General features: G+C 36.6%; 4 protein-coding genes, 1 long non-coding RNA gene and 1 pseudogene across 10 annotated transcripts; 3 read left to right on the top strand and 3 right to left on the bottom strand.

Moving 5' to 3' along the window:
* Window positions 1-5,477: 5,477 nt before the first annotated feature.
* On the bottom strand, window positions 5,478-27,264 carry neto2a (neuropilin (NRP) and tolloid (TLL)-like 2a). The gene is made up of 9 exons (XM_066713705.1): window positions 26,715-27,264; window positions 18,713-18,775; window positions 18,148-18,288; window positions 13,126-13,374; window positions 12,472-12,516; window positions 12,254-12,381; window positions 11,256-11,484; window positions 8,427-8,540; window positions 5,478-6,585 (listed from the first exon to the last, which is right to left on the bottom strand). Exons 1-9 carry the CDS (start codon window positions 26,722-26,724, stop codon window positions 5,999-6,001), a joined length of 1,566 nt encoding a protein of 521 aa, XP_066569802.1. The 5' UTR covers window positions 26,725-27,264; the 3' UTR covers window positions 5,478-5,998.
* A 3,261-nt stretch (window positions 27,265-30,525) lies between these two features.
* Window positions 30,526-136,198, bottom strand: itfg1 (integrin alpha FG-GAP repeat containing 1). Its single transcript, XM_066713711.1, has 18 exons — window positions 135,960-136,198; window positions 135,245-135,317; window positions 135,031-135,161; window positions 134,496-134,553; window positions 134,130-134,210; window positions 132,733-132,827; window positions 115,766-115,824; window positions 108,287-108,371; window positions 96,622-96,716; window positions 84,393-84,550; window positions 69,177-69,327; window positions 67,189-67,297; window positions 56,352-56,395; window positions 53,070-53,148; window positions 39,508-39,632; window positions 37,708-37,790; window positions 35,745-35,862; window positions 30,526-33,217 (listed from the first exon to the last, which is right to left on the bottom strand). Exons 1-18 carry the CDS (start codon window positions 136,132-136,134, stop codon window positions 33,158-33,160), a joined length of 1,779 nt encoding a protein of 592 aa, XP_066569808.1. The 5' UTR covers window positions 136,135-136,198; the 3' UTR covers window positions 30,526-33,157.
* Window positions 136,199-136,381: 183 nt separating this feature from the next.
* On the top strand, window positions 136,382-199,700 carry phkb (phosphorylase kinase, beta). Of its 5 annotated transcripts, none has more exons than XM_066713710.1 (32): window positions 136,397-136,476; window positions 137,278-137,366; window positions 139,229-139,318; window positions 145,062-145,200; window positions 146,096-146,195; window positions 149,109-149,216; window positions 150,252-150,332; window positions 151,977-152,092; window positions 153,831-153,894; window positions 156,620-156,715; window positions 157,232-157,429; window positions 159,625-159,682; window positions 160,014-160,091; window positions 161,219-161,377; window positions 161,612-161,706; window positions 173,169-173,224; window positions 173,777-173,870; window positions 178,946-179,029; window positions 179,536-179,640; window positions 180,047-180,129; window positions 185,098-185,188; window positions 185,622-185,683; window positions 185,810-185,972; window positions 186,426-186,507; window positions 187,151-187,208; window positions 190,709-190,799; window positions 191,942-192,144; window positions 193,727-193,861; window positions 194,250-194,379; window positions 197,936-198,043; window positions 198,350-198,490; window positions 198,982-199,700. In XM_066713710.1, exons 2-32 carry the CDS (start codon window positions 137,312-137,314, stop codon window positions 199,117-199,119), a joined length of 3,261 nt encoding a protein of 1,086 aa, XP_066569807.1. In that variant the 5' UTR covers window positions 136,397-136,476; window positions 137,278-137,311; the 3' UTR covers window positions 199,120-199,700. The 5 variants fall into 5 exon arrangements, with proteins under 5 accessions (XP_066569804.1, XP_066569803.1, XP_066569807.1 ...); XM_066713708.1 differs by having other exon boundaries at window positions 136,400-136,476; window positions 137,273-137,366; XM_066713707.1 differs by lacking the exons at window positions 137,278-137,366; window positions 190,709-190,799 and adding an exon at window positions 187,502-187,592 and having other exon boundaries at window positions 136,382-136,476.
* Window positions 199,701-208,752: 9,052 nt separating this feature from the next.
* On the top strand, window positions 208,753-210,177 carry LOC136758213 (piggyBac transposable element-derived protein 4-like; annotated as a pseudogene).
* A 4,584-nt stretch (window positions 210,178-214,761) lies between these two features.
* abcc12 (ATP-binding cassette, sub-family C (CFTR/MRP), member 12) lies at window positions 214,762-232,370 on the bottom strand. 2 transcript variants are annotated; one of them, XM_066713713.1, is made up of 31 exons: window positions 231,940-232,370; window positions 231,641-231,697; window positions 231,383-231,549; window positions 231,044-231,202; window positions 230,785-230,932; window positions 229,836-230,069; window positions 228,810-228,983; window positions 228,397-228,544; window positions 228,104-228,252; window positions 227,889-227,996; window positions 227,207-227,437; window positions 226,798-226,869; window positions 226,301-226,425; window positions 225,859-225,931; window positions 225,296-225,499; window positions 224,767-224,901; window positions 224,514-224,601; window positions 224,345-224,410; window positions 223,771-223,860; window positions 223,429-223,532; window positions 223,010-223,222; window positions 222,490-222,716; window positions 221,982-222,119; window positions 221,460-221,646; window positions 219,546-219,635; window positions 219,037-219,226; window positions 218,399-218,558; window positions 217,567-217,645; window positions 216,822-216,935; window positions 216,214-216,378; window positions 214,762-215,870 (listed from the first exon to the last, which is right to left on the bottom strand). In XM_066713713.1, exons 2-31 carry the CDS (start codon window positions 231,683-231,685, stop codon window positions 215,778-215,780), a joined length of 4,176 nt encoding a protein of 1,391 aa, XP_066569810.1. In that variant the 5' UTR covers window positions 231,686-231,697; window positions 231,940-232,370; the 3' UTR covers window positions 214,762-215,777. The 2 variants fall into 2 exon arrangements, with proteins under 2 accessions (XP_066569810.1, XP_066569809.1); XM_066713712.1 differs by having other exon boundaries at window positions 223,010-223,225; window positions 231,940-232,369.
* A 4,722-nt stretch (window positions 232,371-237,092) lies between these two features.
* Window positions 237,093-253,826, top strand: LOC136758257 (uncharacterized). Its single transcript, XR_010819936.1, has 3 exons — window positions 237,093-237,191; window positions 252,452-252,521; window positions 253,615-253,826. It is a non-coding gene; the product is annotated as an uncharacterized LOC136758257 (long non-coding RNA).
* Window positions 253,827-286,666: the final 32,840 nt, after the last annotated feature.

The raw sequence follows: 286,666 nt of genomic DNA on the forward strand, positions 1-286,666 counted from the left end.
AAAAGACCGATAGGAAGCTGGCTACGTACAATGCGGAACAATTATTGTATCGGATTACTGATCAGGAGTCAATAGAGGCTATTGATACATTTGTAAAACCTTGATTTTGCAATATTTTTTATTAATTGTTTTGTTTGTTGTAGCTTCTTGCTTCTAATAATTACATTTACACGCACATATCATAAAATAATAAACTTTGTAGGCGTGACTTGGAATAGCGGAGCTATATAGATCGAAGCAAATGAAAACATCTCGGGGATGTATGTATGTATGTATGTATGTATGTATATCTATTTAACAAAATCTTGCCAAGTTGCCCTACAGTGCAGAATCTGATTCGACAGGTTTTGTCATAAAAATACATTTATGGACAAACCCAGAAGCATAGTGAAACATTTATAGTGACTTAAAAGTATGTAATATTTAATTATTTAGTCACAATTTGAGATGTATTTTAAGTTATTTTATGGGGGTATTATTGCCAGTAATAGAAGTAAGTTTTGCTTTCCCCAGTCAAAATACAACCAAGAAACAACTTCAATTGAATCCTGAGAACATTCCTATCATTATCCCTACTCTCAATTAGACCAAATGATAATCAATCCTTACATTTCATATGAAAATGCAAACCTCACTTTGATACTCCACTTCCATTCAGCTGTCAAAAACTAGAGAAATTATAGATCTGAAGCTACCTCCCACCTGGGAGCAAGAAATTGAAAACACAGCTCTGCTTTCTGAAATACAATAATGTAATATGTGGTATAAATATACATGTTTTGTGTGTAGCGTACTGTACTATGCAATATAGATTGATTTAATTGTCAAAATATATTGTCCTGCAGCTTTTACATGTGCATATAAACAAGTACATTATCAGTGCTAGTAAATTATAGAAGTACATTTCCGGGAGCACTGCTTCAAAGAAAATGGAAATGTACTGAATTTATTGATAAAGGGTTATGGAACTCCAAAGTCTACCTAAGATTATATATATATATATATATATATATATATATATATATATATATATATATATATTCTTTAGAGGAGAGAGGGCGTTCAGAATGTCAGAGTGAACAATTTCAATAAGCAGCTGGAAACAAAAGAAAGTGGTTAAATCTCCACAAATATTCTAAAAACTCAGTTAATTAAATGAAACCCAAGACATTTGTTAATGCTTTTCTAGATTGAGCAAGAATATACATACTAATAAACATATGCATCAGAGCAAAACCGCATTTGTGTCTAGTTAGAAGGGATATAAAGACAATTTCAAGAATGGGAGAGCAAAGGCTAATCATAGCTTTCAGGATCCAATGTGCATGGATTGTCCAATAAGCATTCTATATTTACACATACTGTATATCTGTGTTATGTGCCAGCAATACCAATTAATATTAATACTAATTAAATTAGACATAATCCCAGTTGATGTTTTTCCAATGCTATAAAACAGGCATCTCAAATGAGGACCACAAAGGCTCTGGATTTTGTTTCCAGTCAAGATGCCAGTAGTTTAATTGGCCTGATTAAAAGATTAACTGGATTAGTTAAATATTTCTGCACAGGTTGTATATTTATAGCAAGCCAACATCATCTCAACATCATTTAAATATATTTTCAAATCATATAGATATATCTCTAAATGTATTTTTAAATTAGATATCTTTAAATGATTTGCAGATATTTCTAATTGATTTGCAGATATATTTAAATGATTTGGAGATATCTTGAAATATTTGAAGATATCTTTAAATTAATTAGATATATCTCTAAATGATAATTTGGCTTGCCATAGTATGTTATGTTACATATTAGTTACGAGGCCTCTGCCGCAAAGAATATTAGGATATTTTAATTGTAAGTGATATAATGGCCACCAGGTGGCAGATGTTGATGGCAAAATCCTATTTAAATGTACCACAATAAAAATAGATATTTAATTCGAGAAGGCATTCTGTATTTTAAAGATTAAACTTGTCAACAAATACATCTCTTAGGAACATGAACACATCTTCATATATAGTTGTAAGATTAGCAAATAAAATTAGCTTAATCACACACACACACACCTCAAAATACCTCTATTTCTATATTTAAGAATAAAAAACAATCTAAATTTTAAAAAGTGTTTATATAAAGGATTCAGGAGTTCTGGGCTGATTAAAATAAACTGGGCTAAGGGGTCCATTTTGCTGCTCAGTTTAGTTGCCTAATCATCCAGTACATCACAAGAATGGCAGCCTTCCTGAAGGTTAAACAGCAAAGCACACATTTTTATCAGCATAGCTCCAGATGTACCATAAAATGAAGTGATAAGGGAATGATGTAGTGTTGCTGTTGTGGCTGAGCATCAATAGATTCTATGAGATAATGTTCAAGGCAAAAAAGCTACATGTAATTTGTGTAGTGTTTACTACCAAGACAACAGGAAAAACACATTATAGAAATACAATGTAAATATACATTATTCTGTGTGCTGGTAACACACATAGTCTTTTAATAGGTTCTCCACCAACCAATCTGCGTTTTGCTATTTTAAGTAATATAATTATCTGTTACCTGAACCTGTTCATTGTTATCGAAAAATCACAGTGTAAATCAGGCTGCTTGTAAGGTGAAGACCGATGTTCTACATTTCTTTACAGGAAATAATCTACACATTTAAAGCACAAAAGAAAAATGCATAAAAGCAATCAAAAATATGAAGAGATAGTAGATAGTTGAAAGATGAGTCATTTCAAAGCACGGGAGTTGATAGCATTGAACATGCTGTTTAAAGGATGACATAACCTGGAAAATGATCTGGAAAGTGATCTGTGTCAAGCATAGTGCTATTTGCACAGCATAGGTTCTGATTGGAAAACACAGATGTTGATTACAAATAAGCTATAAAACACCAGAATGTGGGGTTTCACTCTGATTCAGCATCAAATTGATTTTCCTTTGGGGATGTGAGAGTGTCTTGATTCCCTGATTTTTTTCCAGGCCACAAGCCACGATGCTGAAAATCCAGGATGCGTAGAAATGATTGTTATCTGCAAAGAACATGCCATTTTTTGTTTAACTGAAAATACTTATCAAAGGAAACCCTATTTGGGAGAATGTCCTGGGAGATGAACCTAACTAGGCAGAACTACACATCCATGCAGAACAATGGCTGAAAACATTTGAAGCATCTCACTGACATTTCAATAAAACAATTTTCTAGGTTGTTGGAGGACCTAATAGCTGGCGGTATATAACTCCAAAAACAAAACACAGCTTCTAATTTAACTGCTCATAGAAAGCAATGTTTTCCAACCAGTGTGCCAGTATGAAGTTTCACATGAGAAAAATACAATCATAAATACATAAATAACAATCGACTTCTCATTTAAATTGAATAAGTTCCTGAGAGAATTAAACAAAGATTGGTTATGCTATATTGCTATAGGTTATGTAGGTGTGCCTCATGATAGTACATCAGGAAGTTACCTACTTACCTTAAAACTGAAATCTTTTCATCAAAAAATAATAAAATGTATTTATTACAGATATGGAAATTCATTAGTCTAATTTGTCAGTTATTATAAAATGTAAGTGATGTATGTGTGACTTAGGATTGATAAAGTTTTGGTATAAGCATCAATAACATTGTGAGCTGTAAGTATGGTATGAAAACAAAATTATTGTTTCTTTACTTTTCCATCTTTTCTACTGTTTGAATGAGATTAGTGCTTACAATCAGGCAAATAAAAAAGTATTACTCTTAGGGTGAGTTAGTTTGAGTGAATGAGTCAGTTGCCTTTCTATATTAGGTGTGAATGTATATGTATTTATTTCTCTATATTTAGGAGAACAGGAAATATGTTGTTAAACACTTTTCTAATACTAATTAATCAGAGACCTTGGCTGGGATTAAATCAAAAGTTTGACCCACCTGCTAAAAGAAAACTACAGAACTGTTAGTAAGATGACACTTTCTTCTAATCAGAAATGTTACTGCTATGATGTACAGCTTTGTAGTTTGCTATTAGCGTGTGGGTCAATGTTTTGATTTAATCCGGCTCCTCGTCTAAAATAACAGGTGGTGTCCTGCATTAATATGTTTCTTGCCGCGTGAAAGCAACAAAATCCTTAAATTTCAAGAATGATTACATTTCCTCAGCTTTAAAAAAAAAGTAAAAAAAACAGCCAACTGACTTTAAAAAATATATTGGGCTGTATATAAAATCAAAACTTTGACCCACTCGCTAATAGAAAACTACAGAACTGTACTCAGTTGCAGCTTCATTTTTAGTAAGATGCCACTTTCTCCTAATCAGAAATGTAACCGCTATGAAGTACAGGTTTGTAGTTTGCTATTAGCAGGTGGGTCAAAGTTTTGATTTAATCTGGCCCATTGTCTCTTTTCTTTTCTCAGTAAGATATTCACAGTTGATAAACATGATGTGACACTAATATATATTTTACATTTTTGTATTGTTTTGATTAAAATTGAATTCATCATCAGAAGGCCTCATCATGATATCAAATGAACCTCTAAAAAGATCACTGAAGACAAATCCCACATTTCGCCTAGATAACTGGGATGCTTCAACATATAGCCACCTATAAAATAGAAATTCAATTTCTGAAAAATAAGAGATATAAAAAATATCATTAACTTTCTTAGAATTACTTTTTACCCCTCTTATAGAATTGTGCCCTCTAGAAAGTCTATGAATATTATTAGAAATCTCAATTTTCATCCCTCTTCTCCTACCATTCTTTTAAAACACTCCACATACCCTCCTCTAACAGGAAAGACCAGCCTCACAGATACCTAATAAATAATGACAGTTTGGAGCAGGATAATGGAACCTGGCTGTCAGTAAGTGACATATCTGCGTTTACATTTTATGTAACAGCTCCCCACTGCACACAATAATGGTATAATAACATTTAATTCAATTATAGTTTAGCTAAAAGGAAATCAGCTCATTCCGTGAAACAATTACATTTTTATTTTATGCTTTGTTTCAGCTTTTATGTTGGAAAAGCAACTTGCCTTAATAGGATATTTTGTGAACTTGTTTAATATCCATGTGTGCATGTTTATAAGTGTTTCAGTGATGGGGAGGAGGGGGGAAAGGGGATGTGCTTCCAAAAACACTTAAAATTAAATACAAGGAGCAAAATATTCCCTTCGTAAGAGTCACACACTCAGAATCTATTACGAAGACTTCTGCTCTCATTAAAGCATGCAAATATCGTCAATACATTCTGTAATCTCTCTGCATCAGGGGAGCATGGCTTTAGTGATTTTGTTCTCCGGTGTACTTTGTAACCTTATTGGAAAAATCAGTTACACATTGGAACCAATTTAACATCATGCCAGGTCTTAAGCAGTTAAATATTCAATTATATTGACACAATGTGGAGGACTGTGCCCTTGCAGAGAGTTGTTTTCCAATGTACATTTAATAAACTCACAAAGGGAGACTGGCAGGTACATTAGGATATTTTTTAATCAAAACAAAAACACTGTACCAAAAGAAAGAAAAATAATGATCCTCTCCATGTCTAATGAGCTGCTTTAAACACCCTCCCAGCATAAGGTCCCAAGAGGTTCTTTGTAGCATACAGATTAATTATAACAGCAGCCGTATTTACATTATGATCATACATGATTATTCAATTCTTCATTAAATTATCTAATGCAAAAGTCATCAAGTAAAAGCCAAGCAACAACATGAGACAGACAAAACCATTTTTTGTTTGCTTGTTTGGAGAAGAAATGAAAATGAAACATCCTTACAAACAGATGAGAAATAATTATAATACTGCAGCCATCTATTTAAAAAAAAAAGAAATGGTGCTTTTGAATCGAAAAAGTCTGTCTTTGCCGACCTTTTCAGGCTAGAGTTTAGGCTGGTTCTGCACATCACATTTTAAATTTTTCTTCATGTGTGTGGAAATATAATAATTAAATAAAGAGACAGAGGTATTGATCTCCTCAAGAGATTTCTTTTCAAAAGTCGATAGACATTGAGCGCTGTACCGCATCGTTATTCCTGCTGCCCCGCACGTAGATTTCACAGGGAATCTCCTCCATCACCCTGTCCTCTATGACTTGCTCAGCACACTCGTGAGTCTGTTTGTAGCCGTAGCAGCTCTTCTTGAAGGTACTGTTGAAGGTCTTCATGGGCTGGGGCTGGGAGAAGTCGTTGCGGTAGGGAAGCTCCATGGAGCTGAGGTTGGTGCGACTCTGCTTGATGCTGGAGGGCTGGGAGCCACAGTGATGGTCGTGGATGCAGCGCGAGGCAGTGGAAGACCTCCTCATCTTGTGGTAGTTCTCCAGCTCCTCTGAGAGGTCCGCCAGATCGGAGGAAATCTCTTTGTCCCTTAGGGAGAAGAGTTCGTAATGCAGTGGGTCGAACACCTCCTGGAAGCCCGCTTTGTTAAACATGGGCTTTCTGGCCACTAACTTCTTGCGAGGCTGCTTCAGCTGCACCAAGATGGAAACGATCAGGAGCACCAGGACAATGCCAGTTGACACCCCGATGATCATGCCATGTGTTTTTGTTATCTGGTGGAAGAAGGTACTGGATTTCTTCTCTAAAGAGAGAGCAACAACAAAACAATGGTAATACTATCATTCAAATGTAGTTTAAACTGCTTGAGTGGAAATAAGGGTGACTCCAGTTAATTGAATGACTTTATTAAAAACATTGCTTGGTAAATGGCAAATGATTTATTGAATTCTCAGGATACACCAATTACAGAAAACATAAATACAGATTAACCCGGAGCCCTCCTCTCACATGACTTGAAGAACGGAACCAAGGATGTGAGTTGGAGAAGCCTTTTTGTATCTTCAGATAGACAATAGGTTACAGTCTTCGGAAGTCTCATTAAAATACAGTTGTACAAAATAGTTTACCACATGCATAATAATTAACATGGACCAAAAGACAGTAGTTGTTTGAAGTAACCTACAGAAAAAGATGCATTAAGACCGAATAATTAAAATAGCCCCCCAAAAGGATATATAAAAAAATGTAATTAACTTAAGGAAACCATTAGTAATATAAATAAAATAATACAAGTAAATGTTCCCAGTATAGATAACTAGTGTTTCAATATACAAGTGTCCCTGGATGTGAATTAAATGGATCTATATATATACACTCACCTAAAGGATTATTAGGAACACCATACTAATACTGTGTTTGACCCCCTTTCACCTTCAGAACTGCCTTAATTCTACGTGGCATTGATTCAACAAGGTGCTGAAAGCATTCTTTAGAAATGTTGGCCCATATTGATAGGATAGCATCTTGCAGTTGATGGAGATTTGTGGGATGCACATCCAGGGCACGAAGCTCCCGTTCCACCACATCCCAAAGATGCTGTATTGGGTTGAGATCTGGTGACTGTGGGGGCCAGTTTAGTACAGTGAACTCATTGTCATGTTCAAGAAACCAATTTGAAATGATTCGACCTTTGTGACATGGTGCATTATCCTGCTGGAAGTAGCCATCAGAGGATGGGTACATGGTGGTCATAAAGGGATGGACATGGTCAGAAACAATGCTCAGGTAGGCCGTGGCATTTAAACGATGCCCAATTGGCACTAAGGGGCCTGAAGTGTGCCAAGAAAACATCCCCCACACCATTACACCACCACCACCAGCCTGCACAGTGGTAACAAGGCATGATGGATCCATGTTCTCATTCTGTTTACGCCAAATTCTGACTCTACCATCTGAATGTCTCAACAGAAATCGAGACTCATCAGACCAGGCAACATTTTTCCAGTCTTCAACTGTCCAATTTTGGTGAGCTTGTGCAAATTGTAGCCTCTTTTTCCTATTTGTAGTGGAAATGAGTGGTACCCGGTGGGGTCTTCTGCTGTTGTAGCCCATCCGCCTCAAGGTTGTACGTGTTGTGGCTTCACAAATGCTTTGCTGCATACCTCAGTTGTAACGAGTGGTTATTTCAGTCAAAGTTGCTCTTCTATCAGCTTGAATCAGTCGGCCCATTCTCCTCTGACCTCTAGCATCAACAAGGCATTTTCGCCCACAGGACTGCCGCATACTGGATGTTTTTCCCTTTTCACACCATTCTTTGTAAACCCTAGAAATGGTTGTGCGTGAAAATCCCAGTAACTGAGCAGATTGTGAAATACTCAGACCGGCCCGTCTGGCACCAACAACCATGCCACGCTCAAAATTGCTTAAATCACCTTTCTTTCCCATTCAGACATTCAGTTTGGAGTTCAGGAGATTGTCTTGACCAGGACCACACCCCTAAATGCATTGAAGCAACTGCCATGTGATTGGTTGGTTAGATAATTGCATTCATGAGAAATTGAACAGGTGTTCCTAATAATCCTTTAGGTGAGTGTATATATATATATATATATATATATATTAAATAAAGCTGTCAATACTAACCCTTGCATTGGTTTTCATCCCAGGGGTAAACGCAGTTTTGAACTCCATTGCAAACCAGAGAATTATTAATGCACATGTTGCTGTGGCAAAAGAACGTATTGCCAGAACAGGGAGCTGAAAGAGAACAGAGAGAACATAGACATGGCTCAGAAAAAGTTTCCTGAAACACCTTGAGCAATATAATTTTATTTTCATTAGTTTATTTTGTATAGAGATTCTAGGAATTCCCATTGCTTGCACAGAATACATATCAAAATATGATGTAACACAGGGCAGAGCATTCTCAGGAAAAAGCTGGAAGTCTATCAAGCTTGCGTCAAACACTTTGACTCCCGACTAACATCACTCTTAGAATGTGAGACATGAGGCTGGATGAAGGCTGATAATTGAATGAGGCTCAAGTCAGGAAAGAAATTAGTCTTAGTGGTCTGAAGGAAGACCTATGCCTGACACTTTCTCACACCGCAAAATCCCTGAGAAGCAGACAATCTGAACTGTAAGCTTTCCATCAGATTCTAACCACACACAATGGAGCTCAAACTCAAAGTCCATCATCTAGATTGCAGAAAGGTGCAGCTTGACTACATTTCCTTCACCTACAACCTAAAAAGTACTGATATTTGAATGAATGGTTCAACACAGCTCCTGCCTTTGCCCAACAGAGGCTGAGTAGAGCACATTTGATTTGGCAGTATTTCTAAATTACAATTTATCTTAAAAATAATTTTGAAGCACTGAGGACACACTTTACAATAATGGGCACCAGCCCTTAATAAATGAATGTATGAACCCCACAGGAATACACATGAATTCCTCCTGCACTTCCACTGATGTTGATCGCATGTATAAACCCTATCTCCAAACCTAGTCTGTAACCCTAACACTAACCCTGACCCCTAACCTTGTTATACATGTGATCAACAGCAGTACTCAGACCAAGTGCATGCAGTATTCATGAGTTATGCCTGTGCTATTCATACATCAATTCATGAAGAATCGGTGCCCATTATTTTAAAGTGTGACCAAAACATAAAAGGAGTTATATTTCTGTGGAGTGTCTTGACTAATAAGCCAGAGCTCCTTTTTTTCCCCTTATGTCTTTAATTAATGGGAAAAATACATCAGACCGGAAAGTTCTTTGTATTCACTTTGCTAAAGTGACAGTGAATTAGGCAGAAAATACATTTTCCACTGTGCTAAGGTAAATTTTCAGGGTAAAAGAACAAAACAGACAGGACTGTTTTGATTTAACACATAGTTACCTCCAATGATTTCAAGGTAAATCTAAACATTGTTCAATTCTATCAAAAAAGCGTGCCCTAAAGCCCACTGAAACATTTAGAAAGCCCCCTGTGAGATTAGTATTGCCAAAGGTCTCAAGGCAAGCAAGACTGCGGTGGCAAGAAATGTGAAGAGGAATGTTCAGGTTGTGTAAATGAAGCAATGTGAGGCTAGTGGTGTAGCAGGGGGCCCTATTATCTCAGAGGCTGAGAATAGTCATTAACTCAACATGGCATTATGGGATATAGTTTACACAGCGGTCAGCTTTCCTGTATCTTCATACACGTTTTCTTAGTCTTTATTAATCACCAAGAACAAGAGCCGAGAGTCTTAACTAATCTCTGGGAAGCTTTTATATTAGGAAAGCAGTGATGGATTCTGTATCATTTCCAAAATTTCAAGTTGCATTTGGGGATTGGGCTGTGTTTCTGCTGTTGTTTATTTATGCATTCTTTTGATGTATGCTGTGGAGCACTGCATCCCTTACCTTTTCTTTCTTTCATGTGGTTAGTTGTGAATTGTGGTTGAACAGCAAATGCAATTCATACTGTTTGAAATACTACAGCGGAAATGCCTATAATGCTGCCTGTGTGAGTCAACACCCATCCCTTACTTGTGGATTACCTCCAACTCTTTGTCCCATGTGATACAGAATGAACATTTAATTTTACATTTAAAATCAGATAACTCTGAAGCTCTAATTTAGTTTCTTGCCTACAACAGGTAATGCTACATCTTTCATTAGAAATAATGCCAGTTATGATGAAAAAGTGTTATCCACACAGGAAGCATAATAAGCACTTGTTATCTATTTACTGCGTAATTCAACACAGGGAAAGAGAAAAATAATTGGCTTTTCAATGCCATTCATGTATACATAAATGCTGTAATTAGCTTTCTATTTTATAATGACAACTGGATGGTGGTATAAGACACCCTAAGACAAAAGAAAAAGAAATGAGTCCAAGCTAAAGACACACAAAAATACTGTCTGGCTTCTAGACATTGTATTATGCAACAGTATTAACCTGCATTTGAATATATTGTCCATGTGTCCCTGTTAGCTAACATAACTACAAAATAATGTATTAATAATAAAGCTCAAATTTAATTATTAAACCAATAAAGAAATCATCTCCGCCAGCAGCACAGAATTAATAAAGAAGCTGGAAAGCAAAACAGCATATTTTTGAAAGAACAATGACCCTAAAGATTTAAATATTTTTAATTCACTAACAGCATACTCCAAGTGTATGACTGAAATAGTTTAATTTAGTAGGTTCAACCGTCCCAAGTGTATGTAACCTAGTTCCTGAAGATATGCAGCAGGTGATACAGATTTCAATCTCAAGACTTATTCTTAATGAAGGTGTCCTAGTTCACTTTTGTACTGCTTCTCAAAACATGCATGAGCCCTTTTTGAAACTGGATACATGTTTCAGAAAATAATTCACTTTTCTGTTGTCTACCAATGGGTAACATTGCAGTAATGTATGGATAAATGCTGACAAACAACAAAACAGTTTCTGGGAAAGAAAAACTTCTTACGGTCGACGAAGGAGGTAAAAAGCATACGGAAACGACTGAGGCGGCTGTTCCTGTCTGCCCACATCCTCACTACACCAATGCCAGTCTCCAGCATTACATCATTTGCCACTGTGCTGCAGAATTTGGCCTTCAGGTTTTCTATGGCACTGCTTCCATCATACACGGCAACAAAATTCTTGTTACACTCATTGGAGTATTCCATTTGGTACTCAAGGAACCGGAGATATATCTGCAAGGAAAATACCGGAGTTTAAGATGGAACTATGCCTTTTAAAATGGATTAGGTTTAATTTAAAACAGTTCACCTCATTGATTTCAGACAAGTGACAGTCAGTTTAACCTATTGGAATCTTTACAGATTCACTCTCTTTCTGCTATTCTTTCTCTCACATGCACCAATACATATATAAACACACACACATATATATAAACATATAATGAAATGGTGGAGCACAAAAAACAGAAAATACATGATGAAATTGCTGCATAGCTGTGCTGTTCAGAAAGTGCAAAGAAGCAGCTGGGTATGGAGAACCTCCTTTGCTACATTGTTTGTCACACAAAGAATAATAATCTTTATGATTGTATACTGTAGTAGGTTTGTGGCAAACATAGCGATGCAAATGATAATTATTCTAACTATTGTAACTATATTGTAATCCCTCACCCTACCATGATTCAAGAGCTCCACAAAAAAATGAGAACTGGGGGAAAAAGTTCTATATCGACACATTATTAAAAATATAATCTGCAGTTTTGAAGTATGAATTAATCATGCTTCTTGTCATGTCCGGGCAAGGTTGTTCTTTGATTGTTCCTGGAATTGCTGACTCTGCTTTTAAGCAATGTATGGTTGCTCTGCCATTATTTCACCTGAACTGGCTGCATAAAATTCATCCCTGCTGTCCAAGGTCCTTCAGTGGTCTATAACACGGATTCTGTCATGTGTACTATCGTGCTTTAAAACTATATCCACTCGGCTGTGGCTCTCTACATACCTTAGATTTAGGAGGGGCCCGTACCGTCCAGATACAGTCGACATCCTGGCCGGGCTTGATTTTCTCATCCTGCTCAACTTGACTGGAGCGAATGATTCCATCAGCACCCGAGAGCTCAAACTGGCAGTCTAGGGAAACAGACAGCCCCAAGTCAGTGCCAGAATAAAGAAGGCCTTAAAATTTAATGAAACAAAACACTAAAATATTGAAGACCTGACCTGGAATGGGATTTAAAATTCCTCCCACATAATGGAAACCTGGATCTGTAGTGAAGGAAAGATATAAACAAAGGTGTGTGTAAAAACAAATGTCAATATATAAAAGTAAAGTAAACTCAAACATTTCTGTAGGTTTAAGATCTATAGGTACAGATAGATCATAAGCTGGCTTTATGAATGCTGTAGTTATAAAAAAAATAAAGATGTGTTTTTATGTATGTGTGTGTGGGGGGGAGGGGGGTTAAATATAATACAGTCAATACAGCATACAAGAAATAAAAGGGCACTATAATTATTTTAGAAACTATGATAGAGCACTACAGAAATATTATAATTATAGAATGTGCATAACTGTCATTCATTCAACACCCCCAAGGAAACCTTTCTTGCATAAGAAGAACAATATCAACATAAAAAAACACTTAGGCACATAAGAAAGTACATCGTGAAGAAACAACAGAAAATGGCAAAACTGAGAAAAAAAATATCTATCATAAAGAGTGACAGTCGGGCTAATTTCAAAATATCTTTCTGAGACCTAAGCATGTGCCAAGATCCAGTCGAGTTTGCTGCAAGCGAACAGTTGCCATGTGAATTGAGCCAGCTGTCCAACAAAGTAAATGTCAACAGCAGAGTGTGAAGGTGAGCATGTACCTGGGATGAAAGTGTATTTCACCCGGAATCCCAGGCCTTCCAGTTCCTCGTCCGTTGTGAATTTGATCCACATGAACCTGCCTGTTGACCTCACCACACCGGGACTTTTGGGGCCACAGTAGCGGTCTATTAGAGGCGAGAAGCCGAAGGGACCATCCCGAATCTCCAGGTGATCGAAACGACACTGAAAGGAAGGCTCGATGTAATAGGGTTCGTCAAAGGTCAGCTCGATTCTCTGACGCGGAAGGGCTGCATAAAGACACAAATGAATGTTGTTCAGGTTTCTTTTCTGTATGCTTATAAAACAAACAACCACTGCGCCATCACCCACCGGACGGCATATTCACTTTGTGCCTTGCCTCCCAAGGACCTCCTGGCCCTGTCTGCTTGTCTCCCAGGTGCTTAATAACAGGCACACAATGATGTTCTTTGCAGAACAGATGACAGTTTAAAAATAAGTCCAAAAGTGATTTAGCAGCTTTAAAAAGCAGCTAATATTGCCCTTGGTTGACATTATATTTGAATAATGCAGACTCCTAATGTGTCAGGGAAATCTACTCTGTGCTACCCTTTTCCTTCTCACTCCTTATACTTTTACTAATTTTATTTTGTCCTCCATAAAAGTCAAATGGTAGGAGGTAGTTAAGGCCAGGATGACACATTAGGAGCAGATGTTATGAACAGCAAGATGCACCAGTCATTATATAAAAAACACAGAAAACTGCTGAATGTGATACAATACCAAGGTAAAACCTCCCACTGAGAGTAATGATGTACACAAACTCAGGAAAAATGCAAACAGATACTCAAAGAACATTTCTTTTTTTAATGAGAGCCATGAGGGTGCAAGGTAGGAGTAAAGGTCATGTCTGGCCTTCTGTTTCGTAGTTTGGAAGCTCTAATAACCTGTGTGTTGCTGTTGAAGGAAAAAAAATCAATTCCCGAAGGTTTTCCTGCCATAGCTGATAAGACTTACTTTAATACAAACAAAAAAGTGGTGAAATGAATATTGATATAGGCTGATGGTGATGATATATAAACAGGCTCAGCATGAGAGAATTTTATTCACCTAATGAGTCGCCTAGCTCACCCCAGTTTTTCACGTTTACTAGTTTAGTTAAGAGATACATTGATTGTTTACATGGTTACTTGTTTAGCTAAAAATTAGATATATTTTGCACCTGTATTGTAGTAACGGCAGCGACTGTTTGTTAGTTAATTAGCAACTGTCCATAGATTGACACGCAGTTTCTGTAAATCAGAAGCGGTTACATTGTAGGCTGTTATTATTTAGCATTGTTGCGAGCTATTGATCAGTGTAACTGCATGTGTCTGGCACGTTCTTTGTCTGTATTCAGATATAAAGCGGCCATTTATTGTGCTATTAGCAGTCCTGCCTGGGAGGGATTGCCATCCTGACAGCCTTGTGTCAACGCAACACAGGTGTGTACCGTCCTTATTAGCTACAGGTGGAGTATTTAACAGCCCCCTGGACCTCTGTGCCAGCAGCCTCAGTGCCCCCCTTCCGAAGGGCAGGGACTCTAGCTGTGGGACTCCAGCGAGGAGAAGACTGCAAGGAGACGCCGCACAGCAACAGCAGGCAACCATGACAATCTCTCCGATTTCAGTTCTGTTCTCTCCTTCCTCTCAGCATGCCGTTACCTCCCTAATCCTTCTAACCTCATTTCTCTGCCTCTCCTCTCCTCCTCCCTCCACTCTATTCCCCACTCTGGAGGTCTGTGGAACTGCCACTCAGCTTCCAACAAGGCTGACTTCATCTCCGCCTTTGCCTCCGACCAGTCTCTGGATTTCCTCGCTCTCACCTGTCACCTTCTGCTGTAATCTCCGCTCCCCTCCACCCTTGCCTCCACTGCTCTCTCTTACCTTCCATTGACTGTTTTTCCCATCTGTCTTTTAACTGTGCTACCTCCTCTTTGTTCTCCTCCCTCACCTCTTCCCTTGATTCTCTATGTCCTCTCACGTCTTGTCCTGTCTGTCCCTCCCCTCCTCAGCCTTGGATCTCTTCCATTCTCCGCTCGACCCGATCCAGTCTGCGCGCTGCTGAACAGAAGTGGAAGAGGTCCAAACTCCCAGCTGCCCTCAAACTCTAATGCTCTCTACTGTCCACATTCTCCTCCTCACTCTCCTCAGCCAAGAAGTCTTAGTTCCAATCACTCTTTGAATCTACTGTTAACAACATCTCTGCTGATAATTTTGCCTCCTTCTTCTCCTCCAAGATCACAGACATCTGCAAGCTCTTCAACAGTCCCCCCTCCTCTCCCATCAATCAAGCTTCCTTTTCTACATTCTCACCTCTTTCAGACTCTGAAATTTCCTCTCTCCTCCTAGGGCACAAACCCACAACATGTGCCCTGGACCCTCTCCCCACTCACCTCCTCCAAGCAACTGCTCCTGATCTACTCCCCTTCATCTCCTACCTCCTCAACTCCTCACTCCTCTCTGGCTGTTTCTCCTCTGCATTTAACAAGCTGCTGTCATCCCACTCCTCATGAAACCAACCCTTGACCCCACCTCTCCTCAGAACTACGGCCCCGTTTCCCTACTCCCCTTCCTCTCAAAGACCCTCGAGTGTGCTGTCCACCGTCAGCTCTCCACATTTCTCTCCCATCACTCACTTCTTGATCCTCAGCTGTGCTTGGGCGGCCTCCCTCTCCTCAGTCCTCATCCTCCTCGATCTCTCTGCAGCATTTGACACCGTCGATCACTCCATCCTCCTCTCCTGCCTTGCTGACCTTGGAATCTCTGGGACTGCTCTCACCCGGTTCTGCTCCTACCTCAGCGACCAGACCTACCAAGTGACATGGCGAGGTTCCTCATCCACCCCCCAACCTCTCCTCAAGGCTCCGTCCTGGGCCTCCTGTTCTCTCTCTACACTCGATCCCTGGGCCCCCTCATCCCATTTTTATGCAGATGATGCCCAGATCTTCCAGTCTTCCCCTCCTCTGACCCTCTCATCCCCTCTCGCATCTCTTCCTGTTTGTCTGCAATCTCCGCCTGGATGCATTCGCACCACCTCAAGTTCAACCTCTCCAAATCAGATATCCTCTTTTCCTCTCCTTCTGCTGACCTCTCCATCTCAATCCCCTTGGAAACTATGACACTCTCTCCCTCTTCTTCCACTAAGAACCTAGGAGTCACCCTCGATCCTGCGCTCTCCTACACTCAACACAGCACCACGCTGACACGCACCTTTAGATTCTTCCTGAGTAACATACGCCGAATCCGTCCCTTCCTCACCGACTACTCGACTCGGCTGCTTGTCCAGTCACTGGTCCTCTCCCGCCTGGACTACTGCAACTCCTTCCTGGCCGGCCTGCCTGCAACTACTACCCGCTGCTCCAGCTCATCCAGAACTCTGTAGCTTGTCTGGTTTCTCTCTGCCCTGATTCACACATGCTACTCCACTGCTCCGCTCCCTCCACTGGCTCCCGATACCGGCACGCATCCAGTTCAAGACATTGACCCTCAACCTACTGCTGTCTCGAACAGACTGCACTGAGTTACCTGCAGACCCTTGTCTTTCCATACATCTCCTCCAGACCGCTGCGGTCCTCCAGTGCCAGAAGACTAACTCTGCCTCCTCTCCACTCTCCTTCCTCCAGAGCTGCTCCTTCTCATCCCTGGCGCCTAAGTGGTGGAACGACCTTCCCACTGAAGTCAAAACAGCAGAGTCTCTGACCTCCTTCCGGCGATTACTAAAGACGCATCTTTTCAGACTGTACTTGTAATTTAGTCTTTCGTTCTCCTGTAAGATTGCACTTATACAACATTTTGTCATACTATTGCCTTTGCATTAATAGCACTTGTATAGTTTATTTAGCTTTTCCCTATGCTCCCTCTCCCTTAGTTCTTAACTTTGACTTAACATCTTTTCCACGCTTATCATCTTTTACAATCTAGGATGTTAGACCTTATATATTGCTTACTGTATCTCCTATACACTTGTGTAAATTCTAAATTTGTAAAACGTATTATGCCTGAACTGCACTGTATTATTATTGTATTGCTGTATTGCACTGTATTATTGCCCTTTGTATTGCTCTGGTATTTTGTGTCACCCTGGACAAGGGCGTCTGCTAATACATAAATAATAATAATAATAATAATAATAATAATAATAATAATAATAATAATAATAATAATAATATTGGCTCACTAACTTTGACAATAACCCCAAAATGAAGCTGATTTTTGGATGTTGTGAAATTAATAGGTATCCTTTAGAAATAGGTATCACACTGTGGTAAAATAATTGTACATCTTTTGTTTGCATGAAATTGGATTCTAAGTATTAATTTGCTCTTATGAGTCAGCTGGGGATAAAAGGCAATAGTTTTACATGGGACAATGAATGTAATTATTTCACCGCTACAAGCTCAGATACTGAAGTGTTTGACCAATTGATGGATATTCCTCATAGAATAATAACTGATGTGGTCAGTAAGCGACAGAAAGTGTAGAACAAAGGGTCTATGTTTTACAGTTAGTGCTCAAACTTAATTTACATACAACATCTCTTCTCTTTGCTGGTCTTAAGTGAATTTCCCAGAGATGTTTACTCCAGTCTTTATAGCACAAACAAAGAATCACACTAGACCAGAATACTTAAGACCCCTTGTATTACAGCCGTCATTTGCTTAATTAAACAAACTCTGGTGCTAATGCAATTGCTGGAAATTATCTCACCCTCACTGTCTATTCATCCTTTTAATGCTGCCACCCCAGCTCCACCCTACTTCATTTCATATCAAATCTAATCTGGTAAAGAGATCTTCACGATTTTAAGGGATGCAGATGTGGCATGGCTCTCAGTTCTGTGTGGCACATGCTTTTATGCCTGGCAATATCAAACACAAGGCTATGAGTGAAAGCAATATAAAGATATTCACAGTCATTCTTGAACATCTTGTGATTCACACAAATTCATTTAAAGCTTATGACAAAAAGAGGAAGAAGAAACTCATTCTGATCCTGATGGAGTATAATATTGATCAGACATACCTTCCAAGATGTAGACACATTCCTTGTTGGGGGGATAAGTGTTGGGATAGTTTGGGGAGGTGAAGAGCCCTCCGTTGGTGTTTCGATTCCATATGCCGCACTGGGCTGTGGTCTTAAGTTTCGCACCGACATTCTGGACATCTAAACAGACCCGAGGAAAAGAAAAGGCATTTGCATCACATAAAGAAATCAATTCAGTATTAAAGTTTTAAATTTTTTTATTGGAATGTGCTTCACCCTACCTGTTTTTCCATTTAAAATATTGATGGAAACATTTCCAAATGTACAATCACAATCACAAACCTACAGACCTACAATCAAATATTTGAATATTTAAGTCCTTTTCAAATATTCAAATGTTATAAAACAGGCATGTGTTATTCCTAAAACATGAAAAAGTGAATTGGTTAAAATGCAATTTAAATAAAATAATTTAGCTGGAAAAACAGGACACACCCTATACCCTGCTGTCTAACTGTAAAATCTGTATAAAATCTCAAAACATAACAAAACACACATCATACACAAAAAATAATTTATACAACATCAATGACAAGAAACATACCTTTAGTTTTCTGTGCCAATGCAATTCCTTCTTCAATCAGAATGAGAAGAACCAAGACTGTGACTGAAGAGATGAGAAAAAGCGACATTTCAATATGATGCAATTTTATGCATAGTTACCATTTATATGAACATAAACACAGACAATAATAAAGGATATGGTTAAATGGAGTTCCACACAGTGCTCATTCTAAGTAAGGCAAATTGGTGGCAAATGTCTGTAAAGCTGTCCATAATCTTTACGAAACAGATTTTGTTGTTTGTTTGGTTTTATAAACCAGGAACATTGCAAATATTTATATTTATTTTCATTGAAAACTGAAATGTCAAAAAGTTTCTCTTCTGCTTGCCTTTTTTTTAAATTCATGGGCCAGTCTCCAGTAAGTCAGTTTGTTACTAGTTCACTCCAGCTACTAAATAACACATGAAAAAATATTCTTTATTCTTCTATAGTTTCCTGTTGTCTGTCATATTGACTATGCTGTTTGTTATACTGATGTTGACAGATTCTCTAAAGGCATCATGTAAAAGAAGACTCATTCTCAAGAGGTTAAGATCTTGGGAAATTATAAAGTAATTAATTAAAAAGGCACAAGAAAATGAAAAATCAATCAATATGATATAAAGTAAGTTGCCCTGGACAAGGGCGCCTGCTAAGAAAGAAATAATAATAAAATCAAAAGTAAATTAACTATTTTTAATTAATAATTAATTAGACACCTCTTCAGCAGTATTTAGAGTAGCATACATTCATATATTGGAGTCTAGTTTAATAATCCTTTGCTATCTTTAATACTTATATATTTTTTAAACAAACTGACTAATCTGAATAAGAAGAAGAAGAAGAAAAAGAATAATAAGTAACCGATTTTACAATGTATTAATGTCAGATAGACAGCATCATTTCACTGAGATTGTCCATTCCCTTTAAATGGGAATAGCAAGATCCTTGCAAAAGTCCATGTGGGACTTCTACCAAGATTCAAACTTGAATTGGGGTCTCCTGGTCACAAGGCTCAGTGTACACGATGCCTGTGATGTTCAAAGATATGCATTCCTGGGGATCCCCTCCAGTACTTATTAATTCCACTGAAAACAGACTGATCTGTTTCTAAGCAAGATTGCATAACTTCCCCCAATATAACTCAAATGTAACTATTGTTAATGTTTTCTCCCCAAATATAAAAGAACACATTACAGATTATTTAAAAAATACTAATGAAAATGTTTATTTCAGAATACCATATTAGGCTTTAGATGTAGAATACTGTACTACAGAGTGGTAAGCATTGCACAATTAGAAAGCATTGCCCAAGTGAGGAGGGGTTAGTGTTTAACCAATCCATTGCAAGGGAGGAGGGCAGCGGACTGGTAAAGCCTGCCCCGAAGCACCTACTAGTGGGGCTTTGATTTACCAGCTCTGGATAGAGGCCGCGGGGAGCCCTCAACGTCACATCTGGGCTGCGCAGGAGCCAAGACCTCAGTCACGCTCTACTGGGAAGTAAAACAGAGAGGGGAGGGCCAACAGCACTTACTCCCTCAGCCAATGGATTGTTACAATTAACTAAATACAAAGCGGGGGCAACGTGACCAGCTAATTCGCCAGAAGCAGGGCAACACAAGCTCCTGTATATTACAACAAATTAACTATATACAAAGCAGGCATACCTGAATAGCCACTGCTGGACAATAAATGAACAATGTACAGCAACGACCAAGAGACTCAACTGATGCCAAAACCATATTTGTGTGGTGAAGAGGTCTACCTCTGCCCTGCTGAAGTAGTTCCAGGGCAAGGCGGTACAGCCTGGGCAACTGGATACCCCCCTGCCTGTTGATATAAGCAACCACCGCTGTGTTGTCCGTCCTGACTAACACATGACTGACCTGAAGGACTGGCAGAAAGTGTCCAGGAGTCCGAGGAACACTGCTGGAAGTTCCAGCGTGTTGATGTGGAGGGCCTGGAAGGGCTCTGTCCAGCTGCCACGGGCTCTGCGGTTATTGCAGACCGTCCTTGGTTGGAGGCATCTGTACTCATTAACACTCGGTGACAAACCGACCCGAGGGGCACACTGAGGGCTAGGTTTGGAGGGCTCCACCACTAACGGAGAGCAATTGGTGTACAGCAACGTCAGGAAGGCTGCGCTACAACAGCCTTCTGGCTGACCTAACCTGACAGAGTCACCTAATCTCAGTTACGAGGAGGACTAATTGGCCAACTATGTACAATCCATGCCCCCGGCATGGGCTCACCTTACAACACATGAACATGAACAAAGAGAGTCCCAGTTTTACTCAGGTCGCTACACTATATATACGAGTCATGTACACATGTACACATACACACAGACTATATTGTCTTTGTATGATATTTTAATAACATGCTCTGGATTAATGCATCTGTTGTAAACAACAAACAACAGGCCATGGGTTTACAGTCGGCTCATTTGCCCATGCTGTGGGAGAAAAAGCCTGAAAACAAAAGGGAAACCAATGGTGCACAATCAGTGCTGAGTCAAGTATGCAGTAATAATAATAATACTAGTAGTATATTAAAATTACACAGTATATACAGCTCTGGGAACAATTAAGAGACCACTGCAAAAGTTTCTTAAATCAGCATCTCTACATGTATGGCAGCCATTCCATTCCAGTGTCTGTTCATTCTCTTCTACTGAATGAGGTACTGATTAGGTGATCACCTGAACCAAGTCTTATTTAACGAGGAAAAGTATCAAAACCACTGCTGTGGTCATCACTATCCTCTTGCAATAGGACCAGCTGGATGGCAGAAACAGTGCTAGTAGTACCGCAAAAGTAACTGGAATCAAAAAATAACTATTGACCATGCCAAAAGAGTTGAAAAGGAAAGTTTTGAGTGAGGAAAAGAAGGGTTCAATTTTGGCTTTACTGGCAGAGGGATACAGTCCTTAAAATTTCAAAGCCAGCGGTTCATAAGAACAAGGTCAAGCAGCAGACACTGGGGACAACAAAGCTACAGACCGGCAAAGGGTGAAAACGACTCTCCACTGACCGGGATGATCGCCAACTCATTCGAATGTCTCAACGACCGTAGGATGACATCAAGTGACCTACAAAAACAATGGCAAACGGCAGCTGGGGTGAAGTGCACGGCGAGGACAGTTTGAAACCGGCTCCTAGGGGCAGGGCTGAAGTCATGCAAAGCTGGAAAAAGAAGCAAAGAAGAGCTGGAGCTGAAGAGGAATGGAGTAAGGTCATCCTCTCTAATAAGTGCAATTTTCAGCTTTGCCCAACACCTGGTCATCCAATGGATAGAGGGAGACCTGGAGAGGCCTACAAGTCACAGTGTCTTGCACCCACTGTGAAATTTGGTGGAGGATCTTGGGGTGCTTCAGGAAGGCTAGAATCGAGCAGACCACCACCACCACCACCACCAGATCAAGACCCTGTCATGGCCAGTCCAATCTCCAGACCTGAACTGCATTGAAAGCCTTTGGAATGTGATCAAGAGGAAGATGGATTGTCACAAGCCATCAAACAAAGCCGAGCTGCTTGAATTTCTGTGCCAGGAGTGGCATAAAGTCACACAACATCAATGTGAAAGACTGGTGGAGAGCATGCCAAGACGCATGAAAGCTGTGATTGAAAATCAGGGTTATTCCAGCAAATATTGATTCCTTAACTCTTCCTAAGTTAAAACATTAGTATTGTGTCTTTTAAAAATGAACAGCAAATTATTTTCTTTGCATTATTCGAGGTCTGTATCTTTTTTGTAATTTTGACCAGTTGTCATTTTCTGCAAATAAATGCTCTAAATGACAATATTTTTTTGGAATGTGTAAGAAATGTTGTCAGTAGTTTATAGAATAAAACAAAAATGTTAATTTTACCCAAACGCATACCTATAAATAGTAAACCCAGAGAAACTGATCATTTTGCAGTGGTCTCTTAATTTTTTCCAGAGCTGTACATATATATAATTGTAGCAATTTGGTCGATAGTATATATATATATATATATCACATTATATACAAACAGGAAGCTGGAAGGGGCTGTTTGAGTGACACACACAGCTTATCAGCAGCTTGGATAGAAAAATGTTTCAATGAGGTTCTTTTGGAAACTGGCGTAACCTCTCCCTCTTTGGGCAATGCTTTTGACCTGTAAGATAACATGCAGTTCCACCATGTGATCGCCACAAGATGATTTCAGGCTTCCAAATTAACTGAAGGAGTACACCAGTGCATCTATTGCGTAATTATACAGTTCAGGTGTGGGAATGTTATATGTTTGGAAGGTGGGTTGCTATTGTGTAACAACTTTCAAACAAATGATGGCTTTAGAGAAACAAAATGAATATAGTTTTGATTAAAAACAATTGAAAAAAATTTCATTAGGCAGTGCAGTGAGTAGTTTTCCCTGGCTTCTCTATACTGTACATTAGAGTGATAATACATATCTAAATCAAAATCAAAACTCAATTCAAAAGCACTGACCATCTATGTTTCAAGGAAAAGCAAAACACAGGAAATGGAGACTATTCCCAAATCCTGTGGGCTAATCATGAGCAGCTAAGAATCAAATTCATTCACTTGATTATGATAACACCGGGACAAATGGGATTAGGTTTGAAGGCCTGTGATATCCTAATGAGAAACAGGCAGCAGCCATACTGTATTGTACATCATCACTCTAACACTATGCAACCTCTCTGCAAATTTCAAGCTGAAACACTGTTTTTACTAGATAAGCCACAGCATTGTTGACTCACCCAGCCGGGCTTTTGCATAGTCATTACATTGTTCACATCACACCTAACAGTAAAGGACAGCATAATAAACACACACAGTAAACACTGCCTGTACATATCATCATGCAAGGTAAGAAAGGGGTGGTGTGTGAGCCTACAACAATATTCAAGGGGAACACACATGTATGTATGTATGTATTTGTCAAGCTACATGTATTTCCTATTTCTAAACAGTGCACAAACCATGCTTCTATTGGAAAAGAGATATAAAACCTTCATTTAGCATTTATTTATATTATTACAATATATTAAACAAAAAAATGATGGGCCCTAAACAGACTTACATGGAAAAGGGCATTGATCGGAAGCACATCCCATTTCTGAGTAATATTTACTGCTGCTGAAAAGCACTGAGTAAAATCAACAACAAATGCTGAGAATAATTGATCCCAATAGTTGTTGTATATTCAGTATATCACCACACACATATGCAGTTTGATATCTCTGGAGTTTCCAACATTTTCACATCCCGTCTTAACATAACTGGGATCTCTTTACACTTCAACAAACTCTGAAAAACTATATAGTATAAGTATATAGTTCAATTAACAATTCTTGTTAAAGTAAATGTTAAAATAAATTGAAAAAATACTTTTACAGCTGAATAGCATTTTTTTTTTTCAAATTAAAGGTGGGGATAATACTGCAGCTGCAATTGTGCACGTATCTTTTCTACAATTAGATTTGCAGTTTTAGTGATACTATTAAATCGGGAGCAAAACTTTAATTACAGTAAGATACCTTGATAATAATTCTATATCACAAAAACAGTTTCCCCATATTATCAAAATTAATCCAACAAGCAAACATAAACAAACCTATGGAAAAGTTATCCTAAATGAAGCTCACTTGTGTGTTGAGAAACAGGCTGATGAATCTAATCTGTGCTAAGGTACCCATATAGTACCTACAATGTTTTCCACTTCCTTACAAATCATTACAATTTAAGGGAAATAAAATAAAAGATATTTCATTCATTAAACAAAGACAACAAATCTCCTTATACAAACATAAATGACTAAAGAAATAGTTCAAGGCGAGTGTGGTAAGTCTATTATTACTTCCAGCATTATTGGTTTACAGTTGAAGCTATAACTATAGCCAACAAAACATGAGTATGGCATTAATGTGCATGTAATTCATTATTCAAAAACAATTACCAATATATTAGAATATGCACCTAGAAACAAATGCATCCAGACTTTCTTTTCTGATTTTACTTTTCATGCCATGTATTATCATTGTTTAGCATTCCACACCTCTGAGACATTTGAAACTTGTTGTTAAGGGGCTTTATGATAAGGGCTATACATTATATTTTAAAAGACTGGTATAATATCAAGTCTACCTTTAATTTAACCACTTTAGACATTGTATATGACTCATAAGAAACAAGCTAAAATATATTATGTTGATTCATCAACCAATGGAATAAAAATAGAAGAAAAAATAAATTGAATGTCTTATCTTCATGACTCAAATGTAGGACCACCGTGTAACTTTGTTTTTGAAATGCGACGATAAAAGATTTTCATGTTTTTATTATTATTTACAACATGCACACCCTTTTATGAAAACGAGAAAGCGGGTGTTTTAAACCCATTACCTCTGAGGTCTCCTATTACAATATGCATAATGTAATTGCAAAAAATTCAAATCAATGTGTATGTGCTGGTTTGCTGTGTACAAGCTTTTCATATCATCACTAGCAGTTTCCCAGGAATACAACATGTAGTTATTGTATTCCTTCAATTTCTGTGCAGACTAAATGGAATATAGAATATAGCAAATTCTCCACAAAATCGGAACCATCTTCCACATCTGTGTATCCACGGTTATGGTATTAAGGTGTGTGTTTCTATTCATGCGAAATGACACATGATCACAACATGCAAGATTATGTGTATTTACTTTCACAAAGAAAAAAAAATCTATTAATATTATTCTTAATATGTCTTAGTAATAGCAATAGCAGTCAGATGATCTACCTTATCCTACAAGTGGGATCCCAATCAGATGTTGCTAATCCTGTTACTGTCCAGTTGAATCGTTATTTAGGATTAATGACACTGGCCCAAGAGAGTGGAAATATCAAATGTCAGCAATTAATTATATTTCCCTCAGACCTAGATAACAGACTGCAGTCAAGATTTAAATTATAAATCTAATGACATTAGAAATGACTACACATCCCCAATCAGTGAAGTGAAAATAACACCACACCACATTGATTGGACTTCTTATAAACACCCACAAGCGAAGCAGGTCCCTGATCTTCACTGTTTATTTTTAAACAAGCTGGTGTGATTACTTTCATGTTTAAAATAATACATGTATCCGACTTTTATTTGCAGTACTTAAAATGGCGCATACGTGATCGGTGACTATACACCTGCAATATGCTGTTCAGTGTAATTGTCATGTGCTATTTTTGTTAGTCTAGAGGAACACAGAGTTGCTATATTGAGTGAATCCATCTGACCAGACGCGCTTTAGGGCTCGGAAAGGGAGCAGCTGTGGCCCGTTTCCCAGATGTGGCCCGCTTCCAGATGTGGAGCGGAGCTGTCCCTTCAGCACCTTCCGCGGAAAGCAAGTCTCAACGAGCTCCATACAGCACGTCAGATCTAAACCTGATTTCCTCTGAAGGGAATCTCAGAATTTAGATTTAGATTATTAGTGAATTCACATCAGGAATACAGACATACACACCAACCAACCACTTACACATTCTCCACTTACACATACTGAGCTCAGTGGATACTTACTTTAATTTGAACACGAAAGAAATACTGAGGTCAGCAATTAAGAGGTAGCCTCGTCAAATCTATTATATTTTAAATAATTTAATTGAATTTCTATCTGAAGCCACCGTGTGTCTCTCCTGCAGATGGCGATGTTATTCTGGTCTTGACTGAGGAACAAAAAGAGGGACAAGACTTGGTTTGGGAATGTGCTTCTTTAGAGCAAAATAACTACTCACCTTTATTAAGAACAAGAATACACCGAGGCTTGTTTTATTCTCAATTCATTCGGATAATCCAATTCTGGGTTTAAAAACGAGTATCATTCGGAGATTAAATAGAGCAGTAGTATAATAGCTTGTGTGGATTTATTAGCCACTATATTTTGCCTGGCCGTCAGTAAACCGCACGTTTCCACCAGAAAACACAAGCGCTGAGATGCCTCTATTGTCGCACTTTACCCAACTCACCTCCGTGCATTTCTTCCCGGATAATTGTGCTCCGATTTCGCTTTCCTTAGTTGTCGGAGGATCCTGGCGTTTCCATCTTGTGAACACCAAGCGCAGAGTCGCTCTCAAACAACCCAAACTTCTTCAGTCGCTTTAATCCCATTGCCCCCAAACAAGGGAGACTAATCGGAACCCCCCCTCAATCGCAAATGTATGCTGTGTAGTGCTTAATCCGATTAAGAGTGCTGGGAGATATTTCCAAAGGCAGTCGTGGCTGTTCACAAGGCAGACCCGGTGTACTCCACAACACAACAGAGCGAAAAGTCCGTGCAAGGAATTGCGAGGAGTTGCTGTGGGGGTCTCCCAGTTGAAATGAAATGTTGGCAATAAATGAAGCTCATTTAAGATCTGGGCGCTGTACGCTTGAATGAGCAGCTTGTACGCATGCACCCCATCTCCAATGAACAAGTCCAACTGCAGGCAGCCTCCCCCTGAACCGAGGGATTGTGCTGTGAAGAAAGGGAGGATAAAAAGCAGGCAACAGTGAGGAGCAGAGTTCAAGCTCCGCGTCATTTTCTCTGAGAGCCTCTCACGGCCTCACATCAGTGAAGGCTTTTCTCTGGTCACGTGTTGTGCGTTTTACTAACCCCCCCACCCCTTTATTGTGGGAGTTATTTTATAAGCATTGATACACGTGTAATTGTAAAGTTGTTTGGTATGTTAAATTGGAGTTTACAAAGTGAAGAGATACTATACTATCAATTTGTTTATATATTGTATGAACATGTAGGCTATTTAGCTTTGGTATGTTAAATACTCAAGGCAATTATCTGTAGATAACGTATTGGATTGTTATACTGTCTAATTTTAATATTTAACTGTGGTCCATGCACGTATTTTAAATAGATTTAGATTTTATTTCATTCTGGAGTGAGCCCTGATATTGTTGTACAACCCCCACAAAGTCTATCCTGAAGGTGACCGCTTCTTCCTTTTTTCCATTTCATTTCAGTCACCTCTTAAGATGCCATAGTACATAGCACAGTTTGTACCGACATTAAACTACACCAAAGTGAATAATCTAAACTACAGCACCTCCATCCATTCCTTATAAAGTAACACTTATCCTGCACTCCATCTCCTGCCACAGCGTCACAGGCCCTTTCCTCGCCCTCTGTGCTCACTGTATGCTGGGGAGGTGGATGTATGATGGTGCCTCTTCACAAAGCAGAAGCCAGCGCACACACACTGACACACATATATACACAGACCAGCGATGGTGACATTTTTCTCCCCTATAACAGGCTGTTGTCCCCACGACACACCTTTGTCCCCAACACCACCCTTTTGTGACTGACTGACTGAAACACCGAACTACAGATTGATATAATACACACATTGGACAACACGCAGAGAGCCATTCTCTTCCAGGATTATTCATTATTACAATCAGACTATCACATAAATAGCAAATGCAACCCTGGTTATCTGAAAAAGAGGGGAAGGGTTAAGCCTGGTACCATGGAAACCTTATAATAATTACTACTACTAAAAATAATTGTATTGGTTGATTTCATTGATATGTTTAGTGGTATGGTGAGAAGTGTGACAACTTAAAATTGTGAATTCAAAACAAAGCCCTTAAATAAAACTTTGGGCTTCAGCCTAATTTTCCATCTCTGTGCATTAATGACATGATTTGAGGGTGTCAGGTGACTTGCAGAACTGACTATAGCAACCCTATGCCTGACCCTGCTCTGTGTATGGACTAGACTAAATCAAACATTTAGTTTCCAGCGAATCACAAACTATATTGTATGCCATCGCATTATGGTTTGTAACAAGTAGAAAGTGGCTTCTCAATAAACTGCAGTAGGATAATTTGTACTTTGAGTATTAGGTAGGTCAAAGGTTTGAGTTGTTTGAGCCCTATGTCTAGAAATCCAGCCAAACGTTCAAAAGCTTTGGTACATTGTGTATTTTTGTGAAACATCAACAAGTCTTGTTTCTTACAAGTATTTGTCTACATACAGAATTCTCCGGTATTGGATCAAATTCAACCGGGAATTGCTCAAAACATATAGAAACTAGGATATACACTCACCTAAAGGATTATTAGGAACACCATACTAATACTGTGTTTGACCCCCTTTCGCCTTCAGAACTGCCTTAATTCTACATGGCATTGATTCAACAAGGTGCTGAAAGCATTCTTTAGAAATGTTGGCCCATATTGATAGGATAGCATTTTGCAGTTGATGGAGATTTGTGGGATGCACATCCAGGGCACGAAGCTCCCGTTCCACCACATCCCAAAGATGCTCTATTGGGTTGAGATCTGGTGACTGTGGGGGCCAGTTTAGTACAGTGAACTCATTGTCATGTTCAAGAAACCAATTTGAAATGATTCGACCTTTGTGACATGGTGCATTATCCTGCTGGAAGTAGCCATCAGAGGATGGGTACATGGTGGTCATAAAGGGATGGACATGGTCAGAAACAATGCTCAGGTAGGCCGTGGCATTTAAACGATGCCCAATTGGCACTAAGGGGCCTAAAGTGTGCCAAGAAAACATCCCCCAAACCATTACACCACCACCACCAGCCTGCACAGTGGTAACAAGGCATGATGGATCCATGTTCTCATTCTGTTTACGCCAAATTCTGACTCTACCATCTGAATGTCTCAACAGAAATCGAGACTCATCAGACCAGGCAACATTTTTCCAGTCTTCAACTGTCCAATTTTGGTGAGCTAGTGCAAATTGTAGCCTCTTTTTCCTATTTGTAGTGGAGATGAGTGGTACCCGGTGGGGTCTTCTGCTGTTGTAGCCCATCCGCCTCAAGGTTGTACGTGTTGTGGCTTCACAAATGCTTTGCTGCATACCTCGGTTGTAACGAGTGGTTATTTCAGTCAAAGTTGCTCTTCTATCAGCTTGAATCAGTCGGCCCATTCTCCTCTGACCTCTAGCATCAACAAGGCATTTTCGCCCACAGGACTGCCGCATACTGGATGTTTTTCCCTTTTCACACCATTCTTTGTAAACCCTAGAAAATGTTGTGCGTGAAAATCCCAGTAACTGAGCAGATTGTGAAATACTCAGACTGGCCCGTCTGGCACCAACAACCATGCCACGCTCAAAATTGCTTAAATCACCTTTCTTTCCCATTCAGACATTCAGTTTGGAGTTCAGGAGATTGTCTTGACCAGGACCACATTCTAAATGCATTGAAGCAACTGCCATGTGATTGGTTGGTTAGATAATTGCATTAATGAGAAATTGAACATGTGTTCCTAATAATCCTTTAGGTGAGTGTATACTAGAAAACAAAATACCTGGAATACTGACATCCATCTGAAAGGCTGTCGTTGGATATTTGTAGATATTTGTAGAAAGGTGTCCCAAACAGCCCCCTGGTGTCAAAGTAATATGGTTACAGTGGCTCTTTTTTTGGCTTATTCGCTGTTGGAATATCAGTGCAGCACAACTGTCTAACATACAGCTCTGGAAAGAAATTAAGAGATCACTGCAAACTTTTCTTAAATCAGCATCTCTGCATGTATGGCAGCCATTCTATTCCATTCATATTTTTATTTGGAATTTGGGAGAAATGTTGTCAGTATTTTATAGAATAAAACAAAAATGTTCATTTTACCCAAACACATACCTATAAATAGTAAAACCAGAGAAACTGATCATTTTGCAGTAGTCTAAATTTTTTCCAGAGCTGTATATAATATGTACCTCCAGTTTTCCACGAATCAGGGAAAAATGAGCAGCATAATACAATAGTGTGGAAGTCTGAGAGAAACCAGATCCATGCGACAACACCAGTTTTCAAACTTTTCATATTTTTAATAACCCATTCCTTCAACAATTACATTTAGTTCAAAAAAATTAAATTAAGAGTTTAAATCGACATATCTTTACATCTAAAAGCACATACAACTGGCAAATAAGACTGGTGCAAATTAAACAAAATAAAACCAAAACCAAAATAAAACCAAGCAAACGCATCTTATGCACTATCTACTGATTTTATATTGAGCCTGAAACTGTGACACGATGCCTATGAATTATGCAGTTTATAAGACATTTAGTACCCAGTAGTTCACAAATATATTGCAGTTGATTGTAAATAGTTTAAATATTACAAAAGTGCAGACAGACACTAAATAAAGTATGTATACATCTGAAGAGCATCACTCATTAAACCAGTATTACACCAAAGTTAAATAAAAAATGTAAATAAATAGACAATTACAGTCTTTTCAGTTAATTTAATGCATACACACACACACACACAGACACGTATATTATCTCTTTGAATCACTGAAATATAATGTTTATGACCCCCCGCTGACTTATTTACATGTGATGTCTGAGAAACAAGTGACAAAAATGATCCCCTCTTGGCACAGCGTGCTGGGGGGCATACTGGTCACCCTACACACCCTGGGATGTGCCCCTAAGTATGCACTGCACTCTTCACTGATCACTTAAACAATTTATTTAAAAAGTAAATCTATATTAAGCCATATTTAACATTTCAGGCTTCTGAGATTTGGCAACCAAGGAGAGCAACACAATAAAATAAAATATTAATACTGAATCCAGGGATACAACTGAACTTTGACTACAGTCTCTTTCGGTATTGCGGTGCTGCGTCCTCATAGTTGCTGTCGGTCTGAAGTAGCTTGCAGCTGGTGAAGAAACAGCCGTGATGCCACAGAACTGAATACTACCATGACATTCTATTTTTTAAAGACTCGGTAGGACTAGCAGTTGCTTGGCACTCCTTTCAGTATATGGAGACACTTTCCATTGCGTGAAAAGACTGCTGTTGAAAATCAACTTGGCAAACAAAGCTTAAGGAATCACTGGTAAAAGTCGAAAGTAGTTATCTTGAGGCTGAAGGGATCAACACCAAATGTACCATGGAAGAGTGCAATACAATCACATTCATCTCTCTCTGCCTGGCTGTCATGCAGAGTGTGAGACCAGTTAAACCATGTAAATAATGGAGTGCATAGAACACTAAACCACTCAAATAGATCAATGTTAAATGAAACACACGCGCATACAAACACTGGTGTCGTCATAATCTTATATACATTAATGACAGAAAGCACATATTAACCTTGCATTTCCATGACTGAATATAATCCATTTCAGATCAACTGTAGTTTGTTGCTCGAGTGCATTTTTCTTTAATACTACTCCTTTTAACACATTCAACAAATTGTACAAGTTCATTTTTCTGAACGAAAATATGGTACATATCAGAATTATAATTGACAGCAGTGTAAAAGCCAGTGCTGGACTACAATAGTACACAGGACAATTTCAACCTTCTTTTGTGAAACGGTATAAATGTTTAAGCAAAATCAGCCAAAATGAACACAGTGCTCCCTGCTTAATTGCAAATAGCAGGACCAGTTATCCATAGGAATTGTTATTTGCAATTCCTCCACACTCCTCTGCCTGTTTCTCACAGTGTCAATCAGTTTGGATAACAGAAACTAAGGACCAGTTTTATTGAAACTGAAGTCAGGCATTCATCATCCAAAGCTAGAGGGGAAAAATGTTGTGCTGGATATTCCTCTGCCTACCTGTAGGGAGGCTGTTCAAATGTCATATGTGGATTTCTGGAGGTGAGAAAAGTGCCTGACAGCGGAAGAAGACATATTATGACAGATAGATGTGCTTTGTTTTCATGGGTTGAAAGGATGTTGCTTTCACAATGCATATGTTGCTGTAAATCTATTTTTTCAAGTGTTTTAAAAGCTTTATTTGCATTATGTAATTGTTTTCAGTCTTGACCTCTTATTATAAAAGTATGCATCGTTTTAAAGCACTACTTCTCTTAAGAAAGAGTGCCCCGTTTTTGAAGCTTTGCATGTATTCATTTTTTTGATCTTCTCGCTTATTTGAAGTACCGACTTCAGTTAAAGTCCTATCATGGCTGAACTGCTTGCAATTAAGAGAGGTGTGCACTAGTCATACACATCCATAACAAATCTCGTTGTAGGATACGAATTGTCAATTGTCGATCTTTTCCTGTGACACGCTTCAGGGTTTGTTTCCACAATAAAATATGTCAGATGCTGGCCCCGCAGTTTAACAAGGCTTCCAATATAATATTTAAATAAAGAAGAGAACAACAGAAAATAACACACTAAGGACTTCTTGCTTCTTAACTGTTCTTTGGAAATGATGGACCATTTTTTGATTTATGCCATTCTTACTGTAAAAGAACCTTTCATTTTTTTAAGCAACAGGCAAACAAATCATACACTTTACATTAATAAATAGCAGAAATTGAATGTAATATGGAAAGTGCACACTTTTTAATCCCATACCCCCAACCACCACCACCACCACCACCACCACCGATGGTATTTTATATTTATTGGTCAAACTGCAGGAAGTGTTTTGGGTGGTCACTTTTTTCAGAAGTCTTCACATGGCATCAAAATGGAACCTGTGAGCTTCCTGTCTCTTCTCTCTGTCATCCGCTTTCTAAAAGAGAAAGACACACAAATACACACAACCATTAGTACAAAACATCAAGGGCAGACTTTACATAGAACCTAAACAGAGGAAGAAAATAAATAAAAACTGTACGGCATTCAATGGCAAAGGTATCTAAAGCACACAAGGCAGCAGACCGCTGAAGAGTTAAATGCAACAACCTCAAGCTCACTTTCTTTTCATCAGCGCTGTTCCACTGCCTGCCCCTTAACACAAGCGCTACCTATTTATCTTACCTACAGTGGCTGGAGCTCAGGATAATTGTAGTGATAAAGTGACTTAAATGCATTTAGTGTTTAAAAGCCTGTGACACACAGAAGTCTATGTTCCATGAGAAATTCTGAGTCTCTCGTTTTTTCCCCCAGTGGTTTCAGGTGACTAAATAGACGGCACCAGTTTGGCGTTTCATGCCGATGCTTGGGTCATGAAATCGGGACGGTGTGACCCGGTGGAGAAGGTTTCAGACACTGATGAACACTGGGTTCTGACCGATGCCAGGCTAGTTAAGATTGACACACGGGGGTAAATTCCATAACCTGTGCTAATTTACCCTTCTGGCTGCATGAATGAGGAGCAGGTGTTTGCATGTATGATTACTATCTAACACATGGAGGAAAACTGAAAACCTGGCTGCCCGGAGCCAGAGAGCTTTTCTTAAGTCTGGAGATTTGCCGGATGTGGCCTGAATTAGCATGTAATTATAATTCTATTGAGTTTGCCATTGTATCATCATATCATGAGATACTCATATTGCACTACTTTTGAATACCTTTTATGGGTTATTTATAGTATGCCAATTTATTTTTAGCCCATTTTCATATTTCTTCTGCAGGAATAGCATAATGAAAGCAGATCACCACCACGACAACAACAGTAAAAATGAAAGATTTAAATTATATTTTAACTGCACAGATAAATGGTGCTTTTCAAAACATGAGAGATGATTTTGTCTGTATATTGTGAATTCAAGATTTATAAGATCTTCTCAAGAATATATATATATATATATATATATATATATATATATATATATAGACACACACACATATTAGCTGCACACACCTGGTTCTAATTGTATGTAGAAACACAATGACTCAGGGATGTGTTGAGCTGGGTCTCCCAAATCTCTCCTGCCTCACTATTTTTAAACAAAGGCTGGACATTTACACTTTAAATATGGTGATCAGTTTATAAATAGTATAACCATATCTCTAGCTGTGTTTTAGTCTGCTAGTTGAAGTATGGAGCTATATTGAAATATTTAAACTGCATAAGTGTTTGTTTCTTTGTCTTTTAGACTAACAATGTTATTTCAGTACTTGCTGTCACTTGATGTCTGGCAACATAAGAATAATTAGATTTCTAAGGACAAAAGTTAGGCTTCTCGGTCATTAGATACACGTCTCTATGTCTGTGATTTTTTTTTTCCCCAAGGTACTATATATCTGCACCAACAATATTGTTATTTACAAGTTTATTAAAAAGAATATGATTTCTTTATAGCAGTTATATAATGTACAAGGATATAGAGATTGAGTATGTTCATTTTCAGATCAACAGTAAGTGGAATAGCAATAAGAGGGTAAAGAGCTCTTACAGAGAAATATGCCCCCTGGAACCAGATTTTTATTATAATATAGCATATACAAATAGATTAATCATATTTAAATCTCCCTTCTTGGTACGATGAAAAAAATATATATTTTAATGGTGTGGAGAAGCACTCATTTGCAAGTATTTCTTTCTTTTTTCTTTTTTTGCTTCTTTTCCTGGTGTGAAGGGTTAGAATTTCTTATTTCCTGCAGCTACTTCAATTGCTAAACATTATTGGGCAGAATGAGTTATATAAGATGGGGCCATAGCGATAGGAAAGCAGTGGTGCAAAAAGCAATGATAGCTAAACGAAGAAAAGAAACCTGGATAGAAACTTGCCAAATTAAACAGCATGAAAGATGAACAATGTTAATTTATTACCTGAACCCATCCATCAAGAGAATAGTTATTTAAATCAAATTATAATCAAGAGATGGCAAGGAATGATTATTTATAAAATATAATTATGATCTGGAATTTTTAGATATGGTGCCAAAATGTTAGCCTAATGCAGTGTCAACTGCAATAAACTTACTGGCCCAGATTATTTCTCTTAACAGGCAGCAATTATGCCTAACAGTATACATAATAGAGTAACAATTGTTAACTGTTCTGAAAAGACACCAATTATTTGTCTGCATAGGTTATTTCAGGTCTGGAAGTTTGATGACTGGTTAAAGCTACAGACACAGAACACCTAGAGAACAAACCTTAACAACAACAGATGCCATGTTGAGAAGAAAATAGAGCAATTAAAGCAAAATAAAGAAAGAAAAGAAAAAAGAAAACACGGTTGCATCTATAAAGCAAAACTGTATTTAGTGGATGGGACTTCTTTCAAAGGGAACACACATTTTCTGTGACTTCAAAGGACAACATGGATGTCACTGTTAAAGCATCATTAATACTTCACTAAACGTACCTTTTCCTGCCAATGCAATATGCCAATTATAGCCAGGATAAATACACACACTCCAATTAGTGCAATGGCGGTTAGTAACACAATGTTACTGGGGGTCAAGTAAAGTTTGGCACTCCAGCTGAAAAAAAGGAAAAAAAAAAAAACAATGAGAGCGGAAATAATTACCTCTTATAACTGACGTACAGATCTGACAAATTAGAGACATCTTTTTTATGTTAATCTTTATAACCTCTTTAACCAATACAACTACCTCCCCATTAATAGTCTCCATGTTATATTAATCCAGTGTAATTATTTTAAATAAATACAAATGTTTAAGCTTGGGACATGAATGTAATTGGAAGTCTAGAAGTCATTATTCCCAAAGGTTTACTATGCCAGTTATGGGAGAGCGTTACTTTGATTTAAACATTAACTGATACAAATAATAGCACATGATTTTCCATGGAAATTCTACTAATAATGTGCTATTAATTTAAAGAGCATGTACTACCTTCTGGATTATGGACCATTCCCTAATCCTTTGAAATATGAATACTGTGCCAAATATTTAAATACTATTGAAAAAATGATTTCAGAATCCTAAGATATGTCTGAGTTCAGATATTTCCTTCTGATATTTTTATTACTGTTGGAAACAGTTCCATGTCATTTCATTAAACAAGTCTCTGCAATATAAAATGAAAGAAAGTAAAACACATTTAAACACTACATTTGATCTCCCAGGTCTGAACAGTTCTGCTGGTTAAATATTTATAAAGCAGCATCTAAAAGGACTTCATTAAAGTAAACCTTTGCGACTCCGACGGTACTAAAAAGAGAAAAGATCTCTACTGATTTTTTACTTATTAAAGCTCAATACGCATTGCATTGTACAAAACATAATGGTAGGCACCCATCTCTGCGGGTAGAAGTCAAATGCTATGTGTCTGGATGTTTTGTTGGAAGTGCACCATAACCATCAGTACACAGAGTGATATTTTGGACAACAGCGCATTGCTAGAATTGCCCATGACTGTGACAAGAGTTCATACATTCACAGACTTGCTCAGAGGTCTGATCTTAACCCCACTGGACAGCTCTGGGATTGACTGGATTGACCACACTGGAACGGACTACCTTCTCTTATTGCACTAGGAACAGTTTCACGAGAGCAAATCTCACTTTCCCTCCAGCCATCTATCATAAAGAATTGCAGCTGTCATTAAGGCCAAGGGTGGGCCTACACCCCATTACATATACTATTTACTGCTGTTGCACACTTTGGTCCAGTTGTCTTTTGTATTCTGTATGTTGCCTCAATGCTTTGTGTGAAATAGTATATAGACTTATATACAGAGAGGAGAACTAGCAGAAATATAAAACCAAGTGCTATAGGGAATTGTAACACATGTGTTGGAATATATGTAATAAGGGACATTAATAGTTGCAACAGCAATGGTCTTTGGGGGTTTTCTTTTACACGAAGCTCAGAGGTTTTCAAATCATCCTTGTATAAATCTGTGTATAAGTGCACTAGTCTGTGCGTGGCGGCAGAGCGGGAGGGTGAGCAGTGCTTTCTTCCTCTCAGGCTAATCATTTAAGATAGCTGCTCTGTTTCTTAATGATTCCTACTAGTGTCAGGAAAGGTAGCAAATATCCTGCTTCACAAGATGGATCTCTAAGAAAGAGGACTTTAGGAGATAAAAATCTGTGAATTATGGAAAATTACACCATTTTAATATTCTGCAACAAACTGCCTGTAACAGCCATCAGAGTGACATGATTTATTGTTGTTTAAGCTGTGGCCCGAAAGCAAACATCGCTCCCAGAGGTGGTTAGGCTGTATAAGACAACTCATAAATTCAGTGAATGCAGCCAGCATATATTAGCTCTAAAAGCTATAACTGGCTTCCCTCTGATTTAATTAAAAACTTTAAAGACTTATTCTATGTGAAAAAAGAAAGAAAGTCGTGTTTATTACCTGCGAGGGTTGTCATGAGGGTATGGAATGACAATCAGCTGAGAGTTGGGAATAATTGCCGTCCACTCTTGCTTGCGTATATCCTATGAAGAGAAAGCTATCATTAAAACTTCACCGAGTATGGTCAGAAAAGGACAATGTAAAAAACAGTTTTTCTAAATGACTTCAGGGCACCTGTGCTGAAAACTCAGAGCTTTCTATATTATCTAGTAACTATAACATGAAAATAAATGCATCAAATGTTTTTTTGCCCCCATTATTTATTGTAATTCTGCTTAATTTTTGCCACTGCAAGATGTTTAAGCCCGGCAATTAGTAACAAAATAGAAGCACACTGAGATTAAAAATTGGATTTTAACATTGCCCTCGGGGGAAACGGCAGGGTTTCATTTCAAACAAGGCATTCATCATTTAGCAAAATGAAATGGGGAAAACAGTTTTCAGTTTTGAAAATTCCATCCTTCAGTCTCAGTTTTTTCCAAGAGATCGGAAGAGTTTGGCAAAATGCTTGGAATCGTGTCTGTAACAATGAAGAAAAATGGAGACCAAGAAAGATATTGAAAAAGTTAATCAGGATATCAACCAAAAAAAACAAATCCCCAGCCAAGGTCACAACTGTGGGCTTGTGTGTTCAACAGATTTGAACTGAAATGTTCAACTCCATTAGCACCATGAAGCAAACAGTATTATAGATCATACAAGGAGGAAGCACCTATGCAATCCCATAAATACCACATATCCATTGTAATCGCCTTTTTGCCCCTCTTCAGAAATCCATGTTGGCTAGGAACATTTTTAATATGTTTTAACTGGAAACCAATTAGTCAAAAAGTAAAATGGTGAGAATGGTCTTTCCTTAGTGTTAGCCTTCTGATGTTCATAAGTACTGTTATTTCTTTTTTTCGTCTCTGTGTAAAGTAAATGTGGTATAATAATTCAACTTGTCATTGATTGGATTTCTATTGCAAGCATTAAAGGATTGCATGGTTAAAGTGCTCATATATAGTTTATACAACCTTTAATTGGCTAGTCTGTTAATAATGAGCTCATCTTCACCAAAAAGGTTGGTTAGCTGTGATTAAGGACTAAATATTAATTGGTTGTATGTAAAAATCAAGGATAGCTTTCCAATATAGTTGTGGATCCCATTTTAAACAATCTAACACATCAAGGATAGGTGCAGCACACTTTAAATATTATTAATCTTATGAATGTGGCACAACTGAAAGCAAGCAATTAATGAATCTTTTAAAAAAAGGACTAAGACATACATAAATAAGAGTTAACACTGGAAATCATTACAGGTGATAAGTATGACAAGTGAAATGGAAACTGATGTAAATGCATCAAACAACACGTGTTGTTAATATTCTGGTTGTTTTGTTTCAAGATGAGAAACATGAATAAAATGTGCTATACTACGAATGCCTTCCCTTATTCAGATTTAACATACCATTGTAATTTAAATGTCCCTAGAACTTAGTGCGAACAGGAAGAAAAAAATCTGCAATTCTAATCTGTTTTAATAAAGCCTTTTTTTTTTCTCAACTGACAGAAAAAGAAGGTTCATAAATTCAAATCAGTCACTGGAGGGAGGTTTCAAGAAATTATGATAATATTTCAAAATTTCTGTAATAATTGGGGATTGAAAGGTATTTCTGTTTGAAAGCTGGTACATGTGGGAATATAGAAAAACTGTCAGCAGGCATTCCGCCTGCTATAAAATACTAGTATTCACTTACTATGAGCAGAATGTGAAAATCTCTTTACAAGGCCACAACTGAAGCAAGCTGCTATTACCTTCTCTCCTGAAGGACGAGGGATGCCAACATAAAGATGATCCAAGAAGTTGGCACTGCGGCCCAATCCCAGCACTGTGTAGGGCAGCTGTAAAGCGTGATGGGCTGACTGACTGAGCTGTCCAGCTGGAAGGCAAATAAAAAAAACATAATTCAAACAATTCAATGCATAGAAGTTAAAACCATTTAAGATTTGCTATATTCATTTTAAATATTTGTTACTCTACCTTTAGTGTTTTTTCAAACAATGTTGGACAAAGCAAACAAAAAAGAATTTTATTTATGTTTAAAGCTAACCTCCTACTCCAAAAAAGAACACAGCATACAAAAATTAACCAAAAAAATAAAAATAAAAATGTATCCGTTGCTCAGGCACAGTAGGTAAGCAGGTTTATTTTTTTGTACTGCTATGAACTTTTTCTGTCAAAGATGTAGGAGAAAGAAATAGCTTCAATTATTTAATGACCATGTGACAGCAAGCTTGTCTGAGACATTTCTTTAAATACGTCTGGATGCCTAGTCAATTACATATTTATTGCTTCCTACCAAGACAGCATTCATTTTGAGGCCTTCTTAGATGTATCAAAAAATGTTTGTTGTTTCCATGGAATTGAAATATTTATAATAGCTGTATATTAATTACATGGTGAAAATAAAAATGGCTCTCAGATCAAGCAGAGAGCTGGTGAAACATTGATCACTGTACAATCTTAACTGTGATCCAGCTTTAATAGACAGTTGTGTGAAAGAGTTTATAGAAGAATCCCGGTTACTAAATCAAAGAGAGATCCAGGTTTTACTAGAGATTATAAGAAACACCTATCTTGGGGATAAATACTTTTCCAGCTACTTATGGTAAAAGTCACTCTAATCAGATCAATGATAAAAATCGTTAGGCCTCCTTTTTTTGTAAGAAAGGATTCAGTTTAAGGTACTTTCTATTCAGCAAACCAATCAATGGCAGGCAAGTGCAGTGTATAGTTTACTGTATTTAAAACTTAAGAGTATTTATTATTGACTATTGGTTTTTAAAACATGAGGACAACTGACTTTATTGAGTGCCATTTCCTGAAGTGTGGTGTAAAGCTTTCAGTCCCCATCTCCGTAGTACTGCTGTTAAATATTACAAAGTATTATGTAAATGAAGGAAACCATGCCTCCAAATTACATTTTTATGAGACAACAGAACAGCATTAGCCCAACAGGAGACGAAATTAACCAAAACCTGATCACAAATGTACAGTTAAGTCCATAAATATTTGGACAGTGACAATTGTCATCATTTTGTATTTGTACGCCACCACAAGGTGTAGACTTTCATATTTCATGAAGGGTAGTTACATCCAAATTGGGAGAATGTGTGGGAATTACACCCATTTTTATAGGTAGTTCCCCCCAATTTTAGGGGATCAAAATTATTTGGACAAACTAACAATCATGAATTAAATTGTGAGTTTCAATACTTGGTTGCAAATCCTTTGCAGTCAATGACTGCCTTAAGTCTGGAACCCATAGACATCACCAGATGCTGGGTTTCTTCCCTGGTGATGCTCTGCCAGGCCTGTACTGCAGCTGTCTTTAGTTCCTGCTTGTTCTTGGGGCGTTTTGCCTTCAGTTTTGCCTTCAGCAAGTGAAATGCTGCTCAATTGGATTCAGGTCAGGTGATTGACTTGGCCATTGCAGAACATTCCACATCATCACCTTAAAAAAGTCTTGGGTTGCTTTCACAATATGCTTCGGGTCACTGTCCATCTGCACTGTGAAGCACCGTCCAATGAGTTTTGAAGCATTTGGCTGAATCTGAGCAGATAATATAGCCCTAAACACTTGTCAGCCGTCACATCATCAGTAAATACAAGGGAACCAGTTCCCTTGGCAGCCATACATGCCCATGTGATAACATGCTTCACAGATGAGGTGGTATGCTTCGGATCATGAGCAGTTCCTTCCCTCTTCTCTTGCTCTTCTCTTCCTATCATTCTGGTACAAGTTGATCTTTGTCTCATCTGTCCATAGGATGTTGTTCCAGAACTGTACAGGGTTCTTGTTTTTTGGCAAACTCTAATCTGGTCTTCATGTTTCCTGTTTACATCTTGTGGTAAACCCTCTGTATTTACTCTGGTGAAATTTTCTCTTGATTGTTGACTTCGACAGAGATACGCCTACCTATTTAATTCAAGATTATGTTAGTGTGTCCAAATAATTTGGAGCCCCTAAAATTGGGGGAAACGCATATAAAAATGGGTGTAATTCCTACACTGTTCACCAAATTTGGATGTTTCCTTTCAAATCCATTGTGGTGGTGTACAGAGCCAAAATGATGACAATTGTGTCTCTGTCCAAACATTTATGGACCTAACGGTTTATTTATGCGTTTCCTAAACTATTCAGAGATGAGACTTATTTCCATAAACCTCTACTAATTTCTAATCGGAATATTATCTTTTTTTTTTTTTTTTAATTCCAGTTTGTCACCATTAATATAAGAAAAGACAAACCTTCTAGTAAATGCACAACAACGGTTGGTACATGTAATTGAAAAATGCTCTCCAAAAACAATGGCTCATCAAGGTTCATTCAATGCAGGCTTGTAGGCTGATTCTTTTAAAGCCACCTCCATATCTCAAGACGTGGGTGGCAGGCAGTTTATAATGAATACAATTGTTCCCTATCTTTAGCTCTGTGTTGTGCAGTTTGTGTTAGAGCCCAAGTTTTCTGGTACCAATGACATAAAGCAAACCATTTATAACAATGTCTGAAAATCAAGACTGAGGAACTCTGGGGAGTTGCACCTGTGTGTGTGTGTGTGTGTGTGTGTTTGTAGGTGTGTTCATGCGTGCATCTGTCTACATTTGTAACTGTGCAGGAATGGATTTTTATGTGTGTGACTAATTCCCTGCTGCCACACAGTCAGACAGGCTAATTGGCTAAAAAGAAAACATTAAAGAAATCTAAGCCTGGTGCCACTGATAATTGATTTATAATGTATTAGTAGAGGGCGGATCTTTTCACTTACTAAATCCTCCTAACAGATGCATCATTATTCCCGTGTGAGTGCTCAATTCTGCCGTTTCTAATAATATACATCTTGCACAGGCTACAAACTATTACCCAAGAAAAATAAATAATACAACATTGAAAAAACAAACAAACAAACAAACAAACAACAACAGAATTTAAAAGGTCAGCCAATTGCACTTACAACTACAAGACTTAAGAGTTAGCCTAATGTCAATTATAAAAACGAAAAACAATTAGCCTTAAGTAAGCTGCATTCAAATAAAGATATAGCTTTAATTAAATTAATTTAGAAATGTTTATTTGGCTGAATTTGAAGTGCTTGCTAATAACTTCCATCTGGAATTAAAATTTCGCAGATGTACCAGTATTTTACTAGAAAACATGCATTATAATACTACAATATTCAGTTTTGCTGGGTTACATATTTCTGCCATAAAAACCTTAAACCACATCGCGAAAACTCTTACAGATAATCTCTGTAACACCATGCACACATGGAAATCTAATTTTTAAAATGTGTTCAGCTAGCGTTTGATGTTTAAAATCCTTTTAAAGAGTTTAGAAGCATTTTTATGTATCTTAAAACGGCGTGTGGTGTGTACAAATAAAGCCGTTATAAATGTAATCCCAGCTATAATATATTTTCAGTTATTTTATATTTTCTCTGTTTTTCTTAAAGATGTAACATCTGCAGTAAGTAGGATGCGATGATAAAATCCCTTGGCTACAGTTTCAATGAGGAATGTGTCTGGACATACCTTACTTGCGGGTACATAATTTATTAAAAGAAACATCAAGTCAATGAAAACAAATGGTGTAGTAATTCTCCACAGACTTGTGAGTTTAAAAGCATTTCCACAAACAGTGCAGGTTAGCTACTTAAATAGATTTAAGTGAACTCTAAATGTAACCATACAAATAACAAATGCTTGTAGGCAGTGAAAGATGGTGAAAAAGGGCAATACATATATTTTGTTTCAGCATCATGGGTGTTTGATATCTATCATCATCATCATCAATCCCCTGCTGGATGAGGGCCTCCTCAAGATGTTTCCATTTGCTTCGATCTATAGCTTCTCTTTTCCATGTCATGCCTTCAAAGTTTATTATTTCATCTTCCCATCTTTTTTCATCTCTTGTGATCCATTCGATAGTTCCCTTGCAGTGTGTGCAGCCCATTGCCATTTTAACATTTTCAATCAGGTCACGTTTTTGTTTTTTACCTGATCAATTATTTTCTTTTTCTATCTCTTATTGTTATTCCAAACATTCATCTTTCCATGTTTCTTTTGGTTTCTGCTGTTTTAATCACATTTTTGTGTTTAGTGACCAGGTTCCAGACCAAGGAATGAGCACTGGTAGTATGTCTTGATCAAATACTTTTCTCTTCAGGCAAATGGGTAGATTTCCATTTCTTCCAAATGCACTCCATCCCCTTTTCACTCCTTTGATTTCTTCTGTAATATTTCCACCTGCTCTGAGTTTTTGTCCATGGTAGACTATATATATGCCAACCCCAAGGCTAGATGTCAGACCGAGAATCATAAGAAGAGGACCAAGAAGTTCACCTGCAGTGAGATCGTTATTTCAAGATGAAGAAAACCAGGGGTAAACCCAGAGGTATTGCTTGTCATTATCATCAGCCATCGTGGATCCACTGCTGGGTGGAGGGCTCCCGAAGATGTTACGGCCACCCAGGTTTGTGGGGAAAGATGTGCGAAGTTACTCCTTTTACTCCTTTTTATTCAGACATGTTCTTTTTTGTGATAAAAGCTCATCCAGGTGCTAAATTATACGTTTCCTACTGTGCACCGGCCCTTCACATAAAGCACTGAGGCCCCCTCCCCTGCATCAGCTGTTCAGTAACACTCTACTTTAATCATATCTGTACTTGAACCATTAAAAGTCCTTTCAAACAGGCAAAACAAGTTGTTTTGGCCAACTAAATGTCACAGCATGTTCCACTTTTCCCAGTATGGGCACGCCCAAACAAACAATTCATCACTAAAAGCAAAAAACAGACATCCTGCCCATTACACAACTTAAGGTTATTTCTCTTAGTTTTCTATACAGCAAAGTACCCTGTCTCTAAGTGACTGCCTCAAGTCTTTACGAATGGTTGGTGGCTGCTAAAATCATTTTTTTCGATAACTAGAAAATGTCAACTGCTTGAGACCCAGCTTGCTAATGCACTGAATAAATCTGGTCTGTACACTGCAAATGTGCCATAAATAATTTACTAAGAGGAGCAGAACATTTAATTTCCCCCCAAAAACCCTCATTCAGTGTTGCTCTGTTTTAATGAAACTTCTAATTACAGTCACTGTATAGCTCCTCTCTGATACGGTATTCACTGAGCCACACAGGTCATTATCACATATTCACAATGTGAACGGCTTTCTGGCAGGCTGTGCTAGTGATGGCAGGTATCTTCCCAAGACTGAGGTGCTGTACTGGGGACAGTGAAACGGCAGAGAGCAAAAGGTGTATCTGCTGATGCCACTGTTTTAGGGCTCTCTTGCAGCATGTTATTCGACATAAATACACATTTCAAGCCACTAGTACTCAGTATCCTAAATGTTCCTAAAGGTCTTTTGGAAAGAAAAAAAAAATCAAGTTTGTGTATGAATGTAGAGTAAAAGCATTCCAGCAGCAGAATTAAAAAGCAAACATGAATACAAGGCGGTTCTGTTTCTAAAATAAGTGACAAAAATTTATAATTTAGAACAAGTGGTTTCCCAGCTAAGATTTGGGGTCTTAAGGATAAGGGTGATACAGATGAAGTTGTACATTGATGGAGGATTGTAATACAAGGGCTTTGAAGCTTGTTTATAGCTCATATAAAATGGTAGAAGATTTAGACATTGATTTGTTGCAAAGAACAGATCTGTGGTTGGTTCAGATAAGTGCCACATCCACAGAGTACTGTCTACTGCTTGTCTGCTTATTCTGATATCCCTCAAGAGAAGCAAAAAAACAGCAATGTACATAAGGATTCTAATTTGCAAAAATCAGTCATTTGAGTTGAGTTCTCTGATTAATAAATAAAGAAGCAGATATAATTTAATGTTTTCTGAAAGCAATGTAATTGATTAAAATTGAATTAATGGCTAGAGAGCGTATGAGACACTTTTATTTTTAAAGCAGTTCTTGCATTTTCAAAGGGAAAATAAAAATCTATACTATACATGTAGAGATAATGAATATAGTACAATGCCTCCTGTGTAACAGGAAGCATTAATCAAATAAAGTGGGTGAATTTAGTGACAAAATTGATATTGGGTTGAATCTGGTGAGTTTAAAATAAAATAAGACATCAACAACACAGAGAATGCAAAATTTGGGGAAGGAAGAGAAAGATGCAAAATAGGGGTATAAAACCCACCCAGATAATAAAATTAGATTGATCACGAGGAGTACATTGTATATTAAAGAAAGAGTACAAATTTACATAGCATTTCTCGCTGTGGAAAAATACAGGTTTACATAAAAAATAGGGTGAAACATTGAAGGAATAAACTACGTCCAATAACAAACTCACATAGGAGAAGCATCACAGATAATAGGCAATTAAATGGAAAGCAGAAAAAACTAAGCACTAAGATTAAGAGGTCTTGATGTAGCTTATGACAACAGGAGGTACACATAGGAACCTTTATCACTGAAGACAAGATTGTGGTTTTGTGTAGTGGCTCTCACACTAGTAAGAGGGTGTGTGCTTCTAAAAGATAACAAAAGACCAGATATTGTGGTAACTCCAGCCAGTAATAGGAAGGTTTGCTATTTTGGGATTTCAGAACTGTGTTTTGAAATTGACCAAGAACACTGTTATAGCTATGATGAATAACATGGAATTTATTTTCTAAACAGCCTGTAAAATGTAATCTTTTGACATAATCCATTTATTGTATTATCACACCCTTCTATTCACTTAATCACAATGGTATTATGAATTTGCCACACAATTGTTGGCATGGAAAAAAAAAAAAAAAAAAAAATATATATATATATGTATATGTACATTTCTCCATGCATATTTTACATAACCAGGCAGAACACAGGTTAATAAAAGATAATGGCGGGTAAAACGAGGGTGTTCATACGCTGAATAAAAATTATTTTGTTGCTGCCTCAAACGTGTTTCTAGGATTTATCAGTGAAAGTGCTACAGTACAGTGTGTAGGTGTATGATCTGTGAGAGGGTGTCTTGTGCATCCTATGAGTGTATGAGATAAAGACCCTGTGTGAGCCTGTGTGTGTGTGTGTTCGTGTATCTGTGTGTTTGTGTAGGAGTTCTCCAAGCTCTGGCTAATCCAGCATTGTGCCACTTTCCCTGTAGCCCCGCATCCCTCGCCTCCACGAATTTCTATTCAGACAAGCAGAATTTAATGGTCTGACTGCAGCAACCAAAATCACTCAGCGTACAAAACCCTGATCAATAATAATCCTTCTCCGCTCTACAGCTGGTTAGCTCGGCTGAATCAGAGAGATTTTAACACTTTCAATTTCGTGCATCCTGGCTATTGCAAATACGGACGGCGGTGTGTGCGTGCACGTGTGCGTTTGTGTGCAGGCAGTGTATTGGAATTGGAAATGATTAACGGTTGGCTTATTAATTTCTTACTAATTCCCCTAATTAAAAGTATTTGCTAAGTGGAGCTTCAGAAGCTGGTTATTGATTGCACTCCCCTACTCTCTCTCGCCCTTCAGAGTGCTAGGCTTGCAGAACATCAGGCTGTGGGTGAGAGAGACTATGGATACTGCAGACCTACAGCAGAGAGGTCCCATTCATCAGCCTGGCAGCCACAGTCTCTGAAGGACAAGGGTGTTTTTATACAGCCCCGGTTCGAATCCTTTTATTTTTCCATTTATCCGATGAAAGCCTTTTGTATGCAGGAAGCAGACTATTCCAACTCATAATACTATGTATCTGTGTATCATGCCAAACAGCATGAACCTCTACAACCCGATTAATAAAAATGGGATGACATTTCTGGAACATATGCAGGTTTAATTTTTTTTTCCCCCTCTTTCCAAAGAAGTGTTCTAGCAATCCTGGCTTCCACTGGGACTGGATGTAGTAATGATCCAAAATAAGGTTGATGAGACTAGAGGTTTTCATTTTCATTTCGGGACTGATAGAATAAAGAAATATGTGAGAAAGAAACTCTCACAGGTTGACAAAGGACACAAAATAAGTCTAGCCACATGCATTGAGGAGAACATTAAAGCTAAGGATGTGGATTCACATGAAATCCTTCAGGAAATGGCTTCATGGGGTTTCAGATCAATTATGAGCTAACAACCTGGAATGCAGGATGTACTTTCACTTAGTACATTGCTGGTGTTCTTAATTAAAACAATATCAGAAATAACCCATAAGTTTACATACAGTCAGGAAATTAAAACAGCCATCACTGTTGTAAACAAAATTCAAAACAAATGCAAATGATTAGTTATTAAAGACTAACAAAGAGACTTCTATTTACAGTGTCTTGAATACAGACTTTAGCGGACCTATGATGAACTGATGTGTATTCACACAAATCTAGTTAATCATTGACATGTTAAACAGTATTATAATTACTATTTAAACAGGGCTTATGGGTCAAAGTATAAGCCTTTAAAATAAAACACTGGCTTCTACATGGCAGTGGCAATAACACCACACTACATCTTGAGATGTCCGAAACTATTTCACCCCTCACTTGAACCATTGATTATTAAAGAATGACCACAGTTCCAGAGACACAGATTACTTGTTGACCTCATTTTCCAGACTGTTTTAGAGCTGCTAGAGTGGAGCTACAGCACAATAAACCCCAAATGCAGCAAGACATTGCTACCTCTGGAAAACATTACAGCACATAATCTTCTTTGCAACTTACAAATACTTGGAAATGAAGATGACCTTCATATTACCACATAGAAATAATAAACACAGGAAACAGTATTGATACACACAAACATTACATTACGGATTTTATGGAAGAATAAAAAAATCTCAAACAAATTGTGCTAGTGTACTGTGCAGAGAAGTCAGTAAGTCAGCAATTTCCCAAAAGTATTGTTATATCATAATATCACAATAAATATTTTTCCTGTTAAGCAGTGATTATAACTATACTGAAACTTTACACTGTAAATCCAAATACTGTACATCTAAGGTGTCTCTGCTATGTTTTGCTGTGACTAATCCACATAGACACAGAGACACACATCCAGGCAGACAGCCAAATTTATATATAAGAAAATCTAAATGTCAAAATATATTATAACAAAAAAGGCTGTTGTTTGATACAAAACCCAGAAACAGCTGTAGGAAAATTAGAAATATTGCCGTCTTGGCTCAGACCTGAATGCCAGAGGTCCTTCAAAATGCCTCCAGGAGCCAAACTTGATAGTGAGGAATACCAACTAAACAAACACACAAACAAACATTCAAACAAAATAATCACAAACAATCAGCCTTCCCCAGACAGCAGGACTCTCACTTCAAAACTGTGCTAATGTGACTGTTCCATTATTCCTCTGTGCACAGATTTTGTGTTTGGGAACTGGACATGATGTGTATTAAGGGTGGGAGACAGACAGTCATGCATTCAGTCACCCTCAGGGACCTCTGAGCCGAAGGCTACAAGTGGAAGGAACATGACAAGACTACCAACTGAAAGTGACTGGATTATAATAGAAACAGAACAGGAATTCAGCGATGGTGTCAAGTCCATAGACTCCCTCAATTAACTATCTTTTTCACAGAAACCATTTGATGGAAAATCAGATTCCGGCTACATTTCTAACCTTACCACTCTGAACATAATTGTAAACCACACATATCATATCTGTTTGTTTGCTGCTTAGAAGAGAATTCGATTATTTTTTTACACTTATCTTCTGAGTAATGCATTACAAATTAAGTTAGTCGAATCCCAAGTTCAAAAGGCTAAGAAACATTTCAACTTATTGCTAGGGCTCATCTAGTCTCTGTATAACATCTGGGTGACAGTTTACTATAATGTGCACCAATATTTAATGAATTGATGTATAAATACCACAGGAATAAGACCTGAATACCTCATGCACTTAATCTCAGTTCTGATGTTGATCACATGTATAACAATGTTAGAGCCAGGGTTATCTATAGGGTTAAAGACTAGGTTGTCATTAGGGCTTATACATGTGATCAACATCAGAACTCAGTGTAATTGCATGAGGCCTTAATGTTATTCCTGTGGGATTCATACATTAATTAATTAAGAATTGGTGCCTATTATTGTAAGATGTTACTGATATAAGAAACCTTTAATAGATTTTTCTGACTTGCAGTTATTTTGATGAAGGTGGATATATAATGAAAATGTATCTTGACATACCCTTACATATCAGAATCATATCTGTTTTCTTGATAAATCCACAAATGTTACCAGATCTGCAAAGAGGATTACCCTTACAGTAATCATTGTCCATGTTCAAAATGACTGTAGTGCAGACGTACAAGAAATAATCTGTCCACCATCTCAAAAGTGACAGCCGCCATACTTACTGATCAAGGAAGTACATTTCAGTTTGTTTAAAAAAGGACCCAATAAGAATCTGTACAGGACTTGATAATAACATTGATTATGAGCAATTTTCTCTCAACACTGCTATTTCAAGAGGACTTTTGGACCAACACAATCCTGATGTTGTATACATTGCACATTTCTGTATGATTGTTGAATGACTACCCTTTAAGGGTGTGCCAATCAGCTACAAACAGACTGCAGTTTCAGAAAATTGGAACAACAGTCAATACAATGAGGGGACACCAAACATTAACATAAGACTATTTCACCTATCTGTATAGTTCAGTTCCTTCATGAAAACACGACTAGCAACACTCTTATGAAACACAGAATTCAGATTTTTCTTACTCTGACAGATAGATAAGTAAGGGACTCTCAGGACTAGCCTAGTTATGGTGTGCAGCTTAAAATTCATAGTTTCATAGTGAGTTGTATTGACAGAGAACGTCTGTTTTTTCCTGCCTTTAAATAACAGGTGTAGAGGGCTTGTGGATCAGGACCCAGGGGGTGGTGGTCACACTTTTGAATGCTATCAACGTAACACTGGCATGGTGTAATTGGTACAGACTGTCAGTATACAGACGCAAACCTCTTATGAATACTAATATTCTTCTGAGATTTCAACTTAAGCAATGAGAGGAATGGGCTTGTCTAAGAATAGATTTGCATTGCAGAATCCCCCTGGGTCTGTATTTGTTTTGTAGGTTGTATTTTTTATTTTTTGCGATGTTGCCGAATTCGGTTCTGCCTAGGAGAACACTGCCAAAATCACAGCATATGATGTCTTACCAGAACATTTAGGAGAGGTTAAGCTGTTAGCATTAGAAAGTTCCTGACTTCAACCAAAAGGAACACAACTTTCGCTCACTCAAAAAAATTGACAATGTCTGAAATCCAATTTTATAATATCCCTTTATCAAAAGGATGAACTGCCGCTTTTATGAAAAAAATAAAGTAGGCCAGTCATTGGCACGACCAAGGTTTTAGAGAATATGACTGCATGGAATTTAATGCAGGAAGAGCCTGTCATGTATGTATAGTTTTTGAGAATAAGATCCTATATATTCATTAGAAAAAGAGCAGCATACAAGCATTCCTGACAGGCTTTGAAATCATAATAATCACAATGCTTACTTCTTATTGCTATTATAAGGCTGCTCAATTTCAGTGCCTTTTCTCCTTTGTGTTGCTAACAGCTGGGAGATAACTGCATCAGCCTCACAAGACACTCCATGTCACATTGTGGGGGGAAAGGAGTGAACTGAAGAAATGCTCTTGAGCCGAATAGCTAGCAATGCAGAGAGCCCTTCAGTGCATTCCAAGTGTATTAAACCTTCACAGCCACAATGTCCCTTGGAGGGAATTTGCAGAATAATGCTGCCAATCTCCTGCCCAGCAAAGCAGAAACATCTTCACTTACAGCCAGTTTTAGCTGCATGCCATTCAAGACTTCATCTAGGTCTTGGAACAATGGTTATGCATCAGTCTAAGCTGCAGCATTTATCGCTTGCAACACACATACAGTTAAGCTCTAGCTTCCCGCATTTCACAACAGCAAGGTATTCTAAAAACAAAATGTCGATGGAGGTAGACAGCAAAAGAAACATGCTGCAAAGAGAGTTAATGAATATTGATAATTTTGGGATAAAGAAATGGTCCCTTTATTGCAAATTAAAAAAAAAAAGAGGCAGAGAGCTTATCTGCAATTGTAAAGATAACTACACAAGTGATCAAATCTAATCAAAATACCGATGGGAGATGTTTCCAAACTTAAAATCCGAGATATTAACATTTCAGATCTGAGAAACCCATGGGATGATGTTTTTAGATTTGTACATTGGTTTTGTTGGTCTTACAGCAATAATTAAAAAGAACACTGCAAATATATTCAAACAATAACTTGAGAGAGCCGTGAGAATGCCTAACACGGGAAACTGCAGTTATGTTCATGAAAATCATATTTTTTAACATGTACATCAAAAATACACATTAAAATTATAGTATCTTTATGGCAGCCCACATATCTTGAAATCTATTATGCAACGTCATCCAGGAATAATTTTGCCCTTTAATCCAGTTAATAGTTTATTTAAAAATGAGCCTGTCATCTTTAACAGCCTCAAGAGTGACTTGAGTTGAATATATCATGTACGATGATTTGTCACGAGCATTAATCTGCAGCTGCAAACTTTTTTCTGCATGGCTCAGGAAAGACTATTCAGTGTGGTTTGACTCCATGTGACAAAAGGGCATAGAGAGGTGCCTTGATCAGGGTTAAAAGACATGACACCAGGACATCAACGATGCGCTGATTGCTTCCATGTCTGTACATATGCACACGCATGTGCGAATGTGTGACTTCCAATTGCCACCAGAACACATCTTAACCAAAACCCACATACTTGTGAGTCACTAGAGCAAGGGAAATTTGAATAACATAAAAGAAAGGCAGAAATAAAGCACATCCATATGACATTTATCTTTCATGTTGAATTTAAGCTCAATCATGCATAACATTTACCCTTAGATTACTAGGTGGAAAAAGTGCCAGTGAGGAGCCTTGTATGGAGGAAATTTGTATTTTGTTGTCATCGATAGCTTCAGTTGTGGCGCAGGCTAATATGGAGATGGGAATTGAATAAGCGGGACCTCCCTGCCTTTTGCTTATCAAAGGAAACTCTCTATCCACACTGTTGGCTTGAGATGATAACCTTGGAGTGGGTGGTGGTGCTATTATCAGGAAAATAGGACACAAGGAGGCGTCAATTAGTCCCCGCAGTTTGAGCTGCTGATAGGGGGCTTTCACTTGAATCAGCCAGATGAATCACCAGCAAAAACCTCACCACACATCCCTTCTGCCTTCACGGTTTTTATTCTGCGCCGCTTTAGTAGGAGTGTCTTGTTCCCCTGGACTCAAGAGATCCTAAAAGGCACTGGAAGGTTCAGAACGGCAGCCGGATGTGTTTGCTTTGCTTACCTGATGCATTCTTGAGGTATCCGTTGGCATCGACGGATGTGTACATGACATAAGGTCCAGGCTGATTGACGCCAAAGGGCTGCAAAACAAGCACAGACAGGAGGAGAAATAATTAGACATGTGGAAAGGGACAGTTCCCTAGAGCAGATAATTTATTCAGCAGTACAGGGACCAGCCAAACCTTGTCATTGGATGTGTCAACTGTGATTGACCTGACAAAATGTAACCACTGCATACGCAGATATTTTTAAAGTTAAACATATATTTTTCAGCGTGAACATTAAAGAAAAAAATACATATTTGTGACAAGCACCTTCATGTCGGGTAAAGGGTGTATGTGGCAAGCAACCATTATTTTAAAGGAACTTTCCAAGTGTATTTTAAACCATTTTAGTTATTTACCATTACATTAGCATTTAAAAATAAAATGGCCAACATTTGCAGGCTCAGTGAGGCACTTAAACAGGGTTTTGTGAATGAACTTGCTGAAAGCTGATAACATTCACATCCCACATTAGGTGCCAAATTGTCTTTTAGCTCTGGAGATTAGCAAGGTCTTCACCACGTATCATTTGTTTCTGAAATAGGTGGTGTTACTACAGAACTGGACAGCTCTGACTACATTTGCACAGCAGTATAGTGAAGCCACTAGTCACCTTCACTTCAGTTCTTCACTTACTCAGCCTACTCAGTATTTACATTAATATGAATCCTGTTTTGTTGTCTGTAGCTAAAGTCAATTGCCATGCTTTTCAAAACCCTATGTCAGGGTGCACAATTCTGTACACATATCACCAAAGGCCCAGAGCATTACAGAGACAGGAAGACTTGAACACAAAACTAGAATACATAAACTAATCCTGGATATCCTCAATGCTTTGATATTGAAAAAGTAGATCAACCTATACATATGCAATATGGCAAGATAATACATGCACTAGTAAGCAGAAGTAGGGATTAAAATGGCATTTTGAAATATAGCACCAATCTCTTCACTACCTCTTATATTAAAACCTGGAAATGTCTTCCCTACTAGTTTTAATGTTAGGGAGAATATTTAATATAATTTTTCTTTATCCAAATGTTTACACAGATTGTTTAATATTCACATCTTTACTTTGAACTGAACATCTCCACAAGGACTGCATTCAAACCTACAGGCAAAAGGACCCAAAACTAACTACCTTCACCACTGTCAACAGTTCGGCTTCTCATTTTTCTATGCCAACTGTGTGGATAAATGCTGTTTTGCCAGCAGGAAGGTTTCCATACTTAAAAGTAACAGCAGGAACCCCTGATAAACCAAGTAGATACATCTGAAAAACTATCAGAATCACACACACAGCGAGAGAAAAAGGGATCTGAAATTGATTTGCAAGTTCATACAGCAAGACTAACTAAACAATCTATATATATATATATATATATATATATATATATATATATTTAGTATCCTGGCATTGATGATATGAAGAAAGGTTCAAGCCAAGCCCATACAATTCAGAGATGTTTTCTGAGTTACTGGCTGTGTTTTAGAGCTGTTTAAGGATTGCAATAATACCTCTGACAGACTGTAATACCTTTTCATTACTGCACCCAAAACACAGGCTTTCAAGCCAAATACCTCTCTTTATTATGTGTCAGCCCTAATGAAGAGACATACTGCCCTTCATGACTAGTGTATAATTCACTGCTCAAGTGAGTCTTTTCTGAAGGATGCTGTGGAGAGTTGGGGAAGATATGGCCAAATATGGACAACTTACTTTTAGGAACACGATTTTGTGAAGAAAAAAAAAATGCTTCTCTACAGTACGTGAAATAACTGCAACAAAATGATAAGGTTTGGACTGTAGACAGGCATTGAAAAATGATTTACTTCAAGGCTGTATGAAGAGCTTAGTTTATGTTGATGAGCAAAATTACAAGCCTTTGGCCAAGACATTTCATTTGTTTTATACAGAAAAACCTAGGGAGTTCAAGGTGAAAGTCCAGCAAATAATCGTGTTAACCTCTTTGTGCCAGGCAAACAGTCCAAAAATCCTTTCTTGAGATGTTAAGATTGAAACCAATACAGAAAGAAGGTACATTGTATAAAGCAGGTAAGCTGTATTTCTAGAAAAGTCACTGATATTTGAGATGTCACAGGCATCAATCTTTCTGCAGGTCACTGCTGGATGCCTGAGGAGAATGTAGAGACATTTTGCACCAAACACATACATTTTGTACTTCTGGGAAAAGGTAAATGGTAGCGTAAATTATAAATTATAAATTTCTTGGACAACTGAAGTGACATCAATTATGTGAAGTAAAAAAAAAAAAAACATTAATGTGCAGATATGATGTAGGAAGTGGCTGAAGCAGCTGTGTGCAACTATTTTGTCTGTGCCTGATGTTGAAGGTAATGTACACAGACTTTTACACTGCTCAGCCAATCAGGGAGCTTGGCAGAGCACTCACCCTGAAATGTCAATCAAACCTTCAAACCTGTTTTATTTGAAGGGACAGAGTATTCTATCATTGAAAATATCTGCTGTGTTTGGGTATTATGGTTATAATGATGTCATGTTCTGTAAGAAGAAAGCTAAGTGTTCTTACTACTGCTATTTAAATCAATGTTATAGTCCGGTGCTTGTGACAATAGATGGCATGGTCTGAAAGCTGCTCTGTCAGTCAGGGTTTCTAAAGGAACACCAAAGACTCCTTTTAACATAATTTACTTTGATTCTAACTTTGCTGGCTTTATTCAACACCCTTTAACAGTGAATTCCCTAAAATAATGTCTATAAAATTGTGTTCACCGGCAGTTTTTATGGCAGACTGGGATCATTATGAAAAGTCAGTCTTATTTAAGGGGGTATATAGAGACAGTGACAATAACCTGTCAACAGTCATCTATGCTTGGAATTTGTGAAAGCAAATCAGTCATGTGATTAAGATTTCACAGATACCACTTTAACATATCAGGCCCCCGTATTCAGCCTTATCCATTAAAACAAAACAAAACAAAGTGAAAATGAATTGCATTACTGTCAGTCACAGCTGCCACATGACAGTACTTTAGTTCTTTGCCCAGACCCCCATCTGTCTTCCCAATCGCCAATGATCTCTTTGGAGTATTTAGAGATCATCTGATTATGCTACGAATGCATTCTGTTCTGCAGGCACCTTGACTTGGTTACTCTTTCCTATATGCACTTGGAAAAGCCATATGCAGTAAATATCCTTCACTGCTTTCAGCTACAGATGGACGGCTACATGAGAAATGATTTAAGGGAGACTTACTGTGACTTTCCTTGGGCAGTCATTGGAGCACAATCCACTGAGTACTGTAGAAAAATAATAAGAAGGGGGTGAAAAAAGGCATATGTACTTTCTCACACTATAGATATGTCTTTTTTATTTTTTGTTATTATTTACTTTTTTACATTAATAAAGCCTTAATGTACAGAAATTAACAGTTACAATTACTTTTTAAAATGACCATCGCTTTAAAGCTGCCAAAACACTAAACAAAAATCATATCGGTAGAAATGAAATGGTTATTAATCTTAAATGAAATACATACATGAAAGCATACAATCATTTTATTTAAGACATGTAAAATAGCTTTTCTCCTCAGCGTGCATTAAGCTGAAGCAAAGCCAAAAAAAAAAAAAAAGTCAAATTTTTGAGAATATGAGAGAATCAGGTAAAAATATCACTAAGGATTACTTGTAAATTTGGCTTTTATAGTGCAGGCTAACAGCATACCAGGACTTAACTGTGATATATTCATATTTTACTCTTGTCCAGACTCCCTATGATCCTTTCATTATATCACACATTTCTACCAGAACTTGCTAAGTAATCCATAAAGAGGCTGAAGAATTTAAGGATGATTTTGGTATATCTTGTCAGGGTTATCACAACTGAAAAACAATAACGGAAAAAAAGCTAAACAAACATAAAAAACCTCATTGAATCTCTCATTTTCTGGTAATCGGAAATGAAACAATGTCCTAATGGATGTTTTTTATTTTGAATGTTGTGGTCTGAAGCAAAGCAAGCTTTCATTAAAAGTCTCTCACGAGCTCCAATGTGTGGATGACCCACTAGCTGTCCCTAGCAACTTTTGGAAAAACACAGCATCTGCTCCTCATAATTGGAGCTCCCCACAGAAACGTGACCTGTCAGTACAACATTGTGGATGACTGTTCCAATTAACTCTGTAGCATATCTCAAGACAAGCAGACTGGCGAAAACCTTGAGGGACCAGCAAGACTCCATCAGAGCTGAAAAGTCTTTAGATCTATTATCAATACCTGATACAGGGAAATGTTTGCTATAATGTGAAAGCTCACATTTTTATTACATTTCTTAGCAGATGCACTTATCCAGGGCAACTTACAACATATCACATTATTTATACATACAAAGAACCATTCATACAGTTGGGTTTTAACTGGAACAATCTTGGTAATATACCGTGCTCAAGGGTACAACAGCATTGACCCCAACTGGAATTGAAACCATGACCCTGCGCTCCAGAGTCCGAATCACAACTCCACACTGCAATCCCTTCTACATTGCCTTCTAAAATGTACTTGCTAGTTTCCAATGAGAATTTATTTATTTCACAAACAGAAAAGCTCATTTGCAATACACTTACATGTGTCAGCACTGATTAAAATAATCAGTATTAGAAACAGTTGCAGCAATAACAGACTCGGATAAGGTTAAAGACCAATGTAATTAGTTAGATACCACCACATGTTTTTGACTTAACACATTAGACAACACAAAGAGTTGAAGGCTTTTCTAAAACTCTTTGCCATATAATTATGCATGGTGAATTAAAATCCCATTTCCAGCAGGAATAATTCTGCTTTAAATGTATATCTCAAACTGTGGCGAACTGTCAGAAACGCAATATTGTTGTAGTGATTAAAAGTGTGTAAAAAAGGGTAATAGACAATGTACAACAACATATTTAAACAAAAAAAAAGGTTATAACCAAGTGCAGTCTGCATATTTAAGATGTGATGTTAATTCTTATGACATTGTAATTGTCAGGGCAATCTAGATCCTGACAAAATTTCTATCTGCATTATGCATTTTGAGAAACATGCAGAGATGTACAAATCATAGATATTTAATCACAATAAGAGAAATTCATATTAGTATATTGATTAGCTCCTTTGGACTTTGATATTGATGTTTGGCTGATGAAGAAAGGTATAATTAAGATTTCAAAAACATTTCTGCAGCACTCTGATAATAGCTGTAATACCAAAGACCATATGCTGTAGAAGAAAACAAACATTAAATGCAAAGTTACTAACGTCTGTGGTCTCGTGGTAAATGTATAACCTGGCGGCAATGCGCTGCCTACTCCATATTTTGAGGACTCAGGCCTCCCTGAATGTGGAGAACACACTCCATCTACTAGGCCACTATACTGACTCTATTGCTAGATAGAGAGATCAGTGTTTAATGACGTGTGGCTGTCTAACTCTGACAGTCTATAGACGCTGATGACTGTGGCATCACCTGAATGGCCTTTCTGGATAGCCAATATTGAAGTAAACAAATTTCCTCACTTACCTTCTTTCAGAGGTTTCAAGGAAGGAAATCTCAATGCTGATAATGGAAATGGAGGCATTAATGGAAATGTGGAGCCAGCAGATATCAGAGTGATGGAAGCGTGAGCTAGGAAATGGACTTGGACAATAAATCTCAATAATCGGCTAAATTGTTTGTTCTGAAAGAGCATTAAAGATACCAAATATTCTCCATTTAATTTATCCCCTAAGAAAGGGTTTCCACAGTTTTATCTGAATTAAGTAACCTGTAATCGTTCAGTTCAGAACTTCATGGTAATAACTGGTCAATGTTTTGGTTTTCATTTGAAAATTATAACGCCAATTTAAGCAGGTTTCTTATCAAATGGTTATTAAAACAAATGCAGTTAGTGGCCATACTATAAGTGAATAAACACAATGAGTTATAAGAGCATGAAATATGGCTAATTTTCTTCATTATGGTACAGAGAATTTCTGCTATGAACTAAAATTGTGTGTGGACTTTGATCATTGACATTTTTTTCCTTTCTAGATTTGAATGAAAATAGCAATTATGGAAGCACTACCTTAGTCAAGGCAACAATCAAAGGAATTCAAGGCCAAGAAGCATTCAAAAAGGGAAGCATGGCAGGGTTTGTCCATGTGGAATTCAACGATTCATTGTTTAACCATGAACAAAATATTTTTCTGTTTTCTATTCATTGTTGGAGACGCAGGCTGCCTGAGTGGGGCGATGGATCAAGATTTCAAATTAACCTTTAAAAGTTGTGCTGTGAAAGGCATAATGTATGGGATACACGGCTGTAGCCGATCCCACAGATCTAGACATGCATCAACTTTAATGAACATATGTGACCATGGCTGGAAATTAAACTGCTAAAGTCTGGATTTCACAAGCCTGATCTCATTGACCCTTGTAAAGCTGCATTTTGCGGCTACATTTTGACAAGCCACATGACAAGCAAGCAACAAGGCCTGGAACACCACTACCAAAGAGAGGAATTTATCCTTGTACTTGTGGTGGGGCAGTGATTCATAACCACTAATGTGTTCTAAGAGGGAAATCAGTCAGAACTATTTATATGTAGACTTTTTACTTACTAGCTATATTGGAATCCATATGAGACCAACAGAACATGAATATTAAACATTCTCTTCAGTATGCTGGAAATTTCTGTGTGATTGACATCTAGGTTTTAAATGTTTTCATTTTTATTGAATCCATTACCTACTTGACCAGACCTTTCTCGGAGTACTTACAGATTTTTGTGATGCCACTGAAAAGCGTGCAGAAATTGTAATCACTGAGCACTTGTAGATGCAGTTAAAGCTTTTCCAGAGCGAGGCATTATCAGACACTTAATTTCTCTCGGCTGTCTCATAATTGCACGAGCGAATCTGACTATCCGAGCTGAAGACTGCACACGGAGTGGGATTCTCAGGCAGCTGAGCAGAGACATTTTTCACTCGGCAGACTGAGATAAGAGAAAACGTCACAATTGATGGCAATCAGAGCAGGGATATAAATGCAAAATGAGCCACTAGATCGAGGGTTGCTCTTTTGGAATCTATCATTTAATAATGATGCAAAAAAATAAAAATCCCAAAATTACCTAATATATATATTGGATTCTGAGAGTAGATCAATATGCAGGCGGGAAAGAAAATTAGCAAAATGTGTAAGATGTTTAATAATCCCTAAGTGCTTAAAATAAAACAGATTTCACAATTTAATGGGTGATTCCCTTTTGTTCGGCAATGAACGGCTTTTGAAGACATGGGCTATAGCCTTCCTGCTTATAAAAGACAGATGATCAGAACATCGACCCTATAAATGTTTTCAGGAGGTCTGTGGACTCATAAGTTATGCATTGTAAGCATTAAGTCACTCCGTTGAAGGTAGTGAACTGAAAACCCTCACATCTAGTTAAAGGCAGATGAGTGTTAAGGCAAAGCTATTTCTCAGGAATTTCTGTCGACTGAATATTGCAAATGTATTTCTGTTCAATGTCATGTAAGAAATGTGACTAGAAACCTGGCATAAAAAAAGCTGAGCTCTATTTCAATATCTTGTACATTTACTTTGACATTTTAATTGTGGCAGGTGAGTGAATAGGTGAAGAGTGAAGGTCAGTACCTGGTGTTGCAAAAGGAGGCATTTTGTTTTCCTTAATCTTGGCATAACACAGAATATGTGGTTACTGAAAATAAAAAATGTTTTGGTCATCCACTGAGATGTCACCAAGACATCATATTCAAATCTCAATGGATCAATCTGTATACATAAATGAAAGGAAAAAAGGCAGTATTCAATTCTTTGAACTGCCATATTGCTTAGTGCTTCTCACTAGACCTTCCCCCCGAAATATGAAAAGAAAATAATACAACAATATCAGGTGTAATATTCTTAGATTATACTGAAGAGTTTCTAGAATCTATGGAAAAAGTCTATTTGACTTTTGAATAGGACAGCTCACTGTTGTATTAAATCAACCAGTAAGAATAAACACCAGACGTGCTGCTTGGTTGGTATTTAAATAGGCTTTGATACACGAACAATGCTTTAGATAGACTAATTTAATTAAGTGACATATTTAGCCGATTATTAAGACTTCTGAAGAAACAACAATTTAAAGATTTCAAAAAAATTAAACAGGGGGGAGAAATTAGTGTGTTGCTAGTGCTTCTTCATGCACCCTACTCCTGTATAACCAAGACAAGGCAAAATTATTTAACGGCAACATAAGTAAATAATAAAAGCTTTTGAGAACATATTGATCCATTTACTTTCAATAGTAATACTAAACCAATCACTTAAAATAAGCAGTATAAAAAGCAGGATTACCTAGGCATGTAGAACAACAAAAACTAAAACTCTGCAAATAGCAAAGGACAATAAACAGACAATGCTTCATTTTCCCATACGAGTTATGGAGAAAGGTTTGAACACTGTTGATGAACTTACAGCCAAACTGAATTGAAGGCACCTCAGAGAGTGTATACATTTATTCTTTGTTCCATTTTTAAATTGAATCTGTTCTTGAGATTTTAAAAACATTGCACTGGAGGACAGAATTACCCAGGATAGCTGTAAGGGAAGTGTCTGGTTGTCTAATTAATCCCTAACTCAAATATGTAGGCTGCATTAGTGAAATCTGTGAGTCACCCATATCAAGGAAATTCTGATGTATGATAACTAAATATTTAAAAGGCTTTGCTTTGAACACTCCCCTGTTTTTCTCACTGCCATAACCACAGTACAACTTTTGGTATATGTATTACAGCAGTCACCAACAATACAATACACCAAAGCCCCCCCACTTTCAGATTAGAGAGAACAAAATGTTCAAAGGAGGAATCTGTGACTAAATCGAGCAGTAGAACACATAAACCTGATAAAGAAAACAAGAACAACAACAGGCATCAAAACACTCAAGGTTACAAATTCCATCTCAGACTTTACAAGCTCTGTGGTTTAAGGATTAATTTCCCCTCCACATAATCTGGGTCTAAGGTCCTGAGCTCGGAAGTCATGGAATTATTTAAAGCTGAAGAACATCCAGAGACATAAGGGGAGGTTAATTTCCCGCAGTCATTGTAGAAGTCTTCTGTATGCTAATGTATTATTGCTCTTAAAGATAAATAAACCACCTGGCTAGGGGTATGCAGCAACGCTTGATGAGAATCTGACTTCCTGCAAAACAAAGGCAAGAAACAAACTATTTCACTAATTTGAGCTAAAAACAAAGTCAGGTCCTTTTGAAACTAGTCATTCATAAATCCCCATGTGATAATGGCATAGTCTTGTATTGTCACTTTGAGTGGTTTCCATCTTTACATCATTGTTCTACAGCTATACCATATTAAATTAATTGAACAGTGAAGTGTGGCTAATGATCACAAGTTACTGCCTGAATAAAATACAGTTTAAGATATTCCACACCTAATGCAACTATTTCTCTACCTCCGATCACATTCTCCTCATCCTGTACTGAATTTAACCTTCACTTTATCTCTGCAGACCAGAAAGCTGCAGTTAAACAGCTGTCTTGGGCATGTAATGAACTGTCTTATACTCGTAAGTAATAGCTGATTTAACAAGTAACTGATAAAACAAACAAACAAACAAATCTTGAAAATTATCAGAGAACCTGAACTCCTAAACATCAAAACATAACTCAAAAATGTTGATGACTGTAAAAGGGGACTCCATTATTGGATCATCTATGAAGTATGGATAAAAAAATACATTTTAAATTAACTTCATATTCTTATAGTTTGCATGCCAGAGCTTTCTTCCCTTCCCATTACAATTCCTTAAATTATTCCTACTGGATCTTACGAGATGTTGTAATAGCAAATGTAATGACTCCCTGCTAAATAAGTGCAGATAATATCGGACCTACCATATAGTTTTAAAATCCTTATCAGACTTAGACAGGGAATACAGAAGAAGATCCCAATACCCACAAGGTTTATTATGATTTAACCAAGCTTCTAGGTTATTCCCTAAGTTTAAACAAAGATACTTCTAGCAGAATGCAATGCAAAATGTTCAGAATGATACTTTACCAAACAACGAAGCTCAAAACGAAGAAATAAATGCTTTATGATATACAAACATAAACCGTTTTCTTTTCTTTTTTTTGCCTCCCCTACTGAAGCCCATATTAGATAATCATTTAGTACTGTTGGAAAGAATCACTACACATTAAGAAATATCATCACGGATGAATAGTCTGACATTACACGTATATTACAAGGAAAGGACGTATTGTATGCTCAATGATTTTTATTGAAGGAGTTCTTCACTTAAAATAACAAAATTTATCAACGTTTGGATTTACATTTTATTAGTGACAGATGGCTACAATGTTCCGATTCAAGAGGTGCCATCACCGATGGGATAAAGGCTGCAGATGTATTTGAATTATGGGTAATTTGCATAGCAATAAGAGAGGAGAAATGCAATCACCTCCTTTGGTTTTTTTTTTTTTTTTTTACAGGATGTTCCACTGTATAATAAGACTAATGTTTTTTTGTCCGTATCGAATCTCTTGGTGAAATTCTATTGGCATCCTAGGGTTTGATTATATATAAAATCCTGAAGTGTTTGTTCTTTACAATCAGCTGATCTTGGAATCATTATGTAACCTTTGATTGGAGAAATTTGTGTGCTGGATGTAACAAGGAAATGCACAATACCTTTAAATGAACATGTCTTTAAATACATATGGTTAACCACCTAATTCCTGGGGAAATGTTATTTGTGCATTATGTTCTCTTATTTATTTTAATACAACCTGACTGTAAAACTGTGATAACCTAGCGCACAAAACCAACTGATAAAAGCAGTGAAGTCTCTAGCTTCAGCTTTCCCATTGCACTACACTGAATTAAAGGTAGGCAACACTGGGTCAGTAAGAAGGGGGGGGGCATATCGGTAAGTAACATCTGACACTGAAAGAAACATATCACAACAACTGAGATATCTTGTTCAACTTCAAAGAATCTCTGCCATTCAATTGATCCTTTGAATTTTAAAAGAAAATGTGATTTCCCAATAAGCTTTTCTTAGTTGAATGCTATATGGCATATTTCTTGGTTTGTCTTGTGTTATAGCAATTATGGACAATTAATAAAATATCAATCAGACTGCCACAACATTCTAACTTTAAACAACAGCAAAAACTAAAACATGTATACTATAGATGGAGACCCCATTCCAATTAGATATAACCACAGTTTACGTTACCTAAAAAAACATCACCTAGATTAACGCTAGCCTAGATTTGTGAAACTAGCTCAAACAAATGGCCTTTGGCAGTCATCTACAATTATGAACTATTCAAAACAAACAGTAGCATGAATCTGGAAGCTGTTTAAAAGCAAACTAAAGCAGGTGTATAGAATTAAAACAAATTAAGTTTTTGCTATACATATGGCAATTCCTTGTTCTAGCATAAGAGCACACTGTGATTACAACAGCCTTTAAATGAAATAGCTACATGTTCAGTAATAGCTTGCGCCCCCCCCGCTGAGGTAATGTTCCATATTTTACCCTCCTAGCAATGGGTAGCTTCTTAATAAGGATTTAGTGACATATTGGCCTCTAATCAATTTACAGTTTATTAAGTCCTCTAAATGAAACGTCAATTTGGGTTAACAAAAATCTAACAGAGGGGGTGATTAGAGCTGATTTTATTGCTCAATAAAGAGAGCCAATGGCATAGTAAAAGTAAAGAATTTAGCTTTAGTAGAAGTCCCCCCTAAAAATAGTGGGGTCCATTTAAATTAATTGCCATAACACACCATCTGAAGCCGGCACGGCAGGCGCTTGAGAGTGTATTTCAAAGAATCAATCCATAGCTTGAATTAGTGGTGAATGCTGCAATTAGTTCAATCTTTCAGCCATCCTGAAACCTATCTTTTATAATTTCATCCTCTAAGCAACCTAGACGTAAAGTCAATATTACAGCTTCTTGTTCGATAATAGCTTGGGGACTAATGCCGGCGGAAATCGCCTGCTGTCCTCTAAGAAAAGAAGTCAAGTGAGAGTGCCGTCAAAGACTAGCAATTACATTCTCATTTCACTTTTGCCTCTCCAACCCCTGTAATACCCCCTGAAACATCTGTTTTCTTTATCCGTTGAGCCAGATCTTTAAGATGATTCAAGCATGTAAAACCTTACGATTAAATAAAGATGCATACAGAGAAAAAATTAGGTGATCTAGGAATCACAGGTATTCCCTTTCTTAGTTACCTGGATATGGAAGACTGGCATTTTCTCAATGAAAGAGTGATGTTTAATCCTGATTTTGAATAGCGTTCATAAATTAGAGAAGGACTTTTCAAAATTAATAATTTTTGCAACACAAGAATAGCAAATCTGGGAGGTTCATTTTCAAACCTGACTAATACAGAAATTACTTACTTATAGTTACTGATCAGTTTTATCAAACTTACTACTTCTTTGGTGAAATTCAGAAGTGATAGAAAGTTTTGTTTTGTTTTGTTTGTTTAACCTGAGAAGATATATGTAAATTCATGGCAGGTGCCTTTGTTCTGTCTAATGGTTGTAATGGGGATGATGTTTACTGAGATCATGTCCTTAGTGATGTGAGAAAGCATCAAGCAAGAATTTAGAGACCTTTGTGGGATTTGAACCCAGGCCTCCAGATGGAAAAGACTAGCAAATCTGCATACTGTGAGACTTACAGCCCAAATGGGATTTGGTTACTATGCAGTTGTCCTTCAGTGCCCAAAATAGGCTATGGTACGCATGTTCGTGCTCTCAGCATTAGGAGAGCTCCTGCAGTTTTTTTTTTTTTAAACATAAGCAGCAGGAAGGCGAACGTGTGCTTTTTTTTCCCCATTGTTGCTTGACAAATTCATCGTACTATATAGCAATCAGCCTACCCCTGCTGGCAAGGGAACAGATGCAAATCTGCAGTAAACTTCGCTGAACGTTTCCTGCTCTCACATGAGAATAACTGGTGATTTGCACATAGCATTATTCAAGAGCCCACTGCATTTGCATTAAAAAGACAAAAATGAGGAGAATTAAAACAAAAAAAAAAGACTATATATATACACATTCATCAGTTGAAATTCCTGAAGCTTCAGGATGGGTATTGCTTCAAAATAAAAAATAAAATAAAAAATAAGCATATTAAATTACTGATCTATAGATGTGGCTAATCTGCAGTTTGGAGAAATTGTGTGCAGTTATTGAAGCAGACAGGATCCCAGGTCTGATTAGTGCCAGGAGAAAAACCCAACAGCAGAGCAGAGATCCTGTCAGTGTGAAAATACGCATTGGTTCATCTTTAATTAAAACCCAGGAGCCTCAGATTAAAGGACATTAAAGCTATTTGTTGACAGTTTTCATTTTCTAAATGTCAGCTTTATCAATATACCATCTTCCAGATCTATGCTCTGGTTGTTTGTCTTAAAACTGATTTTTTTTTTTTTTTTTTTTTTTTTTACAATTTGGATTAATACAGCCTAGTCTATAGGATTTCTATTTCAGTGACAGTAGAGCTGATTGTTATTAAGAATCATAAAATAAGAGCATTAATCTAATCGGTACAACAAATTTCCTAACACTCTACAGTCAATGTTTACAATAAGGTCTTTATGGTGCTGTTTGTCAACTGACAGATGTGTATTTGTATATACAAAAAAAAAATAGAATAAATACAGCAACACATTGTATATTTAGGAGGAAAGAAAAAGGAGGAAAAATAGTAACTAATATTTAAAACCACAACAACAATTGAACATTTTATTTTTCTGAGCTAAACATGTTTTTCAATTCATACTAATGACACCTGAATGCAAGTTCCATTATTCAACTGGACAGTTAGCAAAATAAGGTAAAATAATTTCTCCCCACAGAAGATTTTAAAGATAGTCTATGTTTAGATATGAATGCTTCAATACAGTGTACTCTCCAAGATAGCAGCTCTAAAGGCTGGATCTAATGGACTTCTCGTTTCATGTAAGATGGACAACACTGGACTCATAAAAAAAATAAATGAAAAGCTTCAACTTACCAATTACTTTTACAAAGTAAGCGTCAGCCTCAAAGTTGTTTTTCAAAGCGTGGATAGCAAGTTCATTTTTTGGACCTCCTGTGCTGAGCACAATCAGATCGAGTATTCCCTGCAATGAGAAATTTGAATAAATCTTTCATAAAAGGAGGGCAAGCAGGCTTTTGTCATTCTCTTTTTCATATGCTGTTTCATATTCTTAATGGACTAAAAAAGATCCTTCATTATAATGGTAATCTTTAATTGTCCAAGACTTTCAGAAAGTCCTTAGATGTTTTATAAAAAAGGAAAAACAAAGGTGAACTTTGGTTCTTTCAACTTGTGTAAAAAGCAAAACAGTTTTTTTTTTTTTTTTTTTAGGTTTTATAAACCTATAAATACAACTTGTTTTTACACTAGTAAACAAAAGTAATGGGACAAACACCTTCCTGGCAGTAAAAGACTGCACCAGAGGCTGCGTGTATTCTATGTTTTATGGTCAAAGGCTGATAGTGTATTATCTGATAAATAATGTAGGCTGTGTTTCCAGGAGCTTGACTATTCAACAGTGGGCTGAGTAGTGCTGTGCGCCAAGCTCGGCTATGGATGCAAAGTGAAGTCTGGCTTTGTTGTTTAGCAAGGGGATTGGGAGAGAAAAATCAGATGAGGCTGATTAATCTCAGTGTAGTACAGTGACCTCTATTGGTAGGTGAGAGAAGAAAGAAACTGCCCTTAATCGTAAAATTCTGCCATCATCCTTTACAGGGTGGAAAGAATAAACTTTGCCAGAATAATAGAGCACTATTTAACTCTTGCATGTAGGATATAGTGGAAGGCTAAAATAGTAACACGGTAGAATGTAACACACTAGAAATTGGTGGATGGGGGGGTAACTATGCAATACATAATTTAACAAACAATGAGGTAGCTTAAACTCTGCATCAAACTGGATTCTATCCCAGTGTTTAATGCCTTTCTGCTTCTTTGGTAGTCTACTGGACCAGTGCTATTTTCCTCTCCCAACATGCTGCCCAGATGCCTTTAAACACATAACAGCAGCATGAGGGTGAGTGGCTATTAGATAACTTTAGCCCTCAAGGGACTTGAGGTTTGGGTTTGCCTGTCACACCCTATTGCCTAAATATGACACAGCCATAGACCATCTTGAGCTAATTGTGCCCTGCAGTGCATCACTTGTCTTTGCAAATTCTTGTCTAGGCCAAGTAGGATTATGGGGGGAAGCACTGCTATAATTTGCAGCACAATGTGTAGGAGCTCAGAAAGCATTTACTTACATTTAGTGCTTTGAATGAGGCATTATTAATGGATATTAAAAGGTATCATATATTGCAAAGCCTAATTTATTATTGAAATGGGATCCCCAAAATAAGAAAAAGGCAAAATATTAAAGGAATCTATCTTGACATGTTTCTTGTTTATTATCATTTATTGTATTTTTAGAATCGGCACCTTCCTAAGAACTGGGTAGCCGCAGGACTGTACAGGATCTGCAAAAATCCAAAGACTGGATCACATGGTCTGGAAGCCCTACTGGCAAGAACATTTTTTACAGGGCTTATAATAAATCCCTTTAATCTATATCTAGATATGTAATGTGCTAATAAACAAATAATGGTCACTTTCTTGTTTTTTGTTATTATTTGCATTACAAATATTATTCTCAGAACTGATTAATCATATTCCCTGTAAAAACTTCCATTTTAGGTACTTTATAGTCAATGCCGGTAAATGTTATTTTATCCTGAAGATATTTGAAGAGGATAGCTCCACTGAGATACCACTGCAAGATCAATTATCAAGCAAGTAAATTGCTTAATTGCAAGGCTTAGGCCTGGAGTCATAAATGGGTTTCCCTAATTAAACCAAAGCCTTTTATTATTTCCTCACTATTCCCTGGTTAGACAGGGAGAAAAGATTATTTGTCAGGCCTCAAATGAGAAGAGACAAAAAATAATTAACATACAAGGGGAAATTAATAGAGAGGCACTCACATCTTCATAAATGTCAAAGAAGGTTGCCAAGACGGCACCTGTTATATGATTCAGGTCTGAGAGGTCCCAGTAGACCCTGAACATTCGCCCAACTCCTTTACAGCTGACATTGTTGCACGGCACATTCTCCAAGAGAAAGGCTTGCTGATTGCTGAGAAAAAAAGAAATAAATAAGATTGAGAAATGTTATCTTAACAGACACGTTTTGAGGGCAACTAGACAGTTTATAGGAGTAGATCATACCCAAAGGAATTAGAGCAGTACACTTCCAACATTTTTCTTGACACTTGACTCATTTGCTTCATGCTTCAATCTTTTTAGACGTACTGACTTTACCATTCACTTTTGTAAAAAGTTTAGCTTTTGCCTTAGTTGTAGCATGTGAAAACGAACCACATTCTTGCAATTCTGAGGATGGAATAGCATAAGGGTGCCAAACATACATACATACATACATACATTATATATATATACATACATACATACATATATATATATATACATATATATACACATATATATACATATATATATACATACATATATATATATATATATATATATATATATATATACATACATATATACATATATATATATATATATATATATATATACACATATATATACATATACATATATATACATATACATATATATATATATATATATATATATATATACATATACATATATATATATATATATATATATACATATATATATATATATATATATATATATTGTTCCTTTCTCTCTTCTTGTAGTGTATATCATTCACAGAATACAAAATGCAAGCAGGTTTTGACCACTGGCTATGCAGCTACCTGTCCATCAGTGCTCAGCACAGAGACATTGTGTTTATGGGGAGTATGTAGGCACTCCAGGCAACTTTCAAGAATCCTGACAAGCAAAGAAAGGAAACTGGAGATGGAACGATATGGAACGACAGAAAAAAGAAAAGGTGACTATAACCAGGAGGAAAAAAAAAGGAAAAAAGTGCTTTAATGTACCTGCAATATACCTGAAACAGCAAAAGACTACAGTGAATCATAAAGAAAAAAAATTGACAGGTTTAATATTTTGAGGATAGATCTGTGGAGAAAGAAAAAAAAAAAGCCCTGACTGTTTGACTGTTATAACTAGAATCACTATTTCTTTGCTTTATTACCTTATTTTTCATGGTAACTTTTTATCCAACAGGATATGGCAACACATTGGAAATCTGTCTCAAGCTGACAAAAATAAATAACCTAAGGTTCAGTCATACCATAGGTTATTTATGTTTGTCAACTATCCCAGTTGCAGCAGTCTTCAAATTTAGGAAATAAAAATATAAGCCTACTTTGAGCTGGAATTCAAAGAAAGTGGAAACAATTGCACTGGATTCTGTGAACATTATATATATTTATATATTGTAAGATATAACTTGCTCACTATAGAGACTGATATCACCTTTTATTCCTTTTAATCCACTGTCACCTTGCTGAGAGACGGCTACTTGGATGGCTGCCAAGTAGACTGAGGATTTTTCATGAATACTAGAAATATTTTTGGAGATAAAATAATGTTTTTACATAACAATGACAAACCAAATGGCTTCACAACTTCATTCCAATGGCCCAGCACTAAACTTTATACTGAACAGTATATGTAGTCATATTAGGTTGTTATTATTATTATTATTATTATTGCCAATTATGGCAGCCTGCCTGCATCAGCTCATCCAGAACACAGCTGAACATCTGGTGTTCTCTCACTTTACCCTGTAAAGTACTAGGATGAATGCTTATTATTGTGTATTTTGTACTGATTGTACTACTGCACTTTTGTAATACCATAAAATGTTTCTTGAGTAAACTGTAAGTCACCCTGAATAAGGCGACTCCTAAGAAATAAATACAAATATTATTATTTGAAATGTATGACATGTTAGTTAATTGAAGGAAATACAAAATCTAATGCACAGTATGGTTTGTGGCACATAACTTAAATACAATAGAGAAAAAAAAAATAGGCCAACAAAATAAAATAAAAATTGCAGTAAGGATGCAATAGTTTGTCAAAGACAACACTTATATGTGCAACACCAAAATAGCATTCTAACATTTACTAGTAATTTTAATTAGCAGATCTGCCCCTAATTTCTTTTGACTACAACCATTATTAATTTACTGGTTATATCTTGCAGTGTGCAAAAGGACCTTACATCACACGTTACATCACAGATACTAGCCTATTTACTGTTTGCGAGTTCAGAATGTGTAAAAATAAAAGTGTAAGGAAAGGGTCTTTGATGTTTTATAAATTTACAAGAAAGGCATTATAGCAGCCCATTGTTATTCATGACCCGTCAGCTGTACCTACACCATGGACTTCACTTTCATCAAAAGTACATTTCTGTTCTTTCTTTTCCAAAGATATTTGAAGGACAGAATTCACAAGGTCACGATTACATCTCAAGTCAGTGAAGGATGGAAAGGGTATATTAAAAGGAAACTAATAAAACACCTACAAGCTTTTACGACAGTGTTCTGTGTGTGAATACGGTATTTCTTTAAAACATCACATTCTTTAATAGGTTTTACAGAGGGATTTTCTTTTATTCTTGCCTCTTGTTTCTCTTAACTTTAATTAATACCATTTACCTTCTACTGATAGCGGCTCAGGCTTCGGAAACACAAATGTAGTAAATGAGCACAGAATTAAAAGAAAATGGGAGATTCTGTTCAATTGCTCTGCTGCTTTTTTATTGCACAAAATAAAGCTGAAGGGCTACCGTGTATATAGCATAAGATTGTGACTCTACAGATGGGTCTACTGAGCAACATATATTTATTTATCATGTGCCTTTTCCTTTGCTGTATTAAGAGTACATGAAAAAATAAGGGACACAGATCTGCTAAATCATTACAAATCTTAGGTGTTAAGAGAGCTGCTTGTGTAATATAATAATGGATCTTTTAGCAAACCTTTACCCTGGAGTGAACACAAAGTCATTAAACACATTCATAAATGTGTATTTAAGTGTGTTTTTACTTCATCCAGCTGAGGAACTGACATCAAATGTTCATGTTTCAGCAGGGTTCATTTTAGAGTTACACTGAGTACACCTTCAAAACAGGCTCCTGATCTTACTGATCTGTGGGGATGTAATTATGCTTACAGGATATTTTAGGCTGTGCAGTGGTAATCAATCAACCTGGAGGTGGAACACAGAGGAGAAAGAATAAATTGAATAAGAAACTGAAAACAAAACTAAATTGTTAAAAATTGTCTTAGTGAAGTTTTGTTTTTAAACAAAGTGGCAATACAGGGGCAAAATTCCCTAAAAACTATGCAAGAATACATAGTTTATTATTTAGCCTAAATGCCAGCAGTTGCTGATATTCTGTTCTAAAGCAAATTATTGAAAAGTAGTTTGTTAAAGACTCTTACTGTGAAGCACTGCCATGTCTGAGGGTAGCTCTATGGACTAAGGACCGCGAACTCAGCTGCTGATTTCCTGAATTAAGAGATTGACAGGTAGCAACGGTGGTGTGCGTTTTTTTGGCCACCCTGTGTCACTGCCACCCAGCCTGGGCTGCTCGCCAATTTGAGTTGAGAAATGTAAAGATTGAATTGGTCCTTGGAAGCACAGAGACCAGGTAGATTGGGGGTGTCTTGTAGTACATGTTACTTTTTATAGCTCAGAAGTAGTAATTATTTCCCCAGAGTTCTGCCTAGAATATCAGTGCTAAAGGAGACCCAATTCTTTGGTGAGGAAACGTAAGTAAGACATCTATTCTGCTGTAGTGATACCGCACACCTCCTTTAACCACCTAGGGGCATGTCAAATTCTAGAAGTGCTGCAAATCTATTTCTACAAGAAAAACAAAATCCACAAATGCACGGCACAAAACACAGTTAAAAATCATTTCTTATACCACAGTTTCCTGTCCAACTTTTTTTTCTTGGATAATAAATTAGAAATATAGAAGGAGACAGAGTGTTCTTCAGAGGCTTTCACTTAGAAGTTAGAAGTACACATGTTTCTTGTATTGATTTAAAAATCACATTAGCACCTGCTTTTCCAAGCTACCATCTCATCAAATCAAGGACTTCACTCGGCCTGCAATTTGCCAAAAACCCTTCACCTGACAAGAGCCAATTTGGTCAGGAGCTGTCAATTTACCTTTAGCTGATTGCAATTTCTGGGATTCAACTTTTCGTTCACCATTCCTACAGCCTCTTCTGAGTTGGGCCCTGAAAGTCCGCAAAGTTAATGTCCATCATAGATAGGCAGGGAGCCAGTTGGAGCCCTGGCATTTTAATTGCTTCTTGAAAATGTTGGGGAGAAACTCATGGTAATGACATACCATTTGCTGTTCCCTACCTCCGAACACTGTCAGCTACATGAAACATCATCATGAGGTTAGTAATAATTGATTCTCAGACTATAATTACTTCCACAATTTTCTGCTCCTGAGGAGGGGGTGAAAGGTCTGAAATCTGTTTTTGTGAATGATCAACAGATGACTTTGTGTTTGAGGCTTCAATTAATGCAGGGAGTCTAAAAACCTTTTTTATCACCACCAGTTCATTGGTATGCCGGGGAGACATACTCGTAACAGAAGAATAAATCTGTCAGGAAGCAAAGCAAAACTAAACTAGAAAGCAGAGGTTGTTAAAAGTCTTGGGAGTGGGGTAGGGGTGACCGGGCAATGCCACTGCAGATTACCATCTTAGATATGAACACAAACATAGCCCCATGTAACCGAGTCAGATTTCCACAACCTTCCCCAAGTGGTATACAAAATTCATCAGCCTGAATCACTTTGGTAGCCAGCTAGGAAACAAGCACTACATAAAGGACTACACATTTTTAGCTTTAATTGTGATACATTTTGATGATGCCTCTTACACAGAAGGGGTGATAGTTCTTAATGACTAAATTAAATTCTCTCATCCACGTGTCTGAGTGTATATGTAGCAAACCTTACTATGGTAGCAGCAACCTTGATCTTTTGTAGCTCAGAACTATCAAGGACATGCATTGCCTAGCAACACTAAACCATTGCTCAATTGAGACTAAACTCAATAATAATTAAAAAAAAAAACTAGGGATTTGCTATCCACGAAAGCACACAGAAACAGGAAGTACACCATCACCAAAATGTCCATGTAGCAGCAAAGGAGATAGGGGCACCCCACTGTACAAGACCCATTTACAAAACCCATTTTCAAAACCTACCTATCACATCACCTTTTGAATCTACAGATGACAGACAAAACAAGGTTGCATTTAAACCAATAAATATGAAACAGATAAGATTTATAGGACATGTATATTTTCCTAAATTGATGCTTTCCAATTTGTGGCAAGATGCATAACAAATTTATAAATATTTAAAGGTAATTGAATTGGCTTTAAGGGATTAAAGAACTCGAAAGAAATAACATGCATTTCTGCACAGTTGCTGATACCTTCTCTCAAAAAAGCAGATAACATGTATTGCAAAACAGTTTTGAACACATATGTAAGATCATAATTATGCTTTGAAGTATAGTTAAACACAACCCAGAGGCACTAACACATAGGGTAGGCCCAGTTTCTCAATTCAGCTGAGGGAGACTGATATTTACTCAATTAAAACAATATTGCTTTCATACATGTGGGGCATTCAGGAAGCAAGTGGAAAAGTTTAATTAGAGCAGAAATAATGTGACTGTCTTCTACTGACTTGTAACACAAGGAAAACGCTATAGGAATGCTCAAAAAGTGCTTTATTTGTGGAGTGAAATCCCTGCAACCATCACAGCCAACTCCTGAGGTGCTGCTTTGTTACATCACAGCCTTCATTCACAGGAAAACAGTAAAAGGAGCTCTTGTTAACATGTACACGAACAGCTAAACAGTTTATCTGCTTTGAGTGCTCAAATAGGCTACACTTTCTGGGTCTGAGGCTTTTCCTTCATTATCAAGAGCTTTAGGCAATCACCTTGAAGGTGCAAAAGTATTGCCATTTTTATTACTTTTCACACCTATCATTCAAAGGAGCATTATGGTTCTAATTAATAATGATAGAAAAACATCTAGCTTTTTTTCATACTGCAATTAGACTGCACAAAGAAACCCAAAGAACATGTACTGTAATGCCCTACAATCTACATCCAGCAGCAAGTCCCATTAGAACCTGCACTCACACAATGGCCAGGAAAACAACTACAAACAACACACAATCTAATTATGTTAGTATTTTTTTTTTCCTTTCTGCAAGTCAATATGTCTTACAAAATAATTATGTTTTTTTGTTTTTTTTTTTCTTTCTTTTTCACTTTCAAACACTCCCATCAGCTAGCAATATGGTATTTCAAGGATACCTAACAGACAACTGGCATCTAGTAAAAGGTTGTTTTGGACACTATTTCAAGTAGCATAGCCAATCACAGTATGCATTGTATTCCTCTCCAATTTCTGACTTTTGAAGCATTCTGAAGTTCTCTCGGAAGCTAGATCCCATAGGCTTTTGAAAGTGTCTTATTTGTATTGCAAACTTGCGAGAACCATCACTATTCACTATAGACCGCACTGGTCATCACAATACGTGACAGAAATGTCTATGTTCAGTAAAATGACTAATTAAAATGAATTACAGGTTCATTTCTTGTTTGTTTGTTTGTTTCAAGAGCAGTAATTCCGGATCTAGTAGTAATAATACTATAAAAAACAAACCAGAACATAATAATACAATATATTCTATTATTCATCTCTTTTTCATTAAGCCATAACATAATTAAAATAACTTTTTTTTTGTATTTTCCATGAATTGATAACCAGTCTATTTTGCTGAATATAAACATATCATCTGAAATAGAACCAGCATCATAATCATAATACATTATGACATTTTCAGACTAATAAGTCAACTTCCTTTTTTTCTATCTTTTTATTAAAACCCTAAAATTGCATATTCTGCATAACATGAAACTAGGTATACCATTTCATTCATAACCAAGTTACAGTTTCCCAAAACAGGGCTTTCAAATAATTAGAGAAGGATTGCTATCTCCAGACAGCAGAAACTATAAATAAAACAGCCAGTATTGGAGAAAAACAATGCCTGCTAAATCATAAGGCACCTTTATTATCCTGGCTAATGCTGAAGTGGTTCTCTGAACATAAAGCCCTACTTAGCAGATATAACAGCTCTGCACACTGGGGTGGCACTAATATGGGTGTAGCAACAGATGTAAAAATAACACCAATCTACCAAACAAAATAAAAGTATCCACCTTATGTACATTGGATAACCCTTTTCGTGGTTATACAATTTTCTCATCACAGTTGAGTGCACTGTTAAATTAGCTGCACTGCAGAAGGTGGGGAGGCTTGACCAACAGGTCGCTGTAATTGACTATAACTGTTTAAATAGATTACTTTCTATGCATTTTAACATAATGTCTTATACATGTTCAGACTCCGCGAGCCTCCCAAAGGGACAATCATAAAGCTGTACTGTCTTCTTTATCATGCTAATAACACTCCTTGCCACTCGTTTCAAAGGGGCATGCCAGCAGCATATCACTCAACACTGAAAGGCTCCAGTCCCTTACAAGTATCACATTGGGGTATTTACATTTCTGAAGAAACATGCACAAGGTAAAAAATAAATAAATAAAACTGATGGATCTACCTGTAGGCAGAATACATTGTCAAATTGTGAACACAATAAACAATACTATATTATATATATATATATATATATATATATATATATATATATATATATTAAAACAAAACAAAAAAATGAATGTACATATACACACACAGTATATCAAGATTATATAGGGCCAGGGGCATTTCTGATACAAATCAATAAAACTTAGATTATTTTATAATGAACTGCAAGCCTGGCATGTTGCTGAAAATGACAGAGAATGAGAAACATGGGGACATGCTGTCACTGCTGAAGCTGCAAATGTGCACCTGCTGTTCTGAGAAATGTGTATTCTCTGTGAAGCTGAACAGCTTTTTACGACAAGGTCTATTAGCAGCCACTAATGGAAATCTGGAGAGTCTGCTTTCCATCCAGGACTGGAGCATTAACGATGGTGATCTACAACTGCACAACAGAAAAGTGTGCATTTCCAAAGGGCAGTGTTACACATGCAGCCAGGGAATTAGGGTCAGTACAGAAGGTTTGAAAATACACATAATGTGTTTATTAATTTATTAATTCCAATAACTAAAACAATACAAAACAATTTCCAAAACCTTTCAATACAAAAAAAAGTTTTTGCTAATGACTTTTCATTTGTGAGGAATAGCTTTTTATGTTTATTTACTTAATCAGCCTACATTTAAATGCATGTTTCTGTTCTTTGCATTGATTACATTGTACTGTAATCTAAGATGACTGTGTTACCAGGAAATACATATAAATAATTAATGTAATGGGGTAATAGGACATGTCCTAACTTAAAATGCCCTACTGAAAGTGCTTGAATGCCAGTTGCAGGAATATTTACCTGAGCAGCTTTAAACAAGTCTTAAAATACAGGACTGAACAAATGTATAACAGCTCTCAATTAACAGTTAGCTTTTTAAGGGAAAAAATAATTTTGCACCTATTTTTATTAACATATGATCATTTTTACAGACATCTGTTTACAATGTAACTTTGTTTCCAGCAAACAACCTACAGACTGTTCCCTTTTAATCTAATGAATTGGAACAAAAAGTAGTAACAAAAAAAATAGTATGTAATGAATCAATAAATAACATTCAATTAAAACTGTATTAAACTCTTCTACATTTAGAAATGCATACGCCATTAAACCCAGTGGACTATAAATCACAATGTCACTGCATAGCAATGCGTCTTCAGTGCCCTGTATTCATTTTGACACAAATCTAAGCCTGCTAATACATAACATTAATTAATAAGACTAAATAAATGGTCCTTTGACTACTGTAGTCTTGGAAGTGTGCTATGTCCATCAAGTTAATATCTCTTGTGACAGAATCTGACTTTGATTTACAGAAGTTAAACACATGACTTAATGTATCTTGTCAACACTGCAGCTCATGTCACGAATAGACAGCCGGTTTAAATTTTAAACACATATACACAAATAAGGGGCAAAAAACACTAGGCCTGCATCTATTCACATTACCTTGACCCATTTCTTGAACAGAGGAAGTCTTGATTTAAATAAAGCAGCATCTGAGAGACAGAGGGTAACATTGTTTCCTAAACAAAATACATTCATGAGCAGTTCATTTTGATATTACAAACTACTTAATTCGAGGATGTTTAATTTCACTGTCAAACCAACCGCACAACAAGCAAATTGCACATGACAATATTATTAATCGAAATGGCAAAATCAAATTATCTTCACTGACTTTAAATAAATCAATAAATCACTGAACAAAGGGGGGATCCTGAAAGTAGCTGAAAACACACCTAACCAAAACAAACCAGTTTAATTGTGAAGTACATACAACAAAACAGTTAGATATTAGCCAGTAACAACACATTGGGTTGGGAACACCATGCAGTTTTTATAGCTAAAGTTTTATAGCTAAGTTAAATTCAGCTTGAGATGCATTGCCAAAATGTACTAAAGGGCAACCTCTGGGATTTTAAAGGTAGATGGGACACCTATGTTTATGAGATAACTAGTAATTGTGAGTTTATATTGAAACAGTGCAGATGGAGCTCATGTTGAAACATAAGTTTAGTGGCACTATCTTCATGTGACCTATACGTTACAGGCCACAGTGTAGAAAATACGTTGTGTGGGCTGAATAGCACCATATGTCACTTATGTTGCAATTATGCTGTCCATAAGTAGATACTCAGAATGAATCAGTATGCTACACTTCACATCTGCATTAACTAACTATACAAGCCTCAGGAAGATAAGAGCAAAAACAATGTGTGTGTGTGTGTGTGTGTGTGTGTGTGTGTGCATGTGCATGTGTATAAAATTAATCAAAATAACCATATAAAAAATAGATTACTTGTGATTTAACAGTGAGAGACAGAATAAGAATAAAAAAATCCAAAAAACGCATTTCAAAAAAGTTATAAATTGATTTGCATGTTAATGAGGGAAATAAGTATTGGATCCCCTATCAATCAGCAAGATTTCTGGCTCCCATGTGTCTTTTATACAGGTAACGAACTGAGATTAATCTCAGCTCGTTACTTGTATAAAAGACACCTGTCCACAGAAGCAATCAATCAATCAGATTCCAAACTCTCCACCATGGCCAAGACCAAAGAGCTGTCCAAGGATGTCAGGGACAAGATTGTAGACCTACACAAGGCTGGAATGGGCTACAAGACCATCGCCAAGCAGCTTGGTGAGAAAGTGACAACAGTTGGTGCGATTATTCACAAATGGAAGAAACACAAAATAACTGTCAGTCTCCCTCGGTCTGGGGCTCCATGCAAGATCTCACCTCGTGGAGTTTCAATGATCATGAGAACAGTGAGGAATCAGCCCAGAACTACACGGGTGGATCTTGTTAATGATCTCAAGGCAGCTGGGACCATAGTCACCAAGAAAACAATTGGTAACACACTACGCCGTGAGGGACTGATATCCTGCAGCACCCGCAAGGTCCCCCTGCTCAAGAAAGCACATGTACAGGCCCGTCTGAAGTTTGGCAACATCTGAATGATTCAGAGGAGAACTGGGTGAAAGTGTTGTGCTCAGATGAGACCAAAATCTCAACTCGCTGTGTTTGGAGGAGGAGGAATGACCCCAAGAACACCATCCCCACCGTCAAACATGGAGGTGGAGACATTATGCTTTGGGGGTGTTTTTCTGCTAAGGGGACAGGACAACTGCACTGCATCAAAGGGACGATGGACGGGGCCATGTACCGTCAAATCTTGGGTGAGAACCTCCTTCCCTCAGCCAGGGCATTGAAAATGGGTCGTGGATGGGTATTCCAGCATGACAATGACCCAAAACACACAGCCAAGGCAACAAAGGAGTGGCTCAAGAAGAAGCACATTAAGGTCCTGGAGTGGCCTAGCCAGTCTCCAGACCTTAATCCCATAGAAAATCTGTGGAGGGAGCTGAAGGTTCGAGTTGCCAAACGTCAGCCTCGAAACCTTAATGACTTGGAGAGGATCTGCAAAGAGGAGTGGGACAAAATCCCTCCTGAGATGTGTGCAAATTTGGTGGCCAACTACAAGAAACGTCTGACCTCTGTGATTGCCAACAAGGGTTTTGCCACCAAGTACTAAGTCGAAGGGGTCAAATACTTATTTCCCTCATTAACATGCAAATCAATTTATAACTTTTTGGAAATGCGTTTTTCTGGATTTTTTTGTTATTCTGTCTCTCACTGTTAAAATACACCTACCATTAAAATTATAGACTGATAATTTCTTTGTCAGTGGGAAAACGTACAAAATCAGCAGGGGATCAAATACTTTTTCCCTCACTGTACCCACCCGCTAAAAGCAAACTACAAACCTGTACATCATAGCGGTTACATTTCTGATTAGAAGAAAGTGTCATCTTACTGAAAATGAAGCCACAGTTCTGTAGTTTTCTATTAGCGGGTGGGTCAAAGTTTTGATTTAATCTGGCCCTTAGTCTGCTAAAATTAATGGTAAAGATAAGGTCAACTAGCATAGTAATGCCTTCGAATAATCACAATCTTTTGCTTCACGTGTGATGCTTGTAGATCCATCAGTGTGTGTGCTGTTCCAACACATCCCGCACCATTCGTACCTTCCTCACTATGGCTCAGTTACGTTACCATTTTGAGCATTTCCAGCTTGCCCTGTCAGATGAGCTTAGAAAGCTGCTTTATCAACTCATCCCCTGCTGCTTTCTATATCTTTATCTCAGTTTCTGCACCCCCGTAGAAACTCAGATGAAAAGCAGCAACTTTATTATACAATTCAAACAGTATGGAGGAGGCTGGAAAGCAGTTTGCAGAGCTTGGCAACTGATCATAATGGCTCTCACACAAAGCGTGTTTTTCATTTCAGTTTTGTTCTATTCCAATGTGAGGAAATGTTATAAAAAAATGCTCTGTCCTTTGAACTCTCAACTGTGAGGTTCAAATACTGTTGGGCTCAGGGGATGTTAATCTAATTTGACAGCTACAGTTTGCGGGTTTCACAACCTACAACAAGAAAGAGAAAGCAGTGACTAGCGCATTTGATTGCCCAGCAAACAAGGATCTTAAATAAAAGATTGTGTGATATAGGTATCCTAGAGCAAGTTGGAGAAAAACAACAAAACACCAGTAAATATGCTTTGAACTGTGCCAGGACTAAGCACTTTTATGTACTGAGTCTCCTACTGTTGAACCTGCTATCATAATGATAGTTTATGGCCATTCAGATCAAGGAGAAGGTAACCATATTTGCGATATTTAATAACACCAAGAATCTATAAATAAAAGTACTATTGGCACTTCATCCCTATAGTGCACAATTTCTCTTTGCATTGCTGTGCTCTCACAGGGCATTTTAATCATGACTGCCTTGAAAACATGCTTTTACTTATTTTCCATACTCTGATAAGTGAATTTGAAGGAAGAAATGGCATTTTAAAAGTCTGCGTAAGCAACATTTTTTTTGTGCTGTGTTAGCATTGTTTTCTTAACTACTTGTCATGGACTATGCAGTTCAATTTAGTTTCAGGCCTCCACAGACTGCCATGGCTCTGTCTTCAGCTTGGCATTAGCTAGAATATCTCAGACACCATCTTAGATGATGACTTCCACTAGCAACTGGCTTCCTGCTTGTAGACCTGAATAACAATGTGGGTCTTTCTGGCTTAATTCTTATTTTCCCTCTGTTTCCATATAAGCCTGCAGAAAACACTTACACCATAAACTATTCTTTCAATTACCCACCCAGTTTGAGGAACCTCTTTCTGGTTTTAATAAAAGCCATGGCATTTTGTATACAAATCATAAGAATCCAAGGTATGCTTTTGAACGAGGCCCAAGTCCAGAAGACTTAACAGATCGCACTGAGAAGTGACAAGTAAAAACTGTTTGCAACCTGGTTTATAGGCTATAACGAATACCATGAAGAGACCTTGTCACAGCACAAACAGGGATTTTCGTTCAGATGAAAACTCTGTGTCACACTGATTCTCACCAAACAAACATCACCAACCCCCTAATCTCCCGGCTTTCCTTGCCATTGGGTTTCTCTAAAACATACAGAAGTGAACATGTTTCTGTGTATTACTGTCCCCAAGAGTCAGAAACTGACAAGTTTTTGTTGTAGTATCTAGTATGGAACAAAGTAAGAATCCAGAGTTCACTTAAAGTAACAAAGGAAACTAATTTATTTGTTGTATCCATCTGCACTGCACAATACCTTTCATTGAAGAGAACATACATATAATGCTGAAAACAGGATTACCTAGTTAGCAGGGAAAAATATATCTAAATGACATAGTTACCACAGTGCTTAAGACGACAGTATTCAATTCGGTTCATGTGCTAATTAAGTATATTTTGGTGTCCTTTGTCTTCTATACATCACAGCATGGGACAAACTGTAGCTCTGAGCTCAAAAACTCCCATCTGTGAATTCCAAGATTAAATAAATGAGTGCCAGTGGACACACTAAAGAATATTAAGAAAATAAAAATAAGTTAATGTGAAGGGTTGTATAGATATTGTGTTAATGAATGTGAGGATGAGGAATAAAAAGGGAACTCAACACAAAAGGACATACTGCATGAAATACATTAAACTGAACTTCATTTTTTTCTCATGAGACATCTATAATATTGCAACAGATCTAAAATACTCAAATGCTTATAATTAACCCTTTTGTTGTTACCCAAATGTAAGTGAAACCCCACTGTTTCTCTGTAGCTTAAAACAGGAAAAAAAATACTTGGCCGTCAGGAGCTCCCTTGACATAAAGACTCAAGCCTGAAGCCCTCCATGCTGGTTCTAATGTGCTATTAATAAATATAAAATCTAATTATACGTTTTAAATTAGGCTGTTGTCACTTTCCTTGGCAGAGAAGAGACAAAAACAGAAGAGTCAAAGCACCCATTCAAAATAACCCAACAATAGCCTACATATAAAATAAGGAAATTTGTGCTTTCTTCCTGAAATGCATGTTTTTGTCGTTATCATTATTAGCCTTATTTTTTTAATTATTATTATTATTATTATTTTTTTTTTACTATTGTTACCTTTCACAGCAGCACTGTTTATCTGAAGATCTTACATAACATTAATTTTGCTAGCCAGCCCACTGTTCCACTTTTAAATTCCAATGTATTCCATATAACAATGCACAGTTAGAAAGGAAGGAAGACAGAAAGAGTGAAATGGAAAGGGAAATAACAGTTTTCACCCAGAGGACTGAAGTGCTCCACTCTTTCATTTTGAGTGGAAGAGGCAGGCTTTAATGTTTGCACAAGCTTTGGATAACAGTGTGGGTGAGCAAGGGAACAATATTTATTGATGAGTAATAAGGTCTCCTTCTGACAATATTCTGTAAGCAGTTAATTGAGTTTATAAACAGAGATTGCATATGTCTAAAATAACAACAGCGGGAATAAATACACCAGTAAAACAACAACAAAAGAGTACTTGTGAAACAGATTATTAATGGAGAGAGAAAAGCAAGCGGGATATTTAGTGAGGCAATATAATGGAGGATGTACTTCAGGGCACTAGTAAGAGTGTGACAGTTATGCCAATCAGCACAAGAGCAAATATTTGTCTATCTGGTGGTAAAAAAACACATACTGTATTGTGCTTGAATGCGCATTAGAGGACACAGATGGTATGTTTTGAGGTATGGACCTCAAATCTAGTCTCCAACTTTAGATGGTTCATAATTGATTAGATGTTCCTCTTTAACATCAGCAGTTCTTAATTCTTCCAGCGGACACAATCCCTCACTTACTCACCCTCACATACTCTGCATGTTAAGTGTTAAAAAAGACTGTATGCTCGTGGAGGATAAGAATCAGCTCTAAGCCACATTGCCGATTAAAATCGACTAAAGGAGATGTTATGGTGCTGAAAAGTGCTGAAAGTGTTAGTGGTATAAACACTAGGCAGATCTAGAGCCTTTTCATGTAAAATGTTTACTTTCCTGCAGTCATTATTCCAAAATACCTCACATCACAGAAAGTTCTGATGTACAATAAAAGTCCTTTCTAGTCAGCTGTTGTTAGAAAGTGGGATTTGTTGGTGTACTCACCTCCCAGAAGTGTTCTTCAGTATTGCCAATGCATCTGGAAAGCCATCCATGTTGTAGTCCCCCAGGTGCAGGGTAATGGGAAAGTCAGAAGATGTTTGATGGATAACGAAACCCCACAAGGTGTCCTTTTTGCGGAAGTCTGTCAAGATGGGAATCCACTGAAATTAGGAAAAATAAAAAATAAATTGAAGGGTGAACATACACAGAAACACAAAAAGGCAGTCCGAGCTGTTGAGGATATGGGGGAGAATAACTATATTATTATTTATTTCTTAGCAGACACCCTTATTCAGGGCGACTTACAAAATATAAGTGCAATACAAACTATAGTTCAGCTACTGCAGTTATTTGGATGTGACCTGAATACAGCTTAATGCTGAGGACTAGTTATTTTTCATGGGAGTGTGGGAAAAAATACAAAACAAAATCAATGCAATCAGATGAGTTTTTAAATAAACCGGACATTAAACGGCATCCCAAAGACTTCTTATCCCACTTAAGAAGGTTTTCTGAAAAGGCACATCTTTTAGTTAACTTCCAGAACGTCTTATTTAGGTAACAGCAGAAAAACAAGGGGCACATTCAAGGACTCTAAGGGAACAGTCGCCTTCATTTGCATGCAAACAATTCAAAATTCCAACACGGCTGATTTAAAATCATCTCCATTTGAAAGACGTATATATTTTTCCTTGGTGAAGGGACATGTTTACTCTTTCTTGTGAGTGGATCATTCACAACTCATCGTTCTCTTTCAAGTCGGAAGCACTGCCCAAGGGGGAGGGGTTACTGTATAACAAAAATGTCACAAGGGTTGAGGCAACGAGCTGATAAGGGAGCCTGCCCCGAGGCGACCGCTAGGGGAACTCAGCAATACAACTGCAGACAGGAGCCACAGAGGCCCCTTGGGCAGGTCAGCCACCACCGCTCTCTCTCTGATAGGGGATGGGGCCTGTAATGCAGTGGCTGGGTCCAGGGCCTAAGCCAGCTGGGCCAGGTGAAGGGCCAGCAGACTTTCGGTGTTACGCAGGCGAGCCGCGTGGGCTCCAGCCTCGTAGGCCCTCTGGAGCAGGGTCTCCGTCATGCGACGGGCCAAGTCACGTGACTCCGCGGACAGCGGGGTTAAGGAGACCAGCGCGGCGATGGTGGAGTTCACTCGGGGGAAGCCCACCAGACCTGCTGTTTTATAGAACATTAAGTGGGAAGAGACCTGTTCTGAGTGACGAGCGCAGGGGCCAATGGCAGCTTTGATAGAGTGATGTTTTGATCGGGTTCCTACAGAAGTGCGCAGAAACCCCTCCCGCTTGGGCAGTGCTTCCAACTTGAAAGATAACCACCGCTTGAGAATTGAACACAACAATGGGGATGCGGAAACCTGAGCTATGGCATTGTATAACTGATTTTATGTAAGGGACTGTGGTAGAATATTAATAACAACAATAATAAATAAAACATAGTGCATGAGCTAAGGGAGAAATCATTTGAGGGCCACAGCTGAAGATATTCTGCGTAACATATTCTTTTGACAGGAATCTGAAGAGCTCATCTGAACATTTTACTTCAAAAATAAATCTCTTCTTTAGACACATTCTGTTTGGGGGCTCATTTCTCGCCATCTAAGAATGCTCTGCAGGGATTTTTCCTTGCTTACAAACCTAGAGCTAAGAATGGTCTAAGAAGAATGAAAAGGGAAATAAAAAGGTTATTTAATGATGTTTATTACATTGTCAAAGGACTCGAAAGGTGAACAACCTTCTCCTGTAATTTTGCTGCACATATTGTATTAACTGCAAAAGACATTAGCGTTTGTTGAATAAAGAAACATAGATGTTAAGAGTTTAAGTCATTCATGAATGTTAATTTCATTTATTTTTTACTTTGTTAGATCTGTATAGAAGGATTCATATTAAGGAATCACATTAGGTACATATACTAAAGTCAAGGGATGCGCAATAGTGCCCTACTATGAGGTACTGTAAAGTTGTGAGGATGTGAATAATTTCTGATGTTTGTAGTGCTTCTGTTACTAGGTAAATGCATATATTGACTACTCTTCCAGGCCCTGAAATTAATTTTCTCAAAAAAAAAAAAAAAAAAAAAAGAAAAGAAATAAAGAACACAGCTTCTATTCATTATGCCAGCAGCACAATTCTGCAGTGTCCTGTGGTGTTTGAAAATGATCCTCCTTGAGAAATGATTGTACGGGTGCAGCACCATGTGTTTTGTAAGAGAAAATGTGGAGGTGTTCGAGTCAAAGCTGTTGAAATTCCAGGATGGCAGCCAACACAATACATCTCCAGGACTCTTGAGTCCTCACTAGCATCTGGTCTTATTTAAAAACCTAGAAGAATGTTTTATGAGACAGTCCCCACATTTAATGTAGGATTTGTTAACCTTTAATGCATAGTTTTGCCAACCTGCAAGAGAATAAAAAAATAAGCTGAAGTCAACTAAAATACAAGCTCCACATGATGGTCGCTTCATCCTTTTTCTTTCTCAGAGTACTACTGCCGATGATTAAAGTTAATGATAATTGAACCCTAGATCTCTCACACACCCACACATACAACACTCTTCAGCACTAAGCAAATTGTTCTTCTAAATCTGAATAAAAAGGCATCATTCTTGATTTAAGCAGGCATGCCAGGAAATGTCTGCATGCACTGGCACAGGCTGATCAGTGATAAAGTCCGCACTTCATCCCAGGAGATGTACAGGTATGATGGAATGCAGCTTTCAAAAATAAATATTTCAGATGCTAAGAGCTCTGAGGGGTGGAGAGCATGTGTTCATCTCAAACCAAATCAAGACTCTCTGGGTGAAGCTTGCAGTCTAAGTGCTCCCAAACCACACATGGAAACTAGATGGTTTCAAGCCAGGGAAAAGCAAAACTTTGAAGTCAGAATAAATATCATTGGTGAATGCTTAAAAATATCTTACCAATGGTGCAAAACCAGACCACACACATGGACTTCATAACCATGTTGCTACCTTTTATTTTTAATTAATGTAGAAAGTGATTAATGCTCTTTTCTATAGATCACATAAGTGGAATGTGCAAAGATCTTTACGTTAACAAAGCTCATCAAGGTTGGGCACCATTTTTGGAAGCCGAATAAATACATACATACATACATACATACATACATACATACATAAATAAATAAATAAGCACTTATGTGAACTCTAAAATGGTACTCCTTTTTGTTAATGCAATTGGCTTTCCTGTGGTTTTAACTCTGTTTTGCGCACTTCCCTGTGCACTGCCATGCCCTGAAGCTAGTGTGAATGTCGCAGCAAACTGTGAAAAAGAGAATTTTTGAAGGGGGGCTTTTAGTTGCTTATACTAGCAGTGGCCGAGAAAAACAGAAATGACTTTTGCTTGATTTGGAATTCCGCTGTGTACCTCTGAGATGCCTGAGGACGAAAATTCAAAACCCGAGATACACAGCTGGAAAAATACTCAGAACTCTGCTTTTATAAGATGTTATGACAATGATAGAGTGCCACAGCCTCTATTCTGTGCTCTGCCTGGTGAGTTAGACCGCTGCAAGTCAGTGTTTGGGCTGTTTATTTTAAGACTGATGTGCACGGTTTGGGTTGAACCATGTTTTATTTCCATTGAAAAACAAAAACAAGTAACAAGAAACTCAGATGATGTTTTAATAATTAATTGATTTATAGAACCAAAGATGACTCCCCATAAATCAAAAGCCATACACCTTTAGACTTTAGATGGATCTAAATGCCAAGCTATGCTTCCAATTTTATATTGACATTTGCTCAACAGTGATATTTGAACCCAGAGCTCATCACTGGTTGATATAATGTAAGGATAATTAAACCTGATGTTCTTTGCTTTGCCTTCTAATGCAAATAAATCCTTGCCAGGCCTTAAATGAAGATAAATGTAGAGAAATGGCTGACTGCATGGATGGATGCTATGATCTGACAGAGAGTGTCTGCAGTGGCTTTGAACACATTACTCAAAAATCAAGGCCTCAATCTCAACCCAATTAAAGATTACAAAAGATGAATCCTCAAGATTGGCTATGGAAATACTATAGATAAAGACAAGCAGTTCTCATCTTGAAAGATAAGCAAGACATTCTGATCCTCATTTCTGGCACAGGGCCTTGTAGACTATTTTTGGAGGAGAAGGAGGGAGCATTTTGTAAGCAATTTGCTATGGGAGCTTCAATATGGCTTACAATGTACATCTCAATTAAAAACTGTAAATAAAATTGTGTATGCATGGAAATGTAACATTTAAATATTTGTATGCGTGGGGGTAGAAGTGCATTTTTAAGTAAATGCAGTTAGAATATTAATGCAGGCCAAATTATGTAACCATAAATATTGATGCACAGTGGGGCTATGTTACAAATCCTAAATAAGGATGTCCCCAGTACTGTGGCTCAGTATGAGGGTAGACAGAGCTTTGATAGTGCAGCTTGAAACCACACTCAGTTCCTATACCCAATCGACTAAGAGCACAACTGAGAAAGGAATGGCACACTCTATATGAAGGCAGAGAGAGGCTGTAAACAGACAGGCTTTGTGCAAGTTGTGGATCTGGTACGCTTCCAGTTTGAAGAGTCTGTGTGTCATTGGCTGCCTAATGCCTCTTTATCAGAATGTGTGAAAAACTAAACTTTGGAGTGAAGTTTCCATGCTGCCGGGTCTCTTCAGACTTTTCCTAACGTGTCTTAGTTTCTGTACCGAGTCTCACTTTGTCGGGGCAAAAGCCCTTCTCGTTGAAAATAAATCTTGACTGATGTCTTCAACAACACATTCATTCAGTGACATCTGATTCTTTTGCATGAAATGTATTAAAAATGTAGATGTAAGGGTTTATCACAAATAATACATGATATGTTATGTATTAGGCTATATACACCGATCAGCCATAACATTATGACCACTGACAGGTGAAGTGGGTGGGATATATTAGGCAGCAAGTGAACATTTTGTCCTCAAAGTTGATGTGTTAGAAGCAGGAAAAATGGGCAAGCGTAAGGCTCTGAGCGACTTTGACAAGGGCTAAATTGTGATGGCTAGACCACTGGGTCAGAGCATCTCCAAAACTGCAGCTCTTGTCGGGTGTTCCCGGTCTGCAGTGGTCAGTACCTATCAAAAGTGGTCCAAGGAAGGAAAAGCAGTGAACCAGCGACAGGGTCATGGGCGGCCAAGGCTCATTGATGCACGTGGGGAGCGAAGGCTGGCCCGTGTGCTCCGATCCAACAGACGAGCTAGTGTAGCTCAATTTGCTGAAAAAGTGAATGCTGGTTCTGATAGAAAGGTATCAGAACACACAGTGCATCACAGTTTGTTGCGTATGGGGCTGCGTAGCCGCAGACCAGTCAGGGTGCCCATGCTGACCCCTGTCCACTGCTGAAAGCGCCTACAATGGGCACGTGAGAATCAGAACTGGACCACGGAGCAATGGAAGAAGGTGGCCTGGTCTGATGAATCACGAGTTCAAGGTGTTGACTTGGCCTCCAAATTCCGCAGATCTCAATCCTATCGAGCATCTGTGGGATGTGCTGGACGAACAAGTACGATCCATGGAGGCCCCACCTCGCAACTTACAGGACTTAAAGGATCTGCTGCTAACGTCTTGGTGCCAGATACCACAGCACACCTTCAGAGGTCTAGTGGAGTCCATGCCTCAACGGGTCAGGGCTGTTTTGGCGGCAAAAGGGGGACTTACACAATATTAGGCAGGTGGTCATAATGTTATGGCTGATCGGTGTATTTATGATCACTGATAACAAGTCACCGGTATACATTGAATTGATTGTTTTTCAAATACAGGTCTATTTATTTTTTTCCTTTAAAAATAACAGACCCTATGGGCAAAATCCAGAACAGGCAATCGGAAAGTCATACAAAGGATTATATTAACTTATGCTTACAGAATTATCTTAAGTTCTCATTTATTTTTAATGAAGTGCTGTCAACATGTCCTACTGCTTCTGAGAATAAAGTGTCGATAATAGGATGCTTGCAGTTAGTTATCTAGTTATATATTTTTTAGGGGGTGTTATTGGGAATTAACTCAAGTTTGTCCTTTGAAGTAGCCTAATATTATTTGAGGTTTTCAATACCACTTCAGTAAGTATCACAATTAAATATTGTGATGAATCGTGATGTATTGAATCACGACATGTGTATTGTAATAGATATCATATCACAAGGTATTTGCCAACACACAACCCTATTTTGTGGTACTCTGAAAAGATGATGATGCTGCATGATGTTCTATATGCAACAACATAAATACCATGCATATTACTACATCCATCCCAATATGTTAATTTTATATGTCTATGAATTCAGTCCAGAAATGCAGAAAAAAAAAAAAAGAAACCACTACGCCAAATTGTCTACAACTAATTGTCCTCCAGGTCATATGTGTAGCCTTAATTGAAGAACAGTGTGATCACAGAAACATATTCATTATTGAAAAACACATTCCCTACAATTCTGTAATGCCGAGACTGAACGATAATCTACTCAATCAATAGGTAACAGATAGATGCCACACATGCTACACAATACCCCTACTATAACACATGTAATTTGAAATAGGTCAGCAACAAAAAACAAAACAGTGATTAATATCATTAAATATAATGAAGCACTGTGAAATAAACAAGCACAGCTTAAAAACCTATTGATTGTTTACTTGAAAATGAACAAATAAATAAATAAATATCCCTGAAAGACTCCATTTGATTTACATAAAAAAAGCATGAACAGCATAATGTCACTGCAGTAAAGCAATGGCATTTTATCTACTGTATAAATCATAACACATACTTTCCTTGATGTGCACACTGATGCTTTAATATTTGTAGACCATTAAGCTCTGTGAATGTATAATGAGAAGAGGCAATTCATACACATTACTGAGGGAAAACAAAGTAAGCAGCAGTCTACTAATAAAAGCATAAAAACATCAGCACATTTGATCTTTTTCACTTTATTAAATTGTGGCAAAAGGAAAGAGCAACAAGTACATATTACAAAAATAAGACCGAAGACTTGTTAATGTTACGCATGTTTGAAAAAATGCTGTAAAGTAAGAATGCTTTCAAAAATAGACATGTTAATAGATTCTATTTATCAATTAACAAAATGCGAAGTGAGTGAACAGTAGAAAAATTTACATCAAATCCATATTTAGTGTGACCACCCTTTGCCTTCAAAACCGCATAAATTCTTCTAGGTTCACTGTGGGGGCCATACCATCACTTTCAGGACTCCTTGTTCTTCTTTACACTGAAGATAGTTCTTAATGACTTTCACTGTATGTTTGGGGTTGTTGTCATGCTGCAGAATAAATTTGGGGCCAATCAGATGCATCCCTGAAGGTATTGCATGATGGATAAGTATCTGCCTGTATTTCTCAGCATTGAGGAGACCATTAATTCTGACCAAATCCCCAACTCCATTTGCAGAAATGCAGCCCCAAACTTGCAAGGAACCTCCACCATGCTTCACTGTTGCCTGCAGACACTCATTCGTGTACCGAGTTCTCTGGACAGTAGATGGGTGTACCAGGGTCCCATTGTTTTCTGCCAATTCTGAGCTGATGGCACTGCTGGACATCTTCCGATTGCCAAGGGAAGTAAGCATGATGTTTCTTTCATGGCAACAGACAGAACACATTATTTCATTTTGTCAAAACATTTTTAAGTATTGGTCTGGAATCTGATGGTTTAAAGTTGGTTTACATGGTCTTGTCCTTTTCCAGTGTCAAGAAAAGAAGCATTGCTGGGAAACCAACATTTGTTTTTAATGCATTTTAATGCAATGTCTAACAAATAAAAGAAACTGGGCAGGCATTTCTGTTCAGAAGTCAAAATAAGGTGAGCAATAAAAGGCCACGTTTGGGAAATAAAGAGATGAAGACCGGTATTTTTTTTAAATCATGAGCGATACCTGCATATTTTAAAAGACTTTAAAGGACAGTTCTAAATATCAAGATGTGTATCTATACACTTCTAAAACAGGCATGCAGATTGCACATTGCTTAGCAAATCTGCTGAAACTCCGTAGTAGTTATAAAAATACATATAATTATCATTAAAAACTTCTAGCCATTACTTACTTTCTAAGAAATGTATTTAATTTTATACGTTTTTCCATTCCACTGTTGATTAAACCGAAAAAAAAAAGTTATATTATAAGCAGATCCAAATGGTATTGATTCCATGAGATACGAAACACGCTTCATTAATCCAAGAAATTACATTTTCAACACATAAAAATGCAATGCCACAAAGAAGCCATTATATCAATACATTTGTGTCTGTACACATAAGGATGTGCTGTTATGAATACACAGATAAATAATACAAAAAACAACTATATATGTATTACTGGCTTTAATGTCTTTTAAATAATCTAAATCTAACTGAAAATATATAATTAGCCTAATCTTTATTTTCATTCTCTACAAACTTCAAAAATTTGCACACAAACTCATCATAATATTTCATAATTTTGTATCCCTAATTTCCATTATGCTTATCGCCATTGTTGTGGTAGTTGTTCTCTTCCTTATATCAAATTAAAAAAATTAAAAACATACATAAGTGTCACAGTTTTAGGATGTAAGAGTTAGGATTCTTCTGAAAACCTGAGATTGTAGCAACATGCCTGAAAATAACAAGATTATTTTGGTTTGAAAGTGAAGTGATCGTATGCTAGATTATGATTTGAATTTACTAAACTATGAGTCCTATGAGATGTATTTAACACAGCCTCTGCTGTGTTCATTCATTTTATTGTTTTTATAAAGCACTGGTGCAACTATATAAGAAATTATTACCTAAATAAAGAAAGTGTACAACTTCCCACTGGAGGTACTTGCAAGGGGACCTCAAGAAGAGAATTAAATACCATGAAATTCCAAATAATTGACATGCCTAACTTTAGATTCTCTTTAGAACATATTTTAGAAACAACGGCTCTTATTTGGTTTCTTAGCAATTTAAACTTGAGTTTAAGGCTCCAGCTGTCTTTGCACAGACAACAGAGTTTTTATGTTCAGCTTCAAATGGCCAATTAATTAATTAATCTATCAATCAATTAATTAGTATTATGGTTCCAAAGAGAAAGTTCATCAAAGGGCTTGCAGTGCAATCAATGTCTAGTGAGAGTGAGACTGAGGCTGAGGCTACTTGGCTTCATTTCCTCAAACTCCAGACTTGTTAAAGGCAGCCTGTGCTATCCATTTGCTGGTTCTATAATGTGACTGAGGTGAGTGACAGTATACCTGCTCAGTTCAATAAGACCTATTCATTTATCAGTGAAAGCAAATGGCACACTCTGCTGAACTGACAAGAGAAAGCCTGCCGAACAAATAAAACTCGGCAAAAGACTTGATGTATTCCTGGATTGAAATAAAGCCCAGCGAAACTTGGCCACAGTTGTTTTCATAAATCAGACAGAAATAGTGGATTATAAGCATTATAGTAGAGCTCCAAAAGTATAGTATAAAGTATTTGCATTTCACCTTTGGCCGCCTGGCTGAAATTCAGCTGAATCCCAGAAACCCTGAGTCCCAGAAAATAATGAATTCAGGTGCTGTCAGCTCACTCAGCACAAACATGGCAATCTTATACTCTGCAGGTGCCCCAAAACTCAAGAGTGCAGATAATGCGAAAGCCTCATTAAAAGCAGCAGGTCGTGCAGCTGACATGAGAATGACACTGTAAAAGTGGAAAAATATGTTCCTATTACGGTGATAAACTAGTCTCAACCTTCAAAAGCATATAGACTGCTGCAACTCATAGGAAGAAGCTCTAGCCCTCCCCATTTCATTTTCTCACCTAAAATAAGCAATTAATATGAAATGTTTAAAATGCAAATTAATGGTCTGAATTGAATACTTGCTTCATAGAGTTCCCTGAATAAAGAAGTGGTCCTACTGTGAAGGATCCTTTGTGACATCAGCTGCTGAGATGATAATAGCCAATTCAAACATTCAACAACCACATTAATCGCTCATGTTCTTCAGATATCCTTATCTGAAATAAATTGTCCGAGATAACGCCAGCCTGAGGAGTCTATTTCTACCTGTTGTTGGCCATTCAATATGTTATTCACACAGTTTGGATTTATGTGAAAAAGTTGTGGCGTTCCAATGAGTCATTATGTCACATTTATCGTGGATCATGGATCTACCACAGAATTGTGGCAAAAACTTATATAAAGCAGTGCAAGTAAATGACAAATAACTTCTAAAACAGTACATTTAAATTAAATTAAATTACCAAATGATGGATCAGGGTTGTAATGTAATGCAGTATAGTGTGTTCTTCAGAAGTCCCATGTGCATCATAAAGAGCCCACTCAAGCATTCTCACACAATATCATACAGTATCTCACAAACTCTATGGTTCAACAAAGAATTATGCATGGACCTGCCTGCAGACCTATTACAGCAATAAAACCCCATGACATTGCTATATGAGGAATTTCCCCATGGGCAGACTTGTGTCTAATAGGCCCATTAACATGTCTGTATTTCAGCCTAACAAGACTGCTTTCAATGCTGACAAAATTCAGAAAAATATATGAGAGCAAGAATCTGTTAAGATTGCTATTGGTTTCCTTAAGAGAGTTCTTTTAGACAAGTTTTGAGAATTATTCAAGGTTTACCCAAATAATGTAAATGTATTACATAAACAAATGCAACATAAATAAATAAGCTGTGGCACCTTCTCACTATGGGGTATGGGTGATCATTTTTCTTATTTGGACCATGCATTATCTTAACTTTTTTAGGCCAGATTATAAGGCAATACATTAAATGAAAGAAACTGTCCTTGGGCAAGGATAATTCCCTATTTCCAATAATGCTCATAAGCAACATACATGGTTTTAGTTGCTCCTATGGTATTATTTGCAATTGTGGACATAAATATTATGAAATTGTGCATTGAGATGGCTATTTTTTCTTCAAAGAAATTACTCAAAGTTTTGAATCTAGTACCTGAAGTTTCTAAAAGGTAGTGCTATTACCTGATTCTTTGTAGATTGATTGGGTAAATCAGAGTTCTTCTCAGTGCACTGTACAATTAGCTTTAAAAGTATTTGACTATATTGCACTTCAGTAATGTTGAAATTCTCGTATGTAGTATGTGTATTATGTGGTTTTGAATACAGCCAGTGTCTCGAGTATTGTTCTCGCGCATGTAAACCTGTTCTGCAATGTTCCTGCTAAAACAGAGCGAGAGCTGTATGTAGAGCTAATTTACATTAATTCACTCCTTCGCTATGAAATCGCATGACGTCGGGTAAACAGCAGCTCATCTCGAGTGCAATAAACTAAAACCATGTAAACCCCGAGAGGGAGAGGGGCATTTAATCTGTGACTCAAGCACAGTGTCTCAAGTAATGTCAAAACACAGGTAAACTCTACCATTGCTTGCAGTCTTTGTATTCTGCGGACGGGAAGGGAAAGTTTGCAGTAACGAGATGTATTTTATTAACTGTAAGGTAACCGTAAGTAGTCTATATCTATGCAGGGATGAGTTCTGACATTCAGAAGGAGAGCATTTCTCTTTCTGGATGAGAGTCTTTACGTTATTAACACTGACGCAAGTCTAAGGCATCAGAAATAAAACTAGGCAGAATTGAATTACTTTATGAGTTACTACTAGGTGTACTGTTCTAACATTCACAGATGTGTTTGGTGTTATGACAGCTTCATAATTGTTGAAATGACGTTGGCTATTTTTTGAATATACATGGACCCAGAGTTTCTATATTCAGTTGGTTGGCAAAACAAATGAGTGAAGTTATATTCCCTTACTAGTTGTGTCTGCATCTTATCACTGTGTCAAATATTAAAACCTTGCTTTTCTATGATAGAACTTAGGTTTCAATGCACATGTAGAATGGGCAACTATAATGACAAATGTCAGTCTGGCTTCATGGTAGTAGAGAGGAAACACTTAAACCTCTTAATTGCACTGCACCCCCCCAAACAAGACAAACAAACAATCACTTACACTGACAAGGCACTTCATCAAATAAAACGCCTACTTATCAGCAGCAACATTTATGCATAAGAACAGTTGCAACAGGTGCAGTTTTATAAAATATAAGCTCTCACAAGATGACAATAATAAATTCCCATCCTGGCATGCCATTTGTGACAAATTGTTTCCTGTCATGCCCTTATTAAAAGAAACACTTTTGCATACAGTACCTCCTCCTTCCCTGGTTTGCTGAGGTATATGGCACTTTTCTGACAGTGATTATCCATACAGACAGGCAGCAGGTGGTCCTGAAACCCATCACCATCTAAGAAGAGAGAGCGAGAGAGGGAAAAATAAAGTGAAGCTGTCACAGACTCCTATTGACATTCATAGAATAAAGTGCACACAATAACAATGCAAATTACAGGCAGCAGAGGACCTGGAAAATAGACGCTGGTGGAAAGTGAAAGAAATTACACCCAGTGGCTTTACCCTTGTCCCTGCTATCCCTGGTACTAAAGCACTCTGCTCTCCAATCATATTTTGTTTGTTTGGTTTTTGCCTTTTAAGATTTGGTGTAATGCAATGGAAAATGACATGTATGGTTTTGAGCGATATCTAGAAAATTCAGATTTCAGAATTCTGTGTGTTCAGAAGGGCATGTAAGAACATAACATACCAATGAGAATTGGATATTTGATCCATTGTGCTCGGTTGGCTGCTCTTAGCTAATCAATCCCAGAATCTCATTCAGCCACCTCTTGTTGATCCCACAACTACCAATCACACGAATACAGTCTTCAATAAGCATCACAGATCTCTTATTTTCAAACCTTTTTGACACAAAGCACAAACTCTCTCTCTCACATATACCACCTTTTCCTTGATGCATTTTAATTCCACAATCATACAATTCAATTGTAACAGAATTGCTCATCAGTCTGAAATCACATCCTACATTGAGCCCGTGAGTGATTAGAGATAGTCATTCTATTGATTATGGGATCATGCTAAGAGTGTCTGATTATATTTTGGTTTGTTTTTTAGCACAGATTTTCATAACTGATTCAATGTTAAACACTTTCTAATGTGTGAGGTTGCTTTTCAAAAGATACAATAATCTTCACAACTCTCCCCTAGTATTACAATTATTTGTACTGTTACACTGAAGAAGAAGAAGAAAAAAAAAGAATAACTATGGTCAGGGGCCTAAATGTCACCTCACAGCATGAAACATTATTGATATAAAAAAAAATATTTTAATAAAAAAAGCTAGAGAGAGTAAAGGAATACTAATGAGCAAGTTGTTTTCAGCATTATGTCTTCTTGACAGCATGCTAGTCACTGTGATTCTTGATTATAGTAAATCCTATTAATGAATTATGCAACAGGGCACTGTCACTTCAAAAAAAGCAATTACTGGTATAATAAAGCAGATGGGATGTTTTGTCTAGCATATGTTCTATACCCATTAAGTCTTCAGCTTCATTACAATAAAACAATGGTTTTAACAGAACAATTCTGATCGTTGCCTCTGCTCTCTAAAGAGAACTACTTTGGTGAATGTGTGACCTCCAGATTTACCTATTTATTTTTGTCATGTCGAAAACATTACTGATAGAAGCCTTCACAACTGGGGGAAAACCAGTTAATTCCCAAATTAACTTAAAATATTCCAAGTAAATCTAAGAGAGCAACTTGGTGTCTATTGAACACCTGTAGACAGCTTCACATTCAATTGGATTTCAAACATGAAATCTGTTAAGTCTTAATGAGGTGAAATTTCAGGGTTGCTGTACACTGTGAAATACACAGAGGGTAATATCTACAATAATTTATGTTTATAAAGCATTTATTGTGGAATATTTTAAAGAACATGTAGAAGTCAAGTGTTTGTAGAAGAAACCAGAAGTGGCCTCCATATTGCTACATGGGCTGTTATTCTCTTCAGAGCCATAATAAAACCAAATGCCAAAAGTAGGTATGTAAACAAGATTTATGTCCAATTAATACTAGCAGTGCCTGCATTGCGCAAGCTTGCGTTACATACATATTATGATTTAGCACTTCTTCCAAGTGCACTGAGATCTGCAGGAGCAACTGGAAAAGAAATCTCTCTTCCTGCATCAAGGACAGAATAATTTACTGGGCCTTTCATGGGCTTATGAGTAACGGCAAAAGTGGCTTTGCTTACAGCGGACACTAGAACAGATCCGACTTTTCTGCTATTTTCTCTCCAAAGTTTAAAACACTGACTCCTGGAGATGCCATTTCTCAAGAAAATGTCCTTCTCTGCAGGATGAAAGAACAAGTCTTCTGACATGTTTAATTTTCCTTTTCAAGGTTGAAAATAAAAATGATGTATAAAATCTATTTTGATACATTTACTGGTACAGCGGTCTAACACCTTTTGAAATCAAACATGTTTATATCTTTATTTTAGCATAATTCAGTTGTTACTAATGCTATATGTTCTACACTTGTTAACTTGTTGCATGATGATCTCCCCTTATAATGGAAAAGAAAAGCAGAAACATACATTAATTAATTCATACTTCAGGATTTCATGCATGAAATTGGATTCATTATAAAAAGCAAGGAGAGAAAAAAGAAAGCTTTACTAAAACATAGACCATCCTGTTTCAATGTAGTATATGTTGTTTCCTAATTGTAGAAGATGACACGGTTCAGAAATATTTATTATTTTACCATGTCAAGACACTTAGTCCAATACCCACAATAACAGATTCAGGGTGCAAATTCACAGAGGTCATTCTAGGACTCGTTTGGAAAACATTCTCCGAGGTAGCTTAAAAAAAGAGCTGGTGTAAAGTGAGAATAAAAAAGAACTTGACAGGCAGATGTAAAAGCGTGTTCAGAATAATTCTGACCTGAAATCAAACATGTCACGTCCTGTTCTCTAAAACTCTCATAATTTTAGAGGGAAGATAGTGTTTTTTAAATTATTTCAGATTTAAAAGGAGAAAGTCTATTTTGCTTTTGTTTGATCTCTGGAGGTCAAATCCATGTTTTTCAAAAGAGTAGGTGCTCTGAATTCATTTATTGTAATTAGTCTGGAAATCTGGTTCCAGTGATACTTAAAAAGCACACCGTTTATATATATATATATATATATATATATATACACTCACCTAAAGGATTATTAGGAACACCATACTAATACTGTGTTTGACCCCCTTTCGCCTTCAGAACTGCCTTAATTCTACGTGGCATTGATTCAACAAGGTGCTGAAAGCATTCTTTAGAAATGTTGGCCCATATTGATAGGATAGCATCTTGCAGTTGATGGAGATTTGTGGGATGCACATCCAGGGCACGAAGCTCCCGTTCCACCACATCCCAAAGATGCTCTATTGGGTTGAGATCTGGTGACTGTGGGGGCCAGTTTAGTACAGTGAACTCATTGTCATGTTCAAGAAACCAATTTGAAATGATTCGACCTTTGTGACATGGTGCATTATCCTGCTGGAAGTAGCCATCAGAGGATGGGTACATGGTGGTCATAAAGGGATGGACATGGTCAGAAACAATGCTCAAGTAGGCCGTGGCATTTAAACGATGCCCAATTGGCACTAAGGGGCCTAAAGTGTGCCAAGAAAACATCCCCCACACCATTACACCACCACCACCAGCCTGCACAGTGGTAACAAGGCATGATGGATCCATGTTCTCATTCTGTTTACGCCAAATTCTGATTCTACCATCTGAATGTCTCAACAGAAATCGAGACTCATCAGACCAGGCAACATTTTTCCAGTCTTCAACTGTCCAATTTTGGTGAGCTTGTGCAAATTGTAGCCTCTTTTTCCTATTTGTAGTGGAGATGAGTGGTACCCGGTGGGGTCTTCTGCTGTTGTAGCCCATCCGCCTCAAGGTTGTACGTGTTGTGGCTTCACAAACGCTTTGCTGCATACCTCGGTTGTAACGAGTGGTTATTTCAGTCAAAGTTGCTCTTCTATCAGCTTGAATCAGTCGGCCCATTCTCCTCTGACCTCTAGCATCAACAAGGCATTTTTGCCCACAGGACTGCCACATACTGGATGTTTTTCCCTTTTCACACCATTCTTTGTAAACCCTAGAAATGGTTGTGAGTGAAAATCCCAGTAACTGAGCAGATTGTGAAATACTCAGACCGGCCCGTCTGGCACCAACAACCATGCCACGCTCAAAATTGCTTAAATCACCTTTCTTTCCCAGTTCAGGAGATTGTCTTGACCAGGACCACACCCCTAAATGCATTGAAGCAACTGCCATGTGATTGGTTGGTTAGATAATTGCATTAATGAGAAATTGAACAGGTGTTCCTAATAATCCTTTAGGTGAGTGTATATATATATATAAATAATCAAGGGCAACCCTTCAAAAAGTCCCTTCTAGTCCAATGTGCGCTTGCACATTAAAGTTTCTTTTATCTATTTTGGTTATTCCGTGTCAGTTCACTCTCCTCCATGTCTGTTTGTGTTTCTGATGCACATTTCTTGCCGCATCTGACATGTGTGGAAGAACCGGGGAGCTAGCAAAGCGTCCTAATGACGAAAAATATTGCCGTAAAGAGTGGGATTTGCGACACCACGATATAAACGATAGAGCATAATATGAAACGATAGATGTTTCTCTATCGTCAGACGATATATATCATCATATCGCACAGCCCTATTGTGTTAAATTAACCTTTACTTTTCGCTGAATCTTAAAAATAAATAAAGGATATATTTATACTTTGAACAACCACCTCTTACACCGAAAAATTCTGAATTGATCTTTCCTTAAATTAAAATCATAGTTTAAAGCATCTTTGTGTGTTGTAATAGCATACAAAAAGATACATACTTCTCTTTTGTTAACCTCTTCAGTTGTTGGAGGTAAAAACAAAAAAGACTGGATTTACTTCAATGAAAGCACTGCAACTAATATATTGAATCATTAACTTGAGGTAGTGCTGAATAGAAGAACAAACAATCAGCAGGGTTTCCCGCAGCTATATTTAGGCCATGCAGGTCATCTGGCGAAAAATTGTTTCGGCCTGGCCCAAAAAATGTGTGAACATTAAAAAAAAAAAAAAAAAAGATTTTTTCGAACACAAGTGTACTTGCACATGGTCCGCTTGTCACTCTCGTTCACGACGGTCCACCCCCTGCTCAAAAATCCATCAGCTAATCGGAAACAGACCGCCATGAGATGCAAATTTCTGTGGGAAACCCTGATTATTTGTGATGTAATTTTTTGTATGTTATTTTTGAAGCAAAGCTCATATAGTGAAGCATTCAAAGATATCAGATTATTGTTTTTAGATTCCACAGAAAGAGTAAAACTTTCTGAAATGTGCTTCATTATTAACTTACTTAAACAAAAGCACATCTTGGAAATGTACATTTAAGATTTACATAATTTCAACAGAATACAAAATAGTATACTATTATACTACTGCTACTAAGCTACTTACTTTCACTGATGCACACTATACTAACATAAATATTACCACTACTTTGACTACCCTACAAACTATCACTGATACTTATTAAAAAATACTGTCACAAGCAGGAAAAGTATCTTCCTGTACTTTCAATTCTCATTTACTTATCAAAGTAAGTTTGATTCATGTATGTTTTGTCTGAGGTTTATGACAAAAATATTTATGAAAAAATTAAGTAGTGGCCTGTTGATATTACAGTAATTCACAAATAGATCATGCTGATATCTATATCTATCATATTTTGACACAGCCGGGGTTTCTCGGGTGTATAGGGAATATGTATGTGTTGTGAAGCCTTGAGAAAGGCTGTAAAACAGAAAATAAACCTAACCCCAGTCAGTGTAGGACACTGGCTATACAGTTCCTATCTGCCCCTGGGCCAATAATCAGATCCGGCTTGATCACCGTTTTGTTTGAGGGTTAGCAATAAACAATACTCCGCTGGCTCTCACTACATGCTGGTATCGACTGAACTTCTCCTCTTGCCCTCAGTTACAATGCAATTCTGGAAAGTCACCACTGTCCATTTATGTGGTGAGAGGTGTAGCAGTAAGTACCTGCAAGTGTGTGCGCTTAGTCAAACTGCACCTGTGTCTGGCAGGAATCTCCCCTTCACAGGTTGTTGTTATGCCATGGTGTCGATAGAGGGAATCCAACTCATCCTGATATACCAGCTGTCATATACCATACTGCCTACTGTGCCACAATTAAGTCCATAAATATTTGGACAGTGACACAATTGTCATTATTTTGGCTCTGTACACCACCACAATGGATTTGAAAGGAAACAATCAAGATGTTCTGTTGGGTAAACGGTGTAGGAATTACCCCCATTTTTATACGTGGGTCCCCCCAATTTTAGGGGCTCAGAAGTATTTGGACATACTAATATAATCATGAATTAAATTGTGAGTTTCAGTACTTGGTTGCAAATCCTTTGCAGTCAATGACTGCCTGAAGTCTGGAACGCATAGACATCACCAGATGCTGGGTTTCTTCCCTGGTGATGCTCTGCCAGGCCTGTACTGCAGCTGTCTTTAGTTCCTGCTTGTTCTTGGGGCATTTTGCCTTCAGCAAGTGAAATGCTGCTCAATTGGATTCAGGTCAGGTGATTGACTTTTGCAGAACATTCCACTTCATTGCCTTAAAAAAGTAATGGGTTGCTTTTGCAGTATGCTTCGGGTCATTGTCCATCTGCACTGTGAAGCGCCGTCCAATGAGTTTTAAAGCATTTGGCTGAATCTGAGCAGATAATATAGCCCTAAACACTTCAGAATTCATCCTGCTGCTTTTGTCAGAAGTCACATCATCAGTAAATACAAGGGAACCAGTTCCCTTGGCAGCCATACATGCCCATGCCATAACATGCTTCACAGATGAGGTGGTATGAATCGGATCATGAGCAGTTCCTTCCCTTCTCCATACTCCATAGATCTTTGTCTCATCTGTCCATAGGATGTTGTTCCAGAACTGTACAGGGTTCTAATGTGGTCTTCCTGTTTTTGGGGCTTACCAATGGTTTACATCTGGTGAAGTCTTCTCTTGATTGTTGACTTTGACACAGATGCGTCTACCTCCTGGAGGGTGTTCTTGATCTGGCCAACTGTTGTCAAGGAGTTTTTCTTCACCAGGGAAATAATTCTTCTGTCATTCACCACAGTTGTTTTCCGTGGTCTTCCGGGCCTTTTGGTGTTCCTGAGCTCACCAGTGCATTCTTTCTTTTTAAGAATGTACCAAATAGTTGATTTGGCCACACCTAATGTTTTTGCTATCTCTCCGATTGTTTTTTGTTTTATTATTTCTAAGGCAAAACTGAAGGCAAAATGCCCACAGAACAAGCAGGAACTAAAGACAGCTGCAGTCCAGGCCTGGCAGAGCATCACCAGGGAAGAAACCCAGCATCTGGTGATGTCTGTGGGTTCCAGACTTCAGGCAGTCATTGACTGCAAAGGATTTGCAACCAAGTATTGAAACTCACAATTTAATTCATGATTATATTAGTTTGTCCAAATACTTTTGAGCCCCTAAAATTGGGGGGACCACATATAAAAATGGGTGTAATTCCTACACCTTCAAATCCATTGTGGTGTCGTACAGAGCCAAATAGATGACAATTGTGTCACTGTCCAAATATTTACGGACCTAAGTGTATGTGAGTGTGTGTGTATGAACTGTCTATATTTTATTTTCCTAAGTTCCATGTTCATTGAATTAATTGTGCTTAAAATAAAAATGTTAACACGTAGCCTACATATTCTCTTAAGCAACTTATTCTCACGATTGTCCATGAATAATTGCCAATTAAGTTATTTTTATGTATTTGCATTCAAGTAAACATTTAAGCATGTAGTGTTTAATAGATAGTAACATTGTTTATAATTATAGATTGCTGTATATAAAGGCAGTGTTTTAGAAATCTAGATCATACTAGATTAACTAGTAATAGGCACTGAGATTGGTCTCAGCACTCTCGACTATCCACATCTCAAGAATTATTTGTAAAGTACGGGTAAAAGAATGAACCTCAAAAAATATATAATAATACCAGATTTTTTTTTAAGTAACTGGTCATATAATCTTTCAGTTCAGTGAGGAAAACCATATCAAGTTATTTTCCATTTTGAATGGCAGGTGCAAGAAAAACAACAACAACAACAACTCTGCTCTTGGATAAACATTTCTCTTCAGGCCTGCCTTCTAGATTTCACCTGTCCCTTAGGAGAAGAGGGCAACTCAATCTTAAACAAACACAATACATGCAACCACCTTGGAGTTCACCTGAGTGAGTGCAGCTATTTCTCTAGTTGTAATTTGAAATTATTTTAAATTTTCATAGAGAAAATATATACATTTCACTGGTATTACTATGCCCTACAGAAAACAATTATTTTCAGTCTGTTCATTCACAGGTTCTCCTTCAAGCTATATTCAGGTTATTAGATTTTTCAGATAGGATATTCCAACTTAAATTGAGTATATTTAGTTTGTTTTCTTTATTTCATACACTAATATATGTATAGGTATATATACTGTAATTATAATTGAGATGACCCCAAGTATGTCTTTCCAAACTACAAGACAATCCCATACTTCTAATGAAAGGCAGGCTTCCATGCCAAATATACACTCACCTAAAGGATTATTAGGAACACCTGTTCAATTTCTCATTAATGCAATTATCTAACCAACCAATCACATGGCAGTTGCTTCAATGCATTTAGGGGTGTGGTCCTGGTCAAGACAATCTCCTGAACTCCAAACTGAATGTCTGAATGGGAAAGAAAGGTGATTTAAGCAATTTTGAGCGTGGCATGGTTTTCGGTGCCAGACGGGCCGGTCTGAGTATTTCACAATCTGCTCAGTTACTGGGATTTTCACGCACAACCATTTCTAGGGTTTACAAAGAATGGTGTGAAAAGGGAAAAACATCCAGTATGTGGCAGTCCTGTGGGCGAAAATGCCTTGTTGATGCTAGAGGTCAGAGGAGAATGGGCCGACTGATTCAAGCTGATAGAAGAGCAACTTTGACTGAAATAACCACTCGTTACAACCGAGGTATGCAGCAAAGCATTTGTGAAGCCACAACACGTACAACCTTGAGGCGGATGGGCTACAACAGCAGAAGACCCCACCGGGTACCACTCATCTCCACTACAAATAGGAAAAAGAGGCTACAATTTGCACTAGCTCACCAAAATTGGACAGTTGAAGACTGGAAAAATGTTGCCTGGTCTGATGAGTCTCGATTTCTGTTGAGACATTCAGATGGTAGAGTCAGAATTTGGCGTAAACAGAATGAGAACATGGATCCATCATGCCTTGTTACCACTGTGCAGGCTGGTGGTGGTGGTGTAATGGTGTGGGGGATGTTTTCTTGGCACACTTTAGGCCCCTTAGTGCCAATTGGGCATCGTTTAAATGCCACGGCCTACCTGAGCATTGTTTCTGACCATGTCCATCCCTTTATGACCACCATGTACCCATCCTCTGATGGCTACTTCCAGCAGGATAATGCACCATGTCACAAAGGTCGAATCATTTCAAATTGGTTTCTTGAACATGACAATGAGTTCACTGTACTAAACTGGCCCCCACAGTCACCAGATCTCAACCCAATAGAGCATCTTTGGGATGTGGTGGAACGGGAGCTTCGTGCCCTGGATGTGCATCCCACAAATCTCCATCAACTCCAAGATGCTATCCTATCAATATGGGCCAACATTTCTAAAGAATGCTTTCAGCACCTTGTTGAATCAATGCCACGTAGAATTAAGGCAGTTCTGAAGGCGAAAGGGGGTCAAACACAGTATTAGTATGGTGTTCCTAATAATCCTTTAGGTGAGTGTATATTAATAATCAAGAAAAGTTAACTTTGCTGGAAAACAAAGTATATGAGCTGTATTTGGGCATGGGTTAGCAGAGCATCTCATGTAACTGAGATGCAGACTAATCAAGGGAATTAATTCAGGGAATGCAGCACAATATTGCTGATCAAAATGCATAAGGCCTATTTTAACTTAAAATAACCACAGTTCTCATCTCATTACACTTTTAAATAATAATAATACAAAAAACACATTTGTAATTCTAATTACAGAATAGTATTCACATAATATAGCATTTTATCTACAAGTCACAACCTGTGTATTCCAAAAAGAGCAACATTAATCACTAGCAAAGCAACAAGGTGCACTGCATCTCTTGAACTCCCAAATCCTTCAGTCCGGCTTTCAAACGCCCAAGGAGTTTGTTTTTGAATACCAAGAAAATCAATCACATGCATTTAAAATACCAAGTCCATCTGGGGAGCTTTACAATTCTGGCATACAGAAAGTGAGTGGAGCTTCACAAGCCCTGTAAGCTTTCAGAAACACCAACACCTCTCTAAGCAAGATGTCCTTATTTTCTTTCAGTGTCAATATGAGTGTCTCCTAGTTAAGGGAACACACCATATCTACTTCAGAGATAGATACAGAATACCTATTTAAACCATAAAAGGCCAAAACCCATCTTCAGATACTTGTCACAACATGAGTCATTTCAACTGATTCAGATCCATGCATAAAGCAGGTCCCAAAGACAGTGAGAAACCCGCCTGTGCTCTTCAACTCTGAAGTCTCAAGATCAGTAGGTGGATTTTGGCCACTGGGGTGTTATGGCACAGTCGAGATGTTATCACAATATACACAGTATTCATGTAATTTGAAAGTACGAGAACTGTTCAAAATTTGAGTATGCCAATAAAAATATAATGCACACCATCTATGAAAAAACAAACAAACCAGAAACATGAATTCTGAAATACTTTCAGTTCCCATGTAACTGGCTCTTTCATTGCACCCCACAATGCAAAGCTGCAAGGGTTAATGTTTCAGTAACAGGAAGTTAAGGGCGTGACATTGTCTAAATCAGATGTCTGTCAGCAAAGGCATGACAAGGATTAAATGACACAGCACATAAATGTAATATTTCAGTACATTAGCTGCCCCTCTCTGTTATTCAATGGCAACATTTGTTACAAGAGCTTGGTAATATGCGTTTGGAAAATTAGAACATTACCATATAGATGACTAAACAAAAGTACACGATGCGAGAACCAGGCAAAAAGCAATTAAGCCCTGTCTCTTATCTTTTGTTGATGTTTATGACAACTTCCCATTGTTTAACTTAAAACTATACCCAGAATAAGATTTATCAAAATGAAATCTATAACCAAGGCCACATGTCTTTGTGTAGCTTCTTCCCAGAAACAACTCTTAAAAATATATAGCCTCCTGAGGATTACCTAAAGCACAGTAACCATGGAAATAAAATGCTCAATTACCATAGTGAAAAAGAATATTGAATAACAATGGAGAGTTCTTGTTTGCAAAATAACCAACTGCTTTGAACACAAAAAAAAACAGATTCCAAAGACATCTATATAATTTCACCTATGTAGTAATGCTTCCAGAAGTGTTATTTAAAACCCACATTTCAATATTTGTGAAGATACAAAGTATTTAGATCAGTCATTAATTAAATTGTGTCTATCAGATGAATGTATGATTTGTAACAAAGGAAGTGTGCTTTTGCGCAAAACAATATTGAGAGAAACAAAAGGAAGCCAAAGGATGACAAGACTGCACATGCATTTCAAGTCATGGTTGCTAGTATTTTCGGGTATGAAAAGTGAAAACATAAAATAAAAATAACTTTTTTTTATGGAATCGTTATTTTACAAAAGATGACAGATAGATGGACCAAAGCAAAGCAAGTACTTTATAGTCAACTAATATGTTTGACACTGCTGTGCTGATTTAACTGCCAGATTACATTCTATTCCTTCACTAAGATGTTATGTATAGAATTCAAACAAAAAGAAAAAAGAGGAAAAAAACATTAGAAGAAAACAATCTTACCAAAGTCTGCAAAAGCTGACTGCCCAGTATGCATCACATTATCTGGTGTGAGACTTGTGAATTCAGCCTTGGTGAAGTTCCCATCCTGGTGAAGAATAAATAAACAAATCATGTTAATTTACTAGTACGTGTTCATTAATTCTAAATACATCACCATTTATCGTGCATTTGTAGCACTTCTTGAAATGTACATCAAACCATTTGAAAAAGTAAAGAGGAAAGAAACACATGAACTCAATTTACTCTAACAAGACTAATGAACCGATTTAGAATTTTTAATCAGTTGCCTTGAACAGATTTCATGCTTTCTGATTACTTGTTCAGACCGAGCAGGAAATACAGCTGTATTCTTTAATATACATCTCATTTCTGTATACACGTCTGCAAAAATCTCTTGAGATGTAATTAGATATCCATTTTGAACAGAAATACCCAGGATAGAAAGAGTTAAATGTTTTATAAACATAAGAAAAGTGACACTATTACTAGATTCTGGAAACTACTGGATCCTCCCAAATAATATCAGATTTCAAAGAAAAAACATCTTGTTGCTATAGTATGGCACAGCCCTGTGTTTCACATAAAGCATTTTAGAGTTCACTATCACTACGATCTGTAAAGTATTTAATCAGCAAACAGTATACTTCACCTACATCAATGTGAGAATCTTGTCATAGCATGAAAAGATAACTTAATTACCTCTAAAAATACATCATACTTGAATCCTGGGTCCAAACCTATAGATATCTATGGGTAAACAACATAGCTTTAAAATGTAACAGCAAATGTCATATCTGCTATGAAAATTACATTGCTAATGTGCAGACTTGAGCTTGTACAGGTCATCAGTTTGACTTGATGAAAGAATCATCGCTTTCTGTTATTCCCATGTTTCACTCTCTCTCTCCACAACTTTCAGTATTGATTTCAGCAACTGCATGTGATAGTATACATGGTTCCAAGGTCACATTGTGTTGCGTGCTTTATGGATTTGAGCAATAGAGAAAGAGTCAACTGTACAAATCTGACAGACAGAAAGTTAAAGTGAACCTCAGGTGGATTGTGTAGGTCAGTTTACAAGGTCGTGCTTTGCAGCCTGTTTTTATATCACAGAAAAGTTCAGCAACAGGGTACGTTAGTTATGGGGGTGTGCAGATACCAGTGGCATACTTCATTTGGAACTACCTAACTACATAAAGAAAATCTCTCTCCAGCAACGTAACATCGTGACACACAATACCCAAACCTGTTCATGACATTCCCTTATTGCCTTGTTTGACAAAGGAAGCTTGCTTTTTAAACATTTTAGGTTATACTAACACTTGACATTCATTTATTTAGACACCTTTCCAAAAACTGTTTTTTTCCATTTGACTTCATACTTACAGACACTCTGGTCATATTAAAATGGATATATAATTAATGTACCTACCAGCTGAAAAAAATTAAAAAATAAAATAAAAAATACAAATTGAATTTACAAGAACGGTTTTATCGGCAGTGTAAATTATGAATATTTTATCATGGGTTTACTATGAAGAGACTAATGTGGATAAAAAAAAAAAGGCAAGTCTTATGTTTGATGATAGTGAAATTAAAAAATTTTACTGGCTCACTGAGCCCACGTTGCACAGGATTGTAAGTTATCTACTTTTATGTTTGAAACCAATTGGACTGGAGTGAAATAGATTACATACATACATACATACATACATACATACACACACACACACACACATTAAATGCACTAGTTTGGCATATTATTTGGTTTGTATAGTTGTATTGCTAAACCAATTACAGCATGTATATGTTAAATTCTTTGGCTATAATTTCTACTAGAAATATGAAAATGTAAAAGTAGATAAAAAAAAATATGATGAAAAGCAACAACTTTACACATTTAGGCTCTACACATGAAGATTACATTTTGGTTTATTCCTGATCTGCAGAGGAAGCTCTGGTATGCAACAGTAGCTCTTGAAGTTTGAAAAATAACCAAGAGAAACACCCGCCGTGATGAGGAATGGATGAGAGGCAGCTGATTGTGATGGAAGGCATGAGCTCGGTAGGCTGGTTATTCTCACTGATTGCAGAGATCCAGCAGCTTGATATCAGAAGGGAAGGTAACTGCGGGTGACTATGTATGATGGACCCAATGTTTCAATCAATTATGCCACTGATGCACTGCTGGGAACAGTGAGGCACAGTTAGCAGCAGCCCCTGCTGCAGAATACAGGATTGGACATTTATTCTGCAGCTCACAAGAAATTGCTTCTCTTTCACATCAACTGCTGTGTAGAGGTTCTGAATAACAGAGCAATGCTATTGTGTTGGTGGGCCTCTTTGCAAGACAGTCAAAAGCAGAGATTGCATGATAACTGACAACAGGAGCAGTTGATTTCATGATAAGGAGAAAGGTACAGGAGTTGGGGGGGGGGCATCATCTGTCAGCACTAAGGTGAAATGGGAAATCAGCAGATTGACAGGTATTTAAATTGACCATTTAGCCCTTTAATGCTGCCCGCCTTCCAATTTGGCCTTTTCTAAGTTTCTAATTGAGAAAAGCACTGGAAAAGTCCACTTATTTACAAGGGATTCCTGAAAGAAAGCATTACTGTACTTCTTTATCACCAATACAATGCGTCCCTCAAGCTTCACAACAATGATTTAAAAAGTGTGACAAAGAAAAATAATGCTAATCGCCTTTTCTCTCCCCATTACCAATGCCCATTGTGTCTGAGATTTACCATACATCAGCAGACAGATGAACAACATGAAATAGTGCACGATTATGGCTTTCAATGTCCACATATTGACCAAAAAAGCTGCAATAACTAATGTGTTCCATCCCATTTACACGGCACTCATTTTAAAATTAATATATATTAACTAAGCAATACTGTTGAACATCTACACACATTTTGAATCCCTAAGCTAGGTTTTAATTGGCATAATTACATTTGATGGGTATTACAGACCGTGTCTTAAACCTGAACCAGTTAGTAGTAGAACATTATTAAATTTCAAATTTTAATATTTATTTTAATGAATATCACAGATTGCGTAAAAACAGTAATGTATACTGCATGTTAATTAGCAGGATAAAAAATTAGACGGAGATAAGATCCCTACACAAGGAAAAATATGAAAAATACCCTGAAGAAAAGACACTGACACTGAAAATGGCTTATCCAAAATTTGTGCAAACTCTTTTATACTTAATGAAGGCAACTGTAAATGCTGTCATTTTACAGTATTAGCAAATAGCGGTAAATGGCAAAACTGATTCAGTGAATAAACAGAATATATGTTTTATAACTTCTAAGGAAAATAGTGATTGAGAATATCAAGAATTTAGAATGTCAGATATAGAACTTAATACACAACCCTGTTAGATTAAATCAAGATCCAAACACAAAAAACAGAGCAGGCACAAACACAACAGCATTTAGCAACTAAGCCTCATACATCATGCAAAACAAGACATGCACCCCTGACATCTATATCAGGGGTGCAGAATTGATGAGCAATATAGGTCAGCTTCTTCAAGTTGAGGGGGCTCATTTTAATATTGAAGGACACAGCATACATGTAGTTTTACATACATACTACAATTCAGAATTCATCTTTTTAATATTCATCAATTGGAATTCTCAATTCAAGAATAATTTAGCACAAAAACTCATGGGCATGCATATGTATCAGCAGGATGCAATCTGAATTGGTCTGTTGTGTATTTCAGAGTCCCTGCAGTACTAATGCTATTTACTCTAACCAGAGCAATACAGACTGCAAAAACAGGTTCAATAATGAAGGTTGGTGCACGCACGGTTTTCATTCAGGATACGCCACTGTCTCTAACCGATTCCTGAGACTCTTAAGCTTTTCTGATGATCAAATCCCACAAAACAAACATCTATTTGAAGATATACGAATATGCTTGAAATACAAGTTGATACCAGGTTTATGAGAATTTGGACTTCTCCCACTGGTTACGGCATAAAGTAATAAAGTCTGGCATACAATTGAACGAATGACAAAGTCCCTCATTTGCACTACATCCCTAACCATGAAAAATGGCCCAGCAGAGAGTAATTGGGAAAATGTAAGAGTCATTTGTTCTCCATAGCCATTCCAGCAGTGCCATGTTAAGAGTCAATGCAAATTCACAAACATTTCATAGCAGATTGTTTGTGCTTCTTGACCCATTTAGCTCTCAGGTGCCTTTATTAATTCACTATGACTTGTGCAGGGTGGTGTAATCTATCCTTGGTTTGATTGAGCAAGCACTTCAACATTAATCCAGTGGAATACAGCAATATCACTCTCGTGGCTGGGAACCAGCAAACCAGCGAAGCTCTGAACTCTACCCTTTAGACAAGTCCCAGGGAATGGCAGGAGTGAAAAGTGAGATGCATGAACATGCCCTTTAAGATGAACTGACATGATGATCTTAGCTATGAAGGTCACACACTGAACACATTTGAAAAACTTGCAACTGGTATCAGACATGATATATGTATTCAAGAAAATGTTTAAAAAAAAAAAAAAAACAAAAAAAAAACTTTATACCAGGTTACTTTCTAAAAATGTATCTGGGACTGAAGGAAAAAGGGAAAATGGAACTTTAAAGTCATACATGCCTCCACAAAAAAGACAAGTATGAAAAAGAGCCTTTTGTTTTCTCTGCGGATCTTTTAATTTTTTACTAACAAAGGAATATATAAACCATTTGACCTTCAGTACTTACTTTCAATGGAATCGGTGCACATAGGGTATGTTTTTTAATTAGCTTCACATGAACAAAGAAATCTTACAGAGCTTATGAGGGAATTCTGTGGTAACGACAGGTAAAAGCTTTGAAAAGGGAAGCATATTCATTAAAACATTTAAAAAAGGCACCACTGACAGCCCACAGCATGTACAAGAAACAGATGAACTGGAAGTGTGCTGTAATTTTAAACTATTTATGAAAATGGGTATCTGCACTTATAAAGTTCTTCAATATAAAATACCAGAACTGTCACGAGAACAGTCATATCACTCATTTCAATCTAGATATAAGAAAAAGAAAATGACCAGCTGTCCAGAAAACAAAGGTCTTATCTTGCAACAAAGCAATAATAAACTGACTACTACATGTCAACATTAGGAGCAAGCTTCATAAATATGAAACGGAGGCTAGATGTGCAGTAGATGGAAGACATTTTATCTGCTCCCTGAAAAGAATGTATTCCATTTGAGACAGTAAGTGGCACATTATCAGGAACTGATCTACTGTGCTCTTCAGTCATATTCCACTAGAACTGATGGTGTTTACTAGAATAAAAGGATATTTTAAAACAAGATTCTGATTTTCACTAACCTCAGACAACATCTTTCCAAATATTTTATTTTTCATCACCTGTATTTCCCATATGCATTCTTGACTTGTTTCACAGAACTTAATTTAATTCATCAAGCGAACTACCTAAAACTGTGAACAAAACTAAACGATAGCTAAAAAAGGGAACTCAAACCGTTTTGTGTTTGTTTTCATCGTAGATGTTCAAGAAAGCGGGCATTCTAATGAGTAAACACCCAGAGAAAGCCAAACCTGTAATTTAGCAGTTTATGGAGTACATGTTGGAAGCAACTAGAGCTGAAGAGAAACAAAAGCTTAGCTTGAATCTGTGCTCTTTTGTTGCTCGCGCAGTGTGGGCTACTGCATTTCAGAGGATCAGAAGGCAAATGTCAGTCAGCAACTGCTTTAGGCTTATCGAGATCCATTTTTTATTCCAATTAAAGAGAAAAGTTAGGTCTAGGTCTTGAAATCAATGAAGTTCAATGTGTTACAGATAACAGACCACTTCTGCTTTATTCTCTTCTGAGGCATAACAGCTCACCTAAACATGGTAAAAAGGATGTAAAGCAGTATGGAGAATCCTTCCCCTGCCTATTGCTGAAAACAGAATCTATAGAAATGTCATACACATAACATTGGGTACAATTTGAACTCCTAATGCCATTGACCATAATAAATGTTCAGAGCAAATAATGGGAACAAATGGGACTTACACTCTATAAATTGCATATTTCTGTCTGAAAAGGACATTTTGCATAGCTTTCATTAAGTATGTAGTGTTGAGAGTCTTTACGAATATACTTCACAACCTTAGAGAGTAGTTCATTCCCAGGTTTGTGTTAAATCTTCATTTGTGCCTATGCTCTGAGCTGACAAATGAGATCAGGTTGAAAAAGCTAAAACGCATCTACTGTAACTGCATCATGATGGTGCCTGTTATTTATAGATTTATTTAAAATAAACAGACTTTTAAATATAGACCTATTCAGCATTGGAGGCTATTTTAGCATTTCTGGTTAACTTCGCAGCTAGAGATTATTTTAATATAACTATCTGACTGTAATGACTCCTTTAAACTTTGCTTTCTTGATTAAGGAGACGCTCCTCAAAGATACATATGGTACAATGACGTACAAGCCAATGACAATGCAGTTATAATAAAACACTGGCAGTGGGAGAAAATGAAAAAGAAAAGGAGATGCATACACACAACACTCAAATACTAAAAAAGGGAATAATAAACTGTGTATTGAAAACAAACACCAACTTAATAAATTCAGGACAGGGTCATTTATGTCTTATAAAGAGTATCCATGAAGAGCAATTCTGAATGTTTAATTTGCCATTTGCAAGCAAGACACAGAGCACGGCACTTTGAAACGTGTGGTCAGGAGACATAATTAACTGAATCAGACGACAGTGGATGCCAGTTATTTATTGCTCGTGCCAAAAGCAGTCTAAAAAAAGGTCACTTAGGCTAAATTTGTGAGCTCTTGATACCCTTTAATTACACACCCAATTATATTCCCAGAGATGGGAATCACAAAACTTGCTCACTTCACCTTGAGGATGTCACAGAGAAGATTAGAGCTCATATGGAAGATAAATATATTTTCCATTGACTTCAAAGATGTGTGACTTCCTGGGAGACCAGGGCAAATGAGCAAAAAGGCAAAAAAACATACGAGTAAATATCCTGACCTGTTTGGAGGTTTTAAAGTGTGTTTGAATGACAGAAAGGCTTACAGTCTCCCTGTTCATCTTCAGAATTTAATCCAAGGTTGAAGCTTTTCCAAATCTCAGAACACATTGAATCAAACAAGAGCAAACCACAAGCAGCTCACATTGTATGGTATTTCTGGCTTGGAATGAAAAGATATTTGTTGAAAGTGAACACTAGACATTTTACGTTTGGATTCAGTCACATGAAAGGAGAAATCATTAAGTGAAAAGCAACCCAAGAGACACATGTACAGAGATTGTAAGACTATTGTAGGCGTTCTTAATCACACTTCCAATGACAGTAGCAGGTAAATAAGTACTATGACCAAGTACTCCAGCATCACCCTGCAATCACCTTTACAAGCTGCAGCACACTTGAAAATGAGTAAGATTTGAAAAGATAGTAACAGTACCTTATTTATCCAGGTCTCAAACAATGTCTTTGAAGAGATCTTGGTCGTAAGGAATAAATCTACAACAGAAAAAAAATATATAACTTATGAACTTCTTTAAATGCAAATACTTATATCACATATTATTATTAAACACTAACTGACTGTAAAATGGAAGAGAAAAAAAAAACAGCAAAAACAATACATTATGATGACATTAAGAGAATAAAAAAACAACGCATACTGTGACCAATATTATATAATATTATAAATGATTTGCATGAACCTTGTAGATTGAGCGCTATAATTAACTTGTAGGCTTATTCGTGTATAAATAATAAAAATTAAAAACAACACAAATAAACAGGCTTGGCAAGGTGTCGGGTAACAAACGTTTCAAGACCTTCACAACACAACTAGCATAAGTCATATTATAATAGACATTCATTTTGACTGTCAAGATACATTTGAAATATCTTTTAGAGCTGTTACTCTGTCACAAAAAGAAGATAGGGTGTACCTTAGTAGTGCTTAAAGACATAAATTAAAACAGGTCTATTTTAAAGGCCAAATGCAGTAACAGCCATCTAGCAGACAGAAAAAACAGAAAGGCTTAAACACATATGAGAAGAAAAAAAGTAGGAGAAATGCAAAAGCAAAACAAAAGCTACATTCATTTTAATGTCTCACTTAGTCACTTAAAAACATGTTTGTGATAAAGCATCAAAAGTTTGTTTTTTGAATATCTGTACATTTGCTTTTATAATTTGTCCATGCATTATGTATAGCACTGCACAACCTGCAAAAGGAAGATGAGAGACTAGCTGCTGCAATGAATGGTTTCATGTCTGAGAGTTTTTTTTATTCTTTTGTAGTATTTGAGAGGAGGACATGTTCTTTTGCCTATGATCAATATGAGAGTGTACTGGTTATTACAATAGGCAGGGTATGGGTGAGGACAGCCGAATGGTGAATGCAGATCAATCTACAGAAATATGGATGAAACCATTCAGTAAGGCAACCTTGTAATATGAGGCAACTCCCAAGATTGAGAAAACTCAAAGCAAAGAGAAATAGTGAAAAATAAAGGTGGATGAATCTGGATTAATTTGTGCAATGATTAAAGTAGTGATGATTACATTTTGCTCTTCTTATTAGAATATATATTAAAACCAGTGGTTTCTTGCAATATTAGCAAATACGCTGTAATAAATAAATGAATAGCCTCTGTTAAACCTAAAGAACAAAAGACACCCTTCTAAACTGTTCTAGGCCATTCAATGCCAAAGAATAAACTGGCAGAAATGGGCACCCGAGAACTGCATCCCTTTATTAATCAACTTGACAATGAAATTGCTTAAGAGTCTCACTTTGGACACAATGACAGGACACACAAAAGTCAGGGTAAAAGGGATAGCGGGTTTGTGGCAATCGTTCATGAGATGCACTCTGAGAAACTTGACAGACCCTCATGGATGGATGGAAGGCACAGAACAACAGGCAGTGGACTTTGCTAATTGATGATGGTTAAGTGACTTATTAAGCAAAACAGCTAGTTTGTTGAAAAGAAAAAGATTAAATGTATTCCACTCTCTCTCTTTTCAGGACATAAAAAAGCAATTTTCAAGCCCTTACAATGAACACTGAACATAAAAAAGAAACAAAAGTTAATTGTGCCCAGTGTTGGTACTGGTTTCATAATGATTAAATAATGTGTTTGTTATAAATAAACAAAACTTATCTGTAATTAGGTTTATTGTTATTATTTAAGATTCATTTAGTATATATTTATTTTTTAAATAAAGTGCATCAGACCACACAGTGGCTTCAAAGCGCTATACAAGTTAAAAGTTATTTTGTAATATATACGAGAGAGAGATTTATTATTCCTAAAAAATATTATTATAAGGTCTACTTCAAGGACAGATTTAAAAATGCATTTTATCTACAAAGCTATGTGGAAATTTTCCTATGCAAAATACACCCACTTGTTGGGGGAACTAAGCTTAAAATTAGGTCAAATCACTGTTTCCTTGGAAAGATGTTGCCGCTTGGAAAATTGTCTCAAGTTATGGACTCCACAGGTACCGTTTACCATATCAAACCAACTGATGAAGATTCACTTGAGAATAAATGCATGCATTAATCAAGAAGTGGGTTGCACAGTGGAATATTGATTGCGAAGAGGCAACTGATGAGCTGAATGACATTTAATATTGTTTTAACCTAATTATTGCTGTCCTATTGGATAAACCCCTCAAAAAAATGTATTCTTGATTGTGGGCAAAGAATCGGCAGGAGACAACAATGCTGCTTAATACATAGGATTTGCATGTGGTATTATTGAATGTTATACACATTTTAAAAAACATTTTTTTATTTTTAGCGATTATAATATTTCATTAACAGAATACACTTTTATAGCTTTCACACCCCATATGAATTATTTATGTATGAGGCTTTTCATGTCTAAGTAATTTGTCTTGTCAGTAAATAATTGCAAAAATGCAATGCTGAATTCCATTAAGGCAACAGGTTAATTAAGGAAACAAGTTAATTACTTAACAACACAGGCAGTTTCTTTTAAACCATAATCCCTAAAGACGCTTCTGTCCACGGGAAAGCTGGCACTCACCGATCTTAATGGCATATTTATTTTGACTTCTCTTTGTAAAAGCTCTGTGTACACTTGTTCAGTCCTGAGGCTCACATTTAACCACAATGAAGTTTTAATGGCTTCACTGCAGAGGCGTTTCTTCAAATGTATAATGATTTTAAAATCGCATACATACAAAACGTGAAAGCCTAGTTGGAAATAATGAAACAAAACACCTTAAGCTAGCAATTGTGAACAACTCTTTCCAGTTCTGATTTCAGAACATTCCCATGATTGCCAAATTGATTCTTTTAAAGTTTTTTTTTGTATATTATCATCGCTTGCAATAAAACTCCAGTTACACTCCCCATTTCTAAAATACCTTACAATGACACCATTAAGCAAAGGAGATCAGAAAAAATTGTGTTTTTCTTCCCCATGTTTCTACTGCACTTAATGTAACAAACCTGTCGTTCTACAACCCATGATAAAAGCATATTCCTTGGTTGTATTCCAACATCCTGGTTACACAACAATACAAACCCATGAAGTCATAGGGAACAGAAAAGCCAAAGCACTGTTTATATTGATGTATAGGTTTATTTTTTGTTTTCTCCGCTCTACAAACATCTGAGAAGCACAGCACCCAATTACAGTTCAAGACAAAGTTTGTGCATTAATAAAACCTTCTCATGTGCCAGCTAGAAAACAATACATTGTAAAGGCTAAATGGGATATATTAGAACATGGATGCTGACATCTAAATAATGTTATTTAATTTTACCCCCATTGGGAAGTCATTTGATCATTAAAAACAGATTATTCATTATTGATTTATTCTCATTGCTTTTTGCTGCATACATAACAATAAAACAAATACCTTGAAAAGGTGAGTCTTAATTTACTATCTTAATTTATTGTAAAACAATACAAAAATCTATATTTGTCTAGGGATTAATAAAATCAGTGCTTTTGATTTCACAGTATGAAAGAAAATATTGAAAAAAATCACCCTGAAGGAAAAATCGCAAGAAAAATTTAAAAAAAGTAAACATACAAAAATGCAGTGCGTAATATTTTGCTCAACAGAATCCCTAGAGAAAACATCTGTGGGATTTCATGATTGGCTAGCATGTTACCTATTTTATACAATTAATATTTTAAATGAAAATCTTGCATTAAAAAAAATAAGTATACAGATCTGACTTCAAAATGGAAAAATAAAACAAGCAACTCATTTACGTTAAACTACAGTAGAATGCCACATAACCCACTGTCACGTAACAGCCTGGACCGATTATATGCTTATTTTAACAGAACCACAGAAAAATGCAATACATTAAATGTTTAAGAATGCTATGCAACATTGAATACAGAACATGATTTATTTGGACACCAGGCCTATCTGGAAATGCTTGTCACCAAGAACAATGAGAGAAAAATATAGCATGGATTCACACACTGAGCAACCTTCTCTCAAGTGTGCAAGCTGCATTGAATCTCAGCTTGGAAAACGAAAAACCCAGACAAAATGAAGAGGCTAACTTTCCGTTAAACTAAAAAGTTCCAGAGGCTGGGTATAGTTTAATTTGGGCTGAGACCAGAGCACCAGCCTGGAGACACCTGGGACAATTATATTAAAACAAGTGTCACATTCTAACCTTAGTGACATTTATTTTATGAGTATCCAATTGTATAAAAGTGTGGTTATTAAACTATTTACAGTAGTTACAGGGATTTAAAAAAAGTCTGAGGAGCACATGAAAATGCATTACCAAATATATACATTTATAAAAGTCTGCACAATAAACACGTAACTAAATAATAAAACAAAACTAAACACACAAACACTCACACAGGTATATTTGATTCTCTAATCGTTCCTTCCAGTCCTTACGTTTTCCTTTCGGGATATTCAATTAAGTATAATGAAAGCATTTCAATGAGAAAAGAGTTGCTCTGCATCCTCTTGCTGAGAACATTAAGCCCTTAGATGTGCCTGCATGGTCGCTTGCACGGCTGCAAAGCTGTTTGTCCTGAGGCTAGCTGCGAAACAGCAGAAAAGGGTCTCTGAGGGGGAAATCACATCTTAAGAATATTAAAACTCCTCTACAACACAGCTGCTTTGAGTTCCCTCTACAAAGTTATGACGGCGACAAGTGTGATTTTTTAGACAGTCTGTATAAATTAAATGTTGTTTGTGGCTGAAACGCAGAGTGAAAAATGACAGTCTTTAGCCTGTGAGCACAGCAAACAAAATCTTAACTTAAAGGAAATGTGCAAACGGAATACCGCTTAGTGCCGAATGTCTAATATGTTCAAATGAGTGAGTTTCCATCAATCTAAATAGGAGACAGTTTCTCTTCAGGGCTCAACAAATCCATCTGCTTCACAAGTTTGTTTTACACTTTCATTTGTTCTCTTATTTTGTTTTTTGTATTTGGACCATTTATCCTTAAACATGTTAGCAAATGTACAACCTCAGAATTAACATTAACCTGAATGCTTTTATTGCAGATATTCATGAGAAAACATAACATTTATTTTTCAACTAATATGTTAACATATTTGAATGCAAAGTTGAAAGGATGGCAAAGAGATTATGCTCAGAATTTCTTTCAAACCAAAGGAGTAAGTTAAGTTTTATATACCAGACAATTAAATCTATTCCGACACTTCCACAGAGCATTCTCTCTTCTATGGCATTACTATAATGCATACTAGATTAACTAATTAGCAAGGGCAGTGTTATTTCCTAATTTCTCTGCTGACTTGGATCATTTCATTGCTTAGATCAACCCCATATCTCAAGGAAATGCTTCAAGCTTAAAGCTAAGAAGTAATGTTCCTTGATAGATTGGGCAGTAAAAGCATTGCAAACAACTTAATAGGTTTCTCAGTTTGAAGACAGATCTTTTTTATTCAGTTTTAGTTTAGAATATTTATTTATTACCCCCGTTTTTATCCCAATCAATTTGGAAAAGCCAAGCATTAAACCATTTTGTTGTTGAAGGCCTTGCACAAGCCTGGGGTAGGGCTGAATCTATATTCCAATACTACATTGGTTTGTCAAATTATTTCTCTCTTGGTACTGCAAGCCCAAAACCCAAAGCCCAAAACCTAGCTTTAATTCCTGGTTGAGATCTAAACATTGCCACTACAGATAATGCTAATGCTTACAGGGGTCTGGTCACTGATTGTGGGTTGCTGGGAACAGTGTGGGGAAGATTCCCAAGACGAATTAAGTAACCTCCATGACTGTCTGGTGGCATTAATTGGCATTAACTGGCAACACCCAGGTCACAGGGCACTACCTATGCATTTAGTACAAACTGTGGACAAGCCACAGCGCATTTTCTTTTTTCTTTTTTTCTTTTTTGGGGGGCTTAAAAGATCTTAAGCAATTAAAAAAACAACCATAGTGTTCGCAATGTAACACTTATTCAGACAATTATTTAACAACTTTGTCAGTTTTTGTTGAATGTAAATGGAAATACCTCAATTTCATCATCAGTAAAAATAATATCTAATTAAATAAAACCCCAGAGAAACCAGAACACCTGATAAAGTTAAAACAGAACTCCTGCTTTTTCCCAGTTCCCCTAACTCAGTACTGCAATACATTCCTTTTCAAATACAAGCTGTCAGTGCTTGTAGGACACAGATAGTATTTATAAATATATATTGCAGTACTGTAAGTAATTTCTTAGAATTATGTTGCCTGGATCTGCTGTCATCCTTGACTGGTTTGAAGAGGGCAGATGGGATTTTAACCATCTCCCTTGACCTCCTCATTCACTTGATCTCTATCCATTTCAAAAGCTTTGTAATGAACTAACATCTCCAGGCTAGTGCAGCTGAAATGTAGCTTTTCCAAATCTCTGATATAGGTCACCTCCTGTAACATGCCAGTGCTTTCCAGGCCAGCATATGTACTGGAATCCAGGCTGTAAAAGCAATGTCAATGACAAAGCTTTACACAGAAGCATGTAAAATTCCCCCCCTTACTCTTTTTACACTAAATAGCACCATATGTTTAAAGCAATATGCTAATTTTTGTTATTTACAGCAAAGGATTTTAAGTATCCCTCTGTTGTCAGTTTTAATCAGTTAACCAATGTCCATTGGTTATTAAAGACAATGATTAACATGCTTCTACTTTTTCCTTTCCGCCGAAACTAACTGCTGCTCTTTGTTGGATCCGTTCCAGTTTAGCATATCTCCAGAGACATCTTCACCATTTTCACAGAGAGTACGGTGCTTCCAAAACACAATGAAGCCGACACTTACTCACTAATGGCAAAGCGCAATATATTACACAATGCATCTGAAGAGCGGAATGAAGATGATACTTTTGTCTAATGTTGTAAGCTTCTTTAGCATTTGAGAACATCACACAGTTTTTGCGAAAATAACTAAATGTTTAATGGCAAAAAATATATATACTGTGCAATACATCATCATTATTGAGAGCGTCGAGGACAAAAAAAAACACCATGTCATAGAGATATACATATTTCCTGGTTACTGATATTTGTTCATAACCATAATGATTCCTTCTACAGCAAGTGAAGGAAACTGCTCTAACGTAACTTGCCTCTCAACTCCAAGCTCCTGGTTGTTACAATAATATATCCTCTGTTCCTTCAGCCAAAATCATTACAATGATTAGATTTCCATGCTTCCTCATAGACAGGGTTATCCCAGGGACAGTGATATATGAACTGGACTTGACATCCCCCCTTATTGCTTAGCATTAGTGTATATTGAACCACAGAGCTCCAGAATACTGCCTGTCTGTGTATCTTACTGATCCCATCTACACAGAGCCTCTTCTTGTTTGCAGTGAATGGGGGTTTTGTATTCTTTTAGCCCTGAATTTAATAGCTCAAAGCAGACTATTTGTTAGGCAGTTACTCTGCTGTCAGCCCACAACACCTATTCCTTTGCAAGTGACACGTTAAAGAAATAAAAGCAATATGTTCCCCTACTGATATGCTGATAAGATTTAACACTAGAGCATTTGTATCGCACTGCATTATTGAATGTTAGGTTCAGAGGTTTTCTTTTTTTTTTTTCCATCTAGGCCAGCAAGACACACACAGAAACAAATCAAGCCAATAAACCAGTGGAAAGGGTGGACAACAAATTCTAATGAGGAAGTCTGAAGTCACAAAGCACCTTGAGAATGGACCACACTGCAGTACAATTGCTGGCTAAGGTAGCTTGATTGGACAAGCTCATACATTTTCTACGATTCCTATTGATTGGATTTTCCCCATTCAGCACTCTTTAACCTTCACATTCAGCACCAGACTCCTGATGTCACAAAAAATTCCTTTGACATTAACAAGAAAATGTCACGTCAGTCATCACTGAAACGAATACTCTAACCACTAAGTCATTAAGGCATTCTGCTGATGCAGGTGAAATGGAGAACAACAGAAGAGATGTTCTCACAGAGCCATATACAGTGAGGGAATAAAGTATTTGATCCCCTGCTGATTTTGTACGTTTGCCCATTGACAAAGAAATGATCAGTCTATAATTTTAATGGTAGGTGTATTTTAACAGTGAGAGACAGAATAACAACAACAAAAAAAAAAAAAAATCAAGAAAAACACATTTCAATAAAGTTAAAAATTGATTTGCATGTTAATGAGGGAAATAAGTTTTTTTTTTTTCCCTCACTGTACCATTTTGTTCTAAATGGCACAATGATCCAAACAGTTTGTGAGTTGCAAAAACATTAAGGTGGGAAGATGATTTTTTGCAATGCAATAGCAATGGGTTTACACACACACACACAAGCATACACATGTACACAACTCAGTCAATTCATGTGTGTTTTATTAAAAAAATCACAATGTAAATAACTAGAAAAGAGACAAAGAGATCATGTGAACTGTAATCCACCATCATTTTATTTAAATCTACCATCCGGGAATAATAAGATAAGTATTTTTGTTCAAAGGAGTTCGCTCTCAACTCTCTGAAACAACAGATTGTGTGCCACAGGAGGGGCAATGTTTGACATGGAGCCTGGGCTAGCCTAGATCGTAATTAAAAAGGGTCATGTGTAGATAAGGTCATCAAATGCAACAGTTTAGCTGTGTCTATAAACAGTAAACCCAGAATGATCGAGCAGCTCAGGCAGCTTAAAAACAGATATATGACCTCCATTACAGCAATGGACATCAAACACTTAAGCTATGTAATTATAAAAGTGCAGAGGCATTTATGGAGGATCCATAAGGTAGACATTAAAGAAATGGAACAGACTACAAGAGCTAATGTTTGATTTTAAAACACTCCTTGGGTTTTAGGAACAAATATTCACAATAACATTGGCATGGATACTATATGAAGTCTCCACAGCTGCTTGGGGTCCTCTAATTAATTGATCTATCCCTCTTCTTAAACTGGAGATCAACAGTAATGTGCATGAAAAGTATGCTCCTCAATCTGAAACTCCTGCTCAACACCAGAGCCGTGGTTTTATTATTGATGTTATCATCACTTCCCACTAGTTATTTGCAAGGACCATCTTTACTGATCTATTCTCCTCTGCTTCAATTATCACATTCTTAAGAAGAAAAGGCAAAAGAACAGTAGATGAATAACACTACAAAGAAAATCATAACAGCAACAAATGGCACTGTGGAGTTAAACAAATGAAGAGTTAGTAGGAGCTACGGAATAGTGATAATGACACACCTGCAGGCACAAGTTCTGTTCAACCAGGGGCTGTAACCTATATATTTCTCAAGTTCCTCATTCACAGGCATCTTTTATTATTGCATAACACAGCACAAAACCATGGATGCTATTCTGAGAATATTTGAAAACAACAAAACGCTTAATGGTTTTATGAGATTATCATCAACATATGTTCACTTTAGGGTATTAAATAAATCTCTTAGGTTTGTCTTCCAATTTGTTTTGTAACATTTTTCTGTAAAAAAAAACACCTAACAACAGAAAAGAAGGTATAAACTTTACACTGGGGTAATAAGCTGCAAGCAAGTATCTATGTGATTGGGAACTAAAGTGATTAGCACAATAGTTATGGCTTTCCCACAATTATTTCAAGCAGTAAAGGTAACAGAACTGGATGGAAACCAAGTGGGGAAAGACAATGTTACCATAAGTATGTGATGCACCAGGCACCAGTGTGAAAAGAGCAATGATTGCATTTTCAACCATTTCTCGACCCTTGCTGCTACAGCAATCATCACCAAAGTCATTGATAATTTTAATCAAACAATCATTTTTGTATTAGTTTACTTTGCTAATTAACATTGGGATAGAGGCAGGACAAATGTATCTTTACCAGAAGCAGAATGAATATACAGATTTTAATTAGTTCTCTAAATTGTTTCTTATTATGCTAATGTATTGAATTGCACCCAGAGGGAACATCGCAGTTAAGATATTGTGTGCTGAGCTTTTACTAAAAACACAACTTATCGGCAGAGTTTTAAATCGCGGCAGAGCCAGAAGCCAAGATTGTTCTGTCCATAAAAAGAAAATATAAAAAACAACTAACAATAACTTGCCCCCTCCAACCCAGTGCTACCATTCATAAACCTAAATGCGACAAACGTTGGATTGATATACAGCCAAATCTGAAGTCTGACATAAATCAATCATCAAGGCTCTGGTTATTTTCCAAAACAACCTGTTTTTCAAATACAGAATCAAATATGAACATTAATTTTTACACTAATTACATTAATTTTTGTATGGGATGCCAAGACATATTTCCCCCACCACATTTTGAAAACCAACAAAGAATGCAAAACAATTCTTCAAGACTCTGCTCGTAGGTTTATTGTTTTATATAAGCATGTATTCATCAATCAATTGGTAGAGATAATACTGTAGTTGAAGGGTTGAAAATACTTTCAAGTACCGGTTTATGTTGTTTATTACCATTTTCTCTAGGCAGTCATCAGTGTATTCCCTACAGACGCAACTGATAAGCACCAGCACAATAACGAGGACATCTGTTCCTGCTTACTCAAATGTACAGCTTTTCAAGTCCCTGCTTCATTCAAAAATGGATCACAAGTCTTAACTGCTATCTTCAAGATACTAGTACAAATAAAATATGATGCAATGTTTATTTTCAACATATTTAATTCAGAATTCATCTGATATTTGTTTAAAAAACAGAATTGCTGATATAGGTCTAATTTGTGTAAGACCCTGAAAAAGACAAACCATTAGGCTTACAGCTTCTCTAAAGCAAATCAGTTATCATCTATAGCAAACTGAATAAATGCTGTTAACACCTTAAATGATAAAAGTTGGTATGTTTGCTTTTGAAGTTGTATATTTAAATATTGTGATACAACAACAACAACCACAAAACAAAATCTTAAACTCCATTTTAATCCTCAATTACCTTAATATAGGCAGTCAAGAGCTGAATGAACAGTCAAAGTTGTTGCTGTACCGTTATATGGAAAACATTATTTAGAGACTTGAGAATTTTCATTCAATTTGTACAAATTCACCATGCAGAAGGCTTCAAAAGTCAAGACAAATCACAATAATAAGCATACCATAAAAATGAATGATTTCTGTATGCATACATATTTGCTTATCAACTCCTATGGTAACTTTAAAGTAGAGCTAATCCTTTAATTAACTCCTACTGTGGTAACCTCTTAATAAGTCAAATCTAGTATCTTCACATTACCCCAACAATTAACTCTTCAGTCTCATGGAAAAGGCTGGCTAATTGGTTGCTGCCGAGAACATTATAATGTAGAGTTGCTAAGCAACCAGTCACTCTGCAGTATCAGTATCTATGTGAATATTTCATATAATGACTTTTATAATTATTTGGCTATTACCACCTTTTAAAATGAATTACTTTGGCCTGAAGTCCCATATGAAGGCTTTACAGAACAGTTATCAACATGGAAATCAGCTACAAATTCAAGAAATACAGCTGTGCCCAAAGTCAGCTATCCCACTAAGCAATTTACTAAGCTTCAAGCTTATCTAAGCTCATTTTCATTTTAAGTATTGATTGCTCTAGCTATAGTGACTCGACGTTAACCAGGCTCCCTATAGCAATAAGCTGCTCATCTCTGACTGGATTAGCCTATTAGGAATGGTTAATAGTATTTATCTATTTGCTGCGTCTTAAGTGATTTAATGCAGTATGCCGCAAAAACTACATGGTCAGTGAGTAAGCTGGGCTTCAGATTTTCGAAGTTCCACTTTGGATATGGATGCAATTAAATATAATACAGTGGAAATTAATTTTCAAATTAAAAGGTAAGCAGATTGTAGAGTAAATTACAATTTTAAGACTTGAAAATCATATTTTCAATCATAAAAATAATTTAAGAATTGAAAAACATGTCAAAGGTAAACTGCAAAAGACTTAAGCTTCTTCTAGCTTCTGAGAAATGATCGTGATTAGTGCTATAAAACAAATGGTCTAAAGTCATCTGTGCAGGGTAACAAACGTAAGCTGGACATCCAAATTTTAGTGTTTGTTTGTTTAAATAACAGCAAGAACTGAATAACTGATTTGAAAATGTTTGCTGACCGTAAGAAATAATCAGTTCAGGGAGGAGAATGCATGTTTATGTTTGTCTTCACATTAAGTGAATCAAATTGGTACTTATATGATATGATGCAATCTTGATTTTATTAACTAATCTAACAAGAGATGACATAATCGAGTATCTTCCTGCCTGTCAGGTTGAACAAAATCCTGTAACACTGCTAGAAGAGGATGACCACGGAGTAAGAACAAGAAACACAGGGATGTGACGGTTAAAAGCAATCCTCCTTCATTCCCCCCATCACACTGAATAGGTTTTGACACCTCAGTTCCATGTGTATAGCATTACAGGAGGAACATCTCATTGGTGATGCGAGACTGCAGAGAAAAAAAGAAATCTATTCACCCGACACTGTGCTCAATGAAGAGCCGTAACATGGAATTGCATGTATGCAATCTCTCCACTATCTCAGAACTAGAGAAGATTAATCATGCAGTTTTCAGTCATCTGCAGGTGTTGAAGTTCATTCTCACAATGACAATGATTGTACATAATGAACAAAAGAAACTGAAAACAGAACAAAAACAAAATGATGTGTAGATGTTTCCCCCCTACCCCCCTGAAGTAAACAAACAAAAACAATAGTAAAACAAAATTCTATATCATTGTACTATATATATTTAAAAATCCACAGCCTAACATGAAATTGTGCAACATTTGGTTGTGTTAATCTACAGCAATTTTTCACCAGCTGCAGAGATTTAGAAAGCACTTTTCTTTATTACTGACAATCAGTAGGCAGCAGGCTAGATTCGACTGCACTGGGACACAGTCCAGATAATGTTGGAGCTCTGTTTGGGAGTAAATTAGTACTCAGAATAGAGAATGACTGTCACTGACTGGACCTCTGTTGTTCCACAGATAAATGTACAGTGTACCTAAAATTATGCAGGAAAGAGCCTTCCAGTAAAACATGATTGCTTAAACCAGGGGAATGCCTAAAACCCATATTCACCAATTTAAACACATTATATAAGCTTTCTATAGAGAACATACAAATAAATTCTTAGCACCCTAATACAACCTTGTTTCATTATTATTTTTTAAAAATTTCTAATAATGCAGGCCTGTGTGCAAAGAAGTTAATTTTATCCACCAGCTTAATTATTCATGTTTTGCCCTGTAAGCAAATAGCAGAGAAATAGATCAAGAGCCCCAAGCCAGCATGGATCAGGTTTCGAAATCTGAGGAATTTCACCTTTAAGAATAAAGAGTAAATGGCAATACCAGCAAGTAGCTGGGTGACATTTTGCAATGCAACATACATAAAATCCAGGGATGAAATCGGATTTATTTATTCAGTGGTTAAGAAAATAGGAAAACCTCTCAGTCAACTAGAAAATTGTATAACTGGAATATATTATTATAAAGTTGTGAGCAGCTTAAGAAGATTTAGGAATCTGTACAGGGTAAATTGACTACCAGATAGGAGTGTTACAGCACAGTTTAGATCACTAGTTAGTTAGTTTCATCACTTGGACTACACTTTATTATAACAAACAAAAAATCATAAAAGTTGATTTACATTAGCCAGGTGCTTTATGTGCTACCCAGAATATTCTAGGTATATTTTAACTAGTCTGATCAAGTTAAAGATACAGACGGTGTTTACTATAAAATGAAAGTATAATTCACAGTGAAATTATATTTAATTTACATTAAACAGACAGGTTAGTTCTCGGCTTGATAAAGAACATAAGAATTGTAGACAAATTTAGTTCAAAGGGCAAACTGAAGTGTAAAAATGATAAGTGAACCAAAGTGGGTTAATAGGCAGGGACAATAAATCTCTATTTCAAATTATATGCCAATGGATTGTAAACAGAACAAAACAAACCATTACTTTAAAGTTAAGGCCACTAGTCACATTGGTATGGGAAAGCACCACTAGCTCCAAAGAGCAGATGTTATTTTGATTACAATAATGTGTCATCACTTGTACTTATTTGTTGTCGAGTTTAAAGCACAATTCTGGAGGACAGGTTAATCCAGCTCTGTCTGGAAAATCAGAGTTTGTCAATCAACCCTGAAAATCTTGTTGAACAGCCGTATAAAGTCATTGGATCCAAGCATGTAAATCCTGCTAATCCTGACCTGTGCCCTCTTGTGCTGTGTTACCATATTGATAGAAGCAGCAGATTACTGAATATCTTCCATCTGTGTAGCACAGACAGGGTGTTAAACTCCAGCAAACCAAGATTAGGGAAAATAATCTACCAAATGAAATCACTAATGCCACCTAATACACATCTATAAATTAGATTTCCAAAAGGCATCTTCAGCTTTCTTATAACCGATACATCTAATAGTCCTTGGTTACCTAATTTCTAAATTGAAAGATATCAAATACATAATACAAAAAAAGGTTTTAAATTCCATTAATAAAATACACTAATAGAAAAAAGTAAATGTTTTCTATTTTTTCTCCTCAGTTACACAGTAATTAGTCTGACATTTCCAGACCAATGCAGCACGTACATTAGGGAATTTCTGGTGTTCTAATATATGCCCTTTTAAATGCTAAGAATACATACTAGATTTTAACATGTTTGTGTGTGAAAGTGAGTGTGTGTAGGTGTGTGTGTGTATAAAGAAGAGAACTTTTGAAGAAAATAAAAGAGAGAAATACAATGCAGTCAAGGCCCAAAATCAAAAGTTAATTACATTGAGCTGTGCAAAACCATAAGGAAATGAATTACTGAAGAAGATGTAAAATAAATTGACAACAACCTAATTAACAAAACAATTGAAAATAATGGCAACATCAGAAATGCAAACAACACCTCAGAATAGGAAAGAATCAAACCATTTCCCTGAAAAATGTTGACTGTACAACAATCAAAAACCAAAATGTTAGAAGAGTACTACATATTTTTTTGGAGAATTTTTCAAGCGATGACAGCAGTAAAGAAGAAAAAGATGTCTCAATGAACACAAGTGAAATGCCAGATGTGATCCAACAAGAAGCAGGCAATGCCATGAAAAGGTGAACAATGGAAAAGCACGTGGGGATGATGGAATCACCGTGGATATCCTAAAAGAAGCTGGAGAAGATTCTGGAAATATGTTTCACAAAATAAACAAATGCCAAATGAATGGAACAAAGCAGCTGTCATTCTCCTTCACAAGTCTACCTCCCATGTTATACAGAGTACAAAGATATTAACAACTTACAATTTGCGGATGACATTATATATACATGTTAAAATATGATACTGGGGGTACTTACAGTCCAGGTGCAGGTGAGTAATTATGTCTCTCCAAATAACATATGAATAAAAGATATACCTCAGAAAATATTTAGGTTTTTATTCTTGCTATTAAAAAAAATTATGACAGTAATGTTCGAAAATACGTATGAAAATAAAGCAGTAAAGTGTGACATTCCTAACTATGATTATTTGAGAAATATTTACAGTCTTAATAACACATACAATAGGCTGAATGTGTGTGTGTTATATGTACAAATCAATGTAATTATATAGTTGGAGAATGGACAATGTTGGAATCCGAGAAACGTGCTTACAAATTACCGGTACTGTTCGTTACCTGTCCTGTCCATGCCGGTTACAAACGTTCAGTTACCCAGACTGTGTAGTGATCACAGAATAATGAAATGGCTGTTACTTCTCAGGGCCATGGAAGCAAAATAAACTACAATGATATTCTACATTTAGAAATGTATTTTGTGTCCGCTTAGTTATGAACGTTATGACCGCTACTAAATCGATAGAAAATGGACCTTTGTTGAAATCATATTATGGGGCATCCCAGAAATAGGGCACTCCTTAATGACGAAAACAACTTGAGAAAAGGAGGCTACTGAGCATCGCTCGGACACAAATGACACCTGTGTCCTCCAATTTATTTATTATGTTCTGAGCATGACCAGTCATGCCAATCCGGGAAAACCAGCTCAAAAAAGGCATCCAGTGGACATTTTTGTAAGGTAAGTACATCGGAAGGTGATCTGAGATAATGCTCCATTGATATCACGCCAAAATGTACTGTGATTTGAGTACATGAGCACATATTTCACCAGATCCTTGCCTTATCGTTCCGTAAATCATGCCCAAGAGCCCCACACACCGACCTACCTTCACACTGTCACAATACATATACAAACATACATTGTGTGTGTACATGTATGTATAATATAATACACACACTTCTGCTCCTCATGCTGCACTTAAAGCACACTGGCTGTAATCATCCTCTCAGTGAATACTGGTTGAATAAACGATTGACTGTTCATGTGATAATGTCTATGTGAGTACTTAGAGATTTTACACAGTCCTATTATTTAAATCTATACCATAACAGTTTTACAGTGACAGCTGTAGGTGTAAGTAGACAGTTTGCGTAAATAACTACAAAATAAAAGGAACCCAAGACATTTTATTAGACTCTAAATAAAACAGAATGACAAGACTATTGGATAACCTGCCTTCCATTTCAATTCCTTCATTCACAGTGTCCATCTAACTTGTTGAAGACACAGTAGGTGGTCATGGGGGAAAATAAGGGCTAAGGATTCGCATCACATAGGGGCAGTAATCTTGCGATTCTTTTTTATTTATCTTAGAAATACAATAGAAACAAATAAAAGAAACCTCACAGAGTAGGTATGGCTGCTTTTGTACTGACTTAAAAAGAACAATAAACCCTTGATTAGGATTTGGGGGAAAAAAAAGAAAAGAGATGGAGACACAGAATTTAAAGAAAGGCTGAAATATTTGTTTAAATCCATATTCTTATATATTTATATCTATATCGTTACTATTGGTATACACCTGTCTTACCTGCAGTGAAATCTTTGTTCAGATCAATGAAAGCATTGGAGTGAGGCACACGCAACTGAATTGTTCTTTGAAGAGCAGGTTTCTGTACTTCTCGCCTAAAAACAAAATCAAAAACAACATATGTCGAAATGTCAAAACTAATGTTCTCACAACATCATTTGTATCACAGTAAATATGTTAGACAGCAACACTTGCTTCTTAACAACGATTTTCAGACAATATATTTTATCAAATTTATGTAATTTAACAAATTTTGATTATGAAAAATCTGCTTATTATTAACTGATGTCATGTATTTTTTTCTGATTAGGCTTTGTTCAATACAACTGGGTTGAGCTCTTTTAAGCAATGTAAAACAGAATTTGTGCTATACTTCAGGATGTAGAGTCTTTAGTCTTCAGTGTGTATGTTCAGCAGACATTAGTGTTACTTGACATAAAGGAAACTATTACACCTATATAAATAGTTAACAGATAAAATAATCATAACTATTATTGCAGTTTTGTATTTTGCTATGCATAAGCAAAATTGTCTTTACACTATGAAATAGAGGGCTGAATGCAGTTATTCTAAGCACGTTTCAGCCTGTTAGTGTTAACAACAGTGGTTTCCTTTACACTTAACCTGATGAACCCATCTGCTCAGTGCAGTCACTAAGTTAACTATCAGCTGTTGCTTGTTAGAAGATATTGACAATTAACTGACATATTACATATGACATAGTATATTTTTATATAAGCAAATTCATAAAGTGTGTTTTGAGCATTTTTTTAAAGCACTATGTGACCCTTAGTTTAGCAATAATTTGATGAGCAGTTGCCATAGTAACATTAGCATATCTGTTGGACTTTTCAGTTTCCTATAGCCTTCTTTACATACTAAGCAAAAATGTACTGTAGCCTGGGGAAATATACAAAATGCATTCTGGAAAATATCCTCTTTAGTATAGAAAAAGAGAAATCAATTTGATGGCAAGTGACACAGCTAAGCAAGGCAGGGACTAATGAAAATTGTAACTACTGCAATATGCAACGTGAGTAGGTGATTTTTCTGAGATTTAAAGATTTAGAAACATAAATTAATAAAAAAAAAGTATAATTTGTAACACGTTAGTATTAGGATGCTCTTGGAAAAAAAGGCCGTATTTAATACTGCAAATGGAAATATATCAAAGTTGTTTTTAATACTGAAAATCCTACAAGATTGTCAAAATGCAACAATAATCCTAAAAGACTCTTCCCATGTCAAATAAACATTTACAATTGAATGATACCTTTGATTGTAGACAGAAAAAATATGTTTTATGAAATGAAAGCTTATCAAAGTATAATACAGGCTACCGAGGTAACAATGTGCACATGAATTTCAATTGTAAATCATTTGTGTTTTTGACATACCTTCCTTTTAGATAGCAGACCACTGGTTCAGATTCAGAGACACCGATACCAAAAATATCTGGAATCAGGTCACCATTAAAACTACAGTGGGGAATAAAGAAATAACTCATAAGTATAGATAAGTAATTGAAACTTACAGCATTTATACAGTCTCAATTATTTATTTTCCCAAAAACACTTTTTTTTTTTAAATGCATTTACTTCTTTATGCATCAACTATTTTTAAATGATACCTACTATTATTAAATCTTAAGATTGCATTTTACAATAATGTGTTATACATTAAAATGTACAATGTACTTAATTAAACATACAACTACAACTTTCAGTTTTGATAAGATGGAATGAGAATGTCATGATACTTACTCCATAACCAAAGGCTGATCCTGAAAAGTCTTATTTACATGATACTTGAGATTTGAATCTGTCAAAATATATCAAACAAAATACGATTTTTTATACATAATAATACCCAACTCAGTTTGGATTAACAACTCTAAACACAAAGCACAGTACCCCTAATGCTGTACAGATGGCATTACCTCAAGCTAATCTCACTTTTCCATTTTTGACAATTGTTCAGTCCATGCAAATATTATTATCTGATGATGACTAAATTACTTAAGCATTTCTTACTGATGCCACCCTTTCTAAACAGAATGAACACATACCTTGATAAAGTACCCCATACAAAATGTATCAGTTAGGCCTATTCCACAGAGCAACTAGGCTAGAACATTAAAAAGCTGGGTTGTGATTATTGTTCATTAATTAATATGATTGTATCCTCCATTATGGTATCATTATTATTATTATTATTATTATTATTATTATTATTATTATTATTATTCATTTTGCAGTGATATCAATACAAGAAGTACTGTTGAAAGTGTAAGGTCACCTAGAGTTTGATTATTTCCCCAGTAGACATAAACTGACGTCTCTACATCTGTGCGAGTTGTGAGAAGGACATCCATCTGTGAATCTCCATCGTAGTCTCCAGGAACCACACTGCTGATGACAGAGCCCCCTCTGAAAACAGCAGATCAGTTGATATTCAATGTACACATTTATTAACAGGGACATTTTGAGTAAACATGCTGTAGCCTACTTACTCTAACGACACCTTCACTCTTGGCTTGAAGTAAGGTGCTTTTAAATCTGCTAGGAATATAATCAGATCTGATTCTGGAAAACAAACAAACAAATAAAGTTTTCTTGAATACATAGATAAACAAACAATGTAATCATAACAAAATATACTACAGTCTTTGCTCATACATCATTGCAAAGGTGCAATGCCCAACAAAGAGTTACTGTGTGGTAAATCATATTTACACATATGGCATCATGACTGTGTATATGTATATAATACTAATGTGAAGGCTTCACCACAACAGGTCTGCTGTCCTTTGATACTCTTAAGATTTGGGCTTGTCTGAAGTCTGCACTGCTTACAATTTGTGTGCATATTTTTTGTACAATCACCCAATGTGTTGTTTTGAGGAGCCTCCAACAAACAAACAAACAAACAAACAAACACACAAACAAACAACATACAACACAACTAAATTAACAGACTGTCATATGTTACAGGTTGATAAATGTAGTTTAATTATACAAAAGGCTTGATGACCACACCTCGTTCACCTGAGTGCGATTGGATAGTGTTGTTTTTTATTTTTAGCTTGTTTGTACGATTATTTTCAATTAGCAGTAACAGTAGCATATCCATGTAGCAAAACTACAGTATTTAATTTTGTATAATCATTGAAAAATACATCTAACCTTGGTTGGCTTTATTGCAGAGGTAATATATAGGCTACTTACGTCTGATGATGAAGAGATCCGTTTGCTTGTCCGAGTTGAAATCTCCGAAAGCAGCGACTGTGCCATAACATTCAGAGCCGAATAAGTCCGTTGTCACATCCTGGAGGGCTAGGGCAACCCCATTCCCGGAGAGAAATATCATAAAACAAAATAAAGATAGACATGTTAGCAACATCTTCACCGCTGATCAGTTTTCACAACACAACACACTTTACTGCAGCACATTTTACGGTAGTTTCGCAACCTATCAAACCGAGCTTGGCTTATTATAGCTTAAAAAAACATTAACAAAAAAGACCATGATGTAATTTTTACTTCATTACAAATAAATGAATGCATTTGATATATTTGTATTTTCTCTTTACGAAATGGGCGGCTTTCGTTTCGAAGTAGATTGCGTTCTCTGCTTCCTACTTTACGACAGTGTCGCGGCACAGTGGGGTTTTTGTAAATATGGCTAGTTTGGCAGATGTCGGCTGGAAGTTGTTGGAGTTCAAAGCCAGAGCAAAACGTTCAGGTTTGATTTATTCAATTGCATGACATTTTTAACCTGTAATGCTTTTGTGGCGCAGATGTCGCCGTTTCAAAAATTGCATTTGTCTTGTTTTAACTAAGTTAGTAACACACCAAACTCCCCACCGCTAGTTTCTGAAGCAGAGGTCAGATCAAAACAGCATTGCGTTGCACCGGCCAACACCAGACGACAGCTATTTTAAGTACAGCAGTGTACTACCCAGCTAACACACACAAAGCTGTAGTAACGCAATATATTTAGCTTGGTACTTGTTAACAGTCTTCGCATCTTTAAAATTAGCCCACTCTGCGTTTTCATACTAGATAATAAACTTTGTTTCTTGCAAATATATAAGGTATGCTTATATTATTCTTGCAAGATGCTTAACGCACCTGAAAAACAGCAACACACCTGCAGTTGTGGAAGTATACTTTGAAAATAAAAATAAAAAAATATTACTACTACTGTAATTACTTTTATTGTAATTTATTTGAGCCTATCCATCAGACGTTTCACACACAATGCCTGCTTTAATAAATGTCTACCCCCAATTATTAAAAACCACCCACACCAGAGAAGCACCAATCTGCATGTCATGATTTAATCATAATAGCAATGCATCTTGAGAGCTTAATCTGAAGACCGTATTCTTAATGGACTTTTTTAATGAATGTGTAACCGGTCTAATTTGCTTTTCTTAGCTTGCGTTTTCAATAACATTGCTAACTATGTGCATGCTTTGTAATCACTGTCAATTGCCCTTTAACCTACTACTAACCGTTTTTATAAATTGCTGTAGTTTAGCTGAAAGACGATAATCATAAACTGCATATTGAAAATGGCCAGCTGCGGAGAGGGCAGTCCGAGCTCTGATCATGTTCTTCCAAAATACGGTAAGTTTTCAATTATGGGGTCATTCGGTTGTTTTCTGGATAGCTATGATGTCCAAAGACAGGACTGTAGGTTTGCAACAGGTGCATGTCGTTCATAATATTAGTTTCAGCTTTGTCTATAGGCCTACATTCAAAGTTTGTACATTAGACACTCAGTAGTAACATACCACATAATCTCTCCTGTTCCTCCCCTACCCTCCTATCAAAATAAAATATATCTATATAGGCTATACATTCACACAACTAACATTGTACAGACTCTTTATAAGTGCTGTACTCATTAGTGTAGAAATGTTGCCATTTTATTCTGGTTTGGATATTTCTTTCTGTAAGACCTGAATTAACACTAATGTAATACCCTGCTGAACTGAAAGTTTTGGTTTGTTTTATTAGGTAATATAAACTTAATTATAGTCAATGCTGGACAGCTTTATTTGGGGGTGACCAATGATCTGCTTCATATCAACCAGCAGGTTGTCACCAGCTTGTAGGATTCTGCTGGATATTAATAAATAACTAAATAGTTTACATGCAGGACTTAACATTCCTTTTACAGAAGCAGCTAGAAAGAGATGGGTTTTGTTCGTGTTACTTAAAAGCTGATAGAAATTATGTTAATCTCTCTACCCTTACATGAATTTTTCAGTACCTGAAGTATTGACCCATGCTTGATCCCATTAAAATGCAAATCACACTGAACTTGTTATAAATGTGGTCCAACAAATGCGATGTGTTCTAAAATTAGGTCTGCTTAAAGTGAGCACGAATTCACGGGTGACAAGATAGATTATATTGCGAATTTCCACTGCCATCCTTTATTTGTGCTAATGCTTCCCACCACTAGCTCTTTTATATTTTCTTTGACATGTGCATTTGGGGAAAAATAGGAATAGGTTGGGTGCTGTATGCTTTGTTGCCATCGCCTGTGCTCAGCTGGACTGTTTTGCTTGTCAGTTGAACGACAGCATAATTTCATTCTAATTTCCCAGTCCAAATGTGACGTCACCAAAAAACAAAAACAAATTCAGACTTAATTTGTCAACAAACTCCATCCTTGTGCTGGTGTATTAAAATAAGTGCTAAAATAATATTTTCATTGCCTACTGACTTGCTTATTATCTCCCTTTCTTAATTTAACAGTAGATCAGTGACACCCAGCTTTATATAGTTTTAGTGAAATGCTTTCCATAAATCCCCATGTTTATGTTGATTTCCTGGATTTTCTCTTCCTTTTCACTTCTTGAAAATCTCATTTGTAATGTGAATTACAGTTACATTTTAAGTTAAAGTACATATGTAATCCTTATTGAAAAACAAAACATGTTTCTATCAAATATCTCAAACCCTGCTTCAATACACTCCACTTATATCATATCTTGTTAGAAAGTATCTCCATTTACAACATACTGAAAAGTCAGGTCCTGAATATATAAACTAACTTGTTTGAATGAGGACTTACTCTGGTTAAAACAGACTTGTGTATAGCGTATTCCTTTTAAAACGTATAGTTCTCATATGATAAAATGTTCATCCAGGACACTATAATGATTTGGAAACTAAAATACTAAAGGAAATCTCAATCAAAATGTCAGAAGAAAATACTTGGGGTACACTATATGTCGCGTTCACCTGTATTTCTGCAGCCATTTCATTTTACACAAAATGTAATAGTTTAAATGTTTAACTGCACTAGCATGTATACTGTACATACCTTAATTGATTTAGTGCATCCATAAGCAGTGATTGCTTTGTTGTCTCTACCTATTCCATGGCAATGTTCTTGACATTGAAAGCAAGACCCCAGGTAGTTATAATGATTTGGTAATCAAAGTAAGATCCTACATTGAGAGTATCTTTTTCAGGCTCTGTCTATGAACCCTTGAAGAGCATTAACCTTCCTCGGTCAGGTGATGAGACTCTATGGGACAAATTGGACAGATACTACAGTGCAGGTAAGTACCTGGATTCTGGGTGAACCTTATAAGGCCTGAATGCTATTTCTTCATATGCTATTCACAAGTTTGTGATCCTGTGGAACTAGGGCTATGCCATTAAACGGTATACTGCCTCACCTCGGTGTCATGCCCTCACCACAGTAAAAAATAATGTATCATCAATACTGGGGATTTTTTCTTCAAATATATTGTAGCATTCCTGAAGCTTGGTAAGAGCTTCCCCAGATCCCCCCCGTTTGTGTCACTTAAACACGCCTGAGAGCCCTGCAGTGTGGATTATCCCCCCACACTGTCACAGAGCATTCACCAAGCACTGCTTGCAGCCAGTGACTACTTCTCCATCACAGTAAATATGTTGTATTTTTGACAGGAACATCCACACAGAACATATCTGAAAGCATATGTATGTAACACTTAAAAACAACAATAACATTGAAACGGAGTCATTTACTTAACAATCTCTTAAATATTTATTTAAAAATGTATTTATGTGCACCTTTTAAAGTCTGGATTTTCAGTCATCAACTTCAAAACACTAAAAAAAACAATTTTGCAATGTCATTTGCACATTGTTCTTTTAAATCTTTTTGTGTGTGTTGTGTATTTGTTAATATTACTTGTATTTTTTATTTGTCTCGTTCTACTGTTTGATTGAACAATAAAACAGAAGAGCCTCCTACTTAAGAATTTCAAAACAATGCCCCGTGCCTCCTATGTGAACTTAGAAGAAGACTATGAACTTATGTCAGTTGTTTAGATCTCAGTGCATATTGAAATCCATATAGGTTTTTGGGAAAATAACAAACAATATATATTAAAATGCATGTGGCCTTAGAATTCAACATTGAATACGTACAGAGCACTCAGAATATGTGGATTTGTTCAGTATAACAATATTAAGAAAAATATAAACATAACATGTTTGTTTCATGGTCTGAAATTAAAGATCCCGGAAATGTTACATATGCAAGATTATTTAAGATGTTGTACACAAATTTGTTTACATCCCTGTTAGTGGGCATTTCTCCTTTGCAAAGATAATCCATCCACCTTACAGGTGTGGCATATCAAGAAGCTGATTAAACAGCATGATCATTACACAGGTGCAGCACGTGCTGGGGACAATAAGGCCACTAAAATGTTCAGTTTTGTCACACAAGCCAGTCACAGATGTCTCGAGTGTTGAGAGAGTGCGTGATTAGCATACCGACTGCAGGAATGTGTAACCAGAGCAGTTGCCAGAGAATTTAATGTTCATTTCTCTACCATAAGCCGCCTCCAATGTCCTTTTAGAGAATTTGGCAGTACAATCAACCAGCCTCACAACCGCAAACCACATGTAACCACACCAGCCCAGGACCCCACATCCGACTTCTCGACAATATCCAGCTACTTTGCACAGCCATTGAAGAGGAGTGGGACAACATTCCACAGCCACACTCAACAGCCTGGTCAGCTTGGGTGAAGGAGATGTTACACTGCATGAGGCAAATGGTGGTCACACCAGATACTGACTGGTTTGCTAATCCAACAGATGCATATCTGTATTCCCAGTCATCTGAAATCCATAGGTTAGGGCTTAAACTTTAGGGGAACTCCACCACAAATCCAGGTTATTCTATAATTTGAAACATTATGTGGAGTGAGTTTTTCATGACCAGCTCATTCTATGTACCAGAAATCAGAGCAGAGAAATATGCCGTGACATCATGGAGGTGCTAACTCTGGAGCTGATTTGCTTTGAAATATTTTCTGCATTTATATTTTTGTTCAGTGTTGTTATCTTTATTTTGTATTAGCCTGGACAATCCTTAAAACAGGCCATCTTTCACACAATAAATCCACACAGTTGATTTTAAATTTTGACACTGAAAATAATTGAGATAATTTAAAACCCCTCCATCTCTTTCATGCTGTACTATGTAATACACTTCCATGATACCACATTAGTTGTTTTCCAGAAATGTATATTTTAAGGAATCTGTACTCGCAATATTGTAGTGTCTGGGTACTGACATAATCTATAACCATCTGTGCAGTTTCACTGCTCAGACTTTACTTACTTATTGTTCATCTTTATTAGTCCTTGTGTTTAATTTATTTTTAAATATAGACAACTCCAATAGGCTGTCAATTTAAACTGAGATGTACATTTAAATATCAAATGGCTTTCGAAAGAAATATAGGTCTATTTTATATTGTTAAAAGTGAGGAATAAAGTAAAAAATAAGCTTGGTTTAAGTTGTTTTTGTAGATGTCAGTTTGGCTACCCAGCCAAAAAGAGCAGTTAACAAAATGGAGTTTCAGGGTTACAGTTTACTAGAGGAGAAAATCTTTTTCAGGTATAGGAGACATCCCTGTGCCTTGGGTGAATTAATGGAGTGAAATGACTGGTTCAACAGACCAATTCGTTGCTGAAATTAGTTTCTTTTTTTTACCAACTCTGCTTTAACCTTGGTACTGTAAACTCAGACATGTCATCCCAATCCATGGTGACATATTTTATATTGCACTACAGAATATTCTAAACCTAGTTTTGTTTTAAATTTAAAGTTAGAAGGGTGCGGATTAGTGCACAACTATTGAACATTTTTCCACTCATCTTTTATCTTGGTGGTGCAGGAACATTCAAAATGACTATGCTATTTAAATCTGTGTAGGAAGAACTGTTTTTGTGTTCATTTGGTGCATGATACACTGTAGCAATTCCTTTCTTTTCCTGAAGAAACTAAAATATTTTCCATTTTAATGCTTGTTAAGATTCATGGCAAACTAAACGTGTAATTGCCCTGGAAGCATTTCACTTTTTACACTGCATTTCTTCAAGATATGCACTATACATCTTCAGCTACAATGACAGCTAACTGAGAATAAAATTACCTTGAAAGACTTCCCAGAAAATCTAATTATAAAGCTGAGGTTTACGGATGAAAGTTTTCAAATCAGATTAATTAAATTCTTAATGAAAATGGAAATGTGATGTATACATTTTTTATTGATGATTCAAATAAAGATTGATAACATTGAGAAAGTAAGTTTCTGTTACCTCACATTGGTATTGACTACTTTATACATTGTCAATTAAAACATATTCCGATTCTATATATTGTGGTTGGTTCGTTAGTTTAACATGATTGCTTTATTCCTTGTTCAAATTAGAAAAATCTATGAAGTTGGAAGTTGGTGTTTTTATGAAAGGGGTACAACAAACAAACTGAGTTTGTTGCAATTTTGAGTGCTAGAAGGCAGTGACCATGCATCCTAAATGCATTTTAAGATTTTTTTTTTAAAAGAACTGAAATCTCCCCAAACAGTCAAATCTGTATTTTTATAAAAAAAATCTTAAATAAAAATGTTTTTGCAGTTTTTGGGTGAATCCATTAAATAAATGTAAAACGCCTGTCTGTTCTGTGTTGCACAGAAAAGACTCAAAACATCAATTTAGTTCAAAATTCACTTTTAAATATTAGTTTATCAATATATATATATAAAAATAATGCAATAAGACTTCTAGGCTATATGGGTAATTAGGTCACAATATGTTTATGTAAATGCATTTTAAGTTTGAGCTATTCTCAAAAGTATAGCCTAGTTTTTAGTGTCTTGTGTTATTTCACACAAAACACAACCCGATAAATTATTATTGGAAATATCAAGTTTGTATTTGTGCTCAGGGACATTTTTTAAGATTACCTTATTAGAAATGTCCCAATTCCTTTTCTAGAAGGCTTTCTGTTTGTTATTTATGTGGTAATGTTGTAATGCTCCAGTGAACTTAATTTGCTAGCTGATTGTAGTGGATGGTGCAGTACTGCTATCTATCTCCTGTTGCAAGAGATTAAACAGGAAAAACAAGCCTTGTTTTTTAATAGGAAGTGTAGCAATGCATATTTTCTGTAGGGAGGACTTTTAGGAAAACCATTGACATGCATGTAATCAGCAGTTGACTTGTCAATCTGAAGCATTTTCTGTTGATTGAGAAAGCCATTATAATGATGGATAATATGAAATAGTTTTTTTTCTTCAATGTATAGATTTAAACCAGTTTGATACAATTTTTGAAATTGATGCAAGTACAGTTGAATTTCCTAATACATATCAATGTGAGGTGATGTAGGTGGTATCAGTAGAATGAACTCCTTTCCTTTTAAATGAGTAATATCATGTTTTAAGATAGTTTTACGGTTGCATTCTCAAAGATATGAACTGGAGTCAGATCAATGTCAGAAAATATTAAAATGCAATTCAATCAACTCCATAAACTACAATTAGATTTTCTTCCTCCATATTTATTTAGTACAAAAACTGCCAAAACAGAGTTGTTTTATTACAAAATGTGGATGAACTCATGTCTTTCTATGTGATGCAATCTTGCCAAATTGGAACACATTGGAATTACAATTGCAATCTGGTCTATTTTTGCAACTCGTGCAACTCATGCAGCTAAGCCAAGTACAATACAATAATGTATCCACTATTATAATACTATATTTTTATATTATTTCAATATCTAGTCTTCAGGAAAAGGACTGCATAATACTGACACCCTAGATCATTCTATTGCACTGGCTTCACACAGATAACTGGTTGAGAAGGAACATGTTATTTTTCTACATCATTCTAAGTTTGTTGAATGTATAACAGTAAAAAATATAGTTTTTATTTAAATCATTATAGTTAAAATCTTTCATTGTTGTTTTCAATTTACTGTGCAAATGGTGTATTATTTTTCTTTCCAAATTGACCTAGATTTTTAATATATAACATGATTGTGGAAAATAAGGCGCCTTCCATTTATTTTGACACAATACACTGATGAAGAATGAACTACACTATTGTTATAATTACATGTTGCAGATTATGCTCGTGAAGGTGACAGAAAGTAGTCATATACATAAATGGCCTTTGTTCCCTTGCTTTTAGTGTACTCATGATTAAAATTAATGGTGAAAATACCATTTACTTAATCTAAAGATGTATCTTATTGCAGATAAATAATTGAATGCTTGGAAACTACATATGTGCTCAGATATTCCAGAGAGTGTTCTAGAAAAATGTTTTCATCTTCACAATCACAGGCACACACATGAACTCTTACATTGCATTGCTGTAATTCTAGATTTGACACTACATAATACAAACCATTATATTGCATAAATAAAGTAACCTTGCAATAACCCTATAGCTGGAACCCCAACACTAACCAACACCACCATTGGAAGCAATGCAAAATCTGAAAGTAACCTCCTGTTGTTAAACTTGATATACATTCGTAATATATGTGCTTAATCTGAGGAATCTAAAGCAGGGAGCTGCCAAACCACTGTATATTACAACCACATATGTCATAGACAATCTCACTAATTGTATAAAGAATTTGGTACTGCTGCAGTAGGAGACTTATGAGGAGACCGCCTTTAGTTTTGAGTGCCCTTACTGAATCTGCAAATGTGTGTAATTACTAGAGGAAAAAATGTTTGTCTTTTGCCATTATAGGTCAGTATGATAGGCCAGGGGAGCTAAAGAAGAGAATAGTCATTCCTTTACTCCATTCCATTACTAATTAGTTAAGTGAGTTAGACTTTGCTTATTAGCAGAAACAAACAAAAAAACAATAGAACAGAACAATAGAACAGAACACATCTACTGCTGTGGACACCACAACGCGGAACAAAAACATAATCCTGATTTTTAGCAGTTTACTGTAGCATACTGAACAATGTTCTTCTCTTTTCTGCAGTTAAATCAACAATATTAAACTACCAGAGTCCCACCACTGGTTTGTTTCCCATCAAGACCTTGGGTGAATGCAATGAAGCCAAAGTCCGGGACAGCCTGTATTGTGCTGCGAGCGCCTGGGCTCTTGCCCTTGCATACAGGTAATGTCATGATATCATTACATGGGTTAAGGCAGGATTCCATTTTCATGTTTATATATTTAAATGCCTCTTAAACTTAAATGCCTCTTTTAAGATTAGCCATGCTTTGCTCCCTTTGCCATTGTCAAAGGATATAGAATTTATTTATTTATTGTAAGTGTACAGTGTGTTTAATGGAACAAATTCTGTGTTCCATAAATACTTAGGAGTGTGAACATTATCACAGTTGTCTTTGGGGATTATTATTTTATTACATTTCTGGTATGCTTAATTCATTAATCCAGCAATTAATCTTGCCCATCTTCCATTGTTAATGTTGCCGCCTTTGGGTGTTTTTTGGGGAACCTCATTTTGATTAATGTGTATGCCAGTGTTGGCAGCAATACATTACTTTACACATTCATTCAAATAACGCCTTTAGGAAGATTTTAGTGTTGGTAATTATATACACATGTATAGTAGAAAGCAAACTGAACACCATTTAAAAAAAAAAAAAAAATGTTAAGAAAAAGAAAAGTAAAATCATGTCTTTAATGCAACTGTCAAATTGTACCAGTATAAATATTTGTGACTTTTAGGATGTTTAAGACTGAACAAAGAATCCTGACTATTCCAGGATATATAATAATATATATAATATTAATTATATATAATTAATATTATATATACAGTGCCCACTTAAGAGACCACTTAACATTGATTTCTGAAGTTGGAGTGGTCTCTTAATTTTTGTATATATGTGCCTGCTTCCTCAAGGTATACACTGCATTTTTTCCTTATGCTTCAGTTCAGAATAGAACTATTCTGTGCACTGTACCTGCTAGGATGCTTCTCTGACTATGCAGTGATATTTCTACATTTTCAATTTCTTTTGCATGTTATCTTTCTGGCCCAGGCGCATTGATGATGACAAGGGACGGACTCATGAGCTGGAGCACTCCGCTATAAAATGTATGAGAGGGATTCTCTACTGCTACATGCGCCAGGCAGATAAGGTAAAGCACTGTTGCGTAGTCTCAAGCTCTGACCTCGCTCAAAAGGATTCATTTCATATCCTAGAATGTCATCTTTGGATTTTAAAGCAACTTTAAAAAACTTTGGGAATACAATTAAATAAATAAATAAATTTAAAACAAAAATAATAATTTAACAAGTTAAATTGGTTTGGTAGCTGAATTGTGTTTCTCTGAAGTGTATTCAAGTTTTAATTGGCATTTCTGGAGATTCATTTTTTTATAGTCTAAATGAATTGTATAAGTTAAGTTTTAATTATTCTTGTATGTTATATCCATTAAATGCACTGCCCTCTCTAAAGTATATTGTATACATTTGTTTTCCTGGTTAGTGAAATATGCAGTAAGGATTCAAACAGATCCTGAAGATGTTTAATAATATTCTAAATGTTTATGCATCTAAAGTTTATTCAGACTTATGCTAGAGTGATTGGCATAACCTGCTTTTGACATTGATGTTTTCTGATCCCCCCCCCCCCCACCACCACCCCTCTTAGCCAGCTAAACAATATAACTCAAATTCAGGGTTTCAAAATAATATCACGATTTCCAAACATGCCCTTAAATCTAATAAACCTACATACTGCTGTTGGGAGAGGTACCTGTCGCATTATTAATTTTATAACACAATATTTTGTGAGCTGCAACGTGTTTTATCATAGTACTGTATGCCCACACAGAGAACTTATTAGCTTGTTAGTCTGATAAGCAGAGTAACATTCATGCAAGTGTCAATCGTAGTGCCATGTGACAAACTGTTTTAATCCCATCACAATTGATGGTGAACAGGGATGAGAGGACTGGTATACGTGCTGACAGTATTATTATGCCTAATACTTGAATGCAAACTGTAATCCTGTATAATATAGCTATGATTTTAATGCAATGTGTATGGTTTGCATTTTGCTCTACTTTGTAAAAAGATTATCTGCATCTTAAATCCATATTGGTCATAAAACATTAGAGAAATTTTGATTTTTGTATTTCATGGCACCAGCATGAAAATAAAGCGTATGTTTTGTGGGTGTTTTCACACCCACACTTTGAATTTTACACTTGCCGAAAAGTCATACTCCTGTTAGTGTCTTCAGTATACATTCATAAAGGATCTTTAATGTCTTTGCAATTATTCTCAAGTTTAATTTACTTATGACCTCCCTGACATGCTATAGGAAAGCTTTCCTGTATCTTCATTATAGTGCACCATTAATACAGTTATTTCATTTGCACAGCAATAAGTCATTTGTATCTCCACTGTTAAGAGAGAACACGTTATTTTTACGCGTTCACAAAGCCCAGAGACTATGTACAAGAGTGTCTAATGACAATTGAAAGGGAGGACTATACTAATGGCACTATTTTGGGCTTCACATCTGCGAATGGAAAACCAATTTAAAGTTTCAACAAGAAAGCAAACACATTAGAAGTTCAGTGATTAATGAGATTCATTGTATGTACTGCTTTGGAATAAAGAATGCCAACAAAGGGATCGTATATGACACAAATATAAATCCATTTAATGTTCACTTGTGCATCTTTTTGGAATGGTGAATACTGGAATCGATTTGGACAACTACAAACCAAAGGTCATCCTCTACTAAATAAAGCCTACTTACTGCATGTGTGTGGAGTAGCAAAGCCACATTTAGTTAAATGAAATGAATTTATGGATTGGAAATGTCAGCAACCTTGAAGTTCTTGATGCTGTAGACACTCAAATGCTTCTACAAGGAGAGGGATCAAAATGCCATAAGGAAAAAAATATTTAACTTAACCCCTCCCCAAATAAAAATGCCAATAATGCTTAATATGAAACAAATAATACATACTTAAGAAGGGAAATGTACGTAAGGATGCTGCAAAGAACTTGATGACTTGTAGTTTTGAATTTCATGTGGTGTTCTAGTTTCTATTATTGTTCAAATTTGCAAGCTAAGCCCAAACGTGGTGCATTGTGATTGCCCCCCATCCTGTATTCTTGCTATGCAGCTGCTAAGAAGACTGGTTGCATTTAAGTGAAAATCTGGGACAGGAGGATAGTTTGTTGTGACCTGACAAGTAACCAAGTGAAGGGGGAAACCAAAAATAGCAAGCTTATTTATAACACTTACAGTATACTATAGGGGCTTTGTTACTGTTGGTACTTATTCCTGGCACAGATTTATTGTATGTGCCTTGCTTTGTAAGTGGTACAATTCCCCCTGCCCATCCCCCCGCAAAGTTAGATTTGATTCACATACTGTCTGACCTCTTTTGTGAAAACCTGTTGGGATCTGATGCAGAAAGACTTAAAAGTTCGTACATGGGCAGTGATTTCAAAGCTGGGAGGAAAATGACTTTTTTTTTTTTTCCTTCTTTGTTTTTATCTGAATATTTCTGTGTATTCATTTATTTTAAGGAGATGGCATTCTTATATTATTATTATTTAATTTTCAAAGAGCATAGCTAGAAGATTCCCAGTATAAATGGCCTAGTGGAATCCCGGTAGAAAACCTTTTTGAAGCGATTGTTTTGAACAGCTGTTTCTTCAATGAAGGAAACTTGCCTATCTTGATGGATTAGCTCTTTGTTGCTGATGTTGAGATTAATTTGTGCTCCATGTTTTTCCAAGCACTGTAGCTCATAGTCTTACAAAGGCGTGAGGTTTGGAATGAATGCCTTGATCTTGTGTTGAAAAGCAGTATTACACGGATGTTACCGTCTTAAATATTTACATCTGTCCCGCTTTTCTGGAAGCAAGGAAGACTCCAAGCCTTAAAAAAAAAAAAAAAAATGGGTAAAAAAACTAAACCAAAAGAAAAACACTCCATTAAGTTGTAAGCCCTCCGGTTTATTTCATTTTTCATGGTGTCTGTTATGTGTCGGTTTACTGTCTTTACTTTTGTTCACTTTTAGGTAGAACAGTTCAAGCAAGATCCAAGTCCTTCAAAATGCCCGCATGCAGCATTCAATGTGCATACAGGAGATGAAGTATTTTCTTATGATGCATACTGTCACCTGCAGGTACTTCTTTTATTCAGTCTTACAAATGTTTTTTTTTATAATTTATTATTTTTTGTACTACTACTACTACTATCATTTAGACACCCACATTAAAAATTGTATGGTGAATAACAGTATGCAGTGTCAAAGCAGTACTGAAATTACAGTACTGTTACTTAACTTTTGTTTAATGTATTGAATGGTTACATTGGTTTTCTGTCAATACTGTCAATCATTGAGCATTAGCTAAAGGTATAAAACTTGTAATATAAAGAGAGTTGGTCTTGGATGAATAGAAACATCTGTTGAGTTAATAATTCCTGCAGTAAAGCCAATCGATCACAACTTATTAAAAAAAAAAAAAGTAAAACTCTAGAAAGATATAAGACTTTATCAGCTGAAATTAGTTTTCATTGTGCCAGGTGTCTGCCTTTTAAATGTTCTGTGGTGAACCGTTATTTATGGAACACTTAAATCAATGTTTCGTAGTATTTTCACTTCTGAATGTTAGAATGCAATTACAGGTTATGCATTTAATTAGTTTTAGCTTATTTTTTCATTGATTTGTTTTGTTTTAGTCTTAACTGGCTCAACATGCAATCCTTTACATGTGAAATTAAACTGTGATTTAGTTCCTCTATCTCACTAAACCATGTGTTATAGTGAAAGATGAGATTATATGTGTCACATTTGTTTAAATTTGGATTCCTCAGCCTTTGTGGTATGGTTTTGTAAAGTAACAATTACATTTATTGCGCTGATTTTCTGTTGGACTACAGTTATGTGGGTGTCAACAGCAAGAGCAGTTTATAATGCTTGTTTGTGACAATATTAATAACTCCTAAATATGACACTAATTTATTGTTAAGAAACTTTGTAGCATCAAAACGATGTCTCTTCCTAATATTGTTCATTTCTCACTCAGCTGGTCTTTGTGTTTTAATTAATTCACTGGAGACGCTGCTGATGTATTGATTTGAATTTATTATCTGAGCTTGGTGCCTGGGTGCCTTAGCCCCATCTTGGCTCATGATCAATTTTTGTCTTTTTATTTAGATTGATGCTCTGTCTCTGTTCCTGCTATATCTTGTGGAGATGATCTGTTCTGGGCTGCAGATTATCTACAATACAGATGAGGTATTCCGTCATTTGACCAACCAGAAATTTAAATACATCTTTTGAGAGGCTTAATTACTGCTCTTTTTTTAATTATTCTAGCAGCAAAGCTTGACACAGAGGGAATTACACAGGAGTAGAGTAACAGGCTGTCTTTTGATGAGTACAGCTAAATGCAATTCCCATCATAGCTTGGTATTGGTAAGATTGCATTTATAAATGTGAAATGCGCTTTAAAAAAAATCATTCATTGGATTTAATTTGATTAATTCTAAGATTTTATTGATTACCTTTTTGTTGTTCATGAATATATGTGTGGGTTTTAAGATGCACATATCTTAGCACTCTTCAAAATGTTAAATTGTTTTATATTAAAGTAAGTTGAAGAATGCCAATGAACTAATTGTTTAATTAAAGCAATTAAATAGTGATAATCACCTCGTGTGTGAATACTTAAAACAAACTGCATAGAATTACCTAGACTACTCTTTATGTAAATGTTTGTTCAAGGCTGCTTTTGACAGGAGAAATGTTACCTTAATGTGTTTGCATTTCTTGCATGTCTATCCCAATTTAGTGCAGAAGAACTTAAAAAGAAAAAAGGAAATCCACAATTTAGGTCTTCAATCATATTATTAATACGAGATGCAGAGGCTGGGTCTTATATAATCTTGGACAATATTTGAGACTAAAATTCCTAAATGTGAAATAGGCCAGCAAGCTTATGTTTCATAGTTTATTTTGTACCTAATGGCATACACCACTCTAGATATGGAAGTGATTAATGTGAAATGTATTCCTAAATGTTTTGGCATTAGTGGATAATGGTTCACAGTGCAATTGAAAAGCTCAAAATGTAGTGGGATGTCTTTTTTAAGACAGTTATTATAGTTGTAATAACACAGGTCTGTTGATACAGAGGGTATAGACAAGAACAAAATTATCACTGCTACCTCTGTATTGACCTTAGGCAGTAAACATTAAAACTTCATAAGATTACAGACATTAATCATTTTATTCCCAAAAAACATGTTCCTTTCCTGTAACTTAACTACATTTTTGGTATGTGACAGGATTTGATGGCAGTTTTTATGTGCTTAAGGGGTTTCCATTACTTCATGTTAAATTAAAGCTGCTGTCAGTTATATCTCCCCGATGCATTAGCATTTCTTAATTTATAGAACATGCTGTAATTTATTGCATCCTTCATGTCTTCTGGCCTGATTGTACTTTATGAAGATGGATTGGATTTAATCTGTCCAAGGATCGTGTAGCTGCAGTATTGTTTTGAGAAATCCTGCTCACTTTGTGAGTTCAAAATACACAAAGTTTTAGTAGAACAAACTTGAAATGGACAACTGCAGTACCACATTACAACAATATATGTCCCGTCTTTGCTTCAGCAAAATAAACAACGTAACTTCACTGCCTCTAGGCTTTTAAAAATATATAACCAAAATTATATTAAGAGTGTAGTTAAGAAGGTACATACTCTGTGTTAGCTAGTGTAGAATGTCTTTAATCCTTATTGGTATTGTTCAAATGTACACACTTTATATAACTCTCTTACTGGACTGAATACTAGGCTCTATGTTTAAAGTTAAATACAAATTCCATTTGTAAATTCTGTATTTTAATACATCTTCAAATTCTCATTTTTTTAAGGTGGCATTTATTCAGAATCTGGTGTTCTGTGTGGAAAGAGCTTATCGTGTTCCTGATTTTGGAATGTGGGAGAGAGGAAGTAAATACAACAATGGGAGTACTGAGCTTCATTCAAGGTGAAGTTAAGATTAAGCAATTAAATTAATCTGCATTTAATTGTATTTAGCCTATTTCTAGTTCAGTTTTTCTGCATTTTAAGTCCAGCAGGCAAAGTAATTATTTTTTCTAACAAGGAAACATTTGTTGCCAAATTATTTTGTTCAGGAGGGAAACGCATTCCTAAAGCAGCTTTGGTCCGACTGCGTTTACACTCTGGACAGACCCAAGCCACCTTGGATGCATACCTCCTTACAACACGTGCTGGGTGATGCCAGAATCACCACCGACACTTTCTTTGTTTATAAATTGCTTTAAGTGTTTAAAATTGAATCGACCTATGTATTACATTAAAAGCGGACAGTATAAACGCAGAATAAGGAAGGGTTGGGCCACTTTTTTCTGCTAGAGCCTTCTTTTATTTCTTTAGCCTTAGTCTTTAATATTGATTTGTCTTCATTTCATGCTTTGTAACCTCAGTAAGCATTACATTTTTGAAAAGGCATTTTCTGTGCGCTTAGTGGTGTACTCTAAGCAACTTGAAAACAGGAACATGAACTGCAGGGGAAGAATTGCATAGTTTAAAGCATCTCAGCAGGTGTCTGAACATCCCTAACTTGTGCTTCGGATTTCACTCAAAGGCTGTTAAATCCTCTGTATGTTGAGGGTGCTGTTCAGGGTGCTCGGTCTACATTAAAGGACTAACATTTTTTTGTTAAACACGGCTCTTCTAAAAATCATATTAAATATTAATGTTGGGTATCTTTAGATTCAGCTTATATAGATATACATATATATGTATATGTGTGTGTATATGTATGTATGTATGTACTATACAAAAAAGTTAATTAGCGAGGTGCGTACCACGAAGGAAAAACAACTCTGAAAATTGTCCAAAGTAAAATAATCCACATAACACATAGCAGCTCACTCCTTCAGATCTATCCTTAACATCGACGAACAGTTCAATTAAAGTGAAATCACTATTTTAAAAGTGTAATATGGTTGTCTATAACTAATTAGTGGGGTCCAGGTGCTGATATATAATGAATTTATCCATATGTTCCATATATGTTCTTAAATTTTAGTCTGTGGTCTCATGAAGACACACATTGCAGTATATGGAATAAAAATACACTTTTGAAATGGGATACCTAGTGATCTCACTTTAATTGAACTGTTCAACGCTGTTAAGGATCTGAAGGAGTGAGCTGCCACAACAGTTTCTGCTACCTGTTAAGTGGGTTTTAACACATGAGTTGGAGACACTTTTCAATATCTATCTATATAATGTACTGTATTATATTACCTTTTTGTGTAATTACTTTTCAGCTGTTGTATTCTCTCTCTCTCCATGTGCTCAGTAATGATTTTGCTTCAGATTTTGGTTGCAGCTGAGCATATATTGATCAATACTTGCAGATTTCTACTGAAGGACATGTATTATAGAAGCGGACAAAAATTGCTGGTCTCCCTTTCAGTGCAAAGAAAAACATAATTGAGCTCAATTGATTTGTGAGCACTGTTTCAATAATTTTCTTGAAATATATGCAGGTACAGTAGTTCTAAATATGAGTCTTAAAATTGGGCACATTGTGTTTGTTTTTTGTTCAAATTATTGATGTATGTTACACTGCATTCTTATTTTTCTTTTTGTTATCCTTGGTCCCTTAAAAATTAGAAGCTGAACAGACTTATACCTAGTATTATAAATGCATTAAAATTCAAACATCTTTTTTGTTTGTTTTAACTATTTAGTTCTGTGGGCCTGGCCAAAGCAGCTCTTGAAGCTATTAATGGATTCAACCTTTTTGGAAATCAGGTATTACTATCTACTTTACTGTCTACATTTGATGATGTCCTGATTATGTTTGTCTGGGGTAGTTTTTTTGTTATGTATTTAGGCTGAATAAATACATATCTCTGATTTTATTTTTTATTTTTATTTTTTTCTAACCACTTGCCAAACAATTTCTTCTGTTGATTATCATAACACCAGATTGTGAAATCCATTGTTATGCGTATTTCCTGCCACTGTAATTTAGGATTTTCATGATTTCAAACAAAACTGTCACTAAGCTCCCCATTGGGAAAGATCATTGGGTTTAACAGCATATAAAGAGTAGCAGCATTTAACCATACCAGCTGTTAAGCACATAATAACAGGTCTCATTATATGGCTAAAGATGTTCATTCATTGGTGCTTTAAATTCATTTTTTTATTTGATTATTGAGTTTGTAGGTAAATGAAGAGATGTTAAAATGTGTGATTATATATATATATATATATATATATATATATATATATACACATTTAAATATTTGTTAAGTAATTATATTTAATAATAATAAGGAAAATATTCTACGGAATAATTAAAAACCTAGAAAATTTCATTATTTCCAATGTCATTTGGAGCATTTGCCGTTCAGATCAAGAATGAGTACTTTATTGAAAATGCGGAGCTCAAAATGTTGTCCCCTGGATACTAAGCATCTTGGAATAAGAGTGACCCCTAGCTGTCTATTAATTGAGCTTTTCCTTCCATGGAACCTGTAAACACTCTTGTGGGCTTGCTGTTTTTTACTTTTTTTTTTTTTTGCTCGAGTCCTTTTATATTTTGTTTTATAAGATGTTTGTGTACCTACCTAGAAGACTTTCCTTGCCTCTGGGTAGAAAACACTTTGTTATTCGTTTTATATATTTACCATATTAATACACTATTATACAAAAAGTAGTATCGTGCCACCATAGAGAATAGCACATGGTTAGGTGTTCACAATGTATTTAACATTCTTGTTTGTAGTCACTGCAGCTATCTTACCATCAAACTACTTTTGTGTATGGGTATGCAGAACTGCTCCATCCTAAAAATGCTTTAAACTATAGTGCATCATCAGTAGCTGTACATATAGATTTAATTTTGTTTTGATTTTATACCAAAATGAATTAGAATCATGAAAAATGTGCATTTTTATCTATTTCCAGTTCCTGCATGAATTAACTTATACAATGGGAATCACATTGTAATGAGTCACTGGTTGTGTTATTAATGAGTGTTTTCTGGCCTAATTATACGACAGTTGTTTTTGACACAACCATATCCATTAGAAGAAGAAAGCTAAAATCAAAGCGATGAGCCATGCTACCAAAGGTACATCTGCAAAGAGACAATTTGCAAGCATTTTTAATCTACGTACTTCTCTATGCAATCTACCAGTTGCTGAGTTACTGTTACTTGAGGTTTTGTTGGGAATCATTTACCTGATGTGAATAAATGACTGAAGTAATCTATAAATAATCAACATTACCAAATGAATTCAATGTGAACTTATGGCCAGATGTTTTTCTTTTTTTTTTTTTTCTTCTACTTCTCTTTCTTTCTTATGTATACTGGCATGAGGTATATTAATATTTTAATATGTAATGATAATGAGTGACAAGATGTGACACCCATAGAACATCATAAAACACAAAAAATAGTCATGAGTCACATTTAAAATTCAAATGCGCCTCTTTTTTCTGAAGAAATTAACAAAGTAATACTCAGTCCTGTTTATAAATCAATCAATTTATTGGGTGACTGAACATGTTTAAGTACTTTAATGGGCCAGGTGTATCTCCATTCCAGGGTTTCACCTGTATCTCTGGTGTTTTCATGTGTTATTTATTTCGGGAAGGATTTGTACAAGCTGTGCATGTTGAAATCTGTTAGTGCCAACCTAAAATATGGCTTCAGGGCTGATTTTGGGTAAAATAACAAAAAATCCCAACAGGCCTCTGGAGACCTGATGTCTTGTGGACTGGAGCAGTCTGTTCCTCATTAGTAGTTTGAGATCTGGGGATTTCTGTGTTTTATCTCCCTTTTAAAGTATTTAAGCTTTTAGAAGTGTTCTTGAAATTATTTTAACATCTGCTCTATGATAGCCTAACCCATGCTCTTGTCCTAGAGTCACACAGCTGCTGGTATTTTAAATCTGACTTTGCCAGCTTTTAAAAGTACTATGAAGTGAATACTGTACTGAATAGACACTGCTAAAGTGTCCCTAATATAGCGGCAATTGCTTTCACCATGTTCTTTCTCTTGAGTTAAACTATACACCTAACGTGTCTTCAAATAATAATAATGAGGTTGCACATTTTTATCTTATTAATTCATTCATTCATTTTTGTGTGTATAATTTATTTTTTTATTTAATTTGAGGATTTTTAGTTGTGCTTTTTGTCCTAGCTTGTACATGTTTAGGTTTACACTGCAATCAGTTCTGCTCACAGTCTGATAAATTGCCAGAGAACCTCCAAGGAGTGATGCTTCTCAATGACAGAACGGTACTTTGGATTAAACAGTAATTTTATGTTAGCATTTGCTTAACATACATTTTGATGTGCACTGTGGTTAGTAGCTCTTAATCAGTACAATCTGAAGATGATTTGCAGCTTATTATAAATTATCAACTTTTTAGAAGAATTATACAATTTTTAAAGGAATTCATAATTGGTTAGACGCATTGATATTTTAAAGCATTCATTGTTTTTATCTGTTTTGTAGGGCTGTTCTTGGTCTGTCATTTTTGTAGATCTTGATGCTCATAACAGAAATCGTCAGACATTGTGTTCCCTGCTCCCAAGAGAATCAAGATCTCATGTAAGTAAATTCCCAACACAGAAAATCACTATTATTTGCATCATGTTCACAACTAGTCTCCTCAACAGTTTTCCTTTCAGTAGTTCTATGAAGCATAGTTTCTTGCTAGTAGTCTTCCTCCAACTTCATACTCAAAGAAAGGTTTTTATGTGACTTCCATCTCTAATCTGTTGCTTAAAGCAGTTAAATGAAGGATAGCACCACTATTTACCGAACACAAAGTATATTAAATTTACATAAGAAAGACTTGGCAGTTACATACTGTAATCACGAAAGATTAATATTTTTTCTTTTAATTATGTGCCTGCCAAGAAGTAGTTGATTACATTAATTAGAAATGATAAAATGAATGTATTTTGAAGACTTTTTATTTCCATTTAATTGTGTGTGTGTGGGGGGGGCTCTTGCGTAAGTAATTAATTTGAATCCTTTAATTATGTGAGTCCAAGACTAATTAATGTTAAATGTCATGATTTTATAAGTAATTGTAATTCTCTACTTTTGTTTTCTTTTTAGAATACAGATTCTGCCCTCCTGCCCTGTATCAGTTACCCTGCATTTGCAGTGGATGATGACGCATTATATAATCAGGCCCTAGACAAAATCGTGCGAAAACTGAAAGGAAAATATGGATTCAAACGCTTTCTGAGAGATGGGTACAGAACATCCCCTGAAGATAAAAACAGGAGGTACTACAAGCCAGCAGAAATCAAGGTAGTGTCTAATTTCTGGCACATGCTGTGTGATCTTGGTCTGACACATGCATGTCCTAAAGAATTATCATGATATCTGGAAGCATCTGGTGTACATAAATGAGGTGTTCTGTATATTAATATTTTTTTGTAGAAATAATATTTGGAGTACCATTTGGGGACAATGCATGTTTGTTGGCACAGATATGGACTGGCTCGGGGCTATGGTTGCAGATTTCTCCTGCCCAAGCAAGAGGATGACCGCATGGCTGAAAATCAGTGGTTGATATAATTTAGTATTTTACCTAGTTTCACAAAATCTAAACAAAAATATTTTCACCACATTTTATTATTTTGCAGATAGGGATCAAATTTAATGTTTCTGTTCTTCAATCCTAGCCATACTCTACCCATTTAGATCATATCAACTTGATGTAAGATTAATTAATCTTAATTCATTGCATTAGTGTTGTTGTTGACCTTGTAGAATTAATGAGCAGTTCAGAATAAAAATGCACCTAATAGTTTGTGCTCTTTATAGTATGCATGTATACATATATATGGCATGTATAGTGTAAAATCTTTGACAAGAAAGCTGTGACAAGAATTTGATATATTTTTCACTAATTTGATTAATCATAATCAATGTATTTCATGTCCAATTTACATTTTCATTTTGTTCATCATACACACTTAAAGCAGTTTGAATGTTAAGAATTCAGTGGTAACTTCTTCAGTTATGTCAAATGAAATAATTAAATGTCAAAAATATAAACAGGCATTTCCTTAACAGTTTTTCAGTTGATGAACGGTTATAGAAACTCACCAGTAGCATTTAATTTGATGTAAAGGATGGGGATGTGGATAAGCCTGTGCCACCTGGGTCAGGAAGTTCAGATTTGTAGGATACAAGGCTTCATTAATCCTCCAGAATTTGTTTGTTTATTTGGAGATATTTCTAAAAAAAAAAAAAACTATGGGTGGGAATAAATCAAAACATAAATCAAAATCCACCTGCTAATAGAAAACTACAAGTCTGTGCATAAAAGCATGATACATTTATGAGAAGAAGAAAACAGAATCTTACAACCAATTAAGCTGCCACAGTACAATTTTGTAGATTTCTATTAGCGGGTTGGTCAAAGTTTTGATTTAATTCCAGCCTATGTGAAATACATTGATATTATCCAAAATTAAATTTAAACTACAGCTTTTAATACTGCATGTTTGGAAAGGAAACTCCTGGATAACAATTCTGATACACTTTTTAAACTGTTAATTTGGTCCCATTTATTTTTGAATTTGTATCCAAGGTGCTTAGTCTTCCTTCTGGTTTCTATTATCTCTCCAGGCTGCAAAGAGAACTTTTTTCAGTATCTTGGTATTTTAATGACATTTAGGAAATTGATTTTGTGCGTTTATTTAACTATTTGTATGAGACATTTGCAGTCTTCTCCCACCTTACACAAATGAGTATCCTTTTAGTTTCAGTTTTGATCAACAAATTATAGACGTTATACAAATGGAATCAATCATGTTCAGCAGCTAGAAAATCTCTTCTTGCCTTTTTGATGATGCAGATGATTTCCTATTCAGAATCCTGGTGTCAGCCTTAAGTTAACATCAAGCACAGCTGCGGTGCTCTGTTTATAATTTGTTGCAGAATCGTGTGGGTATCGTTTAGACAAAACCAGAGGCATTTCAGAACTAACAAAATCCAATTAAAACATTTAAAATCGTAATATGTATCGGACAACAGAGAAGCAAGAGAAGTATTCAGGCTTCACCCTTTGGATGTTATTGTTATTTGTACTGTTATTGCTAATAATAGTTAGTGTAATATTGATTATTTCTCAGAATATACCATTAACAGATTGTCTTGTAAACTGTTATTCATTAAAATAATGACACCTAGGTTCCCTCATTCCTAGTACAATATACATATTTTTTAATAATTCTGATTGAAGTCTGCCTGCACTACTCATGTTATTCATGTTCTGCATTTAAAGACTATTTTGTGTTTTTATATTTTTCAAATGAGCATAAACCAGAGTAATGCTCTGTTCTTTAGCAATTATGTACTGCTAAAAGTTCCATTTGAAATAGTGTTTTCATTTTATTCTTCCCAGAATTGTGTAGTGCTCTTTATTAAATAATTGATGTTATTATTGTGCAGTTTGAGACATTTTTTGTTTTGTTTTTTGTTTGTTTTTTAAGCACTTTGATGGAATTGAGTGCGAGTTTCCATTGTTTTTCATTTACATGATAATTGATGGTAAGTCCACCTCTGGCAGGTTGCTTCTTTTTTCTGTAAACATTTCTTCCATAGTTCATAAGAGTTGTTACTCCACTACTGTAAATTATTTTAAACCTTGCATAGTTACGCAAACATAATTTTAAAGGAGGCTAAAGGTTAATTAAACCTAAAAATAGTGTGACGTTTAACAGTGTAGCCCAGGATGTTTTTCACTCATCTGTTAGTACATTGAAATTTAATATGAATGTTGTAATTCTGTAATTTTAACTTCATGTTTTATGAGAATGTTTGCATTTAATTCAAAATAAAATCACAGTGTTTATGTATTGATGTATTTGTTTACATCTAGGTGTTTTCAGAGGAAATTCTAAGCAAGTAAAGGAATACAATGAATTACTGGATTCAGTGATTTTTCAGTCGTATGATGGTAAGACTGTACCACCTTTTAACAGGATTTATTGTTTATTACATGTTCAGTTTGCCTTTTGTTTTACATTTAATTGATATATGGTATATATAACATCAAGATATTCAAAATATAGCAGCTAGATTGAGTGTTTTATTTTTATGTGTGCATTGTTATGTATTTCAGCAGGACTTTTTTTATTTTCTATTGATAAACAAATCTGACTTTACAGGATAGTGTTTATATATCCATATAAAGTAATATATCCATTTAAAAAGGGATTGTGGTGTTTGAGGAATTGAAGATTGCAGTACCTTTTAAAATCAATTGAGTCTATTAACTTTATCAAATGAACAATTAAAGAACCTAATCACATTGATTTTATACTAGCTCATTGATGTCATGTAAATTGCTGATGAAGATAACAAGATGATGTTTGCTTTTTAAATGTAAAACACCTATTACCGGTTAAAGGTAAAACCTCAGTCTCCTATGTGTGACAAAATGCTTCTAATCATTACAGGGAGTGTTTCCATTAGATCTTTTGGTAAAAAAAATATCTCCTGCGCCAAACTGCAATTTTATGAACACAGAAGTTAGGCTACAGAAAAGGTTCTTTACACAATGTTAATGATAATGTTTGCATTGATGTATGTGTTTTGCTTTCCACTTAAAATCATCCTTGCAGATTTATTCCCCAATTCTATTGATTTTTCACTACACTGATGCAGTAGAAGTCCTTCAAGGCCTAGAAAAAAAGCCTGACCTGCTGCCAGACAGGATTTCCAAAAAATATGTAATTAATTTTCAGAATCTGCAATGTACACCTTGCAGATAAAAAAGGAAAATACCAAGCTGCTGGATTAGTTTGTGATTGGGTTTCTTTAAGGGATAAGCACTTGATTGGGGAGGGATTAAAGGTGGCTATTTTGTCACACTATAAAATATTTTCTATTTTCATATAGCATATCGTAAATTAAATTACCTGAAAGGTGGACAAGCTTGGTAGTCTTCACCGTCAAATCCATTACATCATTTTCCTTTGAGGAGAAAAAAACAGCCTGTGGCTCTGCTTGTCTGATGAACAATACTTATTATTTTTTCCTTCATTTTCTTCTGAAGTATATATTCCCCAAATATCCCCACAGGGCACGCCATTATCCCAAAGTATTACTATGTGCCGGCTGACTTTGTGGAGGGCGAGCAGAGGAACCACGGGAGCCAAAAGCGCTTTCCTAGTAACAGTGGACATGATGGGAAACTCTTCCTTTGGGGGCAGGCCCTCTATAACATTGCAAAACTGCTTGGTAAGAAAAGGAAATGGAATGAAATGAGGGTAATACATTGTAGCACCTGTTATGCTATATAGACATTTTACTGAGGTGTCATTTATCTTTTTCCAAGATTGTAGTCTAGGTACTGTAATTGTTTTATTAAAAGCAAACCTGACACTGGACTTTAACTAGATATTAAAGGATTACTGTCCTCTTTGCTTGAAACACATTAATACCTTAAAATGTATTCCATTGGCCTCTTTTTAGTGGATGGCCTAATTAGCCCCAGAGACATTGACCCTGTGCGCCGCTATGTGCCCCCAGAGGACCAGAGGAACGTCAGCATGAGATACTCCAATCAGGCAAGTCTTTATCACATCCACTGTGTGGCCAGTCCCTGCCTTGCTGGCCATGAAAGAAAGAATGAAAGGCCAAACAAATACAGCTTTCAGGGGAGCTCAGGAGCTTTATTTGGGTTTTGTTCAGTCTTTGAGTAGTTCAAAATGTTTGAGAAAATAGAAATAAATCAATACTTGGCTTAGAAACACACGCCCAGATAAAATCAGAACTTCCCACAGGCCAATTGCAAATACCACTACCAATACTTGGTGGTGGCTTTCAATTAGTTTAGGTTTAGGAAGCCTATGACAAACACAGAGCAATCTATAAAGGATATTGTCATGTTCAGGTTTTTGTTGTTTTGTTTTATTTTTTCTTATCAGTGCTTTTTTTAAATTATTTATTCAGTGCAAGATGCTAATTATAAAGAAATAGGATGATATTGCATAATGTGCATATTTTTTCTTGATTGTATATTGTTTTTCCACTGTTTGCTTGTTCCACAGTTTTAAGTTAATTTCCATTTCATGTCTAAATGATGTTAGCATGCCTTTGTAGGCCTATGGCTCTGCTCACAGTAGAGGGAATGTTCTTTCACATTTGCCTTAAAAGTGTGTTTACAGCAGCTGTGAATAGCTTAGCCATATTAAGATACATAATTAAACTGGAATTCAGAGTTGCTTATGGTTGATTATGTTGTTGTTTACTGTGAGCTTTAGCAATTAAAGATGTCTCCATTTCAACATTAACTTTAAAGAATATTTAAAAAAAAGTATTTACATTTACATTCAAGTCTTTTCAAAATTTACTTAAAATGTTTTTTTGGTTGTTTCTTTCAATTATAATGCATTTCTCATGCAAAATGCATTTCCAGTATTTCCTACAAAATCCATTATGACCAGAAATTTCACCAGAAATAAAGATCTTAACTTCACTATTTAAATATTTTGTTTGGACTGAACATTAATTTTACCTTTGAAAAACATTGTTTACATGGTCTAGTAACAGTAAAGGTGTGAAAGGAACAGGAGAAATGCATCTTCAGTATTTTTTCATTACTTTTATTTATTTATTTTTCTACAGAAACCAGTCTAATGGAAAAAGCCTTAAGTATTGTTATAGATAACAGCTTTGAGTCACCTCATATCGTTGCTTTTTGGTCTGAGGTGAAGACACTGCAATGCCTTTACACAAGTGAGGAGACACAAAACAAACCCTTTAAGAGAACCTAGCCTAGCCTTTGCAAGACTGTGCTGCATGAAATGATGTTTGCAGCTATTTGAAAGAAAGTGATAAGCCCTCATTTGAGACTGCCTCCAGAGAGACTTTGACCTTCTCAGCAGCCTACTCGGGAACCATAACAAGCATCAACAAGGCTCACAGGGCTACCTTTGCTACCAGATAAGCATAGAGATGGAGATTACAAAATAAAAATACATATCTGAATCCATGTATGTATGTACTATAGATAGGATGTTCATTGTGGAGCTGTGATTGTGATGACAGACTGAATTATTTTCTAATCCCAGTGTCTCCTCTTTAGTTTGTACTTCTATACATGTATAAAAAGGACTAATAATTACTGTATATAAGCTGTTCAAATTGATATATTTTTAATGTGTACATTATATGGGAGTACCCAAGATCTAACTGGTTTCGTATTAAACAGGCCACCCACTTTTACATGATTGAATGCTTGAACTGGAGTGTTTCGGATTGATTAACTATTACCCAGTAACATTAACAGTTGGAGTGTTCCACATATTTTTCACTGTCACTAAGAATGAACTTTTTCCTAAAAGTTGGAATTATTGCAGATTCGTTTTTTGTTTGTTTGTTTCATATCTGAGATGGAGCTGCAGATGTAATCAATATCTTTCACATTTTCCTGCTGCAGAGGAAAAGCCAAATGATTGAAATCAAGAATATGTGCCTATACGGATTAGTATTCAAAACACATTTCAAATCTTATCTGTGTGTTGCACATACTATTAGAATATCCTTAAAAGGAATACAACAGATTTCTGTTCATGATATGCAGTTTAAATATCTGTGCTAGAACACCTGTTTAGAATAACCCAGAGTTCCTCACAGTTCGCTGAAACCATGCAGGGCTGCTTATTAAGTTTTGACTGTAAACTATAATAATAACATACTTAAACATTTATCAGGAAATTGTGTTTTTTTTAGAATTTAACATTTCAGCTGGAGCTGCATCCTAGCATCCCGCTATAATGTCAGTGGTTTAACGAAAACAAGATGAGAGAGAGAGATTGAATCTTGCTTTCACAGTGGTGTTCTTCTAAGATCGCTCTATTAACACCCAGTTTATCTGTGTGTTAATGTGTGAGAAATAAGAGCATTTTATTTCTTTGTAAACCTTTTGATTAAACTCCACCTCTTTTCCTGGAGAATGAGTTCAGTGTTTGGCACAGAGAGTATCTTAGCTTTGTTTTAATATGACAATATGACCATTTAGAACATTTAGAACAGATGGAAATGTTGAGTTCAAACAATACATAATTTCTTCTACATGCTTTGACAGCCAAATGGCAAAATGAGAGGCCCATAGAGGAGACCCAGCTCTGCTAGTAGCAGCTATCAAGAGATAGCAAGCAACCTGACCTAGAAATGAATTGGCAATTTTTATCCTAATGTGACAGGAAATGTGGATTAAAGTCACAGCATCTATGCATTACTATCTTAGTTTGATGCCAAACTGGCATTCATGCTTTTCATATTTTTGCCCCATTTTTATTTCTAGGTAATCAGTGCAGGGTTTTATCTCCTACAAAAATGTTACTCATTTCAAACCCTGAACCGAAAGAAGGATTACCCACAGGAAAGTCAGGAAAATAAACATTTTATCTTTCATCTGTAGCAGCTCACTTAAAAGGCATATCTTAAGGGAACAAGGAGCTTGCAATTAGTAAAGGGTGAAAAGTGACAGCAAGACCCCTGAAATAATGAATTAGTACTCCCAATGGTCAATGACTATTAATGGTTATAACTAGATTATTAATGTTTTAAAAAAGTTTGCTGCAGAACTTGAGATTTTTTATGGATATTTTGATGGATGTTGGAATAGACTGCCAGGTGAGGGTAATTGGCAATCCCCACTGTGAGAGCCGCTGTGCTTCACACACTTGGAGGGTGGTTCTTTTCTAAACTCATTACAGTGAATGCTACAGAGGCGGTCCTCAGCTTTTGATGAATCAAGTGTGTAATGAAAAAGCTCCAGTAGGCCTTTAGTCACACAGTTAAAAAAAAAAAAAAAAAAAATGAAGTGGAATAAAGATGAGTTGGAAATTAAAGATTTAAATATCAGGTAATAAAATCAAATATGCTATTGAAAAAACTATCAGAATTTTAGCTTGGTTAAAAAAAAAAAAACGTTTATATATGTAAATCAGTTTACGTTGTGAATATAATCTCCCACCCCCCACCTTCCCCATTCCTTTCCCTTTGACATGAAGTTCAAAGACATTCAAGTCTCTAGATGCACAGGTTTGGGTCCAGTCCCCGAGGTCACACAATAAATGCCCTCTTTTTTCAGTATCGCAGAACCCCACAGACAGTCCCAAGCTCACACATAAAAGCCTGCATTTAATGAACACTGAGAAAGAGTTTGCTCTTAATAGGCTCATTTCGTAATGGTCAGTACTGAGGAGCCCAGCAGCAGAGTGCGTGATGTTTACCGATGACATTCATTCTTACTTTCCACTCATCTGCAGTACAGGGACTTCAGTTACACTTTCTTTCTGTATAGTTTATGCCAACAAGCCAACTCTTAATGATAATTAAAGTAAGTAAAGACTAATGTGAAACAAATTGTGCTTTAGAGAGAGAACTCCGGCTATATATATATATATATATATATATATATATATACACACACAGTGGGGGATAAAAGTATTTGATCCCCTGCTGATTTTGTACATTTTAATGGTATAATTTTAATGGTAGGTGTATTTTAACAGTGAGAGACAGAATAACAACAAAAAAATCCAGAAAAACGCATTTCAAAAAAGTTATACATTGATTTGCATGTTAATGAGGGAAATAAGTATTTGACCCCTTCGACTTAGTACTTGGTGGCAAAACCCTTGTTGGCAATCACAGAGGTCAGACATTTCTTGTAGTTGGCCACCAGGTTTGCACACATCTCAGGAGGGATTTTGTCCCACTCCTCTTTGCAGATCCTCTCCAAGTCATTAAGGTTTCGAGGCTGAAGTTTGGCAACTCGAACCTTCAGCTCCCTCCACAGATTTTCTATGGGATTAAGGTCTGGAGACTGGCTAGGCCACTCCAGGACCTTAATGTGCTTCTTCTTGGCTGTGTGTTTTGGGTCATTGTCATGCTGGAATACCCATCCACGACCCATTTTCAATGCCCTGGCTGAGGACGCTACAATGGCCCCGTCCATCGTCCCTTTGATGCGGTGCAGTTGTCCTGTCCCCTTAGCAGAAAAACACCTCCAAAGCATAATGTCTCCACCTCCATGTTTGACGGTGGGGATGGTGTTCTTGGGGTCATTCCTCCTCCTCCAAACACAGCGAGTTGAGATGATGCCAAAGAGCTTGATTTTGGTCTCATCTGACCACAACACTTTCACTCAGTTCTCCTCTGAATCATTCAGATGTTGGCAAACTTCAGACGGGCCTGTACATGTGTTTTCTTGAGCGGGAGACCTTACGGGTGCTGCAGGATTTCAGTCCTTCACGGCGTAGTGTGTTACCAATTGTTTTCTTGGTGACTATGGTCCCAGCTGCCTTGAGATCATTAACAAGATCCTCCCGTGTAGTTCTGGGCTGATTCCTCACCGTTCTCATGATCATTGAAACTCCACGAGGTGAGATCTTGCATGGAGCCCCAGACCGAGGGAGACTGACAGTTATTTTGTGTTTCTTCCATTTGCGAATAATCGCACCAACTGTTGTCACCTTCTCACCAAGCTGCTTGGCGATGGTCTTGTAGCCCATTCCAGCCTTGTGTAGGTCTACAATCTTGTCCCTGACATCCTTGGACAGCTCTTTGGTCTTGGCCATGGTGGAGAGTTTGGAATCTGATTGATTGATTGCTTCTGTGGACAGGTGTCTTTTATACAGGTAACGAGCTGAGATTAGGAGCACTCCCTTTAAGAGAGTGCTCCTAATCTCAGCTCGTTACCTGTATAAAAGACGCCTGGGAGCCAGAAATCTTGCTGGTTGATAGGGGATCAAATACTTATTTCCCTCATTAACATGCAAATCAATGTATAACTTTTTAGAAATGCGTTTTTCTGTTTTTTTTTTTTTTGCTGTTATTCTGTCTCTCACTGTTAAAATACACCTACCATTAAAATTATAGACTGATCATTTCTTTGTCAGTGGGCAAACGTACAAAATCAGCAGGGGATCAAATACTTTTTTCCCTCACTGTATGTGTATATATCTGTTATTCATGCAAATGCCAGGTAGTTGTATAAAAACATATAGGTCTATTAATTTGAGGAAATATTAGTGCATTGAGACATGCCTTTTTTTTTTTTTTTTTTTTTTTTTTTTACACTGAAGCATTAACTGCTGCCTAAGGTTGATTTCAGTTCTGGAAATACCAATATCAATAATAATTCTAACCTCTGTATATTGGTAGTAATGTTGCTATGCATTCATGGAAATTCAATATTTTTTTTTAAAGTGGAAATGCCATTTTTTTAATTGTATTATTTTACTTATGACTTTGGTTAGAGTATAAACATAATTTCAGTAATTTCTCCAGTTCTCTCAGGAACCTTGCAAAAGATCTTGTTTATGTTTTACAATTTTCCCTCTAGCAATAATACTAGCCATTTGTTAAGTGTAAAAACCCCAAGAGAGTCAGTTTTGGATTCATGCTGCTCTTTATCAATTCATGACTACCTTATATATGCACAGTAGTAATCCTCATCTTAATTTGTGTTTTTTGATATGTTTCCATCGGCAGTACTTGAGTAATATCTCTTCATCTCCTAACAAAACTAAATTGCATTATATTTTTATGGCAAAGATCATGGTACACTGTGGTAGTAGTCACAATCTCTTGATAATAGCCAACAGATGTTGATCTTCTGATATATTTTTGTTTTACCCAGCTGCGTTGAAAAGTGTTCCCCTGCGTGTTTGTTTGGTGTTTTATCTTTAAAATGTCTCTTTTAATTCAAAGTGTAAATAATGTATTTAATATTTGTAACCTTTGTGTAGCAAAGATGTTGCTCCTAGCATTATTGCTTATACTTTGTTACTTGTGTAAACATTTTTTTGAAGAAGAGCATTGCATCACTGCTGCATGTATTTCATTTACATGCATGAGAAGACTTGCTTTGCTGTTCTGAAGGTGTCACTTCAGAAAAATCATAAAACACAAACCCTATATCACTAGCGTAGACTGAATAGTTTTTTTTTTTTATAATTTAGTGGTTTCCAGTTCAATTTAATATGAATAGGATTTTGTATGAATAAATGCAGTGACCTAAACTAAATATATATTTGTAATGTTATCTAGAATTACATCTTATAAGTTTGACCTCACAATGTACTTTGCTCCAAATACATAGTTGAAGAAACCCCCTTAAATTGACAAAAACTGCTGTGCAGGAGTTGTTTCAAATGGTAAAGAAGTCTTTAATCAGGCCGGCCCGGAAGGAAAACAGAGCGAACACGAGGCGGTCTCTGGTTCAAACAGCTTTTCTTACAGATCTCTTCCGGGTTTGCATTTTTATACAGTTCTAAACAAAAGGTCCAATCAGGGCAGTGTCCCGGATGTGCATGTCGATTGGCTCGGTCCTTGCTTCTCTACTTCCTCTGAAGTGTAGGGTTACCAAACACCGGGGGTGACATCACCGTTTCCTCTGCAAAGCATTCTGGGATGCACAAAGGACTGTGGGGGAGAGAGTGGTGCACGTGGAACCAGACAAAGAGAAAACTGGCTGTGCAGGGGGAGGGAAGAGTTGGTCTGCAGGTGGAGGAGACAGACAGAACTATACAACATTTTACATATTCCATTCAAATTAATATATATACATATACATTTGAATATTTATGCAGAGCTGATATGTCATTTATTGTATTTAAATTTGACAAGACCTCAGGTCTTTCAATAGCTACAGATTGTTTTTTCTTTATACCTGTAGGGTGAATGTTATGTTTTTAATATTTTATATGTCTATGGATTATGATATAAAAATATTGAAACCTAGGTGATAGATGAACTCTAGGTATCACAGAAAATGAGCTGTGTGGTTTTGTAAGGGACATGTATAAAGATCATATAATGATCTCTGTCTAATAACCAAAACACTGTTCAATGACTATGGGTTCGGTTTTCTATTTACATTACAAAATGCAGTTTATCATAAAATGTGAAGCTTATTTTAAGAGCAGTCTTTAAAAGACTTAAAAGTGTGAAGGAGTAAGGAAGGGAGACTGAAGTGAGACTCATCACCAAATTGAAAGATGGTCTGACAGCCTCCCTTGTGGCTTGGGGAGTATCCTGTAGTTGCTTTCCTTTGATGGATGATTCAGCATTAGGTGATGACCCAGAAACTCTGTACACACAGGGATGTAGCGTTAATGTATAATATGATGGCTGTTCAAAGTAAACTTGCCCTGGGTGCTGCATTATAAACACACTTTGTAGAGTCATTCGATGTTGTTTCCACCCCCCTCTCCATAATCAACTTTATGTATGTATGTATGTATACATCTTCAACTGCTGCACATTCCCCTGTTGCTAAAGTATTGGAATGCATTCTGCTCCCATATAACCCCACAATTGTTCTCATCCCTGTGTACATTAAATCATGGGCACTGAGCAAGAGGACATAGAGCATGGGTGTCCAGCATGCAGGCCCCAGGCCAGATTTATCCCACCTGAACCCAGGGTGCAGACCACATGAGAATTGTAGCTTTTTTTATTTATTTATGTTTTTCCCAAAATAGCTAGCACACACGAACTAGTAGGCCAGTAGAGCCTAAGCACCTGCCTGGCATTACCGTTGTGTAACTGACTGCCACCAGGTGTCATGCTACCATTCTTGGTTCACTTAGTAATTGTTTTTTAAGCTGAATGTAATGAATTACATAATTTTGAGCTGTTCACATTTAATTAATGCAGTCTGCATACAGTGAGGGAAAAAAGTATTTGATCCCCTGCTGATTTTGTACGTTTGCCCACTGACAAAGAAATCATCATTCTATCATTTTAATGGTAGGTGTATTTTAACAGTGAGAGACAGAATAACAACAAAAAAATCCAGAAAAACGCATTTCAAAAAAGTTATAAATGGATTTGCATGTTAATGAGGGAAATAAGTATTTGATCCCCTATCAGCAAGATTTCTGGCTCCCAGTTGTCTTTTATACAGGTAACGAGCTGAGATTAGGAGCACTCTCTTAAAGGGAGTGCTCCTAATCTCAGCTTGTTACCTGTATAAAAGACACCTGTCCACAGAAGCAATCAATCAATCAGATTCCAAACTCTCCACCATGGCCAAGACCAAAGAGCTGTCCAAGGATGTCAGGGACAAGATTGTAGACCTACACAAAGCTGGAATGGGCTACAAGACCATCGCCAAGCAGCTTGGTGAGTAGGTGACAACAGTTGGTGCGATTATTCGCAAATGGAAGAAACACAAAATAACTGTCAGTCTCCCTCGGTCTGGGGCTCCATGCAAGATCTCATGAGAACGGTGAGGAATCAGCCCAGAACTACACGGGAGGATCTTGTTAATGATCTCAAGGCAGCTGAGACCATAGTCACCAAGAAAACAATTGGTTACACACTACGCCGTGAAGGACTGAAATCCTGCAGCGCCCACAAGGCCCCCCTGCTCAAGAAAGCACATGTACAGGCCCGTCTGAAGTTTGCCAATGAACATCTGAATGATTCAGAGGAGAACTGGGTGAAAGTGTTGTGGTCAGATGAGACCAAGATCGAGCTCTTTGGCATCATCTCAACTGGCCGTGTTTGGAGGAGGAGGAATGACCCCAAGAACACCATCCCCACCGTCAAACATGGAGGTGGAGACATTATGCTTTGGGGGTGTTTTTCTGCTAAGGGGACAGGACAACTGCACCGCATCAAAGGGCCGATGGACGGGGCCATGTACCGTCAAATCTTGGGGGAGAACCTCCTTCCCTCAGCCAGGGCATTGAAAATGGGTCGTGGATGGGTATTCCAGCATGACAATGACCCAAAACACACAGCCAAGGCAACAAAGGAGTGGCTCAAGAAGAAGCACATTAAGGTCCTGGAGTGGCCTAGCCAGTCTCCAGACCTTAATCCCATAGAAAATCTGTGGAGGGAGCTGAAGGTTCGAGTTGCAAACACTGTATTGTTTTCTGTGCACAAAAAAAGGAATGGGTATTGTAAAGCTATAGTAATGTTTCAGTGGTCTAATGAATTGAGAATGTGTGCATTTCTGTGCTTATAAAACATACTCCATGTGTCCAAGATGTGTTTATTTTGGACTCCCTGACTCCCCAGACTCCCTGCTTGTAGGCGCCAGTTTTAATGTGTCAAAGTAATACATCTGCCATGTTTTGTTTTAATTTGCTTTTAATTTGAAAAATTAGATGGATCCAAAATAAAAATAAAATAAAATTGATTGGAATCAATGAACTGGTACTCCTGAGTTAGCTTATTTGAAAATTTGTATTATTTTGTTAGAATCAGCTCAGCAATTTAATTTCAGGAAATATAATCCTTGGCTCCTGCAAATTGCTTAAGTAAGTAGAAAAACAACAGTGCTGAAATTGCATTTTCAGGCACTTGTAATACATTAATCTGTATTCCTGACTGTAAATTACAGATTGAAAATAAGCTTTACATGTATCATTTTCATTTGTTAGATTAGTAGTAGTGTAAAAGTAACCCAAAAAATAAGATGGTTACATTTTTGTTTTGTTCAGACATTATAAAATCTAAGAATCTGTAGTAAAAATAGAAGACAGAAGTACATGCATCTTAAAAAGGGAACATACCTATTTTTTTTTTCTTTTCCCCCAGCAGTCTTTAATGCAAAAGTGCACACACATGAATAGGCTTCATATTCTTGAAATAAATTATAACCAATACCTTTTAAGATGTTTTAAATGTCAAGGTCATGCTTGGTGATGGATTTTTATTTTATTATATTTTTGTCTTGTTTGCTTGTCAGGTGTATTTAAGCAGCACTGCATATATTTATTATTGCTGAATTTCACTACAAAGCCTGGTGTGGACTTCTCTAAGGCAAAGCATATTAAAACCATGAGAACTGCAGCACTACATATCTCAGCTACCAATTAACCAGCCTGCAGTCTCCACAGAGCTTTTTCTGCTCCATCTGCTCCATCCGGTTTACCTATTAAAGGTTGATGTTAAAAAGGCATGATAAGGTGCCAACTCATTCAATTAGTGCTAATAACTAGTTAGTGACAAGTTCACTGTGTTGAAGTCTCAAGTATGTAGCTTTTATGGAAAGCTTTGTAGAATCAGATCTCTGTACATGTGAAAGTTTGTGTTATTTTTTTAGCGGCACTGTGACAATTCATGGCATGAAAAGCAAATGTTTTGTTTAAAATAATCTAACAATGCTGTTTAAAGTGCTTCAAGTGCCTTATTTCCATTACCATGTTGGAAACTATAATGCAAAGCCAAAGAGCACTTGCAGGAACCTCTTTTATTGTTTCCTTCATTCATCTGAATAATGATTATGATGATGATTGACATACAAAATACCTGTAGCTCTGGTAACCTGTGCTCATGTCATAATTACCATACTAATCTAAATGGTTCATCATAATTTTCTTCACAATCCTGTGAAAATATTATAATGTTGAAAGACAAATGGGAGTTTTCCTTTTTCTTATAGCAATAGGCTAATTCTGATTGTAATTAAACATTTCTGAAATAAATTATCTAATAAACATATTGTATACTTACAGATCTTATTTACATGTTTCCTTCCTGCTAATTTATCCTCTCTTAATAATTTACTACTTTATTTATGCAAAATACACATGTAAATTTTTGAGTAACTTTCACAAACCCTTTGAAATGTGATCTTGATATTTTTAACAAATATATATGTATCTGTGGTTTTATTTGTTATTTATTTTGAATGGCCACAGCTATTAAAAAGCATTTATGGCAGAATATTAAATACTTCCCCCGTCTGTACACCTCAAAATCCTCGTCATTCAAAATGTTATTGACAGGATGGCCCCTTAGGTGATTGTTTAGATGTACAGCTTTTGGCCCACAGACTGCTGTTATTCTATCTTGGTAGTTTGCTTGATTAATAAGCTGTTAAAAACAGTCCTGTAGAGAATAAGAGATGACATATTTCCCTATGTTTGAATGAATGGTTTAAGGGGTGTTATATTGCTGTCATTAGTGCACTTTTCTCATTAATAGCATTTCTGACATTATGTTAACAAGACCTGAATCCAACATACTAACCCATGTTCATTCTGTTTTCCAGGGTCCTATTGAAAATGATGTGGTGATTCATGTTGCTTTGATTGCTGAGAGCCAGCGGTACGTAGGGTAATACATTAACTGTTAGGATGGCAGGTTGGGGATATTTGGTGCTTATTAATCTACTCAAAATAGATGTTGGCACTCCTTCGCCAACATCTAACTTGTTTCCTGTTGGGTTTGTGAAAATTCAATAATCATTACTTGCCATACTTTTATGAATAAGCTAGTCATCATTGTCGAAGCAGATTCCCTGGCATCCTTCAAGAAAAGGCCAGTTGATATCTTCTACTCAAGAAAGTAATAGTAACCAAACTTACAAGTTAGGACAGATGGTTTCCTTTCATAAGTGATCTTTCATGTGAATTGTACAGCTCAAAAATATGTATTTTTTTAAAGCCTGTGTAACATTAATAGTTCTTTAAAAATTATTTAGAAATTACCAAAAATATGAAGTGCGCCAGAAAGGTTACTTGCTTAAGCAGTTCGGTTTTGCTTGATTACACCTCTCTTGCAAGGCTTCAATATAAACAGTTATTCATTTCAGTTTTGCAAATACATTTCCCTGTCTGAATACCTGTTTAACTTCATCAGCTGGATTTTGTTTTTCAGCCTGCAAGTGTTCCTAAACACCTATGGAATACAAACCCAAACACCTCAGCAGGTGGAACCCATCCAAATCTGGCCACAGCAAGAGCTAGTTAAGGTGACTCATTATGATGTCTGTTTTACCACTTCTGGATTTTACAGATAGGTGTTTTATCATTATAGTTTCACTCTGAAGTTCAGCCACCACCTGTGCATATTATCAAAGGAATTAGCATGGATGTTTTAGAGCATAAATGGTACAGTAAGGTATGAATCAGTCAAATATTTAAAATCTGAGAATTTTTTTTTTTTTTTTTTTTTTTGGGGTTTCAATTTTCAGGAAAGCTCTATTGAAAATACCAAGGAAAGAATAATTACAATTCCACTAAGGAGTGTGCATTTATGTGGTTGAAAATAACATGTCAGTGTTATATGGAAGAGACAGGCGGTGATGTACATTTTAAAAAATAGCATTTTTAATTATGATCTCTGTATAGTCTGTATTATTATTTTTGCTATTTATTTTTAAAGAACCGTTATATTCAAACATGCACATAAGTGTTTTTTATTCCCAAGATCCAAAGTTGCTTCAGGGAAGTTACATATTTTATTTATGCAATGATGTGCACACAATTTAATTAGGAGTTTTAAATTCTGAAACATGTCTTGTATGTCTGTAGGTTTTCTTGTTTCCTATAATCCTTTTATATCAAGTTAATTCTGACTTTTAGAATATGTTATTGTCTGTCCCATATGTATTCTATCTGAAAGCTAGCCCTAGGCACACACCTTTAAAGTGCCAGGGGCTATGTCATTTAATCTGGAAGATGAATGTCAAAAAGGACACTCCAACTTTATGTTCTAACGGTTGCTTTGTAATTGTTTCCCTCATGACTTTAGGCCTGGCCTTTAAAAAATATATATATATATATAATAATAATAAGATGGACAGGGGTTATAGTGTCACAGCAAATGTTACCTTTATAAGCAAACATTTCAAAATAACACAAAGCTTGTTTATTCTTGGTTGTTGTTAACCAATACAATATAAATGAAAACTGCTTGCTGACATTTGACAAAGCTTTCAAGCACCAGTAATGCATTATCTCACTTGACATAGACCCAATCCATTGTGGAGGAAGATGGGTCTCAGTCGAGGGTTGCACAATCAATCCCTGCAGTCTTCCATGTTCCATTCCAATTGGAGCTCTCAATGACTTAATCTAGTTGTTTTATAAATTGCACATATACACTCACCTAAAGGATTATTAGGAACACCTGTTCAATTTCTCATTAATGCAATTATCTAACCAACCAATCACATGGCAGTTGCTTCAATGCATTTAGGGGTGTGGTCCTGGTCAAGACAATCTCCTGAACTCCAAACTGAATGTCTGAATGGGAAAGAAAGGTGATTTAAGCAATTTTGAGCGTGGCATGGTTGTTGGTGCCAGACGGGCCGGTCTGAGTATTTCACAATCTGCTCAGTTACTGGGATTTTCACGCACAACCATTTCTAGGGTTTACAAAGAATGGTGTGAAAAGGGAAAAACATCCAGTATGCGGCAGTCCTGTGGGCGAAAATGCCTTGTTGATGCTAGAGGTCAGAGGAGAATGGGCTGACTGATTCAAGCTGATAGAAGAGCAACTTTGACTGAAATAACCACTCGTTACAACCGAGGTATGCAGCAAAGCATTTGTGAAGCCACAACACGTACAACCTTGAGGCGGATGGGCTACAACAGCAGAAGACCCCACCGGGTACCACTCATCTCCACTACAAATAGGAAAAAGAGGCTACAATTTGCACAAGCTTACCAAAATTGGACAGTTGAAGACTGGAAAAATGTTGCCTGGTCTGATGAGTCTCGATTTCTGTTGAGACATTCAGATGGTAGAATCAGAATTTGGCGTAAACAGAATGAGAACATGGATCCATCATGCCTTGTTACCACTGTGCAGGCTGGTGGTGGTGGTGTAATGGTGTGGGGGATGTTTTCTTGGCACACTTTAGGCCCCTTAGTGCCAATTGGGCATTGTTTAAATGCCACGGCCTACCTGAGCATTGTTTCTGACCATGTCCATCCCTTTATGACCACCATGTACCCATCCTCTGATGGCTACTTCCAGCAGGATAATGCACCATGTCACAAAGGTCGAATCATTTCAAATTGGTTTCTTGAACATGACAATGAGTTCACTGTACTAAACTGGCCCCCACAGTCACCAGATCTCAACCCAATAGAGCATCTTTGGGATGTGGTGGAACGGGAGCTTCGTGCCCTGGATGTGCATCCCACAAATCTCCATCAACTGCAAGATGCTATCCTATCAATATGGGCCAACATTTCTAAAGAATGCTTTCAGCACCTTGTTGAATCAATGCCACGTAGAATTAAGGCAGTTCTGAAGGCGAAAGGGGGTCAAACACAGTATTAGTATGGTGTTCCTAATAATCCTTTAGGTGAGTGTACAACATCACTTTAAGTTGTTTTACAGTTATTATTTTGATTAAATGTACATTGGCTGGAACATCATCTACAGTCTGTAGAGAAGTATTTGAATGAATCCAGTCAATTAGCTCTACATATGGAAATGTAAGGGGTTTCAGAATTTCTCAACAGACACCAGTCAAAATGTTACGCGTACCACATACATACAGGTTAATGCCGAGTTCTCTACTCACATGAAAGAAAGAAAGACTTTGAGGAAGAGACCTGTTTTGTGTTCCTCAGAGATGGTAATATAATTACAAATACAATTAATATATGTATGAGTTTATTTATTACTTTTTTGTTCGTGACTTTCATGTCTTATGTGGCTTGAAACTAGTGATGATAGTATAATTCGCAAGATTACTATGAGTTTCAATATATGATTAAGAAAAAAACTGATACAAATATCAAGTATGGAAATAAAACTCTTATTGCATCCAGCTATTACCAGTTGCAAGCTCTTTTCTATGAGCTAGCACCTGAACCTTTTTCAAGTTTTATTTACTTCTGTAGTAAAACTGTGTACACTGATGCAGGGATTTCTATATATTTATCATCTTTGTTTCTTCTATGCATGTGTGCTTTTTGTCATAGCCTGCAGCTTTTAAAAACCTGGAATGGTTGAATGGCTATGCAATGGGAGTCTTGTTTCTATCCCTGTACAAATCCAAATTTTATAGTCTGGCAGCCTGTATAGGAAACACAGAAATTACAAATAGTATTGTGTTGTACAGGTGGCTTAGCTGTAGGTTATATTCTCATTCAAAGCAGCAAACCGTGACTGCAATTTTCTGACTGTAGTTTCTGAATTGCAATGCAGGTTGTTTGTTAATGTAAGCAGGTGTACCTCAGGTTTTTAACCTTCTTTGTTATAGCATTTCTCCATTTCATGAGTATTCAGTATTTTGGTAGATATTAATTAGTTCTGTGCTTCCTCATACATAATAGAAAAATAGATTAGATAGATATATAAAACTGTTTCTCCACTTGTTTTTGCTTTCTCACCACAATTTGTAAACCTATTTGACAAGAGAATGCTCCCATGTCATGGGTCATTTGCATTTTGCAGTGTCTGTGTATAATTACCCAGACATGTTCAACTCACTTTGCATTATTCTTTCTTTGGGTGGGGGGGTAGTATTCACCACATACTTGTCAATAAATTCTTGTGCAGCTGTCGTGTTGTTGATTGTCCAAAGCTCGGTTATGCAATCCATGATGATTCACAAGTTTTATAGCATTGTTTCGTGTATTCTTTGTACTGTTAATAGTTGATATGAAGACAATAGTCCAGTTTTCATATGGGAACATTTTCATATGAAGTGACAATGTCCTTACACATTTGAAAGAAAATAAAGTTAGTGCTGTTTGTGACCAAAATTAACAACTGTACAGAAAGACGGGGTAAATCTCAATTTTAAGTGATATTGAACAGCAATTCTTTAAATCCACTTTCATTTCCAATTGGGAGCCCTTCTCATTCCAGACAACCTTGAGAGTATATCTGGGATGTATCTCGCACAAAACACTAGGAAATCAATATGAGATCTATAATAGCTGAAACACTATTTATTATTCACACCTTTCCTACACCATACTGTTTAATAAAACATTTGCCAGGTATATAATATCTTGTTATGGAAACTTTGCAACAATATACAGTATGTTCATTTCATAGCTTGATGTAAATGTGTGGATTCGAAATAGAACACAGATGGAAACTAATGCCTTCTTTGGCTGATTTGTGTGTGTTCCAGTTTCTCATGCAGTATAAAGTGTTATAAAATCAATTGCGAGCTGCCTTTTCTGCCTCTGATCCTATTGAACACCTTTTGGCAAGTTCACCCCATGTGGCACAGAGCTCTTTGCAAATCGGTATTGATTCTTAACCTTCAAGGAGTGCGGATATGAGCCTCTCACTTTTGAACCTTCATTTATTTCAACGATGAGACAGGCAATTCCTTGAGGTGAACTAGGAAGTGTACTGCTTTAATATCAGAATGCCCACTAGTGATTCAGAAAGTTTTCACCCCTTATGATAGAATCCCAGTCATTGATTTCAGTCTTTCAAAATAATTTATACCAGATAAGCATTTATTTCCATAATAGCTTAATTAATTCCCATTGTAAATGCCTGAAAGCATTATATATTCTTCCAAGACTAACGGATTCTCTTCAAATGTGTGTCGGGGCAAAGCACGAATTCTGAGAAAATTGCAGAGCTGCAGCTTACACACTGGGGATATGGCAGGAAAGACGAATGCAATAATCAGAGGGCTGCAGTTGTCTTTCTCTTTGTAGTCAAAGCTTGAATACCCTTTAAAGTATTGGTAAATGAATAAGTGAAGACTAGGTGTTCTCAGTTCATCCAAACTGCATCTGATAGCAGGTGAGGTGCAACATCACAAAGCTGCCCTCGGTTCATCATCTGAAGCTTCTTTAATGCCATTCATTTGATCTGCAATTAGCCTTAGCATATAGTTAGGCAAAACAGTGTAACTTCAACCATATCTTTTTGAGAGAGAGAGAATGAGAAAAGCAGGGGTGGAAAAAGCATAAAAAGTCTTGAGCACTGGTCCTGGTATGATGTTTATTAACTTAATTATACCTACCTTTTTCTAATAGTATATACTGCTTTAAGAAGTGAAATCAAATACTTGAGAATAAAACTTTGACCTCAGTGTGCTTCTGTTTCCAGGCATATCGTCATCTGGCTGTGAACAAAAAGCTGGGGTTGAGTGGACGACCGGAGCGACCAGTTGGATGCATCGGTACATCCAAGGTGTGTGGTTTGAAATCTTAAAAACCCTTTTAAATAGACATTTGCATTCTCTTTCCCCATTGTAATCTTTTGTTTTGTTTTTCATAACACAAATGTCACAGTGGTTACTATAGACCTATAGGTCATGCTTTATTTAAACCCCTTCTAAGGAGTCTTCATAAGACCTTCATAAAAATGACAGTTTCTCTTCTGTAGAGGTCATCGCAATACAGCAGAATATACCTGCTTACATCTCTAAAAGACCAAAAAAGAAGCAATAAAGCCACATAAAGAAATAATGAGTCTAAACTCTTTCCAAGATGATAATTTAGTAGATTTCCGTTTCTCTGTTTAAATATCAGGGAGAAGTCTGTCAAAAAGCATCACAGCTATAACTCCATGTGTGTGTTCATCAGAATCCATTTTTTGTTTTATTTGCTGTCACTAAGATGCATATGTCTTTCACTTGGAGTCATTTATCTTGCTTTACAGGCCTGGCTAATGTTTTGTCTTCTTTCTTCACAAAGATTTATCGAATTCTGGGGAAGACAGTGGTTTGCTACCCAATTGTCTTTGATTTAAGTGACTTCTACTTGTCCCAGGATGTCATGTTGCTGATTGATGACATCAAGGTAAGCCTAAGAAAATGTTGATACATTTTTCAAATCTGTCAAAAGAAGAATAGGAGAAAAACACCTGGACTTACCAGGTGTAGTTGCAAAGTTTTATAACACCTGAACGTCTAGATGGGGAAAATTTATATAGCAAGTAATTTTTCAGTGCATGAAAAGCAATTACTTAAAAAAAAATATATATATGTCAATGATAATATCAAAATGCAAAAGGAAATACTTTTGAGATGATAAATGGACTTTAGCATTGTTTTTGACTGCATGTAGACCTAGGCATGTTTTTTTATGATTGCTTTTTCAATTTGACTTGAAATAATTTATTCTAAGATCCAACATATCCTTTCTCTTCCCCTTTCCTGACATGATGAATATGATTTTGTGAAATATTTTTACATGTGGTTTTTAGAATGCATTGCAGTTCATCAAGCAATACTGGAAAATGCAGGGACGACCTCTGTTCTGTGTACTGATTCGCGAAGACAATATCCGGTAAGGCAGCATCCAGTAAGGTGTAGTTATCACACCCATGGCAATTATCTAAAGAGACCATTGTTTTGTGAATTTAGGGCAGGATTAAATAAAAAATGTTCGCAACAACATTGTGTGTTAGCTGGGTTATGTGCAGTGAAGCTGATTTAAAAACAAAATGTGACGCACCGGCTACAAAACTCATAGTGGTTAAATTTATAATTGAAAGAAACTAGCAACTAAAAATAAGCCGCAACTTTTCATTAGAAATCAGCTGTTTCCACCGCTATGTTGGAGTTTCTATGTGAATGCAAGTCTCCTGTGACACCTGAATTCATCAATAACATCCACATCAAATCGTTTGAGGTTCTTATGTATAGGTGCGCTGTCCATAAAGTTTTTCATCTGTCATAGTGGAGCGCAAATATGTTTTCAGCACACTGAACATAACTTGTAATATGAACACATAAGTGGCATAACCTCCAAATAAATAAGTACAGTGTTAAGCCGCCTCCTTCAACATATATACATGATTGGCCTAGTGGGTGTATCACAGTATTTGGGGTCCCCTGAATGCCTGAGGTGGCGGTTCGAATCACAAGCAGGGAGCTCCGTCAGCATTTTTTCAAAATTTCCATGGCACTGTGCCCCTCCTAAATATGCCACTGCTGGACATGCTGTTTTGAATTAAACACCTATTGCAATTTTATTATCGTCACTTGAAACTGAACAGTGATGTGTACATCGGTACATATTTGTAATATCAGTCGATGCCATCCACTGTAATAGGCAATAAGTACAAACTTTATGCTCGGTGTCTCATGGTACAGTATTTACCCAGCTAACACACAACGTTGTGGCAACAATTTGTGTTAGCAGGGTCCTGATAGTAGACCCTGCAGTGCAGCACGCCTGCACTCGTCATATTCTCTCTAAAGATTGTGTGAACTGTGGCCACACTGGCAAAAGATGTATGCATGAACCAGTGATCAATGTTTACACATACATGTTAAATATATGATTGTGTTACACAGCTATATTTACATTTGTGCCATTGTCTAAGTTGCATATCCATATAAAAATACTCTGTACAGTAGACCTTGTAATATGCCCCGGTTGGTGTGGTGGCAACACGACGGCACGTGTCTGCTTCGTGTAGTGTGTGTTTGTCAATGAAACAGTGCACAACAGTACAGTGGAAAACATAGTTATCAGTTCCACTTTGTATTCTGTGCCTGGGATAAAGCTACATTTATTTATGTATTTATTTATGTAATCCACCCAATGTGCAAAGCACAAACCTCATACACTGGATGTGTTGGCTTGCAATTTAGGCAACCATATATGCCTATACAATATTCCATAAATATCATCTAGACGTCTCCATATGCTTTACTTATTCGTGTAAATATTCATAATGGCAATTCAACTGTTTACGCTATAGCCGCAGATAGCAGTGTCATTTGATGCAGTGTTCGTCGCCTTTAATCCCATATTAGAGAGAGATGCATTAATTATTGAAAACCTACAGATTTGTCTGAACTTCGATTACAAAATGCATACATTAGATACACATGAAATCTGCGGTGAGTGCGTTACTGGATGGCCTTCTATGGTACAGATACACTGTAATAAAGTAGGCTTACACGGATTTCTAAGCTGCATCTGGTTGTGAGTTACAACAGTGAATGCTCAACTCGAGAACTGCTGTTATGCTGATATAATTTAACAAGAATATGTATGTTAACCTAATATAAACACATTCTGTCTGGGATAACATTTGCCCTACTGTTGGATATACCCCGTCTGGAATAAGCTGTTTGTCCACTGGTGAGTGTATTTTCTATTTTAAAGTTGAAAGGGACGCAGCTTATCTTGTCTGTTTCATGTAAAACATAAACGAATGTCGAATGTATCATACATGGAGACATCCCACTTAGGATATAGGCTTGATATATATCATGATGTAGTGAGTACGAGTGAGGTTTAATATTTACGATAGTTGGCACTACTCCCACGAAAGATGTTAAGAAGGAAACCATTTTCAATACATACGTTTTCAGAAGAAAGAACAAATTCAAGAGGAGAATAAATGAACGAGTGAATTATATACAGTGAGGGGAAAAAAGTATTTGATCCCCTGCTGATTTTGTACGTTTGCCCACTGACAAAGAAATAATCAGTCTATAATTTTAATGGTAGGTGTATTTTAACAGTGAGAGGCAATAACAACAAAAAAATCCAGAAAAATGCATTTCAAAAAAGTTATAAATTGATTTGCATGTTAATGAGGGAAATAAGTATTTGACCCCTTCGACTTAGTACTTGGTGGCAAAACCCTTGTTGGCAATCGCAGAGGTCAGACGTTTCTTGTAGTTGGCCACCAGGTTTGCACACATCTCAGGAGGGATTTTGTCCCACTCCTCTTTGCAGATCCTCTCCAAGTCATTAAGGTTTCGAGGCTGACGTTTGGCAACTCGAACCTTCAGCTCCCTCCACAGATTTTCTATGGGATTAAGGTCTGGAGACTGGCTAGGCCACTCCAGGACCTTAATGTGCTTCTTCTTGAGCCACTCCTTTGTTGCCTTGGCTGTGTGTTTTGGGTCATTGTCATGCTGGAATACCCATCCACGACCCATTTTCAATGCCCTGGCTGAGGGAAGGAGGTTCTCCCCCAAGATTTGACGGTACATGGCCCCGTCCATCGTCCCTTTGATGCGGTGCAGTTGTCCTGTCCCCTTAGCAGAAAAACACCTCCAAAGCATAATGTTTCCACCTCCATGTTTGACGGTGGGGATGGTGTTCTTGGGGTCATTTCTCCTCCTCCAAACACGGCCAGTTGAGTTGATGCCAAAGAGCTCGATCTTGGTCTCATCTGACCACAACACTTTCACCCAGTTCTCCTCTGAATCATTCAGATGTTCATTGGCAAACTTCAGACGGGCCTGTACATGTGCTTTCTTGAGCAGGGGGACCTTGCGGGCGCTGCAGGATTTCAGTCCTTCATGGCGTAGTGTGTAACCAATTGTTTTCTTGGTGACTATGGTCCCAGCTGCCTTGAGATCATTAACAAGATCCTCCCGTGTAGTTCTGGGCTGATTCCTCACCGTTCTCATGATCATTGAAACTCCACGAGGTGAGATCTTGCATGGAGCCCCAGACCGAGGGAGACTGACAGTTATTTTGTGTTTCTTCCATTTGCGAATAATCGCACCAACTGTTGTCATCTTCTCACCAAGCTGCTTGGCGATGGTCTTGTAGCCCATTCCAGCCTTGTGTAGGTCTACAATCTTGTCCCTGACATCCTTGGACAGCTCTTTGGTCTTGGCCATGGTGGAGAGTTTGGAATCTGATTGATTGATTGCTTCTGTGGACAGGTGTCTTTTATACAGGTAACGAGCTGAGATTAGGAGCACTCCCTTTAAGAGAGTGCTCCTAATCTCAGCTCGTTACCTGTATAAAAGACACCTGGGAGCCAGAAATCTTGCTGATTGATAGGGGATCAAATACTTATTTCCCTCATTAACATGCAAATCAATTTATAACTTTTTTGGATCTTTTGTTGTTATTCTGTCTCTCACTGTTAAAATACACCTACCATTCAAATTATAGACTGATCATTTCTTTGTCAGTGGGCAAACGTACAAAATCAGCAGGGGATCAAATACTTTTTTCACCTCACTGTAAATAATACATGAACAAATATGTAAAAAACAGAACCGAAATGAATACTGACACATTGCTGAACAAAACAATATAAAATGACATTCAATATCAACATATTTTCTCTCTGTGCATGAACAATAGGCAACATTTAGTTTGTGTGTGTGTCGGGTGCAACATGTACTATTGTGACGCACACTGTACAGCTGTATCATAGTTACTGTAGCAATGAGCAGTTATTTCCACTGGACACACAGAGCCGCAGAGGCTGTGAATAAACCCGGAGCTGTGCCTGCGCAAACCTGTACCAGACGGGCTTTCTTTCCACTTTGTCTTAACAGCGAAAGGCTTTAGAAGTTGTCTAAAATTAGAGGAGCTGCGAGAGCATTGTCAGGTTATTTTCTTGCAGATTTGCTTGATTTAATACAGCGAAAATGGGACCACTCCCACTGTGTTGTTGGGCGGGACTAAATACATCTTTAACCAGCCGCTAATAGCAAAGCACATAACTGTACATCATGGGGTTGACATTATAAATTTGAAGAGATTAGCATCTAACTAAACATGAAACCATGACTGAGTACAGTGGTGTAGTTTTCTAGTGGGGGCTGTGTGAAAGTTGTGTTTTATTCCCTCTCATTGTGCAAGAAAAGAGCTGCAAGAAGGCCATTTTCCGATTTTAAATCCTGTTAGATTGAATACCAATAAATACCAGCATGATTTCCATTCGCAGACATGCTGCTAATGCTTCTGTGAGCAACTCGCAGCGCCAACATTTTTGATTTAATCCTGCCCTTAGTTTCAAGGAGATCCAAAACATATATATATATATGATAACACAACAGAACAGGAGTTCTATATATGTACAATATTTAAGTTTTATGTATTTGTTTGCATAATTTGGTATTTTAATGGAGAGTGTTTATGTTTATAATGTTATTTATGATAGCATGTGTATGGTTATAATGTAGTATTTAGAGGTCAGTCAGTATGTGTCTTTCAGAGAGAGGCATTAGTTTGCATATATCTTGATTTATGAAATTCTAAAACATGCTTTTAGCCCTTCAGGCAAAAACATATTAGCTTGTATATTGCCAATTTGTAAATATAGCAGGGAATAGCATGTTAAAGAAAACTAGTGTTAAATATATATATTTTTTTCTCCCTCAGGCTAGCATTGAATCTAAGATGAACATAGAAAGAAAATGGATTTTACAGAACTTTGTGCAGTTAGAAAAACTAATTAAAAGACTTTCCTAGCTACAAGGTACAATTCGCTTACCAGCTCCTGTCTAACACAATTGTGCTAATATTTTAATCATTTAGGGGTAGTAGATTCAATCCTGTGTTAGACATGCTGGCATCTTTCAAGAAGGGAAATGTTGGAGACGTGAAGGTTCATGTGGACAGACTTCAGGTAATATAAATACATTAATAAAGGTTTTTTTTTTAAATCTTGTAACCATGTGTATTATTGGAGTAAGAACCCACAAAAGTTCTGCCCCAGATTTAGTATATTTCTTCAGTTCATTGTTCAGTTAAATTCCTAATTCCAGCCAGGCATTTTAAGAACCTTTTTATTTATTTATTTTTATTGACTGAGGACAGCTATCTGCTTTCTGTTAAATAACATATTTTCAGAAATGTCAGTTGTAAGAACAGTGAATATTCACTTTTATTTGATTTACAGAAAGCAATATGGGTTAAGAAATTAATTATAATTTTAGCGTTCTTTGGATTGCTCTGATTTTGACTTGCTGGCTAGTAACATGGTCATGTGTGGATCTGGCTTCTTTCTGTGATTTATTGCAGTGACTTAAGTTAATGTGAGTTCAATATAAATCTTTCAGACTTTGATATCCGGAGCGATTGTGGAACAGCTGGACTTTCTTCGCTTAAATGAAGAAGAGGAGTAGGGAAATCTGTTTCTGTTAATTCCTTTATTTAATTTGATTTATCCTTTTCCTCAAATTAATGGAAAAACCATCATCCAAATCTCCCCCTTTAATGACTCTCTCTCTCGCTTTTCTATTTGTAGAATTCCTGAATTCAAGAGCTTTGAAGAGCTGGAACTTCCTAAACATTCGAAAGTGAAGAGACAATCCAGCACTCCTAATGCGTCTGACCTGGAGCAACAGCCTGAGATCAGTATCGATGACTGGAATCAAAAATCCTCATACGAGATTCTTCAAAAAATGAATGTAAGCCCAAGATTTTATTTAAACCCATCTGTGCTCAAATAGCCATATTATTATTATTATTATTATTATTATTATTATTTATTTATTATAATATGCAGGGAGGTGTGTATATTTCAGTCTTCAATTTGCAACTATTAGAATCAAAAAATGGGAAGCAGTGTTTTATTTAATTGTCTTTATATGTATTTAGTTAGTGTCTTTGTTTTTGTATATATAACTTTCAGCAGAAAATTTGTGCATTTTTTCTCACTTTAATTAACATTTCTGTGATCACCAAAGGGATGGAGTGCAGTATTTAGACAGAGATATGAATTAGAATTGACATGGGGCTTAGTGGTGTTATCTGATTTGAATAGGTGTAAAGATCATAATTACAAAGTTTAGAAGAAAGATGAGCATTATTTGTATGTTTTTGCATGGCTATCCTGACTCTTGGTTTCTGGTTTCTCTTAGGATTGTAACTGCCTTGCAAGCCAAGCTCTTCTTGCCAGTATTCTTCTGAAACGGGAAGGCCCTGATTTCTACATGAAAGATGGTGCGTGATACATCGTCCGTTTCTGTTTAGCTATAAGCTGTTTAGAAGATTGTCAAGCCATGTCAAGTCTATACATTAATCCATATAGCTTTCTTCATCTAAGAGATTGATTCAACTAGGTTACTTCTGTGTTTAAAATCAGTGGACAAGTAAAGAGTAAGTCAGCCATTTAACCATCAACACGTGCTATAAATAATGTCCACTTTTACCGTGGAATAAGTCTAATCATAAAAAGAGGTTACCAAATGCAGCTTATGTAAAACTACTGACATTACTATGTCAGTTGTGTTATACGCTTAGATTTCCATTGGTAAATCATCTCTGAATAAATGCTCAATCTACTTTTGTTGAGCTACGCATACTGCTTACAGTTAATGGATATTTGAGTTTTAATTGCGAGGCAGCATGAACACATTACAGAGAAGATAAGGTAACCGCAATAGCTATTTATTCATAGTATTGTATTGTTTTATTATTTATTGTTCCTGGAAAGTATATATTAATTATAGAAAATTTCTGGTTACAAATTTTTGCTTTTGTGCATCCAAGCCTCTGTACCCAAGGAAGGTTCTGTTAATTATGTGAGACAATAATGAACTACACAATCTGTACAATAGTATGTTTTCTTCTTGTTGTTTGAAAGGAACCCTAATGGATGAATTGGAGCGAATCTATAGAAGAGCTGGAAGCAGAAAACTTTGGTCAGAATCTGTTTTTTAAAAATGATTGTATTTTCTTCTTTGGGTTCATTATTAGATCTGCATTATTATTATTATGATCATTATCTTGTTTTGTTTGGGCCTAAATTAATTCCCTCTAAAGTTATTCCTCATGAGTTCAAAATAATAGTATCAATTCAGCCCAGCATTTTTATTTTGAATAATGGTATAAACTTAACATTCTCTTGTCCCTTTTTTGTGTGTTTTTCCTGTTTGTTTAACATGTAACCTACCTGTAATTTTCATCTGAAAACAAAACTACATCAAAAACCTAGGCTGGCTGTACGTTATGCTGCCACATTTACAGAGAAGTTTGCCAACTCTATAGCTCCACACATTACCACTTTGGTCGTACATGGCAAACAGGTAATAGATTGTGTTCTTGAGGTACTGATGCATGTTATGTAATTGCATAACAGTAGAGTTCAGTGATGCTTATTGCTACTATTAACACCTCCACAGCTGTGTTTTCTTGTGGTATCTGTTTCTGGCAGTTGAGATTTTTGGAGAAGTTCCACAGCGTCATTATACATTGGCTTTGAGATTGTGATGCACAGTACATCTTAAAATCTCACTGAGGGGTGCTTTATGTTCATCTAACTATGTTGAAATGGTTCATAATCGTTTACTTTAAAACATAAACGTATGTAGTTTAGATATTATTTTCTTAAAAGAAAATGTAAAAAAAAAACAGAACCTTAATTGCCATGCTTGCAGCTTAGTGGTTTTATCTGCACTGAAATACAATTGTGGGTTTTTAGCATATGTCTGTTGCTATTTCCATATAGGAATTCATCAATTAAGTATGACACGCAATTTGCAGTCACTCTCCCGAATAATGTAATCCTGAATTAGTGAACATTAAAAAATCTTGCAGTTTGAACCTAATGTTAAAAATTAATTGCCTGAGTCTGAAAACAAATTGCAGGTGCAGGACCTGAATGCACAAAAGTCATTATGTTTAATTCTGTACCAAAGCTTGAAATGGAATGGGAGTCTTACTGTTTCGCAGGGCAGAAATTCATGAATTTTATTTATATATACATGCGTACATACATACATATACTGAACAAAAATATAAACGAAACATGTAAAGTGTTGATCCCATGTTTCATAAGCTGAAATGAAAGAACCCAGCAATATTCTACATGCACAAAAAGCTTATTTCTCTCAAATTCTTTGTACAAATGTGTTTCCATCCATGTTAGTGTGCATATCTCCTTTTCTAAGATAATCCATCCACCTGACAGGTGTGCAGTGCCTGGGCCCCACTTACAAAAAAATTAAATATATAAAACAAAACAGTTCCTGTACATTGCAAAATGTATAAACCGCATCTTATTGTAGGTTTCATGGATAACAATGCACACTTCACTTAAGTGGTGGATGCTAATAACATGAGTAAACAAAGCAGTAACATTACATGTATGCCGAGTCATCAAGGTCATACGGTAGTGATTGCGGATGAGAATTGCAAAGTTCAGCCAGTGGGAGAGGCAATAACAGTTTATGGGTTGTGATATAATTGTTGTTTTTGGCATTGCAGCTTCATTACTTCGTATTTACCTTATATCTACCATAATGTATTATTTTCATATAGATACAAGGCACCTTGGTAGATCATTTACAATTGATTGTTTATAGGTTTACGATAATGTAACATAATTTGTATTTTTTTTATAGTGGACCGCATTCTGGCAAATCACAGTTTATTGTTATTTATTGTTTTAATATGGTTTCTCACGATTATTGGTGCTCAATAATTGCAGTAACTCGAAATCTGAATTGTATCATTGACTGTATTGTGATGTCAGCTTCACTTGTAACTTTTTGTGCGAAATTTAACGACTGGGGTGCAAATACATATTGTTACACGTGTTCATAGGTCTTTTCGTGCCCCACCAGTTCATAAACCACCGGCCACCACTTCCAGTTGTGGCATATCAAGAAGCTAGTTAAACAGCACAATCATTACACAGGTGCACCTTATGCTGCGGACCATAAGTACATTTACACTGCCATTTCTGATCCGGATCAAATGCATCGGAACATTTGATCACGATCAGTGGTGTTGCGTTTACACTGCCATTTGATCAGAATCAACTTTCAGCCACCACAGGGGCCCTGGCATGCACACTAGCACGCAAGTCCAATCTTCATTATATGCATATATTAAATTACTAATTTATAACAAGGCTATATCAAAAACTGTAGTTTTATCTTGTTGCAAAGTAAAACCAACGCACTTGCATATTATTCACAAACGAATCATTGAAAATAAAAATACAATTATATATTTTTCCTAACATAAAATAACAAGCCATTTAGTGTTAGTTTTAATAATATTTTATTTATAACACAGCAGTAGGGAAGTGTTCTCCTATCTGCTCCACTGATTCTGACCCCATCTCTAAAAGATGCTGGAACCTTAGCCAGTTGAGCGTTTACATGTCCAGGATCAAATGCAACAGATCTCCCTGAGAGGTATATTTGACCTGATTGCCATTTAATCAGAAATGGCAGTATAATTGCGTCTCATAAAAGGCCACACTAAAATGTGCAGTTTTGTTACACAACACAATGCCACAGATGTCTCAAGTGTTGTGGGAGCGTGCAACTGGCATGCCGACTGCAGGAATGTCAACCAGAGCTGCTGCCAAAGAAGTGAATGTTCATTTCTCTACCATAAGCCGCCTCCAACGTCATTTTAGAGAATTTGGCAGTACATCCAACCGGCCCCACAACCGCAGACCACGTGTAACCACGCTAGCCCAGGACCCCACATCTGGCTTCTTCACCCGCGGGATCGTCTGAGATCAGCCACCCAGACAGCTAATGAAACTGTGCATTTGCACAACCTAAGAATTTCTGCACAAACTGTCAGAAACCTTCTCAAGGAGGCTCATCTGCATGCTCATCATCCTCACCAGGGTCTTGACCTGACTGCAGCTCTGGTGGACATTCCTGCAGTCAGCATGCCATTTGAATTGCACGTTCCCTCAAGACTTGACTTGAATTTATTTCAATAGACTGATTTCCTTATATGAACTGTAACTCGGTAAAATCTTTGAAATGTTTGCATATTGCATTTATATTTTTGTTCAGTATGCATACATACATACACGCATACATACATAGTTTTTTTTCTAATTATATGTTATTAATAGCACAAACGCGTTTCTCTACAAGATTGCATTTGGGTGGAGGGTGGTTTATCTAAGAAATAGGATTTTTTCTCTTTTGTCTAGAAGGGACAATATGTGGTCAATGGTTAATAATATACTTCCTATTGAATAAGCACAGTTATTAGCCAAGATAACCCTCTTTACAAAGTATAGTCATGAAATCAGATTGTGCACTTTATTTACCATGAATAAAGTATTTCTACACTTGATAAACCTTGCCATGTAAAATGTACACTGGTACAATGGTGGTTAGATTTTTTTTTTTTCATAGTATTACCCTGTTTTTCTGTTCACCAGGTCTGTTGTACGAATAGCTGCCAGTCTGTTAGGTAAACTAGTGGACAGCCTTGCCCCATCTATTACTAATGTTTTAGTGCAGGGCAAGCAGGTAAGTTGAAATCAATTTTAACAAAAACAACAAAATTATTGTTTAAAAATTAATTATATATTGTTTTTTTAAATGAAGCAGTTCTTTTCATGTTCACGGAGTACTTAAATGTGGAATAAATAAAATGAAGTACTTCACAACTGGAGTTTAGCATTTGGACGTATAATTGTGAAATTAAGGTTTTAGTTCCATATTAAATACTTATTCACTGCATGTCTGTGTGTTTTCACTGCTTTTATTTCCATCAGTAACAATGTATTTGCTATGTGTATTAACGCATAGTTAGGCTGTTAACTGTGTTTAAAAAATATTATTCTGTGGCTAGACAGCAATTCATTAACCCATTAACCCTCATTTGAACTTGTACGTTATTAACTTATTCTGCCTTCCTGGACTGATTTGAACTGCCTTGTTCCTGGTATTCCCTTGTACTGTCATTGCGTGATGATGTTCACATTAAATGCTCCCCTAGCCTCTAAGCTTCATAGTGCTGCTGCCCTTAAGTTTAAGGGATAGTGATCATGCCCAGAGACAGAATTACCTCAATGCGAATCTGCTTTTTTAAAGTAATACCAGTCACAGTTTTGACGGAGGTTCAAATTATGTGAGGGTGTGAATATTTTGTGTGTTTTTATGCAATTTTATTCACTTGTCAGATAGACTATGTAGAAGCCATTACATAATGCCAGAATCTCGGTGCTGAGTGTCGGAATTTGACTACTATGGTGTATTTTAGACCATAGCACTTAAAAACATTTAATTATACTCTATACTTATAATAACCAATATAATATCTTAGGGGAGCTGTATTCAAAAAATTTAAAATTTAGCAAACTAATTTATTTTTTATTTTTTATCAGTTTCCTGATAACACAGCACTTGAGACCATAATGTCTCCTAAAACCCATAAGCATACATCATCTTAAACTTCTTAATAACCAGAGCTTATTATTGTATTAATGTACTGTACTGGATATCCCCCCATATCTGGTTCTGAACTAGCGATCTGGGTGGCACTGAAAAGTAATGAACTGATAATGTATTTCAATAATTGTAGCTCACACATTGTATTAGTTTGAATTGCAAAATTATATGCAACAAGGTTTATAATACTTCAGGAGAGACCTTTTTGTTGATACCAGGTAACGCTAGGAACTTTCGGCCATGATGAGGAGGTGATTTCTAACCCTCTCTCCCCTGGAGTCATTAAAGGCATCATCTACAGCAAGTGCAGCCCACACGGGGAGAGAGATGCAGTCCTTCAGCAAGAGCTTGTCATCCACATTGGCTGGATCATCTCCAACTCCCCCGAGCTCTTCAGCGGCATGCTAAAAATACGAATTGGGTATGAGATCAGTTCGACCTACTGGGATGGCTTTCATTTTCATTTCATCTTCGTATTTGAATGGAAAATGTCATGCTTGTACAAATGTTTTTTTTTTTTTTTTATCCCCAATTACTGTGGTTTTGAGATGAACCACTAATAAAATGTGTGTGTGTGTATATGTATATACAGACGTGCTCAAATTTGTTGGTACCCCTCCACAAAAAACGAAGAATGCACAATTTCCTCTGAAATAACTTGAAACTGACAAAAGTAATTGGCGTCCACCATTGTTTATTCCATATTTAATAGAAATCAGACTTTGCTTTTGATTTTGTTTTTCAACATAATATTGTAAATAATAAAACAAATGAAAATGGCATGGACAAAAATTATGGGACCCTCAACCTAATATTTTGTTTCACAACCTAGAGGCAATCACTGCAATCAGATGTTTTCTGTAGCTCTCAATGATACTTCTGCACCTGTTAACAGGTAGTTTGGCCCACTCTTCCTGAGCAATCTGCTCCAGCTGTCTCAGGATTGATAGGTGCCTTCTCCAGACTGCAAGTTTCAGCTCTTTCCATAGATGTTTGATAGGATTCAGATCAGGACTCCTAGAAGGCCACTTCAGAACAGTCCAGTGTTTTTTTCTTATCCATTCTTGGGTGCTTTTATATGTGTTTTGGGTCATTATCCTGTCGGAGGACCCATGACCTGCAACTGAGACGGAGCTTTCTGACACTGGGCAGTACGTTTTGCTCCAGAATGCCTTGATAGTCTTGATTTCATTGTGCCCTGCACAGATTTAAGGCACCCTGTGCCAAGCACAGCAAAGCAGCCCCAAAACATAACCGAGCCTCCTCCATGTTTCACTGTAGGTATGGTGTTCTTTTCTGTGAAAGTTTTATTTTTTCATCTGCAAACAAACCGCAGATGTGACTTGCCAAAAAGTTCTTGTTTTGACTCATCTGTCCAAAGGACATTCTCCCAGAAGGATTGTGGCTTGTCAATATGCATTTTAGCAAATTCCAGTCTGGCTTTTCTTTCAAAAGTGGAGTCCTCCTGGGTCTTCTTCCATGGAGGCCACTTTTGGTCAAAAAGCGACGAATGGTGTGATCAGAAACTCAAGTACCTTCACCTTGGATCTCTTTAGCAGTTATCCTTGGTTCTTTTTCTGCCATTCGCACTGTCCTTCCGTTTAATCTGGAGTCGATTATAAGATTGGAGACGTGTGATAGTAATTAGTTTGGAATATCACTATAATCCAATTATTTATTATATTTTCTAAGGGGCACCAACAAATGTATCCAGGCCATTTTAGAATATCTCTGTAGAATGAGCAATAATTCTCTCTTCACAGCTTTTCACAATAAGCTCTTTTCACGGCTTCTTTGCTTAATTCTATGACATACCAAAGAAATGCAAGTATACATGATACAATAGCTTTTAATTTCATCACTTTTCAGGAGGAATGAAGCATTATCTTTTGAGCATGTCTATATATATATATATATATATATATATATATATAATGTGTGTGTGTGTGTGTAAAAGAGAGGGAGTGCTCATTCTCATATATGATTTATTAATTATGCTGCAGATGGATAATCCATGCCATGAAGCATGAATTGAAGATCAGAGCTGGGGATATGTCAGCTCAAGACCTGTACCAGCTCTCGCCCAGTGAAGTCAAACAGCTGCTTCTGGATGTTCTTCAGCCGCAACAGCAAGGAAGGTGTGCACACCAGCTGTCAGTTAGTAGTAAATTAAATTAAAAATGCATTGTAGAGAAATTATACCACCAAATCTGTATAATAACTGTCCATTTAAGTACAAAATTGTCACGTTTGAGACGAATATTAAATAACTATAGTGTCAGCATCACCACACGTATTTCTTGTTTTCCTCGAGGCTTATCTTAACATTTGTCACATTAATTACATGGTTCAAGTTATCAGTCATGAAGAAATGTATGCACAATCCAAAGCCTATCTTTGTGTATATGTGGCAGCTTTGAGTACAATCAAGGGAAATATTCAATTTCATCTTGAAAAAAAATATTTGCAACCCTGTTCCTTTTCTCCCTCTCATTCATCACTTTTTTGCCAATTTTGTTTTTGAAGGTCCTGGTTGAATAGGCGTCAAATCGATGGCTCTCTCAACAGGACTCCTCTGGGGTTCTATGACCGAGTGTGGCAGATTCTGGAACGGACTCCAAACGGCATTATGGTGGCTGGTACACACCTCCCACAGGTATAACAAATACATAAAGATGCTTATTATAATGTAATTACTCAGTGTCTCCCTATATACTTTGTATATATCAGTCCACTTCAGGGAACCTACAACCCAAGGACAATTTGCCATAGCACTCATCATTGTAAGAGAGGTTTTCAGAGATGTCTTCCCAAGGGGATGCTTATGTAGACAGATTGATTGCACACTTACGGGTTTTTAAAGTAAATAGATTGAATAATAATTATTATCATCATGCTGGTGCTCTTGAAATCATAGCTGTTTAATCCAGACACATTGGGGATTTGCCGCCAATGATGTGGCTTCTTCCTGACAGGTACATTTCAAAGGTCTCTTGAATTCCCAACAGGCAATGCCAAGGTCAACCTGTAAGGGTGTTGTATCTCCCAGGAATATCTGGATAGTTATATAGCTTGATAAATAGTTTGACTGTCATAGATGGATTCTGATTCTCAAAAATACATAATTGAACTGCCCTCGATAAGTACATTTTTCAAAAGGGCATTTGCTGAAGCAGTGTTATTTATCAGCAAATAACTTATTTGACACTATATAAAAGATGCTTGAGTTTTAGTTTTTCTTGAATGCTTCCCTATTTTAATGCAGAGTGAATTATGATTGTGTCTAAGCAGAGCTCAGCAAAAAGTCAAGGTTTATTTGTATGAACCAAGATTCCCAATCTCTGTAGGCAATAAACAAACGTAGGATCCAATCTAAACCCTTTCACGAACAAAAGACAAGTCTGTTTTGTAAAATGAGAATATATAATCTTAAGCAAACCGTATAATTTGCTTGTCGAAAGCTTTTCTGAATACGTATTATAGTTTGATTTTACTGTTTTTTGTTTCTTTGTGAATCTCAAATCCACAAAAAATAAAATACTGTTGCTGGAGCATCTCAGCATTGCTTCTGCAGCAACCTTAATGTAAAGTTGCCCATATGTAATCCCTTTGTAATGAAATGTAATCTCTTTGAGTAATGAAATGTTGGCAGATTTTTTTTTTCCTTATTAGCAAATCCCATGTGGCCCAAGAGATATGCCATAAACAGCAGGCCCTTATCAGTTCAATACTGTTTGGTTGCTAGTTGCAGCAAATTCTTCTAGATGAGAACAAAGATGAGGAATGTATGCAGTTGAAGACAAAAATAAACAAACAATTTACAATAAATAAAAAATCCAATCAATTTCCTTTCATGATAATGTAGGAATTCTCTTTGATTGTGCACTATCAAATATTGTGCACAGCCAAGAACAATAAGGGTATGGTACTTCACATAGTAAGTGCCTGAAATGAAAATGCTTTTTTTTTTTTTTTTGGCATAGCATTTTTACAGCTCATTAGGTTTCTGGGGAGATCTGCTGAAAAGCTTAAAATGGAGTACTCTCACAGTTAGCTATAATTTGGCATTTAACACAATGGGACTGTTTTTTTTTTTATTATTATTTTTTTTTCCTCTTTTCTCTTTTTTCTTTTTCCAGTACTCAACTCACATTAAAATACCCTTTCCTCCTGCAGGCTTTTGTACTCATTCTGTGAAATCTCAAGTGCTAATGTTTCAATTTTGAAAGACATATGCATTAAACCGTTATAAACTCAGGAGCCTTGGGTGTTTATTACCTTCTCCAAAGGCTAAAGGCACAAATGAGTTTCTTAGCCCACTGTTTAAATTGCAGCTATAGCAGAACATAGAAACCTTTCACATGGAATTTATGGATCTGACAAAACTAAATTAGATTGGAAATTTAAGCTTGGCTTGATATAATTTCGGAGCACCAATATTATCGTCCAATACTGGCCTTTTACGTAAATATCTGTATCGGCACATATTCCACTGATAATGCACTGATACATATAAATACATGTTTATTAGGTTTTACAGTCGTTATTATAATTATTTACCATAATTTTTTAACATAGTTCTGGTGCTTTAGTTTTTGCTGGAAGCTTCCGACTCCATGGTGATTCTCATGTGCAGCGGTGCAGTGCACACTACTGAGCGCCATGGTGAAACAAACACACCCACTGAGAAACACAGGGCTTATAAACCACCAAAACATGTGTTTTACTAAAACCCTCATAAGTATTCATAACTATTTTTGAAAGCTGTGCTATATTTGAGTATCCATGGTTTTGATTGTTTTTTTTCTTATCATATACTATGGCATAGAGGTGCATTTTTACTGAAAAGTTCATTAAATCACTTTTCAAATTTCACAAAAGGAATTCAAATAAAGAAAAACAGTAAATGTTCGCTGAAGATGTTGACTGTGTATCAGCAAACAAAATCTCCAAATGACAAGCAAGCTCAAATCCCAGTAAAACATCTAAAGACAATTAGTGAAAAACCCGCCTCAGACAATGTTGGATAAAACAGAAACTATACATTATATTTATAAAGCTATTTCAAATCCTATATCGTGTTTTGGCTGTGATTCCTATTGCAACACGTTTAACATACATATTAAATAAGTGACACTTTCGAGGGCATTTTGAGGGCATTTTTTTTAAACAAATGTAGCTGTGCTGTGCTGCCTGCACTATAACCTGCCCCTGTGTGATCGGATGAGCACTGAGGAAGAATTGTGAACCTGAGAGATCCTGACGTGTGTAAAAGCACTTAACACGATCTTATTATTTGCTCTAATTTATAGAACATGCACATGTTTCTGTTTGTGTGTGAAATTGCTCCTATACCTTGGTCTTTGTTCTAATGTATAGAACATGCATATTTCTATATTTTTCCTTTATTCTACCTTATTCTAATGTATTTAATTTATTTTTACAATGTTTGATTTGTGGTTGTTATTTATGATGAACATTTAAGTTTATTATGTAAAATGTAATACTCCTGCCTTCAATGCATATTTTACACAATTTCTCTGACCAAGAGATTTGAGGGATCCATGCTAGAAAATGTCCAGTTTTGCATGCTAACAAAAAGTAAATATCGGCAGATATATCTGTAATTGGGAAATTTAGTTTCCTAATTATCGGTATCGGACCCACAAAACCTGTATTGGTTGTGCTGTAATCATCCTGCTTATTCCTATTGTATACCTTTCAGATATGCTTAGCTACAGAAGAAATGCTTCAACTTATTGCTGTGAATTCTTGACAAAAGATTGAATTACATAGCAATACTGAAGTGAAACACTGTGTGCTGTGGTTAAAACTGTGCAGTTCAAAAGGGCCCTCAATCGCACTGGTTTACAAGTAAACAAAGAACAGTGTGTTGGCTTGTTGCATCGATTCCTCATATAGAAAACCCCGAGATGAACACTACTTGCCAGCGAAAGGTTGGTTCTCTAAGTTATAGTGCCATGATTAGAACCTGCTAAATAAGGCATTTGAAATGTGTCTTGACATTCAGCATATAAAGGAGAGGGATTAATTGTGTCTGCCTACATTGCTTCCCACATCATCTTCTGTCCTTGGAAGTGAAATGAATAACCTCTAGCCCTTCAATTCCCATCCCCCACCTCGTAAACCACAGAGATCAGAGTGAGCACAGGTGTTTAATCAGTCTGTAACTGTTTCTGTCTCTCCGGCAGCAACCCACGCTGTCAGACATGACTATGTACGAGATGAACTTTTCCTTGTTAGTGGAAGACATGCTGAAGAACATTGTTCAGCCAGAGTACAGGCAGATCATTGTGGAGGTATGACATGTTTTCAGTGCCATTCACTTACCATTTCTCTAATGCACATATGATATAACTTTCCAGTGCATTGTTGCTTCAAGGATAGGGATATTGTTGTTGGAATATATAGTTGGAATAATATAGAGAGAGGCTTGTCTGGTATCTATTGCATTCCATCGCTATTTGCATTACCCTTAGTAAAGATTATTAGCTGATACGTTATACATTTGTAATGGGATAATTTGGACTATATCATTAATCCAGGGCAATGATTTTCAGTTTTGCTATTAATCCTCCACTGGTGGGATATCTCTGTAATTACAGCTGTTGATGGTTTTATCAATTGTTCTGGAGAGAAACCCTGAATTGGAGTTTCAGGACAAAGTGGACCTGGACAAGTTAGTGAAGGAGGCTTTTAATGACTTCCAGAAGGACTGGAGCAAGCTGGAGGGAATGGAGAAGCAGGTGGGTTCACAGTAAGGTTTGGCACAAGCCGTGATTAACCAGAACTGACTTCTAAACCTGTAGCAGGTTTTTTTTGGTGGCAGGGGGGAGTATTTAGCATGCATGTCAAATTTCAGAATGACAGATTCATTAGTATCTGCATGCTGCTTGTAGCATTCTTATTACATCCAGTGATTACTGCTGCAAACGAAAGCGGAAAATTATGAACTTAATGACATTTATTTATTTTATGTGGAAGAGTGCACTTGACAGAGTGAAGAAGGAAAAAAAATCTTCTGAAATGATTTAATTCCCTTAAGAGCACCTCACAGCAGTATTTTAATAATCAGATGACTAACATCAATGAAAAATCTGAGTAAGCTGAGGCAATGAAACACCCTTCTAAGTGTTTGAAGTATCCCCACATGTACAGTATGTTTATTAGTGAAAATATTAGTAAATATCATAATCCTTTATCGTTTCTTCTTGGTCTTGATCCATGTATTCTACAGGATGAAATGACTTCATTCTACAACACCCCCCCGCTTGGCAAAAGAGGGACATCTAGTTACCTGACCAAGGCTGTCATGATTTCTTTGCTGGAGGGTGATGTGAAGCCAAGCAATGATGATCCCTGCTCTGTCAGCTAAAAAAAATATCTACTTGCAGATACTGTATTTGTCAATCAGTTATATAGAGATACCATGAAGTCTAGATTATTCAGTGTGCATAATTAGACCTTTTCAGTCATTCAGCATTACAGTGTTCCAGGAAAGGTAAACCCAGCTTACTTGCAGATGCTGTGTAGAGAGTGAAGAGAGTGTAGAGCGTGAGCTGTAGTGTAACCCTGCTGCTGCTGGTGGCCACATGCATGTGCAGTAATGATCCCTTACGTGCTTCGGATATAAGGGTGCTCATCTCCCATTTTCTCGATGGGGGTTATTTGATCTCCATGTCACCTGTTGCTTGTTTTTATTGGTAGTGGTTCTCAAAAGAAGAAAATCACATTTAACATTATTTAATTTCAGCAACAACCGTAAATTTGCCGTGGATTGCCACAGCGCTGTTGAACTCTGTTTGGGAGGTTGGTTGCTCTTCATGATGCATGAGTACACATCCTAACTTTGCTTCCCTGTTCTAATTATGAATGTCTCTATTTGTACATTGTGTTTACAATGGCCATCTACTCAAAAGTGAAGTGTGTCTGACATATTAAAATATTTGAAGATTGTTTTGTTGCTGTACGTGGTGTTCTTTTGCTTTTAAACGTTTCCCTAGCCCTTAGAACGTGAATTCTGTGGCTCCTTTTTACATTTTTACATTCTCCATTCATTTTAGCAGTCAATTTTTCTCATTACTCGTAGACATGGATATTACTTCAGATTTGTATTCTTATGGACAGAGTTGTCCTGGGTGACAGCATGCAGTATTCTCTGCAGAGGAAGATAAAATATACGTTTTTGGCATAAATGATGGTCCTCCCTAATTAAATCCAGCATATTGACGTCATAAATAAATAAACATGTAGTTTTCAGTCTTGCCAATACCAACTCCATCAGGCTCATAGTCTTATGATTGGACATGAGGCATATACAATAAAACGCAACGGCATCAGGCTGAAATAACTGAAACGTGACAGGATTTTTGAGTTGGTTCTGTCAGGTTGGTAAGTGTGTCACAGTGGAGGTATTTTATCTGTTGTGTCTTTACACACAATAAATTCACAAAGCTTTAGACACTGGAAAATATGCCTGTAGGTGGAAATAAAAGCAAACTGTAAGAGTGGGGACCCAGTAAATGGATCACTTTAAAGGAAAATGTAAGATAAGCAGCACATCTAAAAATGCCATACATTACTATGATCTCTCCAACATTATAACATCAATATTACAAAATACAGTACTTTGAAATGCCTAAAGTCACAACTTCTTGGTGAAATCATAATTAAAAAAAGTGATCGGTGACAATGTATTCTGGGTGTCAGTGCAATACAGAAAGAAATGATGGGGAGAAAAATAACTGAATCCTTTCTGAATTCTATTATATAGGAATTTGTCTTTCAATTTAATTATTTTGTGCAAGTGATAGATGCACATTTTCAGATAAAATGGTATGTATGAATTTGTAAGTTAGCTATCACTTTGAACCTAGTGAAAATGTATATTTATCTATGGACCCTGGCAGTCGAAAATTAGGAGCAGATTGAAAACTGTTTCTGTGCCAAATATCCAAATATGTAATAACGTTCATACATAACACTTCCCCTCTGTATACCGTCCAAATTGTACGTCATGGGTGTATTGGGGATACGTGTTAAAATATACATTTTGTTGTGTGATATCAGGAGCAATAATACATAGAATGTATCCATAGCAACCTCAAAATGTATACATAAATATTGCAATAACACCGAAACAGAAATATTTGACCCACAAAATTGTACACCCAGTAATGAAATATTACTATTCCACAGAAACCAAGTGTACCATATTAAAAGTACCTAAATGAAGCACATACCATAGCGTTTTTTGCTGAGGCCAGCGTATTTTCTCAATTGTTTGCAATAGGAGCGCCCATATTTAAAAAGCCAGCAGCGTGACGTGGCACTTTGTGTCTATTCCACGCTGAGAGCTTGGCATTTTTTTCTGGTCGCCGAGAGTTGAAACATGTTCAACTTCAGGTAAAATGCAGCGCTCATCATTGTCACTTTTTACCCAGCTGTCCAATCATAATGGAGGAGGGGCGGGACAAATACCACACTGACTGTCCGTCCTCTCTCTCTACGTGCTTCAGCCTTCCCTTCATCCAGAGCAAGGGCCAGAGCAATTACTCTACCTTGTGCCAACATTTTACATTCATTATTTGTTGTCGCACAAACTATCTGCGACATTAGGTACTTCAACACATTACTTCCGCGGATATTCCGATTTATAGCAACCAAAGCATCTCCGCTGAAACAGCGCTGCATCGCCAAAGTGCTGAGGCGCTCCCAGCCGGGCGCTTTCAGAAGAGCACCTGGCATTGTCAGCTGCAGAAAACAATAACCACCAGGCAGCGCATGTTGTCATGCAGATTCTTTTTTGTGCAAGCACACCAGCTTGCCCTGCTAGAATATTAAATATAGGCCTACATCTACAATTATTGTAATACTCCATTCTGATTTGACTGACAAAAAAAAAAAAAAAAGACTGCTCGACTTTAAATAGAGTTATCTTTCCAGTTAGAAGCACTGCCCAAGGGGGAGGGGTTTTCAGCGCTCATTACTAGAACGTATCAAAGACATTTGTATATCAAAGCTGCCATTGGCCCTTGTGCCACTCACCCTTCCACTTCCTGTTTGTATAAAAGGTGACAAAGACTTCCTCTTTTTGCCCTTCGCTTTGGTTCATCAAGGCGCATAAGAGAGCCTTCTGTTTTTGTCCAAACCAGACATCTGCGTTTTTCGGTTGGCTGGCAGTGCATACTGTGCTTTCCTTCCTTTGATTCGCTCCAATTGTGTGTTGTGCTATTTTAATTTTACTCAAATTAGCCACGCTGTTTATTTCCATCTCGTGCCGCGGAAGTCCGTCGGCTCCTTGGTTCATCTCAGCTTTCACGCAACTACTAGTCGTTTAATATTAATATTATTATTACTCAGGCTAGTTTGCTGTGTTGATTTTTGTCCACAGGACTTTTTCCTCCGCAGCGAGAGCGCACGCAGTGGCAGTAATAGCTGAGGCTGACTGCCGGGACTAAGCCTCAGTCTGTCGTAAGAGACCTTGCCCGCGAGAGGGGCTCCTCCACCGGCTTGCGCCCACACTACAGCCACAGCGGCTGCTTTATTTTTTCAGCACTTCCAAATCTCACAGCCACAATTCCGAACAGCACGGCGCCCAGTGTCCCAGGTACCCCCCTGGCACACGTCGTGTGACTAGGCCTGTATTACCCGCACGGCGCTTGCAGTCTGCAGTACTTGGTTCGGCGCACTTCAGTGGTGCTTGGTGTTACACCTCGGGACCTCCCGTCTTGTTGCCACAGAAGAAAAGGCACAACTTGGTAGAAGTGTTCCCTGGTTTTTCAACCCAGTGCCTTAGTGCTCTTCATCGCCCAGCTGGTGTAGGCCACGGATGTGAGGCCCTCAGCCTACTGGAGAGTTGGCTGCAGCGGCAGACCTCCTAGTGACGGTCATGCACCATGGGGCATGTGCAAATGGACCCGGCTGATGGATGCCCCCATCATTATCTTGGGGCCAATCTGCCACCGAGTGACAACAGATGCCTCCAAGCAGGGTTGGGAAGCTGTGTGCAATAGACAGGGAGCCTGGGGCATCTGGATGGTGCCTGCCAGCACCCTCCATATCAACGCCCTGGAATTACGAGCTGTGCTCTTCGGTCTCTGTCACTTCATCCTGGCCTTTCGGGGCAGTCATGTTTTAGTGCGGACAGACAACACAGTGGTGGTTGCCTACATCAACAGGCAGGGAGGTCTCCGGTCGCACACACTATATGGGCTAGTGTGTCGACTGCTTCTGTGAATGGAGCCTCAGCTGCACTCCATCAGAGCAGCCCACCTCCCAGGCATCTCCAACACGGCAGCTGACCTTCTCTCTCGGTGCCGGAATGGCGCCTCCACCCACTGGTAATTCAGTAGCTTTGGAGCCGCTACAGCAGGGCAGAGGTGGATCTCTTCGCTTCGGCAGAGTCCACACATTTCCCCTATGGTTCTCAGTTTTCTATCCCTGCCTGCCCCTGTTGAGCGTGCTAAGGGAAAGCAAAGCAGGACTGATTTCCCTTCCTACTGGACTGTGACTTGTATATAATTCATTCTGTAGGTGGATGTGCATGTGTTTTTACACCTGTACCCCGCCATTGTACATAGTTCCTTTATCAGCAGACCTGTGGCCCCGCTCTAGCTATGCTAGCTGTGCTGACGGCTGCTGCTGCTGTGTTCAGTGCGAGGCTTTGAGTTTACTCTTGTGCCCTGATGTGTATATAGTTCATCTATTGACATCAGTAGAGCGTCTGTAGCCGCTAGCTGCTGGTCAGCAGTGTGTAACTTGCTCCTGTGTCCTGCGTGTGCTGCATGAGCTGGCTCCTGCACCCCACAGTGTACAGGGAGGGAAAAAAGTATTTGATCCCCTGCTGATTTTGTACGTTTGCCCACTGACAAAGAAATGATCAGTCTATAATTTTAATGGTAGGTGTATTTTAACAGTGAGAGACAGAATAACAACCAAAAAATCCAGAAAAACGAATTTCAAAAAAGTTATACCTTGATTTGCATGTTAATGAGGGAAATAAGTATTTGACCCCATCGACTTAGTACTTGTTAGCAAAACCCTTGTTGGCAATCACAGAGGTCAGACATTTCTTGTAGTTGGCCACCAGGTTTGCACACATCTCAGGAGGGATTTTGTCCCACTCCTCTTTGCAGATCCTCTCCAAGTCATTAAGGTTTCGAGGCTGATGTTTGGCAACTCGAACCTTCAGCTCCCTCCACAGATTTTCTATGGGATTAAGGTCTGGAGACTGGCTAGGCCACTCCAGGACCTTAATGTGCTTCTTCTTGAGCCACTCCTTTGTTGCCTTGGCTGTGTGTTTTGGGACATTGTCATGCTGGAATACCCATCCACGACCCATTTTCAATGCCCTGGCTGAGGGAAGGAGGTTCTCACCCAAGATTTGACGGTACATGGCCCTGTCCATCGTCCCTTTGATGCAGTGCAGTTGTCCTGTCCCCTTAGCAGAAAAACACCCCCAAAGCATAATGTCTCCACCTCCATGTTTGACAGTGGGGATGGTGTTCTTGGGGTCATTCCTCCTCCAAACACAGCGAGTTGAGTTGATGCCAAAGAGCTTGATTTTGGTCTCATCTGACCACAACACTTTCACCCAGTTCTCTGAATCATTCAGATGTTCATTGGCAAACTTCAGACGGGCCTGTACATGTGCTTTCTTGAGCAGGGGGACCTTGCGGGCGCTGCAGGATTTCAGTCCTTCACGGCATAGTGTGTTACCAATTGTTTTCTTGGTGACTATGGTCCCAGCTGCCTTGAGATCATTAACAAGATCCTCCCGTGTAGTTCTGGGCTGATTCCTCACCGTTCTCATGATCATTGAAACTCCACGAGGTGAGATCTTGCATGAAGCCCCAGACCGAGGGAGACTGACAGTTATTTTGTGTTTCTTCCATTTGCGAATAATCGCACCAACTGTTGTCACCTTCTCACCAAGCTGCTTGGCGATGGTCTTGTAGCCCATTCCAGCCTTGTGTAGGTCTACAATCTTGTCCCTGACATCCTTGGACAGCTCTTTGGTCTTGGTCATGGTGGAGAGTTTGGAATCTGATTGATTGATTGATTGCTTCTGTGGACAGGTGTCTTTTATACCCCCTTTTTATATATACCTTTAAGAGAGTGCTCCTATTCTCAGCTCGTTACCTGTATAAAAGACACCTGGGAGCCAGAAATCTTGCTGATTGACAGGGTATCAAATACTTTTTTCCCTCACTGTATGTCATAATTGTCAATGTTTTCTGAGATTTTGTTATTCCTACTATTCAGAATGCAGAGGCCGGGGGGGGTATAACAAACAAATTTTTCACATCAGAGATTGCTTCACATCGTTAGAAAGCTGAGGGTCTCTTTTGTTCTATGCTTTTATTTCAGAGTACTTTGAGACATTAAACTGTTTAAATTTCAATAAAAACTGAAAAAATCAGGTGTTCTAAAACTTTTGACCGGTTAGTGTATTTTTAACAATTGAAAAAGTTGCAGTTAGCCTTCCATCCATCCAGCCCCCCTGAGCCCCTCTTTTGTGAACATATACAAAATACATGCAATAAAAGAGTGCTTTTAAGGTTTTATAATGATAATCATTTAATAGCAATAATAATCGTTTTGCCCAAATTGATAGGTTTGTGCTCAGAACATCAAATTATGTTACAGCTGTGAAACTAATAATCGCTAAGTAAGTCTACATTGTCAACAACATTTTTTTAGCCTATGTCAGTTATGTTTGTATTTATTCATCATCCAGCAGGGTTTACTTGCCTCTGAAATGATTGCTCATTTCATTATCTATGTATTGTAGGTGCATTGTTTGTTTTCCAATTTTCACACGTGTTCATAGTGCTGCCACCTACTGTGGTTTTCAATAAACAGTTGTTTGTGCTGCATACAGATGATTATTTCCTGTCTATGGCTTGAATTCTTTATATCAATGGACAGGAATTATTGTATTATGTGTTTTCTCCAGATCAGTGGTGTTCTTCAGTTTGAAAACATGAATAATGTAACTGTAATCTGAGTATGTACTAGTTGGTATGTTTTTTTATTTTTATTTATTAGAAGTAGCCCATTTTACTTGTATTTTAAGTAAAATAAAATATCCACTGTTATCTTGATTTGCTCAGACATTAACAGAACATGATTAAGGCCTATACCAAATCACCATTGGCTCTAATTACAAATTACTAATAGCAAACTTGTACCCTATCACGGTATAATATATTGTCAGAGGCCACGTTCCACTACTTAAAATTATAATGCAGTAGGGTAGAGGTTAGTAATTTGCAGTCCATGGGTTGGTCAAAGTTTTGATTTGATTTATGATTACATAAAATAATGTCATTCTAAAAAGAGAGAAAACAAAACATCACTGTCACCGTATTTTGCACCTTAGCTAACCAGTATTTAATCTAACTTTCCTTCTCATCTCCATTGTCATCTTTTTAATAGATTAAGACTGATATTGTTTTAACTAAATAAGAAGCTAGTTTAAATATTCAGCCATATCCTTGAAACATGAATAAATATTCATATCTCCCCAAAGACATAATCCTTACCCTACCTTTCATGATACAGCATCACCAGAAGGTATAATAAAATAATGTACTCTTTACTACCTCTACAGATTTCAGAGCATTAAACAAATTATCACCCACCTCTAGCGATGCAATGTTTGTATCACTCTAAAATACATTCCTTTTGTCTAATTATGTATCTTATGTTCTTTTAAATTGTTGATGTGTCAGACTTTGTGTTTTGGCTGAAACTAAACATTGTTGCCTGTTCTGGCTTCTTCATCTGTTAAAAAGGCGCTTACAGGATAAATCGGATGAGCTACTTTTTCCACATCTTTTACTACTGAGGGTTTTTTCTCAGAAGTGAAGTGAAGTGAACTGAAATCTGTATTTAATTGAAGTTTAATTATTTAGCATTTTTGAGTCATTTCAATATTTCACTCAAAACATATACCTTATAAGGGTTTTAAACACTTGGCTTGAAAACCAAAGTGACAGGATACATAGAATAATGTGTATTCCATGAATCACTAATTCTAATATTTAAGAGCTTCAAGTATATTTCCATAGCAATATCCTCCTTGTAAAATACAGAGCCTTAAACCTTCCAAAGCTGTTAAGACTATATCAGATTTTTTCCTATAGGTTTAAAAGTTTGATTCAAATAAATAAATAAATAAACTTCAAAATGCATTTATGAATTAAACGTTTATAAATGACTTATTTATGATGCAAGAAAAAACTCATTCAATAAACGTACATTGCTTTCATGAAGGATCATGAGGATTAGTCAATGTTATGCTTCTTAATCTTGTGGTGTACTAAATATAGAACCATTTCAAATGTTAAACGTTGTGCCATATCCCCTCCTTAAATAAGCAAATAGCCCATGGATGTACATTCTTACGATATATTATTATAGAAAGAAAGCCATTTTAATTGCCTTTTAGACAGTTACATCACTGTGTCAAGAAATACGTTTAGTAAATCAGTTATTTTCATGGCATTAATTGATTATGCTTATACTAGGTTGTGTGACTCTAGCTCCTGGAATTAAATACACTTCTAACATATATATATATATATATATATATATATATATATTGTTTGTATGTAAATGTGAAACAATCTTGAATGTAAATTCTGTTTTATCATTAACTAGGAATTTTCCCTGAAGATGCCATGAAAGTGGGCTTTCCAATTAATTAATTTGCATAAGGTAATTAGGTCCATGTCTGTAGTGGCTTCAAATTAAATAGAAAGATTAAATGCTAAACTTCCTTAAGTATAATTGTCAAATCAAAGTTATACATGTGTATGCAAGTCAATATATTTGAGTTGAATGTGACAAAATAGTTCCATATAAAGCAGTCCAAGAGATGGCAGAAGAGTGGTTTGAGACCCATCAAAGGCTTTGTATTTTCAGGCAATGCTAAATTTAAAGAAAAGCAGAAGTAACCTTATACTGCATTTATAGTTGCCAGATTTCAGGGTTTTGTTTACTCCTCTCAAATTGGTTTGATTTTAAAGTTGCCAGTAGTGATTAGATTAATAGAGAGATTCTTCACTCCCATGTAATGTGTAGCAGCTGATTGTAAAATTATTAATGTTTTCAATACAAAAGTATGATTAATCCTCTCAATTGTTTCTTTGTGAGTACACAGATCCCAATCCAGTCTTCCAGGATTTTCAATTCTATATATTTGTGAGGCTGTGCTAAAGGCAGAGTTGCTAAAATGCTTTCAGCAGATACTGAGTAATACATTAGTTAATTTAGTTGGAGGGCACGTGTGAAACTAGGATCAAGAGACTAACAATTAACCTTCCTGTTATGTTGCTGGTCATTTTGACCATTTTCAGTTTTCAACCTTAACCCTCCTGTTACAATGCGGGTCATTTTGACCCCTTTCTGTTTTCAACTCACATTACTAGTTAATCTCTTTGTCAAATTTAATTACTTGTATTTATTTGAGGTGAACTCACATGGACTGTTTTGACTTTTGTAATGACTCTACAGACTTTGTATACAAAGATAATGTGGGTCATTTTGACATGCAAGCAATTATGTGTGCACAAATTTACAAAGATTCAAAATAGATATCTTTCTTTGATGCATCTTTACTGTTATTACATTTATTTGTATTTTCACTGATTCTGATTACACTTCCTTAAATATCTGATTGCACAAAAAGTTTCCCTGAGTTTTATCCTACTCATTCCTGCATCAGCATACGGCAAAAAATAGCTCCTGAAGACTGACAGTCAATGAGGTATTGCCACAGGTTCTGGATGGTTATAGTGACACAGAGAACAGGGTTTCATAGGCAGAAGACATTGACAATCTTGACTGTATTTTCCTGTGATTATGATTAGAGGAGGATTCTGCCATGGCTACACTTCCATCAAGAGAAGGGAAATGGAAATCTGAAGATGGAAAAATAGATTGGTCTGCAACACCCCAACAAAACCAAGGCAGACTGTCAGCTTCCAATGTCATAAAAATGGTGCCAGAACCAACACGATTGGCAGTAACTCAAATCCATAATGTACAATTTGCATTTGAACTCTTCATACCTCAAGCAATACAAAAGATTATACTGTACATGGCCAACTTGGAGGGGAGTCTTTCAATGGGATTGGAAGTCACTTGATGAGACTGACTTGCATGCATACATAGCTTTGCTGATATTAGCTGGAGTTTACAAATCAAAAGGAGAAGCAACTGCTAGTCTATGGAATGCAGAGAAAAGAAGGCCAATTTTTCCAGCAATAATGTCACTGGAATCCTTTCACATCATCTCTAGGGTGATTTGTTTTGATAACCATGATACCAAACCTGCTTGACATGAAAGATCCAAGCTGGCAGCAATCTGAGATGGGTAGAGGTCCTGCCTCTCATGTATATTCCTGGCCCTTATGTTACAGTGGATGAACACTTTGGTCCATTCAGAGGACACTGCCCCTTATGATAATGTAATTTAGGTTTTCATTAAAATCAGGTTTGCCAACAAGCCTGCAAAGTATGGCATCACAATGTGGGCAGCGTGTATGCAATATCTATCTATGCATGGAATATATAATGGATATAAGACTAAACAAGTAAATCACCTGAAGGAGCACCTGAGAGGAATCAGGATATGAGTGAAGGGTTGCAAGGTCATAACATGTGACAACATATTCATGTCCTACTAACTTGTAGTTGAACTACAGAACAGGAAGCTGACCATGCTTGAAACAGTGAGGAAATAAAGCTAGAGCTCCCTAATGAGCTTCTGAAGACACAGGGAAGAGCAAAATTTGCTTTATCTGAAAGTACCGTTGTGTCGTGTCGTACGGCCCAAAGAACAAGAATGTCCTTGTTATGAGAACAATGCACAAAGATGCATCTCTGAGCACAAGACAGGATAAGAAGCCACACATCATCCTGGACTACAGCTTCATCAATGGAGGGGTCTGCAACCTTGAAAAGGTGCCAGCTCTGGCCTCTGGTGATTTTCCAAAATGTTAGGGACATGTCCGTGTATAAAGCTTTCATCCTCTGGACTGAAATTAACCAGCTGTGGAATGAAGGAAAAATGTACCGACGTTGGATATTCCTTGAGGAACTTGGCCGGGTCCTTGTCAACCCTGATCCAGAAGCAAGACTGACTACCACGATCCCCTGCAGCTGCTTCCATTGCCCAGAGTGCTCAGGCTAGATAACCCAGCCCCTCCCCAAGATCAACTCCAGAGGATACAGGTGCTTGAAAAAGATGTCAGATCTGTCCCCCATGCCATGACAATAAGACCCCACATGTACCAAATGCAGGAAATACATCTGCAAAAAGCATACACACCCATTCTGCCCTTCATGTGGAGTAGAAGTGAGTGGAAGGCACAAGGGCATACCCAAGTGTTTCTGGACTCAATTGAATATGCGTACCTGAAGTAGGTTGACCAGATTTAACTAAATGTGTTTGTCACACAGGAAATGTGTTACATTAGGGGTTTAAATGTTGTTTGGAATTAAAGAATATTCTTGTATTGTACTTTGTCAATGGCCAGGTGAGCCAAAATAAAAAGATTGTACAGTTTTCTTCATTACTTTACTGTTTTCAGTAGATTAAACTATGCAGGTCATTTTTAGCCATAACATAATGGATGTAACTATTTTTCAACATAATACGAGGATAAGGCATGGGTAAAGTAGAAATGTACTGTGTTCTGTCTACCACTTGTAAAGTCCATCTTTAGAATATAGTTTATACTATTGCTTGTTAGAACACTACAGTAATGTAGCTGTGGAAGATTATAATACTCGTGTATATAAGTGATGATGGTGCTGAATGGTTAAAACTGAAGGGTTAAACTAGGTCAGACCCTCAGTAATATTGGGTCTGTTTGCTCTGCACCTCAGAGATCGTTTGGAAGCGGAGAGTAACATTTGCATTTAGATGCAATCCTTGTGTTGGATAATAGATAGATTTGATGGCATTCATAGTCCCATTTGTTTTCCAATCACAACAGAGAACAAAATTTAAGATGACTTTCTCGTTCACAAAATATCACATTCCAACAAATAATAATTTAACTGATTAACTAGTTAACTACATTACAATCCCTGCATTGTAGCCAAGTAAGAACTAAAATCAAACTCGTTCATAGGCAGTGTAATTGATGATTAAAAAATCTGAACTGTTTCTGTCTAGGCTTGGTGGCTCTTGCAGCCACAGCTACTCATCATGAAACTGTCCACAGAAATGAAGCAGAAATTGTCTGATACTTTTCCAGATGCTATAGCAATATGGTAAATAACACGTCTCGAAGATGCAATCTCCAATCTGCTATCTGTTTTCAGAAGGTTTACTTTGAGTTCAGTTAGAAAAGACAAAGGCATGGTTAGCCTGTAAGAAAAATCTCAGATATATAAGGACTAAGATTAGTTTTCCATTATGCATTTTTATGTTATGTTTATTAGCTTACTTGAACAAAAGCAATTCACCATTATTAACTTCACAGCATGATTATTATCACTTAGGACAATTGTGCTGCTGATGTAGTATATCAAGGACCTTGAAGTTTATTTTCTGCTGCCTTAATGTTATGTAGAACAATTACATTTACATTGAAATTTAAACTTGCTTAATCTTTTCAGACATTGAGTATTGGTTTTCTTTTTGGTTTTATGAATAGTAAAATGTCACACTAAATAGTTTTCATTGAAATATAAGTTAGTTTGGATATAATGAAACACTTACACCTGGGTTTGAGAATGTCATGAGATGCATACTAATACCAGTACTTGGAGTTTAAAGGTCTTCGCTTGTAAGAGTCAAGAGCAGAATTTAAGGAGACGAAGCCATATAATGTGGTTGAAGTGAAAGAAACAATTGAACTGCATGCCTTCCATAATCAGTCATCAGATGTAGCTTCTTTGATAATTGGTCTCAGTGCAGCTTCGCCTGCGGTTTCTGTTGGCAATACATGAGAAGTATTAGCCGTCTCATTTTCTAAGTGAGGTTGCAGTGTGAGGTCTCAAAGCACAGAGAGTTGGGAAGAACCGCTGTGGTTAATTTAATTCGTTTCAGGCGCTTTACAACTTGCAATCGAATTTCTTGATAGATAATTACATTATTTGTTTCAACATTGCATGCTTCCCTGCAGTTTATAGATTGACCTTTTCTCATTACTTCATGACGAGAAGATTGGTAAATCAGTGTGGAATGTGCCCTCCAGTCCTAAAATTATAGTACATGCTTCAAATGTATTTTATAAAATTCATTTTTAAATAAGTAAAGAAATTAAACACTTGCAATGACTGACTTAAAGACTTATGTTGACATGAGTAAGAGTGACACTTTTTTAAGCGGGATGTATTTATTGCTAATAACAACTAGCTTTGTTTATTTTGTTTTACCAAAAAAGTCGTTATTTTTATTTGATTCAATTTGTTTTTGACAGTTAAGGTTAGGGTTATAATAGTTTAGGTGATGTGTACATTTACAAGCACATTTATTTTCCTGTTAATTATTTCCTGTTAATATATAACAGGAATTAACATTAATAGATCTTTGCAATTTCTTTATTATTGTATTTATACATATAGGCCATAAGCTGTAATTCAGAATATTCAATATTTCTGTAATTCAGAAATATGGTTCTGTTCCACCAACATTGGGACTACTTTCTCTCAATGGTTTCTTGATCTCATATATGTACTTAAGCCGGAAATAAAAGTTCTCCACATGAAACTTGCCAGTATTTCAGTAATACGTCAAACTTCGCACTTTTGAAGAAAAATTGGTATTTCATCGCTTTTCATGACCCCATAACTTTAATATTTCTTCAGTTAACAAGCTGATTTTTGAAGGTCGTACAGCAGAACTTGCTGAAAACAAGTCTGACTTATAATACAAATAGTTATATATGATTTAATTATATTTAAAAGAGGTTTTACAAGTTTTTAAGTGTATAGGATTTTGCCTGGCAAACTTATCAGCAAGGTTAAGGTTGAGTCAGTGATCATTAGAATGAACAGATAATCATTAATCAGTGTCACTTTCACCTGTGTCAGACTGACAGTCATCTATTTCATCAGTTAACACATCATCCGGATCGAGGGATAATTCCTCTGGAGTCTTCACAATGTTCACGTCATCATGCAATACCCAAAGTCACACAATTGTGCAATTTGTTAAACGTTAATATACCAGCAGTCGACTAGTTAAAATAAATGCATCAAGTACAACAACAAGCTGACAGAGGGATGCATGAGAGATATCAATTAAACTGCTGTGAATAACTAGGATTTAATAGTGTTTTGGAATCGTAGGACATCTTAAGAAATATTCTATCAAATAGGTGAAGAATATGTCAGTTGGTGATTAATTGTCCCTGGTGAGGAAAAGCTTGTGGTGAAAAGTTGCTGATGAAAAGATGGGATCCCTATGATGACATTCAGGAGTTATAGAATTCTACAGTTCCTGTAGAATCAAGCATGACAAGGCGATCTTCTGTGATATTGTGTTTACATTCCACTTCAGCTAATGTCCAGTTAGCTCCATCAAACTTTATGAATTTCAGGGTGATTTCGACTACTTTCGTACTACTGTAAGAGGCTGTACTCCTTCATACACCACTGTTGATATGTATGATACACGTAAAATCAGAGTTTTCCTTTTTGTTTAGGAAAGTTACGCACACCCATGGGTGCAACCATCTTTGCTTTGATCTCGCCATCTATGTGTGAACTTGATCAATACAGCCCTCTGATTGGCTAAAGCGTGGGCGCAGTGATTCTACCCATATGTTTTGAGTGTGATGAGTCAGTAAATATAGTTCAACATTGTAGTCTGAATTTTTAAAGAAATTGCAGAAATCACGCAGAGACCTTTCAACATTCACCATTAAATAGTACTAATAGAATATTTTACAAATTTTTGGACCCCCGATTACAGGAACGAACCTAAACGATAGAGCATACAGCCTATGGACAAATATAATTAGTTGCCATTTAAAATTGTGACTTTTTTGTGATTGTGAAACAAATTAGATAAGGTCTGGTTGAAGCTAGTATAATACAAATGTAGGCAACATGTTTTTAAGTAAGCAAATATAGTTTCAATACAACAACTAGTGTGGAGGTTTGTGTTTTACTTGTTTTGCAGAGCATGCAGTGGACATATACCAGAGTATTATTTATATATTGCAATTTCCTTAAGTGCACAGCTTTTCTTAAAATGAACGGAATGCACTTGGACTGCTTATCTTTGTAAGGTTAATTATTTAAGAACCACATACCTCTAATATAGGTTGGCAACAAGGATTTCCCATTAAGAAGGAATTATGTTGGACTTACGAAGCTTAGAGGAGATTATTTAAGACTGGGAATTAAGGATGAACACCTTTTGTTCGTTAGTTAAGAAGCTAAGCCTTTGTGTAAAAAAGTTCTGATCAAATCATTTTCATATAGCTGTTGCACTGCAAGAGAGTAAATGTTGTGCACATGCCTATTATTTATATCAATAGAAAACCAGTGAACCGTAGAAGGAAAAGAGGTCCAAATTGTATTTTTCCCCCCTATTCCTTTAAACTCAAGGCACAATTATCTTTTATTTGTCATATTTTTTTCTCCTTTACAGTTAACCCACTTTCATCAGGTGTATGGCTGCAATTTAATTATTAAGTTTACTCCCACTGAAAAACCTTGTTGTACTGTAATCTTACAACTGGCAGTCTACAAAGAGTGGAGAAGAGTAATGCTTTTCATGTTTTCATAAGCACAATGAAACGTGTCTAGCCCTGTGATATGAGAAGGAAATCAATAGTATAAAGGGCACTTCGAAAGCTTTTTTTGGGGGAGGGATGCTCCTGTAGTGATGTAAAAGAGGTACAGTGATTTCACCAATATCTCCAGCTGTTTGTTTATATTTTTGTTATTATTTTGCCATATGGGTGCATTAACATATCCCACAGCAGATGAAATAATGAGCTTGCTTCCTGTTTTGTTTAAACAATCACTGCATACTTGCTTAGTCTTACTGAGCAGCTTTATTTTTACTCCAGAATTTAAATGTACAAATAGTCAAGGACATGTGCAATAGTAAATATACAATATGTGTAAAAAAAGACAAGACATACATTTCTGTGTTTAAAGAGTTAAATACCAGTCACAACTTTAGCTTAAGTTTAGAGCACACAACAGTTTGAGCCACAATTGCGATTAATAAGATGTGACACTAGTTACAACCTGATATTCTGGGTGATTTTTCAAGACACGAAAAAACAATTAATCTTGCTTTCTTGGCTAGAGAAAAAATTAAATTGTCCATGCCAACGGAAAGTTCAGTTCTCAGTCATTTATCATCTCAGGGTTGCCAAATTGTGTGACTTACAGCCAAGACAATCAAGGATTTTGAGTCTGTTAAAAACATATTAAATTAAATAAGTTACCTTTTTGATGCAGCATTTACATGGCTATTAAATATAATAAAAAAAGAAACCGTATCAATAGAATAAAACAAATATAAAGTTGAGGAGTTTCCCCAATTCCTTTAATATTTCATAAAAAATATCAGTTTTATGAAATGAGTTGGCTGCAGTTTTACCAGCTGCTAAGCACAACAGGGCAACCAGCACCACGTCAGGGGGGGCAGTTCACTCCAATCTACTGTCTGCAGCTCAACGGCACAGACAGGGGAGATAAATGAGAGGTTTCAACATCAAACGCATCTTCTTATCAACATTCCACTCTGGAATATTACGGACCGAACCCATCAAAATGGGTGCATTGAATTGAACAGCTATTTTTCTATTTTACTTATTAACATTCCATATCCCACCTGCAATCTGTCCTACATCTCACTGTCCTCCATTACCGCTACTGAAGACCAGTTACTATCGCTGTTCAACAAAAGCCTTGCATTTCCCCTTCATCAATGACAAATAAATCACAAAGACTGTGCGTGTTCGTTGTCAAAGATTGTTTGTTGTCGAAAGCCAAAGAGGAGTGCAGCCAGCAGCAGTACAGAGGCTTTCCCGACTCTGCTCACGTTTCCATGTTGTTGGCAGCTGCGAGAAGTGATGCAAATAATGAATCTGGTCTCTGTAAAAGGACTTCTGGTCTGTCAAATTCAGCGGCCTACGAGATGAAGAATGGAAAAAAATATATTAAGGTACTTCAAATTTCTATCATGCAAGAAGGTATGACAGCTTAGAGAGGAACTAGTGGTGTTGTGAAAAATAAAGTATTATATGTCTCCATATATCTGTAGAGCTGTTTATAAGTAATATGTAGTCATTCTTATTTTCTTTTTGATGAGTTTTTAAAGTCCAAAGGAATAGGCAGCAGGTCCTGTCTCTACATTTTGCTTGAGATTTTAGTTGGATTTTAACACAAACAAGGAGTAGATACTGTTCACAACCCTGAGGAATGTTTCACACATGGGATGCTTCGTTCATAAAGAGACACTTTTTTCCTTCACCTTTCCATTGTCCATGACCAGAATCCGGTCACACTCCACCACAGTGTTGATCCGGTGAGCGATGGTGAGCATGGTGCAGTCCTGAAATGCCCGGCGAATGGTGTGCTGGATCAGACCGTCAGTCTCCGAGTCAATGGACGCTGTGGCTTCATCCAGCAGAATTATCTGTAGGTGAAGAAGCGAGACCAAGCCCAGGGTTAGTTCAATATGATTTGTATGGTTTACATATATTATTATTATTTCCCTGAGATGTACTATTGTGCCCTGGCTAATGCCCAGTGTCCTCTGGGTAAGGCCCACTGTGACCCTGTACTGGATGAATGTATTAATCATAATAATGTTTACCCAATAACAATAACATAATGACCAGTTATTACCTTGGAGGTCCTGTTAAAAAATGCATCAATCTTCTGTTGATGTCTAATGCACAGTTATGAAGTCAAAATGATAATCTATGTACACTAGAGTGATCATAAATGATGCTTAATATTCTGTTTTATTATTGTGTTGTTATTTAAGTCAATCTCAACAAAACAATCAAATATCAAAGCAATCTTCAAAACAGGAATTGGAACCATTGTCAATTTAGATTTTTTCAGTCATCTGACCTTTGAGTTTCTGAGCAGGGCCCTGGCCATACACATCAGCTGTCTTTCTCCCACAGAGAAATTCTCTCCGTTTTCTGTCACCTTGGATTCTAGCTTCTCAGGCAGCTTTGAGATCTGTACAAATAAAATCATTACAAACATTAAAAACCAACATTATTACGGACCTTTATGCACAGAAAAGCTATCAATTAAAAAATATATGACTATCAAAATATTAAAAAGAGAAAACATTGAAGACCTGCAGTTTTGTGGTATTAGATATATATCCAGTGTACACACCTTATGGCAATAATTATCAATTTTATTTACTGTAAAGGCATTTGCCTAATATTTCTACCGTGTTTCATATTTCTGCAAGCCTATGTGAAGTGCATTGTGCTTGCTGTAAGTTACAATTAAAAATACATAATTTGTTGAAAGGTACAATACTCTCAGAATAAGCAAAACATGGCATGTATTCTAAATGGATTTTTTTTTCATTTTCATTTTAAAATAAATGTCACATTCATTCAGGCATATAAGGTGTGCCTCGAGGGCAAACTCATTGTATTGAATTCAGCCCCTAACATCAACTTTGTCAGCAGATTACACAACAATTTGACACCCGGTTCAAAATAACTCTGTGAACGTAATGGAAAGCAATTTGGTTTTAGGAAACAGAAAATGAAGAAACCTATTTCAGGTCAACTTTTCTAATTGAGTAATTACTTGAAAAGCACAATAATAAATTGAAGGTTGCACATACTGTTTCCTTCATATATGTGTTTTCCAGGGCTTTCCAAATATCTTCATCACTGTATTTGTTAAAGGGATCAAGGTTATACCTGCATTAAAAACAAAACAAATACAATGTTATTCAATAGAGATGTCTTGAGTAATAATGCATCTTCTTTATTAAGTACTTTTGGGTTGGGGATTTGACTATTTCTGCTTTGCATCTGAATGGGTGAATAGATGGTGCAAACTCAATCTTCAGGTGAAAAGATTCGTTTGAACAAAAAGTAAATTAAACTTAATCAGACTGAACAGAAAGAAACATGTGTGGTCAGGTCAAACTTTATCAGTAACAGAGAAAAAAAAGGAGGATAATTAAAATCAAGGCATTATTATATGCTTGGAATTTCAGTTGTTATTTAGTTTCATTGTTTGTAATGGTTCATTAACTTAAACTCTCAGCTAATTTTGGAACATTACTATTTTAATTTGGTGCCCAAAAATAAATTACATTTGCACGCTCAACTGAGAAAATATTTGAGAAAAATATACATTATTTTATTATTGCTCAATTTCTTAGCAGACACCCTTATCCAGGGTGACTTACAATTGTTACAATATATCACATTTTACCGATTTGTACAGCTAGGCATTTACTGGAGCAATCTAGGCAAAGTACCTTGCTCAAGGGTATAACAGCAGTGTCCCCACCTGGGACTAAACCCACAACCCTCCACTTCAGAGTCCAGAGCCCTAACCACTACCTATTTAAAGTTATATACATGCATCTACTCTTGAAATGTAGAAATTTAAAGGAAGTATGTGTGCATGTATATCCTATAAGGTATACAATGACTTATTACCTTATAGTACCAATGAACAACACTGGATCCTGGGGAATTACAGCCAGTTTACTTCGTAGATCTTCCAGTCCAATACTACTGATATCTACATTGTCAATGAAGATTGTACCACAGGATGGCTCAACAAGTCTAAACAGGGCAACTCCAAGGGAAGATTTCCCTATAAATAAATAAAAATGGTACCAATGTGAATATCACACACACAAACACAAAGAAATAAAAAGAGAAAATAACAAGAAAAAGGTCTGTACATTGAATTGACCCAAATAAGCATACATTTATTAGTGTCATGGTTGTAAAAGTTGGCCAATTTAATGAAAAAAAGATATCACCCCCTTTTTTACATCCTTTGCATAAACAACCTTTATCTTTAGTAGAAGAACTCAATATTCACTGATTTAAATGGCCTTATATAAAATATAAACCAATAGCAGACCTCTTAAAGCTTAAAGCTCTTGTATATATTATTTTCAGTGCCTTATGAAATGATGTACCTTTCTGCTTCTTATTGGCCATGATAATGTATTACACATTCATTAGCCAATGGATGCTGGATTATTTTTGCTGCCTTTTCCCCCACAGCACCTTTAATGACTAAGAAAAAATAAATGTATGTATAATATATACACATATCTTACCAGAACCCGTTCTTCCTACAATTCCAACTTTTTCCTTTGCAGCAATTTCTAAATTTAAACTATTCAGGACTATTGGAGTGTTCTCTCTGTATCTCATCTGGTATTCCTTGAAAGTGATTGCACCTTTATGAGGCCAGCCGTCTGGGATATTTGCATCCTTAATCTTAGTGGGTGCTTCGGAGACACAGCCCTAAAAGAGAGAACGCTAATGTTACTTCAAGCAGAGTGTAAAAGGTGCCTAGGGAGCTTTTAGCAAAGAAAGGAATAAATGAATATATGATTTAGCAAGGCAGCTGTACTTCAAGTAAAGAAGAGGTTTTAAGAGTGTTAAAAGGAACTGTTGCTATGGAGTCCCTCCTCTGTATGTACTACTGTCATAATATTGTTTTTAATTTTGTTTTTATGAAAAAAAAAATCGGCTGAATTGAAGTGTGAATTCGTATTGTGTGTGTCATTGGGTAAGAGAAGTTGACATTGTAAAAGCAGCATCCATTTGATGATGCACTCACCAGTATATATTCTAGTATCCTTTCTACTGATGTGAATTTTGCCTCCAGTTCAGTTGCCAGCCTTACACAGAACTGCAGCATACCAGTTAACTGCAATTCAAAAACAGTAATATACAGGGTTATTTATACTGATCATAAAATGGGATTCACATTAATTCATTAAACTAGAATTGAATCTAAATTACATTGCATATTATTAATGACTCATTTAACAGTATTTTTTCATTAATAAACCATGTCATGTCATCCCTTACCTACATTAAGAGTAAAACTACAAGGGTATATATATATATATATATATATATACACACTCACCTAAAGGATTATTAGGAACACCTGTTCAATTTCTCATTAATGCAATTATCTAACCAACCAATCACATGGCAGTTGCTTCAATGCATTTAGGGGTGTGGTCCTGGTCAAGACAATCTCCTGAACTCCAAACTGAATGTCTGAATGGGAAAGAAAGGTGATTTAAGCAATTTTGAGCGTGGCATGGTTGTTGGTGCCAGACGGGCCGGTCTGAGTATTTCACAATCTGCTCAGTTACTGGGATTTTCACGCACAACCATTTCTAGGGTTTACAAAGAATGGTGTGAAAAGGGAAAAACATCCAGTATGCGGCAGTCCTGTGGGCGAAAATGCCTTGTTGATGCTAGAGGTCAGAGGAGAATGGGCCGACTGATTCAAGCTGATAGAAGAGCAACTTTGACTGAAATAACCACTCGTTACAACCGAGGTATGCAGCAAAGCATTTGTGAAGCCACAACACGTACAACCTTGAGGTGGATGGGCTACAACAGCAGAAGACCCCACCGGGTACCACTCATCTCCACTACAAATAGGAAAAAGAGCCTAAAATTTGCACAAGCTCAGCAAAATTGGACAGTTGAAGACTGGAAAAATGTTGCCTGGTCTGATGAGTCTCGATTTCTGTTGAGACATTCAGATGGTAGAGTCAGAATTTGGCGTAAACAGAATGAGAACATGGATCCATCATGCCTTGTTACCACTGTGCAGGCTGGTGGTGGTGGTGTAATGGTGTGGGGGATGTTTTCTTGGCACACTTTAGGCCCCTTAGTGCCAATTGGGCATCGTTTAAATGCCACGGCCTACCTGAGCATTGTTTCTGACCATGTCCATCCCTTTATGACCACCATGTACCCATCCTCTGATGACTACTTCCAGCAGGATAATGCACCATGTCACAAAGGTCGAATCATTTCAAATTGGTTTCTTGAACATGACAATGAGTTCACTGTACTAAACTGGCCCCCACAGTCACCAGATCTCAACCCAATAGAGCATCTTTGGGATGTGGTGGAACGGGAGCTTCGTGCCCTGGATGTGCATCCCACAAATCTCCATCAACTGCAAGATGCTATCCTATCAATATGGGCCAACATTTCTAAAGAATGCTTTCAGCACCTTGTTGAATCAATGCCACGTAGAATTAAGGCAGTTCTGAAGGCGAAAGGGGGTCAAACACAGTATTAGTATGGTGTTCCTAATAATCCTTTAGGTGAGTGTGTATATATATATATATATATATATATATATATATATATATATATATATATAATGTCTGGGTTTAAATTCTCCTGAGCATTAATTAAACCTAAGTAACACAATTATACTTAATATTGCTGACAACCACTTAAAACTCAGAAACAGATAACACTTAGGCTTAGAACAAATTAAAACTTTGAGCTATCTGTGAACTGAACTTGAGCCCTATCATATGTTTTCTCAGAAGTAGCAGAATGGTGTGGCCTCTGATAATGAAATTGCCTGCGATTGGGTACAAGTTTGTAATTTGAGTTTCACAGGTAGGTCAACATTTTGATTTGGTCTAGGATTTAAAAACAGAATATCAAAGTTTGTATTGTTTTTTTGTTTTGTTTTGTTTCCTACCTGGATTGTGTAGGACAGAGCTAGCCCTTTATATGCTGCATTGATTGTTGGAGGGCTCAGAACAACAAATAAGGCAACCAGTAGAGTGATTATTGTGGTGAGAAAATCCAGCCTAAAGGAAAGCCATCTTGTCCCAGTGTTGAACAGCATGAAATGATTAGAATTGATGTCACTCAATTGCATAAACCTAAAAATATTTTTTGAAAAAGTTAAGGCAAATATGACAATTTACATAAAAAGAGCAGTAAGCTGTTTGTAGCCATTGGTGTACTTACACATTCAAATACAATGGCCTTCATTTGAATTTGTAGGTGCATTTATTTAACAGATTTGCATTTATTTTTTTAATAAATATAATGACCAAAATCAAATTATGGCTCCACATTCTAAACAAATGCAACTGTTAATTATTGGTCCTTGTGAATTACAAGAAAGTGCTCTATAATCATGTTTCAGGCATTTATGGATGTTATTTGGAAGGGACAACAAAATATTACAATGTTTAAAGAGATAAGTTCTTACTTGGCTATATATTGTTTCTCCTTCTTGTAGGCATGGATGGTGCTGAGTCCTTGAATTGTAGATGTAGTGTGAGAAAACCATGGCGACCGACTGATATTTTCCAATCTCTTTAGCCCCCTAATGCTCCTTTGGAAAATACTGAAAGGCACAAGTAAAAAGTCAGGCAATTCCATAAAATCTATTAACTACATTTCTATAAAAAAAAAGTTTTTGAATTATCTTCAAAGTAGATGAAGGTAAACAATATCTGGAAGGAACCTTATATGGATTCCTGGTTCAGAAACAATAAAAAACAATAAAGCATGAAGCCCCAATATATGCCTCACTTCTCATGTTGTACCAGGTTTTGTGAGCTATACGCACAGTATAAATCTAAACTGAGGCAAATAATTACTTTGAAATTTGATTCGATTTTTTACTAGTAGTCTTCTAGAGTGTTCAACATAAAAGTTAACTTTTAAACATATTGGATCCTGAATGTGTTTTTCTGTGAAAAAGGATGACTTACAATAGAATAACTCCCAATAACATAGTCAGCAATACGACTGCGATGAGGAGTTCGGGAAACACAGCCGAGATTGTGATAACGGTGAATAAAACTTGCAGGAAGATCTGAAAACAGTTCTCCAAATTGAAGGGTGTGCCAACATCTATCTCATCCAGGTCCTTGGAGAATCTGTTTATCATCCTTCCAGTTGGTGTGGTGTCAAAGAAACTCATTGGGCTGCGCAGGATCTAAAATTAAATAAATAGGTCATCAAGGACTTTCAGTAAATAACAGTTCATATTTAATATATGTCTACCATTTTATCTTTTAGACAGCCTTTCCTTGATCATAAGACTTTAGTAATAATGTAAAAACAGTGCCCCATACTGGCCTGCCTGTAACATGCTAAAATTTTAAAGCCAAAAGTGAATAAAGTGAATTTAATACTACTACTACTTATTATTATTATTATTATTATTATTATTATTATTATTATTATTATTATTATTATCATTATCATTATCTATGACCAAATCTTTACCTTGTGAAACATCTTGTCATGGAGCTTTGAAGAAGCCCTCAGGGTGGTTTTTGTGAACACATATCCTTTGACGACACTCAGTGCAACCATTCCCACAATGCACATCCCATAAACCAGCTGGTAAAAATGAAGTCTGGGGTTTTCTGTAACATTGCCACTATCTCCTGAATACATTGTGTTGTTGTCAGAAATATTTGCAACCAAAGAGCTATTCTGCTGCAATTGTAAAACAAACGGAAGAAGAAAAACATTACCACTTAGACAATCAAAGTTTGCACATTTTCTACAACAGAAATATTTGTTTGAGAAATAAAAACAAAAACAATCCACACTTTTCAACTATACAACTGTATGATTTTCACAGTGTTGTTTCAATAGTACATTTGTTAACATTTTGGTGATAAAGCATGGAAGATTACCCCAGATCCTTGCTCTAGCCAAAAACTCAGCCACCAGTTACTAAAAGCAGATACTCCTAGTACGCCAATGAACACCAATGCAACAAACAGAGCCAGAAAATATCCTGAAAAAAAACAAAACAAGAACCAAGTTAGATGGAACGAATTAGATAATACTTCACATAATTAGACCTCCATAATCTAAGCCAGCACTTCATTAAACACCCCACCAGCCAATAGCAATTTCACCAGGTGTCAGTTTGAAGAATATATCATGTATATCCTTAATTAAAGCATTACTGTTATGTATGCTATCACAGAAGCATAAGGGAAGATATCGATTAAGAAGCATGCGTTCCTTACCTCCAGCTGCTTTCACATAGTGATGATAAGCTTTGCATGAAACTGAACCTTCCTGCATTAGTTCAGTCAAAACAAGCTGATCCTTGGATCCTTTGATGAAGGGAATAAAAAAATTGTATGAAATAAACATACTAAAGATCCTTACACATACATCTATGCAAACCTTTAAAAAAAAAAAAAAACATCCTGCAATATATATACAACTGATGGAGTATTTATCAACCCTTATTTAACTGGTAACTGGCAATATTGTCTCCTTATTTAACTTATCAATACTTCTTAACCTATTCAACCTAAATTAAGTAATTGTTGTAATTTTTGAACATATGTTATAGCTTTTTCCTCCCAGTTTGAAGGATCTATCCATCTCCGCCTCTCTGGGTACACAATGTATTTTCTAGGCTCACTATTAATAACATAACATAAGGGAAATGCTCCCACAATAGAACTACGCCAATAAGACAAATAAATTGCACACAATGACCTCTACTCTTAGATTCTGATTACATATCGCATGCCATTTTAATCTAGTGTCGTATGAATGAACAGAATACAATTAGAAACTACATTGTACCTCTTTTGCCATGTGTGTCCTTGTTGTGCTCTTCAGATTCATTAATCTCATCTGACATATCAAAAGCTAAAATAAAAAAAGCAGAAGTTAGTCTTGTGTGTACTGTTTAAAAGCAGTATCATACAGACAAATGTTTTTTTTTTTTTTTTTTTTAAACATCATCACTAACCTGGATTGTCTATTCCATTGGCAACCTGAGGAGGATGTTCTTCTGGAATAGATGCTGATTTTGGTTTACTGTCATCATCTTTTTGTTCCTTTTGGAAAACATAACAATCTTAACAATTCAAGAATGCCACCAATATCATCAATTTATATCCAAAGATGTAATAATTGCATCATCATATCAAATATTTCCAAAAACCTTTCACAGTAACTTCGTGGAATTGAATACTAATAATAATGAAGTACAATCATCTTACATTTGAGTGTTCTGATTGGAAGTTATTGATAAGCTGAGAGTATTTTCCTTTATTGCTCATTAAGACTTCGTGGGAGCCCCATTCCTTTATTTCCCCATTTTCAAGTAATAGGACTTCGTCGCAGAACTCCAGGTACTTAAAAAACAAGAAAACAAAAAGGTATACAACACTAAAATAAAACCATTATCCAAGTTTTATATACGTTTAATAATTTACATGTGTTTAAAGATCAAACCAAAGCATACAAATATAAGAAGCCATATGAGCACGATATGAGACAGTTAACATAAAGCATTTAAAGCTGTTGAGCATTGTGTACTTCGGTCTGTATACACATACAATACTGCTCATTACAGAAGGTTTTATGAGTTTGGACAGTTTTTCACGGGGTCTGTTTGCATGTTCTGCAAACAGCAGGGTCAGATGATTGAACCCTCTTTTGTGTAATGAACCGATGGGTGCTTGGAAAGTTTTGTGTTATGCTGACTCATGCTCCAGTGTCAGGCTCCAGGAGTTGTCTAAATTGTACCTGCAGTTGATGAGTCACTAGAATGACAGTCTTCCCCCTGAGTTCCTTCTTGATACATTCTTCAAAGATGTGTTTCCCAACGTGGGCATCGACAGCTGAAAGCGGGTCGTCCAGAAGGTAGATGTCTCTGTTGGAATAGATCGCTCGGGCAAGGCTGATCCTCTGTTTCTGCCCACCTGAGAGATTGAGGCCCCTTTCACCAATCTTTAACGCAAAGAACAGAGGACAAATTAGAGAACTTTTCTACTCCTTAAAAGTACTTACTCGTGTACTGTGTATCACAGAGGTCCACTAAATTCTCTGTAATTGCACTTTGCTTCTTTGCCACCCTGTGTATAGCGGTGTAAATAGGCCATGACTTTGTTCTGGCTCTATCCTGCAGACATACTCTACTGAACACTTCTGTTATCAGAAATAAGGCAAGTTGTTTGAATAGAGCAGATATAGGAGGTTAGGAAATCACTTGTGATTCAGTCAGTACTGGAAAATAACAGAAACTAATAATTATGATGGCTATTATGAATTATTATTATTAATAATTACAATGACAACCAGCGGCTCACCTCAGTCTTGTCACCATATGGAAGAATTGCTAAATCGGGCTTTAGACAGCAGGCACGAATTACTTTGTTATACCTATGAAAGAAGAAAAATAGGACATCATATTTATAATAGTAACTCCAAAATGCAAGAAACTGGGAAACTGAATGTAATTACTTCATACTGTGACAAAGCAGTCCCTTCTGATTTGCGTTGGTAGTCAGTTTGACCTTACCCCCTTTAAGTGTCCCTAGTGAAGTCTTGCCCTAGATCCTGCAGCTCAAAGGCACACTTTTTATAAATGGAAAACGTAACCAACACAGAAGTCTCTAAAGTCTTGCAAGTGGACATCAGTGATGTAGTTGTGCAGCAAAGCTATTGCCTTCAGAAGCCAGCTAGTGTGCTTTGAAGCCCAGTGATTTCATTTCTTTTAAATTGTTTTCAACACATTTTCTGTCTAAATACCTATTTTTATCAAATGTCTCTCCCATGAGAATATTATCCCGCACACTTCCGTGAAATATCCAGGCCTGTTGAGACACATAGGCAAATTCTCCATCTGCTGCCACAGATCCGTGGTGCAGGTGCATCTGTAGAAGGTGAGAGATGCATGTCTTATCAAAACCTAATTCTGTTATGTAAACCAACAGCTGCATCGGCTATACGGATATTTTTCAATGCCAAATGTAGTGTGGACATAGATTTGCAAACTAGTTATTCTTTTTCTTTCTTTTGCTCTTTAATTTTCTTTAATCTCTGTGTATTTTTTTAAGTGCGTGTGCACACGTATGTACTACATACATACATCTATATGTGTGCTTGCTTGCTAATATGATAAGATAACTTAATTAAATTAAATTCAAATCCAATATTTAAGCACAATTTGAATTATTATGCATTATTTGACATCAAATGCTTGTAAAATATATTATATTAACTGTAGAATTCTTATTTTCACTCACCTCTCCCAGTAAGCTTGAAATAAGTGAACTTTTTCCGCTGCCAACATTTCCACAAATTCCAAGTAGCTTTCCCTAAAATCAAATTTCAGCCAATAATATTTTGATGAGTAACAATGAAAATCATTATCTAGAATTAAACCTAAGTGGAGTTTATCATTTAGACATAGCAAAAACTGTAGATTTAAATAATTAGTTGAAAATGTACTTTTAGTAAGAGTTTTTCAAATGATAGAAGGATAATAAATTCAACCAGCATACTCTTCAGCAAAGCCCACCCCCCCCCCACACACACACACACAAAACCTAAAACACTGTAAATCTGTAATCTGACTGTATATGTGTAGATGTGAACTAGCTCCCTACTACATACTTTTAGCAAATCAATTCAGCAAATTACATAAAAATGCACCTTCTGCAATGTAAAACTGATGTTTCTCAAAGCAGCTCTGTTTCCATGTTCACTCTTTCGGGTTTCTGCTTCATTCTTATCTCCTTTCAGCCCATTTCTGACACCCTGTGCAGCTTCATGAGTGTCCAGGGGCCGTTCCCAGGAAAAAGAGGCCTTTTCCATGACTAATGCATTCGGGGAGTCTTTTAACTTAGTGAGGTATGGTTCGGGATTTTCAATACAGAGAATTTTCTGAGGAAAAACACGTACATAATATCATACTATAGCAGACGTTTATTTATGTATGTATTTATTTAATTTTTAAGTTTATTTTATTTTTATACAAATCATTGACTGAATCCTATTGCGAATTTCATAGTGGTATGTTTTCCCTACTTTGAGCAGAAATGTTTATTAAGTAGCTAATGTCTTTGTAAAACACCTTGAGGATTACATTTAAAACCATTGCATTTTGCATTAGTATACATTATATCATGAAATTATAACCCTTTAAAGCACTTGCACTATGAAAAGCACTGTCCAGTCCTTTAAAAAGCAATGACAGTAATTGAAATGTTCTGCACTTTAGGTAGGGTTGGCTAAGTGTTTCTTTAAGGCATGAAAAATGAACCAAGAAATGCAACTAACATGTGGAAATGCAAAAGGATTGTTTTTTGTTGTTGTTTTAAAACTTGTCCGTTACCTTTAATCGAGCCAAAGCTACTTTAGCTTCTGCCAAGGATTTGACTGAGAATGGAAGGAGGCCAAGGCTGAATCTCATTGAGTTGAAAATAGCTATCACGGTAAAGGCCTAGAAAAGAAAACAAGGAAAGAAAAAACAAAGAAGTTGGAGAGACTTGCTAGACCATTATTTAAAAATAAATTAAATGTCTTGCTCCATAAAGAGCAATTACTTACAGATGAAGATGTCAAGTTCAAATTCAGAGACGTGTGAGCCACAAAGGTTATGATTGTGGCCACTGTGGGAATGATGATAGTCACAGAGCTGTTGACGCTTTGAATATAACCTGCTTTTTCTAGGATTTTCCTCTCATTTTTTCTCACACCTGAAAGAACAAAATAAATACAAAACAGGTCACAATATTTGCGAATACATTTTATTTTCAATTACCACTGAAACTGTCAAAATTTGAAATGTGTTCTATGATTGTTAAGTCAGAAACACTTTCCAGTAACGGTACATAACTTACCCATAATATTCTTCTCAAATGAACCCTCCCAAGCATACATTTTAATCAGTTTAATGCAAGTCAGCACTTCATTCATGGTTTGCACCCGCTTGTCTGATATAATTACAGCTTTCCTCCTGAAACCGTTTATCAGCTTTGCCATCGTGAACTAAAACAGACAACAAAACAAACAAACTTTATCTGAGAGCATTTACTTTTAAATTAAATAGAGCCTTGACATGGTAACCTATTACTGTTATTCATTATGCCTCATGTCAATACATTAAACATCACTGTAGTTTCTCAGCAAAGGACTTCTGCAATTGTTTATTTAATCTTTGTCTTTAACAGAAAAAATGTTTTTGCTGTCTAACTGTTTTGTCAGACCTTTCTGTTTTGTTTAAAGGAGTAAAATTCCAATTTCAAGCACAAACCTGTATAGGAATGAAGACAATATATATAAAAACACCAATGAGTGCAGTATATCCAAGAATGTAGCAGGCATAAATGATACCAGTGACCAACAAGACTGGTATGCATAGTGTAAAGGTCCCAAAAATGATTGCATCAAATATCCGATAGCCATCACTAGAAAGCACATTGATCACCTGTTAAAAAACAAAACAAAAAAATGTTCTTATTAATTCATAATAATTTGTAAATTTGTACTTTTTTTTAAACATCTGTGTAAGTATACCAAGTATATACATACACACAGTGCCTATCAAAATTACTCCCCAAACAAACATGTCACATTTTGATGAATTACAAATACCACAAACCCATTTTTTAAATATATATATTCAAATAAATATATTTTACATTTTTTATATAACTTAATACTGCTATATGCTAAGCAGGTTGAATGTAAATTGAAATGTACTGTTTGTATATGTATTCAGCCCCCTAAGTGGAAAACACATACACGTTACATTTAATATGTTTTAAATTTATTGTATTTAAACATCACCATATGGGACCAAAAGTGTACCTGAGCTCAACCTTAATTCTATCCTAAGAGCTTTTGTAAACAATAACTGAAGTTTCAATAGCTGAGTCACAGATTTATAAAGTTATACAGCTTGCACAAACAGAGTTTCAACAAAGATATTTGACAGAGATTCAGTAGGGAATGGGTATTAGTTACTTTTTATAGATATGACTGAAAGCAACATTTCTGACCATGAAAGGCAACAATGGATAATGCCATTCAGAAATGCAGGACAATAGGATTGTCTGCCTTAGGGGAAAAACTACCTGGTCAACATCAATCACTTGAGCTCTTATGGTGCAATGGTGCTATATTTCCACCAAACTTCTATCTAGATCCTATAGCCAGTGTTACTAACAGGATGTGAGCAGTCAATGCTGTGATAAAAAGATTATGTCACATACTGAATATTCACTGTAACCATGTGTATATATATACATTATATGTGTGTGTGTGTTACATTTCCTACCTCTCCAACAGAGATGCCATTGAGTGACTTCAGAGAAACAAGTTTCTGAAAAGCCATGGTAGCACATGCACTTTTAAGCTTGACTCCTGTACCAATATTGATAGCCCAGGTCAGGGACTGAAAAAATGCTTTGCAGAACTCAGACACAAACAGAGCCGCACAAAGCCCAATTCCATATAAGAGATTCGACTCAGAAGATTCAATATACTGAAGAATGCTGTACACCAGAACAGACTGAAAAACACAAAAGGACATGTTATTCCAACAATGTAGCTGCACAATTCCAGTCCACAAAACATCACCTATTCATTTTCTATTCTACCTGCTTTTTTAATATATTTTCAATCTATTCATCCACACATTCATTTTCAAAATTTACTTCATCTCTTACATAATCGCAGTGAGACTGGCACAGGCTGCAAGGCAGGGTACACCCTGGATGGGATATAAGTCCAGTGCAGGGCAGCACACACACAGCCAGCCCTCATGCCATCAGGGCAATTTAAAACAGCCAATCAACTTAAGCAGCATGTCTTTGGGAAGTGGGTCAAGACCTTAGCATCTGCAGAAAACCCAGATGGAGACCATGCAAACTCCACAAAGGCAGCCAAGGCTAGAATTGAACCTGGGTCCCAGGAGCTAAGAGGCAGCTGTGCAAACCATTGCACCACAGCATCACCATGCTGCCCTTCTTCTAATTAGCAAAATGATCAAAGATAAAATGAATGAAGAAAGCCATAGTTTCATTGGAAATTTGGCTTTTCCCTTTTCCTTTCTATGTCTTGGCCTGAGTCATTTAAAATATTCAAATTAAATCCAGCCTTATGTGAGAAATAAGAAAAGCAACACGTGTCTGACATGGACATTATACTGACCTAGGTATATGACCATTATAATCAAAACAGCATCAACAAACAAAGAAGCAAATTAATAAATCAATAAATCTTACAGGTCCTAGGAAGACAGCAGTAGTGAAAGCAACAGAAGCCAAAAAAGCCATTATCATTCGTGTTCGCTGGAAACGGAATGCCACGCGTTCAATCGAGGCCTTCTCCATACCCACTCGGGCAACTTCTTCTTCCCAAAGTCTCTGGAATCTGTACAGCAATTCAAATGTGTTTAGTTGTATATGTAAGAACCTCTTCCAAAGCAAAATGTATCATTGTGTACCAACTAATTAAAAAATACTTAAACTAATTAAAAGATACCTTTTGGCATTAACATCGGCGCAGTCATGAGGTGATAAAGAGGGGATATTGTTCACATCTATGTTTTTTCTGAACACACTCCACAAAAGGGGAGTGAGCCATGAAAAAGAAGTAAAGGAAAAGAAACCAGCTTCATCTTTAGGGTTAGATGTGGAAGACCTTAAACAAAGAAGGAAATGAGCATTTAATTATTTAAAGTAAAGTAATTATGGAATGTATTTAATTATGGAATGATACATTGAATTATGGGATGATACATATAATGGGAAATTATTGGAAGAGCAATTTATTGGTATAGGAAAACACAGCTTGTAAAATAAAAATATGTTCTGTACTTACTCTGAACTGAAGCGGAACGGAATCAGGTGTTGCATACTTGTGTGATACTTGTGCCATTTTGAGAGATCTTCGTATTCTTTGTAATCCAAAGATGGTAAGTGTTCTGAAGATGCATTCACAATTCCATTTCTTTCCATAGCCCATGTTGTATTGTCCGGTTTCATTTTCTTTATACAATTGAAAACACAAACACATAATTAGAGTAAATCCCATTGTTAATGGAAATCAGATGTGACGTAGAAATTGCTGTCTACTTACAAAAGAACCAACATTAATGTCCGGAAGAGATTTTCTTGATGACATGTTTCCTTGTACCTGGGCACACACACAGAAATAGAAAAATACAGAAAGCAGGGTATTCAATCTTTAAATGAACTAGGAAACAGAAATGGCAAATGTATACATGCAGTTAAGGTGTTGTTTCTTGGAAATGAAAACAAAATCAAACTCCAAATATGTATATGGAGATCCACTCAAAACAAAAATAAAATGAGCAAAATTGAAACATTATTTTCAAAAAGCAGAGTCTAAAGAACCAGAGAAGATAAAGAACATACCTGTTAGCATCAATAGAGAGTAGACCTTCTGATGTACATTTGTTGTGGTGCTTAAAAAGTACTTCTAACCTTTCAATCATCCACAACTTGATTGGACCATGTGCTGACAATGTTACATAATTCAAGTAAATTGGATTCAAAGGTTATTGTATTTTCTCTGTCATGAATCCAGTTTCCCAACGTGAACTTTTGTTTTAATATTTAACTACTTAACTGCGGTGGGTGAACACCTGTCCAGTTACAGAAAGGAGCCCGCCAAAGGCTTTGCATGAATAAAAAACATCTATCATGACAGTTCAAAATTACAACCAGCTGCCACAGAATTATTTGACTGGAATATATTGCTAGAAATTAACAATCAACATTCATAATACAGAAGTTGAGTATATCTGAAGATTATGAGTGGACATGATTGATCGAAGGATCGGTGGTACATAGTCAGGGGTTATTTGTCTGAGATTCCTGCAATACATGTGATGAAATACAACATTGCTGTTTCCTTGAGATTTAATTATTTTACTCCCCTCTCACCTGTATTCTTTCAATGATTAACCTGGCAATCTTCTCTGTGGTAAGACAGCTGAAAAAAGTGTGTCTTACCTTTATACATAGTTTTGTGGGCACTGAAAGCACAGCCATTTGCGGAAGCTACATGCCATTTGTTTATATATTATGAATGTCAGAAACCTCACATTTTGAGGAACAGTATATGTTTTTTCTTGACATTTTCATATCCCTCCGGTGTTTCTAGAACATTGTAAGACATTCTGATCTGTTACCCTCTTTACAAGCCAGTTTTTTCAGTGAGGACTATAAACCTGAAGGCAGTAGGATTTGTTTCTTTTAACGTAAACATTTCTAGTAGTGTCAAGTTTCTCCACAGAATTTAGTTGTTTTCCGATGTCCCTGAAAAGTAATTTCTACTCTCTGGAGAATGCAACCGAACACACCTTATGTTGGGTGAGACACAGCAGGGATGACAAGCAGCATGTTTTTGAAATGGACAGTGTGAAAGCAGTGGTGGGGAGCTATAGAAATAATGGCCCTGACGCCCACAGAGAAGAACAAAACCATTACCACCTGCTCTAGTAAACTCACTGCAGGATGTGGGAGTCTGGGGTGTAAATCATCATGAGCCTTCATAAACCTGCACATTATCCTGCCAGTGGGGGCCGTGTCAGAAAGACACATTGGAAGGATTTTTCTAAAAGAAAAAAGGGGAAAAAGAAGTATGGTGCTGTGTGTTTAGAGTTGACTTTTAAATCCAAATTTGAAAATACTGATACCCTTATTTTTCATGTCCATGTTTATATTGTGTGTAGGGGAGGGTGTGTATAATGCATTCACTTACACAATTTGTTTTCCTAGCAACTAAGCTTAGGATGAATATAGCAATTGCGTTGTTTAATATTGAAATAGTTTCACTTTAGGCAATACTTAATTTTATGAAAAGAAGCAGAAACTACACATAATTGTGTTTTATGTAGACAAAGTTATAGATGTCAGATAATTAGATTCCAAGCCAGATGTTCATGCTCTAATGCCTCTCTCACAGGCTTGAAAACCAATGTATGGACAACAAAACATTTGGTATAAAATCAATTTATAGGAAAGGTATATCAGTAACATCAGTTTACTTTCCTTGATAAATATTTATATATATACATTTTCTAAGTAAACTAACTGTAAACTGTTAAACAGTACTTATTAAAGACTTGCTGGGAATTTTAAGATGATCAAGATGTCTGTGAGGTTATCACATCTGCTTACTTAAAGACGGCCTGAGGTTTGTTTGTCTGTGCCCTTAATTCTGATCTCTGTTTTTGATGTCAATGCTGAATGTCATCATGGTCAATGATTAACTTCCTGTGAATAGCCTGAACTTCTACCTCAAAACTATTTTCTCATGTGTCATGCTCATGGCAGCATTTGTGTTGCTGTGTTTTTATTCGGGACACTGAGCATCATTTGCTTCATTTAGGGGCGGATCAACTAGTAACACAACACAACCTGTAATTTACTGTAGATGGCCAAGTAATGTACATTGTGTCTTTATTTTGTTGACTTGTTATTCTGTCTGAGCTGAATTTGGCACAATATTGTGATATTTTCTGAAACCTTCAATGTAAAGTTTGTATCTCATTGAAGCCTGTCTATTATTATATACATAGTACCCATCACCTTTTCCTCAGATAATGTATGTAAACACAGAAGTCATCATGAAAATCAAGAAAATGCAAGGGATCTGTGAACGTGCAGCCGGCGCTCCGGGATAAAATGAAGATGAGAAAGCAATGCAATGCTCTGTGCACTTATAGTGTGGATATGCCTTTCATCTGACTTTGCTTAGATTGATCAAAAACGAGGAAGAATTGACAGTGACAGAAAGTGCCTGTGTTAATGTGCTATGAACCTCTGGATCGTGTAAGTGACAATTTCAATTTTTCACAGTGTGCCACAGTTCCCTGTGACCTTGGACGGCAGTCATTACAATACAATTCCAATTGGTTTTAGGTAAACGACAAGTGAGAGGACGGTTTCGGCTCTAATGTGTAGAGCAGTTTAGGGGTGTAATAACTGCCAACTAAAATTAAGCATAGATTAATTAATTTTCAAATTGGTAACATTCTGTAGTGGAGTCCACTAATACTAAATGTAAGTATAAACTGCTTTTATGTTCAGTAATTCATGCACAGACCGAAAAATAAAGATATGTCACTGGGTATCTAAAGAGACAAAATGGAAATGATTAAGCCATTGAGCAAGAGTAGTAAATGGCTGATGGATCTAGGCATTAAACTGGATCTTTAGAGACAAATAAACAAATAAAAATATAACATGATCAAAGTTCAGATTTAGAACTTCATAAACTAAATAACACAACATAACATAGATTTATTTCCATTGTAGTCTTGTCCAGACAAGAGGGGAAATCTATATTGGTTTCACAGTTTATGGACATGAAATATAGGATTGTTTTATATCCTTATCTATGTTTCTTAAATAAAGGTACTGACTACAAAAACAGTATCCACTGAGGCTATACACATCTTCCCCTTACCATTACAGTTTTACATACCATAACAATGCTGAAATTAAGCCCATCTTGATGTAAATTGAACATAGAGAACAGATAGGTGGGAAATGAATAATTACCTCAAGGAATTCCTTTAGCTTGTTTGCTTAAACAGCCTGGATTCATCGCTTTTGACTTGACGAACATGTTAATGACTGTTCAAGCAACTATTGTGGGAGTGCGATCTGACACAGCATTTCTGTGATGTTAACATCTCAAATCCCTCCAAGGAATAAAAACCTTTTTAGTCAATGAAGTTGAGTTTAATGATGGAAGTGGCTTTATTAATTCATTAATTAAGTACTGTGTGATTAGCATAACTTTCTTTACATAGGGGACCTTTTACATGCTAATGTTAATCTCTTTCAGCAGCAGAACAATGCATCTGGTGGTTAGATCTGTTACCAGCACCAGAGACATTTGGGACATTCTACAACAGTAGGTTGGGGGTTGCTCATTAAGATACAGAAAAAAAATATATATATATAATTTTGAACTTTTATATTGTCCTGTGTTTCGTTTAATTAAAGCTTCTGCATATGCCCTTTCCAGAAGAATTGTATGATTGTGAACTCTCGTCCTTTGGAAATATAGGTAATAAAAGGAGAACCTCCCTGTTCCAAGGGTATACAAGCTCTGATGATAAGGATACGGTAAACAGACCATGTGAAAAATACAATAAGAGATTAACCTCACATATAGAGTAGGTCATACCTGCTGAGTGAACCAATAATTAGTCAAACATTTTACTACTGAAGGGTTGACTGAAGAAATTATAAAATTCTCTGTAACATACGGCAAAATGACAAAGGCTACAAGACTCTCTCAAGGTAGAAATGAATGACGTGACATAGATTGAGCTATGCTAAAATCTATATAAGCTTCAACCACCATATCCAATGGATATTTATAATTTTAAAAAATCATCAGTTTGCTGTCTTAGTGACTTTTTTTGTTTTTATCAAACCATGAAGTATACACAGTGCCAAAACATTACAGGATTAAAACATGCCTGTGGAAATAAAATATATTTAGGGTCCACAGCAATGATTTCAAAGACCATTGGAGGCAGTGTGTTCACAAAAACAGCATCCCAGGACCCAGTGTATCTACAGTAGCCTGAAGCTAATCAAAAACTCACACTAGTACGTCACAGTCACGTGTTTCTGTGAATAAATAAATATTATTTTGTTGCAGGAGTGTCCCACAGCCCCAGGGTTTTTTCTTCATATCACCTAGATGTCCAATTTCTGGGACACCTGCAAATTCACCAATTAAAGCTGCTGCACTGAGCATCTTTGTATCAATTTGAATGTGTTGAAATACACTCTTGGTTGCCACAGCGTTGGGCAATATGGCAAGTAAAACTATATTACTCACAAACATCTGTGAACCTTGACATGGTAAAAGTGAGCAAAGCGTTCTGCCTGCTCCTGAAATACTTAACTTTATGTGAGCAACCAGAATTGACAGAGACAGACACGGGAGAGTGTGTCGCAGAGGTCATGTTGGCTTCATTCTGAATCTTCAGATGTGACTAATGCCTGTGAAAAGAAAAGGCAGGCATATGTCTGTGTGTCAAATTCATCTGTGTGAGCTCAATGACAAGACCATCTTGCCAACATAAATTATTATTATTTTCAATGTGATGTGACATCTTTAAAACATTTTTTTTAAAAGCAAACACACTCCCTGACACCATTTAACCTTTTTTATTTTTATTTGACAATCCAACTTTAAATTATTCTGGTTTCAGATATTGATTTGTACTGTAAAATATTAACTTGCTACATTCTTCATCAGGGACAATAGACGTGATTGCAGGCAAACTAGTCTACAGTTACACAAGGTAGCAGCAACTGGAAGTACCTTCTGTAAACCTTTACTCTGCTTTTATATCCTTATCAGGATAACCTTTTCCTCTAGTCCCCATCGTCATGGTTGCAGTGCTTCAGCAGTTTTTACGATCTCAATGTTTCACTGATGTATTGTGACAGAAAATAAAATTGGCTGTAAAAACATCACTGCCAGTGGGAGAAATGTAGCAATAAATAATGACCGTGCCTCACTGTTCTCCCCCAGTCTTAACTTTCGCATAGTTCTTAGAGCTCTCCTGTACTGTTCAACTAGCTGTTTGTAATATATGGACATGTATATCTCTCACAGGTGAAGGAGGGTAAGTGTAATATTTATGCTTTACATAAGACAATTATAAGGACTGGACTCTGACGTTCATAAGATTAGTATTATTCAATATTTGTAATACAAAGAAATACAAATGGTTTTAAAAAATGGTTTAATTGTTCATGTAAAGTGAGTTCAGTTTCCATTATTTCAGATTTTTAGTTAAGGGTACCTCCATTATCTACCAGCACAATGACGTTCACTGAAATGTATCCAACACATTGCAATTAGGAGTCTTTCTGTTATGACATATTATTCCATCAAGTTCTTCAAATCATGACTTTATGTTGCCATCTGCTGGGAATTTTGTAGACTGCAGCAGAGCAGTCCAGATTTATCCAGATTTCACTTGGGTCCAAAATGATCATAAAGGAGTGCAAGCAATGTTGCTCCAACTATCAAACAATGAATTGTGTTTTAACTACAAAACAACATCAACCTCAAAACAGAAATGGAAGATTAGTAAAGACAGAGTCAATAATGTAGGCTCCTCTATCAATGTACAGAATATTATTCTATGTATTAACGATCTCTTGGTGAATTATCTTGTTGAAGACTGCATGCTCAAAGAAACCTACTGGTTATGATTGTCTCTCACATTGTTCCCCAAGCTATAGAATAAATAGATGCCCCTAGAATAGAAGTGAACAATAGCTGTGGTAACAAGCTATTTATTTTATTACTTTTATTATATTTTTTGAGACCATGGACATGGCAGAGCTGGAATTCTAAGCTTTTAGATGAGGAATTGTGTATGGAAGTAGTAGTAGTACAAGAACAAGCAGGAACTAAAGACAGCTGCAGTACAGGCCTGGCAGAGCATCACCAGGGAAGAAACCCAGCATCTGGTGATGTCTATGGGTTCCAGACTTCAGGCAGTCATTGCCTGCAAAAGATTTGAAACCAAGTATTGAAACTCACAATTTAATTAATTATTATGTTAGTCTTTCCAATTACTTTTGAGCCCCTAAAATTGGGGGGACCACATATAAAAATGGGTGTAATTCCTACACCGTTGACCCAATTTGGATGTAACTATCCTCAAATTAAAGATGAAAGTCTACACTTAAAGAGCATCTTGATTGTTTCCTTTCAAATCCATTGTGGTGGCGTACAGAGCCAAAATGATGACAATTGCATTACTGTCCAAATATTTGTGGACCTAACTGTAAGTCTCCCAAATAGATAAATTACTGCAATATATTATTTAAATAAACACTGTGTAAAACTCGGCTTCTGCAGTATTTTAACAGCAGAACATTTCCATTTCATTATGAAAATATTTCCGACAGATGGAAAAGGACCTTGAGTCCTTGAGAGATATTAACTTCAGTTCTTTGAAAGTGGAATGTACACTAAGCATAAATAATTACAGTTTACAGCAGGGGGGATATCTTTATTGAGCCTCTGTTTAGGATCATTACAGTGTTTAAAAATAGGTCAAGGCAACAGAAGTTATGCTGGTATGTGGGGGTGTGTGCGTTTGTATCACAAAATATGTTCTATTATTTTTGATACTTCCCTCGTAAAAAAGGAAACATATCAAATACATGTCATGCAATATAAGTTAATGTTAAAAAGTATACCAATAATTATGTTGCAATTAAACATATATTTATATATATATATACAGCATTTTCCAATAATTCATTTATTTTCCAATGTTAGGAACATAATGTCCTCTCTTGTCCACAAGGGGGCAGTAAATTTCACTCATGAAGAAGTAACATGCACTAGATTAATGACATTTGTGGTCAATTTAAATTTCATCAACACCACCATCTTCTGTTTTTGGTACTTGTTTTAATAGAAACTCTCTCCTTTTACTGCAACTAAATGATTGTGATGTAATCTATTATGCCAGCTTGTATGCATCGATTTGTGTATGTGTTGGCTGAACAACATCCTCTGAGTATTTGCTAAGCATCAGTTTTTCTAAACTGTACAACCAAAATCTTCTTCCATTATTTGTGTTGGACTGTGTGGGTTGTAGCGCCCTGCTGATAACAAGTATTATGTTGCGTCTCAAATGAACTTTTATTATATATGGGGTCGGGGGAAATCTTACAATGGGGACGAGAGCCTCTTTTATAGCACACACACAGGATCCAAAAAGAATCAGTGGCAACATAACACTTTCATAATAGTTATATATTTTTTTACAGATTTTGAAATGCAACTTCCCTTAGACTGCAGTTGCTGTGGTTTGCTGAAATGTAAAAAAACAAATACATTTCATCTGCAGCTGGAACTCATAATTAAAATAATATGTCTGACTGTTTCTGGTTTGTTTTCTGCATATTTTGTTACTTGCTAATTCAACATAAAGCACATGAAAAATCAACACTAATCAACACTGCAGTTATTTATTAATTTATTTATCCATCTATTACATTTATTGTAATTTATTTGATTTATAAACTTACAGTTTATGCGTCCAGTTTAATAAATTATGTATTTTGTAAGTCCAACAGGGCTCATTGCCTATGAGCCTATTAAAGTGGCATCACTCCCCTGGGCTCTGTAAACTGCACACATCCCCTGCCTGCATCCAGGGCTCACATTTTGGCACAGCAGATTTGTCAAATATTTGCTCTGTGTGGCCATGTGGCAGGGAAGTTGAATTAAGGATCTGACCACATAGTCTACATAAGCTGCTGATTGTCACAAAATCATCATATTCACAAGTTCATATAAATATTGTGATTCTCCCTAATTTTCCAAATAAACCATAGACTATAATCTATGTGTTTTAATAATTCAAAATCTACAGAATCTTTCGAAATGTATGACATGTAAAACCATCAGCTGTGGTTAGATGATTTATGATGAGTAAACATTTGCGGGTTCATTCTATTATAAGAATATTAAAAAAAAAAAACATATTTCACTGTCCCATTATATTACAGCCCTGTTATTTTGCAAGGCATATTGTTCAAAAGTACACTATTTCATACACTTATCTCTTTTAAAACAGTTTTCCCTTTATCTGAACCTGTTGGATTGAATTGTATCAGCATTGAAATGATTCAAAACAGGTATTTCAGACAATTGACCATTTTAATAGATTAAAATATTGTGTTTTTATGATAGCAAAGTGAGGGAATTGGCACATAGAAATGCAAATGTGTTACAAATTAAGAAATAGCTTTCTATTTTAAACAGTTTAAAATTGACTTTTGGCAATGCTTTATGGAAATTTAATATACAATATGTAAAAGAAGATTAAAATGTGCTTGACTGTGAATTATGTCTGTTGGCTTTTTATTTGGTAGTTTGCTCTTTTTCAGAGGTCTATACTTAACTCCACAAAGTTTTCATCTGTGCAGGACCACTCTGAAGTCAAGGACAATATAGTTGTAGCAGAATGATTTTAAAACATATTTTGAAAAGACAGTTTGGCAGAATATTGGGAAAAAAAGACTATTGAATTGTCAGATGCATATTTAAATTGAAGAATGTAGAATATTTAAGGAGGAAAGGGTTTTTCCTTAGTAGAGGTGTCCTATCATTATTCTGGCAGTGAAACTCAGATGTCTGTATATCCCCCAGTCGCTCATTTGACACCAGTCAAGTGACTCAAACATTTTATGAGTAAAACTGCTGAAATGAACTCCTTATTTGACAGACTAGAACATTATATCCCAGCAGGGGATACATGGAATGACCCTAACAAAACAAACAAGACAACTGAATTGTGTTACACTTCTGATAAAAAAAATAGTCAAACCCATTTGCTCTACTTTGTTAGAACTTGTTATAACAATTTTATAAGCTTTACATTTGTCATGTCAGAGTTGCTTTATAAAGTTTCTGGAGATAATCAGAGATTAATATGTCTTTCCCAGGAAATGTTCATGAGAACATTTCATTTTCTCATATTTTCAGATACATTTACTTACTGAAGCTAAAAGGGCATATAACTTGTTATCACATAATTGGACTGATAGGTTGGACTGATTATTTAAGAATTTAAGAATAATCCTGGCACACATTTGGTAAATAGTACATTTAGTCAATGTACAAGCTTTGGAGTAGGTCTACAGATCTTTTTATAAGAAACCCCAATGATTTGCTGCTTTAAAATGTAGATATAGGAATTAAATTGATTGTAATGGAGTTTTTTTTTTTTTTTTAATGATTAACAGTTTTTACTGAAAAAGTCTTCGGGCCGGATTAAATCAAAAATTTGACCCACCTGCTAATAGCAAACTATAAACCTGTACATCATAGCGGTTACATTTCTGATTAGAAGAAAATGTCATCTTACTAAAAATGAAGCCACAACTGAGTACAGTTCTGTAGTTTTCTATTAGTGGGTGGGTCAAAGTTTTGATTTAATCCCGGCCTTGGTTAAGGATATATATAGTTGTTCTGTTTTGAGAGTTTCTCTGGATTCAGTGGTGAACTGGAGGCTCAAATCAACAGCAATTGGCCAAAGACCCCCAGATGAAATAGCCATGGGTGGTCCGGGAAGCATTTCTCTTGATTTTTGCTGTGGAGATTTGCAAAACAATATCATTTTCACCCGATGACATCTTCCAAAAAGGTGGTTCCATATTTTTGCCAAGATTAAATTATTTCTGATTGGACCTAATTAATGCCTTGGCAATCAATAATGTGAAATGTAAACAACCAATGAATTTCACATAGTGATGGATCTATAGTGACAAGTTATCTTTTACATCAGTGGTCTTTCTGTCCTTAAGGTTGGTGGGCCCACCTCTTATTAGACAAGTAGAAAGTGTTTCAAATTTGTGGGATGAATGATGCTATTATTTTTGTTCAGTTATTTATAATGTAATGATACATTAGCATAGATGGCTCAAATAATTGATAATGACACAGTCCAAGCTGAAAATCTTCTTACCAATATTCCTCATAAGCATTTCTGTTACACTCATATGCATCCATTGTTTCATATCATGGTAAGGAAGTAATTTAGAGATAAAATAAAGGAAATGCCAATGTGATCAGTGTGAGTCAGCGTCTCTAAATTCACATATATCTTCATTTGTGATTCGTGTGGGATAGGTCACTAGCTCTAATGTGACATTTAAGTATACAGATCACCAGGGAACTGAAACCTACCTCATTGAAATAGAGACCCATTAACTGGCAAGCTGACAATCGCTTCAATCTAGATGTTTGCAGAAGAATCTGTATTGTAAAGTAATACTGTTTTATTCATTAGCAAAACAATGCAAATAAAGTTTTGTATGGGACAATAACCAGTCTTTCTCTCAGAAAATGACTTCCTTCATATATCATAACATACATCTGCACGGCTTAAACAGAGACTGTGTGCTCGCTCCCCCTCTTTCCATTGTATGAACATTAATCCTTAAACAGACTTCCAGGGCCACTCACCTGTTTCAGTTATTTCACGGTATTTTCCTGAATGGTGCTTTTTTTTGTCAATGCCAACTATAATCTTAGAAAGGAAGTTACCTCAATACCTCATCTCTGAGCTGGTTATTCTTTCCCTCCTACAGATAAACCAATATCAAGGAAGCTTTATTTAAAAAGGATGAGCCTTCTTTTGTTTTATGACAATACCACTCAGAGAGGGATCATCTGACTGAGAATTATTTATAGTTTGCTGTTGAGTCATGACAGAAAGTTGGAAAACATACAATCAGTTTGTTGTAAGTGGGAAGACTGGCCTTGGAGGTGCATCCTGGCTTCTATTGTGATCTTCATGAAAGCAATTCTATTTTAAAGTTCTTGATGTTTAAGATGATGCTTCTAATATATCTCCAGGGGTGATTGTAAAGAACTGGTTACTTCAATGTGATATTTGGTCTGACAGGGAGAAAGACAATACGTCCTCGATTTTGTAATGTGATGGATGAACAAAGTCATGGCCAATACAAAAACTCCAAATAAAGGAAACTGAATATCTGTACAAACAAATCATTCAGTCAAAAGTGAGAGATTTGAACAGATCATGGTAGTGTCCCTCAAAGATTTAAACATGAACATGTCTTACAGACATAACCTTGATTGTTAATTCTGGGTGAAAAAATTTTAAAACTCAGGCTACAGAATGTACTTGTTGATCCGTCGAAACTGTAACTATGCAACTAATCAAATTAAGACCAGTCTTTATTTTTTGTGATCCATAAAGTCTGAGTAGGATCTACTTTATTTGTGGCACCTGTTTCTGTACACATTTAAACAGTATGTCACTAGAAATGTCATTTGCCGTTTCTAGGTCACATAATAAGTAGAAGCATCTGACTCAAACCAACTCCCTCATTATAATAATCATCATTTTAATTTGGCTCTTCATCTTGAACTTTACATCCACCAGCTGTCTTACATTAAGATCTTAATGTCTGTAATGTGTTCACCACCCTATGATTGGCTTCAGCAGGAAGTTTTTATCATTTGTTTTTAATCAGGACTTGTGCCTGACGCATCATTGCAATCTAAATGAAATGCTTTTCAGGAAAGGAGAACATTTTTAAATAAAATAATTGTATATAGATGGCAAATGAGGCTGCCATGTGGAAAGAGCACTAGAAAACAAAACAAAATATGTGCAATATGAATGACATCATTTAATGATGCCTCTTACCTTAATGAGTCAGAATCCGGCTGCTCAGAGACAGAAACAGCAGTAATTTGTCTGAAAGACTTCAAATGCAAATAAGAGGCATCCCATTAGCACAAGTAATGCATTTCTTCCTGTGCTGTCAACACAGCTCCCCATACATTCATATAAAATGCCAAATGCTTTCTGCCTTGTTCAATGACGGTAAGTAGCTGTTGAGAGCATTGCGAATCTTACATGGCAATATGATGGTGGCTTCACTCTTTGCGAAAATGATATGGTACTTTAGTTATTTTTTAAATGCAAAAATGTAAAAACTCAGAAGGCTTAATTATTAGTTGCTCCATATAACTAGTTCATAATTTTACATTACAAAGTGTATTTTTGCTCTTAAGAAACTTACACTCTTAATTTTCTAGTTGTTTGTGTTTCTGCTCTTGGCTGCACTGTTAACAATTTTGATACTGACCAACAGTGAAGAATTGTTAGGTGTGATTCTCATGAATATCAGAAGGATCTGTGACTTTTTGATGAGTATGTAACGCAATGGGAAACTAGACAATTGATTGTACTCGTGTATCATTGACAGGTATGATACATGTACTTTGTAATTCCCAGTGATCTCAATATCATGGGTATGAAAAGTAGCTGAGAAAATGATAAAGCACCAGAACAGTTTCAAAAAGCTGCAGTTTCCCAGTTTAACATTTACGTTTCATTACATCATCTGACATAAAAAAATATCTTTAATGCCCCATCTGTTAGTTGTGAATGTGATACTCTTATCATCTGTTATTTTCTTTCTCCCTAATTTATTTTTCTCACAAACTTCTTTACAAGCAAACATTTTGAAACAGTTTAATAATAATAATAATAATAATAATAATAATAATAATAATAATAATAATAATAATAATAATAAGTGCCTTTCATAAATAAATATCACAAAGTAAACAGATAAAAATCATACCATAATCAACATAGCAGCAGACTTCACCATTCAAATGTACAACTCAACCATGCTAAAAGAATGACAGTTAAAAAGGGTGAGTTTTCACCTTGAAACACAGACACTCAGAGTCACTGATCGCAGGGGGAAACGTTTTCCACAACCTCAGAGCATAAGAATGAAAAGCCCTTTCACCAACTGTGTGCAGTTTGCTCAGGGGAACAACCAAATGGCTGGCGTTCGAGGACCGCAAAGCACAACCAGGAGCATAGCTGGTAAGTAGGTCAGAGATGTAAAGCGGAGAGATTGCCTTATTGACTTTGAATGTCAACAACAGCACTTTACAGTCAATATGATATGGTATTTGACCGGTAACCTATGTAGGGATTTTAGTACAGGGGTGATCGCCAGTGAAAGACCTCACCTTGCTGCAGAGTTTTCTATATTCTTATATGGAGTATTTTCATGCCAATAGATTTGAGCATAATTGTGTTTGAATGTTATTTTGCTTTAATTTTAGATGGTGCATTACAAAACTGCTAAATAGAAAAGTAAAAGCAATACAAGTGTATGAACTAAAAGCGAATAAATTGCCTCTTTTGTCCTGGGTGAAAACATCATTGCTTTCTTATTGCTTTTTGATATTGATTAAAAATGACAAGCTGAAGGGAAAAAGAGGCCGTGGAAACCAAATATTTGGCACATGGTTCTATTTCATAACAAAATTATGTATTTTATATCCTCCTCACAATAGTTCATAGGGTATATTTCACAAATACCTCTGGAAATGAATCAACATTTCATATATTCCATATTTACACATCAGGATCAACTTCAAAATCTGAATCTTAAAAAGAGAATTATTTAGCATAAAAATACTGAATTATGGACAGCTACATTTGTCCTTTTTACTGTAAGTATAAACTTAACAGCAGAATGCATGCCAACCCCCAGGCATTGTACACTCTCTCTGGCAAAGGATTTGAGATTCATGTTTTTCTTGCAAAGAATGAAACTTGGAATTTTTGGATGTGTCTCCTCAATCAGGTACTTTCTGCAAATTAAAATTGCACGATCAGCAAAGGTGCTGTGACCACAAAGACAACATTTACTTTCATATGATCATTACAATGGAGACAATAAGAGGTGACAAGATGATCTGTAGCTGGAGCAATTTAGCATTTGATTTGGCAACATTATCCTGACCACAAGTTTGGAAAGAAGGCACATAAATGAATAAGTTATTATGTATTATTCTGAGAACAGATGAAGTGCTAATCTTTAGCTTGCTGTTTTTGTATTCTTTATCTCATGTTTTGGAAGCTGCTTTAGGCAGGGGTTGTCCCCCCAATCAGATACAAGGAACATATGTTTACATACTAAAGACTAAAAGGTATTACAAACATCCACAGTTTATATAAAAGACAATTGTTGGCTCTTCTTTTGTTTTTCCTCTTGTGTTTTTTTTTTCTTGGAACCTCCACACATTTCCCCTCTGTATTGCAAGTGGGAAAGAAAAGACTATGAATGTCACCTTTTTTCATTTTCTTCAATGAAGAATGTAACATAACCCTTAATAATAAAATATTGTTGTGTTCCTACATGATCTTTTAGTTTCTATCAGTTTAATTCCTTATGATATATGTATAAATACACATTTTCCAAAAATATATTTTTTTTAATTTGAGTAATTTCTCTCTCTAACCCCCCTGCTGTGTGATTCCCTTGAATGAAATTGCTGAGCTTGATATCAATGTGCTCCAGAGGTATCCCCACAGGGTGTTTGTGTGAGCTGGCAACATTGCTGAGACCACAAAAACAACTTTCAATTAGTCCCCTAGTGCACATCACATTAAGAATAAATGACTTTGGTGTTAAATGCTTGAGCTAAACTGCCTTCACGTATTGCTGGTTTCAGAACATGTTCCATCTTAGATTATTGAAGCCAATTTAATTGAACATGCACATGCATATCTATCTATCTAAAACATTTTTAAAGCACAATCATAATAGGTCTATAGGGCTACTAGTGGAATACTGTTCTGATAGACTGATTGAAAATTATATCTCTATTCAGCACTGGATATGCCTGTACAATGCTGTTGATCTGATCTTGATCTGATTTAAAGCGTACACAGAAGCCTTGTGCATCAGTGGCTTTAAAAGTTAAAACTGTATATTTAACAGGATGGTGCAAACAGAGGGCTGTGAATAAAAAAAAAAATTGGAATATGTACAATAATAAATCAAATCATCACATTAAGAAAACCAAAATGGTTATTTTTTTTCCCTTTCTGTTTCTTGAACTTAAGTGAACCTTTTCCACTTTCCCTTTTCCTTTTTGTTTTTTTTTCCTAAAGCACAAATATATTTATATTCCACAGAGGATTCATTGAGATTAAAATGAATGCCCAGAGCAAATAAACTCCTTTTAATGTTTTGATATAAACAGATTTTCAAGACAATGTTTGTTTTCTCTTTCAAGCTGTGATTTGCTCATGCAATGTAATGTTAGTTCCTGTTCGAACAGGGATTCTGTACAAAATCCTTAAAATTAGCTCTTGTGGAGGCCACCTGGACTTGTGAATGATAATCTTATTTTTGTGGTGAAAGATTGAAATAACAATGAAGCAATATAGCCCTAAAGACATCTTTCATTCAAAAAAAAAAGCAAATCAGTTTTGAGGATGAACTTTAAACTTTAACAGAAGAAATGCAGCAGTGGATAATACAATTGGACACACACACACTCAAGACTTCCACTATTCATGTCTTACCAGTAAGGGCTATAATACACATTTTCCAGCAGTAAATAGCATTTTCTTTTTCCTTTTTCTTTTCTTTTTTAATTAGAGACCCTCTTAATTAATATTTGTTTTCAGAATCCCACAGTCTATTTGACTGTAAAGGCTGTTTAGATGCATTCAATGTAAAATCAAAAATGAAAACTGACTTAATACCAAACATGGAGAGTGCATTCATAATGTTCAAACTGATCTTAAGATATTTTGCATTTGTAGCTTTGATAGTTCTGGTAACATTTCAAAAACATCTCAAACGATCTGAAGATTGCTTTGCATAATATATTAATTACAATCACAATCACATGGGGCAGTTTTAAATTGCTCAGCTGTTAAAGTACATGAGGCGACTGAATACAGCATCCATATAACCTGAAGTTGCTGGTTAACAATACAAGGGAAAACTAAATTAGATTCCACAAAAGTACAGACTGAATGTATTACAGATACTACAGCTAGGGACCAGCAAACAATCAGATGGCAAGGTTACTATTTTGGGCTGAGGGGAATGCATTTCACATGAGACCCAATCTTTGTTAAGGTCAGCAAAATATGTGGGATTTTGGAGCAGGTTTCAAACACAGCACTCAAGAGAAAAAAACTAAAGCCAATTTAAGATAAGTTATTCACCCATTATGATCCACCCTTAACAGACACAAAAGAAAGATAAAGCCTCATTTTGCCCAATTGTTAATGTATTATTTTGATGTTTAATGTTATACTTGGCACTTCTTGTAGTAATACAGCTGGTAGTGTGTGCAAGTGTTGTGGCAACTTTAACAAAAATACTGTGTTGCTAATATGTTTGGATTTTAAATCTCCATTGCATGGGGCTGAAACATTAAATGAGAACCTATACCAAAATAAAGGCTTGTTGCAACATGAGCTGTACAGAATGGCAACAGACACTGAACACTCGCTCTAGAAAGTTTCTTTAAAACACACATTTACACATCATTCACACTGCAATCCCTTTACACTCCTTTCATCACCTTCTCTCAGGGTTCCTGTGTGAAAAGAAAACAATATCCCAGAGTGCAAGAGAAATGCCTAAGTTAGTCTTCATACCTAAATCATTAATTTCACTTTAATTTGTTATTTTCTGAGACTGGTTAGATGTCAATGTTTTTTTTTGTACACCAGTAAATTATTAAAATATGCTTCAACACATCCATTCTAAAGGAAAGTAAAAGTGTTGATATTTGATTTTGTGTTTAACATGTCCAGTGTATTACTGTAGGGCACTAAAATCGCTGTGTACATCCACAAACTGGTGACTTGCCAATATTGAATCCTACTTCTCCAAACCTGACTCCACCTGTCCCATTCTGGCAGTGATATAAATTTCAGTTAGGACAAGACACAAAAATGCTTTTCACAAACTTAGCATAATTTGCTGGTTAAATCAGGCAAACAAAATATATGCAAATCTGGGTATTGACCATACTTTTATAGTACGTCAGCTGTAAGCAATTTTTTAAAACTCGTCTTGTTAGCTTTTGCCTGTTCAGTGAATCATCTGCAAGTTTTTTATCCAACAAACACACAGTCTAATATATAGGGTGTTACTCTCATTTTTGTACAGTGTTTCATGCAAGTATGATCAGTGTTCTCACTCACCACATTTACACTTATAATAACAGGAATTATATCATCCTTTCAGTCCCATTTGAGTAAAGAAGGGTGATTTTATATTCTTTTGGCTCGGTTGCTGTAGACAGACTGTGATACCGGCAAATCAATTAAAAGGTTTGTTTTAAAAGTACATTTCATTAAAAAGTACCATTTATTTCTAAGACCTTAAAAGATACTAAATGAATAGTCTTTGTCCCCTTTACTTACCTGATACATCAATTTATTGCTGTTTTCTTGATAGATTTTTCTTAGTCTTTTTGGAAAAAATAAAGAAAGGGTTTTTTAAACAGTTATATTAATCTACACATGTAGATATAGATGTGTATTACATGGATTTTGATACAGATATAGCTAGAAACTTAATTGTAGATTCAGGGAAGAAAATCCCACCAGCTTGTTAAAGAATGACTGAATACTGAGGCTTTAAAATATTTTTCTTCTGAAGAATCCTTTATTTTTCTAAGAGCATGAACTTTTGAAGTTTAATAAAGGTGTCAAGCAGTGCATAGAGACCATTGACTATGTGCCATCAGTACTGGAGAAAGAGATGTTACAAGAGGTAGGCCAATATGAATGCTTGCTGGGAAACCTTGCTGTTTTAATAACTGTTAACAGCTTGGGAAGAACTTGGTAAAGTTCCAAGGACCATACAAGAAACCCCCCACCAAAAAGAAAAAAAAACAACAACAACTGGGAATAGGTTTTATTGGAGACAGTTAAAGACTTTTCTTCATGTATGAGGCCCAGTCACTCTCAGAAAAAGTACATGACATCAATTCAAATAAACTGGGATAAACTAGAACTTATGTTTATTGGGGACTTTAGGGTTAAACATACAGGAGGCAAATACTTCCCAACAGCATTGTGCCCACCTATACGTTCAGCATATGGCAATGACAGGGAGGGGGCCTTATCAGCCATGCCGGCTAATCCACCACACCATGAGAGCTTAATACTTTGCTAAGAAGAACAAAACATTAGTAATCTTTTCAGCACATGTGTGCCAACAGAAAAAAGGATGTTGCTGACTGTCGCCACAGCGTCCCGTGGAGTGAATGATGGGAAGCAGCAGGAGGAGATAAAGGAAGCTTTCTCAGCTCACCAGAGCTCCTTAGTGGAGGATAGAAAAGCCACAGAGAGGGTACTGCCAGATGAAATTTGCGAACAGTTTGGAAATGTTATATCCTTCCCAATTTCTTATAATGTTAACATTTGAAGGATGACTTTAGCATTGGGGAAGATGGATTTCGAAGGCTCCCAGTAACTAGCAGGTGACCTATTTTCTTCAGCTATCTGTTGGTCAGGGACCACACATGACATGGCACAAAACACATGTGAAGAATTAAACCGGATCCTGCCTTGACACTCAATCCTTTTAGTAACACCTGCTGCCCGACAATAATGTTACTGTCATCATTCCACAGTCTGGTTCGATTGTGGACATGTAATAGCAGAAATGAATGGCTAATGCAAAACACAGAGCTTGCTCCTGGCTATGAATTACTTCTTGTAATTTTACTCTTTCTACTCTTGACAAGCAGAGCAGAGCTTTCAGAAAGAGTATCTTCGCACTCATTTGCCAAATACCATATATACGTCAAGCTTCAGCATGACTCTTCCTGTTACAAATCAGTTCCCTTTGAAGCATATCTGCCGACCAGGGGAGATCACATTTTGAACCTACCTGTTGAAATGTTAACGCTCTCTCTCTGGAAGCTATATAGTGAGTAATTTATTCAAGGGGGAATTCCTTTGAAACATGGGAAGATCAAGACCAAGAATCAGATTGCTGTCATTTTCTTATAAATTCTGTAACTTTGATGTATGAATACAAACACCTACTGGTTTAAATAAATGGTAAGGAATGAACCGATGTACATGGTAGTCCAGATTGCACTGAGGAATTGGGAAACACTGCACAGATACGTGAATAACAGCAGTGTTTCATTTTAGAAGAAATGTACAAATGCAACTGACGTTTTGTATGCACACCTAAACACAAAACACTAATCTAAGTCTCAGCATCACGCTTTTAACTGCAGTATTTCAAGCTTCCACCAGGTGGAAGTGGTAAGCAATGATAACTGTATTTTATATCATAATGTTTTTTTAATTTAATTTTCACTATTGAAATATGTGCTATTTAATGTATGTATGTGTTCTATTCATTCTGAGTTTCTTTCCTATTACTTAGGTCATTTTAAGACTATATTTCATACACAGGTAATCAACTGTACCTCAGCACTGAAATAAATAAACTTTTCAATAACCGTGCAAAAGAATCAACATTGTTATGGATTCTGTAAATATGAAAGCTAAGAGCTTTTACTTAGATAAACTGTAAACAATGAAGGAGGCTGGCTATCATCTGAAACAGATTGAGAATGACTGCCTGATTAGATAATCAAGAAAATTTAAATGCAAATGGCAAGGGAGGGACGAGCATGTGACATCTTTATGAATGTCCCAGAGAACCGCTGCTTAATGTCATTGTACAGTTGGGATAATGTGCTGATTGATGGGAGTAGCCTATAGCCCCATGTCAGAATGAGATATTAAAAGCATTTATCATAACTAAGCATTCCTCACTCTATACAGTGACCTTTAAAGTGACTATACTAAATCATTAGTGGTGAGCAAATATTGGAAGACATGGAGTGCAGACATTTACCTCAAAAACACTTTAATTGGACATCTACTGCAATTATTTTCATTTCATGATTCAGTGTTTGATTTCACACCGATGATAAAATCAACTCTGATATCTATGGCTGATGGTGTGCTACTGTTGGAAAGTAAACTAGCATATCCACAGAGCCCAAGCCTTGATATTAAATGAGCCGCTTAAAAAAAAAAGGGCACAGATATTTGTTAAATAAATCAAAGTTCTGTTAACAACTTTTTTCCAGTATGAACAGTTTATGATCAAAGCATGTTTAATGGTAATAAGAAATAAGAAAACTACCACATTTAGATAATCTTTCTAATTATATAATCACACAAAATATGTCTTAAGAGAAGGAATGTCTTTTTATTATTAGTAAACAACACATTGGAAAATCTTTCATGTGGAAAACTTGTCATCAAATCAGACAAAGTCAGTTCAGTATTCTCCTCTGATCCATATTTTATTTTTCTTAGAAAGCCACACCCTGCAGTTGTCTGCTAAGTAAACTTACAACAGCATTGTTGTATATTTATTTCCATTGCTTCTGTCTCCTGCTGTTCTTTTCAAAGCACCACGGCAATAAGAAACCAGCCAAAAAAAAACATGGCTGTGATAATAAGTATATGTATTTCTCTTGCAGATGTTTTAAGTGCCTGGGTGTTACGTCTATGCAGGCAGCTCTTAGCTTGCTGGTTACACCTAACTGCAAGGTATGGGCGACAGCTACATTTCATAGGCTTTGTATTTAATCTTAGTGCACTTTTTCAGATTTGAAGAAAAAGGATCTTTATTCACTTTTTTCACATCTAAAGGCTTTGCTTCAGACTCTAGTCTCAAATGCACTGTCTTTGTCAAACCTCAAAGATCTTAAAAGATAAAGACCTACATGTACAATATTGGAAATGGACAGGCAGACCGAAGGGAAACAGATACACATGCTCAGTGTATGAGCACATGCATGTTTAAACTTAATTAATCTCAGCAGGGTTGATTGAGCCATTTTTTAAACTTCCTTCCCATTTGACTAATTTATTTTGTTCATATCTATTAAAATGACCGAATCTGTGCTATGAGTAAACCCTCACATTTTTAAATGAAAGATTCTATGATTAGTCCAAACTTAACAAACAAAGAACCAAATAATATGAATCAGATTAGTGACCACCGGATAAACGATAACTATTTTAATGCTGATGCTTCTGTGTCTGTCTTAAAGGATGTCAGATTCCTCATAAACCTACAGCTGTGCTTCAAGCGCTTTTTTTAAATTCCTGCTCCAAATACAAAATCCTCCTATTGTGTTGTGAAGGTATGGAGGATAAGCTGTCAAATATCTTCAAGGGGATGCTTTTGGTTATTACAGAAAAAAATGTGTTAATGTTCTTTTCATTTGTTAAGAGGTTGCATAAGGGGTGAAAGACAGTATGATTAAGGATTTAAAAAAGTAATTATAAACAAGATTGCTTACTCTGCCTTGTCATAGCGTTTCTAATGTTATCATTGATTTTTCTTATTTTTGTTATTACCCTAATGTGATGATAAATATACTTAAAGGCATAAGTAAGGCAGTTTCAGTAAACACAAATAAGGCAATTTCAGGTTAATGCTGCAGATATCATATTAAACCACTTGATTGTTCTGAGAGAATAAATAACCTTAATTATAAATAATTTTTATTATGTATGTGAAGTAATACATATAAATAAAATAATAAAATGTTATTTTCAATGAAGAATCAAGTTAATTGAATGCTTGGATACTAATGTTTAAATGTCTAAATATGTATGCTCTTTTGCTCCTTAGGCCCTGACTAATGAAGACTACTGCCAAAGCAGCTTGATTTAATATCACAGTGTAATACTATAGGTTCAATTCTGGGTCCAGGAGATGTGACTCTGTGATCTTAAGGTGTGTAATATCCTTGTGTTATGAAACTTTTCCAAATACAAACTCTTTAGATTCAAAATTGTATGTATTTATTTTCTCTTTAATGTAAAAAAATCATTATAGTTTAGAAATGCACAAAACCCTTGAGTTTATCCATTTAATAGACCAATAATTTGCAGTGGGACCATAACTTAAGATAGTACCTTAGCATGAAGACTTCATTATTTTCTGTGGGAAAGAAAAACATGTATTAAGTTTCCAAGCCATGATATTAAATATACATAAACTATGCAGTTGTTCTTTAACATACATTATACTACTTTTGAATTTGTTGAACACCACATTTTGTTTCTAACTCACTGTAAAATATTTGTATTCTACATATTAATGTAATTTAGAAATCATTAGTTGTTAACACACTTTAGGAATATGCCTTGGTTAAAAGAAAGGAAAAACACCCAACTGGCCTTATATCTCTATGAAAAATATATATATGTAGTATATAAATTATTCATTTGACTTCTTAGGTGATAACTTTGCATATTAGTATTTGTAAGTACTGCCTGACAGGCTGATAATCTCTTTAATTATGATATCCTGTTAATTAGAAGATGAGTAGTTCACTTTAACAGAGAGAGAATAGGCATCAATCCACAATATATAATCCTGACAAACATCAAGTTCCTTGGCAGGAGATCATAGTAATGCAGCCAAAACATTGCTTATACTAAACATTTTAGACCTGCATAAAGACTTGGGTGCTAAGAGGGGATTTCTTGAATGTAAAGGAATCCTGGCAGGCATAAAAAAGAAAACTTAAAACACAAATATTTGTGAGTATAAAGGGATCTTTATTTATTATGTTACGTAGAATTTAATTTACCCAAAGCAAAAGTAACATGTCATTTGTGTTTGTATTTTATTGTGGAAATCATATACTCTCAAACATCAGGACAGAAATGATGATGTTATCATCATTTTGTATTTAAACAAAATTAAGTATTATACTTAATAAATATTAATAAATATAAGTATTATATGAAATTGAGACCCTATTTGTCAAAATTAGCTAATATGTTGGTACAGTCATTTGGAAATGGCAGGCATAGACAGCTGGAGTTTATTTGGGTTTTGCAGCATCTTTTAATCCCAGGTTCTACTTTAAAGCCTGCACTGACAAACTGGGACAAGAACGAGTCTCCCGTGTTTTATTAACAACGCTTGTGTAGTAAAAAAGAAAGTAGGTCTGGTAAATGGAGCGACTGGGTGAATACTATACTACAATTTTGTATTTGTTTTGCTCTTTGTGGGCCACTGGTTCTTATTTTTTTAATTAACTTTCCAAAATAATACTTACATTAAAATGATTTGAGGATTTGTATGCATCTTTAGCCATGCTAAAACTGCAAACATTTTTGTTAAGGTTAACATACTAACATGCTTGCCTGATAAATGAATTGAGGAGACAGGAAGCACTCCCACCAGTGAGAGCAAAGAAACAAAGGCAGGATGATATACACCTTTGAACTTTTCAAGTGTCCTATTTTTCAATGGCGACCTTGCAACAATGAGAGTAAGCTAATCATTTTTTGTTTTTACACATGGGGAACTCGTTAGCTTCTCCCACCCTGTCATTTGCTTGATTTACTGTATTATAGTAACTGATTACACCTTGGCTAATTAGCTCTTTTGCTCAGCATAACGCTTTGCTGGTCCAAGGTTCAGATTGAGCTGGACACAGCAGGATATTTGGAAAGTGTTCATGCATGCTGTAAGACAATTTAAATATTGTACCGATTATTCTAAGGATGTCAACTGTGATTACCTGTTACCAGATTCTATGACCTGAGTTTCCTATAAGCATTGGGATTATTTGTCACACGGTTATCTTGACATGCTGAGCTGCAACTCACATATGGAAACAATCTATATGAAGAATACATTTGACTTGCATCTAAAACAACACCGGCAAATCTTTTTGTGCCAGGATATCAAATTGTAATCAAGTTGTGTTTAAAACTGACTTGTATAAAATAATAATAATAATAATAATAATAATAATAATAATAATAATAAAAATAATAATAATAATAATAATAATAATAATAATAATAATAATAATAAACAAAAAAAGCTTAAAAACTTTTGGTGTGTGACAGGAAAACTAATTTGTCAAAAAATAGGATATATAGACAGAGAAGATAATACATAGATCATTCATATATCTATGGATTTATGGTTATTCTTGAACAAATACAACTTTCAAATAATACTAGGAGAAGGTTAATTTCAAAAATGAGGATTGCATTAAAACAGATATCCATAGCATGGCCTTGTTGTGTGAATTTATGTTTCCTCAGACTATCTTGGTTTTAAGTATAATTGACATGAAGCAATAAAGAACACTGCATTTACTGTACGTAAATATTTAGTCTGTATACAATTATTGCATGTGTCTCAAAATTAGTATACATAACATAATTTATTTCAAATAGAACTCATATGATCCCTAGACAGAAAAACCAACGCACTTTAACTGACATATCCAAACAAAATTGCAGTGCATTGTAACTAATCAGGGCGGAAAATCGCAGACAAGGGCCTACCCTGGACTTCCTTCAATCCGGGAGCGGACTGCAGACAACTGTAAGCGTTTCCTCTTCCTTGGACCTCTTTCAAAGAGCCCCTAAGATCAGGAATAACAATCACCATTGTAACAGATCATTCAGAAACAAATGTCATCCCTTTGAATTTTCTAATTACTTATGGTAAAAGGAAGGCGTAATGTGGTAATTTGATTTTTCCCACAAAGTCTGACGTTGGAGAAAGGCTGGAGAAACTTTTCTGATTGCAGCATTTTCCAAATGTGCAGTTGCAAGCTGGGCTCACAGTCATAAGCCTAGAACTGAATATATGTTGTGCCTCTGAAAGCCTTTTATACATGAATAAATTGCAACTTAATTTATGGGGACCCAGTTTGTTTAATTAAGAAAAAATATATGGAACGATAAATTGTTGCATAAGCAACAGATAATAAGGAATCCTTATTAAATATACATTATCTGTATCTTAATTCAACCAGATATTTAATCAAATACAAGAAAATAAAAATAATGATTGTTGCTTAAAAAAATATGGATATACATTTTCTAATTGTGAGAAACTGGAATTATGCACACGCACGCACGCAAGCACGCACGCACGCACGCACGCACGCACACACACACACATATTTTGAAAATTAAAAAATGTGCTTTAATGTTCTGCTTTTTTTCAGTTTTACAAAAGGATTATTACAATGACCACTTTATTTCAGTGATTAATGGTCAATCATAGAAATTAAGTCTAGGAAAAAACTCCCAACTGTTGCTCAGTGCTTGGGAGTGGTTTGTAGGCTGATGGTCATATCCTTGAGAAGATGCTGTAAAAATCACTGAAGTGGTGCTAGTGAAAATGTTATTGTAAATGAGATGGGCACGTTAACACAAGCATTACACTCTGATCCATTTGCTGAAATGTGCTGTTATTCATTTTATGTAAAAGCTGAGATGAGTATGGAGGTATTGAGAAAAACAATACTTTATATTAAACTTAGTTTGATTACTACTATATTTCTAATCATTGATAACATGACATGACAATGACCAAAGTCTGAATTAAATTAAAACTTTGAACAAATGCAAACTATGGTGTAATTGCTCTTTTTTTTACTTGCCAGAGACTTCAAGTTTCTACCTAATAGAAACTAACCATCAGTGGGGTTGTAATATGACACTGTAGACAGGGTCAGAGTTTTAATTTTAATCCAGGTGTTGGTCATTCTGATCCTCCTAGCTTCATAGATTTCCCTAGTGGTAACTATGCTGCTAATAGGTTATGGAGGCCATCAGCAGCCATATTCAATAAAGAGGTCAACATTATTGTTTTCTTACCCTTTAAAGCGATTTTGTACTGAGTGCAAAGTAATGAAAGGCTTTAACGTATTATTTTTTTACCATTAGGAGTCTCTTAAAAAGAGTGCTTGCCCTTTGTCAACATTGTAATTTTACTGTGTGAGTGCTGAAAATTGTTTGAACTGTAATTGAAAGGACACCAAACATGAATATTATGACAATGATTATACATGACAATTTTAGAATGAATGCCGATGAAGGAAAACAAAAAGAAACAGCATTTGAGTTTGTCCAAATGACTTAATTGTGTTCAGTTCTAGTTTTCTTGAGTATTGAACAAATTAGGCTTTTCATGCATTCATGTATTTATTTTTCAATATATGATTTTGCAGACCTGTGGATATACAGTTAGGTCCATAAATATTTGGACAGTGACACAATTGTCATCATTTTGGCTCTGTACTCCACCACAATAGATTTCAAGGAAAACAAGATGTGCTTTAAGTGTAGACTTTCATCTTTAATTTGAGGGTAGTTACATCCAAATTGGGTGAATGGTGTAGGAATTACACCCATTTTTATATGTGGGTCCCCCCAATTTTAGGGGCTCAAAAGTATTTGGACAAACTAACATAATCATGAATTAAATTGTGAGTTTCAATACTTGGTTGCAAATCCTTTGCAGTCAATGACTGCCTGAAGTCTGGAACCCATAGACATCACCAGATGCTGGGTTTCTTCCCTGGTGATGCTCTGCCAGGCCTGTACTGTAGCTGTCTTTAGTTCCTGCTTGTTCTTGGGGCATTTTGCCTTCAGTTTTACCTTCAGCAAGTGAAATGCTGCTCAATTGGATTCAGGTCAGGTGATTGACTTGTCCATTGCAGAACATTCCACTTCATCACCTTAAAAAAGTCTTCTGTGAAGCACTGTCCAATGAGTTTTTAAGCATTTGGCTGAATCTGAGCAGATAATATAGCCCTAAACACTTCAGAATTCATCCTGCTGCTTTTGTCAGCAGTCACATCATCAATAAATACAAGAGAACCAGTTCCATTGGCAGCCGTACATGCCCATGCCATAACATGCTTCACAGATGAGGTGGTATGCTTCGGATCATGCGCAGTTCCTTCCCTTCTCCATACTTTTCTCTTCCTATCATTCTGGTACAAGTTGATCTTTGTCTCATCTGTCCATAGGATGTTGTTCCAGAACTGTACAGGGTTCTTTAGATGTTTATGGCAAACTCTAATTTGGTCTTCCTGTTTTGGGGGCTTACTAATGGTTTACATCTTGTGGTAAACCCTCTGTATTTACTCTGGTGAAGTCATCTCTTGATTGTTGACTTTGACACAGATGCGTCTACCTCCTGGAGGGTGTTCCTGATCTGGCCAACTGTTGTGAAGGGATGATTCCTCTTCAGGGAAAGAATTCTTCTGTCATCCACCACAGTTGTTTTCTGTGGTCTTCTGGGCCTTTTGGTGTTCCTGAGCTTACCAGTGCGTTCTTTCTAAGAATGTACCAAATAGTTGATTTGGCAACACCAAATGTTTTTGCTATCTCTCTGATTGGATAGTTTTGATATCTAAGGCAAAACGCCCCAAGACCAAGCAGGAACTAAAGACATCTGCAGTACAGGCCTGGCAGAGCATCACCAGGGAAGAAACCCAGCATCCAGACTTCAGGCAGTCATTGACTGCAAAGGATTTGCAACCAAGTATTGAAACTCACAATTTAATTCATGATAATGTTAGTTTGTCCAAATACTTTTGAGCCCCTAAAATTGGGGGGACCACCTATACAAATGGGTGTAATTCCTTCACCGTTCACCCAATTTGGATGTACCTATCCTCAAATTAAAGATGAAAGTCTACATTTAAAGCACATCTTGATTGCTTTCCTTGAAATCCATCGTGGTGGCATACAGAGCCAAAATGATGGCAATTGTGTCACTGTCCAAATATTTATGGACCTAACTCTATACAAGACAGATTAGCAAAGACTTCATCCTTGAATTTAAATTATTATCAAGGACAGTCATCTGCAAGTCAAATGACATCATGAAGGAATACTTTTCTCTTTTACTTTTTTTTGTGTGCTATTTTGGTAGTAGGCATGTTTAAACAGGGGACAGATTGACTGCATTATTTAAATTCATGTTTACTTAAATATAGTTTTACTACTATTTTAGCCCAGAACAAAATATGTATATGTTAAATGTCTGTGGAGAAAAGACATGTGACCTGGCAGACTTCTGTCATGTCATTGCAATTGAGCAAATTGAAGTAGGTCTTCCAAAATGCAACTGTCTGAAGAGATAAAAAAACAGCAAGGCTGTATATAAAAATATCATAGAATGTAAATTAAAAGTATATATTTTCTTCTTTGTGATCTACTCTTAGCAAACATTATGCTATTGTTTACCAGAAGAGTATATTAACAATGGAAAGAAAATATTTTGAAAATTAAAGAAAAAAAAATCATTATCACTGCTGGGTTGACAACATAAATAAACATAGGCAATTCATCACAGAACTTGCCAAAAATGTACTTCCTGCATATATGTTTTTTGTTATATATTTTCTTCTGTATCACCTTCAAGGTAACACTCAGATCAAAGAAAGCAAAATGAACAGCTATTGTATGTGGAAAACATGTTACTGTCTCTCACAAGTCAACGTTTGGGGTCTAGTTGAGACTTGTTTCTTTATATAGCATGCTGTCAGCTTCTGCTGTAAAAGTGTCTGTTTAGGAGGAATGGGTTGTTTTTCTATTAAACAATTTTAAAGCTTGTGAAAAAGCATGGTCACCTAGTATGCTACTGCATATTATATAAAAAGTTTAAAGAGTGACACATTTTTTAACCTTTAATACATATCAACAATAATAATCATAATAAAAAACATTAGTCAGTGAAGGGCAGTCTTAAAAATCACTTCAACATCCGACATGTATCTATAATCCTTTTGTATGAGTCTCTTTAGTGGTGTAGTCTAGGACATATACAGGCATACACCATATGCCCACTTAATTCGAATAGAACGTTGAGTATACATAACAATTTTGCATATACCCTCCTATAATTCCTATAACTAATTCTGTTGTTCGTCCGCCATTCGCTGGTCGACAATTCTGAACATTCAGTGAACTATGAGTTTGAAGAAGTGCAGCTCAACATTGAGCTATATTCTACTCAGCACCAAGTCCTGGTTCTCATTATTGGATTCATAGAATCTATCCTACTGTATGTCAGGGCAAATCTCTCCATCAGTTCTTGTGGTTCTGGCATGGAACTGTAGGATTTTGGGGTGGTAAATGAATTTCCTCTGTTTCAAACCATAATTTAATTGCTTAAAAGCTCATAGTCCAAACAACCTGTTGAACCTGGAATCAGACTCAGCTAACATTTCCAGTGAAGGACTGACTCTTAGTGTATTGAAAATAGTTTAATTTCAAATGAATGTACTGCACTTGATCTCATTAAAAACCCTACAGAGATAATCCCATCATTAAATGCCTTGAAATGAGTAAAGGACTGTTTTGAATACAATTGTGATTAGTTATCTACAGGTTTTTCAAAACAAAATTAGCAAAATGTGTGTAACTATATCACAAGATACAAAATAAGCTAAATAATGTAAAAGTATTTTAAGGTGAGAATGGTGAGTGGGGATACTCTCCTACATGCTGTTTTATACTCCCCTGGTGAGGAAAAAATATGTCATGAAGACTTGTGAAAGTTCTGCTGCAAGAGGGAATATCAAACCAAAAACAACCAACTTGTTAGATGGTGCAGAAAATCTTTGTTCACTAAATTATCGATGATGCAAAAATAAAACAATGGAACAAGGTCCAACGCCAAACAGGATATTACTGAATTTTTGTTTGGAGTACTTGGATGTGTAATATTATATCATAAGGTTTAATCTCACATACATGTGAATGTGACAATATTATGTTCTTATGCTAAGTAATCAACAAACACAGTCATACCGACACACAGTCTCCGTACAACTTCAGCTTTGTGGCTTTACTTTCAGTGTTTTTTATGGTTGTCAAGAACAGAACAAGATTTAAGAGATCAACAGCACAGAGATAATTACAGTTTAAATATGCATGAAGTCAATGGAGATAAAAATGACAAAGATCCAGGCCTAAAATGACCCTGTTTTTCTAGAAAGCTACCACAGTATCCTGTTTCTTGCTGTCCAGGTCAAGCAAGTGAACTTGGCCCTGCATGACAGAACATTTGAAAATGCAGATGGGGCACAGAGTTAAATGGTCTCAGGGTTCTTGTGGTCACTTCATAAATTAAACTCATTCCCCTCTTGAAAGGCTGCACCACCATTTCATGTCACATTTCAGAAGCAATAGATTTTTTTTCCAACTTTGTCACAATGGGAATACTTTCTCGTGTGCTGGCCGTCTGTGTTAAAAGGTCAGGAGTTCACGTCCCTCTATTGTGAGACCATAGAGCCTAAAGATGAAGTAAGTTTCCAGGCACTGACTTCAGACAATGGTCCGAGACTGCTGGGCTGCATGGATCAGCATATGCTATTTACCTCCCCTGCAGTTGTTGTTCATTTGTACTTTTTGCTTAAGCTTTTTTATTATTTTTTGCTGTCTTTCTTTCTCAAATGTTCCAATAGCTGCCTAAATTAATCAATAATAAGAAACAGACACATACTGTGGAGAATAATCCAACTCTGCCCATATTTTGTTTGCACATCCACATAGATGCATCATGTGTTTGCAACATTTATTTATCATTCTTCCTGTAGCATATTGTCCTTCATGGATTATGTCATGGGTACAGATGGATATAATTGGATTCATTGTTTATTTCCTTCCAAGAGGAAAATCTTGAATTGTGTAAAATGTATTTCGAGATATGCCTGTGTTTAAATACTCTGTGAAAATGAACCACACTGGCTTGTTCAGTCTCTGAATTATAAAATAACTGATAAAACAAAATCTATCAATTTCAAAGCTATAGTTCTCATCAAAGACAAAATGGAAAGTCAGATTTGCTGAATTCCAATCTGGGATGACCTCTTTGGGTCCAGCGCTATATATACTACCCTAGATTGACTGTGAAGGGTCTGATTTATTTTTATAAGAAATGTTTACTCTGTAACTTATTGAACACTATAATTTCCACATCCAAAACGACTACAGAAAACTTATTCGTGCTGACCACTATCCATTCCTGCTGATCCTGCACACATTCATAACCGTAAGCCTGAGCATTATCACGTTGCTGTGGGATTGAGTAAAGAGAGACGGATGGCTGCCATGCATCTCGGCTGGAAGGCTGTGCCATGTGGCAGGGCTAGGCTGTCATCAGCAGTACAATTGCTTCCTCATGGGTGATAGCTTCGTGTTGGCACGTTGTTGCGGAGCATAGATCAAGCTGTCTCGTACAACTCGTATTATTCAATTTGCTATGAAGTGACTCATACAGAGGCATTCTTTCTTCTTCTTTAAATGTAGGGCAGCAGAGCACGGTTTGCATGCAACGTTGCTGTAAGTCTATGCACAGTTTAACTTCTAGAGTAAGAATAAAACAGCAGCATTTACAGGGGACCTAAAATTATATATATTAAAAAAGTATTGTTTGAAAATCAATGAATAGAGCAATGAACATATACAGGAATATAACACAGAGAAGGATTGAAATACTCAGAATCAGAGTAGACATTATTAGATTGGTCGACAATTTATATATTTTTTTAACTAAATAAGCTAAAGACTCAGTATATTCATATATAAATATTCAGTACATGTTAAAATGTGGCTTTGCATTTTATATTAAGTCAGTCTGATCCGTTTGTGTAGACATATCCCTAATTAAAAGAAAATCTATCAGATCCATTAAATATGATTCTTCTGAGTAATCTTTACATTTTGGATATTTCAATTTTTTAAACAAAACAAATTAGTGGTCTTTCATGGCACATTACAAATTGTGAAGAACACAAACACGTTAACACAACTTGTTAATGCATAGTTTGGTATGGTGTTAAATTACATGGTGGGTTTGGTATATTCAACACAAATGGATTGGGCTGCGGGCAATTAGAAAAAAATGCTTTGATAAATTGCTGGGGCATTCAAAGGTATTTGAGGCTTGCCAAATAACACTGGGTTTAAAGTTTTAGAAATGTAAGCATTTCTGAAATGCAAAGCGGCTCAATAATGGAAACCCTCTCTCTGAACCAGACCAAAAAAAGAAGGGAAAAAAAGGATTCAGAGCATTGCTTTACTTCCTCTTTTAGTTAAAGAAAGTGTATTGCAGTTTCAGCACTTCTTGGGCTATAGTAGTTTGCCAGGTTTTTTTTTTTCTTATTTTGCCATTCAAGAGTTAGCTACTGTTCTCCAGTAAAAACAAGAATTTTCTGAAATATATTGTAAAGTGTACATTCTCAGTCAGAAGGTCTGGGTTAGACAGACTTTCAGACCAGACAAATTTAAAATTATATCTCCTTCATACCTCATGTCTTGCTTTAACAACTGGTTTACATTAAATAAAATGTAGGCCGGAGGTGGGGGTAGGGATGGAGTTGGGGTTCATTCCTAGTGCAAGTATTTTTTTTCCCCATTTTTTTTTTCAGAACATTTGTTTTGTTTTCAGAAAAATATAAATGTAAAACTTTAAAGAATATTGACATAAAAAGCAAAGTAGATGACATCCGCCACTTATCTAGATTTATATACCTAATTCTACAATTTTCATAAATTTGTCGTTAATGAATGGCAATACCCACAACCACCCCAATTCTCCACCAGCCCTGTTTTGCTTATCCTCTTACATGGAATAAATCCAAATTACTTTTAGTAATCTCTGTCAGATATTCTTTCTGGATCTTATAATACTCATCAATGCTTTCATGATAATTTCTGAGGAAAATGTGAACTATTTATGAAGAAGCATTCATGCCATAAGTTGATATCTTGACGTTAAAATGTTTTACAATGAATTTGTTTTTGTTTTTTTTAATCAAAAGATTTATGTTAGTCTGGATTCCGCAATTTTTGATGGTGGAAAAATACCTTTCAGTTTTTGTTTGTTTAAAGCTTATCCTTGAAAGTTTCAATCCCACAACTGTTTTTTAAGTCTAATGTTTAGGATATTTAAACATTCAAAAGCCACCCTTGTGTAAGCATTTTCTTTAATGTATCGTGTTACATGGTTATGTTTTCCTTTTGTTATACATTCACATGATGTTCACAGAAAACCAGACATAATAGCAGCCTTGATTAGATGCCAAAATGCTGTGACAAAACTGGGTATAATTAGAAAAGTGTCTCGCATCAACAGGCCACGCAAATGTGTTTTCAAGTCTTTTCAAGATATGGTCTTTTTATATAAGTATATGGTTTGAAGGAAGGTTTACTCCCACATTTGTATTCAGTTATATTTGCACTTATTTTTAACAATTGCACAATGTCCTATTCAGCTATAAAAAATAACACTGTAAACCACTTAATGATCATAAATTATGGCAGAACAGATATAGAAATAAACCATAATCTGTCCCAAAGACAGTGTTTGTGTGTTGTGGTAGTGACTGTAAAGTATCGACAGCACAATACCATTTATTTATTTATTTACATGAAAAATGATCAGTTACATTTCATCTGTTTCCACAGTGCAATAATAGATATAAGCAAAAAAAAAAAAAAAAAAACACAAAATGTACATATGCTTCTGTCCATTTGAAACCGTATTCAGCACATAAAGAACATGATTAAATTTTCTGAATCTCAAATCTAAGCTCAACATGGTATATGCTATATTAACATACAATTTCTGTATTTCACAATAGAATACATGATCCAGACGCAATCACCTGTGAAAGAAAATGTCCTTAAATTAATTGCAAATAAAATGGTAATTCATACTAATAAGATAGGAACAAATCACTTTCTACAGGTAAGAAACCCCAGACATTCTTTGAAAGTTGCCTGTTGTTCCGTTAGCTTAGTGTTTTATGCTCCAGACAAGAGTTTAAAGATTCCAGGGATAGATTGTATGCTCAGTATGCACTGTCTAGTGTCATTTCAACTTGCAAGGATATAATTGTGCATAAATCATTATAAGACATTTTGAGAGCAAACCAAGAAAATGACTTACAAATCAAGCACTGTCACGGTTTTGGACTGAGATCCTGCTGTGGTTTCTGTTGATACTTAACAAAAAACCCACTGGTGCAACTACTCATTGCTATTGGTTTTCAGTCACCCATAAAGCAGGGCACAGGCTCAAGATACACAAAAGGCTCTTCATGAAACTGAGTGGATTTGATACTTGGCCTGAACTGTGCCTTAATGTAGAATTTCTTGATGTAATGTTAGTGCTGAAACCAAACAGGTGCAAGAAATATTACAGTACTGAACCTTAAATTACAATATACTGAAATGACATTAATCATTGAACCAATGTTGTTGTTATAGCACAATGAGAGTTCATGCAATTATCAGATTATTAATTTCATGTTTTCTCTGAATGTTTTGCTTTTGATATATTTCCACTTAATGTCTGTTTAGTAAAACATAATTTTATCTTTATTGCTGTAAAGCATGGTCAGTATTTTCTTTTTGTTGTACTAAAGATTTATGTTGAATAGCAAAGTACATGTAAAAACCCACACAATGGAACTAATATTGTTTTCATTTACCTGATGAAAATGTTGACATTTTAACAACAGTTGGATGTTCAGCATATGGAAAGAGGAAAATGTTAAATTACAAATTATGACTTGGTGTCAGTTCCTATCAGTTTCTGTAAGGAGTCCAAGAATGCAACATGCAAAACTATTGCCAATACTTGATTTGAACCATGCAGTAGCACTAATTATAGTCTTATAGCAAACCTTTCAGTGGAGGATTAGGTGACTTCATATCAGAAAGACCAATGGCTTGTGGGAAATCAGTCAGTGAAGCTACGCATTTACAATGAAAGTCACATTCTAGGAAGAGTGACCAAATCTGGATATAATAAATGGAAATAATGCATTCAATTTTGAATTAAACAATCTCAAATTCACAATGCATCCAACTGATCAGACAAAGCCATTGAAATGCTTATTTTCAATAGAAAATGCTCAGTATGCATTCAGCTCCTTCTGTATAATAAGCTGGGCCACATCATGATACCCAATCTAAATTCTGCAATAGCCTCTCTTTGAATCCAGATCATTTAGCTGATAAATGCCAACTGAAGGTTAAGAAGGTACATGTGATACCACTGAACCCCTTTGTTATTTTGCCCTGAGCAGCAACTGAGGTAACACGTTCCATTCACAAGAAGGTGCCCTAAAATGAGGTCATAAACTCCCATTGTCTCAGGTGTAATTTTAGCTACTCACAGAATAACTCACTTGCCACCTTCCTCTTTGATAATTTACTTACTTACTAAGAGATATCTATTGTTAATAGTATAGTTTATATAGAAGGCTATCCTAACTGTGCTTAGCTGTGCTTATTATGTTATCTCTCAACAGCCAAGGAAGACGTGAAGATCTCATGTTTTTTCAGTGCAAATTTCCTATACTAATGAGAGTTAAATACTTAACTGAAATCACCTTTGAAAGCACTGCTTATTTCAGTATGTTGGATCATTTTCATAGACCAGACCTCTCTGCAAGACAAGTAGTAGCAAGTTTGTTGAGAGTATTAAATAGCCAGAGAGCCAAATCACAACAATACGATTTTAGAAGTATTTCATTGGGAAATGTCAGTAGAATTGTTACAGCTGCCACTATGCATTTTAAATATATTTATGCTTGTATGATTACTTCACTTTCAAAACAGATGCTTATAGTGTAAATGCAATGTGTTTGCACAAAGAATGGTGTACTTATATTTGATAAACAACTAAATGTCATAAATATTTAAACAATATAGTGTGTGCAACACCATGCACCACCAATAGTTGTATTAGTCAAATACATAGGATGCAAAAAAAACCAGCAACAAATAAACACAAAAAAGCATCATGTTTAGATCAGTGTGTTGTTTTCTGCCTTGTACACTGTTACAGTAGATCAAGGTGTGCAACGTTCACATATTTATCTGAACAATTTATTATGGGTGGAAGGCTAAGGTTTTAATGTAATTCTGCAAGACTGTGCATGTATTTTCTGTAGATTGTAACAGCCTTCACTTCTCTGATCTCTGATCTACTTTCTTACTGCATTATTTCACATGAAAATCACATTGAGAATGTGAATGTGGCATGTTTTCCCTTCTCTTTCTGAGCATATTATGCATCACCATAAGCTGGTAGGGTACAGTACATGTAAAACAAATACAAATAAACCCAGTGTGAAAGTCAGGTGATCCCCTATACCTCTAGACAAGACATGTTATCTTTCAAGTCGGAAGCACTACCCAAGGGGGAGGGGTTTCTGTACACTTCCGTAGGAACCTGATTGAAAACATCACTCTATCAAAGCTGCCATTGGCCCCTGTGCTCGTCACTCAGAACAGGTCCCTTCCCACTTCCTGTTCTATAAAATGTGACGTCTGCGCAGGTTCATCCTCTTTTCCAATTACACTGGACCTGAGAACGTGAGCTCTCTGTGTCTTGTCTGTGCACTAGACCTAATTATTGTTATTATAAGGTGGCTCTGGACCTCCGCCTTTCCCCAAGCCCCTCCGTCTCCTCCTCCAGACACGCAGCTTCGGAGACAGCCGCACCTCCCGCCTCCCTCCCCCTCTTCTGAGTCGGAGGTCCGGCTCCACGGACAGAAAGTGTGATGAGGCCCTCCATGCTTTGAACAACTGGATGGACCAAATCTGCGCCCTGCTGGCCACTCAGGCAGCACAGGCAGTGCAACAGGTGCCGCCCCATCCACACCATGATGCTCCACCGCCGGCCCACACCACACCAGACTCTGAGGGGAGTCTGTCTGCCACGTGAGTGAGGGACCCATTGCAGTGTGTGGTGCTTCGCGTCAAAATTGCCACTCTCCTGGAGAAGCGAGCAATCTGCAAATTGCCCTGTCCGTGGTAGCACGAGTCAGGGCTGGCCCGTGGCATAGGTGGAATAGGCAAATGCTAGGGGCACCGTCCATCCATAGGGGTACCCATTTTTACTTTTACTATTTTTTACTAATTCTGTTTTAATACTATTAATTTGAAATATTACAAATAAGCAAAAGCCCCCACAACAAGATAACTACATAGCTTATTAGGCCATATTTTCTGTGTTGCCTGCAGCGTCGCCCCGGCCCTGCGCATCAATCATTAGACTTACCTGATTGTGGGTGGGCGGGTTCAGTTATCTGAAGCAATGAGTGACACTGAACTCGAAACATGATCAGTTAGCATCAGTAGCCTACTTCAAATGATGTCAAAAACACTAAACCCCTTTGGTGTCCAGGGAAGAAAAAGAAGAAGAGAAGAGGAGGAAAAACTGGATAATGTGATGTGATGCATGAATAGTTTATCTAATTGCATAGTTACCACTGGAGCAGTGTTATTACTAGCCAGCTTACTTTGTACGATACTAGTAACGTTCACTTATTTAAATAGCTAGCTAGCTAGAGTCAATGTCAGTTACTTTTACTTTAAATTCATTAGGGAATGTTGGAAAGACTATTCAGGTGTTTGGGGAATAACCTAACCTATAACATAATTTTAAGAAATACTTTTTCTTTCAAGTGTGCTGCACGAACCATCCACTTATTTATAATTCGTTTTATGTCACTCTGTTTCCTGCAAGAAAGGCAAGGTGAGTAAGGCAGTAGAACAATGCTACATTATGCATATTGCACAAGGTTTCTGTAATATAGTTTTTTCGTGCAATACTCTTATTTATATTGTATTTATAATTTGTTTTATGTCACTTGTTTCTTTAATATTGTTTTTACTTTGTGTGGGGGGGTTGTTTCTAAAATAAAGAAAATCTCAAAGACATAAAGTTATGCAGTTTCTGTGTGAGTGTATGAACACAATGATCGGTGGTGGAATTGGCTGCGATGCAAGGGGCATCAGCTGAATCTTGCCTAGGGCACCAAATTGGTTAGGGCCGGCCCTGGCATGAGTGATTATATTCCCCATACTTCCTAGTGCCCAAGAAAGATGACGGTTTCCACCCCATCTTGGGTCTCAAGGTGTTGCGCTTCAAGATGCTCAACCTGAGCACCATGTACCATGCCATCAAGCCCGGCGACTGGTTCACCACGATGGATCTGAAAGATTCTTACTTTCACATCCACATTGCACATGCACATAGGAAGTTTCTCCGCTTCACCTTCGAAGGCCGAGTGTTTGAATTTGCTGTTCTCCCCTTTGGCCTGTCGCTAGCCCCACGCAATTTTTCCAAGTGCACGGATGTGGTGTTGCCAGCGGTCCGCATCGTCAATTACCTAGATGACTGGCTGGTTTGTTCTCAGGGAGCAGGTTCAGAGCCACATGAACCTGATTCTAGGCTGTCTCTCCGAATTGGGCCTCCGTGTCAATCGAGAGAAGAGCCGCCTGACGCCAACTCAGCAGGTACCATGCTCGCCACGCTGGCAACAGAGAGAGTTGCCTACATAGTTTATCCAAGGCTGTTGGGATGATGTCTTAATAGAGTGCTTACATCTGAAAGACCTCCTCAGTGAAAATAGGGAGACTTTCACATACTCAAAGATATTGTTTGAAGTGAGATCTTTTGAAAACGAAAGAGAGTCAAAGGAGCTTAGGAAGAAGCGTTACCTTACTTCCTCACAAACCAAGGTTCCTAACAAATCTGTGACTGTCTGTGAAAACACAGCTGTTGTATTCCATTCCGTTCCAGAGTCCAGCAGCAGAGAAGATAGTCTGTCACAGAGAGTGTTAAAGTTAGAAAGAAACTGGGAAAAGGTAAAGGTAGACACTAAAATGCATTGTGGAGTGACTCAGGTCGGTGGAGTTCAATTTAAGCCAGTTCCTGAGAGTGTCATTTCTGAGTTAAAGGGAGTAAGAAAATCCAATCGAATGTTGACCTTCTGTTACAACTGTGGTGAAGAGGGGCACACGACAGCAGAAGCTCCGCATGAGATGTGAGAAAAGGGGTGCCCAGCGCAATGAAGCTTGTAACTCTGCTTCTTCGTTTCCTTTAAACCAGATGAGTGTCTCTGCGAGGGACAGACAGAGGCACAGAATAATTCTAGTCCCAGTCCAATGAAAGGGAGCATATCGCAATCATCTTCCTCACGGTCACATGAGAAGATTCTTATTGGTCTGGTTGGTGAGTCATGTCACACGCTTGCTTTTCTTGATGGTGTTCAGTGTCCCTGTTTAGTCGACACTGGTTCACAGGTAACATGCATATCTGAATCCTTTTACTATAGTTATTTATCGCACTTGGAATTGCACTCTATATGTGGCTTGCTACATGTTGTTGGTGCTGATGGGCAGACTGTTCCTTATCTGGGGTTTATAGAAGTTAGTGTACGTTTCCCTGAGGATGTGTGTGGCACTGAGAACAGCTTCAATATTCTAGCTCTCATTTGTCCCAATAATGACTCAAATGATACTGTACCTCTCTTAGTAGGAACAAATGTGCTCAGGCATCTCATTCGTGATTATGAGAATGAAGCTGGGACTCAATATTTAGAGACTCTCTATTCGCTGTGACTGCACTGCTGCTTATACACTTGCAAATCAGGAAACAAATGTTCAAGTAGACTCCAACATTGTGAAGGTGAGATTAGCAAGTAAGACGCCTGTTATAATTCCTAAAAATGAGTCAAAAGAAATGAGATGTATGCTGAATAAGAATATATGTGGAGAAGGATCTTGTGTCCTTGTAGGAGAACCTGAAGACTATCCTATTCCTGGGGGGCTGTTAGTTTATAGTCAGCTTCTAAAGGTAACTAAACATCCTCATATAAAGGTGTTAGTCAAAAATATGTCTGAGCATGACATTACTATACAGCCCAGGGTTGTTGTAGCTGAAGGGGAAACTGTAACTCTGGTCAGATACTACCAAAGTAGATCCAGGACAATGCATAACTCATAATACAGCTATTGTGAATGAGGATGATGTCAGGAATGCTACAAAGCTGGAATTGGATTTTGGTAACTCACCTATTTCTGAAGATTTCAAAAAGCATATTACGGATAGGATAGAAGTGGAGGCAAGCAGTGCTTTCTCTTATCATGACCTGGACATAGGTCATGCCCCTGGTGTGACGCACAAAATAGTGCTCACAGATGAAACTCCATTTAAAGAGCACACATGGCATGTGTCCCCAGCTGATTTTGAAGATTTAAGAAACCACCTTCATGAATTACTGGCTGCTGGTATTATAGAGGAGTCTGACAGTCCTTATGCATCTCCAGTGGTTTTGGTCAGAAAGAAGAATGGCTCTTTAAGGATGGTTGTGGATTATAGGCGGCTTAACCGTATAACGAGACGAGATGCATATCCACTACCTAGGATAGAAGAGACATTTGCCCTGCTTTCTGGCTCCAAATGGTTTTCAGTATTAGATCTAAAGAGCGGTTACTATCAGATTTAATTGGAGAGTTCTGCTTGTGCTAAAACTGCCTTTACAACTCCATTTGGCAATTGGCAATTTAAGATGATGCCACAAGGCTTAACCAAAGCACCAGACACATTTCAGAGAACAATGGAGAGAGTAATGTCAGGAATAAACTTAAAAGAAGTTGTAGCATTTCTGGATGATCTGATAATTTTTTCAGACTCTCTTGAGCAACATGAGGATCTCTTAATGAAAGTTTTGCAACGCATTTCTGAGTATGGTTTAAAACTCTCTCCTTCCAAATGTAAGTTTTTCCAAAAATCAGTAGCATATGTAGGTCATAGGCTATCGGAAGATGGCATTTGTCCTGACCCAGAGAAGATTTCTGCCATAACAGATTGGCCGGCACCCAGAAGTGTCAGGGAGGTGAGATCTTTCCTTGGCTTTGCAGGGTACTACAGATGTTTTGTTGAGAAGTATTCCAGTCTTGCTAGGCCAATGAATGACCTGCTAGTGGGGGAAGCTTCTAGCCGAAAGAAGAATGGAGCAGCACGTACCAAAGCAAGGCAGCCTCTGGGAGATCGTTGGACAGCAGACTGTCAGAAGGCTTTTAAGTGCTTCAAGGAAAGACTGATTACAGCACCCGTTCTGGGATTCGCTGATTGGAAACTTCCTTATATACTACACACAGATGCCAGCACCTCGGGTCTTGAGGCAGCATTATACCAGATCCAAGATGGTAAGATGAGAGTAATTTCCTATGCAAGCCGTGGGCTTAGTAAAAGTGAAAGAAATTATCCAGTGCATAAGTTGGAATTTCTGGCTCTAAAGTGGGCAATAAGTGAGAAATATCATGATTATTTGTATGAGACTGAATTCAAGGTAGTGACTGATAATAACCCCTTAACATATGTCCTCACAAATGCAAAGTTAGATGCTGCAGGGCATAGGTGGTTGTCAGCTCTCTCGATCTATAACTTTGACATCAATTACAGATCTGGAAAAACCAACGTGGATGCTGATGGCTTGTCTCGCAGACCACATGGGCCTGAAATGGACTCTCTGAAGCAAGTGGAGAGGGTTGCAAAGTTGTTATCCTGAGCCAAGGAGGATCCTGATTTTGAAATCATGAAGCCAGATGTGTGTCAGGTAGCTTGCTTGAAGCAAAAATAAATAACATTACTTCTACCGCAAACTGCCTCAGGAGGATTGGTAGATTCTGAGGAGGAAGTGTGTTGACACATTTAGTGCTGTTGAAGTCCTACCTAGTGGAGAAGGTGCCATTCCAAGTAACTTTGAAGTTCCAGACCCATGGCCAGGTCAACCAGTACTGCCAGGTTTAACATCTGAGGATTGGAGGCGTTTCCAATTGTCCAGGGTGATCAAATTGGTTGAAGAAGGTAGGAACCTGGAAGAGAGTTCCCGAAGTTTGGTGGCTTCAGAAGTTAGACTGTTGTTGAGAGAGTGAAACCAGACTTCTGCTAAAAGAAGGAGTCCTATACCGCAGTGTGATGAGGAATGAACAATCATATAATCAGTTGGTTATTCCACAAAGTCACCATACTTGAGCTTTAGAAGGTGTACACAATGAGACTGGCCATCTTGGTTATGAGAGAACTTTAGATTTAGCTAGGGATCACTTCTATTGGCCTAAAATGGCAAGTGTAAGTGTAAGACGTGTGAGAGGTGTTTGCTCAGAAAAGCTAAACTTCAGAAAGCAGCCAGGCTTGTCAACATAAAGGCATTTAGTCCAATGGAGTTGGTATGTATTGATTTCTTAACATTAGAGCCTGACTCTAAAGATATTCGTAACATCTTAGTGATAACTGATCACTTTACAAAATATGCACAGGCGTACCCAACTAAAGATCAGACTGCTAGAACAGTTGCCAATCTGCTGTAGGAGAACATAATTTGCCATTATGGATTCCCAAAGCGAATCCATAGTGATCAGGGTGCTAATTTTGAGTCGGAATTGATTGCAGAGTTATGTAAAATAGCCGGAACTAAATCTCGCACCACTCCATATCATCCCAGAGGTAACCCAGTAGAGAGGTTTAATAGGACCCTTCTTGATATGTTAGGCACTCTCTCTGACAAGAGGAAGGAAAACTGGAGAAAGTATGTTCGTCCTCTTGTGCATGCATACAATTGTACCCGTAATGATACAACTGGTGAATCTCCTTTTTTTTCTAATGTTTGGAAGGCAGCCAAGACTGCCTATAGACCTTTGTTTTGGTATTGATCCTGTAGGTCACAACCATCAAACCCACCAACAATATGTGAGAGAACTTCATCAGAGACTAAAATATGCCTATGAGAGAGCTTTGAAAGAAACTGAAAAAAGACAACTGGCTAACAAGCAGAGGTGGAACACCAAGGTTGTAGCATCATCTTTGCAAGATGGCAATCGGGTGCTGGTTAGGAATGTAAACCTGCAGCGAAAACACAAATTAGCAGATCGCTGGGAGCCTACTGTTTACATTGTAGTTAGACAAGTTGGTGGAGAGTTGCCGGTGTATGTGGTAAGACCAGAGGAAGGGGATGAATCGGAAAGGACACTCCACAGGGACATGCTGAGACCCTGTGGATTCATATAATCCGAATGGGAAATTGAGAAAAATCCTGAGACTAAGACACCAGCACAGGTGAAGACAAGACATTTTACACAGAATAGAGGAATTTTGGATGAGACACTTAATTCAGATTATGAAGACCAGGACCAAATGATGAATTATTTTGATGAACCATGTGAACAGGGTATGGATGGCTCTAATGTTAGATCTGAACTGGATCCAGAAGCACCTGAATTTTGCACTGATCTGCCTACAGTTGAAGCTGAGGGTTCTCAGTCTCCATTTCCTAGTGATGATATAACCAGACATCCAATTTAGGATAATTCTGAACAAGGTCTTGTTGATGAAATCTCTGAATCCACAATTACTGACCCTCTAGCAAGCCAAAGAGTCCCAATTCTTGCGGAGGTCAGAGAGAGTGAGAAAATGGCCATCTTACTTAAAGGACTTTGATGTTCACTCTAAAATGTAGACTATTGGTAATCAGACTGATTTCACAGATGATTCCATGTATACAACAGCAGAATACAATGTTGTTGGAGCAGTGAAATAAACAGTCAGAAATATTAATCCAGGCTTTGATTGGGCATTAGTGATGAAAGGAGTAATTGCAACAATGTATTACTAAATGTGTATGTGGCTCTCGGGGACGAAAGCTTTTAGGGAGGGAAAATGTAACCCTTCTTTATGTGGTTCCCTTTAAGAGTAATCAGATAGTGCCCCCCCACTTTTCTCTCATGAGTTTGTGCACTCTGTTGATGACGTGCAACTCAGAACTGCAGAGGGAGAGTTGATGTGAGACGCCACGTTCTGAAGTGCCTTTGTATAGCACTGGATTTTGTATTTTAATATTTCTTTTAGGTAAGAAATTATATTTTGTTATAAATATTTTTCTTATTTTTTATATTCTGAAAGGGGAAGTTTTAATAAGTGTTTATTACAAGTTAAACTGATTTTGTTTGATAGTAAGTTCTAATCCCACGTGTTGAGGGATAGAATTACAATATACCAATTTAATGTATTAAACTGTAAAACTTTTTTAATCTTTAATATTTTTGTTTTCTTAATGTTTTATAACCTGTGTTACCTTTAACAAAAGGATAACTAATCCTGTCCACTGTGCGCCATTTTTTTGATTTCTTATCCACGTGTTATACTAATGGTGGCAGTGTTGTAGTGTCCATGTTGTAATACTTAAGTTTCCTTTCAAATTATTGGATATTAATAAGTTTGTGCACTCTGTTGATGACGTGAAACTCAGAACTGCAGAGGGAGAGTTGATGTGAGACGCCGTGTTCTGAAGTGCCTTTGTATAGCACTGGATTTTGTATTTTAATATTTCTTTTAGGTTACAGTATTTGTGCATTTCGTTGGCTGAAGACGGAAAACTTCACTCTCAACATTGTGTGCCTACCGGAAGTGCTTCACAAAAATAAGGACTCTTTTAAAAGTCCTCCGGAGGTATTCTAGTGTTGTGCACAACTATACGTTTTTATTTTTTTATTTTACCTCATTGAAGGGCATGTTTGGTGAAGGGTCTATGTGAAAATTACCCAATGTAAATGACAGAAACTGTATGTGAAGCCTGTTATGATTTTAATGCAAATACACTCATAAACTGTATATAGTTGCTTATTTTCTTATTTCTCTGATTAATGTTGAGGTTTTGAAATATGAATTATTGAGGCTCAAAATGAATTAAGAGGAGTGCGCAGCCCTTCTTATAAAATCATAACCCACACCTTAACCTTAGTTTATAATATTTTGAGGGGTTACATCCGCATGGTGCCTTGATGTAGGGCTGGACGCACTTTTCCAAGCCCCATTTGAGCCACTGAACTCAGCTGAGCTGAAGCTAGTGTCACTTAAGACTGTGTTTTTGCTGGCAATCACCTCTGCAAAACACATGAGCGAGTTACATGCCCTGTCCATACACCCAACGTGTGTCTGTTTTGTGGGAGATGGCTCCAGGGTCACGCTACGGCCTAACCCTGCGTTCCTCCCGAAAGTGCTGTCTCCATTCCATGTCAACAGGCTTATTGAGTTGATGGCTTTTCATCCTCCTCCCTTTGCTTCAGAGCAAGAGAGTCGGCTTCATCTGCTCTGCCCTGTACGAGCCCTCAGGTGCTATTTGGAACGCACTAAGGATATTCGGCGCCCAGACCAACTGTTTGTGTCTTATGGAGCACGGATGCAGGGCCAGGCGCTTTCAAAGCAATGCCTCTCACATTGGATTGTGAACACCATTACCATGGCCAACGAGTTCACCGGGACCCCGGTGCCTGAACACCTGGTGGCCCACTCAACTCAAGGCGTTGCCACATCGTGGGCACTTTTTCAAGGTGCCCCCTTGGCAGACATTTGTGCGGCTGCAGCTTGGGCATCGCTGCTTACATTTGGTTCTACAGGTTGGACGTGACGGGACTGATCCCTTCCATTGGGAACCCAGTGTTGGCTGCAGTCGAGCCCCAGTAGCCTATGGGCTCTGGCTCCTGATTTTCCACTATTTGAACCGTGTCTTCCCTTCCACTGGACTATGCCTTCCAGTCAAGCACCCACGCAAGCTGATCCTGGACTTTCTGACAGCCCTGTCGATGTGTTCCCAGGGTCTATCATGCAGCCTCCAGGTATGTTGCCTTACGAGGGCGCCCTGTATATAATTAGTTCAATATGCATTGTGTTGCATGAGTCTGGCCTGTACCCCACTCACTCTCACTCTCACTCTCACTCTCACTCTCTCTCTCTCTCTCTCTCTCTCTCTCTCTCTCTCTCTCTCTCTCTATCTATCTATCTATATATACACTCACCTAAAGGATTATTAGGAACACCTGTTCAATTTCTCATTAATGCAATTATCTAACCAACCAATCACATGGCAGTTGCTTCAATGCATTTAGGGGTGTGGTCCTGGTCAAGACAATCTCCTGAACTCCAAACTGAATGTCTGAATGGGAAAGAAAGGTGATTTAAGCAATTTTGAGCGTGGCATGGTTGTTGGTGCCAGACGGGCCGGTCTGAGTATTTCACAATCTGCTCAGTTACTGGGATTTTCACGCACAACCATTTCTAGGGTTTACAAAGAATGGTGTGAAAAGGGAAAAACATCCAGTATGCGGCAGTCCTGTGGGCGAAAATGCCTTGTTGATGCTAGAGGTCAGAGGAGAATGGGCCGACTGATTCAAGCTGATAGAAGAGCAACTTTGACTGAAATAACCACTCGTTACAACCGAGGTATGCAGCAAAGCATTTGTGAAGCCACAACACGTACAACCTTGAGGCGGATGGGCTACAACAGCAGAAGACCCCACCGGGTACCACTCATCTCCACTACAAATAGGAAAAAGAGGCTACAATTTGCACAAGCTCACCAAAATTGGACAGTTGAAGACTGGAAAAATGTTGCCTGGTCTGATGAGTCTCGATTTCTGTTGAGACATTCAGATGGTAGAATCAGAATTTGGCGTAAACAGAATGAGAACATGGATCCATCATGCCTTGTTACCACTGTGCAGGCTGGTGGTGGTGGTGTAATGGTGTGGGGGATGTTTTCTTGGCACACTTTAGGCCCCTTAGTGCCAATTGGGCATCGTTTAAATGCCACGGCCTACCTGAGCATTGTTTCTGACCATGTCCATCCCTTTATGACCACCATGTACCCATCCTCTGATGGCTACTTCCAGCAGGATAATGCACCATGTCACAAAGGTCGAATCATTTCAAATTGGTTTCTTGAACATGACAATGAGTTCACTGTACTAAACTGGCCCCCACAGTCACCAGATCTCAACCCAATAGAGCATCTTTGGTATGTGGTGGAACGGGAGCTTCGTGCCCTGGATGTGCATCCCACAAATCTCCATCAACTGCAAGATGCTATCCTATCAATATGGGCCAACATTTCTAAAGAATGCTTTCAGCACCTTGTTGAATCAATGCCATGTAGAATTAAGGCAATGAAGGCGAAAGGGGGTCAAACACAGTATTAGTATGGTGTTCCTAATAATCCTTTAGGTGAGTGTATATATATATATATATATAACATGTGTAAAACAGCAGGACTGTGGCACCGTTCTGAATATGTGTAGAATGGAGCTCAGTGCTGCTGTTCCCAGCTGTTGGCGCTGGAGTTTGCTACCTCGCTGTGTACATAGTTCCTTGGTCAGCAGGTCTGTGGCTGACTCTGGCCATAGAGCAAGAGACCCCTGCTGCTGTCCTCAGAGGTAAGCACTTGTGCGGGCTCTCGTGTTCCACTGTGTATTTAGTTAATTTGTCATCACAGTAGAGCTAATGTTTCCCTGCGTTAGCTGGTCTAATCAGCAGGCGTCAACCACTCCTGTGTTCTGCGGGTGGCGCAGTTGGTCCCTACGCCCCATGGTGTAAATAGTTGGTTTGTATGACAGTTTAAGTTGTCAGCACAGTGGAGCTCTCCGCTCTGTACTGTTAAGTTGATTACGATGCTCCTGTGCTGCGTGGAGGCAGCATGAATGTTCCTGCTGCCACGCGATACATATTGCTTGTTTGATTGAGCACCTCGGGGCAGGCTCCCTTATCAGCTCACTGCCTCCTCCCTTGCAACAGTTTTGTTATACAGTAACCCCTCCCCCTTGGGCAGTGGTTCTGACTTGAAAGATAACAATAGGTTGCGATTGCAACCCCGGTTATCTGAAAAAGGAAGCACTGCCCAAGGGTTGCAAGGTCATGCAGGAGTCCTGGCTCCCAGCAAAAGAGGACGAACCTGCGCTGACATCACGTTTTATAGAACAGGAAATGGGAAGGGACCAGTTCTGAGTGACGATTTCGGGTTCCTATGGAAGTGCACAGAAACCCCTCCCCCTTGGGCAGTGCATCCTTTTTCAGATAACTGGGGTTGCATTCACAACCTATCGTTATAGATAGACAGAGGTAGGTGAGGTGGGTTGACCAAAGGAATGACAGTGGTTATGGAAAATGGGACTTTCTAAAGAAAGTGTGGTGATGCATTTGTTGAGGTCATGTGTAACAGTGCCCTTTGTGTACATGGGGTCTGACATCACTCCACTTGTCTTGAAGAATCACTGTGATGATAATCCAGATAATATTAATTGTAAAGATTAACTGAGGAAAGCTGAAGTAGTGAATTTAGTATACCTAATAGTTACAACTGCAGTTGGAAACATTTTATAGTATCTACGGGTTTCCTACACATGGAATATTTTATATTCTTGGGGGAATACATTTGAGAGTGTATCACATACAATTGGCAGAGTTACGTACACATGTTTACCACAACATTTGGAGTAAGTGTGATATCATTTATTGCAGTTACAACCAATCCAAAAATGCATGTGAGGTCTACATTCAGATGTTGAAGTAACCAGCAGAAGTGGTGTGTTTTAGATGATAGGAGTTCAAGCAACTCACGTTTTGGTGGTAAATGCTTTAAGTGTATCAGGCTGTTTTCTTGTTATGTCACATTAGTTACCAGAACAGTTCCTATCAAACCACCCATGACTATAAACGTAATCTGTTGAAAAGAATTAACTGTGACAGCACTGCGTAAACTATATAGGGATGAGTAAAATGTTGACAGATGGATGGAAAATAAACTTTTCGTATGTTAAAAAGTAAAATTAAAGTAAAATTGAAATTCAGAATTTTCACCAAAATAACAAATGCAGTAGTAAAATATATATCCTATTATTTTCTTACTGATATTCACCAATGCTGTATAATAGGTATTATTGTTGAAAGCAAAAGTTAATACAGATGGCAAACGCATTTTAGAGCAGCACAGACAATTTTAAGAATGGTGGTTTTCTCATTCTCTAAATTACCTTGTCTGATATCATTGTTTCACAGTGGGGAAAGGATATGAAGATATCTAATGGGAAGTTGAGATGTGTGTTTTGGGAATATGGATTTAAATATACAGGAAATTATATTATAACAGGAAGCATTTATATATAGGAAATCTTCTCCTGAAAGCTAATCTTATGTTTTACAAGGTGTTATCTGTACAGATTTGTGCAATTCCCATTATCCCCCCTCCCACAAGAAGAGACATTTATTAGCACATACTTATTTTTGAATGATTGACAGCAGTATGTAACAGGAATAATAGAGAGCCAAAAGGGACACTTTAGGGGAAACTAAAGTTGATTTGTCTTTATAGATTATGCTGAAAGAAGAAAAAGTGCCACTTGGAACCAACCGGATGATGCAAACTGTGCTATTAGAGAAACCTTTTGGGGATTTAATTCGATGAGGTTCCCAAAGGCCACTTTCACACAGCGCCTTCTGGGAAAACACAACTAATGAAAGTACTGATGAACCTGGGAGCTAGAGAAGCATCCAGAAAGGCCAGTGAGTATTTGCTCTTTTCAAAGGACACCTGCAGGCATCCACTGTGTGCTCCCAGTGTGCCCATCATGACTCAGACCCACACAAATCAATGGTAAGTCCCTCTGTCCTCCATAAGAATCCTCTGGCCAGCTCTTGATCCGTTTAAATCCTATTCAACCTGCAGAGCTGCTGTAACCATTTTTCCAAAGATATACAAGATGGTCTTTTCAGTGCATGTGCAACACTACAAAGGGGCCCTGTTTCCATTCTGGGGGTTTGGGAAGAATACTCTCATTGGAGAGAAAGCAAAGTGCAAGAGATACTATCCCATTCATTCTGCATAGGCAATAAATACATGACAGCATCAGTTTCAGGGCCCATCCGAAGCCTGGAAACTCATCGTAAGTGTCAAAATAGACAACAAGGTTTTTAAAAACAAAGCTGAATGGAGAAGCTACTTAATTATGTATTATTATGTTCATTATGCTATCAATGATACCCTTCACCACAATTAGGACAGCTTGCTCAACTTCTATTAATACATTATTTAAATTCAGGAAATGGTAATGGTGTCCATACTATTTTCTTTTTTATTAGAAAAAATAAAACATGAATTTAATATTCATACCATTTAATCCATGGACACCTCAAACATTCCACTATTTCTTTGCAAAGATTTGTAACATAAATGACAACAACAAAAATAAAGACAATAAAGAAACAAAAAAAAGTTAAAATATATATTTGTTAAAATGTGACAACATGATAGATATTTATACAAAGCAACATTTTAACTAAAATATAGAACAGCCACATTAGAAGTATAGTTTCCCAAATTAACTCTCAAATCCATATATCAAGGATAACCTGTGGAAATACAGCACAATCAGATAGACTATTAAAGTTGTAAAGCAAGAAAGAAACATAAATACATTAATGTATAATATTTACTTTTATACTCCAAAAGTTTGAAACAATACTATATCTTTTGGTGATTGCAATGGTACCAAAATGATCCAAACATCCACATTAGAGACCATATTCTTTCTTTTTAGTCATCAAACACTGTGAGATCATATGTTCCTTGTTTCTATATTTTTAGTTGGTAAATTCAAACAAGCTCCTGGCTAATTCTTCTTAATCGCAGATGCTATGTAGCATTCTTCTTTATTTGAACTTCAATCCCATACAATCTTCAGCCTCAAATTCGAGCTGCAGTTAAGCACTTTCAAATGAGGAATCAAAGTGGACCATTAGGTGAGTAAGGCCCAGGAAGATCTAGGACTCCTGAAGGATTATCATTGGTGTCCTTTCATGCATTAAGTAAACCTATTGGTGGGTGGGTGGAAAAGGGAGTATAATCACAGATTACTAATCTCCTTAAATTTACAAAACATAATCTGTATAATTACTTGCTGCAGCGTTTTCATGTGTTGTTCTTCACTGTAAAGGGGAATATGATATCCAAAAAAACAAACTAAATAAATACATGTATTTTGAGATTATTAGTGCTATGTGCCGAGGGCTGAAAGAATGGAAGGAATGTTTACCCAAGGAAAGACATATTGCTGGGCAGATACGAGTTTCGAGCAGGTGTCATTATCTCCTCTATTTCTGGTGCTCGCAATGCCTTCACATTTGGCTGTTTGGTTTGAAGGAGCCTTCCACTGCTGTGTCTGAAGGTTGTTAGAATCAATATTGTTTATTTAAAGGGAAGAAATGACAGAATTTAGTGTTATCCTTAATAGCAAGTCAAAAACATGTAGAATTTAATTAAACCACAGAAAATAAATGTTCCTTTCACTTTATGTGTCATGACCATAATATTAGGCTGCACCTCCTGGCATGCAGAACAATAATTTGAGTATACAGTGCCTCAGTATATTGTTTTACATAAAATTAATTTAAAAGGACAACTCAACTCAAATTTGTGCCATGGGTGAATGGATTACAGAAACATTAGCTTAAAATGATTTGATTCAGAAAATAAGCTAACTTGAATATGCCATCAAGCTGAATTCAAGTGTGGTTTTACTAAGAAGCAGTGTGTACTCCAGACAGAAAAGAAAAATAAACAGCAAAGCAAAAAACAGTATTCACATACCACAGTCTTTTGGCAGAATACATTCCTCACATAAATTAAGTTTATAGATATAAATTATTTTGCAATATCCTCTTATTAAAAAAATGTTTTCTATTCATAAAGGACTGACTTAAAGTGAACCATGAACAGACAATTTATGGAAAATACCAACAACCTTTTATCTTAAAATCCACTTGGTAAATTTGTAAATGCCCATTATCCAAATATACAACATATCAGAGATCTTACCATGATGTAAATACTTATATAGAGAGCCAGAAAATATTTGTAGGATTTGTTTATCATTCTATTTGATTTCCTATTCCTAACTATACCAAAGGAAACTATCTTTGCACCTTTTTTATTTTAGGAAGAATAGAAAATACTTGGATTGCTGCCTGTCACTAAACAGATGGAACATCTATGTTGTTTACAAATGCAAATTCGAAAAATAGCCCGACATCAAAGAGCAATTCTCCTCTTTTAGAAAGTGGTACAGCCCTGGTGTAGTGGCACATTTGTCAAAAAATAGAGCATAGGAAATACAACGGAAGAGACTTTTTCCAGACTAGTCTTTAATTATACCAACGGATATTGATTAGACCAGTGGCCACTGTGTCCATAGAAAGCACATGCCGGGGTGGTTAACACCACAAGGGAGTCTCCTGGTTTAAAGAAGATCTGTGGAATGCATGGTTTTTCTCTGAGCCTTCATGTTCAGACCCTGATGAACCAAACGTCTGAAAGTGGGGGTGATTGAACTGACATTTGTAACATTTATAGGATAAGGAGGGTGCTATATGAGCTTGCCAGTTCTAAAACAGTTTGGGTTGATTTATGGCACGCTGAAACTGTGGGAAGAAAAAAACCCAAATGGAGAGATTTACTCAGGAACTGTCTCTCTATAGCTAATGCATAGAGCACCTTTAAAACTATTTAGGAAAGAACGTAAAAACAAACAAACAAACAAACAATATAAATAACTCACCATAAATGATCATATTCAAAGGTGATAATTCCTAATAAACAATGTTTCACATTCTAACTTGACTAATTTATATGTAATCATAAGACCATTCATAACATAACTGCAATCTATCCCATATCCTATACCTTACTTGAGATTAGTGTTAAAGTTTAGTGTGAGAGACTTGTCATTAATAGCCCTAGGAATAGATAGAACCCCATCCCAAACCTTAACCCTAGTTTGAAACCTATAGTACAAATACATTGGTTAGAGAGGAGAAGCACAAGTTAATTTGTTTAACATTCATGTATGAAAGTACAGAGTAGTAGAAGATAAATCTTAATTACAATTTCATAAGGAATTTGATTACTTCTTCAAAGGATAATTCTCTTGGGTTGCCTCCAGTACTGTCCTGGAGACTAATCTGTAATTCTTGGAGACTGCAGGACAATCATGAAAGGTTGGCAAATATAGGTCATTCTTAAACAAGATTGTCATGACAGTATACAAGTGTAGCTTGGGTTTACAAATTATCTACATATGTAATTAGGGAAGAGCCACATTCGTTGTCTCCAACGTGTCACCATTTTGTTCCTTCAACAGGAGAGAAAAGAAAGAATCATAATTTGTTTTCTCAGTGATATTTATAATATTGTTAAAAAGTCTTGATGAATGCTTTTCAATGAATCATGTCTCCAGAAAAATTATATGTAATTATATGAGACAAAGTAAAGATACCCTTTAAGTTTTCTAAATTACCAATATAAACATCCAGCTATTTGTACTTTATTTTTTTTCTCTCTCTCTGCTATTAAGTCTGGAACTAGTAATGGAATTATATGACTGTACAAATAATAAATGTTACTCAATATGATTTTAATGCACAATTAAAATGACTGCATGCCAGTTTAGTGGTTAAATTACCATAGTAATAATTTAAGTCTGGTTAAATGGCAGGAAAAAAGTACAAATACCAATGAAAAACAGCTGAGTTTACACAATATTATGTGTTTTATCACATTAGGGAAGGCATTGTGATTAATGCCCATTTTCAGGAACATGCATGATACAGTGTCTCTTGAATGAAGTTTACTCTTGTGGGGTATGTCACTGACTGAAAATATGTTTTTACGCAGGGGACAAAACTTGGTTTTGATGTTATTAATACAATATGATAAAGTGGGTCATTGTTTTGTGTATTTGTTTTACTTTAGCCAGCCCATAAGACAATTTTGTGCTCTCTAGTTTCAGAATATAAAGTTTATAAAAGGCATACATTCTGTACAAATTACACCCTTTTCACAAAACTATTCAGTTATTTGCCTTCTTGTGCACTTTCTTATTTCCACAATTTGAAAACATAAGGACCGCAACTTAAATGAAAATAAAAAACAACAACCCACATTTGACATTGGCTTAGGAATGGCATATAATGCTAACACCACTTGAAAAACAAAATCTTAGACCGACTATTCTCATTTCACAGACCCCAGTCATAGTTTTGCTACAAAGATGGTAAGAATATAAGGTGGAAGCATGGATTTATCCCTAAGAGGGCACAGCTGTGATTGAAAACAGATCCACTGACCCAAGAATACAACAGAGAGGAAAACAATCTCTTGTTCTTTCACTAAGTCAGAAAGGAAAGCAAATGACAGTAAATAAAGAAAAGACAAAAATCTGCTGGAAAACCAAAGCAAAGTTATTTTTGTGTAGATGTCTTTCATTGGGGATTTAGCATGAATGGAGAAAAATAGAAGGCAACGATGAACTGAGAGATGAGCCTAAATCTGGGTTGAGATGTAGTCATTCACAAAGAGTCAAGCTCAATATGTAGAGCTGGCAATCATCCAGGGAAAAGCCAGGTGCCGGTGCTGGATCCTGTTCAAGAGGCCTGAGGGCCACCTACACTGAGTTTTCAGGTAGAATTTGGATGCGGCTCATCTTGGTGTGTCCTACTTCAGCTCTCTTTTAGGTTCTTACCAAGGATTCCCAGATGGTTTGGACTCCAGCCAAATAATATGCTTTCTGATCACATCATCTAAACTGTGATTAAGAGGCTTAGACCAGGAATGTGTCTGAGAAAGCAATTCTCACCGTTCTCACTTGCTCATTAATCTTAATACCTGGAAAAGGTGACTTGAATACATTGCTCTATTTTATCCTTGTTACTTACAAAAAAATAGGCTTATAAGAAAATATTTTTTATATTTTCCAGGTGGTCTCCTAAAGCAGTTGTCCTCAATTCTATTTAAATTTGTTTGCCACTGAATTATACAGTTTATACGTACATACACCAGGTATAACACAGAGCACTCGGCTCCAAACAGCCTCACCAGCAGAGTGACAAACTGCTACGCCAAAACACAGATCCCTGACGTGGGAGTTTTTGTATACTTGGCTACATTAATTAAATATTGTACTCTATTAATGATTCAAAGAAATCCACTTAAATTAACACATTTCTCAAATTATAAATGTATTTCCAAACAATTAAGTCACAATTATTGGCACCCTCCCCTTGCAAGAATAAAGGCACTAACCCTTATAATATGTTGCTATGAGGTTGGAGAAGACATTGGAAAGGATCTTAGACCATTGCTCCATACAACATAATTTCAGATCGTTGATATCCTTATGGACTGTCCTCTTTAATTCAAACCATAGGT

This window comes from Amia ocellicauda, chromosome 9, assembly GCF_036373705.1.
Source record: "Amia ocellicauda isolate fAmiCal2 chromosome 9, fAmiCal2.hap1, whole genome shotgun sequence".
In the NCBI taxonomy this organism is placed as follows: domain Eukaryota; kingdom Metazoa; phylum Chordata; class Actinopteri; order Amiiformes; family Amiidae; genus Amia; species Amia ocellicauda.

Bases quoted from the DNA above. Each gene is read 5' to 3' on its own strand.
- itfg1 (XM_066713711.1), bottom strand. From the start codon at position 136,134: ATGTTGCTAACATGTCTATCTTTATTTTGTTTTATGATATTTCTCTCC. The intron at 84,551-96,621 runs GTACTGTATGCA...TCCTAATTTCAG, and splicing joins GCAAACCAGGGAAGGAGGAG to TGGATTCCCATCTTGACAGA. The intron at 33,218-35,744 runs GTACGTTTAGTG...TTTCTCTTTTAG, and splicing joins TATTGCATTGGCAGGAAAAG to AAAGCGGATGACAGAGAGAA.
- neto2a (XM_066713705.1), bottom strand. The intron at 13,375-18,147 runs GTATGTCTGATC...GTCTTTATGCAG, and splicing joins ATGTGTCTACATCTTGGAAG to CCCTTCCGCGTCAGAGAATC. The intron at 12,517-13,125 runs GTACATGCTCAC...CCTTCACTACAG, and splicing joins GAAATACACTTTCATCCCAG to ATCCAGGTTTCCATTATGTG.
- phkb (XM_066713707.1), top strand. From the start codon at position 136,413: ATGGCTAGTTTGGCAGATGTCGGCTGGAAGTTGTTGGAGTTCAAAGCC. The intron at 157,430-159,624 runs GTAGTGTCTAAT...TTGTTTTTTAAG, and splicing joins ACAAGCCAGCAGAAATCAAG to CACTTTGATGGAATTGAGTG. The intron at 180,130-185,097 runs GTAAGGCAGCAT...TTAATCATTTAG, and splicing joins ATTCGCGAAGACAATATCCG to GGGTAGTAGATTCAATCCTG.
- abcc12 (XM_066713712.1), bottom strand. From the start codon at position 231,685: ATGTCATCAAGAAAATCTCTTCCGGACATTAATGTTGGTTCTTTT. The intron at 222,120-222,489 runs GTAAGTCATCCT...TGTGCCTTTCAG, and splicing joins TTATTGGGAGTTATTCTATT to TATTTTCCAAAGGAGCATTA. The intron at 219,636-221,459 runs GTAGGAAACAAA...TTTGAATTGCAG, and splicing joins CTCTGTCCTACACAATCCAG to TTAACTGGTATGCTGCAGTT.